Source organism: Drosophila pseudoobscura, chromosome X (genome assembly GCF_009870125.1).
Source record: "Drosophila pseudoobscura strain MV-25-SWS-2005 chromosome X, UCI_Dpse_MV25, whole genome shotgun sequence".
NCBI classification, from domain to species: domain Eukaryota; kingdom Metazoa; phylum Arthropoda; class Insecta; order Diptera; family Drosophilidae; genus Drosophila; species Drosophila pseudoobscura.
In genome coordinates, this window is record NC_046683.1 from 46,227,956 (window position 1) to 46,453,780 (window position 225,825).

General features: G+C 45.1%; 24 protein-coding genes and 3 long non-coding RNA genes across 69 annotated transcripts; 13 read left to right on the forward strand and 14 right to left on the reverse strand.

The window, feature by feature from the left end:
- Positions 1-588: 588 nt before the first annotated feature.
- On the reverse strand, positions 589-12,942 carry JIL-1 (JIL-1 kinase). 4 transcript variants are annotated; one of them, XM_033383739.1, is made up of 8 exons: positions 12,924-12,942; positions 10,370-11,405; positions 7,108-7,176; positions 6,903-7,036; positions 5,362-5,446; positions 4,484-5,295; positions 3,946-4,403; positions 589-3,866 (listed from the first exon to the last, which is right to left on the reverse strand). In XM_033383739.1, the coding sequence occupies exons 2-8, from the start codon at positions 11,268-11,270 to the stop codon at positions 2,465-2,467; spliced, it is 3,861 nt and encodes a 1,286-aa protein (XP_033239630.1). In that variant the 5' UTR covers positions 11,271-11,405; positions 12,924-12,942; the 3' UTR covers positions 589-2,464. The 4 variants fall into 4 exon arrangements, with proteins under 4 accessions (XP_033239630.1, XP_033239629.1, XP_033239627.1 ...); XM_033383738.1 differs by having other exon boundaries at positions 10,370-11,408; positions 12,924-12,941; XM_033383736.1 differs by lacking the exon at positions 12,924-12,942 and adding an exon at positions 12,033-12,564.
- A 306-nt stretch (positions 12,943-13,248) lies between these two features.
- Positions 13,249-16,511, reverse strand: LOC4812976 (uncharacterized). The gene is made up of 3 exons (XM_015187366.2): positions 14,334-16,511; positions 14,062-14,278; positions 13,249-13,998 (listed from the first exon to the last, which is right to left on the reverse strand). The coding sequence occupies exons 1-3, from the start codon at positions 15,924-15,926 to the stop codon at positions 13,295-13,297; spliced, it is 2,514 nt and encodes an 837-aa protein (XP_015042852.2). The 5' UTR covers positions 15,927-16,511; the 3' UTR covers positions 13,249-13,294.
- Positions 16,512-16,670: 159 nt separating this feature from the next.
- On the reverse strand, positions 16,671-17,408 carry Irbp18 (Inverted repeat binding protein 18 kDa). The gene is made up of 2 exons (XM_001353400.4): positions 17,256-17,408; positions 16,671-17,110 (listed from the first exon to the last, which is right to left on the reverse strand). Exons 1-2 carry the CDS (start codon positions 17,373-17,375, stop codon positions 16,859-16,861), a joined length of 372 nt encoding a protein of 123 aa, XP_001353436.2. The 5' UTR covers positions 17,376-17,408; the 3' UTR covers positions 16,671-16,858.
- On the forward strand, positions 16,700-17,662 carry LOC117184805 (uncharacterized). The gene is made up of 2 exons (XM_033383740.1): positions 16,700-16,762; positions 17,357-17,662. The coding sequence occupies exons 1-2, from the start codon at positions 16,714-16,716 to the stop codon at positions 17,404-17,406; spliced, it is 99 nt and encodes a 32-aa protein (XP_033239631.1). The 5' UTR covers positions 16,700-16,713; the 3' UTR covers positions 17,407-17,662.
- Positions 17,663-18,441: 779 nt separating this feature from the next.
- On the forward strand, positions 18,442-20,410 carry APP-BP1 (Nedd8-activating enzyme E1 regulatory subunit APP-BP1). Its single transcript, XM_001353401.4, has 6 exons — positions 18,442-18,578; positions 18,638-18,802; positions 18,854-19,499; positions 19,556-19,889; positions 19,953-20,201; positions 20,259-20,410. Exons 1-6 carry the CDS (start codon positions 18,511-18,513, stop codon positions 20,369-20,371), a joined length of 1,575 nt encoding a protein of 524 aa, XP_001353437.1. The 5' UTR covers positions 18,442-18,510; the 3' UTR covers positions 20,372-20,410.
- Positions 20,391-21,967, reverse strand: LOC6900500 (elongation of very long chain fatty acids protein 4-like). The gene is made up of 4 exons (XM_002134853.3): positions 21,276-21,967; positions 21,036-21,198; positions 20,761-20,932; positions 20,391-20,706 (listed from the first exon to the last, which is right to left on the reverse strand). The coding sequence occupies exons 1-4, from the start codon at positions 21,455-21,457 to the stop codon at positions 20,408-20,410; spliced, it is 816 nt and encodes a 271-aa protein (XP_002134889.2). The 5' UTR covers positions 21,458-21,967; the 3' UTR covers positions 20,391-20,407.
- A 28,223-nt stretch (positions 21,968-50,190) lies between these two features.
- Positions 50,191-65,897, forward strand: Adgf-A (Adenosine deaminase-related growth factor A). 2 transcript variants are annotated; one of them, XM_015187368.2, is made up of 4 exons: positions 50,191-50,298; positions 63,601-64,543; positions 64,605-64,787; positions 64,859-65,897. In XM_015187368.2, the coding sequence occupies exons 2-4, from the start codon at positions 63,692-63,694 to the stop codon at positions 65,483-65,485; spliced, it is 1,662 nt and encodes a 553-aa protein (XP_015042854.1). In that variant the 5' UTR covers positions 50,191-50,298; positions 63,601-63,691; the 3' UTR covers positions 65,486-65,897. The 2 variants fall into 2 exon arrangements, with proteins under 2 accessions (XP_015042854.1, XP_001353442.3); XM_001353406.4 differs by having other exon boundaries at positions 50,201-50,298; positions 63,605-64,543.
- Positions 51,774-53,646, reverse strand: LOC26532074 (uncharacterized). 3 transcript variants are annotated; one of them, XR_004469715.1, is made up of 6 exons: positions 53,465-53,646; positions 53,250-53,394; positions 52,939-53,189; positions 52,463-52,875; positions 52,021-52,355; positions 51,774-51,956 (listed from the first exon to the last, which is right to left on the reverse strand). It is a non-coding gene; the product is annotated as an uncharacterized lncRNA (long non-coding RNA). The 3 variants fall into 3 exon arrangements; XR_004469714.1 differs by having other exon boundaries at positions 52,463-52,887; positions 52,939-53,186; positions 53,465-53,644; XR_004469713.1 differs by having other exon boundaries at positions 52,463-52,887; positions 53,465-53,644.
- LOC26532271 (uncharacterized) lies at positions 53,819-58,235 on the reverse strand. 5 transcript variants are annotated; one of them, XR_004469711.1, is made up of 11 exons: positions 58,069-58,235; positions 57,854-57,998; positions 57,529-57,792; positions 57,053-57,477; positions 56,611-56,945; positions 55,767-56,543; positions 55,552-55,696; positions 55,227-55,490; positions 54,751-55,175; positions 54,309-54,643; positions 53,819-54,245 (listed from the first exon to the last, which is right to left on the reverse strand). It is a non-coding gene; the product is annotated as an uncharacterized lncRNA (long non-coding RNA). The 5 variants fall into 5 exon arrangements; XR_004469709.1 differs by having other exon boundaries at positions 55,767-56,547; positions 57,053-57,465; positions 58,069-58,234; XR_004469710.1 differs by having other exon boundaries at positions 54,751-55,163; positions 55,767-56,547; positions 58,069-58,234.
- LOC4813144 (uncharacterized) lies at positions 58,401-60,745 on the reverse strand. The gene has a single exon (XM_001353404.3). It carries the CDS (start codon positions 59,987-59,989, stop codon positions 58,565-58,567), a length of 1,425 nt encoding a protein of 474 aa, XP_001353440.2. The 5' UTR covers positions 59,990-60,745; the 3' UTR covers positions 58,401-58,564.
- Positions 60,867-62,911, forward strand: Adgf-A2 (Adenosine deaminase-related growth factor A2). The gene is made up of 3 exons (XM_001353405.3): positions 60,867-61,874; positions 61,941-62,123; positions 62,195-62,911. Exons 1-3 carry the CDS (start codon positions 60,966-60,968, stop codon positions 62,819-62,821), a joined length of 1,719 nt encoding a protein of 572 aa, XP_001353441.1. The 5' UTR covers positions 60,867-60,965; the 3' UTR covers positions 62,822-62,911.
- Positions 65,898-67,103: 1,206 nt separating the features above from the next.
- Adgf-B (Adenosine deaminase-related growth factor B) lies at positions 67,104-68,904 on the forward strand. Its single transcript, XM_001353407.3, has 2 exons — positions 67,104-68,178; positions 68,238-68,904. Exons 1-2 carry the CDS (start codon positions 67,189-67,191, stop codon positions 68,829-68,831), a joined length of 1,584 nt encoding a protein of 527 aa, XP_001353443.1. The 5' UTR covers positions 67,104-67,188; the 3' UTR covers positions 68,832-68,904.
- Positions 68,879-115,486, reverse strand: Ccn (cellular communication network factor protein Ccn). 3 transcript variants are annotated; one of them, XM_033381499.1, is made up of 11 exons: positions 115,309-115,486; positions 114,898-115,223; positions 93,914-94,012; positions 88,088-88,183; positions 87,953-87,974; positions 82,777-82,856; positions 81,161-81,305; positions 80,057-80,400; positions 79,829-79,981; positions 78,342-78,662; positions 68,879-70,462 (listed from the first exon to the last, which is right to left on the reverse strand). In XM_033381499.1, the coding sequence occupies exons 4-11, from the start codon at positions 88,178-88,180 to the stop codon at positions 70,052-70,054; spliced, it is 1,569 nt and encodes a 522-aa protein (XP_033237390.1). In that variant the 5' UTR covers positions 88,181-88,183; positions 93,914-94,012; positions 114,898-115,223; positions 115,309-115,486; the 3' UTR covers positions 68,879-70,051. The 3 variants fall into 3 exon arrangements, with proteins under 3 accessions (XP_033237390.1, XP_002134891.2, XP_033237391.1); XM_002134855.3 differs by having other exon boundaries at positions 114,898-115,486; XM_033381500.1 differs by lacking the exon at positions 93,914-94,012 and having other exon boundaries at positions 114,898-115,486.
- On the forward strand, positions 71,233-72,831 carry LOC4813106 (spermine oxidase). Its single transcript, XM_001353409.4, has one exon. The coding sequence runs from the start codon at positions 71,305-71,307 to the stop codon at positions 72,751-72,753; it is 1,449 nt and encodes a 482-aa protein (XP_001353445.4). The 5' UTR covers positions 71,233-71,304; the 3' UTR covers positions 72,754-72,831.
- LOC4813251 (spermine oxidase-like) lies at positions 74,186-76,947 on the reverse strand. 2 transcript variants are annotated; one of them, XM_033381501.1, is made up of 2 exons: positions 76,838-76,947; positions 74,186-76,540 (listed from the first exon to the last, which is right to left on the reverse strand). In XM_033381501.1, the coding sequence occupies exon 2, from the start codon at positions 75,960-75,962 to the stop codon at positions 74,502-74,504; it is 1,461 nt and encodes a 486-aa protein (XP_033237392.1). In that variant the 5' UTR covers positions 75,963-76,540; positions 76,838-76,947; the 3' UTR covers positions 74,186-74,501. The 2 variants fall into 2 exon arrangements, with proteins under 2 accessions (XP_033237392.1, XP_001353446.2); XM_001353410.4 differs by having other exon boundaries at positions 74,186-76,219; positions 76,287-76,946.
- Positions 115,487-122,636: 7,150 nt separating the features above from the next.
- LOC6900503 (uncharacterized) lies at positions 122,637-133,728 on the reverse strand. 5 transcript variants are annotated; one of them, XM_033384136.1, is made up of 4 exons: positions 133,614-133,728; positions 131,736-131,923; positions 128,338-128,546; positions 122,637-122,872 (listed from the first exon to the last, which is right to left on the reverse strand). In XM_033384136.1, exons 2-4 carry the CDS (start codon positions 131,920-131,922, stop codon positions 122,669-122,671), a joined length of 600 nt encoding a protein of 199 aa, XP_033240027.1. In that variant the 5' UTR covers position 131,923; positions 133,614-133,728; the 3' UTR covers positions 122,637-122,668. The 5 variants fall into 5 exon arrangements, with proteins under 5 accessions (XP_033240027.1, XP_033240025.1, XP_033240026.1 ...); XM_033384134.1 differs by having other exon boundaries at positions 131,736-131,928; positions 133,614-133,727; XM_033384135.1 differs by lacking the exon at positions 133,614-133,728 and adding an exon at positions 133,500-133,607 and having other exon boundaries at positions 131,736-131,928.
- A 1,942-nt stretch (positions 133,729-135,670) lies between these two features.
- On the forward strand, positions 135,671-137,787 carry LOC26532498 (uncharacterized). Of its 5 annotated transcripts, none has more exons than XR_004470677.1 (6): positions 135,671-135,857; positions 135,928-136,037; positions 136,099-136,362; positions 136,414-136,836; positions 136,944-137,278; positions 137,346-137,787. It is a non-coding gene; the product is annotated as an uncharacterized lncRNA (long non-coding RNA). The 5 variants fall into 5 exon arrangements; XR_004470676.1 differs by having other exon boundaries at positions 136,426-136,836; positions 137,342-137,784; XR_004470674.1 differs by having other exon boundaries at positions 135,673-135,857; positions 136,112-136,362; positions 137,342-137,784.
- A 1,264-nt stretch (positions 137,788-139,051) lies between these two features.
- Positions 139,052-149,002, forward strand: Crtc (CREB-regulated transcription coactivator). The gene is made up of 2 exons (XM_001353411.4): positions 139,052-140,430; positions 143,614-149,002. The coding sequence occupies exon 2, from the start codon at positions 143,637-143,639 to the stop codon at positions 146,193-146,195; it is 2,559 nt and encodes an 852-aa protein (XP_001353447.4). The 5' UTR covers positions 139,052-140,430; positions 143,614-143,636; the 3' UTR covers positions 146,196-149,002.
- Positions 149,003-152,562: 3,560 nt separating this feature from the next.
- On the reverse strand, positions 152,563-153,375 carry LOC4813719 (selenoprotein F). Its single transcript, XM_001353412.3, has 3 exons — positions 153,231-153,375; positions 153,058-153,176; positions 152,563-153,003 (listed from the first exon to the last, which is right to left on the reverse strand). Exons 1-3 carry the CDS (start codon positions 153,267-153,269, stop codon positions 152,625-152,627), a joined length of 537 nt encoding a protein of 178 aa, XP_001353448.1. The 5' UTR covers positions 153,270-153,375; the 3' UTR covers positions 152,563-152,624.
- A 502-nt stretch (positions 153,376-153,877) lies between these two features.
- Positions 153,878-159,986, forward strand: Ndfip (Nedd4 family interacting protein). Its single transcript, XM_001353414.4, has 2 exons — positions 153,878-154,073; positions 158,228-159,986. Exon 2 carries the CDS (start codon positions 158,230-158,232, stop codon positions 159,013-159,015), a length of 786 nt encoding a protein of 261 aa, XP_001353450.1. The 5' UTR covers positions 153,878-154,073; positions 158,228-158,229; the 3' UTR covers positions 159,016-159,986.
- On the forward strand, positions 153,942-158,056 carry Krn (Keren). Of its 2 annotated transcripts, none has more exons than XM_015187373.2 (2): positions 153,942-154,073; positions 156,720-158,056. In XM_015187373.2, exon 2 carries the CDS (start codon positions 156,954-156,956, stop codon positions 157,647-157,649), a length of 696 nt encoding a protein of 231 aa, XP_015042859.1. In that variant the 5' UTR covers positions 153,942-154,073; positions 156,720-156,953; the 3' UTR covers positions 157,650-158,056. The 2 variants fall into 2 exon arrangements, with proteins under 2 accessions (XP_015042859.1, XP_015042858.1); XM_015187372.2 differs by having other exon boundaries at positions 153,945-154,073; positions 156,717-158,056.
- A 920-nt stretch (positions 159,987-160,906) lies between the features above and the next one.
- Pep (Protein on ecdysone puffs) lies at positions 160,907-169,636 on the forward strand. Of its 4 annotated transcripts, XM_002134858.3 has the most exons (5): positions 160,910-161,096; positions 161,952-162,050; positions 162,150-162,555; positions 165,352-165,587; positions 167,543-169,636. In XM_002134858.3, exons 2-5 carry the CDS (start codon positions 162,043-162,045, stop codon positions 169,107-169,109), a joined length of 2,217 nt encoding a protein of 738 aa, XP_002134894.2. In that variant the 5' UTR covers positions 160,910-161,096; positions 161,952-162,042; the 3' UTR covers positions 169,110-169,636. The 4 variants fall into 4 exon arrangements, with proteins under 4 accessions (XP_015042860.2, XP_002134894.2, XP_015042862.2 ...); XM_015187374.2 differs by lacking the exon at positions 165,352-165,587 and having other exon boundaries at positions 160,907-161,096; positions 167,543-167,675; XM_015187376.2 differs by lacking the exon at positions 161,952-162,050.
- Positions 169,637-170,167: 531 nt separating this feature from the next.
- LOC4813654 (prostaglandin D2 receptor) lies at positions 170,168-175,347 on the reverse strand. The gene is made up of 5 exons (XM_001353415.3): positions 174,662-175,347; positions 172,355-172,571; positions 172,105-172,297; positions 171,680-172,044; positions 170,168-171,620 (listed from the first exon to the last, which is right to left on the reverse strand). The coding sequence occupies exons 1-5, from the start codon at positions 174,892-174,894 to the stop codon at positions 171,348-171,350; spliced, it is 1,281 nt and encodes a 426-aa protein (XP_001353451.1). The 5' UTR covers positions 174,895-175,347; the 3' UTR covers positions 170,168-171,347.
- A 3,478-nt stretch (positions 175,348-178,825) lies between these two features.
- Positions 178,826-187,719, reverse strand: anchor (integral membrane protein GPR155 homolog anchor). Its single transcript, XM_002134860.3, has 13 exons — positions 187,009-187,719; positions 183,062-183,351; positions 182,859-182,998; positions 182,461-182,792; positions 182,235-182,400; positions 181,938-182,177; positions 181,688-181,879; positions 181,473-181,626; positions 180,860-180,952; positions 180,445-180,793; positions 180,006-180,380; positions 179,816-179,941; positions 178,826-179,473 (listed from the first exon to the last, which is right to left on the reverse strand). Exons 1-13 carry the CDS (start codon positions 187,191-187,193, stop codon positions 179,272-179,274), a joined length of 2,844 nt encoding a protein of 947 aa, XP_002134896.3. The 5' UTR covers positions 187,194-187,719; the 3' UTR covers positions 178,826-179,271.
- Positions 187,720-191,148: 3,429 nt separating this feature from the next.
- Positions 191,149-192,968, forward strand: LOC6900508 (RNA-binding motif protein, X-linked 2-like). Its single transcript, XM_033382445.1, has 2 exons — positions 191,149-191,749; positions 191,878-192,968. The coding sequence occupies exons 1-2, from the start codon at positions 191,202-191,204 to the stop codon at positions 191,882-191,884; spliced, it is 555 nt and encodes a 184-aa protein (XP_033238336.1). The 5' UTR covers positions 191,149-191,201; the 3' UTR covers positions 191,885-192,968.
- Positions 192,969-193,793: 825 nt separating this feature from the next.
- On the forward strand, positions 193,794-194,640 carry LOC4813744 (RNA-binding motif protein, X-linked 2-like). Of its 2 annotated transcripts, XM_033382446.1 has the most exons (2): positions 193,799-193,942; positions 194,002-194,640. In XM_033382446.1, exon 2 carries the CDS (start codon positions 194,095-194,097, stop codon positions 194,542-194,544), a length of 450 nt encoding a protein of 149 aa, XP_033238337.1. In that variant the 5' UTR covers positions 193,799-193,942; positions 194,002-194,094; the 3' UTR covers positions 194,545-194,640. The 2 variants fall into 2 exon arrangements, with proteins under 2 accessions (XP_001353452.2, XP_033238337.1); XM_001353416.3 differs by having other exon boundaries at positions 193,794-194,640.
- Positions 194,641-195,954: 1,314 nt separating this feature from the next.
- Dscam2 (Down syndrome cell adhesion molecule 2) lies at positions 195,955-224,729 on the reverse strand. Of its 17 annotated transcripts, none has more exons than XM_033382438.1 (22): positions 224,018-224,729; positions 218,694-219,026; positions 218,433-218,594; positions 217,678-217,824; positions 217,378-217,495; positions 215,592-216,040; positions 215,381-215,525; positions 211,074-211,225; positions 208,915-209,187; positions 207,134-207,418; positions 203,795-203,914; positions 203,551-203,724; positions 203,327-203,477; positions 202,988-203,268; positions 202,435-202,920; positions 201,059-202,375; positions 200,707-200,994; positions 200,494-200,643; positions 200,244-200,404; positions 199,627-199,753; positions 198,874-198,964; positions 195,955-197,853 (listed from the first exon to the last, which is right to left on the reverse strand). In XM_033382438.1, the coding sequence occupies exons 1-22, from the start codon at positions 224,064-224,066 to the stop codon at positions 197,442-197,444; spliced, it is 5,871 nt and encodes a 1,956-aa protein (XP_033238329.1). In that variant the 5' UTR covers positions 224,067-224,729; the 3' UTR covers positions 195,955-197,441. The 17 variants fall into 17 exon arrangements, with proteins under 17 accessions (XP_033238329.1, XP_033238327.1, XP_033238328.1 ...); XM_033382436.1 differs by lacking the exon at positions 207,134-207,418 and adding an exon at positions 207,992-208,279 and having other exon boundaries at positions 200,148-200,404; positions 202,435-202,923; XM_033382437.1 differs by lacking the exon at positions 207,134-207,418 and adding an exon at positions 207,992-208,279 and having other exon boundaries at positions 224,018-224,728.
- Positions 224,730-225,825: the final 1,096 nt, after the last annotated feature.

Here is a 225,825-nt window from a genome sequence, read left to right on the forward strand (position 1 = left end):
AATCTTACGTTCGCGACCGGTACTTAATTCAATTTTTGAAAAAACCAATGGCGTTAATTTAAAGAGTAGTCGACTTCAATTTTGCGTACATTATGAAAACTAAAACTCGATGATTAGAAGCTCTATGCATTAGAGTAGGAGAATATCTTTCACCGTTCATTAAGGATTACATAGATTAGAATAAGATGGCATGCTCTTCTTTCTCATGTAAAACTGATGCAATTCAGGGGAATACATGATGCAGGGAAGCACGATGTGGAAGCACACGGAATGGAGGGCAAGAGAAAAAGAGATAATTTGAAATGCTTTCTTTATTTTAACTGCATTTTGATATAGTTTTTATGTACAAACTTTGGTGACTTACTCGCTAGCAACTTGATTCATATTCATATATGTATTTATTTATATTTTATTCAAATCCTCGAATCTATACATAAACAAACGATCGGAGGCGAATCGATATCGCTGTGGACGCTATGTTAAGCTAATTATCCATATAACGCTTTGGCCGAACTAATAAAATCGATCTCAAAACGATTGATTGCTTTATTCTTACAGTAAACTAGTTGCATCCCATTTTTTTATGTATTTTTTGTTTTAATATATTTTTATATTTTAATAATTGTATGTAGATCTATCGCTTATTGTACATGTGTGTCCTTAAACTACGACGAATTGCTTTTGCTCTTGTTGTGGTTCCTTCGTTTGCTCGTTCGTTTCGATTCTTCATATAAAAAACTCTTGCCAAACAGCTTCCACTTGCTTTTTTTGCACATTTGTACACCATTTTATTGCGACGTCTTCTTGGAGTTTTGGTTTTACATTTGTGTATTTGTGTTTCTGTTTCTGTGTGTGTGTGTTCGTTCTAAGGCAACTGGTTTAAAGGCAACTTTAATATAAATTGTTACTTCTTTTATACTAAAATTTACACCATGAGTGTTTTCATCTTTAATCTTTAATCGACTCTATAGAAAAATTTACAAAAGTACGATTCGATATGTGTGTTAGTATTTTGTTTGTGTGTTAGCGGAGGGTTGTGTATGGGTGGTGAAAAAGTGCGAATGCGGCCAAACAAAATACAACAAAAATAATATAAAAAAAAAATTACAAACAACATTTAAAAATCCCTATACTCTTTGAGTATCGGTTACTAAAACAAAGAATTTGTGTGGTTAATCCTAGTGTTCTCAGATCGCTGATATTAACATGGATTGGTGTGTAAATAGGCATATGCATAGTTCGTAGTTAGAATTAAATGATTATTTTACGATGACGAGACGCAGGCTCTTGATAAAATAAAACAACCACAAAGATCCTTTTTGCAGACGCTTCACAACCCCGATAGCAACGATCTCATGGACTAAGACGCAGAAAATAGAGCGGTTTGTTAGTGTTGCCAAATTCATCAGGAGGAGAACAAGTCAAGGTCAAGGTCATTACAAGCAGCAGGAGGAGGACAAAACCAGATCCGATCTATTCGCAATTAAGAGCAGGACTGGTCCCTATTCTGATTATCATTGGCAACATTTGAACATATGATTTGTTGATGCAGTGATGTTTATACATATGTGGGTGATGATGATGATGATGATGATGATGATGATGATGATGTTGATAATATTGAGTGGTTGTGGAGAAAGCTGTATCTGAATTAGAAATATGTCTAACGAACTTAGGAGCCAAACTTAAAGAATTCGTTGGATGGTGTCTGTGTCGTGTGGTATGGTGTGGCGTGTCCTTTTGTAGCTTAACGAATAACTATAGATCTGATTAACTGATTAATGATTTTTAGTGATTGTTACATTGTCTGCTATCGCACCTAAATTGATCTCAAGATCTCCGCTTAAACAATAAGCGTGCGATTAGCGTGTGGATTCCCTATTTATTACTGAATTTGTAATTACAATTAGGCTATTTAAAAGTTAACTAGCACAACATATCGCATATAGAATAGATTTTTATAAGGATTGTTGCCCGGTCTACTCTTAGCGCTCATCTCCTTTTCTTGCAAGTTCGCGGGATCGTTAGCAGTTTTCCCCGTTTTGCATAGTTTGCAAAGAGATGTCCTAAACTTATGTAATAAGGTTTTCTATTATCTATTATAGTATATAACAAATCTTGACAGGATCTTTGGTGCTCCTTGCGGATCCTTCTACTCTTACTTTCAGTGTTAGTGTGTGTGTGTGTGTCCTGTGTGTTGTGTGTGTGGGTCGTTGTGTGGCAGTTAGATACTTATTAATCGCTGCGGCCTAGTCATAGTTGTACCCGTTGCTTTGCTACCAGTCCTCATCTGTCGTCAGCTGTCTTGTTGCTTTTCAGAGCCAGACGCCCACTGCATGGTCGCCGCCAGCACCGCTTGCAGTTGGCGCCTCTCAGCTTCCGCTCCTTTCGCATCATGCTCCGGCGCCTCCACGACACTACTCTTCGCCTCTTCTTGGCCTAAGCACTGATCGGCGGCACGAGGTCATTCGAACACGTACTGCTGGCGCAAGGCCCGCGCCCTCTCTGGCTGCACACGAGTCGGCAGTCGCGGCACCTTGGGTGCCCGCTGCTTTCTCACCTTCGGTCGGGGATATATCTGAGGCGTCACGATTTCATCCTCGTCTTTGATCTCGGATTTAATACGCGGAACGCAGTATACGCGACGATGTTCCTTGAAGCGATGCTTCAGCACCTGCTGGGCACCGTTGATGAGTAGGCAGAATTGTCGCCAGCTGGCCCGCGATTTTCTCCACGAAGCTTGCGTCTTGGCAAAGCCGTAAAGATTCTCATCGTCATTCGTTGGGCGGCCTGTTTTGCGGGCTTTCGGGGCGGGCTGTGGGCGTTCGATTCGGGCTGCTATTATTGTTCTACTGGCCATGGTTGTGCGGGGTTCGTCTCTCGGTGGCGGCACGTGTATCATCAGAAATTTGAGACCGACCTTGCTGTCCTCCGTGTCTGGGGGAACTTCATTCTTTACCACAACAGGCGGAAATGGCAACGGTAAATGGTACTCCGCTCGCCGTTGCTGACGAGTTCTTGGCCGTTTGCTTGTTTTCTCTTCGGGTTCTGTTTTTAGTGCAAAAGCTGGAGCAACAGCAACTGGAGCAAGCGGCGGCGGCGGCGGCAACATTTCGTGGGGCGTTTCCTCATAGACCACTGGCTGGATCAGATATTCGGCGGGGATATATACTCCCGGCTGTTCCTCATCGAAGCCGAGGAAATCTACATCGTTGGATGTCACCCGGGAGATTCTGCGAGGAGGCAAGAACGATTCGCGCGGTGCTGCTATAGCCGGCACGGGCTCTTCGAGCATGTTGATGTCCTCGGTATCGGACTCATCTTCGGGTGACATACCTGGTGTCGACATTGGTTCATCTTCGTAAACCATCTCCCCCTCCTCTACCTCCACCTCTTTCTCTACCTCCGCGGCCTCCTCCTTCTCCTCTACCTCCTCCTTAAGCTGCTGTGGGGAGGATGGCACAATGAATTCGACTTCCATGTCGCTACCTACCCCGCACACCCAGTCGCTCGCCAAAATATCATTCAGATGCGGACGATCGGCGGGATCGGGCAGCATGCAGCACTCTACCAGATGGCGGAACTCCGGGCTGGCACTTAGCCAGAGCTTCGATTCATGATTGAACGTCTCGCTCTGCATGCGTCGCCGCAACTGGTGATGAATTTCTGGAGTATGTTCCGTGTCCTCCTGATCCTTGCGATAGGGCGGATGGCCCACTAGCATCGTGTACAGCGTCGCGCCAAGCCCGTAGACATCGACGGCCGGCGTATACGTGACCATATTGGGATCCTTGAGCATCTCGGGCGGTGCATAGTCCAGAGTGTAGCGCGGCTTGTCCTGCCAGCTCGTGAAATTGCTGCTGTAACTGTGAACACCAGAAACGAAAGAGAAGACTCGATTATAGGAAGAGTAAATAGAGGTAATATTAGAGAAGAGGCACCCACCAGGCACTGCCAAAGTCAACCAGCTTCACCACCATATCATCGCGACTCTCGAACACAATGTTCTCGGGCTTCACGTCACCGTGTATGAACTTTTTCGAGTGAATGTGACGCACCGCCTCCAGAATCTGCCGAAAGAGCTCACGGCAGGTGCGCTCGTTCAGGGCGTTGCGTTTGATGGGCGCCGAAAGCTCCTCGCCGACAAGGAACTCCGTGAGGATCCATGTGTCGCACTTGTCTCGGAAGGTGCCCAGATATTGGACAATATTCTGGTGGCCATCATTTATCATGGCGCAGGAGGTCAGGGCGTCTACTTCGGATGCACGAAACTTTGAGAGTGGGACAACCTTGACCATGAATATCATATCGTTGGTGCTGTCCACGGCAAAGTAGCAGGTACCGTAGGATCCACCCGCCGTGCGGCTGCCCAGGTCGAGATCTTGCGGTCTTGACGGCATATTCTGGTGATGGATGGAGAAAACAAGAGATTAGCATAAGCTTGAATGTGGGAGGATGGCAAAGTGGGAGACTTTCAACCGACCAGTAATCCTTTGTTACAATATTCAATGTGGCAGTTGTTGTCTCGGCGCATTTGTTCCAAATGCTCGGGCGCCACATAGGTATATCCCCGGAAAAGGCGAATGCGACTGGGGGGTGCATCGCATTCGATGTCCTCTGGCCGCTGGTCGGTGAACTCGCTGCTGAAGTTCTGGACGTCATCCTCGCATGTGATCACGGGCTTGTATGGGGCCTTGCGGCGCTTGGCGCGCAGGTCGTGCCAGTTGATGCCATGGAAGAAGGGATGCTGCTTGATCTCTTTGGCATCGCGATCGTTCTTGCCCAGACGCAGCTTGGGGTTCTTCTCCAGCATTTTGAGCACAAAGTCTTTGGCAGCCGCGCTGAACGATGCCGGTATTGGCGGCTGATCCCTTTGTATGCGCCTTGAGATCTCCGACTGCTGGCTCTGGCCATCAGAGGTGGAAAAGGGTGGTCCTCCGGTGAGCAGTTCAAAGGTCAGAACACCCACAGACCACCAATCGACGGCACTGTCGTGACCCGGCGGCCCAGTGCGTATGATCTCCGGTGCCATGTACTCCAGGGTGCCACAGAAGCTGTGTGCCCGGTGATCATTCTCTTCCGATAGGATCTTCGACAGCCCAAAGTCGGAAAGGACAATGTGTCCGTCTCCATCGAGAAGGATGTTCTCAAGCTTTATGTCGCGATAAATGATGCCCAGCTGATGCAGTTGCTCCACCGCCAGCACCACCTCGGCAATATAGACGCGCACGCGCGCCTCATCGAACTGCTCGGCATGGTACAAATGGGTGAACAGTTCCCCGCCCTTGGCAAAGTCTGTAAAAGCATTGGCATTATGGTAATCTTCTGGTCAGCATAAAGCTATTATCATCGACATCTTACCGAGAACCAGGTACAGCTTCGTTGATGACTGGAAGGCATAGTGGAGGCCGACCAGGAAGGGGCTGCGCTGTACGGCTTCTAGTACCTGAAAAAGGAGCAAGACGTGGGGTTACAGCAAAAACAATCTTTGTCATATTTTGTTCGCTTCTCTGTGGTGTCTGTATATCGATTAGAGCAAGATAGCAAGAGAGCAATAGCGAAAAAGAGAGAGAAAGAGAGAGGGAGAGAGGAGTGTGCCGTTTGTGGGTGGGTCGAAGATGGATAACTGAGCAGTTAGCAGTTACTTTGGCACGAATTCATTTCATTTATAAATGATTTTCATTTTTATCTTTGTCTTTGTCTTTCTCTTTCCATTTTCAATTGTTGGGCAGAAAATAAATAAACTTTCTCATTTCAGGTTTTGTTCCTTTCTATTTTGGCCAAATTGTAGCTAGCCGGCTATCTGGTTGCCGGGCTATGGGCTATAACTGGGTTAGTGGCACAGAGGCAGTGGTACCTTGTAAAAAAAAAACAAAAAAAAAAAACGAGTACTCCCGCCTACAACCCCGGCGGCAGTCGTCTGTCTGCCGGGCTGGGCTGGGCCGGGCTGGTGGGAGGGAGAAACGTAAATAGCACAGAGAACCAGGCGACAGCAAAGCAGGCCAGCGCCTGCCCAATTGTAAATTTGTTCAATTTATCTGTCAGAAAATGCGCTTCTTATCTCAGCTTCTCGTGTTCTTACTCTCTCTCGCTCGCTCACTCCCTCCCTCTCACTACACCTGTTTGCAGTTATTTAACGAATCTGTTGTTGTTGCTGTTTCCTTTTCCTTTTCGTTTTCTATTTTCATTGATTTACTACGACTCTCTCAATGTCGCGGCCGAAAACCGGTTGCAGTAGCAGTAGCCACAAACAACTTCCACTATAGATCGGAGCTCTCTCACTCTCTTTCTCTTCCTATCCGAATCTCTCTCTGGTCAAGGTATGTTAAATAGAGGGTCAATCAGTGAGGAGAGTACCTTAAACAGGTTTGTTTGCCTTACCGTCTGCCTAATTTACCTTGCCTCTTTAGCTCGCTCCTTAGCTATCCTCTCTACGCTCTCTCTCTCGCTCTGCATTACTCCGTTAACTTTTTGCCGGTGCAACAAGAACAAATCGGAATGTGGGTCACAAGAAGATTCACGTCGTTTCGTGTCTTTTCCTCCTTGTTGTGCTTCCTCGTTTACTCTTTCTCTACTCTTCTACTCGTCTACTCTCTTCTTTCTTCATTTGCTAATGGAAACTGTACGTGTACATACACAAGCATGGACGGGACGTGTGCAGCTTGAAGGTTGTCTCCCGCTTTGCACTTTTATTAAAGAAAATATGTTCTGCGGCAGTGACTGCAGTCAGGGGCAACGGTAAAAAGGTAACGGTACAAGTACACCGAAAAATAAAACAACAAACAATCTGCAATCACTTCCAATGGACACGTTACCCTTCTCTTCGTTTGTTGCGATTAAAAGGGTTTTACTTTACACTTTCCACTCATATATTGTCCTCCTCGCCCCCGTTAAGTACTTACCACACGCTCTGTTTTGGTGTGCTCGGCCGTCTTACGCTTCTGCACTACGGTTATCTTGTTTAGGACCTTCATGGCATACAACTGGCCAGCATCGTGACGGGTCAGTTTTCGCACAAGGAAAACTCGTCCATACGCTGCACAAATGATTGGTTATTGGAAATGATTAGGCTAATTTCAGGGCTTACATATAAAAGGATCCACTTACCGCCCGTGCCCAGAACACGTATTATTTTAAAGTCGACTAGACTCACTGCCTCATCACTGTATAGTTTTACTGTACGGGAGAGATGGGGATTATAGTTAAATTCATAAACATTCATAGAGACTATCAATTTCCAAACATAACAAGGCTTGCCCCTCCACCCTCCCCCCCATGGAAAGATCACAGCATATTTGAGAGGGACGCACGCACATTCAATTGTATTGTTTTTCTCTTCTCTTCCCAACTGTTTACATGCTCACATATGTATATGACATCAATACAGAAATAAATGCGGCTCTAATCTCTCAGCGAGCGTTGTATCGCATTTTATTTTTACCTACAGGGCAGCGCACGTGCGAGACACTTGCTTCGGCGAAGCGTCGTGTACGACGACGACGACGACGACGCCTAACAGTAAACATGTGCGAATGATGCGAAAGAGAGACGAAAGCGCAATAGAGAGGCAATAGAAATAGAAATTCAGTGCTGTAGTACTCTCGTCTATGCAGTTGTGTGGGTCCGAACAAGGATGGCAATTTCATCAGGATAAGCAGCAGGTGGCTGGCTGTGGGGGTGGGGGAGTGGTAGGGGATATGAAATGAAAGATGAAGCCAAAGCCTGCGCAACAGCCGAACCCAAGCCCAATGCCAACAAAAGAAACTCTCCTTTCGTATGCCCTCTCTCTCTCTATGTTCTCCTTGTCCAGACACGTTCAATATGTATGTACATAGGCAGAGGCAAATAACGGTTCATTGGCCTGTGCGTCGCCTCGCCAAAATTGGTAGAATTTACGATTATGTGGTGGCCCAGACAGATGCCTCCTTCATGTCGTGGGATTACAATTATTTCATAAAATGTCCCCAAAAGACTACATAGGCCCTCTATTATACATATGTACATAGGTCTAGGACTCACAGTACTTCTACTCCATCTACCCATCTTCCACTCGCCTCCTATTTACTGTGGCAACTTGTCCTTGAACCGACATGACCCTCAAGCCAAGGCCTCTTCTAACCAAAGGGGGGACCATTGATAGATCTCAGCGTCGCGTCCATTCAACCCATGTATTATAAATGTTCTGCGAAAATTTCGAATTGTTGTGAAATTTGCGGCACATTGACACAAACTCCGTAAGAGGTTAATGGAACCGCCTTGCTTTGGAACAAACCTGTTGTTTTATTTGAAAATACAAGTTGCTAACAACGAGTAAAGGTAATTTGCACGAAACACAAGCAAAACACACTCGATTCCTTAAGGGTACAATAACCTAAAAACACACCCGAGAGCCTCGAGTGGGAGCACAACTCATTCTTCGGCCGAATTATTGATTCAACAAGAACAGGGTACAAGAAAGTGTGAAAGTATGAGATAGCACATCCCACAAATGGGAGACTTGGGAACCCCCCCTCCCAAAAGCTGAGCCAAGAACTTGAAATGTGAACAAATGTGGCAGCACCCCTCATGCCACAGCTACATACACATATTGGTGCAGTGTCGAAAAGCTCCCAACTAATTCATTCGCGATTCAGTTCTATTTGGATTCATCGAATTTTCTGCTTTACATTTGGCAAACTTTGAATCTGAAGTTTATTTCACACAGAATTATATGAAATATTATGACAAACAAGTATTTGTTTATATTCTATTCTATCCGTGGATCTTTAAACCGCAATATTTAACCGCAACTGGCCTTGATATGCAATATACTATGTATATGTATAATATACTCTTTTAGCAGGTTCTTAAACTGTATAACCGCACAGAATGTTGTTCTCTCATCCCGTTCTAGGCAAAGTTTAATGAACGCAACAAAGCCGAAAAAAAGAAAACACAATGACACTCGAGCAACAAGTAGAATGTTCTTTCGGCTGCCATCATCTGGTTTTCTTTTTCCCCTACCACCCCTCCACCCCCACCCCTCTTGTCGTAGAGGAGGCAAATGTTTGTCCAAAATTCTGTACATAATGCACTTCTGTTAGCCAGCTGTATGTTAACAGAACGTGTGCGGTGCTGTACAGAAAAACAACACCGAGAGGAAGAGAGCGATAACATTCGCCGCCGATCACGTAGGGGTGTGGAGAGAGCATTTTGTTGTGATCGAAATGCCAGCAGGAGTGGGGGGGGGGAGGCGTAAAGATAATTAAGCAACTAAAATAACGATTAGAGGCAATTATCTACAAAGGCTAGCGGGTGCTATAGCTGATATTCGAGGAGTTGCATTGTCAAGTTCAAGTAAATAAATTGCCTCCTACTGCACCCGCCTCCCCGCCCTGCCACTACACCGTCGCACGTTTTTGCAAACACACACAGGCAGGAGAACACGCATAGCCACGACTGCATGCCCAAAGTGTACGAATTGGTGGGGTGAGGCATTACCGAAATGCCACTAGATCTTCTGCTCTCTCGGTATTTTTCAATACTACTCTCAACGACTTCATGCGAGAGCTTTCTCTAGGTGTGCCTCACCCCTTGATAAACACAACTTGTCCATGTCGATGTTGATGTTTCGTTTCCACAATTTCCAAGAAACTGAGAAGCTCGAACTTCCAAAAACTATTATAGTCCCCTAGCTATGTACATTCCATGGCATCAATCGATTCCACTGTGCCTGCCGAGGGTGCCATCAAAAGCCACTGCCACTGTCTGAAGCCCAAGCATGGCCCCACTCACCGTATGTGCTGTGGAGACGAGAAAAGGCGGGAGAACTTTCGGTCAGTAGAATTAACACCCAACGCCCAAAACGGCATTCGCATGCACCGCCCCCTGCCCCCGCCGCCAAGGAGCAAGGGGCGGGGGCGGCGGCGGTCGGGGGGCAGCGGGCGGACAGGGTCGACGGCTAGTAGGTAATTGTGTCAAGGTTAAATGCACGTGCTACACTTGCAAAAGGACACCAAAAGGCCGCCCGCCATTGACCAAGATGCAACGGAAGCGCATGCAACCCACCTCACCCCACCGTACCATGCTTTACGCTCTCAGAGTTTTTCTTTGACTAACTATCGCTTTGTTTTCCTTCGATGAATGAAATATGAATACAGTAGTAATTCCCTAAGAGCCGCCTTGCCAAAAATATTTATTTTTCTTCTGTCTGAAAACTGATTTGCATTTTTTTTCTGTATCTCATAGGCGTCCTAGGGGACGCCCGGGCCGATTAGGGGAAATTTCCATGCATTCAACATTGGCAAGCTTGACTGTAGCCCTTCCCATCCCGGGGGAGGGGTAAACTGGATGTTTAAATCATGTTTGAGTGGATGTTTCCCCGACTCACCGTAGGACCGAAGATCTGTTACGGATTCCAGGTCCTTCTGGTGCGCCTCGTTGTTAAGATCCAGCGGAGTGCTGTTGCTGGTGGGGATGCCAAAGTTGGGCGATGCGGCTGCTGCTGCCGCCGCCACTTCTGCTGCGGCAGCTGCCGCTTCTGCGGCCGCCGCTGCTGCTGCGGCGGCTGCAGCTATGTTCTTCGGATTAACGTTCTTTAGCTGCAGTTTTGTCATGGGAGTAGAGGCTGTGTCGTTCACCAGAACCACCTCGTCCTCCACTTCCAACACGTCTGGCTCCTCGTCCTCCTCCTCCGTGTCCCTGTCAAAGTAGTCCGCCGGCTCGTTCTCCTCGGACTCTGCATCCGAAATGCACACTATCTCCGCCACATTGGGTGGGGGTGAGGCCGGCAAGAGCGGTGTGGGTGGCGATATGGTGTCGCGGTAATTGTAGTCTTGCTTTTTTGCTGTTGCCGCAGCCCCTTTTGGAGGCGATGGCGATGGGGTGTTGATGGCGCTGGTGGCCTTCTTGTTGTTGCTGTTGATGTTGTGTTGGCCGTTGCTCACATTAATGTTCCTGCTGTTACTGTTGTTGTTGTTGTTGCTGCAGGCAATATACTTTTTGTTGTTGGTTTTCGTGGTGGAGACGACGGCCTGCTGGCTCTCGCTGCCCGGATTCTGTTGCTTCATTTTGCTCCTCTTGCTGTCACCGTTGGTCAGGGGGGGCGAATGGCCACCTTTGCTGGCCCGCCGGCGCTTGCTGCCACCATTTGTGGCATGGCCATTCTTGCGATGCTCTTCATCGGCACCTTCTGAGGCCGACACCAAGGCCGCCTTGCGGCTCGACTTTCGGCCGCCGGACTTTAATTTTACCGGCATCTCAGCCGGCTGCTTCTGCGGGCGATTATTCATATCTGCGGCTGGACTGCTATCAGGGAGGGATACTGGCGGTGGTTTTCTCTACGTATTCCCTTACGTAGGCAACAAGTTAAAAGCAGTTCAACAATTCTGGCAGTAACCACTCAAAACTCATGTCGCGCTGGTGGTCTGCTAGACGGGAGAAAATAAAATAAAAAATGAAAGAGTTTACCATTAGTCGTCGGGTGTGGGGAAATCCAAATATTCTGTGGTATACAGTAGACACTGTCAAAGAATCTATTTGCGTCGCATATAAGTGGGATTCACCGTGGGCCTCCACATGCCATGCCCCTGCCTCTGGCCATGACCATTCCCCTTCCGATACCCACAATATGGTACAGTTTCAACACACAGTTGGCTGGCGCTTTGCACGCAGTGCTCTCTGCTTAATAATTAAAATTGGAGACAGAGTTAATATAGGAGCATAGTGTAGCGGAGCCCCAGCTCCGACACTCTCTCTATATAAGAACTATAAGAACCTAAAAAATATTAGCAGACGGAAGGGACAGCAGACACTTGATGGAACTGTGGGGATGACAGGGAGAGTGTTGAATTATGCGTAGGGCTGGGCAATGTGCAACACTGATGATAATGCAGGGCGATTTTTGCAGCACTGGTAGGAGCTCGAATATTATTCAACAATTTAACGCTGCGTTTGCTTTTATCACAATCTTTAGCAGATTGTGCTATGCTACAGTTTTCTCCTCTCTTCTCTGCCCACCACCTCTTTTTCAACTTTTTACTTTTCACACTCACACGCTGGCATTCCTCGCTATCGGCGGTTCTGGGGGACGCGTTTTGTTTTCGTCTGCTAGTTTCTATCGCTTGCTGCGCTGCTGGCGAAGATTGGGGACACTCAAGGATATTTTTTACACTTTTTCCACTTTATATACAAGCGAAAATATTATTTATTAAGTATCTCGTCTTAGATGAGTAGGTTTTTACACGCGAACAAGGTTTTTACCGCCGCTTTCTACTTCTCATTCACGCGCACACACACACTGATGCGCGGGACGCTCTCCGCCATCTGCTTTACGCTCTCATTCGTGGACACTTATTAGCTACAGCCACCTTGAGTGCAGCCACAGAAAAAAAATCCGCGGATTAATAAGATCTTAAAGCACTTAAATATTCAGTTGTAGATAGAAAAATCGCGCACGAACTACAATATTTAAGTGAAATATTATTTTTCCAGAAAACGGCACTTCAGAAATTTTCATTTGCTCATCTGCTCAGTGTGACCGCACACTTATCATTAAACAAATTTCGTCCGACCCTCAGAAACATACTGAAACAAACCAACTCATTTTCAAAAGATACCGTAAATATACCGATAGAAAACCCATAACCCATTTAAGCCACCACATTTTAAAAGGGCAAAAAACTTCAGTTAAACAACGGAACTGTTTATAAATACTTGTTGTATATGCATTCGTTAAAACTATTATCGTGGAGTGCATTTATATCCACTGGTAGACAATGGACAATCGTTTTCCATGACCGGAAATCATATTCCTCATATTTTCATATATATTTTTAATATTACCAGCGAGCTAGCACCCACGAGCAATGAACACATAATTTTTTTAGATGAATCAATAAAAGAAGTTTTAAACAAAAATCAACAAAAAATATACCATTATTTACCGATATACCGAAAATATGCACTGTACTCCATTTCGAAGTCAAAATACCCGAAAAGTATAACCAGCTGCATACATTTTCTTTTTGCGTTATTGTCATATGCTATCGGAATTCACCGCCGATGCCGATTATCTGTTATCGATGTGCGATAGCGAAGTGCTGTAATAGTGTATAAAAATATCTGTTTATTGACAAAAACTAAGAATTGATTATCTAAAAAATCTCCATTGTCTGTTAATTTTTTTACAGGCACCATTATACTATAGAATTGATTAAATTGCACTGCAAATGCTGTACATTTCCTGTGTATCGACAGTTTGTATTGATATTCGTTTTTCCGGTTTATTGCATTTTTGTAATTTGAAATGTAAATATTAATATTTAACCAAAATCTCGTCCAGACGTTTTCGTTTCAAGTCTGGCACCTTGCAATCGTCTGTCGGATACCCCACTGCCAGGAGTATCAGTAGTTTCTCGTTCACAGGTCGTCCGAGCAGATCTCTCAGGGCTGGGCCACAGTTCAGGGGAGTTGTGACCAGCGATGACAGGCCCGCCGCCTGGAGGGAGCATAACAGGATCCCGGCAGAAATGGACGTTGAGATTTCATTGTAATAGTGGGTTTTCCGTCGCCCGTCCCTGGCGGTGCCGTAAGTCTGCTTAAAAATAAGGATCAGATAGGGAGCATCCGTCAGATACGGCTTCACGTGGTTTGTTTGGAGCGGCCGCAAATCCGTGACCCACTGGGGATGCATGCGCTTGTTGTAATTGATCTGCTCCTCGTGTTCCACAATCGCACGCACGGATTGCTTTACTGAGGCCTCCTCCACCACGCAAAATGTCCAGGGCTCAGTGTGGGCTCCACTCGGAGCAGTACCAGCCGCCCTTATGCAGTCCTCAATGACGCCGAGGCTGGGCTTGGTCAAGGGACTGAACGAGCGGATGCTGCGACGTCCACGCACTAGTTCCAAGAAGCGTCGGGCGCCATTGGGATTGAGTGTCTGGCCAGGAACAAACTGCACATGCGGCTTCTCCTCCAGAGCGGGCTGCAGGTCGTCTCTAGCTTCCTCTTCGAGTTCAGCTGGAAGCAAATCAAATGAATACTGAAGAATTGAATAATGAAGAATTTGTAAAAAGACTATACTTTCAATATCCCCATCCCTGTCGGTGCTATAGTTCTTGGAACTCTTTTTCCGCTGGTTTAAGACGTACTTAATGGCCAAAACGAGAAGTAGACCAAGCAAACAGCTTGGCCAGTGCTGCAGCAGCTTGGAGCTGTTCAGAAATGCCTCCACTGCCATCTCGAGAGAGTTTGTATCTGCCGCGCGCTCGGCCGAAACAGGGAAGCCACAAACAGTCGCTTATCACCAGTAACTGGGTCAGGGTTTTTGCTGATAGTGCCGGATGGAGCGCTCAGTTCGCGGGTCGACGGCAGAACTGGCAGTCGCAGGCGCGTGTTGCTCCGCCCTTCTGTCCCGGCCCTGGCGATGCTCTTCTCGGGGCATACTGATTCGGACCCTGTTTGGCCGGGCACTTCTTCTGCGGCGGTGCCGGCGGACAGCGTCTTCCGTTGCAGATCGGTGTGCCCTTCAGGTGGACCAGCTGGCGTTTGTGCACCTCCCGTAGTATCTCGATGATCCGCCACTTGGCATCGAAGTAAATGAAATCCGGCGCCGCAGTTAGTTCTGTGCGAATCATATCGCAGAGCATCTGAACCTGTTGGGCATTACCCCCCGTTTGTTCTGGGGGAGGGCTCTCCTGGGCCTGGAGAGCAGGCGCCGGGCATGGGACGCTATACGGACAGCTCTGTGGTCCGCAAGGTTTCGGCTGCTGGCGGACATCTTCATCGGGCGGAGTAGTTGGGTCCATGTGCGATTGACGGGATAGGTCTGTGACCTCCTTCTCCTTTTCGGTGGAGTAGAATGATGATTCCACGGACATTTCGGTATCTGGGGCCTTCTGGGACTGGTTCTGAGGTTTCGACTGTTTTGCGGGCGCGCTCCGTTTTTGTGTGGAGGGAGAGAAGGTAACTTGCCCATCCACATCAGCGTTCTCCCTCGGGGCCTGCTGCTCCTCTATGGGTTTGCTATTTTCCTGCTGCACCTGCTTCTCCTTTGGCTTTTTCTCCTTTTTGATGTCCTTTTCGCTGGGTTTATTTTCGGGTTTTCGCTTCATGCATTTGCCAAAGCACGCACCCGGCGAGAAGGGGGTGGGGGGGCCGGCACAGGCAGCAAGATTGACCATCTTGCTGCGCAGCATCTCATTGGTGGCCAGCGCATTCTTCAGATCAGTCGTAGATGGCTTTTTGTGAGATATCATGCTAGAGGCGGACCTGGACATGTCCGGCGCGGGGCGATTGGGCAGCCCAAGGTCGCTAGAGCTGCGTGGCCGGTTCTTGTCGAAGTTGATGCACAGATAGGGCACAAGGAAGAGGAACTCGTTGTAGTACTGGATGGAGGGGGTCATGATCTCTCCGTAGTTACGGCACGCGCTCTCGATTATGGTGTACTCCCGCTCGAATAGGTTCTTCAGCTCCTCCAGATAGCCGCGCAGATCGTCGCTGGTCTGGCCGGGAAAGGACCGGGTCATGTCGATGTAGCAGTCCTCGTCGATCTCCTTGTTGCCGTAGTACGAGTTCTTCGGGTTGTAGAGATTGTCGTGCTTGCAGTAGAGCCGGATCAGCTTGCGAATGTCCTGCTCCTCCAGTGGGATGTTGAGGTTGGTGTTCAGTCGCTTTATCTTGGCCTGCTTCAAGGATTTGCGCTGCTTGCGCTGCTCCTTGGACTCCTTGTTCCTCCAGATAAACGACAGGAAACGTTTCTTGGGGCTATCCTTCGGCATCTGGGAAGCGGTGCTGGACGAAGCTTTGAGTGCGGCTGGCATGGAGTTCCCCGACTCAGTATGCTGGCTGCGCTTCTCTGCGCTGGAGCTGGGCAACGCGCGCATTTCTCGCATCCTGCAAATCGAATCGGAACGCTTGAAACAGCATCGCTTGTGTTTTCGTTCCATGCTTCGCTATCTGGCTCTTCAGCTGGTAAGTGTTGGAACTGGTGGGTTCAGGCTCAAAAGTCTTTATGGGTATCAGCATTATTACTTGAATTTATTTAATTTTGTGACATTCTTTAAATGGAAACAAACTGATATAATTTTTAAATTTATTCTATGCAGCCCTGATTAGCAGTCTGTCTGCGACGTTGTTCAACACCAGCAAAGAGAGCGGACTTACAGCAAGAGAGAAAGAGAGAGACCAAAACAACTGAAATAAGTTACGTGAAATTATAAATAAAAAATAAGGAAATAAGCGTTCAGCCGTAGCCCAACCATAAGCGCCAGTATTCCCAAACGCTCAACAACCCAGCTGGGTCCGATCTACCTGTCGTTCAATTCAGTTTCGACTGCCTGCCATGTGACGTTACTACGCTCCAGCCCCAAAAATCTTCCATCTGAATCGTACCGATCCGTGCGGGGGTGCTAATTGGCGGAAGACTTCAATTCAATTAATTACACGCAGAAAACCCCATTTCAACCTATCACAAAATCAAAATTCAATCCGATACGCAGTCAACAGTTGAAACTAATGTTCATGATAAAAGTGCAATAAATCAATGGAACGGGCGGAAGTAGCAGCCGTAGCAGAAGCAGCAGCAGCACTGGAAAAACGGAAGCAGCGATAGCAACAAAGAGAGCAAGACTTAACGGCACTGGCGGCGTAACGGTATAAAACGCCCAGCCGCTCGAAAAAACCAAAGATTCTACATTTTACGGGGATTTATTTTGCTAAATCGCGATAACGAAAATGGACGAGGTGTTCAGCCTGCACATGGAAAAGCTGGACGTCTACGACGGTTAGTACACACACATATACACAGTTTATGCTTAAAAGTAGGTGAATAGTATAAAGTAAATTAAAAGCAATTGCTCGTTGGTCATGCTGCTACAATTTAGCTGCTGGGATCATCGTCGTCATCTTCGTCGTCGTTGTCAGAGTCGGGAGCACCCAAAATCTCCTGTATGATGCGATGATGATCCTCGGTCTTCTCGCCCTGTATGATCAGTTCCCGCAGCGTGGCAATGTGCTTCTTTCCCGACTTAATCTTCACCTTGAGCTGCTCGTTCTCCTGTTTCAACTTCTCGATGCGCTTCTTGCGGTCCTCGGCCGACTTCTTTGTCTTCTCGCGTGTGCGCTGCACTGCCTGCACAGAAATGAAACAAGATAAATCAATAAGTTATAGTGTGGTTATTTTTGGACCGGTCATCATCAGACTGGGAGATCTAGGCTAGCAACATGTTTCCCTCCCTCCACAAGCATGCCTACTCGTATCTTTACATGCCACTTACCTCATTGTTCTTTTTTCTTTTCAATTTGTATGCGGGATCATCGGATTGTGGACTCATCGGCGATTCCGCGTCTTTGCTGCTCGACGCTTCCGCCGTCGCAGTTCTCCTTCTGGCTGGCATACTCTCCGTAATTATTTTAATTTGTATTTAGATCAATTCGAGTCGTGTGCGAGCTGTTGGGGCTGGACAATGTAGCTCCAACAATCAGCGGAGCGTGTTGTTGTGAAATTACAGCGCGAATGATGTTACCAAAGAGGAGATGGAAAACAGATGGTTGCTCTTGAGCGAGTGTTGGAAAATGCGCAGTCGCAGTTGCCCAGCGGACAATAAGTTTTGCGGTATTATAAAATTAAATTATATTTAATTAGCAACAAAAGTTATGAACAATATACCAGATTTAAATAGAATATACACCCGCAATCCTTCACCGCCCACACAAAGCCAGCCAAGATTTCCGTTTGCTCAGAATTTGTAGCCTTATTATTTATTCAATGTTAATACAATTTATTTGTAAAGACTGATTTCTTGTATGCAATAATAATAAATCAAAATGTAATACGTAATAGATAATAAATGTTTTAAGAAAGATTTCGAATTGTATTTAAAATCGCTAGGCTGCCAAGAGCACTACCAGCACTAGACTGATTCATTTGCAACCCGGGCCGAGTCACCATATACAGTATATTGCTTAGTAATGTTTCAAATCAGCTTTGAAAACAAAATATTCCATTAGTAGGGTATACATATGTTCATATTCATCTCTGAAACCGGTTGAAGAGCAACAATGACGTAAAAATGACATCCCCAAAATTAGCCTATCTTGCAGAAAACTGATTCGGCAATCGAATAAAATTATGTGTTCAGGGCTGAGCATGTCAGCTAACTAGTATAATATTAAACCGAATATCAAAATCGAGGAATATGATATCCGATCATGGACAGAGGAAGATTAACCCATTGTCGACCAGTAGTATACGCTCCACGAAAATTATGAAACTTAGAGAATTTTAGCGCAGCTCAGGTGAAAGATATCGTGGTAATTTTTGTTTCAAGAAAATAAGAAGTATGCATCTAAAAGAAGAATTGACATTCCTGGTTTAACTCAAGTTGTTCACCCATTTAAATAAAGTGCGGTTCAAGTGGGTTAATTTCGTTTTTTGTATCGGTATTTTTACGGTATATTTTAAAGTGGTATATTTCAGTATATTTCTGAGAATCGCGAACCCGGCGTATTTTGCATTTTAACTTGCCAAAAATGTCTTCGCCTGCACCAAAGTCTCCGGAATTATCCGATAAAAGCAAGAAATATGATAGACAAATCAGGTAAAGGAAGACTCCTTGAAGCAAACGGAACTGACACTAATTTAATCTGCTTTGTACAGGCTTTGGGGCGAGCATGGACAGACGCTGCTGGAGGCGGCTACCATTTGCTTAGTGAATGTCACCGCTGTCGGCTGTGAGACAGCCAAGGGGCTTGTGCTGCCTGGGATCGGCGGATTTACGGTGGCAGATGGCAGCACCGTCAAGGAGGAGGATCTGGGCAACAAGTGAGTCCGACGTATTGGCCAGAATGCAGCCTAACGGGTCTCCCTCTTCAGTTTCTTTCTGGACGCCAGCTACATTGGCAAATCGAAAGCGTTGGCATGCAAGCAGCTCCTGCAGGAGCTTAATCCCGATGTCAACGGCGACTATGTAGATGAAAGTGTGGACTACCTTCTGGAAAATCGGCCGAATTTCTTTGACAGCTTTGACCTGGTCATAGCTTCGAACCTGAACGAGAAAACCTTGCTGTTGCTTTCGAAACGCCTCTGGGATTCGAATGTGCCGCTGCTGTATTGCCGTTCGCTGGGCATGATGGGCACCATACGCCTTCAGATACGTGAACATTGTATTGTGGAGGCCCATCCGGACAATCCTCAGTTCGACTTGCGTCTGGACCATCCGTTCGAGGCACTGCGCGGCCATCTCGAGAACACAGAAGTAACCAGCAAAGTGCCCTGGCTACTAGTGCTGCACAAATACCTCAGACTCTGGCAGAAGGAGCAGACGGATGGTCACAAGACTCCCAAAAACTACAAGGAGAAGAACCAACTGCGCGAAGCAATCAGAAAAGAGATGAACGCAGACGAGGAGAACTACGAGGAGGCCATCAAGGCAGTTAATACAGCGTTCGGTGCAGCCACAGTGCCGGCATCTCTCAAAGCCATATTCGAGGACGAAGCGTGCGAGCTACTGACCAAGAAGGTACATCTCATTGTAGGTATTTGGACAAAGGTTACTGAGTATCGTTCTACACACAGAGCAACGTTTTCTGGATCATGGCCAAGGCGTTGAAGAGCTTTTTAACACACGATAATAACGGATATCTGCCTTTGCCTGGTGTCCTGCCCGACATGACGGCCAACACGGACTCGTACATTGCCCTGCAAAACATCTATCGCCAGCAGGCGCTACAGGATGCTGATCAGGTGTACCACAAGTGCCAGGACTACCTCAAGCAGCTGTCTCTGCCCCCAGACACCATTGACGAGCGAAGCGTGAGATCGTTTTGCCGTGAGGCGGCCGGTCTGACGGTAATGCGTGGGACACGCATTGCAGAAGATTACGAGAGAAACAGTCGCCTTTTGCCATTGGGTGAGTTCTGCCCCGCTTTGAGCTCTATAGTTCTCGAGTTTGATCCACGCTTTGTTCTTTCAGTGGAGGAAAATGAGGTCCAGGACAATCTTACCGCCTATAACTTTGCCCTGCGCGCCTATGAGCGTTTTCTCAGCGAATGCGGACATATTCCCGGCGAGTGCACTGCCGAACAGGACATTGGACGCCTAAAGACAATTGCTAGCAAAATGCTAAGCGACTTGGGCACCCATGCGACTATCAGCGATGATGTTCTACACGAGATTTGCCGCTACGGCGGCGCGGAGCTGCATGCCGTCTCCGCATTTATTGGTGAGCAGAGCGGAGTTCTATAGAAGATCTCAGCTAATCTTTTAATCTACCTTGCAGGTGGCTGTGCTGCCCAGGAAGTCATCAAGATTGTTACCAAACAATATAAGCCCATTGATAATACCTTTATCTACAATGCTGTAAGCACTGAAAGTGTCACGTTGAAGTTGTAAACGAATGGTTTTTCATACAATTGTTGGCTCAGAACTTTATTTCTTGTATTTACGATGCTTGACCCTGTATTTTTGGGCATAAAAGCAGCCAAAGAGGTAGAGAAACGTTAGCATGTAGGCGACTCCAGTGAGACTAACCCAGGTGTGGTACTCGCATCTCCGGATGATGGCCTGCGAGCCCCAGGCGAGGCCAATGGCAAACTGCACCAGCTGCAAGGCAGTCAAGTAGCGTTTCCACCAAAGATACGGCTGGATACGAGGTCCCAGCACACTCAGCGCGTAATAGCCGTACATAATGATGTGCACGAAGGAGTTCATCATGGCTGGCAGAAAGGCTGTGGAGGGAGAGATAGAGACAGCGATAGGAAGAGGCTTTAGGTGAGACTCACTCGAGCCGGTCGGTATCCACTTGACAACGATCCAGCACATGGCAAACATGGTGCTATGATGGTAGACATGCAGGAAGCTCAATTGTGACCACTTCTGGCGCAGGATGAAAAAGCCCGTGTCGGCAAATTCAAGAATTTTTGAGATGTAGAACCACCAAAAGGCCGCGGCAATCTGCATTTACAAAATATTCACTCAATTTGAGTCTCTTTCTGCGGGTCAGAGACCCGGGTCCAAAGGGCCGAGGGTTCCAACCGTTTTGCCACACAAAACTTACACGCATTTCATGGGGGCTATAGCTCACCCGACACGGCTGACAGCTGATGCTATAGTTGAGGGCTCGCGACGCCGTAAAAAGCTCCAGGCATATGTGGGCATTCAGCAACGTCATAGCCAGGTTGTGGCAGAACAATGGGCCACGCAGCTGCATCGGTTTGTACCTGTGTTCAAGCTGTCATGAGGCATTGTACGTCGTATAAGAGGGCGCAAAGGAATGGGGCCGGGGCCGGGTCCTCACCTGGCCATCCATTTGGGTGCATAGCGCACCATCAGCAAATACAAGGCCAGCAGGACGGCTGCATTCCAAGGCGACTCCACCAGCGGCCACGTCCGTGTGCGCTCATCCGCCAGCTCGGCAAATGGATACGGATAGCTGCCAATGCCGGGGAAACCAATTTTCGTGCTGCCATTGAACGACATCGTTGGACGTTGGGCGTTGGGCGGTGGACGTTGGCTTTAAGGCGAATTCTTGGCCAAAACTGAATGCGTGCCCGCAACGACATACGTCTTTTATATGGCTAAATGTTGACCCTGACTGCTGATGCGTTTACATATTCCAATGCCACGTTTAATTAGATCTAACCCCTGCACTGAAGCGTTAAAGTTGGGGAGGCCAGGTCAGGTCTGATCTGGGTTTTACCTGAAACCTCTCTGATGTCTGATAGCACTTTCAATTGATTGAGGGAGAAGGCGAAGCATAATCTCAGCATTGAGTTGCATTTCAAATGCAGTGTAGAATGCAATCCTTTGTTGTCTATACTATATATTTACCATATATTTCGCACACGAGAACCAAACTCCCATTGATATCTTGATTAAGCAGATGCATTTACTCTCCGCTTTCCACTTGCCTCTTAATCAATGAAGCGTTAAATATACGTACTTACTCGCAGTACGTACCAGTATACTCGTATATTCGTATCTTTTGTGGCGTCCCATCATCAATATTGAAAAGTGCAATTGCAGTTGCAGTTGCAGTTGCAAGTGCAGTTGCAGGAGGAGCAACAATTGCGGGGGCACAATGAAGAGTGCAACGTGAGCAGGGTTCGTGGATAGGTGTGGTGTTGGATGAGGGGGTGGGGCGCGGAGGGGAGGGGAGGATGGGTTTCCTGAAAGCCAAAAACGAAAAACAAACATTTCCCTAAGACGTTCCAAGAGGGTGTAGCAGTTTGCCAAGAATACTCTTATCGTGGCAGAGGCATCTGGAGTTTCAGTCTTTGATTTCAGGTTTCGAATGGGAATAAGGAAGGGAAGCGCTTACTTAGGAGAGCTATAACAGGCACGATATCAAACAGGTCGGGGTCGGAGCTTTAATTATGATTTAAGCAACGAATTTGGAATTAATACGGAACCTTTTATGTATCGTAGCGAGAAATTAGGAATAGTTGGTAAGATACATATCTCCAACTATCCATCGAAGGGTATTTCATATTCTTTAAAGTACATTTGTACATATTTCTACGGGCAGTCTCCAGTCGTATGCCCTGAGCGCTCGCTCGTTGTTGTTTGCGCTTTTCTCTGGCTTTTGGCCCTTTGGCTTTTCATGTCTCTGGCTTCGAGTCCATTTTCTATTATTGTTTTCTTTATTTGTATTACTGTACGTGTTTGCACCTCTGGCACTTTGTGCCGAGTGTTCTTCCGATGTTGCTGCCGTTTGCTGTTTCCATTTTGGGCTGCCAATGCCATCCGAGGAGCAGCTGCGTCCAAAGGGTTCGTCCTCACTTCCACTTCCACTTCCAGTTCCAGTTCTGTTCTGCTTTTCGGCTCTCCGAGAGTCATTGAAAGATGTTGGGGCGTTATTATATTGTAAGCCTTGTTTTGGTAACCTCGTAAAAGGCAATTGTATCGCATTTTGACCGCAGCGCAGCAGTTGGACCCCATATTATGGGCTCAATCATGCGGGTTGCAAGTGGGCTGAAAGTGCTGCCCCGCCCCTTGAATCAAGAGTCAATTTTCATTAAAATAATGTCACAATTCAGTCTCGCCTCAAAATGGGTTTGGGCCTGTTTCAGCGATGGCCCACATCGACATTCCATGCCCTGCCATGCCATGCCTTTTCTGCGGCTTACCGCCTAGCTTTGCTTCCCATCCGGAAGTTGCACATATGCCATCATGTCCTGCGGCCACGCATGTCCTGTTCCCCGCCCAGCCTCCAACTCCCCCTCTATACATATGTATATCCGCAACCGGGCCTGTGCGTGCCTACGTATGCGTATAATTGAGTTAGTTTGATTGTTATAATCAGCACTCCACTCCACCCCGCCCCACCCCACCCGAACCTCCCATCATTTCCCAGTCAGTCTTCTAGAGATGGGTATATGTTGCCATGGTTCTTCAAAGGGGGTAGGACACGGATTAATTTATTAATTATACTACAGCAGACTCTGGGAATTAAAGTCGAAGCTATACATACGAGTACATATAGATAGATAATCCTTTGTTGTATCCTTTGATGTTCTTCCATTGCGTAATCGCATTGTCCCCACTATATCCTGTTCACCTCTAGCTATGACATTTTTATGCACTTTTCAACTGCATACAAAGTTCTTTTTTGTTTTTGGAGCATTGACAAATACATTTGATGGATAGATGTCCGTTCTGTTGCCTTTCGGCGATGTTATTTTGTCATTTCCATTCTCCAGGCCGGACTTCCTCTCACCTTTTCAAACACGGGGAAATACTCCTACAAATGCATACATAAACCTATACATACATACATATATATGTGTCCGTACCGATCCATTGGACCGTTCACAGGGCATTGAATAATTTATTTTTGTGGCCAAGCATTGCTGTGGCACCGGGTAGGGCAAACGTATGTTGCTTTGCCAGAGGTCAAAGGTGTTTGAGCTCCATTGACGATGGAGGATTCCCCCCTCCATCATAGTGGGGGGACACTATAGCTCTTTCATCATGAAGAGGGGCTACTATTGCACCTCCGTCATGGATGGGGGCTCCGGTACCTGCTCTACAATGTCGTGGGACGCCACTCGTTTGTAGTTCATCGCGTTGACACTGTTGAAGCCCCGTGGACCCCGTGAGTTATTAAATAGATTACAGTTTTGTTCCGCACAACTTTATGTACGTTCCGCTGGACAGATGTTAGGAGCACTCTCCTGCAATGGTCCCATGTCCCTGCTGTAACCAGTCGCTGTGATGATGAAATTCTGGCAGTCCATTTCAGTTTTTGTCAGCTTTTGACCCCCCTGGACATGGATGGCTGTGTCAGCGGTCAGTGGAGAGGGATCGGGGGGTTTAAATGAAAAAGTTATGTACGAGTATGTGCATATGCGAGTGTATTCAAACGCGAGATTGATTAGAATTCTATTGAACTGCTGAACTCTTTTTGATAGTATTGCCTTTTGTTTGGGTAAAGCTTTAAGAGAACTTTCGTCAAAAACAATAGAAAAAGCAACGGAGAGCTATTGTAAATCATTGAAAATAGAAAAGGACTATTGGAAATATTTACCTCCCAAGGTATCCCATGAATATCCTTACCATTTCCCCACTCACTCTTCGAGCAGCCTTAAATACACTTGCAAACAACAATAGTCCCACAATAATACACAAAGATATCATCAGCATCGTTCCTGGTGCACCACAAAATCGACCTTCAGTGGACCCTGGACACTGGTTTTTGGCATCATTATACGGAGTATCAATATGCGGCCATTGACAGCGGAGAGCAATTGCTGTCAGTGACAAAAGAGAGAAAATATCATGAAGCAAGTCAAGCTGGCATTGGAGGTCGGTACTTCTCCCTGTTATTCTTTGGGGGGATGTGGGGAGGGAGTTTATTGAATGGAAAATGCCACTGACCCCCGACCTACTAGCTTATGGTTCGCCATCCACCCATTACCCATTTCCCTGTCGCAATCGCCATCGCCGTCGCCCACGCCATTGCCATTTCGTATCGATGGCCATCCACTGTCAAGTCGAATCGCTTTCCGTGTTTACTCGCATTTCCTGCACATTTCCGGCTCAATGGGAATGTGGCAAACTGTTCTCGCTGGGTATTCACGAAGTGCGAGAGAGGCATGATTGTGGAAATACCTTGTGGAGGGGCGTTTCTGAATCAGATTTTGATTAGGCTTCACTTATTTCGATTTCAATTTCAATTTCAATTTCGCTAATCAGCCGAGGGAATACTGGTCCTTAAGCTATTGTATCATTATGTGAGGTTATCCTTTCGTACTTGTTGCAGACTGTACTGTACCCATAAATTGTATCTCTCTGGCTGTATGAGAGTCATTTTTCTTGGCTCTCTCTCCATCTCCATCTCCATCTCTATCTCTTCCCCAGGTGCAACTGTGCGTGTCAGAGTGTGCAACATATTTTATTTGTCTTGCCGCTGGCTGAGCTGTTGCCACGAGTCCTTGGCATCCTTGTCGCATCGCCTTGATACGCGTTATTTACAATACATTTGTCATGGCTTCGACGTGGCTACAGACCTGCACACAACAGGACTAATGCAGAGGACAAGAAGGAGCAGTATCCCATGCATTTGGGGCACACCATCTCAAGCGAGTGAAACTAATGGTTAACCACTTTGGCTTCATTCTTTGGCACTCAATTTGGGAGCGGATGGTTCGGTGGATCCCTGTATTTATCCGAGAAAGAGGGATTTATTTTCAAGAGAATTGAATTCTGTTTCACGATTTCAGGGGAAAAGCAAACAAATTATAAGACAAACTCCAGAAGGATTTCAGTCAGACTGGAAATTCATTGTATATACTAATTGATTAAATGCAGTCCATTTGCATCGAAATCTATCAATTAAAATAAACATTAGTTCACTTTCGAACAGAGAAAAATGTATAAGAGATACCTGAGGATACCTGCTCGCCAGCAATAAATATTTAACCCATAAACTATTTGTATCCTCTCACCCAAAAAAACTTGAGCCTGTGCCACCTCGGGCCAGGGAACGGCGTACCATTAATCCAAGTCTATCAAGTTTAGTACATCACAGCCACAGGACCCTTGGAAAGCATACACCGCACCCGCCCCTTTGTGGGTGCTGCTTTCGCTCTGTAATAAATTAATTAAATTGAGCTAAGAAAATTTACAAACGCGCGTATTAGCAGGCAAAAGGCAACAGCAGGAGAGCAGAGAAAGTTGTTCAACATTTTGCACGATTTTTAATTGCATTTTAATGACTTTATTCCGCTGAAATATGCCCACACAGAGAGCTATTAAACTGATTACTCCCAGCCATTGACACCTCGTGGCTCTAATTAAAGTGCGGCTCTGGCCAAAAGGTTTCCACGTTCCATCATAACTCGCAGCCAGAGGCGAAAAGCGAAAAACGAAATAAGCCGAAAGCCGGCCAGGACAAAAAGGAGCCTCAGCTTAATATTGTAGAGCTGGCTGTCTGTCAAACGGCGGGAGAAGTGGGAGTTTGGAGATTCGAAACAGAACTAGAACATGGCCGTGTGGCATGTGGCACCAGGCACTGCCACTGCCACTGGCTATGGCGCTGGCACTAGCACTGGCACTGGCACTAGCTCTGGTACCATTGGCATGAACAAAAAGTAAGTCCGGCAATTGGCAGTTTCACAAAATAACTTTGTTGCCGCTGCCAGTGGTCCCAAAATAGCCGACACAGCATATATAACTAATACTCTCAGTTGGCAGCTGACCACAGAACCAACCAGCCAGCCATCCAGACCAGAGACCAACCCAAAAAAAAAACCCTACTCTACCCAGAAACCCTCCACCGAAAACTCGCCCAAAACCAACACCAACCAAAGCAATGGACAATAAAACAAATCGAATAGAACTTCATTTTCTCCAACAGTTTGTGTTTTTTTTTGCCTGCTTTCCTTCTATTCCTTCGGAATGGGGACGTGCCTTTGGGTCCGGGGGGTTCCGTGCAGTGTGAAAATGTCCATAAAATGTGAAAGGAAAATCAGTGTTTAATTAAGTTATAAAAATGTTTTGGTCATTTAAGCTTGGCTCGCGAGGAAGAGTACTCTTGCCACTTGGGCGACTTACAGAGCTAATGAAATGGAAATTTAACTTTCGAGCTGCTGAGTTTTGTGCACATACTCGTATAGTAGATATTTTCCATTAAATAAATGAAAAATTTCTCAATGGAGAGAAAAGACATGGCTATGTTTGTGTTGGTATGATTCATCCAAAAATGTTATAAATCTAATTAGAGCCCTTCGTGAACTGCAGCTTTTTTCATTAAGTATTTCCCAATGCAAAATCAATAAAGTTCCTACCGACCTATGTCCGCAGGAAATAATAAAATAAAGTAATTTCATCTCAGAACCTCTGCTGCCGTTCTAATATAGTACAAGTACTTGTAGTAGTACTTGTCCCAAATAATCGGGTACCCTTAAGCTGGCAGCCTGGCAATATTTTCAGGCGACACTCGAAAATTGCTGGACACCACAACAGCATCGGTAGGAGAGGAACCTCTTGTGCAATTCTGCATTCTCCATTTTGTTTTTATTAGGTTTTTTTTTTGTTATGGAGAGGAATATTTATGAGCATTTATACCCAGTAATCTCAGAAAAAGGGAAAGGGCATAACAGGCTGACTTCGTTGAGGGCATTCGGCTGCTTATCCATTCTTTTTGGATCTCTAGATTTTGCATGCAAAAGGATATACAGGGGGAAAAAGAGTATCTCTGTGGTCGCCACGCTGTACTCCTTGTCCGGTGGCATCCAGAGTACGAGTATACTCGTATATGAAATTCGTATGAGCTGGTGCAGCTTACTTATTCTGCAACTTCTTCATCCGTTTCCTTATGCGAATGTGCATGCTTAAGCTGCTTTTCCACGCACACAACCGGAGAGAAATGGAGAACTCGGGAGACTTTTTTGGGGGGCAGGCGGTGGGGTTGGCGGTGGGGGTGGCAAAACAACACATTGAGCCGAGCTTAACGGCTGGCGCATAAGTTTCAAAGTCAGCATGGAAGGGTCCCCCAGTCCCCGTCCCCCAGTCCCAGTCCCCGTCCAGGTCCCGGTCTTCGTTCCCGAGTATTGGAGGAGCTCCGACTGTCTTGCAACTTTTGCAGCGTCGTCGTCTTTTAGGGCTTCGTACTGGGGACTGGGGACTGGGTAAAATTTATCTGGGCACGTCGTCTGTGTATTTCAAATGCAATCCATTGTGCTCCTCTGTCTCCAGTATTTTTATGTGTGTGGAGTGTGTGTGTTTGTGTGTGTGGTGCTTTATGTCCAGTCTGTTGTGTTTGTGTTACCAAAATCCCCCTGTCCATGGGAAATACTTGGCTCTGGGGCGCTGCGTTTGCACTTTGTCCTGGCGTCGCTGGGGAAAAACTCTTTTAAACGCCTCTCGGATACGCATTTTATGTTTAAGTTTCTGGAACGGCCATTGGCCTGCCGTTAGCTTGCCACACAGCTCGTAAATATCCCGTTCTATCGGTCTAACTCACAATTACAGAAAGCTGCAAATATGTGCTGTTGAATTTCCGGCATTTACCATTTCATAATTTATTACCTTTGGTAGCATTCTAATAAGTTCTAAGACCAAAGAATGAAGGCCCACCTTTAGGAGCTTTCAGCGATGTTCATTGACTAATACTTTTTGGAATTCATCGAGAATATAAATGACGAACGACGAGTAATAGTCTCAATAAAGAAAATTCCTATTTCCCTTTACAACATAAGCCCTTACTCATCCGTGATCAGATGCAAATGAGCCGTAAGTTCATTTGGCCAAATGGCAACCTGAAACGCGTAATTGCCACGGGCTGTGGCATTTGAGTGTTTGATTGAGGGATTGTGGGACTGATTGTAATCGAATTTCAATGGAATTATACAGCTGCAGCTGACGCCAGACGATGATGAGCTTTGCGGAACGCTGATGTTGATTTCCTTCAAGGGAACAGGGCAGTAGGCTCGAGTCCTTGAGGTGTGCGGCTAATTGGTTTTCCATTCGGAAATTAATTCAATGCTAATTATTGGCTAACAAGCTCACAATAAACGCAATTATAATTATGCCACAGAAGCGGCAGCAGCAGCAGCAGCATCAGCAGTTGCATGCAACAACAACAGCAGCCAAACATTGCAACAAAGACCTCAATTAGGATTGCATAATGAATGTTAGCTCTTTCTGCTCCATCACTGTCATGCACACATGTCATGCGTGCTGTTGTCTCAGCTCTTTTTTTTCTTCACACTTTGCCCTTTTTTTTGTGTGTGGTTTTTGTTGTCTAATTATGTAATTTGTGTGGACTGGGGACTGGGGACTGGAGGGATGTAATCAGCATTTCCCCCATTTAGTTGTGTCAACAAATTGCATTAATTTTGGGCAAATGCATTATGCATGCAGGACGACAGCCCAGATCCTTCTCCCCCTTTCTGGGCAGGGCAGCATTCGGTGTTAATCGAGCGAGGCGTCAAATTGTTTACCCTGGAATTTTGAGTGCAATTTGGGGGAGTGGCAGGTGTGACAACTGTACACACAATTTCTTAATGGGATTTATTGGGGGCAAGTCCGTCGAATAATTGCGGAGGAATAATTCATGCAGGGTAATCTGTTCGATAAGTGAACACATTGGACAGCTGAATTAAATGGACGCTAGTTCCCATAAATTGAGTAAAATCTTTTAATGATTCAACCGCCACTAAAATGTCAACATTTCATTAATTCCATTAAGCGACAGCAGCTGTTGTGCACAAGTTGCGGATCGTATCCAGCCGTATAGACATCCAAGTTTATGCAACAATTCTTTTGAGTTCAACCTGTCAGCCGCACTTGCACTCACACACGCATTCACACTCATTCACACGGAGGCAGGAGCAGGAGCAGGGGCACTCCCATGAATGCATAACTTTTGGTTTTCGGTTTGACATTTTGTGGTTAGATTTTAATATGTGTGGCAAAGTGAATGAGAAGTTACGTAGGACCCAAAACGGGAGAGATGGCTAAATGCATTATGCCGATGTTGCTGCCGCATGGCACAGTGAAAACTTTGGCCGGCTTTCCACACTCCCCCCCTCTCTCTCTTGACTCCATTCTTGATTGCTATCAGTGGCAGCTGGTGGTGCTTCTGGTGGTGCTTCTGCTCCTGCTGGTGGCATGTGTATGGCAAATTAGCATTCTTGCCACCAGAAATTCAAGTGTGCGTCTGTATAGTTTTGGGTTGTTTGTGTTGCATGCCTCACTGTCTCTTCTGTCTCTTCTGTCTCCTCTGTCTGGCATTGTTTGCTGTTTGTCTTTGTAGTCGACTCTCAGGCCGAGTCCCGGGGACGGGGACGAGCCTGGGCCTGGGTCCGGGCTTACGCTGTCAGCGAGCTGCAGTTTAAAGCCTGCAAAACGCACAGCCAAAGCCAGACCTCATGGCGGATGCGTGACATTGCATAACTCACTTTGTCGAAGCATGCGAGGGGAGGGGAGGGTCCATGGTCTGGGGGGGCGGGGGGTTAAATTACAACTTGAGCAGGCATCCTGCCTCGGGGCCTCAGGAGGAAACTTTGTCTTGAGCGTCTCCAGGAGTTGCGTCTTCCACGTGCAACAAGAAAATGCATTGCAACTTTATTAAAAAGTCGTAAAACTTATAAAAAGCTACTAAAAGCAATGGGTAATAAGTTATTGTTGGTGTTATTACAATTATTATTATTACTATTACTATTATCATAGCTGTTGGGGGTTGTTCTTTCCGACAGAAAGGTACAAAACTTTCCCACTGTTGACAATGTTCAACATCGAAATACGAGCTACAGAGCACGGGTTTCCGTGTAATTTGATAAGTGCGATATGCAGTGGAAAACTTTATTGTTCCATCTCTCGATAAAACTGTCACATTTCCCCACTATAACTCACATTTTCCGGCTGTGAACCCCTCTGCATTTGCGATTGGATATATGCGATAGATATGGGCATCGTTTTAGCCAAGGTGTATTGAAGAGAAGGTAATACATATATACCCGGCGAGTGCTTGAGCTTGAGAGGATTACGGCCACCGCCTATAGGTTTTCCCAATTTACCTCACCCTTTCCCCTCGCCAGGCTCGACCACAGCACCGCCTTTGCCCAGGATCGTTTACCGAGCGCATTATTGCCGAGCGCAGGGGCACATTTGTGTTTGCGTCAGCTTCTGTTGCATTTGCCGTTGCAATTGCGGAACCGGATGCTGGTCTCTGCTTTTGTGAGCCACATGTACATACATACATCTATGGCTGCTTTGTTGGCCGTCTCCCCGTTGTTTGTTTCGCCTCGAAATGTCATTGTTAAGGGGCCCGGACAAACGTTTGCCGTTTCTAGGTTTACGGCTTATGTGGCGAGCCTCGTTGCGGCCATAACAATGGACCTTATCGATGTTTATGATATTAGAGCCGGCATCTTCATCACGAGGTCGCTGATGTAACAACCAGACTTGGCCAGCCGGAGCCCTTAAAGCGTTGTTTCTGCTTGAAACTTGCCCCGACTGTGCTGCTGCAAGTTGCAAGTAATAATTGCACTGGCGGTTGAGCAGACTCAGAGCTCGGGACTCAGGACTCAGGACTCAAGATGGGATGAGATGCGGTGCAGGCACTTAAAAATCCAGCAGCTGCAGCTGCCACATGCTCAACGCTTAAGGCGGCAGGGCAGGCGTGCCTGAAAGGACCGCAGAAGAAGCAGAACGAGCATCCATCAGAAGGGGGGGGCTCGAGTGGCAGCAAAGTGGCATTAACATCAGGAACAGCAGCAGCAGCAGCAGCTGTAATAAGACAGCTTCTTGTTAACTTTTGCTCATTTGTGCCCCAAACTGCTGCAGACACGACGAACACGGCTAGGTGTGGAAGCTTAGGAGCTAAATTTGACATATTAACGCGATCGCTTTGGGAACAAAAGAGCTTGTTTTAATAAGCAGCAAAGGCTCCTTGAAAATTTATCAAATAATCGAGTAAATATTTAAGTGTTTGCAACTGAAAGAGCGTTTCCTGCCTTTGCCATTTTCACTTTGCAAAAAACTTTAGTAATTAAAAACTTTGCCAGGGACCAGGGACCAGGGACCAGAACCAGCGCCAGCGCCAGACAAGACCCCACGCGGCCAGAGATCCCTCATCCGGCCGATTCCGGGCGACTGGCAAACCAATAGCCTCGATGCTTGATACAATTAAGTATTGCTTTAATATAAAAGCGCTCTTAATGAGCATTAAGATAATGTCACACATGAGCATGGGATGCGACACACACACACACACACAGACGAGTACGAGCGCGAGCATGTTCGTAAGGTAATATATTTTTAACGTGGATATGGCTATATGTATACATATGTACATATAGTATATACGCGAGTGCTGTGTGTCCGATGTGAAACGATTGACTTGTTAACTGTCACCGATTATCGGTGGCAATTTTTGAAATCCGTTGATGGATCAGGGGGGGTCCCGGGGATGAAAACCTGTGTCCTGTTCCGGAGGTGTTTCTAAAAGCGTATTTTGCATTGAAAAATTTTAAAAGATTTCAAAAATTAATTTATTAGATGAATTATTGAGATGATCGACACACTATAATTACAGATTTATTTATTTAATATTTTGTCAATGCAAAAACATTGCGAATTTTGTTGTGAAATTGCATTCTAGAATGCGAAATCAATGGACTTAATGCTCGTTCATATCAATTTCCCCTATATGTATCAACGACCACACACACACACACACACACACACACGCATACACCAATGGAAATTAAAATGGGGATGGGGATGGGGATGCGGATGCGGGCAATGGCACCGCAAGTGGCAAAATGACACTCAACGAGCGTGTAAGTGCATGTCAATCGTGTTTGCCTGGCGCCAATAAAAAGTAATTTCATTCCACATTAAAAGCGCCAGAGAACGGTAATAAACATCCATCCGCACAGGTGAGTGCTTAAAGGCGGTGTTTAAGAGAACACTTCAAAGATGCTTAAACATTGTTAATTATAACTGAAATAAAGAAATACATTAAGCAGCCTGGAACTGTGTTCCGTTCTAAATTTAAAGCAAACACAAAACGAGCAATCTGCCAGCCAATCAAATATTCAATCTCTGAAATGCACAAATTCAATCATTTATTCACAAATATTCCACAGGATTTTGCGTGCAAAAGGAACAACCACCTGAGGTCTGTGTGCTATGCGATGCAACAAACTTTGAAATTAGTTTCAAACCATATGCAAATCTACCAACATGTACTCTTGCGCTCCAGGCCAAGAAAATGGACGAACTTCAACAGTTTTGATTTGGAAACAATCGAAAGTGGGGATAATTGTTGGAAAATATTTTGAATGTCAGGCGGTATTGGACATTATTTTAAAGAAACTTCAATGATACTCGCTTTTGGGACAGTGAATGTGACTGTCGTGCAATCCAATCCATTTTCTTTGCCTATTTTCTTGGGATCCATTTAAAAAACTTTGCTTTTCCTCTCAACATGAGGTTCCCCCACCGACGCGTCGGTTAATTAAATGCTGACTGGCTTTCGTGCTTCCTGTTCGTTTTTTTCCCCATTTTCCCGCAATGCCTATTGCCGACTGCTTTTGGACCGCTAATGTTGTTTGTGGGCCACAAAACTCACTTTACAACATGTGGCACAAGAGTGCCTTCCGCCAACTGACTCTGAACTCCTCCTATTCGAATGGCCATTCCGTATGCAAAGTGTGGGGCATCAAAGCCATTTCATTTGGTGTGCCATGGATCCCCAGCCCCTGCCGCTTTTCGGTGCGTGCGTGTGGGTGTGTGTGTGTGTCGCTGCCTCAATCAATTTCAATTTATCAATTTTTACAATCAACTGATTTTATCAATTTTATGGCGCATTTTAAGGCCACGCACAGACCAGCGAAGCGGCGGAGACAAGGCATGGATCGGATGGAACAGCCTTCGGGCAGGGAAACCGGCAAAAAAAAAGAAAAGGACACGCCAAGGAGGAAATTTGACTGCCAGTCACAGGCGCGGAGATAGAGGTCCTATGACTCGGAGAAACATGTCAATAAAATCAACAAATGTCGTTGCCGGTTTATTGGTATCTACTTGGCCCGATCCCCTGTCCTTGTCCTTGTCTGTGTCTCTTTCCCTTTCCCTGTTCCGAACTCCTGCCTCCCTGATATCCACTTCCTGTTTCCTGCTCGTGGACTTTTCTTTGCATTCAAATAAGCATTTTCCCACATTCCCTTTATTGCTGTCTCCTCCCGCACTTTCCAACATCTTAAAGCCCCGAAAAAAAGTATGCTTGATTCTCTGGCGAAATGCCAGCATGGCTGTTGACTGGTCTAATAATCCAGAAGTAAGTCGCTTAAGATCTTGGCAACGTCTTAAGTTAAATTATCATTTGGCCGATTCATCTTTCAGTTCTTTCCTTATGATTCCTGGTATATTTATTTGATAATCTTTTGTAATCCAATCTGCATTAATGAAATTGAAAAAAATACCAACTAATGACAAACGACAAGTGATTCTTTTTTTCACTCATTTATTTCGTTGAATTTTTTGTTTCGAAAGTGGTTCTCTTCAATTGCGTACATAGGGTATATTGGTTTCCGCAAGCCATATATTTATTCACTATTTCTCATCTTACCCATTTTGTTTTTTATTTTCAGAGGATATTCGCAGAAAAATTGCACATTCCCACAAACGTTTAAGCATTTCCCCTGTTAATATAAATTTACTATGGGGCACATAAGCCAGCTTTTAGGGTATGGAAAAGTGCTCATATTTCCCAGCGAATCATATTGATCCACAAAACATGCCCACCCGTCCTTAAAACCTCAGCCATTGTCCATAATTAACGGATAATTTGTGAGTCGGAAAAGAGCATCACATGGCCCGGGAAAAGCTCATTTGGTTGCCATTCGAACGGTAGTGGAGGGGCAGAATGAGAGCCTGAAAATTCACTAATTAAAGTCAACACTCGTGACTATGACCTCATTACAGGCAAATCTGCCAGAAAAGTAACTTTTTTCACGACGGGGCTGGGTGTAAAAGTGGCAGAGAGAGAGAGCGAACGAGAGAAAGGAGGCGAAATAAAGGTGGGATGGTGGTCACCTGGTGATTGTCTACTGACTTTGTGTACACCCGATACTTTTTTCAAGTTCATTAGGGTAATGAAGCAGCCACAGGCCGCCCGCCTACTGACTCGTGCCTCCTGCCTCCTGCCGCCTGCCTCCTGCCGCCTGGCCAGACCTAGACCTGTGGGTAACACTAGAACTAAGGAAAATGGCCGAGAATAAAGTGGCGTGTGCTTTACTTTATGGTCCTCATAACCAAGTGCCCCGCCCCCTTCCGTCTCCGCTCCAGTGGCTGGCTTTTTGCATAATGAACGGACATAAACATGGCACAACCCATGGCAAACCCCACAAGGAAAGTTTTTTCCACCGTTCTTTCGTCTACTCTTTGGCGCACATGACATCCATGCCGTTCCATGCTGGTTATAGCCCAGATATAATTTTAAATAAGTACATATTATATTTACTTAACGCCATTTACTTAATTAATAAGAAACTTTCTGCTTCTGGCTGTGTTTCTGGTTCTGTTCAAGGGGCTTGTTTGGAATTTGAAAGTCCTCTCCGGAGTTTGACCATGATTTGGCCAGGGGGAAATTAGTTTTTCCAATTTACTTTGCTTGGAGAAGTGGTATAGGAACTTTTGAGGGTAAATAAATTAAGAGAATTATGTTTGAAAGCAATCCTCTACTATAGAGTTTTAATTATCTTAAATATGTATATGTACATTGTACATTCATATGTACGTATTCTTGTTATGTTCATTTCTATTGTTCGAAATATTAATTAGGAGTAGTGCAAAAGCCAAACCTTGGACCAATTACTTTGAAATTAGTAGATTTTAATCTTGATTTAAAGACATTTACCAGTCCTGAATTTCGGAAGAGAGAATAGCAAACCAAGCCGTTTGAAATTCAAACCAAGCCCCAAATCATATTCAATGGCAGTACTGAAACTCTTTTATTATGAATTTTAATCCGCAGATTTCCGGGCATTGAATGCTATTCGGGAAATGAGTAAGCACTCGAATTTCCCTGAAGTTGAGAGCTTTCAAAATCCATCATTCCATTTGACGTTCCTTCATTCACTTATCAATATTCCCATTTCGAATGCTGAATGGTACGTTTGTACGTGTATTCATTCCGAAATTGCTTAGTCAGAAATCGGATCTGATATTCATATAAATAATTGCAGAGCCAAAACAGATTTCGAGCTGCTTACATGGTGGCTGCCCTCAAGTGCCGGAGTTGCGGATGACTTTGATGAGGATGCAAATTTGGGCCCATAGCAGATGCTGATGTCAGCCATATGGATTTGGGCAATGATTTTTGGCATATTGCCTAGCCGGGCCATGGATTATTGTCCACCCCAGCCAGCCACTCATAAATATGCACATTTGCAGCAATGGAAAATTTGCAAATTTGCAAATGAAATGCGGCCATCAATCAGGAAAAATGGCAGCCATCCAACAAGTGGCAAGCTGCCGATTCCCATGCAACAGACACGCTGTCCGCCAGATGAACAGGCAGACAGACAGACAGACGGACAGGCAGACGTGGCGTATGCGCAATTTGCATGACGGTTTAATGACATTAAAGAGCACCGAATTATGCATGTGCACTCGATGTGAAAAATATCCGATAGATATGCCTGTTTTTTTCCACAAGTTTCTTGCGTGTTCTATGGCCGTACTGCCCCCCAGGGCCAAAATGGTTTGCCTATAAAACGTGTTATTGACATTGAGGCCACATGTCCATGGGAACGACTGTGACCTACATGAATAGTTGAGCAGTGGGCCAGCAGGGCTATCATTAAAATGGTTTAGTTTTGGACTGGCCTCTTCGAAGGACCCGAAAGGGTAACAGAGAAAGGCAACCAGATCCTTGGCGTGTAATTAGTTTGTGATTAATTTATTGGAGACCTTCAATTATCCAATCATTTGTTTTAAATGAAACTCATTCGATTGTGGGGCCAAGCTTTAGGCGAATGGCGTAATAAAAGTCGGCAAGCAGTAATTAAATATAAATATAGAACTATGAACGGAATCCTAATCGAACTTTTGTATTAATTATGGAGTGAAAAACATCAATTTTGGAATAGATGGGCATTGAATCGTTCGTCTGATGGATAATCCTCACAAATTAGCTCTGGGGCCCCACTAGAATTGGAAGACACGATTACCAGTAGACAAAACCATAATCTAATTAAAGGTCATGATGTGTAATACTGTCATTTAAGCGGCCTGTCCGCATCAAATGCGATTTGCGTAACTCGATACAGGTTAAAGGTTATGAAATGAAATTTTCCAATCTATTTTACGGTAGCCTCTCAGTCCTCGCTCAGGCCTCTCTGTCTCTCTCTCCGTCAGCTCCAGTCTGTCCTTCAGATAAATTATATTATACATAAATAACATCAGAGTGACTCGTCTGGCACCTACGAGGGGTTCAGACAGACATAGACAGTCAGACAGTCAGTCAAAGGCAGGAATTTTTGCTGTCCTTCGTTGTGGAACTGCTTGAGGAACTGGGCTGTGCCTTTTAGCATTAAATATAAATTAGAGAGGGTCCAGCTGGGGTGGAGGTTGTAGGTCAAAGGCAAGCCAGGGCCAGAACAAAAGCCAAGTACAATGTCCTTGCATGCAAATGCTGCCTTTCACAGCCAAAGGATAACAATATTGATTGTGGAATCGGCCTATATGGATAGGTGGGTTCAGTTTACCGTCTGGCTTGTCCTTTTCTGCGTTTCCCAGGACAACGGCATGACTTTGAGACTTCCTTTGAGTGTGTCCTCGGACTGTTTTCCTGTGCCTGGCTGTGTCTGACTGTCTGTCTGTCTATTTGTCTGTGTGCCATGGGCCCATTCTAATGGCTTTTTAATTGAAGCAGAGACTTCAATGAATAAATAAAAGATAGTTGCCACAGCCTTTGTTTGCTTGCCACACTCACAGTAGAGAGTCGTACACTAAAATTAAAGGAATGAAAAACATAAAAGAAAAACTGTTCAAGTTTGAAAGTCAGGAAAATGAAATTTTCTAATTGACTTAAACTTTTGCGCCATTATGAATATGGTGAGTGCCGCAGCGAAGTTTTCCCGGGCATCCCATTCCATCCCATCCCTCCACATGAGTCGGCAGCAGCAAGTGATTCCAATCCAATGAATCGCCACAAGAAGTTCAGAGTTCAAAAAGCTCTTCTCTGCCCCAATAAAAATCAAATGTGGCACACTTTCTTAGGGGGAGGGCGTTGCATGGCAAGGCATGGCATCATGATTTTGAATAGAATGAATATAAACTGCTGGCTGAAGATTTACTAAACGATATTTAGCCAAAATAAACTTCGAATCTGTTTGTGAATGTGGGATTCCGGATGAAAGAGCAAAGATATCCTTTGATATGAATCCCTATGGAGCTCCTCCTAAGCAGTGAATCATCTGCTCTTGAGCGTTTGAGCTAAGACCTCAGCATTAAATGGCAACAATCTGAATATCCAAAGTATAGACATATAATTGCCTCTCAGTCACAGTCAAGTTGCAGCTAATTTTCACCATTCTATAATTTCAAACTATATACATAAATCCAGCAGTCAGCATCCAGCCAAGCCAATCCGTGTCAGGTTGCAGGAAATTTTGATTGGAATATTCAGGTGTAAGGCCACCTCCTTGAAGGATGTTGCCCAAGCGTATTGCTTGGTCCATGTGATACATAATTAACCAAATCGAAACGGACAAAGCTGCTCGGTTAGCCAGCAAACATAGGACTAGGCCAAAGGACTGTGACTGTGACTGGGCCCAGACTGCTGCCATTTGTTGCTGTGGAAGCACGTGTTGGTGCGGTTTCCTGCCAAAACTGTGGCATTCTGTGGTTGCCAAACCCCAAGCCAAACCCAATAGCAGCAAATACAGATACAGACAGACAGACACAGGGCCAAGAGGGGACTTTTGGCAGTTACTTTGCCTTGCCAACGGGCCCGGGCTTCGGCCACCAAAATGAAGCAAGTCATTATTGGTCGGACACTGAATGGGGATTTAAATCCGTAACTGAGATGTAATTACATCATGCATGGGTCGAGTGTCATAGTGTCCCTCTGGCTCCAGGGGCAGCCCCAGGGAATACCCACCTCCGCACCTCAGCCGCATATCGTTGCCACAAACTAAATGAGTTCTGGCCCTTTTCTTTGGTGTGTCAATTGGAATCATCTTCATTATTATCCTTCATTAACAACAAATATTTTCGCCCTTCTTATGTTTTGCTGTTGCTGTTTTTGTTGCTTTTGTTCTGTTGCTGTTTAATTACAATTTTCTATGTGATTCCACTTTGATTGGCGATTGAGGCACAGCTGCGTGAAATGAAATTGAACAGAGGCCAGGTCGTGCCGGGTGGTCTGGCAGGACCACTACCACAATCTGCCACTTGGAATCGACTACTCCTCTGAAGCAACCGCCTCGCAGCTATTGTGGTCACTGAAATGTTGTCCGCTTTTAATTTCAAATGTACGTGACTTGTTTTAATTAGTCAGCGGGCAGAGCAGCAGCAGAGGCATTCGGAAATAATCTAAATTATAGGTATATACGGGTATATATTTATGCTTTTGTGTAATATACATCCGCAGCTTAATAGGTTTTCATTGTATTCTCGTATTTTGCGGTCCAATAAATGTGACAGCTCCTCTGCCATTTGTCTTCCAGACTAATCTATACCCTGGTGGAGAAGGATATTATTGCTTGGTAAAGATGATGTCAATTTTAAATAATGATAAATGGAGATGGATAAAAATTGGATACAAATCTGCTTGTAAAATAATTCGAATCACTTTTAAAAGAGTTCTGATTTACTTATTTGACGATTTACCGAAAATTGTTTGCGTCTTGGAGCATACTTAGGCAAATGAACTGGACAAAATGGCCCATCAAACACTTGAAGACCTGGTCCTGGACCCACACACAAGTCTCCTTCGAAGTACCAAGCAAACAATGCATACATATACATATTACCCCCCCATGCCAGACTGTGAGGCCAGAGGCCAGAGGAGATGGACGGGGAGATTGACTTGGTCCGAGACGACTTATAATACCGGCAAATTTTCAACTACTTGGCAAGAAGTTTTCGTATAAAACGGCATAACATCGCACAAACAGCCAATAAAAACAAGAAGCCAGCTGCATGCCGCTTGCTGCGTGCTGCATGCTGCATGAAGCATGCAACTTTCACTTGCCAAGCTGTCGATAAAGACAGCAAGCCCACCTCTCTCGCTCTTGCTGTGCACCCAGTTACGAAACTTGTTAAATAAGACTTCTAAATTCATTTGGTCCATACGCAACTTAACACCGAGAAAAACCCAAAGCGGCATCAAAAGTTTTCTACCCACAAAAAAGAAGGGCTGGCGAAGAACCAACAAACAAAAGAACAAAAAACGAAGCATGCATTAGGTAGGGTAGCCGAAGGTTCAGATACACTGGCAGATCTTCAGCTTCCTTCGAAAGTTAATGAGATTCATTATCTATCATCAATGGTGGACATTCTGTTGGATTTCAAAAGCCTAGGACTTCAAAGAGGTTCCCAAGAACTTCCACGGGAAAAAGCAAATCGGAAACATTATTCTGCGATTGCTCACCGGTTAAAATGGGTGCACAAAAAGGTTCTAGGCCCAAAGAAATGGAAGAGTGTGGCCCTTGCTATTATGTCGCTACCAAGATCTTGCCAGATCCAGACTACCCCGCCGCAAGGGTATCAAAATGAGCGAAACACAATAAACAACTTCATCAAATGGCTGTGGCTGCAATTGCTCGCTGGCTCGTTGCTGTTGTACGAGGAGCTGTGCAAATATTTTGGGCTATCCCGAAAGCGTAAAGAAAATAGAAAAGCCCAGAAAAGTTGGGCGCAAGGCTGCAGCTTAAATAAATAGCGCCGCGTTGGGGGCAGGGGCAGCAGTTCGAGGCAGGCAGGCTCACAATGGTCGCTTGGCCACCTAAAAGTATGCAACACTTTCTCAAGTTCCTTTCGTCCTTGCCGTCGACTCCCTGCCTGCCTCCTACGCCTGGTTCCTTACAAGTTTTGTTTCTTGTGCATTTTCATTAAATAGTGTTGTTCGCCCCATTGTTGACGGCGCTGTACTTTGCATATTTTAACTGCTTATGGCTTATGGCTCGTTCCGACACGCCTTCGTCATACAACCCACCATACAAAAAGGTGAGGGGCGGGGTGGTGTGGTGTGGGGCTCTGCTGCACCATCAGAACATTGTAATAAAAAATAAACTTTCCTCTTCGGTCCTCCACTCCTGCGATGGTACATAAAACTACTTTTGTCTTTGTTAATATCATGTTCGGGCTGGCTGTCATTTGTTAACAGTTTTCCAGGGGTATATTCCTACTCGAACAAGTAGAAAGATTAGTTTCTGCTGAGCTGAAGCAGCTTGAAAACTGCTTAAATATTGAAGCTTTGAGGAAATTGCGACTCCCATTGCTTACACGGGCTGGCCTGTGGAAATCCCAAGCCATCATTGAATAATGACTGGGGAATGAAAGTTGCCGAAGAACAAAAGCATTCGACTCAAAAAACGAAGCAATTTAAACAGATAACTATACGTACCTACAAATAAATCCGTATAAACGGTGACATCAGAGTGAAGCCATCATTTTGAATGTAACAATAAACAAGAACAAGAAAAGTTCCACCATTTTCATTTCCATTTACTCGTCTTTCTGCCAGGAACAATCCGTGGAAAGAAGTGCATTGTTCGCGATGTAATTTGTTTCATTGCCAATTGTCTTGTCGTGTCTTGTCTCTTGACTTGCTTTTTATGACTTGGCCAACAGCGGGTTTTATGGCCCAGACGCGAACACTCCTCTTCCCGAAAAACAACAGCGACATCAGCTGTGGCAGGATCTTCCATCTGTCTGTCTGGCTGTCTGTCCGTCTGCCGTCTGTCTTTCTGTCTGTCTGCAAACTTGACTGCTGTCGAGGGCCCTGCTTCGTCGCTGCTGTTGCAACTGTTGGTTAACTCAATTTGGCAGTCACTGTGGCCGGCTCTGAGGTGTGGCCCTAGTGCTGCTCCCATCTGGATAATTGGCTTACGAGTATGTGTCCATCCATACAGTATGCTCTCCATACAGGAGTAATTATTACAAATACGCGTATCAGCTTTGCGCATTCAAGTGCTGCACAATTAAGTGGGTCGTTAGTGCAAAAATTTCGGCCAATTCCCTCACATATGTATGTACGCGCACTCGCTTGGAGTCTCTAATTTCCAAAGGACTCTTGGCGTTGGCAGTTTGCTGTAAGCTTTTAATTAGCATCAAATTACTTTTATTCACACTCCAATGCGCGTGGCCATATGCTGCACCTTTTATGCTCTTCTCTCATTCTGTTCGCCCCCACCCCGCCCCATTTTGTTAGCCCTCCCCTAACGCATATGCGAATCCCCTTTATGGTTAATTAATCCATGGGATTACATGGATATAAACATGGTTTGTAGGGTACGTTACGGTAAGGCTTGGTTAATGGCTACTTTTGATGCTTGAAGTTCCTGCTGACACAACGGATTACAACGGATGGCGGAGATCAAGTAGAATTAGAAAGACTTTGAAAGACATCGAATTGATTACGAGACATAAGTTCGCAAAAAACTTCTGATTGAACCCCTCGTAAAATGACTCGTCTTCGATATAGAATAGAGTATTGACAGTAAATATTCACTATTATTTTTATAGTGATTGAAATCATTTAACTTAACGTGCTATCCAAATGAGGGATAAGGACCTCCCGTTAAAAACCCGCCCAGAACCTGCAAAAGTTTAATTGCTGAAAATTGACAGCTAATTATATACAAAAAACCACAAGCAGGCAAACACATTTTTTGATGGCTGAGCAGGGGCCAGTCCTCAAAAATAGAGTTCGAGTTTGGGGTAAAATGAAACGAGCCACATATGAGTGTCAAATGTGGGTGGAACTGATTGACAGGGGCAACATGGCGTATGCGTACTTTAGGGCCACACATCGAGGGGGAGCCAGCGCTGCGTATGCGTAACATTTAAACTGGAAAAGTAAATTAAATTAAAGGCAACTAACAGCTGACAGGCGGCAGCAAAATGTCAAACTGGCAAACTAATATGGTGCCAGGGCAAATGGCTGACGAAGGGTGAAGAGCCGGAGTGGGCATGGCGGTGGGCGTACAGTTTTTAATTAACGATGCACGAAACTAAATTGAAAAATTTGATTAAAAAGTTCTTTTTTTTTAGCAACGTCGGTGCCGACGGCAGCTGGATCTTCAAGTACGAATGTGGGGGAGCCTTTTGTGGGGTTGTAGATATGCTGGCTATACAGGATGGGTGTCTGTGGAGGGTAGTTTGGGGGTGTGCGCAGAGTTCTAGTTAGTTGAGCTTTACAAATGTTTAAGCAAAATTTTATTTGCAGAAAGCAAAAACTGCACGATGTACTCGCACTTTAGCTGAAAAACTTGATATGCCCCTGCCACTGCCACTGCCACTAGCTCTGTTCCTGCTGTATGGGTGTGTCGGTGTGTGGGCGACTGGGCGTGGCTGGCATTAACACTTGTAGTGTCAGTGTCGCATGTCGTTGCATGCGAAACGGTTAAACTAAATACACGCTGTCTGGGCTCCCGCCTCAGTACACCCGCGAGTGTGGCGCTCTCTCACTCTGTTTGAGTGTATGTGTGTGCGCCGCTTCGTTGCATCCACAAACACATACATATATATATATATATATACTCTTACATACGCCGGGGAAGCCACGCTTCCCTGCTTTACCCACATTATATGTCATGTATACTCGCATGTACATACATATAGTATATATATATATATTCTCGTTCAGGTTTTGGGTTGGAAAAGCATGGGTAGGTGTGGCAGGCACGCAATTAGAAGTTGCTCAGTTTATTTTCATTTTCTTTTTTTCATACCCCTCACCACCCCCCCGCACGACATTTGCACCCTCTCTTACAGCTTTACGTCGTGCTTTCTTCCGTCAGGTGAGCGAAACTTTTATAGTTTGTCACGAATATGGAAATTCAGATAGGGTTCGTTCCCGACGAGCAATCAACTTGAGGACAAAAGGAGAACCAACCATAAGAAAATCTGTACACAAGCAAATCGGTATATAGAAGCAAATTTGTAAAAAGAAAAGCTTAAAACGTAAGTAATGTATGTATATCCACAGGCAAGATTTTTGGCTGAACAGAAAGTAAAAGGCTAAAATTAAATCTTAGAAATAATTTATTTATCGCATTTAACGACATAAAATGTAGCTTCAAAGATACTTTCTGTGTCTGCGGATATATCGTTGACACATGCTGCAACTCTTTGGCTTAAATTTGAGCCCACTTATCAAGGGAAATCCTGCTAATTTCTGCCCTTTAAACTTTCATGGCATAACACGAGGTGGAAAATATGAAATTCTCAAATTAAACGAAGCATTTTTAATTGCCATTTTCGTTGCTTTATGGATGCATAAAACAGGCAGCTTCATAAAGCGCTTCTCCACAAAATGTCTCGCGATTGCGTTGGCGTTGAAGCGACTGAAGGTTAAGCCATGCCACATTGTGTATGCCACTTTGGAGTCAATCAAAGTTGTGCGAGTTCTTGGGGATGCCGACACGTTTGTCAAGTGCCGGATGACAAATCAATGTGAAATTGATGGATGTCTGGCTGTGAGTTGGCGTGGCCAGAGGGGACAGGGGTACCAGAGATGGAGGACATGCTTAGCATACTTATTGGGGTATTTTCTGGTGCAGCAGTTGCACCGCACATCCACCCATAGCCACGCACACATACAAACACACACACAGATATCCACCAATAGCCATTTGCATTTGCGTAGATGTATTAAACATGATGCAAATGAAAAGCGGAAAAGCGGAAGTGCCAACCGTGCTCGGCGAGACCGCAATTTTCGCGGTCTTTTTTGACGATGCCAGAAGTCAGAGAGCGCTCCCCAAATGAAGGAAGTGCCTCCATTCAGCTTGTTCTGCTCCATTTTGTGGCTTCATTTTGTCCCCTCTCGCATATATTACGCATGCAAAGAATGCACCAAGGAAAGGAGGCATTATGGAGAAAAGGGGTGCTTGGGGCACGAGCAGAGGCATGGGTATTGGCGTTGGGGCAAGGATTGTTGCCAGCGCCTGTGTGTCTGTTTGAAATTCATGACTTGTTTAGTGCACATGCCGCATAATGTAGCATGCATTTTGGGCGGTTGGCGGTGCCGCCGCGCTTATATTGCAGCTGCCACTGTTTGTCGTTGTTGTAGTTGTTGGCATTGTCTCTAAATGAGAAGCGCAGCACAAATATGCAAACAAATGCATGAATGGCAGTGTGTGGAAGGTGCGTTTCGAATGCGTAAAGCTGTTGTAAAAACTGTAAAATCAAAGGAATATATGTATAATGATGATGGTTTCTATTTCAACAATCAAACTTGGAATGGAAGAGATTGAGCATAGTCCCGCCAAAATGATGGTCTCGACTCTGTTTTACATTGATTCAAATCCACCGATCGCTGTAACTTTACTGCTGAAACGTACTGCTCGCACACACACACACTCACATAGGGCTACACATGTAAGTATGTGTGTGTTTTGAGTAATATTTATGCGTTTTCCCATAAATGTACTCGTACCTACATACACAGATACATACATATGTACATTCACAGGCCAGTGTGTGTAAGATGTGCATTCATGGCTTCTACTTGTTTTGCATGCTAATTGCCTTTGCCATGACTAGAGCGAGAGGTTAATTCATGAGCATGGATAAAAGAGGGAGAAAGAGAGAGAGAGGCAGGCCGAGAATCGTAGTGGCATCCGCTCGACTTGTAAATTGGTTGCATGCATTTGATTATGTGCGAAAATGGTGGACGGGGCGGGGCGCCTTGATTAAAACATTTACCATAACAATTTTCTATTAAACACTCGAAAATCGTTGAGTAAATTGTTTCTTTAACTGAATTGATTGTATCAATTATTGGATGGCATTCCCTTTAAAGTTTTTCAGGTTTTCCGATCTATTCAAATATTTACAATGATGTACATGTATGTATGTATTTCTCTATGATTTTCGTTTGCTTCTTTTAGAAGAAAACAACATTTTATTATTTCGATTTTTTTGGGGGAATGTTTTTCCAGCTGCGCCCGAAAGTATGCAGCAAACGAATCCGTATGTGAGAAAAGCAATTTACATTTGAAATGTTTCTTTTGAAAGTGGGGAAAATGTATCGAGCAGAAATATGTGGCCGCAAGCTGAGGGAATCTTGTTGCATAATTCACTGCAGGCACTCGGCGTGCGGAACAGCGTTGCTGGGTACTGTAATCATGGGCTCCCACCAAATCCGTTCCCTGGTCTAATGGCATTCTGCATATTTCATCATATTAAGTGCCAAAACAAGGCATAATCAACTTCCTGGGCCGCATGCTGCTTGCTGCATGCCCTTCCCCCATCCCAAATAGTTTGACAATGCCACAAATGCGTGTGCGTGTATGCGTGACTGGGTGTGCGAGGGTGTATTTGAAAGGTTGTAGGGTGGTCTGGTAAGAAGCACCATCCGTATAACTGCATTAAGCCCAACTGCAACACACACATTAAAGCCCAACCGAGCACCACCGCAGAATGTTGCAAACAGAAATTTCGCCCAATCATCAATGCAACAGGGCTGAGTGCACCCCCCGGTGCAAGTGCGAGTAAGCCCTGCGCTGTGGCACATCATCACCACCCCTCAACCTACGAGTACCCACTACCCATCGGGTGCACTAATTACACAGCTAAACAATTTTGTATTTTAGGGGACTTTTGTTTATGCGAATCGGCAAACTTTGTATCTGCCCCGCGTTCGTGGAGCGTCGAATCGAATGCCTCAAATTGGTTGCGTAAACATTTACGATACTCGTTAGATCAAATATTGGGGGTATTACGCAAACAGTGGGGGCTTGCCACTGCTCTGATTTGGTGGTATTAGCCATGGAGTGTTTTTCGGAACGATTGTACATTTTGACGACGATCGAATGTAGTACAAATAATGAACAAAATGGCATATATATGAAAATATTTACAGAAATCCATCTACTCGATTGGGAAAATGTAATCAGTTTAAAAAATAACTAAACGATCTAAGAACATAATGGCTAATGCTAATTCGTTACAATTATCAGTTCCAAAAGAGATAAAACCCTTTTAACCACCAATAATACATATTCATCTTTCGAATTAGTTTTCCAATATCTAGCTATCTACAATACTCCCATTTATCAACGGTATACCAATTGAACTAGGATTCATCCTTGAATCGTCCACTCCTATATGAACAAGCGGGCACGTTGTGAGCCGCAACTAGGGCCGCGACTCTACATTTATACCCGATACTCAGTCTAAGTAAGAGAGTGGCCATTGAAAATTCATTTTTTCCTTTTGGCTACAAAAATAATAATCAGATCTAATCCATGTCTGTCTGTCTCTATGATTCTGCGCTTTTAGTTTTCTCGTATCTTCAAAACTGTGGATTCCACAGATTTCCGTCCTTGTAACAGTGCGACGTCACAGGAGTCTGGATGCTCTAGCTCTTATAGTTTCTAGGCGTCAAACAATACGGACGGGCTGACGGACATACAGACATGGCTATATCGACTCGGCTATTGATACTGATCAAGATTATATACACTTTCTGTGGTAGGAAACTTTTCCTTCTTTGCTTTACACACATTGGATATAAACATGTTGTATCCAATTGCCATGCAATTTCTCGCCGTGTGCATCTGGCTAAGAAATCTAGTTAATAGCGAATGGTCGGAGATCTGACACATGTTTTTCCCAAGTTTATTCTGGACACGGTTCAGGTGCTTCGCAGCGATTTACTTACGTCATCTACATACCTACATTCATATATGTAAGCTGTGAACAAGCAAATCTTCTATTGATGGAGAAGGGCGTGAGAGAGATATGATAACGAATATCATTTAAGTTTGAAAACAAAAATATACGATTGAATAGATCGTTTCCATGTTGCATTTTTCAATGCGATTTGTTTAGCATCATCGATGGAATGAGTGTGCAAAAAATGAAGAGAAATTTCCTCACATCAATCAGCAACAAGTCAATTATTTATACAATATTTTATTTAACAATTAGCTGAGGGATCACTTTGATGAATAATGTTCGCTTGATTCTATATTTCCTTACAATAAGTCTTGAGTGAGTGGTACTCATATCACATTTCCATAGTCTGACATCAGACCCAACAGATTTCCATGGTATGACATCAGAATCGGGACAAAAGCAAACAATGCGAAAGGGTTTAGTCTGTAATTATGGGAGCGAATGAAAACCCTCTTAGATTAGCACATGCCATAAATTCATTTAAGTTCCTCTAATCCCCACACAAACACACGCACACAAGCCAACACATGCACGAACATAACCATAAAGGCACTCATATATTTGCTCAGACATTGCTTACGAACTGGAATCCGCTTCCCCTGCATATGCAAGAGCGTTTTGGCCCTTGAAATCTGCACAGGATGCAGTTATGAATTTATTTATGATTCGCTCTCGGTCCTCAGACCCCAGTACTATCCTCCCTTCCCTGTCCTCAGTCCATTTCTGCGTCTTTACCTCGCCCACATTCTGGGTGGTGTGCTGCATGGCTTTACCTTTGATTGTCTTCTTGGTACATTTTACTAGCTCTCTTTATGCATATTACGACACTTCCCCTGCCCAAAAATAGCCATGCCAATATATGTATGTCTTCTCGTATGGTGTTCTTCTGCTGCAATCTGCAACATTTTTATTGCACGGCCATTAATTTTGAAACAATGCAAATCGGAGAACTTATATTGTAAGCAAAATATTGTTTAAAATAGCCGTTGGAAATGTATTAAATCTGTGGCCATTGTACCAAAATAGAATGTGCCAAATCTACTAAAAAAAAATTATGGTAAAAGCTGGGATTTTTTACGAACCTCAAGAGAACTCAACGGAAATTGTACAGGTCAGGGCCTCAACCGTATTGATTTGCCATCGAGCTTACATCTTATTTGGGAGTATTCCTTGCACCTTGATTAAATAACGATATTTTTGTTATGAAATTTTCCGGTACTTTTCCAAATGAATATTCCCATTTTTCTACGACAATAAAATTTTTTTCAAATCCCACTTTTCATTTGCAGTATTATTTTTCTGAAATTCGCAATTGTTTTTGTTTGCTGCTTGATGGGTGGTCCACTTTATTTATACTTCTTCTTCAGGTTCATTCCTCACACGAATATTGTTTACAAAAAAAAGAAAACGTTTATCTGATTGTATAAGATGGTATTTTTGGCAAGATTTGTTGCAAAAACAGCAGTAAAAATAGTTGAAGATTTTCCAAAGAAAAGGTGCTTATCATATTTGGAATCCTCTCGGCAGTACAACAGAATATTCGAATAATATCAAAGAGAACCGAAAAATTTATACATTCTAGAGGGATTACCTTTATGTTTAGCTGTTTAGTTATTCATATTGTAAAGAAAGAATCTATTCTATTTGATCTTATTCAAGTTTTGATTCGTTTTTTGGATGGTTCCACTGGCGTGTGCTGTTTATGGGGTTCCATAAAAATTCGTTAATGCTCAAGTCGAAAAATGGTCATGGGGCACTGAGAGCACACGCCAGTGGACAGAGAGCGAAAAGTAAAAGTGACAATCTCAATCTCTCCTACTCTCTCTACACTAGTCTCTCTTGGTGTTTATTCTTAATGTAGCCGGTCGTTTGATGGGTGCGCAGTGCAATGAGAGCACGTCATGTCTTTTTACAAAGTTTGAGCCTTTTGTCGCTTTTTCTTTCATTCTTCACTTTATCTTTCACGGCTGATAATGCATGAAGAAAGAAATAACAAATAGGACAGCTGTAGTGAGCATTTCGACTATATGATACCCTCTGCCTGTAAACAACAACCAAGAATAAAATGAATCAGCCCTAGCTTATGGTAACTTATTCTCTTCCCCATAGTGCTATCCGTTTTCTATGAATAAAATATACTTGTTTACAGCTATCTAATTTGTTACAGTAAATCGCTCGGACACATCTTTTCAGTCCAATAAACCCTTGTCCAGCACCAGTACAGGGTATAGGGTATGAAAACTGTTTACTGCCACTATGGGCGAGCCAACCAACGGTCGGGAGTCTGACACTGGCGTCGACGTCGACGTCGCTGCCTGGCCTTTCAGTGCAAGGCAGGCCTCTCCGGTTCTTTGGGATCAGTCTTTGGACTGACGTTGCCGTGTAGATCGCGGTCAGAAAATTCTCGGAGCAGGAGCTGTTGAACTGTTTGTGCGACTTTGTTTGCGGTAACTTATTTGTTCGTTCAGAAAACATAACAAATTAAATATTTCTGTATTAAATGATCCGCTTAAAAAAGAGATTTGTGCCCTCAACCGGATAATGCATAAAAAAGGAGACAATTAAATAATGCTAATTAAGTACAACTACAAACAAATTGATTTAACGAATTAAGTGCTATTTAATATAAGCAGAAAACAAAAAAACAAAATACAGAAAACAGTAATAGCGACAAAAAAAAACGCAGTTGGTAGTAAAAGTCGCATAATTGATTCATTTATGCATATTCAGCAGAAATATTTATGAATATGTATTCCCCATTCAGACCCCATTGACGGTAACAACAAAAGCGAAGAGCAAACTAGTTGCCATTTTAAATTAATAGCCAATTTAATAATATTTAGTTAACTATATGTACATATATAAACTATTTTTTGTGGGTGCAAATTGGTTTAAGAGTCCGCCCGTGAAGTGAATGGAAAAGAGAGAGCGGGCGAGCGGGTCTTTGTTTGAACAATTGAGTGGTGGCCCGACAGCTGATTTCACTTATCTTCTCTCTCTTAAATATATATCACCAGTTGTGTCTCTCTTAAAAAAATTATTCACACTCCCAGATAAACATACATACATTGGAGTATGTTCTCCTCTCCCGCTGCTTGTTCCATTTTGTTACCCTTCCTTCACGAGGGGGCTACGATTATAACCAACAAAGCAGAGGAGGAATCAATTCCGATCCGATAAAGGGAGTAATACATGTAGAGTAATACATACATATGTATGAGTAAACGCGGCAATAGTATCTTTGCGGCATGTGCAAGAGAAAAGTATGATACTGGGAAGAGCATTTAAACATAGGAACAATAATTGTATGGTACTGGTACTGCAGATGCAATTTCGAACATCCGTTTTGCACTTGCAGCCACCTCAACCATGGCCTTGAACTTTAATTGGCAAAATAAATCCAGAAAATCCATTTGTTTATTGATGCTGGACTGGATTCTATTTGTAGCCACCCCATATGGCTATGTTTGGCTAAATATTTTCTTTCAATAGGCCTTCCCAAAAAAATAAGATTTCAGCCAAAGCTAACTTTGGTACACAAATGTCTGGATTCATATAAATTTTGGTTGCAAATTGAAATTGAAATTACGAAATATTCAATTTACGACTTGGATTTGCTTACTTATTCGGTCAGGAGTCCATAAATAGGGGCGATAAAAGTATTTCGGAAGGCTCTGACGCATGGAATAAGAGGATGTGGTGACTTTGTAGATATACTTATCGATCAAACGTGTTAATCGTATACGGTTATGAGCCTGATATATACATACATATTGCAAATGGGCTTGTTCTATAGTTCTTTTTTCCCCGTCCAACCGCTAAATTGTTAGGGTGACTACTCGTACTTCACAATCAAATTAAAATACCACATCGATGCGGCAATACAGTACTGGTATTTATGTAGTTCTCAGATAAGGGATAATTCAAATAAAAGAGCGCTCGTCTTTTATTCATTCGATTCAATGCAATTCATTGCATTTTTGTACATTTGTAATTGCAAGTTTACTATGAAGATCCAATCATTCGAGGACTGCTACGGCTTCGGATCCGTTGTGCCCGAATATACGGTCATGCGGATGCTGTCATTAACGAAATTTGCTTCTATCTGTGGCAGTTGGTTACATACATACTTTTTCAATGTTTATCGCTACTTCATAATAAAAACTCACCGAATCTGAATGTAGTGTTCTTCGATGCCACGGCAAAGTGAACTGTTGTAAAGATGTCGTAGCGCAGACCCTCATTTGGAGGGAGAGCTTTAACGAATATGACTTTGAAATCGCCTTTGCCGGATAAATGCCTGAGAAGAAAGACCGCGTTAGTCCTATCACCATGTTGGAGGCCATCCAGTTGCGAATCGATTACGGGAGGAGATTCGCAATAGTTATGAGAGTAAGGAAAACGGAAAGATCCTTAATTCCCAAGTGCGAGCCAACATACACATTGCACACACACATATATAGTGCTATTCGGAACCATATACACATATTTCCCCATATATAAGCTGGAAACAAAAGAAGGTATGATCTCATGTTAGTGCCGTGCACGTGGTAGCATACCCAATGTTGCAGTGAAGTTGCCCTAAGCTGCCTATTGAAGTTGAAGTCTTACCTTATATTAATGAATCATTGTGAATTGAAATTAATCTTTGAAATCATAAAAACGGTCGGTCGCGTATCCGCGCCAGGATCAAGGGACAATGCAGGAACTCGAAGTCATTGTCATGGTAGGGTAGGTACAGAAGAGAGGGACAATCAACATCTAGGTCCCCTCCAAATAGAACGAGTTCAGTAGGGCTTTTCATTTCTCGTGTCGGCGCCATCAGCATTTCAGTGTACTTTGTTTTGTATAATTTCTTACAGTTTTCCATAAAGGGCTCTATATAAATGTAGTGGAGTACAATAGTACAATTAGGTGAGGAAGAACGCCGACCATCCGGCGAGCTAGACCTGAGCATACGACCAAACCTATTTGTGCGCCGTCCTTTGAGTTCAGTCACAGTCATCTGTTGATATCGAGGGCCTCTGGGTGGAGGTCTGGGTGGAGATACAATCTACAAACGGCACAGCACTTCCTGGAGCACTTACCTTTGGTGGCGGCCGCGTTTCTCTGTTCCGTGCAGATATTTCCCTTTCCATAGAGTTTTTCCTACTCTTATAATTATTGCCGATCTTCTCCCATTCATAATCGATTCACCACCGTGCCTCTAGCATGTGATGGGAACAACGAGGCCCATCTTCTGAGGTATTGGTCCGGCGAAAGCGATATCAGAGGCATAATCGTTGAAGCTCCCGCTCCATCTGAGGGTCTGCTCTATGACATCGTTACAAAAGTTCTTCTTGATGGATTATTGGAGAGTAATATTCGCAAGTCTTTTGGATAATCCAAAGATACTCACAGCTCGATCCATGGAGGACTGCCTCTGATGCTTCGGGCTCTTCTCGAAGGTAAACGATTGAACGGCGTTTAAAAAACTAGGCTGCGTTATGTCGGTTGTATCCATCGAGTTGTTCCATTAAACAACTATTTCAACCAACTGGCGGCTAAGCAAGGGATGTGGTTGTCAGTTCAGGAGAGCTATGAAGAATCCTCCACAGAGGATCGTCTACTTACATAGAGTCGTTCGCTCCTGAGAACAGCACAAATGATTCTTTCGAATGCAGGTCGGGTATAACAAAATCAATTTTGCTTTGATTGATGAAAACGGAAAGAAAAATTTCATCGATATTAACTGAGAATTTTCTTGTGAACTTTGTGTGTACTAACTTTTTTGAATACTCGTATAGACATAAAAATCCCAGCTTGCATGAATGTTTAAAAATTACAGGTAGGGCTTGACATTTAGATGGTATTTCTTTTTTTCGATCTGTCCGTTGTTCTGATTTACATATCGATCAAAGGATCGTCCTGAAATGGCCAATAGCATTAGCCTAACTAATGAAATAATATTATTTAAAAGATTTGGTATGGATTTATTTGAATATGTATTTATAACAGATTTTATGGAACTATTACTTATTGTAAATGCACTTTAACAGGATGTTCATAGCACATTTCCAGGCAGAGAGAGAATACATTTGATTTGCAATCCTTAGCAATCTGCTTCATCCCTGTCATCTCTCCTGTGCCCGTGCTGCAACTCCAACGTGACAAAGGCCAAATCGCTTATCCGCCTCTGTATCCCTATCCGGTTCTGTGTGCGGTGTCGTAGCTGTCATCCTGGGGCAGGCATCATGACAAACGGAAACCGCACGGCAGTTGCTGCTGCTGCTCCCTCAGTAGTGAATGGCTATAGCTTCGGATCCGTTGTGCCCGAATAAACGGTCATGCGGATGCTGTCATTAACGAAATTTGACTCGAATGCATTGACATTCCCATTCGAATCGGCTTCTATCTGTGGCAGTTGGTTGCATATATAATTTTCAATGTTTATCGCTGCTTCATAATAAAAACTCACCGAATCTGAATGCAGTGTTCTTCGATGCCACGGCAAAGTGAACCGTTGTAAAGATGTCGTAGCGCAGACCCTCATTTGGAGAGAGAGCTTTAACGAATATGACTTTGAAATCGCCTTTGCCGGATAAATGCCTGAGAAGAAAGACCGCGTTAGTCCTATCACCATGTTGGAGGCCATCCAGTTGCGAATCGATTACGGGAGGAGATTCGCAATAGTTATGAGAGTAAGGAAAACGGAAAGATCCTTAATTCCCAAGTGCGAGCCAACATACACATTGCACACACACATATATAGTGCTATTCGGAACCATATACACATATTTCCCCATATATAAGCTGGAAGCAAAAGAAGGTATGATCTCATGTTAGTGCCGTGCACGTGGTAGCATACCCAATGTTGCAGGGAAGTTGCCCTAAGCTGCCTATTGAAGTTGAAGTCTTACCTTATATTAATGAATCATTGTGAATTGAAATGAATCTTCGAAATCATAAAAACGGTCGGTCGCGTATCCGCGCCAGAATCAAGGGACAATGCAGGAACTCGAAGTCATTGTCATGGTAGGGTGGGTACAGAAGAGAGGGACAATCAACATCTAGCTTCTCTCCAAATAGAACGAGTTTAGTAGGGCTTTTCATTTCTCGTGTCGGCGCCATCAGCATTTCAGTGTACTTTGTTTTGAATAATCACTTACAGTTTTCCATAAAGTGCACTATATAAATGTAGTGGAGTACGATAGTACAATTAGGTGAGGAAGAACGCCGACCATCCGGCGAGCTAGACCTGAGCATACGACCAAACCTATTTGTGCGCCGTCCTTTGAGTTCAGTTACAGTCATCTGTTGATATCGAGGGCCTCTGGGTGGAGGTCTGGGTGGAGATACAATCTACAAACGGCACAGCACTTCCTGGAGCACTTACCTTTGGTGGCGGCCGCGTTTCTCTGTTCCGTGCAGATATTTCCCTTTCCATAGAGTTTTTCCTACTCTTATAATTATTGCCGATCTTCTCCCATTCATAATCGATTCACCACCGTGCCTCTAGCATGTGATGGGAACAACGAGGCCCATCTTCTGAGGTATTGGTCCGGCGAAAGCGATATCAGAGGCATAATCGTTGAAGCTCCCGCTCCATCTGAGGGTCTGCTCTATGACATCGTTACAAAAGTCCTTCTTGACCTTGGCACTTTAATGGATTATTGGAGAGTAATATTCGCAAGTCTTTTGGATAATCCAAAGATACTCACAGCTCGATCCATGGAGGACTGCCTCTGATGCTTCGGGCTCTTCTCGAAGGTAAACGATTGAACGACGTATAAAAAACTAGGCTGCGTTATGTCGGTTGTATCCATCGAGTTGTTCCATTAAACAACTATTTCTACCAACTGGCGGCTAAGCAAGAGATGTGGCTGTCAGTTCAGGAGAGCTATGAAGAATCCTCCACAGAGGATCGTCTACTTACATAGAGTCGTTCGCTCCTGAGAACAGCACAAATGATTCTTTCGAATGCAGGTCGGGTATAACAAAATCAATTTTGCTTTGATTGATGAAAACGGAAAGAAAAATTTCATCGATATTAACTGAGAATTTTCTTGTGAACTTTGTGTGTACTAACTTTTTTGAATACTCGTATAGACATAAAAATCCCAGCTTGCATGAATGTTTAAAAATTACAGGTAGGGCTTGACATTTAGATGGTATTGCTTTTTTTCGATCTGTCCGTTGTTCTGATTTACATATCGATCAAAGGATCGTCCTGAAATGGCCAATAGCGTTAGCCTAACTAATGAAATAATATTATTTAAAAGATTTGGTATGGATTTATTTGAATATGTATTTATAACAGATTTTATGGAACTATTACTTATTGTAAATGCACTTTAACAGGATGTTCATAGCACATTTCCAGGCAGAGAGAGAATACATTTGATTTGCAATCCTTAGCAATCTGCTTCATCCCTGTCATCTCTCCTGTGCCCGTGCTGCAACTCCAACGTGACAAAGGCCAAATCGCTTATCCGCCTCTGTATCCCTATCCGGTTCTGTGTGCGGTGTCGTAGCTGTCATCCTGGGGCAGGCATCATGACAAACGGAAACCGCACGGCAGTTGCTGCTGCTGCTCCCTCAGTAGTGAATGGCTATAGCTTCGGATCCGTTGTGCCCGAATAAACGGTCATGCGGATGCTGTCATTAACGAAATTTGACTCGAATGCATTGACATTCCCATTCGAATCGGCTTCTATCTGTGGCAGTTGGTTGCATATATAATTTTCAATGTTTATCGCTGCTTCATAATAAAAACTCACCGAATCTGAATGCAGTGTTCTTCGATGCCACGGCAAAGTGAACCGTTGTAAAGATGTCGTAGCGCAGACCCTCATTTGGAGAGAGAGCTTTAACGAATATGACTTTGAAATCGCCTTTGCCGGATAAATGCCTGAGAAGAAAGACCGCGTTAGTCCTATCACCATGTTGGAGGCCATCCAGTTGCGAATCGATTACGGGAGGAGATTCGCAATAGTTATGAGAGTAAGGAAAACGGAAAGATCCTTAATTCCCAAGTGCGAGCCAACATACACATTTCACACACACATATATAGTGCTATTCGGAACCATATACACATATTTCCCCATATATAAGCTGGAAGCAAAAGAAGGTATGATCTCATGTTAGTGCCGTGCACGTGGTAGCATACCCAATGTTGCAGGGAAGTTGCCCTAAGCTGCCTATTGAAGTTGAAGTCTTACCTTATATTAATGAATCATTGTGAATTGAAATGAATCTTCGAAATCATAAAAACGGTCGGTCGCGTATCCGCGCCAGAATCAAGGGACAATGCAGGAACTCGAAGTCATTGTCATGGTAGGGTGGGTACAGAAGAGAGGGACAATCAACATCTAGCTTCTCTCCAAATAGAACGAGTTTAGTAGGGCTTTTCATTTCTCGTGTCGGCGCCATCAGCATTTCAGTGTACTTTGTTTTGAATAATCACTTACAGTTTTCCATAAAGTGCACTATATAAATGTAGTGGAGTACGATAGTACAATTAGGTGAGGAAGAACGCCGACCATCCGGCGAGCTAGACCTGAGCATACGACCAAACCTATTTGTGCGCCGTCCTTTGAGTTCAGTTACAGTCATCTGTTGATATCGAGGGCCTCTGGGTGGAGGTCTGGGTGGAGATACAATCTACAAACGGCACAGCACTTCCTGGAGCACTTACCTTTGGTGGCGGCCGCGTTTCTCTGTTCCGTGCAGATATTTCCCTTTCCATAGAGTTTTTCCTACTCTTATAATTATTGCCGATCTTCTCCCATTCATAATCGATTCACCACCGTGCCTCTAGCATGTGATGGGAACAACGAGGCCCATCTTCTGAGGTATTGGTCCGGCGAAAGCGATATCAGAGGCATAATCGTTGAAGCTCCCGCTCCATCTGAGGGTCTGCTCTATGACATCGTTACAAAAGTCCTTCTTGACCTTGGAACTTTAATGGATTATTGGAGAGTAATATTCGCAAGTCTTTTGGATAATCCAAAGATACTCACAGCTCGATCCATGGAGGACTGCCTCTGATGCTTCGGGCTCTTCTCGAAGGTAAACGATTGAACGACGTATAAAAAACTAGGCTGCGTTATGTCGGTTGTATCCATCGAGTTGTTCCATTAAACAACTATTTCTACCAACTGGCGGCTAAGCAAGAGATGTGGCTGTCAGTTCAGGAGAGCTATGAAGAATCCTCCACAGAGGATCGTCTACTTACATAGAGTCGTTCGCTCCTGAGAACAGCACAAATGATTCTTTCGAATGCAGGTCGGGTATAACAAAATAAATTTTGCTTTGATTGATGAAAACGGAAAGAAAAATTTCATCGATATTAACTGAGAATTTTCTTGTGAACTTTGTGTATACTAACTTTTTTGAATAGAGACATAAAAATCCCAGCTTGCTTGAATGTTTAAAAATTACAGGTAGGGCTTGACATTTAGATGATATTTCTTTTTTTCGATCTGTCCGTTGTTCTGATTTACATATCGATCAAAGAATCGTCCTGAAATGGCCAATAGCATTAGCCTAACTAATGAAATAATATTATTTAAAAGATTTGGTATGGATATATTTGAATATGTATTTACAACAGATTTTATGGTACTATTACTTATTGTAAATGCACTTTAACAGGATGTTCATAGCACATTTCCAGGCAGAGAGAGAGAATACATTTGATTTGCAAGCCTTAGCAATCTGCCTCATCCCTGTCATCTCTCCCGTGCCCGTATCCGTTGTTCATTAGACAAGTGCTGCAATTCCAACGTGACAAAGGCCAAATCGTTTGTCTGCTCCGCATCCGTATCCGTATCCGCATCTGTATCTCTATCCGGATCTGAGTGCGGTGTCGTAGCTGTCATCCTGGGGCAGGCGTCATGCCACACGGAAAACTCACGGTAGCCGTAACCCAGCCGCTGCTGCTGCTGCTTCTGCTGCTCCCTCAGTAGTGAGAGGAACGTGGTCGTGGCATGTACATTCCGCGTGAAATCCAATTCACGCAGACTGTCCGCCTGGTCGGCGAGGAAGGGGAGCAGGGCATGCGCGGCTCGCGGCTGCTGTGGCAGCCACTTGATGCTACCATCCGAAACATCATAGTGCACCGTCAGCTGCGAGTGCCAAGCAAAGCGATGCAGGCGGAAGGTGTCCCCTGAGCCCGTTTCCACCATGAGACGTAGGAGGCTCGAATCGAGTTGACACTGCAAATGGAGTCCCACAATTTGACAGGCAGGGGGTTCGTGTCCGTGTCCGTGTCCATTTCCAGGTCCTCTACTGTCCTGTAATGCCTTGAGGCAGGCCGAGATGGTGGCGCCGGCTGCGTCGCTGCCAACGGCATTTGCTTTGTCATCATCCGTGTGCTTGTGGCAGAGGAAACCCGTCAACCGGCGCAGTCGGGGTAGTCGCATTATCTCCGTAGCCGTGGCACGCACCAGGCACGCCGGCAACTTCAGGGATTCCAAAGTTTCTCCATATTTGATGTCCGTCCAGGGGCGTGGGCAGCTCCATCCCGGCTGCAGCTCAAGCACCCGCAAGTGTTTCAGCTGTCCGAAGAGCAAGTGGAGATCCACCGGTGTTATTCCTTCGCCCAAGCCCAGCTGCAGGTGCACCAAATTGGGGCAGATTGCCGGCAATCGATGCAGCACCCATGCCCCGCTCTCCACAAAGCTCATCCTCTGCATGTGGGCCAAGCATTTCCGTTTCCGGTTGAGCCACTGCCGACAGCCACCGCTGCTGCCATTCAGGTTGAGAAGCGCCCTCGTCCGTGAACACAGCAGATGCAGGAGTTGACTCTGCTCTTTGGCGCTTAGACGCTTTAATAGCTGCTCCCGGCCACAGTCGAAGTGCTGGGCATATTTGCGACACCAGATCCGTAGCACCAGCTGGCCCAGGCGCTCGTCCAGCTGCAGGAGACTCCATTGGTCGTCAATGGAGAGCCGCTCGCATATTAGCAGCAGGCAGTCGTCGTTGAGTTCTGTGAGGGTTGGGCAATCGTTGACTCCTTTTACAGCTTGGTGACTCTCTGCTGTACCAAATACTCGCACTGTCTGTCTGCTGCTCCTCAGTCGCATACTGGTGCTACTTTCCTCGCTGAGTCGACTCTCCGAACTGAGAGGAGCGGGCGGAAGCGCGTGCCACATTGTGCCGCCGCTGTCTGAACCCTTGTCGCGAATCAGTGTCGCCCTCAGTGAGGCCCTGAAATCGCAGCTGTGCCACCGCCGCCCGTTGGGTTGCAGTGCGTGCGATTGCACTGAGTGCAAGGCGACATCGACATCGACACCAACACCACCAACAGAAACATGCCGCACATGGACATGGGTATGGACATGAAATCATCCACTTCCACTTGTGATTGCGCAGATCTTGTGGCAAACAGATTGCACAGTGGAACGAGTTGTGTAAAGAAGAAGTATTTATCTATGCATATAATATACGTATATTTTATTCTTCTAAAATACACAAGGCAGCCCAAACAGGTCGAATAATATTTTAAATCTCATATTTTTCCATGGCCTACCACTCTCACACCACTGTTTGTTGCCCGCTGAGTGCCATGCCTCTTCTCCTGTTAGCCGTGGTGGCGACTCCAATTCGAGCATAAGTGCAACCCCTAGCTGACAAAACCGATGCGGGTTTCACATTTCCACTCTCTGCTTCGCTCTCTCTCTCTCTCTTTCTCTGGCAGAGAGATACCCAGAGACATTGAGCGAGAGAGACAGCCAAGAGTTGGGCTATTTTTAATACGAGTACCCTCCCCGATAACTCCAACTGCACATGTGTCCAAGGCCAAGGTGGCTCAGTGGGGGGCGGAGGAGCCAGAGTTCAACTATTTCGAGTGTAGCAAATCATTGGGTGGGGGAGAACAAATCACAATAGATCGCAGGCCAGCCATTATCTGAGCGTCGTAAACAAAGAGCTGTCGCTGGAAACCCATTGATAAGGCGGATCTGTGGACACTCATACAGTGCCGTTGAAAAAACCAAAAACTGCCTGGTCGTATCTGTTAAGTGGGTGTTGGTTTGTGAGTCAGAGCCGAACATGAGCTGGAAAATATAGTACATTTTGGATTATAGAATTTGAAGGAGCAGAAACAAAATTTTACAAAATTTAATAAAAATGGATACCAGAGGGTTATACCAGAATGGAGAGCACCATTCCCATGATTCTCCGCTGGCGGCAAGAGTGATCCGCCTGGACGTTGCGGGGGAGCTACCCCCAAACCCACGGCTGCGGAGCACTCTCAAATATGACACCGTGTGCTTCAACGCAGCCATTTCGTTGGCTTTGTTTGCCGCATTCACCATGTTGGGGGTGGCCATGTTTTTTCTTACGCCCTTAAAAGATTTACAGGCCACTCCCGAGGAGCTCTTTGCCCGGAAGCACCACAGCATGGTGGCAAAGGAGCAACGGATGCAAGTGGGGGGCAAGCTGAACCTGAGTCCCCTCGAAGAGATGGCCAATGCCCGGCTAGTCAAGCAGGCGGACATGGAGGTGCAACGCTTGAGGGTGAACTACTCTTCGAACACGCCGCAGTTCCTTAAAGACCACAAGATCAGTGAGACGGATCTGTATGGTATGCTCAAGAGCATGCCAAAGGGCGGACTGCTCCACATCCATGATGCCGGCATGATGAAGCTTGAAATTCTCATCGAGCTCACGTACCGTGACGACCTGTGGGTCTGTGTCGGCATGGACCACGTGTTCGAGAACTTTCGGTTCTCCAACGTCTTTCCCCACATTCGTCCGTCTGCGGACGACTACAAATGCATCTGGATGCTGATGAGCAACTACCACACGTTCGAGTGGCGAGACCGCTACGAGGAGATGCTCAAGGAGGGTCTAACGCTCCGGGAGGGTGGCTACAAGAATTCTGCAGAGCTGGCCTGCCACATGCGCCGGAGCCATCGCCTCATCCATGGGCTGGTCACGTTCCAGCCCCTCTGGTCGAGCTTCCTCTTCCGAATGCTTGAGGATTTCTATAGCGATGGCGTCCACTATGTGGAGCTGCGCTCTTCCCTGCCACTTGTGAGTGAAGAATGGTGCTGGTACTGGTATCCTGATTAACTCCTCCATTATCCGCCCTTCCCCCAGTTGTACGACCTGAACGGCACTAACTTCACCATTCTGGACACAGTCAGTTCGATCGTTACCATAACGAAAATGTTCATGTCCACCTACCCCGACTTCATTGGCATCAAGATAATATATACGCCGGCCAGGGACTTGAATGATAGCCGCATGGATCAGTATGTGGAAAATGCCCGCCTACTGAAGGTCCGTACTTCGCCTTTTAATCCTCTGGGGATCCGCCCGCCTCTAATCGTCCCCCTCTGCTCTCACATCAGACCCACTTTCCCGATCTATTTGCGGGCCTCGATCTGAACACGTTCGGCGACGAGTGCACGATGCCAGGACTGGGCGAGGCCACACAGCTCCTGCATATTGGCGACGAGATTGACTTCTACTTCCAGGCAGGCGAGTCCCGCTGCCCGGACATGACCAAACCACATGCTAATCTCATCGACGCAGTGCTTCTGGGCAGCAAGAGGATCGGGCATGCCCTCAACATCCCCCAACATCCAGAACTCTTGCGGACCATGCGCCACATGCAGGTGGCCGTAGAGTTGTGTCCGCTCTCTAACCACTATATGCAGTATATCCAAGATTTCCGCGAGCATCCGGCAGCGTATTTGCTAGCTGCAGGCTACCCCATCGTTATGGGCTCCGATTATCCCCATTTCTGGGACGCAGCCCCTCTCACCGACGACTTCTACGTGGCCTTTGTGGGCATTGTCAGTGGGCGCGGTAATATTCGCCTGCTCAAACAGTTGGCCCTGAACTCCTTCCTGTACAGCTCCCTAAGCTGCACGGAGCGGACGTCGGCCATAAACCAGTGGAGCTGCAGCTGGAACAGGTGGATCAAAGAGTTTGTGAACCAGACCAACATCGCGCCAATCGAAGATTCTTCGTGATACTCTGACACTTGACATGTCGTGTACTTTTGAATAGGGTTTTGGCTAATTGAATTAAATTTGATGAGTAATTTTCCGGCTATTAAACTATTTGTTTAGTTGGATTCTTTCCTTGAAGAGTACAGAATTCCTTTGATGACTTTTGTAGGCCAAAGTTGCCAGTTGCAAGTAGTGTTGTATAATTATGCGTCCTGCATATAAGTGCTCAACAATTTTAATCGAAATCTTCATTGAATCGCCAGTTGAGAATTATTAATGATTTCTGAAATTCAGAATATTTTGAAGCTGCAAGATAAATGGAAGAATTGCATTTTTTAGTGCCCAAATTATAGTGTTGCAAAATTTTGCAACCGATAAGTGCTAAAAAACGTAAATTTAAAATTTGCACTTGGTTTTTTAATGAATTCTAAAGGAATTGAGAGAGTTTTGAGGACCAATGAGCAACCAATATATAAAAGCAAAGAGCTTTTTTCTGGTAGTTTTCCTTGCACTTGTTGGCTCGTATGGCTTCCGGCTCGTTAAACGAGCATAGCCAAGTAGAAGGTACTCGAACTCTAACGCCAGGGCTATGACTATGGCCAGGGCTGCGAGTATGGTTATGCAATCTTATCTGTGTTCACTCGTAAATCAAGATGCCAGATTGGCTGCGATTAAGTCGGTTACCAACCTGGTGGGAATGCGTCCCACTCCTCCCTATCCTTATCGCAGTGAAATCCGGTTGAACGCGTGTTAAATCAAAGATAATGCCAAATATTGAATGGGCCACCCAATCATTTCAGATAGCGTGGGGGCATCGAAACTGAAATCGGAGCTTCTTAAGTGCCACCAGACATCAGTCGAAGTACGGACGTAGTCGGGATTAGACGAACTATGAGAATGCTTGGCCGAAGATATTATAATCTTATCGCTGTTCTGGCTGTGGGCCTCTTCATGTGCGTCTGCCCAGATCCGGTTGAGTCGCGCACACGGAACAAGAATGTAGCCGAAAGGAGGCTGATGTCATTGTACGGCAACACACCCCATGTGGAGGCGCTTCTGGGCAGGAGTCGACCCACTCCGGACACCTACAAGACCCTGCGGAACGCCTTCTTCCGCTACGAGGAGTCTCGCTCCCTGGGCTACGACCTGGAGCTGACGGATCGCGAGCTCCAGGCCAATGAGACCATCATGGCCGCCAAGCTGCACGAGTACACGGAGGGACTGCTCACGCCGCATCTCTTTAAGCCGGCCCAGCACATCTTTGATGTCCTCGACGGTATCCGCGACACGCAACTCTTCCACTTCCTCAAGAAGATGCCCAAGGGGGCGGTCCTGCACGCCCACGACACGGCCCTCTGCAGCACGGAGTCCATCATCAAGCTGACATACTACGACAGCCTGTGGGCTTGTCTGCAGAAGGACGACCTCGACTTCTCCATTCTACGGTTCGCCAAGACGGAGCCCCAGGCGCAGGACAACTGCAACTGGACTCTGCTGACCGAGGTGCGACAGAAGTACGGCGCGGAGAATGTGGACGAGTATCTGTCGGAGCATCTCACCCTGTACCCCACCAAGAAGTTCGAGGACAACAATGCCGCCTGGTCAACCTTCATGGACATCTTTAGCCTACTCGACGGGCTGGTGATGTATGCCCCCGCCTGGGGCGACTACTACTACAACGCCCTGCAGGAGTTCTACGACGATGGAGTGCAGTACCTGGAATTCAGATCGGTGGTACCAACGGTGGGTGTTTTACAGCCATCATCCAGAACATAGTACTCTAATCTTTCCCGTCTACTTGCAGCTGTATGATATGGAGGGAACTGTTTACACCGCTTTGGACACGGTGAGGATCTACGTGGAGACACTGGAGAAGTTCAAGAAAGACAATCCCGATTTTATTGGCTCTCGGATGATCTATGCACCCATTCGTAATACCAATCCCGAAGGCGTGCTCAGCTACATTGAAACCCTGAAAGAGATCAAGGTGGGTTCCCCTGAAACACTTGATATATTCTGAATGGATTAATCATAAGTCTATGCTTCCTTCATTGATAGGCACAATATCCTGACTTCATAGCTGGCTTCGATCTGGTGGGACAGGAGGAGTTGGGACGACCGCTCAGCGAGTTTATCGATCAACTGCTGGAGATTCCAGAGGACATTGACTTCTACTTCCATGCCGGCGAGACGAACTGGTTTGGCTCCTCAGTCGATGAGAATCTGATCGATGCCATTCTACTGGGCACAAAGCGCATTGGACATGGCTTTGGTCTGGTCAAGCATCCGGTGGTCCTCGATATGCTAAAGAAGCTGAACGTGGCCATCGAAGTGAATCCCATTTCGAACCAGGTGCTGCAGCTGATAACCGACTTCCGGAACCATCCCTGTGCCACCTTTTTCGCCGATGGCTATCCCGTAGTGATCTCCTCGGACGATCCATCCTTCTGGAAGGCCACGCCTCTGACGCACGACTTTTACATCGCCTTCCTGGGAATTGCCTCGCAGCACTCGGATCTGCGGCTGCTCAAGAAGCTGGCCCTCAACTCCATCCAGTATAGCTCTCTGCCGACAGAGCAGCAGTTCGAGGCCCTGGAGAAGTGGCAGGCCAAGTGGGATCAGTTCATTGCGGATGTTAACGAGGAGTCCCCGAACCGTGGATCATCCAGTCTGCACCTCGATTGACTAGCACGGGTGGTGGCAGCGTTCCTGGTCGCATTCTCCCTGCTGAGCTCTGGCCTGCGACGCTAGTCGGTCCCCCTACACACTTCTGCATCCCCATCCGCATCTGCAGCTGCATCCATTCAGAGCCATGCCCATATACAATTTTTTTTATCCCATATGTCAGTTTGTTGTAAGCTAATTGTTATGGATTAGTCTTTAGTTAGACTTAAGTCTGTTCCTTCCTGTTCTACATATCTCTCTTTCTCTCTCCATTAACAACTCTGTGTCCAACATACTCGAACCAAAGAGATTGTATGCGCCACGCTTTGAGGTTTTCTCCAGGTTGTGAGGCCTGCTCTTGGTGGCAAAGAAGAAAACTATCGCAATAAAGAACTTTTGCTAGTCGTAGCCGACATACAAACGAGAACTAGAACCCGAACAGCGACTAAAAGTCCATGCAATTTATGTTGCCAGCTCAAACGAAGGAAGGCTGAGCAATAATCCTAATGAGAGAGGCGGCAACCAGGCGGAGAGGAGGATGGGAGATGGGGACGTGAGCAGCACTGATATGGCGCTACCAACTAGTAAACCTTTAGTCCATCTACACGAAAGTTATACAATTGATAATCATATCATATAATGCCCGAGAATCTATTATAAGTAATCATCAGTTTCCATTCAAGATAGCGCTATATTTCGCTGTTAGTTATGGCAGCTTTAGTATCTCTCTTTCTGTTGCCTCCATTAATACGATATCGCACTGTTAAATTCTCTCTCTCTTTCTCTCTAAGACTGAGCCCATAATCATCAATTTATAGTCACGATGCCATCGCTAAGTGAAGCCTCATGTAGTGCAGTCAAGGCTGCTCGGTTTTTCCTGTTTTAGCCCGCATAAATCTCTCATTGCCTCTCGGTGTGCTGCTGTGCCGAGTGCACTGCAAAGTGGATGCGAATTTTAATGAATATGCGCTATATGGTCGTTGAGTCACCACCCACCCAGCCACCCAGCCACCCGGCCATCCATCCATCCAACCATCCATCCGACCAACATCCCTTTGAGCTCAGCTCTGGATGGGAGCCATACAACTGCTGCGAATGTTTCAATTTTACGTTCCACTGTTTAGTGGCAAAGGCTGCTGATGGTGCTTCTGCTGCTTCAGCTTCTGCTGGTAATGCTGATGGTGATGGTGCCTCCGGCATCCTGCAACGAAACCGGGTTCGATTTTGATTTGGCTCGCGCTGGTAATGAGCTGGGAAAGTTTTATGGGTCGACGGCGGATGCAGCACCAGGTTCGTAGGAGGCCATAAAATTGATGGGCGAGTGTTGTGAGTGGGTCGTAGCCATATCATCTGCCAGTGCCAGCCAGTGCGGCAGTCTCATCAATTTGATGTCGTGCACATTTAATGTGGTGTTGAGGGGACGCGCGGATGCATAAAAAACCAGAGCCCGACCCAAAGCCCAAGCCAGAGCAGAGCTCGAGCCAGGGCCATAAATTACTAATAAAAGCCGCGTGTGTGCGAGTATGTGAAGTACATAGGTGGCGGGGGTCGCGGAAATGCGTTGGCCGCCATTTTGTGCGGCGTAACGGTGGAAGCGGATTTGAGGCGCTAACAAATGTGCGGCCTATTGACACATTCGGGACGGAACTGACACATACTAACAAATACGAGTAGTAAATAAATTAAGTAAATCACAGGATTTTTCATTCTATGATAAATTCTACATGTCCAAGTATCTGCCACGCTTGGCATTCTGTGTAGGGCGCCCAGGTCTGATGGCCCTGCGCCATGACTCGACCGACTGCGCCAAGATCGGCCATACCACGGTTTCGATGAGTCGCAGTCTGCGGAAGACGTCGCCGTCGGCCTACAAGATCCTACGCAACACCGTCGCCAAGTTGGAGCAGATGATAGGCATGGGCCACCGGGTCAGGCTAAACGAAAAGGAGCTGGCGGCCAACGCTGTGATCATGGCAGTGAAGAAAGAAGAGATAAAGAGAGGCCTGCTCGATCCATCCAAGTTCTCGCCGGGCCAGCACATCTTCCAGACGCTGAACCACATCCGCAAGTCACCGATCTTCAACATCCTCAAGAAAATGCCCAAGGGAGGCGTGCTGCACGCCCATGACACGGCCCTGTGCAGCACGGAGTTCCTCATCGAGCTTACGTACCGCGAGAACCTGTGGATCTGCACCACGGACAAGGGCTGCAAGGCGATTGCCTTTCGCTTCGCTCTGGAAAAGCCCACCATGAAGGCCATCGAGGCCTGCAGCTGGGAGCCGATGGAGGACTTTCGCCAACGGCACGGCGAGGAGAATGTCCGGCGATACTTTCAGCAGCGCTTCAGTATGTATCCCTTATCTAACTTCACGTCGAACAACCAGGCCTGGAGCCACTTCATGGGCATTTTCATTCTCCTCGACGGTCTCCTTTGTTACGCCCCCGTTTGGGGCGACTATTACTACAACGCCCTGAAGGAGTTCTACGAGGACGGGGTGCAGTATCTCGAGTTGAGATCCCTGCTGCCGCCGCTCTACTGCATCGGCGGCGAGATTTTGGATATCAGGGATACGGTGGCCATTTACGAGGCCGAGATGGAACGTTTCAAGGCCTCGCATCCGGACTTCATTGGCTCCAAGCTGATCTATGCCCCGCTGCGAGGAGTCGAGCCCAAGGTGGTGGAGGAATATGTAAAAACTGCGGCGGATCTGAATGTAGGTTCTATTTATTCCTTAAAAACCCACTCTTACTTATTCTTTCCACCCATTTGTAGAAAGAATTTCCAGATTTCATGATTGGCTTTGACCTGGTCGGCCAGGAGGAGCTGGGGCGACCGCTCATCGAGTTTGTGGAGCCGCTGCTGAAGATGCCCGAGCACATCAACTTCTACTTCCACGCGGGCGAGACAAACTGGTTCGGATCGCCCATCGATGAGAACCTGATCGATGCTATCCTGCTGGGCACGAAGCGCATTGGCCACGGCTATGCCATCACCAAGCACACGCTTTCCATGCAGCTGTGCCGCCTGCTCGACATCGCCATAGAGGTGTGCCCTGTCTCCAACCAGGTGCTGCAGCTGGGCGTCGACTATCGCAACCATCCGGCGGCCCTGATGATAGCCGCAAATGTGCCCATTGTCATCTCCTCCGACGATCCCTCGTTCTGGCGTGTTGCCCCACTGTCGCACGACTTCTACTTTGCCTTTCTGGGGATAGCACCGATGCAGGCGGATCTGAGGTTCCTAAAGTGCCTAGCCCTCAACTCGATCAGGTACAGCGCCTTGAAGGGAGAGGAGAAAGACGAGGCCTTCAGCAAGTGGCAGAAACTCTGGGATAAATGGATCGATAATGTGATATCGAACAAATGAATCAAAGTGAATGATTTTGTGAATATTTGGTAAAAACTCGGAGTACGTTTCATTAAATTTCGCATTTATTTTATGTGTATATCGTTTGCATTTCTCGGGCCTCGCACGGTTGGCCGTACAGCTCCGATGCTAGCTAAGAGTTGACTTTAGTCTGAAACTTACATCGATACTCGTACAATTGATATGGCTATGGGTGTGGTGGATAAGCTGCGTTCATTAAATGACTTAAATCAGGGGATAATCCAGGGGATATGTATGTCTGGTTCGTGGGACTAGTAAGAGGGAACTATGGCCAGGGTGGTCGCCATGGAGATGCCTCCTCCGCAGCCAGCACCCTGGCTATTCATTTACATTCATTTATTGTAGCCATCTAAATTCTTTGTTAAGCTTACATATGTCCTCCTCAAGCAGAGTCTTACACATTTAAAGATAGGGCTTACGTGTAGATCTGAATACAAGTGAGTATATAGCACAGTTATAACTTGAATGCACACGAATTAGCAGTAAGTTGCTTTCCAGGGTTTATGGATTTTTGGTACCGTCCGTTCCCGTTCCTATTCCCCTGTCGGCAATTTAGACCAAAATACGCTTTGCTTCTCAAATTGTTCAAGCCATTTACATCTATTAAAAAAAAATTAATATTGCTAAGTACATATGTATGTATGTATGTTTATAAGTAGGTTATTATTATATCGGGGAAATATTCTTATTTGCGTCTTTGCCTTTCTTAGATGCTTGCAAAAATATTTGGAAATATTTGACTAGTGTTTCATTTTTGCTTTGTTTTGTTTTGTCCTGTCTTGCGGTGTATATTCTGCCCTTGGGTTTCGATTATCCCTATCATTCACATACCCAAACTTACGGCCTCGATATGTTCAAATCCTAAGTATAACTTGCATCACCATCGAATTTCCACTCCACTCGCGTATTCGTACTCTTTACAATCATCACCATCCATCCATTACATCCATCCACCCATCCATCCATCCATCCATCTATCGATCCATCCATTGGGAATGGTCTTTTTAAGTATCGCTATGCTGTACAAATCTTAAACTCTACTCTCCCCAAGCCTACACCTTCTGATCCCATTCCTACTTCTGCTTTATCCAGAGGTTCCTCCTCATCCTTTAACCAGAGGCTCCTACTGATTCCTTTCTTCTTTCCCTGGCCTTTCCCGATCGACTTTTCTTCTATCGCAAATAAGATTTATGTTCGGGCTATGTGAAATGTTGCCAGTGTTGCTGATGTTGCTTCTGTTCATTTTGCTGCTGCTGCTTTTGACGTAGTTTAGCGGTCTTCCAACTGGTCTCGCCCACGCTCAACGGATAGGGTATAATATCAGGCTGTTGTTCCGAGGAAGAGTTGTCTATATCGTTGTGGTCTATATCCATGTTGCTGTTAGCCACATCCGCTGTCGCATCGTTGTCGTCGTTGTTGGTTTGCTCATTTGGCTCGCCATTATTTTCGTGGTTGTGCCGCTGCCGCTGCATCTGCCTCGGCCTCGGCACCGGTTTCTGTTGGCCTTCATTAATATGGTTTTTGTAATTGTTATAACCATATTTATTCGTGTTAGACATGTTGTCATGGGGTATGTTACTGCTGATGTTGCTCCTGTCACCATTGCAATGCTGCGTGTGCGAAAAGACATAGACGAACGAGGGGAAAAACGTGTTAAATTTTAATATAAATTCAGTAATAATGGAAATATGCATATTTATGGGCATTCTATTACATTTCAGGCCCCTGTTGGTTAAACAAATATAATTATGAAACAATTTGCAGGCCCCTGCTTGAATATTTCGAATATTTGATAATTTAACTATTGATATTTGCTCGTTATATATGTTCATACATATTTATATGTACATATGTAGATACGAGTGCCTTTAAGATTATTTTCGCTGTATTAAAGTATACCCCTTGGGGACTGCAGATAACACAGATAGAGCACAACCACAAGAACTGCAAAACTGGCACAGACAAAGGGCTAGATAAAGACTAAAAACAGAAACAATAGAATACGAAATATAGGAACTAACAGGGCTTTGGTCCATGGAAAAATTTTCTGGCTATTAATGTATGTATAGCTAATTATTATCTCTCTATTACATAAAAGGTTCTTAAGGTGTTATGTTATTAGAAGCAGTATTAGTAGTACAGCTTTGATATTCGAGCTTGGGTTGCACACGAAATTGTTAGAACTGCAGTTGATGTACTGATGGGGGACTGGCTTGTCCCCTATCTAGCCGATAAGCGATAATGTACCCCCGATATAAGTAGTATATAGTAGCTTCATACAATGGTAAAAGAAATAATGGGACAATGCCAATGCCATGATAGCAACAAACAACCGCAAAAAGATAGGCCAGCAAATCGGGAGCATATAAAGCAACACTTTTTCGCAAAGTGTATCATAAGTCGCTACTCGATCAGCACGCTGGAAGAACAATCTCTGCAGCCCTTAAGAAAGATGAGCCTCTGCACAGCACCTCCAGCCATCGTCCCCCGATCGATGTGGGGCAAGAACAAGGAAACCGCACGCATTGTGATCATCGGAGCCGGAGCCTCGGGCATTGCGGCTGCCACCCGTTTGCTTGAGCAGGGATTCAGGAACGTACGGATACTGGAGGCCGAGGATCGCATCGGGGGACGCATCCACACGATCCCATTCGCGGATAATGCCATCGATCTGGGCGCCCAGTGGTGCCACGGCGAGCAGGGAAACGTGGTATACGAGCGGGTCAAGGAATTGGATCTCCTCGACAGGACAGGCAACCCTACCATGCACTTTTTTCGCTCAAACAAGGAAACGCTTGGTGAGGATCAAGCGAAGGCTCTCAAGAACTTCATGGATGCCTCGTCTACCCTGACGGACGCCGACTACGAAGGCTCTGTGGGTGATTACCTGACCCAGAAGTACTGGAAGGAGTTCCCAACCATGGACCGCGTCGTTGCCAAGGAGATCCTAGACTGCATCAAGAAAATGATCTGCAGCTCTGACGCCTGCGATCACCTCTTTGAACTGTCCCCGCAAAACCATCTGACCTTCGCCGAGAGCGAGGGTGATCCAAACCTCAACTGGCGGGGCAAGGGCTACAAGCAGTTCCTCAGAGTCCTGATGAATGTCCAGGACGATGATCCAGAGGATCTGGGCGTGCTCAAAGGACACGTTCTGTTCAACAAGCGCATTGCCGAGATCAACTGGGAGGGAGCCGACGAGCTGATGATCCGCTGCTGGAATGGGGAGATTCTCACAGCGGATCACGTCATCTGCACCGTCTCCCTGGGAGTACTGAAGGAGCAGCATAGAAATCTCTTTGTGCCCAACCTCCCCGCGGCAAAGGTGCGGGCTATCGACGGCCTCAAGCTGGGAACGGTGGACAAGTTCTTATTGGAGTTTTCCGAACAGCCAATGCCAGAGAGTTTGCTGAGCTTCAACTTCCTCTGGCTGGAGGCCGATCTTTTGGAGCTGCGTGGCACCGAGAACTTTTGGCTGGAGGGAATCTGCGGCTTCCATCGCGTTGGTCATCAGCCCCGTCTGATCGAAGGCTGGATAATTGGAGCCCATGCCCGTCACATGGAGACGCTGACCGAGGAGAAAGTGCTCCTGGGCTTGCTTTGGCTCTTCCGCAAGTTCCTGTCCTTCGATGTGCCCCATCCGAAGCGCTTCCTGCGCAGTCAGTGGCACTCCCATCCCAATTTTCGCGGCAGCTATAGCTTCCAACCCACGTACGCGGACGAGCTGCGGACGGGTCGCTGGGACCTGGAGTCCCCGCTGGCGGATGTCTCCGGCCGTCCTCGATTGCAATTCGCTGGTGAGGCTTCGAGCAGGACCCACTTCAGCACGGTGCATGGGGCCGTAGAAACGGGCTGGCGTGAGGCGGATCGCCTGAATGAGTTTTATAAGGTCAGAGCCTAATCATAGCCTGAAATTATATGTGTATTGGAGCCCCGTTGCATGCACTGGTTAATCGAATAAAACATCTTAGAGACAAAGAAATAAACTCCAACCAAGTTAGTTAGTAAGACAATTAAGACAAAAGTTCCACTTCTAGCCGTGTTCCAGCTGCCAGACACTCACACCATCCCTACTCCAGCTTCAACTCCAACTTCACATCCATTCCGAGTGCTAGTCCCCATCAGCAAACACAGGGAAATACTTTGCCAGTCATAACAACCATTAACTGGACCATAACATAAGCCCACCAAAGACAGGGGCAAAACAGGATAGAACGAACAGGACGACGACTCTTCGGGTCAGGTGAATGTGTGTCCTTTGGTCAAACAGGGACTTGTTTAACATTGTCACTCGACGAGTCACGACGGCGAGTACGGGGGTTAGAAACCACGTATCCGGCTGGCTAGACACCAAAGCCGATGCCAACGAAACTAGCGACTGCCGCCGCTGCTGCAGCGCATTAACCGGCAGATTGGGAGTCGGGGGCAGGCACAAAGCTCCAGCAGATGTGGCCAACTTGTAGGGGAGCTTTTTTTCCTTCATTTCCTTCAACTGGAAGGGCGACAAAGTCGCATATGTAATTGGACTGCGGCGGATGGGGTTGAGTGTGGGCTAAAAGCAGGGGGGAGCCAGAAGCAGAAGCAGAAGCAGATATGACTACGACTACGACTACGACGACCAGGGCGACATGCAAACAAACAAACAAAGGCAGACGTCGGGACAGGCCAGGACCGAACCCCGGACCAGACCAGACCAAGTGGGGACCAGGAGTCACATCAGAGCAGTGAAATTTGGAATGTTCTGGCCCCGGTTTGGCATAAATTTGAATTTTCAACATGGACAACCAAAGTGCTTCTGCTCGGCAATTGTTGGAGCATTTTGCATCACAATCTCATGGCCAATGTTCCTGCTCCTGCTGCTGCTCCTGCTTTAGCTTCTGCTTTAGTGTGGGTTCCTGGTCCTGGGTCCTAGTCCTGCTTCTGGTACGGCTGTTGTGGTTTTTGTGGCCATGCCTGGCTGGTGGTTGTTTGGTTTGGCCTTTCGCCTGCGCTTTTTTCCTGCACCAGATATGTGCTAAACTGATTTCTGCTTTCCGTATATGTACGTATTGGTCTCGTAATCTGAACTTTTGCATGTGCGAGACCCCAACGGGGCACGCCCACCATCCCACCAACCCCCCACACCCATGGTCAGCATGCCTGCCAACTAGAGTGAGTGTTTGTAAATGCCCCGAAAAACAGGCGCAATTACAATGTTGTTTGCCCTCTCGCTGCAAATGAGTTGGTCAACATGTTTGGCTTTTATTCTTCTTTTGCAACCCCGAATGTTGTGTTACTCGTACCAATTCTTTTCCACTGGAAACTCTTCAAATTTTAAAGCACACATCTGCAACTCCATTATATCCTTCTCTATACATACATATATTTATTTAGCTTCTTAAAGTATAATGCAAGCAAACAAAACTTTCAGCAAAGTGGTCTGATATATTGAATTGCTCTCATTTAATCTAATAAATGCTGAAATCGATACGATTATATCTTATCAAAATCTGTATTTAAGTTGAACAGCTGGTCAATCAATAGGTACTTTTCAAGTACCGCACAAAGCACATGTACTACGTTTTGTACTTCGTTTCTTTTCACTCTACTCATACATCAAACTCGTACTTATTGTACACTTCATGCCCCATTGATCCTTTGCATCTTGGCTCACAGCTGCGCCGTTCGGGCCTTGTAGTAAACATTCAGACGTTCCGCTTCACGCCATCCCGTCTCCACGGCCCCATGCACGGTGGAGTAGTAGTGCTTGTGGGAGGACTCTCCGGCGAACTGAAGGCGTGGCCGACCGCCGACATCCATCAGCGGAGCTTCCAGATCCCAGGCACCTGTACGCAGCTCGTCCGTGTAGGTGGAGCGGAAGGTGTAGCTACCGCGGAAGTTGGGATTCGCATGCCACTGGGTGCGCAGGAAGCGTTGTGGAGGAGCCACATCGAAGGGCAGGAACTTGCGGAAGAGCCAAAGCAAGCCCTGCAGAACCGTCTCCTCGGTGAGCGTCTCCATGTGGCGTGCATGGGCTCCAATAATCCATCCCTGCAAAATGCGGGGCTGGTGCGAGACGGGATAGAATCCAAAGACACTCTCCAGCCAAAACAGCTCCGAGCCGCGCAGCTCGTCCAGATCCTTCTTCAGCCAGAGGCAGTTGAAGCCGGGCCAGTCTTCGGGCAGGGGCGGGGCAGTGAACTCTAGGAAGAACTTATCAACCGTTCCCAGCTTGAGGCCGTCGATAGCCCGCACCTTTGCCGCGGGGAGGTTGGGCACAAAGAGATTTCTATGCTGCTCCTTCAGTACTCCCAGGGAGACGGTGCAGATGACGTGATCCGCTGTGTGAATCTCCCCATTCCAGCAACGGATCTTCAGCTCGTCGGCTCCCTCCCAGTTGATCTCGGCAATGCGCTTATTGAGCAGCACGTGTCCCTTGAGCACGCCCAGATCTTCTGGCTGAGCGTCCTGGGCTTTCATCAAAACTCTGAGGAACTGCTTGTAGCCCTTCTGCCGCCAGTTGAGCAACAGTTCGCCCTCACACAGCCAGTACTCCAGGTGTCCGCGCCCAGACACTTCGTACAGGTGATCAGCGGCTTCCACAGACGCCTCAAACTTGTGGAATACTTCGAGGAACTCCTCGGCGATGGTGCGGTCGATGGGCGGCAGCTTGGCCAGCTCCTTCCAGTACTTCATGTCCAGGTAGTCACCCAGGGAGCCGTCATAGCTCCCCAGATCCGTCTGTCTCTCCGGAATGGAGTTGAACGCGATTGTCTTCAGCGGTTCCGCGATCGCCTCGGGCAGCACTTCCCCGTTGGATCGCACGCACTTGAAGTTGTCGTAGTGGGGCTCCGTCGCCTCCAGCATATTCTGATCTTTAACCCGCTGGTACACCACGTTTCCCTGCTCGCCGTGACACCACTGGGCGCCCAGATCCACGACGTTGTCCGCGAATGGGATCGTATGGATGCGTCCGCCGATGCGGTCCTCCGCCTCGAGCAGCAGCACATTTCGGAACCCCTGCTCCAACAAGCGGGTGGCGGCCGCGATACCCGCCGATCCTGCCCCGACTATGATGATGCGGGCGGTCTGTTTGGTTTTGCTGAGCAGGCGAAGGGATGCGGCACTCATTTTGAGGGGGATATTGTTGTTGTTGGTTTTCCGGCAATCGACTCGCGGGCACACTTCTGCTTCGTCCAATGTTCGCGTCTTTAATAAACAACACAAAACACGCTTTGCGTTCGGCCGGCGACTAAATATAGTTTGCTCACTTTCACGCCCTGACGAATAGTTTCTCTCTCCCTTTCTCTTTCATGCTCTTTCTCTTTCAAGGTGTTTGTGTATAGGGTGCGGCATTTGCATAGAGACCTCGCACGAAACGCGAGTGGCTACAATAAAATTGCGATGGAATCAAACCAAGGGAGAAATTCAAAGAGAGCACGTGCTTAGCAATACCCTTCTGAATATAACTTGCACTAAGTCCAGCTGCTCTCCCCCTCTTTCTGCCGATCTTTCTTGCTCTATTAATTTAGCGCTATCTCTGCGGCGCTTTGGCTCTTTGGTGCTAGCGCTCTGCTTATTAGGCGCTCCGATAAGATTTTGATCGTTGCTGTTTCGTCGTGAATTCGTGCTAATTTCAGTGCAATAAAACCCGCCCGGCAATTTAAACTTGAGGGAGAACAATTGTGCTATCAGCAGTTTTTATCGGCCTGCAATATGAGCAGCAAAAACAAAAGCAGTCATGGCAGTGCGCTCAAACAAAGTAATAAGAGAGCGAGAGGTCTCTCTTAAATTATTCGAGCTCTTAAGCCGTTGGCCATGGTGAAATTACTGAAAGGTGGTGTCATCTGCTCTGGTGACGACAAGAGACAAGCGCTAGATAGAGATAGCCAACGTTTTACTTCTGCATGTTTGAAAGAAAACATACATACATATATATGAATGTATGTGGTGAAGACACCACTTAATAAGTAATTTCACCATGCATTGGCCCTGCGCTCCCTTACGCTTTGAAACAATGGTTTTTACGAGTTGTTGTATTGTGCCTTTCTGGAGTTCTAAAGTTTGTAATATTTCAATGCCTTTTTGTAGTATTTCACTATTATAATTTAAACAAATTTTTCAAACTATTTTAGAATCAATGATATCTATGATTAGCCTCCTAGAGCCTCCGTATTAATTATTTCCAGGGGAAAATATTACATCATGAATTGTGAAATTTTGATTTTTGCTGATTGGAATATCAATTGCTGACTGCACATTCGCATCCCTTTTCGGATATTTGTACGCTGTAAAGCTGCAATTTCCATGCAACAGTTCGCCAATCGACTATTATTGAAGTCAACTTCATTGCAACAAAATCCCGTTCAGAGCTTAGCAAATGCCAAACAAATGCTTCACTTTAGGCAAATGCCAAAACAATCGCACACAGATACACTGCCCCATCCACATACTCACACAATGGCGAATCGACTACGTAACGTATGCAACAAAATGTTCTGGTCTGGCTCCAGTACAAAAGCCACTGCCACTGCGGCAGTGGCAAGCCGAGCGAGCGCCTTTGATGAATGTATTCATAAAAATCCAATCATTGCAATTGCAGAGCAGAGCGCACTCGCAGCGAAAGCATTCGCATTCAAGATGAATACGCCGAAATAATGGGAAAACACAACAGACAGCTGGGTGCCGCCAACCACCTAACTGTGAATGCCCCACAGGGTCTGGGTGGCAGTCTTACCCAGCCATCCCATCCTGCCCCATGCCCTGTTTCCTTTCGCAGCCATCGCAGTCAACAAAAAAATTGCAGCAATAATTTTTTTCGTTTTTGCGGAAAACAAAAACACTCTTGTGCATAGAATGGGGAAATAACTAGAGTTGAGCTCAATGAAATTGAAGGAGACGGTTAGAGGATACCCACTGACGAAATTCGATCATAAATTTTGGTATATTCATACGCAAGTTATAGTTTGATTGTGACTGCAGAAAAGCTAAAAATGTATCTGAGTTTAGTTTTACAAGAAACCAAAACAAGTTGGACAGGCGCACACAATTTTGAGCGAAAAGTCACAGATTTCCAGCTGCCCTTCGACCTAATACACCCCATCTTTGTTGCTCTGCAAGGGGTATCTGTTATAACAAGAAAGGAGCGCTTACAGAACGTTTACAACAACGAAAGATGCGATTAAAATGACAAGTGAAAGCAATTTTCGAAAGCATCTGCTGCTAAAGCGATAGAGAGAAACATGGAAGGAAAGAGAATGGAAGGAGACACGTACAGAGTGAAAGGAGATGCCTGTCGAAGTATGGACACGACCGAATGATTGCCTCAAATGGAATGCGAATATGGCTGGCCAGAGTAATACGACAACGCTTATAGGGGCTTCTGCATCAAGTCAGGACACGACACCCAAGTCAAGTCCCAGCGGGAGTCCCGGCCTGCAGCACTAGCAGCAGGACCCGAATCGCACACTGAACCCCACCTTGAACCCAATCCCTCTCCCCGGTACTCACATTCTTGCTGCATTCACATTTCAGTATCCATTCGACGGCAATGAATTTATTCTCAATTTGTATCTGATGTGATTGCAGGAATTCCTGATCGATTGGTTCCAGGGCTACGGTATCCCATAACTGTGCACTTTGCTGCTCCGGCGTCCAGTCCACCCCGTTCTCGGGCTCCAGTGAATGCTCCTGCTCGTACTCATCCTCAACTACGTCGTCGTCGTTGTCGTCATCGTCCTCGTCCTTCTTCTTTTGCTTTTGTCTGGCCAGGACCCGCTGTTGTACGTAGTTAATTGGATCGACAGCATTTAAGGGACACAACAGCTCGACCTGAGACACCAAAAAACGGAAAAAGAACAAAGGAGTAGATCAAAAAAAGGATTCAAGATGTGAGTAAAAATCCCTGCCCAGAGGCCCGCTCCTCCTGCAAAAGGTTACTCTGGCAAGGAGGCGGAGAGCTGCTAAATTGTTTCTGGCTTCGACATCGAAGCAGCATTTGACTTTTAATTTTGCCGCCATTTGGCATTTTCTGTTGTTTTTGCAACTGCAGCTGCAAATTGACGTTTTAATGCAATTTGCTTTTTAATTAAAACTAAAAGGCAAAAGCCAATAAACTACACAAAAACAGAAACAAGAAGCTATCGTCCAATGGGAATAGCCGACAGTGGGATATCCTGTCAATTAGTTGTCCGAAATTAAATCCAGAGCGAGATAGAGGAAGAGAGAAGCTTAAATGGGCCATCTAAATGGAGAATACAAGTTTCTAAATTTGTGATGGTAACAAAATTTTTCCACAAAATTGATTGCTAATTGCCTCTGAGCTTTTAGTAAATGCCACTACAAATAAAAATAGTACAACACCAATAATAAATGTGGGCTATATATCGATATTTATTTATCTTTAAGTTTGACCGTAGCTGTCACCGTAAAAGTGTGACTAGTCGCTCGACTGTGCGTCCTATGATTCTCCGGCGGCACAAGTAATTAAAATAATCCGCTTCTAACCCTTAAATCGTGCTTAAATATTTACAGACAATTTAGAACGCATTCAACTGAAAATTTCGCAGCAAAGGAATCGGGCGCCTGCGTGGCGTTGTCACCGCAGTTCTATTTGTAATTTAGATATATCACCGACCCTCTCTGGATTCAGTTTATGGTGCGTATATACCTACATATTTCGCCAAGGGGTATCAACGCCATGAAATCTACCTGCACAAAGGCGACCTTAAATGGGATTGCATCGAAATTAGCGATAATTTAATTGAAACAGACAAATGGCAAACAACAAGCAAAGACGATGGGAATGAATGCAAATGCGGAAAAGTGCCCGGAGGTAAATGGAAATGCGGATAAAGGAGAAACCCGCTGAAAAGGGTGTCATCTCCTGATGCGCTTAGCTGCCGAAGGCGTCAGGTGCTCTGGCTTAATACTGAGTCTCTTTTAGCCCCGTTGATTTTTGTTGGCTGTTGGGGAAATCTTTTCTTTGCTTCAGTCACCTGTATCGTGGTGGACACCGACGGGGCACAGCACTTGAGTCCGCGATGGCAGCGTCCGCATAGCTTCGGTCGATAGAGCTTACGGGAGACGCACTCCCCCAAACGGATCCTAGCCGGCCCCAGGCGCTGTATGCTGCGGCACTCGTGGCCCTTCTGGAGGAGCAAGCAAGAAAATATGGGGATTAGAGGGGCAAGCCTTTAAGAGTGTTCCATTTGTCTGCAACTCACTCGTATCCTGTGGGCTGGCTCCTGGTGCTCTCTATTGTGATGATGATGGGTGTGGGAATGCGAGTTGGCATGGCCCTCCACATGGTGTTTCCTTCTCTTTGTTAATGAGTGGCTGCTACTCCTCCGCCTATTGTCCTCTTCAGCGGCAACAGAAGAACCAGCAGCAGTAGCCGCCTCGTTGTGGTCGCCGTCACACCTACGATTCTCGCAGAGCCGCAAATTGCTCAATTGATGGCAGCCCGCGTGGGGAGTGCTGGTCTGCCTGGTGGCCGTGCCCAGGCCACAGCCCCGGCTGCAGGCGGTCCAGTTGCCGCTGGTGGTGCTGTTGTGGCAGGTGGCGTAAACTGCAACGATTCGAGTGGAAAAGAGTTGCTAATGGTTATGCTTATGCTGATGCTGATGCTGCTGCTGCTACCATGATCGAGTGCCGCTGACTCATTAATCATGGCCACATGGCAGACACGAACGGACTAAGTATGATGCTTAGATCAGGGCAACGATCGCGGAATACCCTTGGGAAGGCACTCCTAATTGCTGTGAAACATTTGGCGAAGGCACTGCCTCTGATCCAAGGGCTCAACGTTCCCCTTCAAGGCCTCCATCTCCGCCAGGCCGTCCATGGACAAGGCCGTATACCCTATAGCTGCTGGCAGAAGCGCTTAATATCTTGTTTATTTATTGCATTCTGCGCGTTTAATTAACACTTAATCCTTGTGTAAGTAATTATGCTGCTGCCCTCCTTCTCTTCTGCTTCTGCCTCTGCTGCTCCCCCTACCAGGGGAGCCAGCTCTGTTGGTGGCCCCCGTCTGCTGATGGAATAATTCATCTTCATAAATATGCGCTGCACTTTGGACTGGAGCCCGGACCAAAGACGGGAGTGGAATCCGGACTGGAGCCTGGACTGTGGGGGCGACGCTTAAAAAGCATTAAGTTACGCCTCGAACACAGCACGGCACGCCCCTGAGCGCCATTAACTCGGACCAGCGGAGGAGGGGCGGACGGACAGTACAGTGGGACAGTGGGACAGAGGGATGCTGCCACAACCATAAACACACTTATAAAACAATAAGATGGCCGGCCGTGGAGGATGTGGACGGGACTTACCGTCAGCTGTTGGATTCTCACAGAGCCACATCTTGCAGCAGTGGCCGGGGACCTCGACGAGGCGCGGCGATCGGCAGGAAATGGTGTCCTCCGGCGCCGGCAGCTGCTCGTTGGGACAAAGCGTCGAGCAGGCGTGGCGGCCATTCTGCAATGCCACATTAAAATACATTAAATGTTGCCCATTCACTCTTATATATGTACTACGTTCCCGTTCCCGTTCTCGTACTAGTTGTCGTTGTTGAGGTTGCTGTTTATTTAGCTTTCGCCGGGCAAGGCAGGGCAGGGCGGGGGGCAGGGCAGCCGAAAATAAAGTCATAATGTAAAGAAAATATTGGCCAAAGGGAGCGGGCCAACAGAGACGGCGAACTTGGCAAGCAACTCGACTTGGCCAAGAAGTTTGTTTGTTTTGCCTTCGACCTCTACTCCCAGTCTCTCTGCCAATGGTTTTGCTGCTGTGTGCGTGTGTGTGTGTGCGTTCCCTGGTGGAAATTAACATTTTGTCCTCTCCGTGTGGGATCGTCCGCGTGCTTTATTTGTAATCCACTTCTTGCCCTCTGACCACGATGACGGTATTTTTTCCCACCTCCCCAACATCGTCACTAAATTGCATTTCATACATTGCCACGCCAGCGCATTCGTGTGTGGCTAGCATGCCACATGATAAAGTGCCGCCGCAGCCGGTAACAAGGTGCAAGGTGCTAACCAGACATGGACCAGGATATGGAGGTAGCCTCGCCTCGCCTCGCCCGGCCATAAAGCAATGTCAGGCATTTGGTCTTTCCATTGTTTGCATATGGATTTTTCTCCACTTAAATCTGTGTAACCGCCGACCTAAAGATAACATCTTAGAGATGCATACCTTTTTCCTTTTCCAAATATACCATACAGCATTGGAAAACATGAATTAATATCTCTAAGTCTCTCTTGATTAGATAGCATTCGATTATTACCACAAAATCTCGGGAATTCATACTAGATCAATCCCTATTGATTCCACTATGAACTACAGTGCACTACGCACAGAAATCGCTGCTCTGCGAGTAGGAGTACAAATTTTAAATGCTTCAAAAATACAGAAAATTAAAGCAGAATTAAATTTTAAAGAGACTTGAATAACTATTTGAATCTGGCAATATTTTGAGATAAGAATGCAACTACAACATTTGACTTCATCTGAGCCCTTCTATAATCCCTTCTATTACGGCTCACATCAACAAAAATCGACTACCGCACCAAATGCTATGCAGAGCAGTTCACACTTTATTTAAATTTTAATTAAAAATGCTGCCAGGCAAAAACCATTCAGATCTAAATGGACCGAGTGTTAGTGTTAATCCGACCAAAAAACATAAGAGTACGAAAAAAGGCTAACAGCCAAAAGGAAAGCGGGTCTAAACACAGGTTAAACAACAGCAGCGGGCGACTGAAACGGGAATCGTTTAATAAAACTGCAGTTGGCTTATGGCTGTAAATGTGGCCCTGGGCTGGGGCCATAGTCCTGGTGCGGGTTGTGGTTCTGGCCCCGGTCTGTGGTTGTCTGTGGCTGTCTGTGGTTTGTGGCCAACTCTAGTTGGGACGGCCATGGCCCTCCAGCCGTTGCCCGGAACGAGACTCACCTCGCAAACGCATTGGGTTTTACAATCCAATTTAAATGTGACTCCATGTGCGAATGTTGTGTTGCCAACACTGCAATTGGCTGCAGGCGACCAAGGAGGCCACAGATCGAAATCCGTACCGCAGATCCACATCCAAGACCATATCCAAATCGAGTCGCAGATGCCGACAGCAGTCGTTGAGGGGTTCCATTGTTGTCGCGTTCGCCAGAGGCCAAAAAATAGTTGCATGTGGGGGAAAAAGAGAAAAGTCAAATGAGCATAAAAACGTTAGCATAGTGGTAGTGGAAAACTGTCAGAGCGAAAGAATCAAATTGAATTGAAGCTGGCTGAGAGTCGAGTCTCTTTAAAGTGGCTCCGTCTGCTGATGATGGTACTTAGGACTAGAGGGAACTTCAGACGTTCAGACATTCCGACTCACAACCTTTGAGTCTCCCACAAACAGATCTCCTTGCTTATTATACATTTCATTTTGTTTAATTTCGCTCCATTTTGTTTGGTTTGATTTTTATTTCTTGCTACTAATTTATATCATAGGCAATACATGTGGTATGTGCAATGTCAATGAATGGGAACCCAATTAATGTCAGGGCTGTTCGTTATAAATTTTGCTGGAAACGCATATTTACGAGGCAAACAATAGAGCCACCATTCCATCCCATTTCGTGTCTCATCAAAATTGATATTGACAAATGTAGCTGCTTTATGGCATGCCATTAGGCCGCAAAAGTTTGCTTTTGCCCCGGCTCCGGCTACGGGGCTTCGCGGCTGGCTCCTTTGTCCCTGGTCTTTTGGCCTGGCCAAAAACTCGTATGTGTAGCCGCCAATCACAATTACTTGGGTCCTTGGTTGGGGCTTGGGGCTTGGGAAGGAGCCTGTGCAATCGCATTCCGGGAAGCTGTTACCTCATAGACAGTCAGCAGCATACAGGAGGGATCCACCCACTTGTGTTTGACTGTGTGACTGTGTGTCTGTGTGTGCCTGAGAATGGGTGCTGGGTACGTGCTCTGTACTTTTCCACTTTGAATTGATTTCACTGGCGACGTGACTCCGCTAGAGGCACACTGGAGGCGGAGGGGACGTGTGGGGGGAAGCCACAGTTGAAGACCCTCCTGCGCTTAGGCATCATCATTCATTTGGCATCAATGGTTAATGGGAAAATTGGCATTACCAGCGAGCTGATTGTAATGAATATGGGCACGTTGTCGCATATTTGTGACATTAGCAATTTGCCTTTATTATTGAAAAGTTGCCATCAAGCGAGCGTCGGACAATGCCGGAAATATCTACGTGCTACGGGCTGGCTCTGTGTGGCGTGGCACTGCATCTTTCATCTTTGTGGCGATACAGATAAGGTGGAATTGTGTCATTTTCGAAAGTGCAATCTTCTTAATGTACTTTGGCATAAGAAGACGCACACACAGCCACACAAAAAGCCGTCTGCATTGAACACCCGTACAAAGACAAGCACCCACACAGCCAGAGCCAGAGCCACATCCACCCACACCCACACCCACACACACGCATGCAGAAGAGAAGTGTGCAAAAAGCTTCTCTTGCAGACGCTGTCAATGGCTTACATGCACCTGTTTGGGTGTAGTGGGTGTAACAGAGTTCGTTACAAGCAATCGCTTACTTCTAACGAATCGGGCTGAGCAAAAACAAGGAACGCGACGAGATGAGACCCTAATACCGAAGCGGCCATACCCTGCCAAAAAAAAGCCGGTAAACAAGCTCAAGAAATATTTATTCTAAAATCAAGTAAACACTTTGGACATTGGGTCGAATCCGAAATCATTGTTCAAATAGGAGAGATGAAAATGTTATTAGCTTATTGTTGGTAGTATTTTGAACCTAAAATTTCCCATTTCATCTAATTTGAATCTGCCAATCAATGCTAGTACCTATATTACATCTCTAATGAAGCTGTCAATTTTCTCCAAACATTATCAATTCATGTTCAGAACAAAGGCTGCATTGCATTCTTAAGACCCCAACTGAGACAGAGAGAAAGAGGAAGAGGGAAAGGGATAGAGAGAGAGAGAGAAAATGTCAAAGGAAGCCGGAAGCGAATGCCGGAATGGGCGATGTGAGCACTTTTATATACCGTTCGCTGTCAACATTTAAGGCTCTCTCTTTCTCTTGCTCTGCCCCCAGCTGAAGCATACTTAGGTGCTCTATAGATGTCTACATGTACTCTCATACGAGTATCCCTATATATATCCCCAGCTAAAACCGATGTCATGCCTCATACATTTTCCTTCTTGCAATGAACTCCTTGCACGCTGTCTAGTGTCTACCCTTTCCGCTGTTTTGTTGGTGTGGCATATATTTTTTGTTGCGCCCAGTGTCCCTTTGTTGGGGTCATCCTCTGTTCGGGGTCACGTGTGCGCAGTTTATTTGTTTTATGCGGCCTCTGTGTGTTTCTCCTGGCCCTTTGTCTGCTCCTCCCCCTCTCAGTTCTGCTGTAGTGTTTGTTTTACTTAGAGTTTTAGATTTACTTAAGTCGTTGATGACCATGACCAAATAAAGTTTCATTTTGTGCAAAGATTTACAACACTCGAGCGTGTGCGACAAGTTTTGAGTGGCCCCTGTCCAATGTCCCCATGCCCCATGCTACAAGCCCCATGGCCCATGCTCTATGCCCCATGTTTCATGTTCCACATATCCCTGAATATCAGGCAAAAGAAGTCCAAGTTCCCCAAAAGTTCGGCTCCATGCTGCGTATGCGCAATTTTTGTGGCTCAAGTGTTTGCTTGGGACATGATGTGATTGAGTGCTGAAAACTGTTCCCAATTCTACTTCAAAAACTAAAATCTGCACTAAAGATTGTGTCTGCCCCCCAGAGCCACTTGCCTAAGATTGCCTCAGGAAATTGGAAAAGATTAACAACTTGACTGGGGGGCCAAAGAGCCTGCTGACGAAGCGAAGCCTTTAAGACCCCAGCTGAAATTTAACATATTGTATGTATTTTCAGTGTGCCATACAGGATAAAAAGTTTTGTGAAACTCATAACATGATTTGTGTCAAATGAGAAAAGAGAGGCCAAGGCAGTTTAAAAATTACTTTCCTCAAATGAATAGAGAAAGGATTACTCATTTGAAATCAGCGGGAACGGAAAGGGGAACGGGGCCATCAATAGGCTGATGTAATTTCTAAATATATATAATCTAATTTCATGGAATTTTGTAAAAGTAAAACTTTTCCTTTCAAAGATTTGTGTCATTCTCTGACCCCTGGCCCTGGGTATGGGCACTGGCACTGCATACGATATCCACAGAGTAATCTTTGCAGCTCACTCGGACCCAACTACTGGGATTCTTTGGGAGATGCTCTTCATTTCTACACGTATTCGTAAATATGTTTCGGCCAAGTTCACAGCGCCTCGGCATCATTCGTGTTCCGATAACTTTCCGCTTTCGGGGGCGAAAAGTTACGGACTGCGTGCCGGGGTCTAGGATTGCCGGGAAATAAAGAACAAGTTCTACAGTTTAAATAAACTTGTTCCGTATTGCCCGGACAATGCATCACAGGAGAGTTGTGTGTGTGTGTGTGTGTGTGTGTGTGTAGATCTAGATGCCATAGAACATACAGCAAACGTGTGGAGCATTGATATGGGCCCTGGGCACATCCACACGGGTGGACGACTACGTGCGAGGCCCTGGGGCTTGGCTCAGACTCAGCTCTGGTAAACTTTTATTTCGGTCGTGGCCATACACAAACTGTATTGGCATTTGACTCAAAACTTTTGACTTGAATGGGGACACGAATGAGGTACGAGTATGACCAGGGCCACTCTTTCATCCAACAAATATATATGTATATCTGTATATATGCATCAAAAATGTCTAGTATTTGTTGTAACGCCCTCGAATCGCAAAAGTTTGTGGCACAGTTCGGACTCCCGCTGCTGTTTAATTTTGAACAGCTTTATACGACAACGAAATAGGTATAGCACGGTGGCACGTTGGCACGCTGGCACGCTGGCATGGTGGCACGGTGGCAGGGAGGCAGGATAAGTGCCACACATGTCGAAGAGAATTGAACACATACATATACCCCTACATATAACAAAAGCAAAAAGAATCGAACATAAAACCATTAAAATCACTTTACTCGTTAGTTAGGGGCTTGGGTGAGTGTCTCCTGGGCGCTGGGATATCTGCTAAGCCAGGATCTGGATACGAGTACTATATACGTAGGTGGACAGCGAATGGCCGGAAACAGGTCCCAAACTTCGGCCAAAGCATGAGCGGAATTGAAAATAAATAGTACATTTCCTCGCTGCAAGTTTTAATGAAATTTTTGACCCAGCGATTGTGTCCGGCTCTTTTGTATTGCCTTTGCCCGCTGATACCCTGTAGGGGGTCTGTAAAAATTGGGTTTTCTATCTGACAATAAATTTGTGAGGCACAGAAGGCTATTCGTTCTTGAGTCAACTAATTGGAGTTGTGAAAATATCTGTTCAGTTTCTCATAATCCATTTCTTAAGTCTTGTAGGAGTTACGGGAAAGCCGTCTTTTATTTCCTCTGCCCACTAGAGGCTTGAATGAGATTTCCATTAAAGCTTAAGTTTGATTTTCGTGTTTCTTGAGAAAATACCTAGTTATTTAGTCAAAAAAATCTGCTGAGGAGTAGGATAGTCATGGCTAACAGAGATCCCCCTGTTCTAATCTGATATTTGTGATCTATTTTAAAACCAGAGATTTTTAACTTATGTTTCTAGAGATACTTTTACAGCTACTCGCATGAAGTGAAATTCTGCGGATAAAATTCCAGGGTATTTTCCAAGTTCTCATCGCCATTCGGTTAAAACAGACGTCTATGGCATGAATATTTATTCGGCCTAGACGACCAGTAAATGAGAAACAAGATTTAAATGGATGGCCTGGCAAAATGGGAAAAATGTTCTGCCATTGCTTTATTCAGTTTTGCTGGTTGTTGCACTTTAAAAAGTAATTTTTTGGTTCCCCATTGAAGTGCCAGGCATTGGATGGTGATGGTGAATGGTGATGATGTTGGCCTGTTCGACAGGCCTTTGATTAATGAAGCACAAACTTAATGTAATTCTGAAATTTCCATTTCCCAAATCGATGGTAAACACCCATTGAGTGTTTGCCTTGCGTCGTTCGTAATGCAATTGAATTTCTAAGATGGAAGAAAATCATAAGAAACTTACCCGGATTCGGATGTCGGGGCAACTGTTCCACGCGGCGAATGAGGGGGGGGGGGCGGTGGATAATTAAGAAAATAGCATTAAGGGCATTCATAAAAATGTTCATGGCTGGTGTGCTTCGTTTTTGTTCAAACTCACTTTGATGGCCTTAAAGCCCAGACTCAGGCTCGCCTCGACTCCGGCAACGAGACCATTGCCAAATATCCCTAGCAATGGCAGCAGTATCAGCATTTTCTGTAAAATATATACACATACATTATATATATTTAGAAAAAAAAGAGAGAGTGAGAGAGGGAGAGAGAGAAAGAGAGAGAGAGAGGGATACAAATTTGATGCCATCTATTAAAAAAAGAGGTCCTAGCAGTCGCAGTCGACTTTATTAAGGTCAATTCAATGTCTGGCTCGGTTTTTGGTTACGGCTAATGGTTACGGCAACGGCTATGGCTATGTCCATGGTTACGTTTGCCCCTTGTCCGCCCACCCACACACCCCCCCACTGTCCCGTGCTTTGCATTTTAGTTTGGGTTTTTCCTTTCAATTTTCTAGAGGTTTTCACGCCTGCACCTGAAAGCCATAGCGGCACCTTTAATATTTGAGCGAATTATACTTGAAAAAAGTTTTTCGCTTCAAACTTTTTGTAGCCAAATACTAGATAGAAACATTTCCAAACTGCTTGTACTCTTCATTCCGTTGGGGTTTGTGGAGCAGAATACTTATACTGATTTTCAAACTAATCATCAGCTGTAAAGTACTCTTCAAATGCATTAACTCTCTTCTCCTCAAGGGTATTTTCTAGTCGTTCCTTTCATATTTCTGCCTTTATAGCTTGTGTTTTTGGTTTTTTTTTTTTTACAAGGCAAGGTTGAATGAAAGAAAAAAAAATAATCATATAATTGCCGAAACAAACTTCTTTGAATGGCCAGCGACCTGACCTTGACTAAGTTTCGCTGTGGAAATGTTGCCGAAAGTGAATACATGAATAAACATGAATAATTCGGTTGGCTTTAGAATTTACGAATATAATTTATAAAAGAAAATTTAAAGCACAAATCTAATAAATGACTGGGACTTATGTACATTTTTTAAATGCGGAAATTTAGAAGAAACTTAGAAAATGTTTTAAATATTACCATACATATGCAAGTTCTATGGAGATAAATGGAGCGAACGTACGAGTGGCATTAACAAATTATTGGTATACCAACGAATTTTTCCATCACATGATAGCATAGGATGATAGGATATTCCTATTGATTTATTTTATATTTGATTAACAACATTTCTGAAATGAAAAGCACATTTATGCATTTTGTGGCCGGTCCGAAAAAGAAACTAAGATTCAAAAAGTTGCTTTAAAGCCACGCATTCCATTCCTCACTTGCACACAATTGAAAGCAATAAATTGAACAATTTCTGGACGAATGATTATGCTAATTGATGGCTCAACAAACAAATAAAGGCTGGCAGATGCTCCAGGGATACTCCAAACTGCAATTGAATCCACTGAGCACATTAAACTGCCGCTTCCTGCACTCATCGCCAGGACGACAGGACGCCAGGATGCCTGGATGCCTGCCTGCCTCCCTGGGGCTTAAGAACTCCCCAATGTCATCAGCATTTTCACACTTTTTCGAATGGAAAGTGTGGTATGGGTTTCCTGCTGGTTGCGTGGGTTCCTGTTCTTTGGCAATTCTTTTTCAATAATGAGAAAATGAGTTCTGATATATTTATGTGTGCCTTGGTGCATCTTCTACGCCTGGGAGTGGTAATTATTTTACATGAATGTGTCTGAAAGAAGAAGAGGACTTTGTATGCAATCAATTTACGCGCTTTTTAATGGCTAAGAACACGCATACGCCGTATTGCCCTGCCCGTTTCCTCCGCCGTCGCCGCCGTGCCATGAGTACGAGTATATTTCATTTTTACACACACAAAAGGCACAAAATCTCATTAAAAAATATTTTCCCTCCATGCGTGAGCATTTTAAAAAGGTATTTAATTAAAGTTTAATAACAACAACAACAACAACAACAAGAAACAATAAGCGGACCGGCTACAAAGTGCAGAAATGAGGATATTAAAAGCAAAAGCGATCCAGGGAACGGGACTGGGAGTGGGACTGGGAATGCGGCTTAATGCGAAAGATTTCAATTAACGCCATGGACCTGGTGTGGTACTAAGTGGATAAACAGAACGAGGACACCGAGTGGGAGTGGACGTCTCTACTGGAGTCTGCAGAAGGAAGCTGTTAACGGATGAGTGGCCATCATTCAAACACCCACCACACATGTCCCAAAGGCGACTCAGGCGAGGCACGGGCAGGGGCAGGGCAGAGGCACTGCATCACTGGTCCGGCTGTGAATGCGCACCATTGATGCAGTGCCTCTGTGAATGCATTGAATGCTGCTTCATTAAGGTGCAGCTCTAAGGAGCAGCCCCAGTCCTTGTTGTAATTATCGTAATTACAATGAACGATGATGATGGAGACGGAGATGGTTATGGAGATGAAAATGGCAATGGGGCAGAGCAGACAACAATATTGTGGAATCACAGGACTCACCAGGTCCAACATCACTATTGACACTCGTCAACATGGAACATGAAAAATGGGATCCCTCCCTTGTGGAACTGAAAGGTTTTCTTTTAATGGATAAAAAGGCTACCACCTCCATCACCATCACCAACACCAACACAAACACCATCTCCATCTCCATCATTTTGATCTGTTAATTGCGAAAAGAAAGCAAACTGGAAATGTGGGGCAGCATATTCTGCCACATGTTGCTCGCATTGAATGCAAAAGTGCAGGGGAAAAACTGACATCCTCATCCTCTGGCCCGTTCATTTATCCAGGCATCCATCCTGCTGTTGTCTGTTTTGTGTTTATAATTATGATGAAGGGGGGAAGAGAGCACCCAGCATCCTTCAGAAAACTATGGGAACCCAAGCCCATTCAGACCGCTAGCCGGAGGCGTACAAGGCAAAAATTGTGTATGTCACTTCGGAAATGAGCAAAGCACGAGGAAAACTAGGAGGAAAAACCCAGTGAACGCTGAAACCGTTTAAAAATCTACCCAGAAAGCAGAGGATGATTATTTCAAAACAAAGAAGAACAGAGCGAAGAACAACAGGATGGGACAGATTGGGTCGGGGTCGGAGCAAATAGAATAATAACTCTAGGGAGCTATATCATTAAGTTTAATGAATAGATAACATTAAAAAAAAAAAGACTGGAACTTGCACGGGAGAATCTTTACTGCTCCTTAAAATCAGGGCAAAACTTTTACAAAGTTGTAAAAAGCTGACTACAAGGGGAGGCTGCGCTGACAGGCTTTTATGACCTTTTTAAATGGCTCTTTATCCATAAATTGATTAATGATAGGCCAGCCAGTGGTTAGGCCTTCCCTCCCTCTTCCACTCCCTCTCCCTCTCCTAAATGTAAGCCCCTAAAGCGGCTTGAAGCCCATGTTTGTCCCTTTGAATATGTTTGCATTGCTTTGCTTAGCTTTGCCTTGGTTCGGTTCGGGGAAAATGAAATTAATGATATTGTTAAGCCGTTTTAAATGAGCCAACAAATTAATCTTGTTTAATTTTTGAATGTAACCATAATGGGGAACAGCATTAGCATCTGATGGCTGGGAATCGACCTGGTTTATGCTCTTGTAAATCAGTGGATATCCCCATTCCTAGAGGGGAAAAGCTGATTGTTTGACTGCTCATCATTCATGAACCTGAAGTGCGAGTACCAGTGAGTGTGCCAGTGAGTTAGTATATTGCAACGTTGTCTTATTATTCAAGGCACACACAACGATGAGGATGATAATGAGGTTGAGTGGAAGCAACGACCGCTGTCAGCAATGACAACCCAAACATTGGATCCATAACGATGATGATCATGATGATGCTCATGATGAGGATGAGAATGTTGTTGCCGCTTCTCTCTGCTCTGGCTGATAACAACGCGTGACAACAATGCTGACACATCGAAAGATTGTCATTCCATCAATTATTCAGGAACACGCAAATCATCAGCAAAACGCTCAGCAATCCGAGAGTCATACAGACCCCACTGCAAACGGATCAGAAACCAGGCAGCGTCAACATGCAACACGGAGGGGAAACGGCAGGAATGGGGGGGCAGGGCAGGAAGTACAAATATTAAGTGATACAATTTGTATTTGGGAGACATTCTAGCCGCAGGCAGGCTTTTTCTCGATTCACAATCGAGTCGAATCGAATCGAACAACACTGAAGGCGAAGGCTTTGGGAAAAACAGAAGATGAAAACATAGGAATCATTGGCATGAATATCTGAGTGTTTTTATTTATGACTGCGTGTCAATATACTGTAGGACGAGACTGTGTGTGGGTGTGGGTGTGAGGGTCTAAGCCTGCTCTATGGCCTCCACTACAACAGAAATCAATCAATTCTGGCCTGAAAACCAGAGTACCAACACAGCCCAGAAGTGCTGACTAACGGGAGGGACTGAGGCTCAGAAATATAAGGACGCTGGTGGATATAGAGAGTGTTCATGGGGCTATAAATCGAAGCCTGACATGGTTAAGTGTAGGTGCTTAACAAAGGCTTAAGGCGACTATGGGATGGGAGCACAGACTGGCAAAGAGGAACCAGGTATTTGGACACCTTCTCCACCTACAAGAGACAGAAGAGATACCAATCATAATCAATCTAAAGGTAGGGAATAAAAAGCGAACTGAACTTCATTCCACTCCAGTCCTGGCTGGAAGCCTTTCCACAATCAACTCTTTTATCTTCCAGCGGAATCACTTTGCGTAGCGTAAATTTCATTTTGGAACCTAATTGAAATTCATTTGGGCGAAATCAAATTAAGTCAAAAGTATATCCTGTCGCCAGAGGTACGTGTCTGTGTCCGTGTCCGTGTCCGTGTCCTTTGCACAAAGAAACAAAGTCTGGCGCAAAGTGATTCATTCATAACAATAACTTTTGGGAAAGCCAAGACGCTGACGCTGAGAGTGTCCCAGGGGACATATTCTCATACAAACTTGAGCGCTCACACTCGCAAAGAGAGATTCATATACACGTACATATATACGTATATTCTGTGAACGTGTCCTGTCCAATAAATATCAACAGTGTGCTTTATATGTATGTATATTTTGGTACTTTTTCCGGGCTACGGTTGAACCCTCATCTCATCAGGGAATGGGTGTGAGGGTGAAGTAAAAAAGGAAAAACTCAATTATAAAATATCAGAAAATCGCAAACAAATAAATTAAGGGTACAAATCTGGCTAAGGACTGCGGCGAACTGTGGCTCAAATCGAAATGAAATGAAATAGTGACACAGGCGCTGCCATAAAACCAAAGGCAAATACAAAGCGACCGGAGCCAAGCCGCACAAAAGGAAAAAGGTTAAACCAAATATTTATCCAGCAGCCAGCCCTAGGATGGGGATGGATGTGGATGGATGAGGATGGATGGGGGGGGATTTGAGGATACGAAGAGTGGGAAAGTGTCGTCTGTATGTAATTACCATGGACTTGCCATGGACTGCAAGTACAGCTGTGCCTAAGTACATAGATGGTGGAACAGGAGCACACACACACATCTACTCGTATGCATGTCTAAACATGTGAGTGCATGTCTGTGTTTGAGCGTACGTGGCTTTATGCTTAAATAAACATTTGTCCGGGTCGTCTCCGGGTCTCTGTCTCTGTCTCCATCTCCGGGTCTTCGTCTACGTCTACGTCTTTGCTGTGTGGCTGCTGGTTTACATAGCACCCAGCGGCAGTCAGAGCCAGTTTGCCCCGGTCAAAGCCAAATCGTTGATTGCATAAGTTGATGGCCAACACATGTCCAAGATATATAGTGTCGATATAGTGTACCACTACACTACCCTCCTCAGTCCTCCCTCCCCCTCCCTGTCCCTGTCCCTGTCCCTGTCCCGCACATGCACATGTAGGCACACCCTCGAGTTACTCACGTGTGGTTGGCGTTCACTTCTAATGATGTCTGTGCAGGTTGCATTGGCTGCTCCTGCCCCCTGTTTCTGCTCCTACCCCAAGGCTGCCTCTCGAGTGACCTGCAAAATGGGAAAAAAAGACGAGGAAATTTCTGTATTACCACACTTTTCAGCCCGGGTGCCACTGATTGCTTTATTGAGATAGGGATCTTCTAAATATATGTATCTACGGGTCGGAGTGGGTGCAAAGGAACAGCTGTAGACAAATTGATTTGAAGAACTATTTAGTTGGACGGTGGGGACGGGGAAGGGGAACGGGAAGGAGGTTTAGTGTGCAGATTTTAATTGCTTTTTGGGTTGGATTTGTTGTCCGTAAATCAATCAATCAATCGATGGAGTTGCTATACTATATGCCAGGATATTGGAAGCACGGAAGCATTTGATAATTTTGCCAGGACATAAAGCAGACACTGCAGATTCAAAATCGATGAAACATTTTTATATTAAATTGTTTACCCCTCGCTCGTTTCTCTTCTCATATTTGCTCATTGTCATTTCTTTGTCACAAGGTGTTTGTTATCGTTTGTTATATTGCTTGTTATGTAATGTAATTTATACACACGCACACACACGCACAAAATCACACACACACAGAGAGAGAGTCGAATACAATGTCATAAACGCCAAGGACACAAAGGCAATTCCGCATGGCATTACAGGCAGACAAAACAAACGACGGAACAGGAGAAAGAGACGGACTAAAAGCCAAAAAGTACGCGTTTGGCATAAATGATAAGCTGGTAACGCAGCAGGACAGCCAGAGCAGTGGATGGAGCGAGGGAGGAGTGGGGTGGGGTGGTGTTCCGGCCTGATTCCGGCCTGGGGTTTGGGCTTGGTTTTGGCTTCGGTTTTGCCTTGGCCATGGCCCAGACATGCGAACAGGGTCTGTGTGGGGGTCTGTGTCTGCGTTTGTTCCTGCCTGCTTGACTTTTGAATACTTAACAGGATAATGAAATGTCAAAAGTGCGCAGGCGGCCAAGGAAAAGCGTATCCAGCTGTCCTGCTGTCCTACTGTCCTGTCGTGTTCTGTCCTTTTTCTGGCCCCACCACCTCTCTCATCCTGCTGCGTCTTGTCCCGTTCCATCCCGTCGCATATTGATATTCCTCTGGCTGTTGCGGAGTTTTATCGTGTTGTCCATGGCCTGGCCCAAGTGAACGTCACGGCGTGCCGCGCGCATTAAATCATAAAGAAAATGAAGGGACTCTAGCTGTTGGATAACCAACAGGGTATATTTTTCTTCTTTTAATTCGATGGAATTTCGAATACTCTTCAATTTTTTAGGTTTGTTGGTTTTTTTGTAGATATTCTCTGCACAATCTCACATTTATTTTACCACAAAACAAATTTGTATTTTTATCATCCGACCAAGCTTCGCACCAGACATCATACCATTTTCCCACCATAACCTTCCAGGCTGCCCAAATTTATTACCCAATCATTATACCCAATAAAAAAGAGTACAAAAGGCGCATGAAAAATGTGATATCCAAGTGGAGTGACCACATTTCTCATACAGGACGTTTTCGAGGGGGCTTTTTTTGTTTTTTTTTTGTTGGTTGGTCGGCCATTTTATGTTTACATAAATTTAAATTGACACAAATGCGTTTTGGGTGCCCCCTGCTCAGTGCCGCGTGCCGCGTGCCCTCAACCTTAACCACAAAAGGAGAAAAAAGAAGAAAAACACCCACGAAAATGATAAACTTCATAAATTATGACAGTTTTATGCTGCCTTCACTTTATTTATTTGTAGTGATTGCCAGACAGATGCGAATTGAAAATTTATTTATGCAATTCCCAGCCATTAGAGCTGAAAAACAAAAGCTAGTACATGCCGTGGCCAGTAGCCGTAGCCGTCCTCTCCGGGAATGAAAACTCCCTCGTATTTCCCACACAAAATCAGGTTTAATCAAGGCAACTTTTGTCTGCGTGCGTATGTGTGTGTGTTTTTGTGTGTGTGGAAAACATTTGCTACTTCCTCTTGGCTTTGGTGGTAGCACTGTTCAGTATACCGCATCCAGTATCCTGCTAGTTATTGTGGTAGCCATTCCCCCTGCCTCCACCCACTCATATTACTGTTACTGTTGCCGTTGCCGTTGTGGTTGTGGCAATCGGGAAACAAGAAAAAGTTGTAATCAATAAAGTAAATGACCCAGCCACTTCAGGACCATGTGGGAACATGTCCTGCCAAATGTGGGGGGAAGTGGCAACGAATGGGCCAAGTGTTGCCATGATTGATTTCTTCGCATCAAAGCCCGCCCACTCCGTAGAGTGGTAAGCAGAGATACAATACTTAAGGAAATATGTACATCAGATATTCTCTTGTATATTTAGTTAATCAAGTTGGTCTCTTGGATTTTTTGCAAATGTAATCCTTAGGGAGCATCCTGCAGCTAAACGATTTTACAGATCAATCTTACAGATACCGAAACTTCAGTTGAACATTATGATAGGTTTTTGGCTTCTTAGATCTCTTGAGGTGTTCGCTTTCCTTGAACACCTTTTTAGTTTCTGAAGAAAAAGCACCTTAACTCTGTACAAAGTAGAAAAGTAAAAGAATATACACCGAATCCGCTGAACCTAAATCTCACCGTACAAGTTCTATTCAATTCAAGTTTCGGCCCTTATTCATTGTTAACATTTTTATTAATTAACCAAATTGACCAAGAGTACAAATACACACTCACTCACACCCGCACAGACCCCCATTCAAAGACACACGCACACGCAAGCATAATTGATTGAATGCGGCGCCTGAAAGTAGGCAACATTTGGCGCGCCCATCACCCGAGGCCCTTCTCAAGTGCCGGAAGCTGCCTTGCCTTCATTTTGTTAATGAACTTGAAACAGTCTCTGGAGGGCAAAAGCTGCTTTGACTACCAGTCTAATTGAAACGAAATCAAATGAAGCAAGCATTAAAGCAGCGCCTCGTGGCAAGCACCACATGCCACACAACAATGAGTTGTAAAATATTCAATGCCAAGAATTCACTTCAGCGGCGCCCGAACCGCTTATTGACTCTTCAGGCTCGGCTGGCGGGCCAATTATGACCCAAAAAACTACGCACAATTGGTGGTGGAAGGAAGACAGCGGAAGGAGGCAAACTTTGGCCACAATCTCAACAAGAAAATCTGTAAATTACACACCACAAGCCCCTGAGAGGCAGGCGGCAGAAAATTTCCAAATATTTATACACCTAAATAGATTTGAAGGCATAATTGAAATTTGTTGTTATTGGCCCTGGTCCTGGAACTGGCATTGGCTCTGGTTTTGGCCCTCGCTCTCGATGTTTGTGTATTTGCAATTTGCATAAATGCCGAATGGCCAAATGGCAAGTAAAAGTTTATTAAAAGCATCGCCGAAAGTTTCCGCCGTAATAATGATGAAGGTCCCACTTTGGGAAATTGTGACACATAGCTGCGGGGATAGAATGGAAGAACCTGGACTTGGATGTCCTAGCCTGCCATTGTCCTTGTAGTCTCCGTCTGACAGCCAACTTTCTCTGTCGAGCAACAATTTATTTTCCTCTTTTTTGATAACTTAACTTTTTTCTTTGCAGCTGAAAATTGGATTTGTTGCCACCGACTTTTCAGACCTGCCTTCAACGCTTGTCCGTAACGAATTTTGAACAGCGAAACAGCCAAAAAAATGTGTTTTTCTAATTGCAGATCTCTCCCCTCCAGAGATGAAGGGAAATGAGGTTACAGCTGGAGGCCACATTTCTGTACAAACTTATCAGGTTATTTAATATTCATTTGTTGCGGATTTCGAGTGGCTCTAAATACCAGTTGGAGTATACCCCAAAAAATCCACACAAAACAGCCACAACAAATGGAATTGTTTGACTTTGAATGGTCTTTCGGTTAATGGTTTAGATAAGCGTCGAAAACTTCTGCTGAATTTTAAACTTTTACCAAAAGAAATGACTACATTAGCCAACCCATTTGGAGATATTGGATAAAGGGAGCCGAAGGCTAAGAAAATCATCTTTAATAACCGAAAGCTGCAGTAAATAAAAGAACGGTAGGATCTTTTTGAAGGGATTTATATCAGGATTGATCACTGTTCGTTGTACAATTTTATATATCTCTTTGATCTTTCTAAGAACTCTTATCAACCTAAGACTCTCTCTCTCTCTCTCTCTCTAAATTATGTCCTTAATGGATCTGTCCCCATTTAAACAAAATGATAAGACCAACTTGTCTGGTTCTTAACCGCCCTACAAATCGCTCTCCAATTAAATCCTTTTTTGTTTTCTGCATAAACTAACTTTGCATTTAAAACTTTTTCATTCCGTCTGACAGACCCGCCGCCCATTTGCCATCGTCCGTCCGTCCACCCTTGGGCCCCTTGGGCTATATGTAGTATCTTTTCAAGTCCTTCCTTGTGAACCTTTAATAAGAGTCCCCAGTCCAAGTCATTTAATGTGCTTACATTCATTTCGTTTTAAATCTGTGATAAAGTGAGGGCCGCTTTAAGCTTAGTAGACCCTTCCTGCTTCAGTCGCAAGCTTCACTCTGCTTTTACCTCCTCGTCCGTCTTTCCACGTCTCCCCACGCTCCCTGTCTCTTTCCAACCACCTCTTCTACCATCCCGCATGCTTAGTAGCCAAAGTTGTCGCCGTGTCGCGACAAACGCCATTCTTTACACGACGCGAGTTCTGTGCGCTTTTTTGTTTCCGCTCGTTGCTGCTCGGGATTTTTCTTATGTTTCTTGCGCCTTTTTGTGCTTCCGGTTGTGTACGCGCTTTCTAGATTACTTTTATAAGTGAATTTGTTGCGGTTTTCCGCAAAATTTACAAGTACGTGAGAAAATTAGAGCTTAGCCTCTTGGAGCCTCAGCCGCTTGTTGCTCGCGCTTCTCGCTGCCTGTTGGCCTTTTATCCAAGGTTTTTTTTTTGTTCGTTTTGTTTCCTGTGGTTTAGCCCTATTATGGGGCCAACCTCAGGAGCTTTAAGGAGTACCTAGTGGCGTATGCTTAATGCCGGTTTAAACATCACTCATACGCCGCGTTGCAGGAGGGAATTAGACTTAGACGCCATCGCACTGGCACTGGCACTGGCACTGGGACTGGCACTGGCACTGGCACTGGCAGGGCAAATTAGCAAGTTCATTATTTGCTTAGCCATCGCCTTTTGCCAATTTAACGCCAATCCTAAATGTGACTCTCTAAAGTGGGGGGAAAACCTAGAAGGGAGAGAGAATTCTCCTCTGACATGAAAATAAATTCGATGGCCCGAACTCGCTCTTCCACAGTGAAATAAAGTTTCATCTTAGCCCGCGAATGAGCAAGACAAAGTTTTTCTTCTGTGCTTCCTTCTCCCGCCCTAGCCTTAGCGGGTGTGTCTCTGTCTCTGCTCTGCCTCTGCCTGTCCGTCTCTGTCTCATTCTCGCTGTGTGTCTTTGTGTGCCAGTGTGCGGTTTTGTCTGTATTTGCAGAATTGTTAGTTTCACGCTTTGTTTGTTGAGATTAGCTGGCAGGGCGCGGGCGGCCCCACAAGCCTCATGCCCGCCTGCTGACAGAACTCTCTCTCTGCCCCACTCCCGGAACATGGGGCATGGAGCATGGAGCATGCCCGAAACGCACGAAATAAAATTGTGCAGCTTACTTTACTTTATTTGCCCCAACTTATGCCACGCCACAGTGCTACACTTGTTTTATGGATGCCCTACAGTGGCGGGTCTCGTGGCGGGAGTATAATAAGATCGTCATCGGCTTGGTCATCGTTCTGTCTCCTTCTTTCTCTCTCTCTCGCGCTCTCCCCATCTCTTTCTTTCTCATGTTAGACTGGAGGGGATTTTGCTGATTACCTCTTTTTGGGTGCAACGCCATGAAATGCAGAAATTCCTCACTTCACTAAAACTTTCAGTTTATGATGTGAACGTGATTTATCTCAAATCTTTATCACAACTTTTCTACACCTGCTTTTATATATATTAATAGTTTACCTGATGCTGCCGCTGCTGCTTTAACCCATGGACTCTAACACTCCATCTTTCTCATTGAAATCTATCCTCTCGAATCTCCCTCCAGAGACAGAGATAGAGAGCGGGAGAGAGAGAGAGAGAGAGTATCTAAACTTCGTCTAAATCAATTCCCCAGCACACATTTCACTTGGTTTATTTGCTCCGCTTGTTTGTTGCCTTTTGGAAGAGCAAAGTTTGCACGTGAAAATTGAGTTCACATGTCTTCCCCAATTGTGTTTGTGTGCGTATACGTGTATCCGTGGGCTTGTGTGTGTGTGTGTGAGGCTATGTCCATGCCTGATCTCTGTGCGAGAGTGAGTGTGTGTATCTGTGTGTGTGGCTGAATTGGTGGCGCTAAAATTCGCTGGCGTGTGGAAAATTGATGCTGTTGCTGAAGTTTTTGGCTTTTTGAACTGACAGCTGCGATTTTTATGCGTCGCAGCAGCAGTAGCAGCAGCCGCCTCTGGAAGCAGGAAACGGAAAACGGGAAACTAGGAAAAATAATTGTAATTGTGAATTGTATGACCCCCCGCCCCACCAAACAGGGGGGAACACCCAACTCTCATCCCCTCTATGATGGCTCCACTCCACTCCACTCCAGTCCACCCCAGTCGTCTCTAATCAGAATAGTAGTGGGGCATGGTGTGAAGTGTCTAATATTATTTCGGTTTGCCGCCTCCGTCTCCATCTGAGCGATGGGCTTCCATCTGCAACTGCTTGCGGTTATTCCGCATTCTACCCTCTACCCCCCACCCTCTGGATCTGGGGCTTATTTATGGTTGAGTTTGTCTGGAATTGCTTTCCCTCTTGGCTAATGAGAATTTATGGCTAATTGATGCTGTTATGCGAGTGGCGCGGCCCAGCCCAGACTGAAAAGGAAAGCAAATTAGGGAGCATTCTCGCTCACGCACTGCACAATTGATTTCGGGGAGAGTAGAGAATACGCTGGCTAGAATACCCCTGCAACCCAGTAACCCTGCAACCACCCTGCAACCCTGCAACATAAATTAAGCCTTTCAATGCAGCAAAAAGTGCCGCAGCATTTTCGTATGCGATTGTGTGCATTTAATTAACTAGAATTTTAATTCATAATTCATAAATGGCCAGAAGCTGACGTCACGCACTCGTACTCGTTCGTATTTAGCCAACAGCTGGTCATGGTTAATTCACATGTTCCGCTCCCCCTGCCCTGCTCTGCCCCGTCCTGCCCGGTCCCGCCCTGTCTTTCCCGCCTATCGATTGCCCCTTCCAGGCGAATGGGCCCTGCAATGGGGCAATGTTCTCACAGGACACACGTGTGCTATGCAAATTGCACAAAAGTATGGGTATAATGCAAATGGGGCACACGGCACCCAGGGAGCGCCAGAGCGAGCTCCTCCTCACTTAATTAGCCAGCGTGTTTATTTATTATTCACCGGCAATGCCTCACTGCCTCAGTGCCTCACTGGCGTGGCATGCCTTGTTCTCCCTTGCCTGCCCCACTGCCTCACTGCCTGCCTGCCTGCCTGCCTGTTCCGGCCTAATGAATCACAGTTTTTGTAGTGGAAATTTTAATTTTTCATTAGCATGCAAAGCAACAAAGCGACACGAAAATATATGACCTTGTACAGAGTAGTTTTTGTACCTAGAATTTTTCGAGTCGAAAGGTGTGCTGTACGCTTGCAACAGTCAGCGGGAAATGTTACCGAAACCAAAGGGAAAACACACATATGCAAGCCACAACTTTAAAGATCATATCAAGGAGATACATATGCCAGAATTATTCACGATGACATAAGTATTTTATTAATTCCCCCTCTGTTCATATCTTTTTAAGTGGCTTGCTTGGACAGTTCCCGAGTGATAGGTATCTTCTAGTCGATATGTGTAGATTTCTTAGCTGTTTTTGCTGTCATTTCTCCACATGCCCGGAACATTTGTCACAGGTGCTGAGGGCCCTGAGTGATTGAGCGAGCTCACAGGGTAAAAGGAGCACAAGAAAAATGTGAAAAGCATGCTGAAAGGATTAATGCACACATCATTTAACCAAAGGAAAAGCCTCTCAGATAGGTGAAAGTCCATCTCCATCTCCTGCCTCATTCCACATGCCTCGTGCCTGCACGGCCCATTGAGAGCTCGAGTCCCAAAATGACAGTTGCCCCAGCCCCCGGCTCCATTCACAGCCCCTTCATCCTGATGGTCCCTGTCCCGTCAAGTGCTAGACCAAGTCCATGATTATGAGCCTGAAGTTGGTTTTGCCCTTTTTTGGGGATTTTGTGGTTGACCATAGTAGTTCTTTTTTTGCGGTCGACTTGGGGCTTGTTTTCTCCGAGTGTAAACTGTTCGAGTTGGCTGGGCTTTAGTTATTTTTCTGCACAATTTAATCTTTGTTTTAGTTATTTACATTCCGGTGTGGCAGAGGTATTTGTGGCCAACCGCCTAGAAAGGTTGGCTAGTGCTTAAGGATGGATGTAGAAATGGTTAACTGTTTTTGGGTAGCCAAAATAATGATTACAAAATCAATGAAGCTATAATCGATAGGGCTTAACTGATGAGCACTGGGTTTTCCACTAAATAATCGTGAAGCCAGAATGAAAATATCACTCAATATTTGCTTAATAATTAAAGCATTAAATAAAATAAGTGGATTACAGCATATCCTTCTGGGCTGTAGCCAATCTTTACATATTATACTTGTTAAGCATTCCATATAATTCCATTATGATTTCCATTATGTTCACATCACTCATATTCCTCGCAGCGCCATTCGCTTCCCATCCCATCCCTCCCACATACTGTGGCAGCCTGCAATTAATCTGTTCAATATGTACTGCATAAAAATGGATCGACAACAGTTAAAACAAAACCAGAATCAAACCGAGGCGATACCCAAACCAAACCAGAAACCGCAGCCATTTCATTGAGTGACCAGATAGCCGACCGGTCGCAGGGTCACGTTTGCACTGGTCTCCGCGCTCCGGGCTCCCGGCAATCGACTGCTCCGTGCTCTCCGCGGTCTGGACGCCATTTGCGGCTCATAATTCAGAGCCGGGGCCTGATTCAGTAAATTGCATTACCAAAATAATAAATCAATAACAATTTGATGGAGCTAAATGGGATTACTGACAGCCGTCGAGGCTTGGGATTGGGTCTTGTGTCTGCGCCTGTGTCTGTGTCTGCTCTCCTTTATGACATAATTTAATTCATTTCTTTAAAATCATTTCCAGCGAAACGAAATGAAATACAAAACGCAAGCAGATAAATAAATAAACGTATATTCTGTTCAAAATTGATTTTATTTACCAGCTGCCTGCATGTGAAATCCAACTGATTTTTATCTTCAATGCCAATAAAGAAAGTCAACAGATTCGAAAGCGTTTTACCCACGGATGCAAATAATGCCAAAGGAAATTAAGTGGCGGGTTGGGCCAGTGACGGCAAATAAGGCAGCAGCAATTGCCACATCAGGAGGGGCACACTTTCCGGCCCTCATCCACACACTTGTGTGAGGATATTCCCAAAGTCGATTTCTCGCACATTTCAGCGGTAAAAGACTGGGCGACCATATTTATGGAAAGATATCATTTTATCTTTTGCCACCTCTTTGGCTTGTATTCTCCCAAAGTCCATACAGAAGTTCCTCAAAAAAAAGAAAATACTTTCAGTTCCAATTTCTTACCAAAACTTTTCCCCCAAGAAGAATATTCATTTCCAATTGGTTTTGAAAAGTTTACGTTCAAAGAGATTGCCAGAACACCTTTCCGGAACTTTCGAACAATTTGCCGGAGCAAAAAAAAAAAGCCAATGAAATTGGAGGACAGCGAAACTGGTGCTGGCTGCCACTATTTCGGGTTTTGTTAATTTTATTTGCATGTATTTATGCCTTACATTTATTTATTTCTTCAGATGCTTCCCCCGCTTTTTCTGTGCTTGCCTGTGCTTTCCCTGCGGTTGGTTGCTGTACAATTTGAACATCGTTGAATGACAGCAGTGCCATGCAGCACGTGATTGAAGCCAGATAAGCCAAACACACGTACAGTTACACATTCTTATATACGAGTACGAGTACGAGGAGAAGTACGACATATATTCGATTGACAGACCCGCGCTTAGGCTACTGAATCAAGAAGCGATTCAACGGAATCCTCAGACACGGAGACAGGCATACGTATGCATCCATACTCGTGTACATTTACATGGGCATAAATTTCAAATAAATTTCGCTGTAGCCTCGTATACATGGCCTTGGGTTTGGATCTGTGTGTGAGTGTGTGCTTGCTCCTTTGAAAAATAGGCAATGTGCGGAAATTTTGATTTTTCGCCCGAGTTGGCAGGGCGACGAGCGGGTTTAGTTTTGTGTCTGACTTACAGCGAAATCAAATTAACTTGTGCATACTTTTAGGCGCATAAAAGGAACGAAAAGGAAAGCAGGCACCAGAGACCGAGTGAGACCAGGAGTCAAAATGCTGCGACGTGACTTTGCCTGCTTTTGCTGCCCTTCCCTTTCCCTACACTCGCCCCCAATGCAAATGGCGAACGGAAGTCGTGTGCTGTCTGTGTTCAGTCTGTGTGTGTCCGTGTGTGTGTGCCTCTCTTTCTATACACGTGTGTGTGTAAATTTATTCACTGATGTTCTTTACAAAAGGCAATTTTAAACATTCTGTCATTAACTCGACAAATTTTTAGAACGTTGCCACATTCGGGGCCCGAGGTAATTACAAAATGAAGTGCACGTGAGACACGAAACGAAAGCCAAATAAAAAGTGAGCCATAAAACGAGTATAAAAAGAAGACGAAGAAGGAGATGGCAGATGGCAGAAGGGAGCCAGCTAGTGGGAGGAATGAGAGCAACAAAAACAGACGTCAAAATGAATTTTTGTTTTACTTTATTTTCCAGCCATCAGCCGTAGGACTTCGAATATGTTTTGAATTGCTTGATATCTTTTAATGGCCGCAACGGTAGATGAGTTGCCTGATGAGCTGTGGCTTATACAAGTACACACATACACGTCTAAAAGGAGGAATGTAGAAGGGCTATGGACGGAGCTGTGTCAAAGGAAGAGGAGATCTCTGTCATGTTATATGACATGTGCTCTAAAAGGTGTCCTGTTTCTGCTAATTTATATAATAACCAGAAAATAAACACAAAGGATCAAAGGAAATTTATTTTTAAGAAAACTCAATAGATATATGTAAAAGAGAATCAGTTTTTAAGCCCTTTTTGTTGTGTGTTGTGTAAGGGTGGGATTTCTGCTGCTACTCCAGCTGTTACTCCTCTCTGGCCATGTCAAACAAAATCAAAACATTACTAAATTTAGTATATAATTATTCCAAAACTGTTTTTAATGATTGAGGCCCGCACAGCGACCGCACTACAGTTGTGGGCATTCTAAATGAGGACTGGAAGAGGCAGACATTAAGAATATAACACGCAACTATTAACACCTAAATGCCTGCCACATGGAGGCATAAATCAAAAAATAGCTTCATAAAATATTTATACCCCTTAACACATACACACATGGGATGGGAAAGGGGCGGCGGCAGGCCCCGAACAAAAAGAGCACCCATTCGTAGTGTTAAATAAAAATGGGCGCCCATTTGTAGGCAACGGAAGCGGAAATGTTTAACAATTGAGAACACAACAGGAAATGGCAGCGAGAAGGAGAGAGACAGAGAGAGACAGAGAGAGAGAGAGAAAGAGGGAAAACTCTGCAACTGGTTGTCTATTCAGGGATGCAGAAAAATGTCGGAAAACTGAAATAAACTGCCAGCACTGACAGCCGCCGATAAAGGAAGGGCAAGGCAGGGCAAGCCAAGGCAAGGGGTGACATCCTCTGAAAATGTCCGCAAACAAATTAAAAATTAGCCATAAAAAAATAATCATACGGCGACTGGTGCCAAAGCAAACAAGCGACATTAAATTGATAAAAGCCGGGGCCAAAAGGGGAAAGGCCGTCAATAAAGCATGGAGAATGGAGCAGCATGTGAGCGGGCCCACGACGACGATAAAGACGGCCTCAAGAGCCGAGTCGAACACTTGAGTGCCAGTCGAGGCAGACAACGGCAAATGCTCAACATTTTTTGTACGTATTAAAAGCAACTTCCAAGTCATTAACCCGTTTATGACGCTTAACTTGGCCGCTTCTTTGGGCCAGGCCAGGCACCGCCACTTGGCCACAATAAAGCGGCAATAAAAGGCCTTGCACGCAAAAGACAACCACACGTAAAGACCCACACGCATACACACATGTATGTGTGTGTGTGTATTTGCGGGTCTTGGCCAACTTTAAGCGCTTAACGGCTCATTTATTGCAGAACGTAGCCCCAAATAAAGGGGGGATCCCGAGCCAGAACCAGAACCAGAGCCAGATCCCGAATGGCATAAAATGTTATTAAAAACGCGGCTCAGGCTTAGCCACAGAATGGCCGGGGCACGCGCCCATTATGTGCTTAATCTTTGACCGGACAGGCCTCCACATACACACACACAAGCATACAAATACAATCACAAGCACAAACAGAAAAACGCACACAATGGCACTAGAAGCCCACGACAAGAGATGGTGAAAGGGGCACTGGAACGAAGTGAAATGAAACGGAAGGGCATGACGAACGGAAACGGTTGCATCAATGTCGTTTGGCCATTTTACGCCAGATCGTTTCGCATAAAATAGGAACCGTCTGACTGCATATAAATATGTGAAAAGAGAGATAGAGAGCAGAGCAGCGAAAGGGCGATAATGAGAAAGAGACAGGGAGTGAGATTCATTTTCTTTAATGGACAGAATACGCTCGGAGTATGGCAGTGCATACATCATAGGCTGTGTGTAAATTAACAGGAAAGCAAGATTGAAGTCTGGCTTACCCGGACACATCTCATACCCTTAAAAAGTTTTCGATAAAAAACGTGGTAGAGATGAACTGATTTAGCAGATTTGTCAGTAATTTTTCATCTAAATTTTCTAGAAAGTGAAGATATAAAGTGAAAGATAGATGGACAGAGAGAAATACAGAGCGCCAGTAGTGATTATATTTCCTGTGTGGCTTTGATCCATTAATTTTGACAATGACAGTAAATGATGCCTTCTGATCACAAAGCCATAATCATCTTTATATCGCCAGTATCAATCCAAGCAGTACATGGTACTCTATTAATTCCAGTACATCCTCTGGCAGCAGGGTATACAAAGGAATTTACGGTTGATGTGGCTTGTCTGTTTATGGCAACGGCAGCCGCCAGTACAGTAGGATGTTGGCAACTCTGGGCTGTGAGACTGTGGGGTTGTGGCTGGCCCCGCTGCTGGCTGCTGGCTGCTGTCTGCTGGCTGTTTGGGGAAACGGTGCCTGCCCTGCCACGCGCCTACTCACCAAAAGCGGCTTTGGTTTTGTTATCCACACTTGCACACACACTCCCACACACTCCCACTCGCTCGTGGAGTGGGGCAGAGGCACACGCACATTATGCTAATATTAGCCCCGGATAGTGGTAGTGCTAGTGGGTTAAGGACATTTTTATGCACGCGTATGCTCACGCACATCGTCACCGACATCGACAGTCGAGAGTCGGCCATCTGTGCCCGTGTTCGTGTTCCTGTTCGTGTTCGTTTGCCAGTGTTTGTGCATGTTAAATGGGCGTAATGCCACTATTATTGGACACATTACAAACAAAATGAGAATGGCCCCCGGCTGGTGTCCCCTGACGATTTTCCCAGCGTAAGCATTGTCTGGCCTTAAAGCTCTCTTGGCCAAAGAGAGAATATATTGCAGTTGGCATTAAACTTGCATCAGAGTGCAGTTCCGAGCACCCCCATAATTGAGTGAATCGATTTTCCTTGGCCAGGCCACCAGAGAGTGGCCCAAGGCGAACGAACAGGTGTGTCTTCGAGCAGTCTCGCATAGCAATTGATGGGGGGATTTCCATTTACTGTATTATCCCCATAATGGGGGGCGGCGGCTGTTCTGTGCTCCCATCTTAAGGCACTCAAAATCTCTTCCCTTTCGATTCACCTATTGCCAAATGAGCAGCCGCAAGACCCATTTGGATCTGTTCAAGCATCGTTACCTGTTCGCTATCATAACCAATATCGGGCATCGATTTTTATGCCCAAGTAATTTCCACAAAATGTTCCCGAAATCAACAGAGCAAGGCCAAAGCCATTGACATCTTTTCAACCACATCCCCATCATCATCATCATCATCATCATCATTTGGGGAAAAAGTGAAAACATTGCTACAAAAAAAACTCGGGGGAACTAGTGCTAGAAAATAGTTACCAAAAGAGAGCTCCGCTTCCATTTTGCAGTACAAGCAAGGCTGCGGCGGCAACGGCAATGGCAATGGCAGTGGCGATGGCAGCTGAGGTGTTTTATCGATTTGCACTAACCACAAATACTATGTATAAGAATAACGTATAAGGATAGAACCTTTCCGCTTGACAGCCAGGGAGAAATGAATGTGCCCATTGGAACCAGTAGCGGAAGGAGAAGCCCCACTTTGTGTCACATTATGGAGACATCAAGCACACAGACGGGACTCGTATATACGAAATAGCAGCAGCGATTAAAGTGAAAAAATACTGCCCTTAGGGGGCACTGGGTGTGGCAAGGATAAGGCACACAAATTTCAACTTAAATCCGAAAATATCACGGTATCAGTAACTACAAAACAAGAGAGACAGAGAGAGGGAGTTAGAGAGAGAGGGAAACATAGAGAAGGAGAAGGAAAATTATAATATAAGTATAAATCATAATTTTAAGGCAGGAATCTCTAGAGATGAGCTTTCAGCGGGATGTGGGTTCGGGGCTGTCTGCCACGTCTTGGGCTGCCCTTGGGCACCCCTTGGGCTCCCTTTTTTCCGGCAGGTATAATCCCTCAAAGCGAAAACACAACTCAAGCATTTTGGACGCCTCTTTCAAACTTCACTTGGCTTTATATGTATGGCATGCGCTGTATGTTGTATGATGTATTTTTTAAGCTGATGTATGTGTGTGTGTGTGTGTGTGTGTGTAAGACGAGCCAACAATTTATGCGCTTCGTCGCTTTTCGTCTACTCCAAAATGATTTGCCTTTAGCCAGGACCCCAGACCCCCGGCCCATCCATCCACTTCGCCTCAAGTTCAATTTATTTTGCGCATAAAAAATATAAGCATTTTTGCCGGGTTCTACTCGGGGCCTCGTTTTCTGCCCATGTCCATGGGTTGAGTGGGTATCGTGGTATGTGTCTGCAAATTTAAGAAATTTGCCTATTCAACTAAAGCCAAAGATAGAGATGAGCGCAGACAGATGAGATTTGCCCTTTATTAAGCTTATTCCCGGTATGTGCTTGACTTGGTCTAAATATAGCCTCAAATATAAATAATTATAAGCTTACAAGTTTTAGGGGTAATATGCTATATATGGATATATACTATAATGTCCAGCTATTGCTACAGTAAGCTGTGGGCAAAGCCGAATCTTATATCAAGATTTCGAAATATTCACCCAAACAAGAACTCATCTCTAACTCACTTGTCCCCCGACATTTTGCCACACGATTGCATGCAACATGAGAAATTGCTTATAAATCATGAGCAGCGCCACCGCCTACCCCGGACTCCCATGCGAATGCATGTTTACTGATTTACCGCTTCGGTTTTTTTTTTCTTGCCATCAAAATCTACATATTATACGAGTACAAACACACAAATACCCATACGAGTGCATAGACCCATAAACATTGTTGCTGCCACACATATATGGAGCTGAAGAAATGGTTTATTGAATAAAACGCTACCTGCTGGGAAAATGAGTGGAGAAAACTATTTTGGCCAGGAAAATTTGTCGACGCGTCGTCAACATTCGCTGACATGCCAAGTAATTTGCTGCTAAGCAACACCGATGTACAAAAGGCTGGGCTACCCAGTCGAACCACCCACCGAACCACACAACTAGCTAGCTACTCCGCCCACTTAGACACCCAAACAGCTACTCCGCCCACTCCAAACCCCTTCAGAGCAAAGGTTTGTTTTGGCCCTTTGATAATTCACAAAGTGCACAGGGAGAACAGAGTGCTCCGGGCTGGCGGTTGTATTTGCTTGAAGTTGACTATTTTTCGGCACTGAAAAGGTTCTTTAGGTGCTCTTAAATACTTGTATGTACATTAATACGTACAGCCCTGATGAGAATTCGCGTACCCACTTATTAAAACAATTGAAATATAAATCATAGACGAGGATAACATTGAAACCTAAGCTTGAATCGATCATATTCATGCCTTCTAGTTCGATTAAATTCTGCATAGCTCTCATGGATTAATCGGTACTAGAGAGATTCTAGTAGGATAAACTCTGCAATAAAGTTGGGAGATATTTGCCCAATCCTGCTAAACGATTCCCTAGAAATTACGAATAAAAAGACTCTCGCTGAGTATGTAAGGGTATTATCAGTTTCTATCCACCAAATCTCTTGGGTTCCTTCTTTTTTTATAAGCTTCAACTTTTCTGTGAACACATGTCAGGGCATTTAAGATTTATATTTTTTCTCTATTTTTCAGCTGGACCGTGTCCATAGGCAAAATTGTTGAGCTGCCTACTGCCTGCCGCCACCCTGGCCCTCGGTTCGGCATTTTGCATGCATTTTTGATGGGCCGGCCTGGACGCTAGGGTTCGGCTACAAAAGCGGCAGAGCCGTGTGCAGGCAATGCTTTTTTAACGCGCTTTCATGGTTAGCTGCATTCAAGTGGGGCTCTCGTTCCGTTCGCCTTTATTTCCCACTTTTTTTCTGTAGTTTTTTAGCTTTTTAATTGTCAGGCAGTCGGCGGTGGGGCCACCACTCGGGGAATTGGTGGCAATTGAAAGGGATTTCTCTGTGTCCTCAAATGGGAATTTAAGAATTTTCAAGGAATTAGCTAACCAAACTCGTGCTCCGACCCGAACAGGAGAGGATAGAATGGAACGCCTAATACGCCTATAGAGATTTATCTGGGCGGGGGGGGGACTTGTTGAAGGTTATGGAAATCCAACAAAAATTGAAACTGAAATCGGCTTGAAGCTGTTATCGTTTTTGAGTGGAGTTAAAGGGCCTTCGAAATTGGATTCATATGTGGGTCAAAATATTGGTTCAGATAAGAGGGCCTTCTAGGAGAGTCAGTTCTGGTGGAATTTAAATTTAAAAGTAAAGTTCAAACGCAAATCATGGGGAAACTTTCGTTAACAACCAAGCTCATGTTGTTTTATGAGAAATAAACATATCGTAGAAATATTATTCCCCTAAAATGTACACCCAAGCCAATTATCCACCCACTAGACTTTATATGAATCACAGTCCAATCACAACTTTGCAGCAACAAATCCGGAAAATGCAACATTTCAACGCACATTCCTGCACATATCCGGGCGGGCGGGCCTTCTAAACAGGCACGCCGAAAAAAGTCTTTAAAACAAACAATGGAAAATGGAAAAACTAGGAAAAAAGCGAAAACGAAAACGAAAAAAGAGGCAGACAAACAGCGACCTTACCATTGTTACCTTGGCCGCTCGGCATGGTGCATGGGGCATGGGGCATGGCACAGCGGGGCAAAGCACAAAGCAGCGAGCAGCGAGCACCGAGCATAGAGCACAACGTGAGGCGTACAACACTGCGTATGAATGATGCGGGCACTTTTAAATTATGCAAGAGTATTTTCCGCTCAGTGGCAGCTGGGCACACACACACACACACATGCAGTTACACACACAGACGGGGACTCATGTGAGCAAGCAAATTTTCCACACAATAAAATTGTTCACACTTTTTATGCAGAGGCGGAGAGATGGAGAGTGGAGAGGAGCTGATGATATTGAGAGGAACAAAGAACTTCACGTCTTTGTCTGTTTCATTTAAAATAAATTAGAAAACTGGCAAATTCTAAATTCAAACCTTTTATTAAAGCCCGGCTAGAGCCAGGGCCTTGATAAATTATGAAAATGCAGCTAACAAGGCGTGTGGAACCTTGACATTTGCCCGAGTCCAAATCCAACACTCGGCTGCCTCCACATAGCCAGTTCCTTAGTTGTCCCTGGAGTGCATATTAAAAATGTGTACAATTTGATGGGTTGAGTGTCACTCGGAAGAAGAGCTGAAAGGGTAGGCTCGTGCCCGAAAGGATAACTTAAAGTTGTCTTTAACTTTCCTTTCAGATTTTCCCCTCGAAGTCGCTGCAAAGTATGCGACAATAAATGACAAAGCTAATGCGCTTTCCACGTTCTGGCAAACGCACCACGGAAATGTCTTCGAGGCAGCATTAGAATGCCTGGATGTTGCTGCCGCTGCCTCTGCCTCTGCCACAGCTATTGCGATGCCACTCAAGGCATTTGCCTGCTGCCAGCGGCATCTCGTACCATAAATGTCTTGCACATTGTTGCAGGTGCAGAGGCAGAGGCAGAGGCAAAGGCAGCGATGGGGACATGGCTTGGCATACCCTCAGGCGCGCTGCAGCTTGAGCTTGACATTTGCCTGACAATCAGGCGACACATTTTCCTACTCTGCCACCCTCCACTGCCAGTCGCTCTCCTCCTCAGTGAATTTTTCTGCTGCTTTGATTTTGAATAGCTCACTTAGTTAATAAACGTTGCAGCTCTGCTACGTTTCCTCACTTTGTGTTTGCCCTGTCCTGTCCCGTCCCGCCTGTCAGGAGTGTGTCTTTCAGACTGTTTTAATGCTGTGTAAATTCGAGTTTGCATTTCCACGGCTTCTTTCCAGCTCATCCTCGGGTGCTGTTATATGTATGCCTGTCGCCTAGATTAGATCATTACACATGGCACATAATAATTCACTGAAAGCGGAGGAGTAGACCATCAAAAGTAAGTGCAAAGCCGTGGAATTAAAATGGGATCGAGGGGAGTATTCGAAGCGTGGTTTACCTTTCATTTGAAAAAATAGGTATATGTTATAAACGTATTTGCATCACAGAATTTATAATATTTCTGCGACTAACACCTAAGTTTTCCGTCGTTAAATCCTTCTAAATTGTTCATATATATTTGGTTTTCAAATGAAGAACACTCAGGCCTTATAGCTCCCTTCTTTCGTATGCCCCCAAGCTATTCCTCAGATCTTTCAGCACCCACTTGGCCCACACAAATCCACCTTGGCTAAGCAAGACCAGAGGCAACAACAATCAGTCCCCCAGGACTGCCAGAAAGATGTTGGCAGGTAAATTTATTTATTGAGTCACTTACTTGGGCAAAGAATCTCTCACCCCGAGGTATGTGTGCGTTTGAAATTTATGCGTATTTTGCGTCCTGACTTTCACTTGGCACTCTCCATCTTTCTGGCAATTGAATTAAATTTCAATTAATGAAATATGTGGCTTTAAGTCAGATTTTATATAGTAGGTGTTTTTGCTTTTCAATGTTTTGCTAACCGAAGGGACCTCGCAGTCAGGGTCCTTTCTTCTATTTTTATTTGTTATAGCAATCGAAGGGAACTGTCGGTATTGTCTTTATTATTGCTGCTGCCTTTTAGAGGATGGAAAGGACGGTGGGAGGGGGGGGGAACGAGGGCATATACCAATTTGGTTGGTCATAAATTTTAGAGAGACGGCACAAATGAAAAGCACAGCGCGTTAAGGAAAATATTTAAATTTTCTCGCGCGCGCTCTTTTTCTGCAGCCCTTTTTTTCTTGTTTGGGTCTGAAGGGAGTCCTGTGGAAAAAATCTGCTTAAATGTACTTCCGTCATAAAATAACGGTAATGCAGAGAGAGCAATGCTCCTCTGTGTGTTTGTTGGTGTGTGCCTCACGTAGCAAGAAAAACCTTTTTATAAATGTTGGTTCGCAGCTTCCGCAAAATAATAAAACAAAGCGCCAACACACAGAGCAAGAGAGAGGCAGCTGCCAGGACATCGCCCGGACCCGAGCAAAAGGCAGCCCGGCAAGAATGCTTTTAAATTTTGACACACACCCACAGCCGCACACACACGCACCACTTGGTGGGGCAAGAGGAAAAAAATAAAAAAAACCAAAAAATTAATAAATATGTGCAACGGAGCTCCGCCTTCGAGGCACACAGAGAGACGCCACCGACCGACCCATGAAGGCACTGCCCCCTTTGCTCACTTTGCTCACTTTGTTTATTTTAATTTTTTCTGTAGTCCTTTTTTACATTTTGCTTGTGGATTTTGATGGCCCCAAAAACTCTGTGCGGCGACATTTGTTTGAAGTTTATTTTGCATATGTTTTATTTCAGTTTCATTTTTATTTTTATTTTTATTTAGTTGCTGCAGTGGCAATGCAGAAATGGTGGGGAAGGGGACACTGAGATCACGATTGAGTAGACAAAATTCTACTCAACTGGAAACGTTAAGCAAATAGGATACAAATATCGGAGTTTTTTATACATTCATGAATATTTTTATAAAGCGATCGAACTATATTTGAAATTGGCTTAAAAAAAAACTTGCAGAATTTACCCAAGACTAGAATCTAATAGACATTTCAAATAGTTTTGTAGGTATACTACGGATTTTCCTGGTTTAAGGTAGTTAGTTTTGTAATCTGTAACGATAACCCTATCCTCATTTGAATGATTTCTTTCTTTATTAAAAACATTATCATAAAAGCCAATTAAATTAGTCAATCTGTCTTCCAACTCAATGTTTTTCCTACCATAAACAGTCAGTATACAACTTTTAGAGCCCCACGCAGCCCAAACTGCTTTTCAATCGATGCATACATCTGATTCATTGATTCATGCTTTACAAAACTCATTCATACCAAAAACCAATTAAAATTAGCCACTGAAAAATAACAAAATTATCGGCAACAAACTCGCTCAACCGCAAACAAAAGATACTTAACAAATACATTTAATTCGATTGCTTCGGCAATTTACTGGCAGATAAAAATTATTATGAAAACTGGCCATTAAAAAGTTGTAATCATTGAAATGAAAGCAAATGGAAACTTTATTTCGATAAGAGCTTAATTGATACATGAGTGTTAAAGTATAGCCAACGTATTCATTCGAATTCAATCTCTTACCTTGGATTAGCTTTAGATTGGTTTAAGTTTAAGCTCGGATCTAATCTTCTTTGAGATGTCGTCGCGTGTTGCGCGTTTCACTGAATCTCTTGGGAGGTCTCAGGACTGGGCCCTTGGACACTTAACTTCCTGCCTCTGTCTCTGCCTCTGGCACTGCCTCTGCGTCTGTTCTGGTATTTGTTTTTTATATACCTATGTATAAGTATCTTTTTGTTGTTATTTTCCTTGTAGATCCACCCACAACACACGTCAATTAACCTACTTTCGAGTAAGCAGGGGGCACAAAGCTAAAAAAAAAACATAATAATGGCAGCCATAGCCAGCTCCTAACGAATGGCCCAAGTTAATTTTCTTAGAATTTGTTTCGGTGTTTTTTTCGTCTTTCTTTTCTGGCCTCTGCCTTTCGATTACCCGTAAGTATTTCCGGCAACATACACGCACGCGGAGCACTTTAGCCGGCTTTTTAGACTTCTTGCGCCAAAAATCCAATCAGACGTAGCAGCGGGCCAACAGGCAGACTCTAGGGACCAACAAAAATATCACCCATACGCCGCTTGTGCCAACCTAAGCGCACGAGTGGCAAACACGAACTGAAACTGCGTCCAGAACCAAATGCAACCAAATCGGAGTCCCCTGTATGTGTGGCCACAGCGCATGCGTCACTTTTAGTCAATGAATAGTGCGGCTTCGTGCCGCTCAACATTTGCCGCCAAGTCGAATCCGAAAGATGCCCTCGTCCTTTTGGCAGCTGATGGCAGAGTTCGGAGTTGTCTGGTTTTGCTTCTGTGTAAGTTGGCAAATGTTATTATGATTTTAATCAGATCCTTAGGATTTTCAAAAATCTAAACATATATATATTTATTATAAGCATACATTTGGTACCGTTTATAATCAAACCAGAACCAAAGTTGGATGGGTATTTGGCTTTTCTTTTCGCCAACACCGTGATCGGATTACCATTTCGTATAAGTAGTTATTGCAAAATCTTTTAGAGGAAACAAGGAGCAAAGGTCAAAGCATAAGTTGACCAAAATTGTACATATACATACATATGTATATCCAATATAGCTCTGATAGGAACGATTAATCTACAAGGGCCTTCCCCCCTATTGTTTTCGGTTATTGTTCCTGTGGTTTCTGTACTCCACTCCTCTTCTTGTTGCCGTCGCCGTCGCCGTTGTCAGCGGCAACATAATCATCGGCGCGTGTTGCTCACTTTGGAGGCAGACGACAGCCGAGGCACAGACACAGTCACAGACACACAGACCAAAACCAGAGCACAATTCGCGCAACGTCATGTCAACGAGACAGTCGAGACAAATGCCACAGATCCACCTGCCCCCCAATCCGGGCCACCCACTGCTTCCCGCTTGCTCTGCCTCATCTCATCTCATCCCGTTCCATCCCATCCCTTTGCCCATCCAGAGGCCCAACCATTGCCAATTGTCTTGGGGGCTTAACTTTCTTTCATTTCTGTGTTTCCCTTTTTTTGTGTGTTTAATTTCTTTTGCCAACAAGCGTTGGGGGTTCGGGGGCCAGGCAAAAGGAAAAGGAAAAGGACTGTTGTTCCTACTCCTTGTTCTCCTCTTAATTGTCATTTGCTTGTTGCGTCGCCTCCACTCGATTGGTTCTCGTGTCCGGTGTGTCCCCCTGTGTGTCCCTCTGTGTGTCCCTCTGTGTCGTGTGTCTGCGGGAGCTCCATGGCCAAAGCCTCTTGTAATCGCAAGTTAATTTGATATATTGATGTCGATTCTGGCTAACAAAATCTTACAAATCAAATTGATTTCTCTGTGGTTAGAATTTGCTGTTGGAGGGATATTTCATTTAAATTTTGGAACAGTTTGCCTATGATAATTGTGATGATGGTAAGAATACCCAGCTTTTCCGTTCATCTCTTAATCCATCTATCGTTGGCCCAACAACGAATTAAAAGAGAGAAATGGCCAAGAAACTGTGTGGAACAACCCCAATGAACTGTCTTGACCTTCCTGCAATGTTCTCAAGCCACGTAACTGTTCAGGTAAAGCCCTTGTAATCGCCTGTTAACTTGACATGACGATGCTTAACTGATTTATATGTCTCATGCCTAAGTCCCAGCCATGGATAGACATGATGGATGGATCAATCGATGGATGGATAGATAGATAGATAGACGACTGGATGGAATGGAGAATGTTTCTGAGCCAACAGTAAGATTAAAGAGAAGGCGAAAAGGAAATACGAAGGGAGGCTCTCATTTGGTCTTGATTTTTTGTATTTTACAAATTAAATTGCTTAGTGGAGCATTTGAATTTAATTTATTCTGGGCGGGGCTTAGCCCCTCGATAGCAAACCGGAAGTGCTGCAGCCTGCCCAACATTTTCTGTCTATTTGCACGCCCTCAGACTACAGACTGCAGACTGCACTCAATCTGCATCTGCAGCTGCATCTTTACTTAGCCAAATTACTTGCTCCGCCCTTATGGCTAACAGAAAGGACCCTTCTATTATGGCTGAGCGAAAGAGGCCAGAGATAGAGCCAATGCTGTCAATACTGGGGAATAAATTGCGGTCTTTTGTGTACAACATTTTTGGTTTATCAAGCAAACAAGATAAATTATGCAAAAATACACACACAGAGAAAGAGAGAGGGCGAGAGACTGAGGGGATTGCCACTTGTTGAGATTTCAGTCCATGTCTGAGTCAATACAATATAAACATGTACATATATATATATGTATATATATATATATATGATATAGCACAATGGAATTACGCTTGATTATGCTCGTGTAATGCCAAGCAAAGACTCGTTATTTATTATGAAAATCTGCTGGCTCAGTATTTCATTTAAAAGTTTGGCGCTCACGGCTCTACAATGATGCTGCTTCTGCTTCTCAGCCAAAAAGATGGCAAATACAATTTGCAATTTCACAATTTTACAACGGAACAAATCTTAAATACAACTCCGGCAAAAGGCCGCAAAGTATGCCCTGGATTCAGGATACAGGACAGAGGACACAGGACAAATGCTTCTCCAGTCTAAGCCTGGGCCATGGCCATTTTAATCCCTTTTAAATTGATATTGTAATTGGTTTCTGTATGTAGTTACGAGCATGAATTTCAATATGTCGACTCGGCTCGGCTTTGCCCTTTAGTTCCCTCCGCCCCCCATACCACCTCCTGCCCCTATCCAGTGTTTTCTGTTTGTCTTTCACGGCTGTATGTTATGCTCGTGCAAGTATATGAATTATGTGCTTTTCGTTGGTATCCTTGTGGCCGTAGATTATGTAAGGCAATTTGTATTTGTATTTGCTTTTGTGGTGACTAGTTCTGCAGGATATCTAATGAATGATCGAAGGGTATATCAGGCATACAAATTTTAGATGTAGACCACATGAATATGGTGTTTTTGTATACCAACTGTTGGCGGTTTAGGGTTTGTCCTTTTGGACAAAAGCTTTTATCATTTTTCATCTATAAACTTGCCTCAACAAATTGGTAAAGGCGTTCTAAAGGGTATAATTAAGTGACTTTCTCTCAACCTGATCCCTTCCAACGTAGAAGTTAGAAGCAACTTAAAAAAAACAACAAGATTTAATACTACTTTATGGTATTACAAAAGTTTAAAGCGCCCCTCCTTAATTTACATACAAACTTCCAACGGATACTAATCCCCCACTGAAACTATCAAAAAACTTAAGACATACGACCTGTGAAGAGCACTCCCAATGTTAAACGTAGTATCGTTAAATTTATGAGAGAAGTACCAGTCGTCGGCATTAATAAATATTTGAAGAGCCACTAAAGATGTCGCTTAAGTAATTACGAGCACGGTAACAATTTCAGCGCGACATCTTCACATTTTCACCTTCGAAAACTAAACAAAAGTGACTGACAAAAATCTTTTGATTGCACTTTGGGGACACATCTTAGGGTGTAAATTTTACAGCCTACCCCTCTCTCGCTCCCTCTCTCTCTGGGCCAAATACAAGTCGAAAGGGACTCTATCCCTCTAGTTTTTTTGGTGGGTCTTCGGGCCACGCACAGGTTGCCCATTACACGGCATTTGTCCTTATTTACCGTCTGGGGGGTATCCTCTACTTCCCCAACTTGGTTTATAAAGCACCTGCTTAACCCTTAATGCGGAACCCACAGTAGCAAAAAAAAAACCCGAAAAGGGCAGAGACGAGTAGAGTAGACACAAGAGGCTACGGCAACGGCAACGGCAACGGCAACAGGAAGCTGTGGCAATAAAAGCAAATCCGTATTCAAGGTGCACGAGGCGGCTGAAATCTTTTGGGAACCAGAAGCAGGCCGGATCGGGGCCAAAAGCTGCAACGTCGACGGGTTCGAGGCACTGGGACAGCCAGCAGCAGATTATGTATTTACAGTCAGATAACTCCCGTTATGGCAAAGTTTACCCCACGTCTTTTCCGAGCCCATTCATGCCCTGCCCTCTCGCTCTCGCTCTCTATTGTTGTTGTAATAAGGCAACTGCCTAGATGATTGCCGGCAATTGTTGACCATGGCCCAAAGGCTCTTAGACCCACCCATGTGTGTGTCTGTGTCTGTGTGTATGTGTGTCTGTGTGTTGGACAAAACTTAATGCTGAGTCAGTCCTAGCGGGGCGGCCATTTTGTTTATCTGCATAATAAACTCACCTCAAATTATTGGAGCCCGCATTTTGGACACGTTCCTGTCGTCGCCAGGTGAAATGCCCCCCAAAGGGACATTGCCTGACTCCTGACATTGCCATTGTTCGGACGCCCAACGAAAAGGAGACACACGGGGGTGCTGAATGGGGAATGGGGATGGGAGGAAGCCAGCAAACTTCTCAAATTTCGTATTTAAGTGCTTTCGGTAATGTATTTCGTACAAATTTATAAAACTATCAAATGGCAAATGGGAATCAAGCTTGATAGAACTCCATTCGCAATTTTGTTGGATAAGGCAAAGTGCGAGGAATATTAATCAAAACAGAAGCAGGAAGTGCCGATTAGCCAGACTAAGTGGATTCAGAAGCAAAGATTAAAGATGCTCCGACCATCAGAAGCAGAAAATACCCATCTATTATGTGGCTGAGAAAAGCCCCAAGGTGTCGTCTCACCCTTAGGTGTGCTCCACTTGCACTCCATCCTTTCAACTCTTCAATTTAACGAGGTCTAGGCTGCATTATGCAATCTGCAATCACAGGCAGATCCCCAAAAAGTAGGCTACCATTTTGTGCACATTTTCAATGCCTCTCATGCGGCCACTGCCGGAATTTTTGCTTGCTTAAAAAATTAAATACGCCTCTTGTTACATAAGCCTGCACATGACATCTATGTCTGTCTGTCTGTCTCTCCTTCTGTGGAGCTGCCACGGTGCGGTTTTTTTTTTTTTTTTTTTTGAATCCCCGTTAGGCTGCAGTCAGAAATGTCACAGGCCGCGATGGCATGCCCCTATATCGCCACATAGCTGCTCTATTCAGCTGAGGGCGAAAATATTATTTAATGCCCTCTGACAGTTGAGTGAAGCAATATCGTTTACATGCATTACCTATACACTTCAGCATCTATATATGTACATATGTACATATGGGAGGCCTGGCACTCACACAGATTGCCATAATGGAGATGGCAATGGTGGCAAAATCTCTTGTTAACTTTAAATATGGAAAGCGAGAGAAGGGGAGCAACTGCGAATAAATGCCGGAAAATCGTTGCCATTTTGTGTGAACATTTTCGATTGTCACTTTTCATTTGGTTCGGCGCAGCTCTTTAATTAAATTGAAATAGAGTACAAACAGAGCTCCCCTTTGGAGCTGCTCCTCTCACTGACCCCCCCCAGTATACATTAATATATACATACACATATATTTTTACTTTTAATAATAATTATTCTGGGATTTTTTTCCGTAATCTCTGCAGCAATTTGAGAGTTTATTTTTCCCATATATTTTCGCATATTTTTTTGATTAACTGAAAAATGAGCTCTCGGCTTACACTCTGTGAAGCTGTAAATTTTTTGTATTTTTTTCAACGCCTTCGGTTTTAATTACGTTTTTTATTGAATATGTCCTTACAATTCAATCGCTTTATCAGACCCAAACAGTTATAACTCAGTGCAGCCCAAGAATGTCTGGAACATTTTTAATGCAATTCGAAAAAAGATCAAACTAAAAAACCAGCGAAAACCAATTAACACAAAGCATTTGACTAACACCAATTACCTAGTACGTTTATGTATTAATTACAAGCTATATAATAAAATAAAATGGAATAAAACGAATCAATAATACTCCCCAAAAGAAAAGACAGCAAAAACTAAATAAATTGCAATTTAAACAAATGCCAAAAACTGCAGGCAACAGGAAAAACACTCCAAAACACACATTTGCATGTATGAATGCCGTATATTTAAACAATTTGATCAATTAAAAGCAATTTCGCGGGAAAAAAACCACGGGAAAAACTTCATACAATATAAAAAACATTTTACTCACTCAAAATTCAATAAAAAACGTATAATAAAAAGAGTATTACAAAAAAAAAAACCGGAAACCCCTCGACATATTTTTTTGGGGCCGCACACTTTCTGGCACACAAATTGCCCACCAATGGATGGCAGAATGGGGGCCATCAGAGTCCGAGTGCCAGTGCCAGTGCGAGTGCGAGTGCGAGCGGTGGCCTGTGCTCGGCCCGTACCGATTGAATGAAATTTCACGCTGAAAATCACATTGTTTACCAGCGAAACAATTGCGCGACGATGGCGGCGAAAAAACACACTCTCAGCCTCACAAATCGAAAAGAGAATGCAAAAAAGTTCCAAGCCATAACAAGGAAGAAAAGTCAGCTGTGGGGTACCGAAGCACTAGATACCCTACCTATGTATGTATATGCCAGACTGCCATGGGTGGAGTGAGCCGATGAGACACTATAAAAAAACCCAAAATAAGCTCCCACATAGATGGATATCTTCCTAAGGTGGATTTCACTGTATGTTTTTGATTATATTATATATTGTTTTGTTTTTTGGCAAGCTCCAGGCTAAATTATACAACCCTCGACGAGGGTATGCAGGGGGATAAAGGCAAAAGCAACAGGAAAATAACTGACATTTGTTGCTGCTGTTGTATTCTGCTTCTTTCGCTGTTGCATGTTGATTTTCGTTCGCGTTGCCACTGCCGTTGTTGCTGTTGCTGTTGCTTTTGCATCAGGGTATGTATATTCCTGCTGCTGTTTCACTTTTTTGTTGCTTTGGCACGCATTTGGTAGAAGGGAACATTCGTTGTCGTTGATTGCAGACACGCATAAAGAGCTCAAAGCGGCAATGCAGTAAAATTGCTTCAAAAAAGGGACGACTCTGCAATGCCCTGCTGTAAAATATATGTATGTGCACCTAAATGATCCAAAAGTCCATGAATATTTAACATCGTTCTGAAAGCTGCTTCAGATTTAAATATTCCGAATTTTAAGCTCAAACTAAATATGGAAACCTGGACAATTCTAGTGAAAATCAAAATCACAAGCCGTTTAGTTGGCCAGCAGACAGAATAGAGTATAAAGCACCAAGCGTAAATGCAGTTGGCAGCATCCGCTTTCGATTATAGCCCCCACACACATCTGGCCAACAACAGTTGGACGGCCGGACATCGTGGTCCGCCGCAAGAGCAACGGCTTTTAATGGTCTCATTGCGGACAATGCCGGAACTGCCTGGCAATCGATGGCCGTGTCGTTTGTTTGTGTGTGTCCCAGAAATTTATGATTTCCTTTCGATTGTTTTTCAACGCATTTATTAAGAGCTCAACTCAAAAAGGACAGCAGGCGGTGACGATTTGGCTCACTTGATAGCACTGTCCATCGGCGGAGCAGATCACTTGGGTGGGACTTCCCGTTCCGCCCCTGGCCTGGGCCATGTTCCAGCTGCGGTACACATCCGTGGCACTCAGGCCGTAGCTATCCGTCAGCCAGTGCTGCAGGTCCCCTGGAAAAGTCTCGTATACCGGCACATTCTGCAATCACAAAGGGGTAGGATTATTATGAGATACGTACATATGTATACCATGTATATCTGTGCAAGTTATAGCCCCCTTCTAGCGCCCCTTCTTCTCTCTTCTGGCCATGACATTGTCAAGGAAACCTCACATCCCGATCCCCCTCTCTTTCTTAATTTTAAAGCGCACGGAAATTAATTTCCGGTGCAACGCTGCGTATGAGCGATGCGAAGCGATATATACTGGCAATTACAAGTGCAAAATGGAATTAATAAGAGAACCAGAGCAGAGGGAAAGGGTCAGAGAAAAGGGGAAAGCGAGCGGGTTAGCATTGCTACGAGTAAAATGAACAAGCGGCGATAAAAATGTGCAAGTTTGTCAACTAATTAAAAAGGGAAGCTGCCAACAAGGCGACAGGTGCCGACAGAGTGGACATGGAAGGGCGGAGCGACGGGGGGGTAGGGCGGACATTGGCAGCTTAATTGAAAACTGCAGTAAACAACGGCAAAGCAGTTTAGCCATGCTATAAATTTGTAGATGCAAGAGGGTTCCTTTGGGAATATCTGTTTATAGTATACCTGCGAGTCTCCAAGGGTATTCGGGTATTTCTTGACAATCATAGCGAAGTTCAACTTTGAAAAAGCTCAAACGAAAACTATTTTCCGCAGGAAACAATAGAGAAGCGGGTAAAATGTTGGATCTTAGCTACTCAAACTTCTCAATCTTCCCTCGCTGTATGGCCTGAGTTGACTGCCCGGGGGAGGACCATGGCCCTGTCCACGGACTGAGAGTGTTGCATTTCCGTTAACGTCAGAGCTAAGGCGGAAGGTAAACTAAAGTTTCCTTTTGCCAAAACACAACCAAAATCAGTGGCATGGTGGCAACGGAAAGGGGAAGTAGCACTCGCTCCGATGAGGCAGTCTATAAATTTACCTAGCCAAAATATGTTTTCCCCTGGAAACTTGCTTATTAAATTTGAACAGAAAATGGAATTTCACACTGCAGTGTGGAAAATAAACACAAACATTCGTGGCCACGGTGACCGGGTGACCAGGTAACCAGGTAACAAGGCTACCGGGCTGCCAGTAGATGGCTAATTAAATTTACCAATTAGACAGACAAACACTTGTTCTTGAGAGGGACAAGCACAAAAGACCCAGACAGAGACACAGAGACACAGACACACAGACAAGCGGAGACTGAAGGATAGAGAGTCCTTCAGGCAAGAGCCAGACAACGTTGAGTATTGCTTTTGATTTGGTTAATTTTGCAGACTGCAGGCTTCAGTCAACGTTGTTCAGGAACTGTGGCAGAACCTAATTGAAAGAACCGTGAATTCTTTGAGATTACTCTGGGGATAATAATAACAATAATAGTAGAAGTACCATGGCTCTGGAAAACTCTACTGCCTCACAATGACTGCCTTCAACGCTCATCTCTCATGCAGGTAGGTCGAGAATCTTTTCCTATGAAGTCCCATCTGTCCTATTTCTCTACTTTCATTGCTTATATTTGTATATTGCAAATCAACATCAAAGGTAATTAAAAATACATAAAAAAGTACACAGAAAAACACATCGCTGCTGCTCATGTGTGGGGGTGGCCAGGAGGGCCCCTGAGGGCGTGGCAGCATCATTAAGTGCCGTGTCGACTTAATTATGAAAACTGTCATCGAAATGCTGAGAGTCGTTGAAAAATGTCGCTGTGAAAAATGTGCGATAATTATTGCCACAATTTATCTCAAGTCAACGCGACTGAGAAAAAAACAAGAAGAAGGCAGAACCGAAGGGTTAGATACCCTTGCAGATCCTTCACTCTTTAAGATATAGTTATCGGATGTTGATGGAATTTTAACCATCCATTTTTAATAAAATTTTAGTTTCAAAAAGGTTTTTTTCTCGGTGTTGCAAGCATCTGATAAAAGTCGTTATACCCGCTAAAGGTAAATTATAAAACCGAGTCTAAAATAACATAATTATTTATGAAACAGTAGGATGAAAGTAGGAGGGAGGCGACACGAGGAGAACGTGATATGCGAAAGAGGAAGCAATAAAAAGTAGAAAAAGTGATAAATATGCGGCAGCCAGAGGCACTTTTTCGGCTCTCCCTCTCTCTCTCTCCCAAAGCTTCTTATGCGTAATCACGGAAGCTAAAGCACAGAAGGAAGATGGTGGAGAGGCGAAGAAGAAGAAGAAGAATATGAAAGAGCGGAAGTCCTTTGTTGCTGTTGTTGTTGTTTGTCCGTGTTTAAAGCACGTGCATAAATAAGCAGCAAATTATTGAACGTAAAAGTTGCCAAATCAGCAACGAGGAGAGGCGACCTGAAGGTCGCATAAAGACGCATCTGAAAAATCCCGCTCCTCTGCCCCTGCTCCCCCCTCCGGCAATCTGCTCCCGCTGGCCCTGCCCCAAGGCCCATGCCAAACAAAACACTTTTCAATTAAGCAACTTGTCAGCCTGGATCGGCCAATGCCAGTGGCAAGGCGTCCTTGACTAGGGCGAGCCGTATCACGCCCACCCGGATACCCAAGAGGCAAAAGGTTTAACACGAGCTTCAGCACACACACACACACACCCAGAAAAGCAAAAACCCACCAATGCAGAGACAGATGCTTGAAGGGGAGAATACTATGACAATGTACAATAAACGGCGAATATTAGTAGACCTGCGAATACCCTGTAGCAAACGAATTGAAGGAATTGAAGCGAAAAGGATAACTTGAAGGAGAACGAAAAAATATCAGAGGATGAAGCATAAACCGAAGAAACTTTGAGAAAGAATGGCTGTGTACCAAAGTGTGCTGTAAAAAAATATATATATCTCTTTTATCTTTACAAAAAACGCTATTCTCAATACCGACGATGTTAACCTTTTTGGTTTCCACAAAATGTAAAAATCATGCATTCTCGTGCTATAGTAATGTTCAAGTTTTAATTTGCTTTTTGTAGAACATTTAGAAGCAAATTGATATTTTTATATTTAAAGAAAAGTAAATCTAAATAAGGGTGTTTCTTTTATTCTCTACGCCAAACATTCAGAATCTTTTCAAACTAAATAAAACCAAGCAAATTACTTATAAATATGATACAAAATAATATGATTTTGGACAGCTTCTTCTGCGCCCAATTCCAAGCCCCCAGCTTTACTCATAACTCAGGCTAAACCGAATCCTCATCCCATCCCGCCTTTCCACACACTCCAGAATCAATTAACTTTCACTATGTTAACCCGCTCGCTGTCACAAAGCCAGCGCTCAGCCAAGGCACAGTACAGGACGGGGCCTCCAGGGTATGGCCCAAAAAATGTGAAAAGGACGAAAGAAATGCCTGGCATACTTTTCGGCACAAGCATATTTACGTTGCATGTACGAGTGCGAGTATTTGCTGCTAACGAGCCGAAGAATTATGACTCCATTAGGATAGAAAAGCGCGGGTGTGGGTGCAGGCGGTGTGGACGATGGAGGGCAGGCTTAGAGGGTCCTTCGCCTCCGTCATAGTTAGCCTTAAAGTTGTTGTTTTTTTCCCGGCTGCGCTGCTATTCCTTAGCTATGGAGGCTAAGGAAGTGACGCCATTTTGTGCAGATTACGCTTTGATGAACTCCCTGGAAATGGTCGAGGGGGGCAGACGCAGAAGGACCTGTGGCAGAAGGAAGAGGTGGTGCTGGGTCCCTCGTACAGCAGGCGCAGACATCGGCGTAATGACAACGTCAACAAGACACCAAGAGATTGAATTTACAGAACAAACAATTTTCATTTGCAGTTGAATTAAGCAAAGTAATCCCAAGTGGACATTTTTCTCCCAGCTTTTCTCCTGCCAGCGGAGCTCAGAGCTTCAGAGTGCGGTGAATGCAGTGGGATGGATGGTATGGTTTGGGAAAGGAAAGCGTGAGCCTCGGTTGAGATGGTGCACGATGGCAACTGCCTAATGAACAGCGGTTTTCCACTGCTCGAAAAGCCGAGCCAACGAAATCCCACGGCAGCTCTCTTGGATTTGTCAAAATATTGAACTTAAAGCTTGAAGACTTTGGTTTTAAGGATAAAGAAATACTTGAATCCTCAAAGCTTTTGAGGGGCATAGGAGAATGATTTCTTTTTAGATGAGCCGTTGTATCAAATTTGGAAGTCCTGAATTAACATCAGTAAAAAATTCTCAAAAGGAGTATACGTTGTACAAACGTTAGAACAAGTTTAAGAATAAGATACTGTATCACTGCCAGAAGGTTGTCCCTTGTCAATATGAAATACATATTTGAATGCTTAACAAGGACCAGGAAAAGCGCTTTCGACTAAGAACCAAAAAGCAGACGGTCAGACGCGCACTCCCCTGTACCACTCCCTATGTACCAGTCCCCCCTATCTATCTGTGTCGTTTGTTTTGCATAAAATTTGCATTTTTTTGTGCGAGAGACAATCTACAAAATTGAAAGCAGATGTCTCTAAGCAGGACAAGCCACAAGCAGAAGCAGCAGCAGCAGCAGCAGCACCCAGAACCAGCAACATTGCAAAATGCAATGCATAAAAAGGCAGAGACCAGAGGTGGAGGAGCAGCCATCGAATCTCAAGAACAATTCCCCCTTTGGGGCGACACAAACGGATACTATTTAAATTTTTCCAAAAAAGAAGAAAACCTAAACCTAAAATATTTTTTGGAAATAAAGTGGGACACCCAGGACGGTGCCTGGCCTGAGACGATAGACGATACGGAATCTATGTATTTATGCGGGCGATAATTAGAAACTTTCTAGGCAGCCGATAAGGCGAAATCACAAAAGAGAATTGTTCCGGCCCCTAGATTGGTTTTGCATTGTGAAAAGTGTCATATCTTGGCCCTGGATGATCATCGATTTATGGCAAAAGGCAACTAAATGAAGATTTGCGTAATAAAATCTCCCCAGAAAGTAATGCATTCGATACATAAAGTGGCCACAGAGCCTATATAATCGGAAGGCCTTAGAAATAGATACCATATATGTACCTTACAATCAATGATTTATTTGGCACCACAAATTGAATTGTAATAGTCTGGCATATCCATTATTTTGGATAAACACACAAAAATTTGAATGATGAACCAAGACTCGAGGCCTAATCGGTTATCAGACCCGTGTTCGATGGCTTTTTCAGGCACTGATAAATCTTCAGCGACTGCCTGATTGTTTTCAATCTTGCGACAGAGACGTGGCGTGCCTCTTGGCTGTAAATGAAATCCTGTGGCACTGAAGCGTGACCACGAAGAGGTCACGTGCCCGGAAAGAGACGCCTCCATGACTCGCCTCGACTCGACTCGACTCGACTCTCCACTCCCCTCTATGCCAGACAGGCTCTGACAGATATCCGGGGCAAAGTTAAAAAATAAAAATGGTTGTAGTAGAAGCAGAATAAGAATCCAGAAGTTAAGCAGCAGCAGCAACAACAGGAGCAGGAGCAGGAGCAGGAGGAGGAGGAGGAGCGTGATTTATGTTGGCAGGAGTTATCTGGCTTACCGATTTCGGGAACGGGAAGCTCTTTACCTGATACTCATTTGCCATTGCGGCCAGCCAGTGGGGATCCGTGACCGTGTTCCACTCCTGATACACATCCTCTTGGTGCTCCTCCTCCACAGCCACTTCCACTTCCTGTAACGTCTGGGGTTCCAGGCCCGCGGCTGAATTTATGGCCAAGGCTAATTGGTAAAGCAAAAAACTGACGCGTCCTGCAATCAGAAGAAAGTGCGGTAGTAATACTGGCCGGTTTTCAAGTGTCTGGCTGAGCAAGAAATTTAATTTTAAAACACTCCAATCCCTAGCATCCAGTCCCAGACCCAGTCCTCGTCCCCGTCCCCGTCTCAGTCTCAGTCGAAACCAATCCCAAAGTACCCGACTATCTGAAGCCTCGTTCAGACCTTGTTTTGTTCTCAGACTGTGCGCCGAGCATTTTGTTTGAGTTCAACAGCTACTTACTGTCAGTTAAGAGTGCAATTCCCACAGAAAACAAGCAGAGAGTCGAAACGGGGGGGGATCGGTGGGTAAGCCAAAGGAAAGTGGGTGGGCAACGAAGTAAAAAACAAAAACGAAAGGAAATTTGATCCGCTCTGCAGGTGATTGGCAAATGCGCACATGAATCTTTGATAAGCGCCTGGAATCGCAGTCATTAGACATCTTTTGATGGACAGACACACACACAAAAGGCTCGAAAGGAACTCGAATCACACTGGCAGGCAAGCAGCTGGCAATCAATCGAACATTTAGAAGAACATTCTCTCGGTCCAATCATCAGATGAAATCAAATTGCTTGGCAATCAGGAAAAAAGGCAAGTACTGTTGATTGACAAACCCCCAAAGGGTCTGAGAAGGGTTTTTTGTTGTTTTTTTGCAGTCAGGCAAATGCCATTAGGCAAAGCGAATGGCTTTCTAATTTCCGCAGTTGAATGGGGACTGAAATAGTGTAATTTTCCGAAAGGGATTACCCAAGGGATTGCTTTTGCAATAGGAAGGACTGCTCTCCGGAGAAAATTACTCAAAATTATAATCATTTTTTTCACACCGTCAATCAATCAACTCAATCTATAACTTATTTTCAGCTTTTCCAGTACATCAAATTGATTTGAAAATCATTTTCTTCTTTCATCTGCACAAGGCTTTTTGCCAGCGAACTTATTTAATTAACTTATGTGCGATTTATGGCTCCTGTCACTTGAAACTCATTTCCAACTGCAGTTCAGATTTTGCTTTGCAGCGAAGTTTTCCTCTTCCTTTTCGCTTTTCCGGCTTTGAGCTGTCGCTAAGAGCTGCTGGTCTGCAGAGCAGCCCCTCCCATCAGCCATCAGCCATCAGCGTCCACCGCTTTGGACGTCAGAGGAGCGCGTAACGCATACGCCGCGTTGACGTTAATCATACGCCATGTTTAACGCACCGCAAAAAGTTTCCGCTGCATCTCTCGGCAATAAATCACACATTTTAAAGTTGAAAGTTTCCGGAATAACAAAAAACAACAACAACAAAAAACACACACACAGAGAAACAAGAAAGAAAAAAACTGAGCGCAAAATTAATGCCACAGCTGACCCAAAATGTCAGACGGCCAAATGGAAAGCGGAAAATGAGAAAACGAAAGCGGAAAAGCCCCAAACAAAGTGAGAGGAACTTTGTTATAAAAACGAAAGTCGCCGATGATGCAGTGCCCTGCTGCTGCTGTTGTTGAGTTAGTGTCAGTCGCTTGTCGTCGTCGTCGCTGGTTGTTTACGAGTATTGTACCCTAGCAGGGGGTACTACAATCTAGATCAGATCTTGGTAACACAAAGAAGAAGTGGGAGCAGAGTATAACCCCGGCGTAAGCCTGTCTCTTGCCCAAGATTGTGAGAGAGGCTGATAATAGAAGAGAGCAAAATAGGGATAGAAATCTATCATTACCATAGAAGCAATCGATCAGCAAGGGTATACAAAGATACCGACCCCAAAGATAGTCTATATCTATATTTTTTGTTCGTTTTTTCTCTGTTGCTTTTTTTCTATCTGATGTCGCTCTGTCTCTTTATGTGGGCCAAGTTGAATTGCAGCTGTGGGCAGGGGAAGAGAGGGGATTGTGTTTGCCCAGCCTCATCACGTGACCACTAGAAATTTGCATTTTAATGGCTTTCCCCGGCATTTGGCACTACTTATCCTCGATTGTCCTCTAGGGGAAGAGGTCGTAGTGGCGACTGGTGTCAAGGGGGGAGGAGAAGGCAGGACAAAGGAGAGAGGAGAGAGGAGACAGGAGACAGACAATGTGGCAACAATATGTGTTAAGTGTTGTTGTCGTCAAGGCTTAATGATGCCAAGAATAAACTTGCCGCGAAAGAAAGCAACAACATTCGCCAAGTGTGTGTTGGTGTGTGTTGACAACGCAAAACGTGGCAGCAGCAGCAGCGGCAGCAGCTGCAGCAACAACAGCAATGGTGCAACATAGGGCACGCATCGGCAAGCAAACAAACAACGACAACGACAACAGCAACAGCAATAACAACAACAAGCAGCAGCGACAACGCGTGACAAATGACACGAGTGACATCAAAATGGTGCCCCTTGCAGCGCCTTGCTGAAACGGAAATGGTTGCACGGCGGCCCAAGATGTACCGGAGATGGAGGAGGGGGAGTATGGGAACTGGAACAGGCAGCGGCCCTTGTCAGCGGCAGCAAGCGGAAGCAACAGAAACAGCAGCAACAACGGAAAAACAAGCAGAAATAAGAAACTAGAAGAAGAAGTCGGATAATAGTGTCACACAAAACGCGCGACCAGCAATAAAACTACAGTCTTCACCGACCATAAGAAACAATGTAGTAAAATATAGTAGATCCGAAACAGGAGTGCAGCCACCGGCGAGATTCCTGAATAGACACAAAAGGTGTTCATATTTTTCTCCCCACATCCTCGGATCTTGTGGGGTATTGCTCCCAAGCAGTGTCTACTGTTTGCCAGCATTCATGCTCGCTCGGTTGAGTGCCTACGCTGCTGTTGCTGCTGTTGCTGCTGCTGCACTTCACTGCCTGCCTGCTCCCACAGTGAACCCTGAACCTCTTCCCCGCAATCAGCTTAGTGTCGAGCTGTTCTCCTTCCGCGCTTTTCACTTCTCTCGTTCTCGTCCGCGAGCATGAGCAAGCGCGAGTGACACTTGAGTTATTTTGGGGCTCTCAGCGGAATAGAATGGAACAGAAAAAAAAGAGCGCTCAGATTGAGAACTGGCACAACTAAATGTGGCTGGGGACCGAAATACCAATTAAGAATGCGTTGACATTCCAACCGCACCGACATCCTCACCTCGCCGCGCCACCTGACCTGCCACTGGAGACCACAGTGCGTATGCGTGATAATTGGAGCATCAGGAGTGGAGTGGAATGGAGTCTGAGAGGCTGTAGAGGATGCTTACCTGATGCGGGCACAGCAGCCAAAACTTCCTGGCCTGGCATTAGTCCCAGAACTGGCTGCTCCTGGGGCAACAGCCACCGCGGCATGTCTCCTGTTGCGCCTCCCCGTGGCAAGGAAGCCAGCAATGAAATGGCTATTAAGAGATGCAGCTGCCGCCTCGGCCGCGAGCTATGCCTGTTGTCTGCCATTCTACCCTAGAACGAAGGAGTATGAAAAAATGTACTCTTAGCCGAGACGGCTTTAAGTTATTAAGTTATTAATACAATGAAGGAGCTTCTTGGGCCCCGGCCCCGGGCCCGGCCCGGTCATTGTAATCCGGCGCCGGGGGTCGATGCAATTGTCTGGCATAGTAGAAGAAACAAGAAGGCAGATTCACGGCTGTTGGCCTTCGGTTGGCTTTCATTCCGTCAATTTATTTGATAGACAGCCCAAAGATGGGCTGGCAGAAACAAAAACGCTTTTAAGGGGCTCCAAAAGATCTTTAGATACTCTTTCAAGGGCTAATTTACTCGGAATCAGTTACCTTTTCAGGAACACTTAAGAGTTCGTTCATAACTGGTTAGGCGGCGGAAATATAAACAAATTAGCGAGACATTAATGATTTCATTTCGTTGAAATTCAAATGAATAAAGTCTTAAAGCCGATTGAATGTTAATTGATTGATGCTAATCTTGTTTTTACTGCCGCTTACTACAGGTTTAATACCCTCATTCAGAACAGTTTGAAATGTTTTCCAAATTCAAGAGTTTAAATTCTTTTCGACATTTCAAATGACCCCATGAAATGACCCCCATTGGCTAAGGACACACTGTGGTAGAGTAAAGCCCTATGCCCAGCCTGCCTCCATATCTGCCCCCGCACTGTGTTCTGACAGGCAGCATAGATTGCCTGCCACTCTTCACGCTGCGCTGTTGTTGCAAGTATCTCGTTGTTCCTGTCTTTGTGGAGCTTATTAACGCTCCAGTGGGTTCAACTCTTCGCCGATGAATTCTATTTTTCCCGCTCGGCCGACAGCCGACACCCAACATTAGACAGCCGCACAATGGACAAATCCCAGCCATCAGGACATCAGCAGCGCCGCCATTGTGGCCTGCCATCAATGGAGCAATTTGAATGGCGAAGATTTATGAGGCGCCCCCGGCTAAGGGATGCCAACTGTGCGGCAGGCGTTTAACTCTTCAAGACATCAAGAATGTGAGGGAATTTCTGATGGCTCAGAGCAAGAGCATCAATTAACACCGCATACGTACGTACATATTGATGGAATTTTGGATGTGGACTCTTTAAAACTATCATCGAATAAATTCGATTTCCCCTCCACCCCCTATCCAAGCAATTAATTGCAGATAATTCTTGTGCTTTTTCTTCTACCTTTTACTGTCATTAAAATTTGCTGTTTTTCTCATTGCATCATTGCTCCTTCTCCTTCTCTTTCTCTTTCGTTTTTGCAGCCTTTACTGTTGATTTAAGCCTGACGGACGCTCTATCTCTTTCTCTCACCCACCACTCTCTTTGCTTAATAACTGTTCTGAGTTGTTGTTGTTGTTGCTGCTGGGAGAGTATCATTAATATTTTTGCATTGCATTCTGCTTTCTGCTCCGTGCGCTGAGTCAAGTACTGGCTAAACGAGGCAGCATCTGCCTGGCCTCGCCTGCAGCCTGCGTGTGTATGTGATATGCATACAAATACAAATACACCAGAAATGTGAGTACCTCGTTTAGAAAGTACTTAACAGTCTCACGCCTGCCCCGGCTCACCCACTCACCCCCTCTCGTTGCTCTTTCACTCTTGCTGTTTGCTCATAAAATTAAATTTCACAGCTGGTTATCTTTTTATTACACCCACACACACACAGGATCGGAACTGGTATGGCATGTACCTCCAATCGGTCGTTAGTTTTAATTGTTACTGCTCCCGAAAAATGCAAACGCTCGACTGAACGCACTGCCACACACAAAATAGCCAATACATGAGGAAAAGACTGAAAGAAGAGGAACTAAGACTGAAGAAGACACAAAGAGAAACCAGTCGACAAAAAGAAGGAGGAAAAAACAATGAACTGTGATTGAAATTTTTGAGAAATCAATGCCCGAACATTACCATTTAATGTCAAGTGGCGGTGGGGGGTGGGGGGCTGGTGATTGCGATGGGGGGGTCCGTGCTGGAACAATATCAAATGATAACGAAGCGGGCCGAAACGATGATAATACGAGTACTATATATTGACTGTGCCGCAGGCCAGCGCAAAGGGAAGGGAACGGAAGAGGGAGTCGGTGTCGGAGTCGGAGAGATAAAGTAGTTGAAAATTAATATGCGTTAAATGGACAGAAAGCACTCGGCTAATTAAATGGCGTGGACGGGGGAGTGGCTGGTGGTGGATTTCTGATTGAAATGGAAACGAAAATATAACTTTTGATAATTGGTTTAGCGGTAGGACATGTTGCTACATTGAAAATTTAAACTTGGTTTCGACTAAAATTATGCATTTGATGAGTTTACTGAATGGCGGGAAAAGGGAAATAAATGGTGGCTTAATTGGTTCATTGGGGAATGAAAATTAAAATGAAAACAATTTCTAACCAATCTGTATCGTTTCTTTTTCATTGCAAAGCATTTGAAATCACCCATAGAGAGGCTCAATAAAATTAATTTCATATTGAAACTGCCTCAAAAGGAGTAATTTCGCCATACAATCAAATAAACTAGATGCCACCCCCCGGCACCCAAAAAAACCACCCAACAAGCCCAAGCCCCGCTCCAATTCATTTCAATAATTGAGCGTTTTTTCGACAGTCCTTTGGGTGAGTCCTTTCATGGGGGAGGGGCGTGGTTGGGTGGATGGGTGGGTGAACATAGACCGCTCTATTAGTTATGACATTCATTTGACAGTTTGATGAATGAATTACGTACACAAAACGCACAAATATTTATGAAAGTAAATGGCAATGGAAATGGAACAAATGCTGAAAGAAGGAAGGAAGCACGAAAGTGCGTGGGGTGGTGGGGTGGTGTGGTGTGAGGGGCGGGAAACACAGAAGTGGGCAAGAAAACATGCAAAAGTGGCCAAAGAAAGGAGCAAGAGAGTGGGGAAACAGTTCGAAGAGATTTCCATCTCTTGCACACATTTTACCTTGCAATTTCCACTTCTTGTACTTCTCCTCCTCCTCCTCCTTCTTGTTCTTCTGGTTCTCATTGCCTTATTTCCTTGTCGGCCTGGCCCTTAAATTTGCGGGGTGGCCCCGAGGCCCGAGGCCGCCAATTTGCTTCCAATTCCTGACTCAAGTGTCTGGGAAAACGAAAAATTTTCGCCACTCACAGATAGAGAAAGGGCAGGGAGGGGCAAAGCAGAGATTCGTATCGGGGAAAACAATTTTAAATGGCGCACACAAAATGCCGGAAACCAGACACAAAATGTTAGCGGAAAAGGAAACAGACGCTCCCACACGCACCCACACAGTGGCAGGCGGCCCTCCGGCAGAGGGACAGAGACGGCGACAGCCGGGCTATTTGAATGTATTTGCAGATGCAATTTAAATGCCACAAAAACCCAACGATATTTTCCAAGTTTCATTTCCACTGCTAATGGCAATATCAAATTTTATCTGCCTTGATGAGATTTTATACTAATTCAGATGACTGATAGGAATCATATAGACAGCACTTAGATTTCGAGAATTGCGAGCAATTGAGAGGCAAAAGTTTCGTAATTCAATATTCCGAGATTTACTTCGGTTTGATTACTCGTAAAGATTGGAAAAAATGAATCCTCATTTTTGAAATTAATTTCGATTTTGAATCGAATTAATTTCGGCCTGTCTCCCTGTATTTTATAGAGACAAGCAAGCCAGGATTCTAATGTCTCTATTCAAAAATGTTAGTTCACACAAAGTTCACAAGAAAATTCTCAGTTAGTCTCCCTGTATTTTATAGAGACAAGCAAGCCAGGATTCTTATGTCTCTATTCAAAAAAGTTAGTTCACACAAAGTTCACAAGAAAATTCTCAGTTAATATCGATGAAAATTTTCTTTCCGTTTTCATCAATAAAATCTAAATTTATTTTGTTATACCCGACCTGCATTCGAAAGAATCATTTGTGCTATTCTCAGGAGCGAACGACTCTATGTAAGTAGACGATCCTCTGTGGAGGATTCTTCATAGCTCTCCTGAACTGACAACCACATCCCTTGCTTAGCCGCCAGTTGGTTGAAATAGTTGTTTAAGCCTAGTTTTTTAAACGCCGTGCAATCGTTTACCTTCGAGAAGAGCCCGAAGCATCAGAGGCAGTTCTCCATGGATCGAACTGTGAGTATCTTTGGATTATCCAAAAGATTTGCGAATATTACTCTCCAATAATCCATTAAAGTACCAAGGTCAAGAAGGACTTTTGTAACGATGTCATAGAGCAGACCCTCAGATGGAGCGGGAGCTTCAACGATTATGCCTCTGATATCGCTTTCGCCGGACCAATGCCTCAGAAGATGGACCTCGTTGTTCCCATCACATGCTAGAGGCACGGTGGTGAATCGATTATGAATGGGAGAAGATCGGCAATAATTATAAGAGTAGGAAAAACTCTATGGAAAGGGAAATATCTGCACGGAACAGAGAAACGCGGCCGCCACCAAAGGTAAGTGCTCCAGGAAGTGCTGTGCCGTTTGTAGATTGTATCTCCACCCAGACCTCCACCCAGAGGCCCTCGATATCAACAGATGACTGTGACTGAACTCAAAGGACGGCGCACAAATAGGTTTGGTCGTATGCTCAGGTCTAGCTCGCCGGATAGTCGGCGTTCTTCCTCACCTAATTGTACTATCGTACTCCACTACAATTATATAGTGCACTTTATGGAAAACTAAGTGATTATGCAAGACAAAGTACACTGAAATTCTGATGGCGCCGACACGAGAAATGAAAAGCCCTACTGAACTCGTTCTATTTGGAGGGGACCTAGATGTTGATTGTCCCTCTCTTCTGTACCCACCCTACCATGACAATGACTTCGAGTTCCTGCATTGTCCCTTGATCCTGGCGCGGATACGCGACCGACCGTTTTTATGATTTCGAAGATTCATTTCAATTCACAATGATTCATTAATATAAGGTAAGACTTCATCTTCAATAGGCAGCTTAGGGCAACTTCCCTGCAACATTGGGTATGCTACCACGTGCACGGCACTAACATGAGATCATACCTTCTTTTGCTTCCAGCTTATATATGGGGAAATATGTGTATATGGTTCCGAATAGCACTATATATGTGTGTGTGCAATGTGTATGTTGGCTCGCACTTGGGAATTAAGGATCTTTCCGTTTTCCTTACTCTCATAACTATTGCGAATCTCCTCCCGTAATCGATTCGCAACTGGATGGCCTCCAACATGGTGATAGGACTAACGCGGTCTTTCTTCTCAGGCATTTATCCGGCAAAGGCGATTTCAAAGTCATATTCGTTAAAGCTCTCTCTCCAAATGAGGGTCTGCGCTACGACATCTTTACAACGGTTCACTTTGCCGTGGCATCGAAGAACACTGCATTCAGATTCGGTGAGTTTTTATTATGAAGCAGCGATAAACATTGAAAATTATATATGCAACCAACTGCCACAGATAGAAGCCGATTCGAATGGGAATGTCAATGCATTCGAGTCAAATTTCGTTAATGACAGCATCCGCATGACCGTTTATTCGGGCACAACGGATCCGAAGCTATAGCCATTCACTACTGAGGGAGCAGCAGCAGCAGCTGCCGTGCGGTTTCCGTTTAGCATGATGCCTGCCCCAGGATGACAGCTACGACACCGCACACAGAACCGGATAGGGATACAGATACGGATAAACGATTTGGCCTTTGTCACGTTGGAATTGTCCCTCCGTTAGCTGCATGAAGACCAAATCTTGATTTTCCTCTTTTGCTGGAAAGTCCGTCAATACGGTGATGCCTATTGTATTGTTCGAAATTGTCTATATTTTTACTCGACCCGGGTACCCTTGTAGAGCTGTATCATTTTGATGTCGGGCGTCTCTCCTTGGAAAATAAATTTCAAATAAAACGATTTTGACATTGCAATAATTCTGCTACATGGCAACTACACAGGAAATGGAGACACCTGACGGCGAAAACCTGCACTCAGCGACACCTGTCGTAACACGCCTGAAGCAGCCGCGCTTGGAGGCCATGGTACATGCCTTATAGGTACGGACAACTCAACGACCGGAAACATCCGGATGGGATCCCAGCTGAGGCATCCCATTAAATAAAACTCTCAGGTACAATTTTCTACAAATAGAAGCAAACATATATAGATGTACATCATCCCTAATAAGGTGACCAATTACTGTATATTATATACTTTTCGGTATATTTTGATGACAAAAAAGGAGGTGTATTTATGGTATATCGGTATATAATGGTATGTTTCACCAATCGATTAAATTTGAATCAATGAAAAATCATAGGGTATATTAACTTCCATAAGCAGGTATTTTTTTTTTCATTTCCGCGGTCTCATATCGTGTTGCCTGCACCATTTATTCCATTGGATTGCATTCATATCCTTGTCACTCATTCCCATTCCCTAACAATCGCTCTTTGGCGCTTATCTCCAGTATTTCTAGATATCGGGATTATATATACAGAAAAGAATTAATATGCATCAGTAGGTCCAAAAGTATCAATCTGTAATAACCACAAAACGTGATAACGTTTCAAAGCATCTTGAAAACAGAATTTTGATATTAATTATTGGAAATAGGGTATACAGATGCACATACCACCGGTTGAAGAGCAACAAGTGTTCGTTTTTACATAAATATGTAGATCATGTGTTGCAAGTGTGTAGACAAATTTTAATGTTTCAACCATTTTTTCTTAAACCATTTTTTGTAAACTATCCAATGAAAGGCGGTTCTTAAAACCAGCCAATCTTGTAGAAAATTGATTCATCCATCGTATAAAACTGTTTTTCCAGGGCTGAAAGTCCTAGATAGTTAGAAATATTAAACCGAATATAAAAATCGAGAAATATGATATCCAATCATGCAAGGAGCACAATTAGCCCATTGTCGCCCAATGGCTATTAAGATACACTTCACGAAAATTCGGATACTTGAACAACTTTAGCGCACTTCAGAGGACAGATTTCGTTTTCTTTTTATTAAAAAATAAAGAGAAAGCATGGTTATACAAAAAGAATATACAAACAGAATCATTTTCCGCTGTTTAACACAAGCTGTTCGCCTGTTTAAATAGAGGGGGGTCAAGTGGGTCAAGTTCGTTTTTCATCAGTATTTTTAACGTATGAGACGGTATATTTTGGGATATTTATGAGCCGCAGACGATATATGTTATCGATACGTCCCTGTCTGAATTCAGTGTTGGTTAAAGGCAGCAGAAGAAAAGATACGAAAAAGTAAGGAAAAAACAAAACAAAAGTGCAATAAATAGTAAAAATACAACGCGCAATAGCGGGCTAGGTGTTAGGCATAATATAACCCACAATCGCAAAGGCCAGTAAGAGGCCTCAAAAGCAGAACGAAAAAGGCAGCGAAAAAGATACGAAGATGAGCGAAGAAGAAGAGAAACAGCAGCAGCAGCAGCAGTCGTGAGCAATAATAATTTTTGTTCTGTGCGCGAGAGTGCAACGAAAATATAACAAAATACACAAAAATAAAGCAAAAATTCAGGAAAAGTAAAGGAGAATCAGCATAATAAAAGATTGCTGAAAAGTGCGCCTTGGCCCACTCTTCCCCCTTACACACACATCCCCACATCTTCTGCACCCAAAAAAAGTGTGTGCCTGTGTGTGTGTGTGTGTGTGTGCCTCTCTCTGTGTGCGTGTGTTTGTGTGTGAAAAACAAAAGCCAAATCGGACCAGAGGCAGACCCCCTAAGAATAACTGTATATCAAGGAAATGCAATATAAAAGGGGAACGCGACGCCGTCGCTGACGCCTGCTGCTGCGCCGTGCTGTAATCCCCCTGCCCACTCCCCTCAAATTGTGCAAAGGGGCAAGGGGTCAAAAGGCAACAAACGAAATACAAAAAAAGAGGTCAAAGGCGCAACACAAAAAAAAAGTTTTTGGCGGCGTGCGGTAACCAAAAGAATATACAAAAAAGTGCCAAAAGCAGCTGAGAGAGAGCGCAAAAACAAAAAAAGAACACAAACGTCGCAGTTTTTCTGTAAAAAACAATAAACGTGAGCCCCGCGCGTGCGTTTGTGCAAGCGAGCAAACAACAAAAAGAAGAAATACTTAAAGACTCCAATTAGAAGTCGATTTTTTTTATCACATAACAACAAAAACAACCGAAAATCAAAGCTGGTTTTAGTCCAATCAAAATATAACGTTTAAACAAGATCCAATACGAATTCTAAACGGATTCCAATAAGCAACACAAAAACGCGGCAAAGTAACAAAACGAGAAAAATACGCAAAAAAAAAAGAGTTAGGCAAAAGCAACAACGATAAAAGCAGCAGAAGCTGCGCGCCAAAAATATTAAATTCTTTTAAATAAGATTTAATCAAGAAAAGGCTGCAGCAACAAAAACATCTCAAGTCCAATTGGAGTTGACTGGACGAGAGACGAGAGAGAGAGAGAGAGAGAGAGTGAGTGAGAGAGCCGACTCCAAATACCGACACACAAAGAGAGAGTCGCTCTTGTCCAAGGAAATTTTTGTTGTCTTAGCCGCGCGCTTTGCATGTAAGTACCGTACAACTACCCTTACCACCCACATACAACCACCCCACGAGTTCGTTTTGTTTTTGCCGCCTCTTTTTTCTATGTATTTTGCTGTGCCATTCCGCCGTTGGACAAATAACGGTTTCTGTTGCGTTTGCGCCGCGCGATAAATTCAATTATTCAAAAATTCCACGGAGCGCGGCTGATAAGCAAATCAATTCCCAATCCCAAAGGAGCAAAAGAAAAAGAGAGAAGAGCGGAAGAGCGAAAGAGAGGGATATAAATAGAGTTCAGTGGAACACAGAGCGAGGGAGAAGGAAGGACGGTGATCTTTGCGGAGCCCAAGAGGGGATAGAGATAGATATAAATAGAGTTCCATTAAACACAGAGTAAAAGAGAGGACTTCAAAGCAGAACGTGAGCAAGAGAAATGGCAGATCTAAAGAGAGTGGGACAGAAATATTGCACATACATATAAGCGACAGAGACGGAGCATGGGAAGTGCGAGCGGGAAAGCATGCGATCTCTGCAGAATGTCACAGAGTGACAGAGAGGGACATATGGACACAGAACGGAGTACTAACTAAATAAATATTATCGTCCTGCTGTTTATTAAATGTCATTATCGATTCGTGGGAATATTTCTCCTCCTCCCCCCTGCCCACCCGTCTCTCTGATAGCCCACCCAAAACCCCCACCGTGCAACGTGCCGCCGCGTGCCGCCCATTGTCCGGGGGCCTGGTCCGTGCTCGGCCTTTTTATGGCCACAATTGATGTCGTCCCGCCTTCCCTTTCGAGAGTGTGATCTGAATAGCAATTCCCTGCCGGCCGTCCAGACTCTGGCAATGCCTTTAGGCCGAAATTGGCTCTGCACTTCCGATATCTGCGGCGATTAGTCATCGAGATTTGGGGCTACAGATTCACAATGGGACCTTATTTGATTGTGAAAAGCGAAAGCCTTTTTGGGATCCATGTAAATGTGCATACCATAGAACAAAAGAGGAGAGAAACCCCTCCGCAATGGCATCTTTTTGTTTCCAGGCGGCTTCCAGCTCTGGCAATCGTTGCCCTCGATATCTCTCGATATCGATATCTACGATTTGACCCTCAGGATGGGAAATATTAGAACACTCTGTAGATGAAGCGTGTATTATTGGATGGCACAACATCCCCAACCCTAAGATAGTGCGTCATCATTTAGCTGGAATTAACAAGTCCGCTCATATATTTCCCAACAACAAGCAAACCAAAAACAACTTAGTCATTTCTTAACCGAAAGCGTGTTAAGTCAGAGTCAAGTTTCCCTAGAAACTCTAGAATGAATTAATTATTGAACTAAAAAGTGGGACACTGCCTATTGGCAAGGTAATGAGGGAAATATTCTTATTCTTTATAGACGGGGGAATTTCTTGGTGGGCAATCCTTTAGCTTGGCTTTGGGAAATTTCTAGGTACTGTTACCCCCTCCTAATCGATAAACACAATTACTCCTCTGTGTGCTGTCAAATAATGAGCTATGGGGGGGAATGTGTGTGTGTGTGTGTGTGTGAAAGGTGTGGGAATTAAGTCACCAACGGAATGGGTATTTCCTTTCCATACAATGGGGTGGGTGGTATCTCATTTGCTTAAAAGAATGTTAGATTTGTCATTGTTTTGTACAAACTTTGAGGCTCTGAAGATCTACGTACATGTGTGTACATGTGTCTATTGCCAAACCCTAGATAAGGACAGAACCCATCAACATCATGACGGGGCATGTGCACGGCTACTACTGGGTCGGGTCTCCTCCTATAGCTGGTATGTCTTGTTAAAGATAAAGATAAAGACCGATTTCGGGCGTGTTAGATTGCCAGCCCGCCTGTTGTTTTGTTCCGCTCGCGCGATCTGTTCAGCGCTTTTTTTTCCAACCTTTTGTGAGAGCTGCTCCCCCCACTCTCCCTCCCCCCACCTGATGATTATGATGATCATCATCTGCTTTTTTCGTTTTTTTTTTTTTTGTTGAAAAAGTTGTCACTAAAAAGTTGCTTGCTGGAACTGGTTTGTGGCCAGGTCTGGGACTGGGACTTGGCCCTAACTCGGATCATATTTGGAGCATAATCTCCCCGCAGTCGAACAAGCGGGAGAGCGTGGCTAAAAGTGGTTTTGAAATGCCCTTCAAACAAACAAAAAAAAAACAAAAATGGAGAAAAACCTCAACTTTGCACTGCCGCGGAACCGGAATAAATTAATGCAGCAAAAAAGAAAAAAAAAAAGATTATTTCGTTTGCTACGCAATTCGCGACATTTGCATAATGCAGCTGCAGGTGGGGCACCGCTCGCTCTCTCTCTCTCTCTCTCTCCCTTCCCCTTTGGAGACTCACTCAAGTTGGAGACCCCCAGTCTCCCAAGAGTCGTTGTTCCAAAGAACTATAAAAACTTGTTGTTTACTTTGCTCGTCGGCAACGTTTTCCCGCCCTTTTTCAACACTCACACACACACAGAGAGAGAGAGAGAGAGAGGCATGCATACACAAGACTCGTTATGCAATGGCATTGAAAGGAGAAAGAGAACGCATGCTAGAAGACAGAAAGAGCGACGCGGCGGCAGGGTTGTCGGAGACCGGGTACCGGATACCGGGTACCGAGTACCGAGTAAACCGGGTAAACGGTAAACATGCGAATCCGAATCCAAAACCAAATTCGAATGCGAATTCGACTGCAAAATTCGAGTCCCATTGTTTCCTTTCCCGTTAGCTGTGGCGTGTGTGTGCCCGTATCTGTATCTGTATCTGCGTTATCAGCAAAGTTGTTCCACTCACAAATTGATAAAATATATGGTAGAAAAAAGAAGAGAAGACCCAAAGGCAAAACATTTCCATGCCCTTCTCCAGCAGATAAAGGGAGATGGCACGGAGATACGGGATTGGGGTGCTATGAGATGAACAAAATATAGATCAGATTAAACCAGATATTTTTGGTATACTTTTACAGTCCAAGGCCTGGGAATCCAGTCGGTAGGGTAGATATAGCATCTCCGATAGCGTTTTTAGGAAGAAATATTCCACTTTCGGGTCATTTATTAAGCCCAATTCCTGCATGATTATTTGTCCATCCTTCAAGCGAATTCAAAGCGAGCACTTAGAACCAAAGATAAATCCAATTGCCGTGTAATAAATCCTAACTCTATAATAGATTTTCCCCATAATTAAAGAGATTCTCTTCACACAGACACCGGAACACACACCAGGACAATGGCCAATCCTCGCAAATTCAGCGAAAAGATTGCCCTGCAGAAGCAGAAGCAGGCCGAGGGCACGGCAGAGTTCGAGCGGATCATGAAGGAGGTGTACGCCACGAAGCGGGACGAGACGCCGGCCACACAAAAGATACTGGATTGCCTGGGTGGCGGTCAGGAGGTAAGCCATTCCTCGCCAGGAGCGGGAAACGGCACGGGTGGAGGGGGGGGAGGCAGCGGTTCCGGCAGTGGGGCCAGCGGCGGGGGAGCATCGCCAGATGGCATTGCCGGAGGAGGATCACCGACAGCCTATCGTGAGTCGCGGGGACGCAGCGTGGGCGTGGGACCCATGAGGAGACCCTCGGAACGGAAGCAGGATCGCTCGCCCTACGGCAGCAGCAGCACCACGCCACAGACGATGGACAATGGCCAGCCAAATCCACACCTGCTCGGTCCCCCCACGTCGGACAGTCTGTGGCGCCGCTCCAGCTCGGACTCGGCGCTCCACCAGAGCCTCAACATGGCCGTGGCCGCCGAGGCGGGGGGCTTCGGCACGGACATGAACGCGCTGCACGCCAACTACCTGCAGCAGTCGCCGCTCCACCAGCAACAGCAGCAGCAACAGACAGTCCACCAACGATCTCACTCGCCGCACCACCACATAGGCCGCAGCTTCAGTCCGCAGGCGCAGCGGAGAAAGCCGCCCACGCTGCAGCCCCACCAGCTGCAGCTGCAGCAACAGCATCAGCAGCTTCTGCAGCAGCACCAGATGCACCAACAGCTGCAGTTGCAGCTTCAGCAGCAGCAACAGCACCAGCACCAACATCTGCAACATCAACAGCAGCAGCAGCAACATACCACGCCATACAACGCCAAATTTTCCAACTCACTGTTTCGTCCGCTCCAGGATCAGGCCAACTACGCCAACACCGGCTCCCTGCCCGATCTCACCGCGCTACAGAACTATGCCCCCCAGCAACAGCACCAGCAGCAGCAGCAGCAGCAACAGCCACCGCAGCAACAACAGCAGCAGCAGCAGCAACTGCAACAAACCCTTTCGCCTGTCATGTCACCGCACAATCACAGACGCGACCGGGATCAGTCGCCCAGTCCGTTTAGTCCAGCAGGAGGAGGAGCAGGAGGTCCTGGCTCGCCCTACCATCAGCAGCAACACTCGCCCACGTCCGCCAATGCGACGGGAACTGGAACGGGAACAAACACCACGACGCAGCAGCCCTCCACATCGCCTCATCTGTCATTCACGAACCTGGCCACCAATCAGGCGGCAGCGGCTAGCGGCACGTTCAGTCCGCTGCCCACCCTGGGGCCACACAACAGCTCTGCGTCCTCGGCCAACCTCACCGACTACCGCCAACCACCGAATCCGCCTAGTCCACGCTCCTCGCCGGGTCTTCTGAGCAGCGTATCCGCCACGGATCTGCACTCGAGCGCCCCGGCCAGCCCCATCCGCCAGCAGCAGCAGCAGCCATCGCCGTCGCAGTCGCAGCAGCAGCAGTCCCAACAGCAGCAACAGCCGCAGCAGCAGTTCGATGCCTCCTACAACAGTCTGAATACCTCGTTTCACAATCAGTTTGAGATCTTCTCGCTGGGCGACAGCAACTCGTCGCCGGAACAGCAGGGATTCGCCAACAATTTTGTGCCCCTGGACTTTGATGACCTGAGTGGCGGCGGTCCCGGCGGCAGTAGTGGCAATGGAGGAGGTGGTCTGACCAACGGCTCCAATGGTCCCTATCACAACAAGGAGCTGCTAGACTTTAACGAGTTGAGCGGCAGTCCCGAGGGTGGGGCGAACAACAACAACCTGAGGAGGCTGAACAACAACCTGAACAACAATGGGCACAGCAATGGCGTGGGATCGCCGCACAATGGCAGCACAAACCTAAATGGAGCCGCCAACAACAATAGCAGTAGCACCGCTGGCGGTGGATCGAACGGCGGCGGTGAGCCTCTGACCATTGTCGCCTCGCCAATACCCTCGCCATTAGGATGCCCCAGCTCGCCGCTGCCTATACCCATGTCGGGACAGTCTTCGCCGCAGCATCAGCAGCACCACCATCATCATCATCAGCAGCAGCAGCAGCAGCAACAACATCAGCAACACCACCACCAGCAACAACAACAACAACACCAGCAGCAGCAGCAATTGTCGCTCTCGTTGCACCACTCGCCACATCACTCGCCGATGCACTCGCCGCATCACACAAACTCGCCGCTTTCAAGCAGCTCGCCGGTTAGTAATAACGCCTGCAACTCCAATGTACTAATGATGAACCAACAGCATCAACAGCAACAGCAGCAGCAACAACACCACCAGCCACAGCAGCAGCAGCAGCACCACCATCATCACCATCAGACCAACGCGACTGCGAATATACCGGCGATCATATTCAGCGATTACTCCTCAAATGCGGACTTTTCGCGCGAGATCTTTGACTCGCTGGACCTGGATCTCGGCCAGATGGATGTGGCCGGCCTGCAGATGCTGTCCGACCAGAATCCCATAATGATTGCCGATCCCAATATCGAGGATAGCTTCCGGCGCGACCTCAACTGATACTATGAGGAGGCTGTTGCGGCCATCGAGAGCGGAGTGCTGCTGGAGGACACCTTCGAGGCGCTGCTGGACTCCGTACCGGTGTCTGCTGTCCTTCCGCCCACTAGCAGCAGCAGCAGCAGTGCGGAGGCAGCAGCAACAGCCGCGGATAGGGATAAGAAGGAGCTGGAGCTGGAGGCGGTGGAACTGCTCGTACCTGGGGTGATGGATGATCTGGTTGACTCCAGCGACCTGGACGAGGAGGTGCGAAATTTCTTCCTCTAGGTATATCGCCATGTTTATCGTTATTGTTCTCGTTATCGTTATCGTTATCGTCATCGTCCGTGCTTTTGTAGTTAGATCTTAAACAACAAATCGTTAACCCCCTAAGTGTACTTGAGTGTCTTTTTACACCAATCCCCCCCCTCCCAAACAACAACAACGCACCCCTTAAAGGAAGAAGAGAGAAAATATTAAATCAATTTTACAGCGAGTCTCAGATTTTACTTAACTACGCACATAAGATCACTCTTTAAAAACTCTACTTAAACTCTCATTTCTGTATATACCTAAAAATATCTTTAAAAAAAAAAGGAAAAGATATAAAAAGAAAACGAAAAAAAAAAACAAAAACAAAAAACCGACTAAGGATTGAAACCAAAAAGTGTCTTAGACCAACGACCAAAATTATATTCTCTATACAAGAAGGAAAGATGAAACCGGGAAGCGGAGCGGAAACGGAAACGTAAACGTAAACGTAAATGGAACTAAGCAACAATTCCTGTACATTATCCAACTATTCTAGCTATGCAGATATCAAATCTATACCTTTTGCCAGTTTATATTTGTATTCTGTTCACGATCCAGCAACACAACCTACATATATACACCTATTATATAGAAGTGTAAAGTAAAACCTTATCCATATAATCCCAATGTGCCGTCGAAGCAATTACTAGTATTTAAGACCGCATAAACGATACCCCGATCCGATACCGATCCAATCCAGTGCTGTAAAGTTTATATTTAAAGCCCAGCCCTCCTCCAATCGCCAAGCACTGTTCGAATACAACACGATTTAATACATTCGAGATCCTTTCTTCATAAACGCAGTATCACAAAACAAATAAACGAGTATATAACAAACAGACATATACATATAGCTAAATAAATAAATACATATATATAGTGAATAGACCCGGCAGGAAGATATAGCGGTCCTCAGGCACAAGTGCAGCTCACAATTGGAACAACCGGTTCCAAGCAGTGTCCTGCAACGACAAATTTTACGAAGCAAGAATCAAAATATGTAACGAACTCAAAACTAGAAAAAGGAAAAAACAGAAACCATTTTTACTACCTACCAATCTTTAACCTGAATAAACAAAATAAATAGATAGATATTAAAGATATTTCCAAAACGTTTCTCAACACTTACAACAAAGTCTACCAATACTGTGTTTATACGAAGCCGATTTCATTAACCATTTTACGCAATTTAGGGGCTTACGTGTGAGCTGTTGACGTCAAGATACGCATGTTATTGAAAGGCGACAATATGCACACGAACGGTTCGGTGACACGTGTCTCGCGTTATGCTGCTGCGCCTCTCGGCTGGTTGGTTGGTCGGGGCGGTGAACTTCGTTCTGCCAGGGATCCTGGATGGATGGGATGGTCGTATTTGAACCTAGCCTAACAAAACTATAAGTACACATTTTATGAATTAATGAACAATAGACACAAGACTCGGGATAGGCCCTTTTATTTATTACTAGGCCTCTAGGAGGAAACTCTACAGAACAGATCCAGATGCTGCAGAGAGTAGCAAAACCTCATAAAATCGTCTTTCATTTGATTCAGGGACTCGTGAAATGCCTCGTATAAGCATTGTATAAAATTTGTTAGTTTTATTCAATTCAATACCTAAGGGAAAATTTAATGTCCTGCAAGAAACAATAAGGAGAGTGGAATAGTTAGGATATACAGCGATCCGAAGCCCCATATAATAGACATTGTTTATAGATAATACAAGCGCCTCGTCCCCACCCACCCCCACCCCGAACACCCCAAGACCCCTCATTGCTAATCTACTTAATAAATGTAACAAAAACAAAAAAAGAAGCCACACAAAACTAAAAAAAACTTCTAAAGTGCAAAAAGGAAATGTTTTATCTGATTCGAGTACCAGAACTTATACATACATATATATGCATGTATCTAAAGATAATCTAATTGTTAATATTAGTAACCGCGATGTTTTTTTGCAAGATTTCCCCCTTTTTTTTATTATCGATGTAAAACCCTAGTTATAAACTAAACTTAAATGCGAGGAAAAAGCAAAATCTTTACAGGCGAAAACACACAAGAAAAAAATCAACAAAAAAAAACAATGATGAAGAGACGAAATATATAATTATAAATGTAATTTATGTGGGCAACGCGCAAAAATATGAAATATACACAAAAACAAAACAAACAAAAAAAGAAATATAAATCTTTTGTCCTTGCTGTTTTGTGTTAAACGAAAAACATACTTATAAATAAATAAAAAAAATGCAACAAAAAACTTAAAGAAATATAATAATAATAATAACTATAATGGTTAAGAAAGTGAAATTCTAATTATAAATTATACTATTATTATACAAATATGAACTAAGTAATTGTGTATGTAATATATGATTACACTTATGAAATAACGTCGATAAAAATCAACTACAGCAACAAACAAGAAACCAGAGGAGAATCAGCCATAAGATTATATTCAATGTAATAACACAGTTATTTGTTTCAAATAAATCTTAAATTTGATTTTAAAGTCCAAGAAACCATCATGTTTTATTTCAAACTGCATGGAAGGAAAGAAACCTTTGGACCTACGTAAGTGTCTATGTACGTACGAAAGCGGAACCACCTTTGGAACCATTGAAATTCATCCCCGACTGTGGCCTATAAATAGCAATCCAAAAGGATGTGGGATTCGCCGAAAGCACCTGTTCGAAGTTCGAACTCGATTCGGGAGCGAGCTGCGGGAGCGCTATTCTCTTCGGTAAGTGACATTTACGTGGGGGCGCATGCCATGGCATGCATTATTCAGTGTGCGAATAATTGCACGTAAAATTATGTAAATTTATAGAAAAAATAATAATCAAGCACATTTATTAATTGCTCGCTGGCTCTGGCTCGGGCTCACACTCTCTCACACACACACACACACACACACACACACAGCTCTCTGGAGGCGCTGCTTACCCACACTGGGATACTGGGACATGTACGAGTAGTGTAGTGTAGTTAGTGTCTTTGTTAATAAGCGCGGCGCAGTTTGTGTTTTGTGTGTGCTGTGCTAAATTTCGTAGTCAAAGTTCAATGCGGGAAATTGAATAACTGCCACGGGCCGGAGATACTCCTCTTGATACATACCCCTATGGCCCCTTACCCACATACCCATGCAGATGAGCGCGAACGACGGTTGGCAACGACCTTTAGAAAAATCCTACAAAATGCTACCATTTTTACTATACAGATGTACATATTACCTTCACATAATTCTGTCCAATTCGCAGAAAATCAGACTTGTCGTTTGACTGCCATTGGAATCTTAAGCTGCGAGCTATGGTTTCTCTAATTCTTCAGGTCCATTGTTTGAACATGTGCGACGGTGCGAGAGAGATGGAAGAGACTCTGCCAGAAGCGTCGCAGATTAAAGAATAAATAAAATAAATAATAATATGCTGAAGACGTCAGTATTTGGTTAATAAATAATACAAGCAGATATCGTAATTCCAAAATCAAGTTTTCGATATTTACAGCCGCAAAACCAATTAACAAGAGAGAGGGAGAGGGACAGCGAGAGTGAGTTCGATCCCCTGGGAGAGCGCGCGTGGGGGGAGCTCTCTCTCTCTCTCTCTTTCCGCATAAACTCTGACAGCAACAGGCTGCTAACGGTAAAGGGCAAGCCGCACATGTATGTAGTAATGGAACGAATAAGCGTGGGGAAGGGCAAAGCGCAAGTGGGAAAAAAAACAAACAGTTGAAGCACGTACAGTAAGGCTTCGTACAAACGAACAGCATTAATTTGTTAAGTTTTAGCACAGTGCGTTCGATATTGAAAACTTTTTAGCGAGGTTCGACTGTAGCCAACAGCTAGCATAAAAACAACTTTGGCCCGCGCCAAAACTGAAACGTGGAGAATGAATAAAAGGGAGAAAAAGAAACATAGAGAGAGAGAGGAGAGACACACTGATAGAGAGAGAGAGGGAGGGGAAGTCCAAGATTGCTGGCTTTTGTTGATTATTATTTTTGTTCATGTTATTTCTTAATTAAGTGCTAAAATGGCATGAAATCAAATCGCTTGCTTGATTAACTGTGTGTTCGTGTGTGTGTGTGTGTGTGTGTGTGTGTATCTGTTTGCTTGTGTTAGTTATAGATGACGCTGTGACGATAACGTCATTACCGTTATCAGAGCTCCACCACTCCAAAGGCGCAAATGTTATCAGTGGAACGCAAAAAGCACGAGAGAAGAAACAACAACAGCAGCAGCAACAGATCTGCTCTCCTCCCTCCCCAGGTCGCGGGTACAGAATCAGTCGACATTCAGTGCACGGCATTCGTCCATGCCACGCCACGCCACCCCACAATACCCATCCATCCATGGGGGGCATGGACGATGGGGGACATTGACAGCGCTGCTCGGCTCGCCGCTCTCTGCCTGGCCCAAGGTGGCTTTACATGAGGTGAGGCATTCCTTGTTTGGCGAGCTGCTGCTTAAATTGGATGCAACTAGGAATCTCTCACGCTTTCTGTTACGAAACTATCCCAAAAGTCCTCTCTCTAGCCACCCTATATTTATACACTTTGTGGTGTACATAGTTTCTGTGGCACACAACAGTTGAATGCACCCGAGTCCGAGTCCCCTTATTGATAAGGTTCAGCAGAATCTGAGCCTCCCCCCCCCCCCACGCCATGAATATGTAGGAATAATAATAATGGCAAATAATTAGTATTGATTGTAGGTCGCACTTTCCTTTGCCTACACAGATTGATATTGGGGCGTGGCAGCCGCCTCCGAGTGTATGTATGTAGGTACATTTTTGTGATAACAGTCGCTAAATATAGCCCATACATATGCCTCAGAGGGCTCCCCACGTCATTGACGTTAGAGTTGGGATTGTCACATGTACTCGCATTTATGCTTGGATGCATTGCCACGAGAGTGGCAGGATGGATGTGGGAATGACGTTCCGTGATGGGGAGAATACAATGGAAAAGATGGAGACGATGGCGTACCGAGAAAAGGGTCCTGTTCTCCAGCAGCTCTGAGCCCCCGCTGGCACTGGAAGATTAACGGTGGTGCGTAATAAACTGGGAAATGCAGCGATAATATATTAAAGCAATGAAAAAGAGGGAGAAAGCAGGCATGAACACTTTAACCCTGAGATGTGTAGAACGAACCACTGGAATACAACTGTGCGTAGCTCTTCAAGCAGAAAGAGAGCGAGAGTGCAATCCTTAACCCCGAGAGGTGTATGAAAATCCAATGGAATGATGCAGTGAGGGAGAGAGAGAGAGAGAGAGAGAGCAGTAACCCTGAGATGCTCGTGTATGTGCCTCAGCAGCATTATGCAATTCATATTCATATTTGCCCACTGTGCACCGCAGACTTTGATTAAAACAATAAACAACTGCAGCAACAGCAGCAGCACGAAGAAGAAGGAGAAGCAGCATCAGTAAAGCAAATAAAAAACACAAATAGAAAACTGCATTGTAATGAAACGTAAACAGGCGATAATAATGCAAAAAACATTTTAATTTGCCAATCAGCACGCGTCCTCTCTATTCTCTCTCTCCGTGTGCGTCCACTCTCCTCTGGCTGCATTTGAGATCCTCTGAACATGGAGAGTAGCTTCCGAGATTGATCAGAATAGGGGAGGGAGAACGGCGGGTGGGTGGTGCTGTGAAGGCTGCGTCACAGATCGGAAATAGAAATCAGCCACGGTTTTGGCGGGCTGAAATACCTAAGAACTATTTACATTTTCATTTACCACAATTATTTAAACAGGCTGATCAAATATTGGTTAAGTCGAGGAGCCGGGCCCTGGCCATGTGAGTCGAATTCGACGTCATGGCTGATTGCCTGATGGGGGGGTAAAGGTAAAGTACCGCCGTACCACCGTACCGCAGTACCGTGATGTCGCCGTGATAAGAATGTCGAAAACAATGGCCAGACATTGTGATTATTGTACAGGCGGGTCCCAATCCACTACTCGCTCCAATTCAATCGATGGAAAGATACCAAATAAAATGTATTAATTTATTTTTATGAATCAAGAATTTGAGAATTTTCGCAATGCAGTGAAAGCTTTTTCTCACCCAAAGCTCCGCTCTCTTCTCTTGTACCATCCTCAGTCACTCTAAAACTGTGGAATGTATTTTATTGGAATCAAGATTTCAAACTTTATTCGTAAGCAGATAATCATCGTCGTCGTCGTCGACTGCCTCCTCGACTACACTGTAGGAGCTCTTGCCCTTGCCATCCTTGGCCAGATGCGTCTCAAAGAACTCCTCCACGGTGTCCGTGTTCCACTTGGTTATGGACAGTGTCTCCTGAACCTTGCCAGCGGCATCGAGCAGCTTCACCACGGGATCCAGCCCACGGACATACTTGATCTGGAGATTGGGGAACTTGGCGGGTCGTCCGCTCTGGATGAATGCCTGTATCTGGGGATAGGCACGGAACTTGCAGGTGCACACCTCCAGAATGGCCTTGGCATAGGTGCGCTGTGCCGCCGGCTGCTGGTCCAGAGTGCAGCACTGCTTGCACGGGGTCCTGTGGAATGGAGGATGTTATAAGAGTAATACCACATGGACTACTACCACTCACTTGAGGGTCTCCAGGCCAAAGTCATCCAGTTTGTCGCAACTGGAGCACATTAACTGGGCCTTAATGAAGCCCAGCTCCCGACAGTCGGCGGCCGTGAATTCGGCATGGGTTTGCTGGCACTGAAATAGGGTAGAATGTTATCTCTTGCAGGTGGTGGCACACTTTATACTCACAGTAATAGCTACGAGTGTAAAAAGTACAAGTTTCTGCATAATTTAGGATAATTCTAATTAAATTTACTATGTCCACCAGTGTGACCGTGGACTTACAAATATACCAAAATACACCATCTCATTTTCAAAATATACCGTAAATATACTGACGAATTATTCAAGTTATATTATACATATTCCTCATTTTTGATATTCCGTGGAATATTACTAACTATCTAGATCTCTCAGCCCTGCCCACATAAATTTACCATATTAATGAACGTATTTTCTACTTGACTGGCTTGTTTGAAATACTTGCTTTTATTGGATTTTGCCTACAAAAAGGTTTTAGCGAAAAAGGTCAAACAAATAAGACGTAATAAAACAAGAGAAAAATCGTTCCTATTGCTCAACTTAGATATTGCTCAACTGATAAAATTATGTGGTTATGGATGATGGATCTATCCAACTAGTAATATTCAACGGAATATCAAAAACGAGGAATATGTATGATGGAACTTAAATAATTCCTCAGTATATTTACGGTATATTTCTGAGTGTCAGACCGCATATATTTGATCGATAAGTCAGTGGTCACACTGTCGTATTTGTTGGCCTGGGGGTGCATTTGTTTTTGCTTCGAGTTCAAATTTAGTTTAAACTGCATTGGAAAATGCAATAATCAAGATACACGAAGGATCCAATCTGTGATCGGAGTCAAAAAACAAACAGTATTCTGTGTGTGTTTGGCAGACAACAAATTTTGTGGCCAAATCAATAAATTGGAGCGTGCGAGAGCGAGAGCTGAGCGCTGCGCAAAAGAGAAACGAATCGCAGCAACCAACGCATAGAGGAGGAAAAAAGGTGAATAAATAGAACATGGCACAGAAAAAGGCAAACTGCAAGAAATTCGATTTAAAATTAATTTAGAAATAAGATCAGAGCATCGAAGTGGTAAAAGTGCGCCCAGAAATAGAAAGAGAAAATGAAAAAGGTTAGAGAGCGTCAGGCTCCAGGAGAGCAGAAGCAGAAGTGTTTGTGTGTGTCTATATGTGCGTGTTTGTTTGGAAAATTAACATTTCTAATTAATAATCCCACGGGATTTCGCCACTAGGTGCTAAAAAAACTTCACACTGTGATAAGGCTTGCATGGTGTGTGTGTCCATCTGTTTATTTAATTCATATTTACTCAAGTAAATTAATTCGTTTGCCCTTGTACAAAAGCAAAAAAAGAGGCTTGGAAACTTGTTCTGACTTGCAGTGCCGCCATCCCCTCTCTTATACTCATTCTTTTTTTCTTACACACACACACATGCAGTAATGCAATTGTAGCTGTGCTTTAGCTGTTCATTCAAGCTGCCCCTTGAGTGGAGGGGACCTTCCTTCCATTCAGACAGCTTCCGCTTGCATCTTTCTCATCTCTCTTTTGTGCACTGGTCCCGTTTAACTGGTTTGGCCATGGCAGCTGCCCCTCTCCCTCTCCCTCTCTCTCTCTCTCTCTTTCTACACCTGCTGCATGTGTCAACCCCTTCCAGTCGCCTTCCAGACAGCAGCTGTCCACGCGCTCAAATTTCTTATCAACAGGCGTCCACAAAGCAGAAATCCAAAACCAGGCCCAGAGACTGAAATCGTAAACTGCGTTATATTATTTTTCTTGCTAATTTTTCCACGCCTTTGTCGTGCCAGGTATTTTATTTGCTTTCTCCCTCTAGAGAGTGATGGCTCAAGTACGTGGTACTGCCTCCCTCACTCCCTCACTCCCTCCCTCACACACACGCACAATCTTGCTGTCGTGCAATTTTGCCATATTTCAAATACATCTGACTCATCCACAGGTAACTGTAATTACCCTAGCATCCACACATATGAAATCCACACTTGTGGAAGCCATTCGCGCACTTTATCAATACCGTTCAAAGCTTGTTGATTTTGTTGTACTAATCGGCATTCGTTTTGTTTTCACCTTCCGCCTCTCGCCGGAGACTTTGATAAGTGACCCCAGGTGGAGGCCCCATGGGGCTCGTCATCGAGTCTATTAGCTCATTGTTACAGGGTTTATTACGACTATATGTCCGGTTCATACATACATATGTACATACATATATCGCCCACAGTCACACACAAGCGCCCATTTGCATGGCACAAATTGGGCCCAACCTCAATCTCTCCTCTACTAACCACCTCACCCTACGATTGCTCCGGCTCACGCAATTTCTTGATTGACTTCAACTATTTTTGGGTCCCGTCACTCCTGCTCCCCTTCAGGGCTGTGTGTGTGTGTGTGTGCTCTCTCTACCCTCGATTCTGGTTTCTTTCCATTTCAATTGACCGAAAGGTCAACTTGATTGCATTTGTATCTTATGCCTCTGTCAGCCGGCAGCAGGCACATCATCCCATTGCCATCCTCTCCTGCCCTCTCTCGCTCTTGTGCCTGTCAGTCCTCGTTTCCATTTTAGCTGTCTACTTTCCTGTGTGTGTATTTTTTTGGTATTTATAGAAGCAAGAGTGTGATGTATCATTGGGAGTGAGTGTGTCTCGGTGTTCTCCCAGTTCCAGACAGTCCTAACGGTTAAGTTCAAGGACTTTACTTTTGGAAAGCAGGTATACCAATATCACATCACCAATACATATACGACGTACGATGTGGTGGACATTAGCTGCACTTAAAACTATCATAAATATATTTGAGCACTCAATTTCGATCAATTTAGATTGCATTCTGTTGAGTTCCTCATGGAGGCATTTGGGTTAACGGCGGTGGTACCCGGCAAAGTGCTTTTCAATTGATTCTACTTTTTTAAAAGACCATATATGTATTTGTATCCAAGCAGAAGGAATTTTATTGTTTTCTTGTTCATACCTTAAAGAAAAAAAAATATACATATAACCAGGCACTCACGGTAGCAAATTATATCAAAATCAATTGGGGGAATACCCTTTTGCGTTTGTGTCCAGCTATGTGCCGTCCACCTCGTAAGCATCGATAGTAATGGTGTAATCGATGAGCAAGAAATCAGTAGATCATCGTTGTGAAATTGTTTGTTTTGAAAGATAAGATCTAACGGCGGGCGTGTTATCCGTGGTACTATATATGCACATATGTATATGTATATATTTAAGTGTTTCAAGTGCATTTATATGTCAAGTGCGTGACAAAGAGAGTGACAAGAGAAATGTATTATTAAATGAATAAATAAAAAATGTGTAAACAACTGCAGCTTGAGTTCAGCGCGTTCGCGATTCGCCGTCAGGTAAATAAACGATGACATTTTGATACAAAATTTATGAAAATCGATTTTCTTGTTCTTGCCTTCAATTAGGTAGTGAAAAAGAGAGAGACAGAAACAGGGGCGGCTGGCGGTATAGGCAGGCAATAATAATACGAGTCAAACCCTCCTCCTCTGCTCCAAGAATAAAACAAAAACAAAAACGAACCGTACCGAACAAACACACAAAAGTAAAACAATTTTGAGTTGATTTTAATTGCACTTCGTTTTTGTTTTGCAGCAGCACCAACAAAACAAAACACAAGCCTGCCGCCCAGACAGCCAATCAGCCAAAAGTCATCCAATCCAGTCCGTCCAGTCACAAAAGAACTCTCCAGACAGACACACCTCACACACGCAAACACACACACACACTTACACTCAAGACTGTGGCCAAAACACACACACACATTCCAGCCAAGTAAACCAGAAATGCGTTAGATTTAAGAGCGAATCCGTTTCCGAATTCCCCGTAAAGATGAGAGCCCCTGTCTTGCTGCTTGCCTATGCTCTAATCAGCGCCAGCTGCTTGACGCTTTGTGCCGCCTGCTCATCGCGTCCCATGCCCAAACCCCGTCCGGAGGCGCCGCCGACCACAGAGGGACCTGGAGCCGGAGATGGAGCCGGGCCCGTGCCAACACTGCCTCCAGATAATGTGGCCATAACAACGCCGCGTCCGAACATCACCTTCCCCACCTTCAAGTGCCCGCCCACATATGCGGCCTGGTACTGTCTGAACGATGCCACCTGCTTCACCGTGGAGATCCACAACGATATCCTGTACAACTGCGAGTGCGCCCTGGGATTCATGGGGCCGCGGTGCGAGTACAAGGAGATCGACGGCTCCTATCTGCCCACGCGCAACCGCGTGATGCTGGAGAAGGCCAGCATCGTGAGTGGCGCCACCCTGGCGCTGCTCTTCATGGCCATGTGCTGCGTGATCCTCTACATGCGCCACGAGAAGCAGCAGAAGCAGAAGCTAAACGACAGCGGCACCGATGTGGGCGATGTGGTGGGTGGAGGTGGCTGTCAGAACGATGGCATGGATGAGGTCGATAGCCGAAAGCCAATGCGCTCAGCCCGACGTCCGTTCGCACCCTGTCGGATCCTCTCGCTGGAGGAGGCCCACTACCAGGCCCTGGCCTCCAATCACCGCCCCAGGCACTGCAATTAATGCGATCTTTAACTGAAACTGAAACGGAAACGAAACTAATGATCGAATGATCGAACAAGTGTTTTATTAAATGTCTAACATGTTTAACCATCCCGTCTGTTTTTTTGTTTGTTCTTTTAACCTATTTTTTGATAACGATTCGATAACGACTATATAATATAATATACATATGTACATCCTAGTATTAAGCGCCCACTGATGTGCCTCTAAAATTATAGAAGAAGTATTACTGAACGAGAGCCGATAGCTCTCCGAGGGAGTTTAGAGATAATGCAATGCAATTTTGGCAGCTAGCCGACCATTTATTTATTATTAATTTAACTTGATTGAACGCCCGCCACGCCTGCCCGCGTAAACTATTAACTATTAACATTAATAAAAGCGAGAGCAACAAACACTAAAGAGAACGAGAACGAGCTAAACTTTTAACCACAAAAAATGCGTTATATTTGAATTTTAAGTAAATTATAATTGGGAGAGTCGAGGGGGTGGATGGATGTGAGAGAAGAGGCATGCAGCTACCACTAATTGAATCACCTTACTAATCCCCCCATCCATATCTCTGTTGCATCTTCCAGTCATGCCGCACAACAACCAAAATTCCGACGATGATCAGCTGGGACCACCCAAGGCCGATTTCAGTGCACCACCGCCATACGAGGCCAATGTGGGAGGGCCACAGGGCACGCTGCAGGCTCAGATGCCCTCACTGTCGCTGACCACGCATGTCAGCGGGCACGAGATGGGAGGGCCGATGCAGGGCGGCGAGTTGGTGGGAGGACAGTTGCCGCAGGATATGCACGGAAAGCTGCCCACCTACGAGGAGGTGCAGATGGAGAAGTCGCTAAATGGAGAGCTGCCGCCCGCCTTTCTGACGCTGCCCTCGAACCAACAGTTGCCGCCACCGCCGAACCCACTGCTGCCGCCCAATCCGCTGCGCGACGGTGCGGCTGCAGTGCGTGCCGCCCAGCCGGCGCTGACGTTCATCGCCATCGATGCCAGTGATCCGGAGAACAGTCTCTCGACCACCGATAATTTGCTGGGCACGGACATCATGTTCATCACGGCCTTCATTGTGGCCTTTCTGTTCAATTGGATCGGCTTCCTGATGCTCACCTGTTTCTGTCACACAATCGCCGCCCGGTACGGCGCCCTCTCTGGCTTCGGCCTGTCGCTGGCCAAATGGACCTTGATCGTAAAGCACTCGACGGACCTGGCCTCCCACGAGAATTCCTGGCTTTGGTGGTTGATCTGTGCCTTTGGCTTCCTGATCAGCATACGCGCCCTCATCCAGTATGTGAGCATCAAGCGGTCGTGGCGCCTCCTATCGGCCTCGGCCCAGGAACGGTTGCTATTCTTCTACTAGGTGCGGGGTCAGGCGACGTCGCCTGTGGCGGATGCCATGTAAATACGTTAGATGTACGAAGAGAGCGATAGCGAGAGAGAGCAAGTAGTTTGGAATCGGCGTCCCAGGAGTGACAGACGTTGCGTATGACCCTAATCATCCTTCCGAGCAGCCTCATCCCAATTCCCAACAAATCCTAAATCGAGCAGTCCGTCAGCGCATAACACACACACACACACACACACACACACATACAACAACAGCAAAAACCAATATCGATGCGAACTTATTCGGGGTTAGTGTTTTCTCTAGTTACTGTGTTAAATAGCGCAACTTAGTCCACGGATCCCATCCCCCCATAGATTTAGCATTACAAAAAAAAGAAACGTTAACTAAATGTGTGGGTTGAGCAGTGTGGGGGGTGGAGGAGCCACGCCACCCTGCAGGCAACCAATTGAATCTAAATGTAAATGTATGTGAATGTGTTATGGATATCTCTCACCTGTATTACGCGTAGCTTAGACCACCACCAATCCCACTACCCCCCGGGCACCCGGGCCCCTAATCCCTTAGGCCAGCTAGTGGCGGCCCCGGTCCAACACTTGCACCACAAACAAACAAAGACACAAAACAAACACCAAAAACAAAAAAAAATGAATAGAAGGAAAGAAATGTAAGAGAAAAGGAGAAAAGATATGCCACCCATATTTTTTTTTGTTGAGCCTACTTTACGCTGTGGTACTTAATTAATTAACTACACAAAAGCCAGCAGTAATACGGAATGCTAAACACACAAAACAAAACAACTATTGCTAGTATATGTATGTACGATTATTGCCTATTATAACGTTTACAATTAATACGTTTAATCCCTTTGTATGTAAATTATACAATGCATGTGCATTGTAAAGGGCGCATCGTCTATTGTCCCCCACACAGGAGATGCGTCAGTTTTATGCAAATTCAATAAAAGTCGAATGAAGTCATTCAAATTCAGCGGTTTCTTTTATATTTGAAATGAACTGACAGCCGGTTCTTTTTTTTCCGAGCACTTGTTACATCGTTTTACTAACACACCTTGCAAGTGTCCAGCAAACAAGACGCAATCAAGTGTGCAGTACTGTCGATGGTTTTGCATTTCCCTTTCAGAGACTGACAGCTTATGGTATTCTTGGAAAAAATTGATTCATCTGTCAGATAAAATTATGTGTTTAGTAACATAAATGTCAAAATCGAGGAATATGAATTCCGATTATGGACAGAGAACGATTAGCCCATTGTCGACCAATGGGTATTTTAATACCCACCATGAAAATGCTGAATCATGAAGAAAGATATGTATCATGTTTTTTTTTTTAAGTTCAGAGGAAAGATGGCGTCGATTTACAAGATGAATTTACAATCAGTAATATTTTTTACGTTGAACTGTTTGAATAGAGGGGGCTAAGTTGAATAATTATTATTTTTGATTTTTATTGTATAATTATTATTCTTGAATTTTATTGAATAATTATTATGTTTTTTATAGTATAATTTTTGATTCTGATTGCATAATAATTATTTTTGATTTTTTTATATATATGTCATCCCAATTAATCTCCAATTAATGCAAGAACAATTTAGTCCCTGTTTTTAACCTATTTTTTTGTACCTTTCTCGCTAAAACCTCTTTATACGCAAAAAGCAATAAAGGTACGTTTTTAAATTAATCCAGTCAATTAGAAAATAAATTCACTAATCGTATAAAATTATGTGGGCATGGCTAAATGTTCTATATAGCTGTTAATATTCGACGGAATATCAAAAACGAAGAATATGTACAATAGAACTAGAATTCGTCAGTATATTAACGGTATATTTTTAAAATGAGACAGTATATTTTGGTTTTTTCTGAGGGTCAGATGGTATATGTTATCGAAAAATCCTGCAATACTGCATTCGATTTCTTTTTTTGCTCCGTGCGAGTTCGTTCCTGCGAAAAATTTGAGTAATATTTTTCACAGCAGTCCGCCATCTTCAACAGAGATATAGCTTGGCAGCAAGCGGTGTAATTAGTAATTATAGTGCAATAACTAGCAACTAAATTATCGCCGTTGCAAGTCGTAAGTACAAAACGTGAAAAATATCTCGCAATTTGTGCGTTTATGTGGTGGTTGGTGGCTATGAAAAATTCTTTGTGTGTGTATCTGTTGGCAATTTTTTTTTTTCGTTTTGTTTTTCCTTTGTGCGCCAGCTTGTCTGGGGCCGCTGAAAATAGTAATTATTGATATTTTTTTTCATTTGCTGATAAAGTAATGTTTTATTTTCCTTGTTTTTTTCGTTAATTGCATGTGAACGGGTGTGGGTAAATGGGGGTGTATTAGGTACAGTTAACAAGAGCCTTGAGTTCCCATCAAACTATCAGAAAATTCAATTTAAATTATATTTTAACTAAAACGGCTGCCTTTTTCTGCAATTTTCATTGTGTTTTTTATCTCTTTCTGGCCCGCATGGTGGCCCCGGCCGGCTTTCTGACTCAATCATTTGCACATACACGCACACACATGCACACGCACATTTATGCAGCGTCATCTCTCTGACCGGCCGCCATCTTGCCTTCCGCTCTCCGCACTGTGGACGCTCAGAATTTGAGGCTCTTTTTATTGGCCGTATTAATTACCATTAAGTGGAGAGGGCTACCTGTGAGCCGGTTTTAATGTAATTCTATCACGTTACCGCTAAAAGTCATTCCTATTCCCCCTTTGGAGGGGTCCAAACCAAGTGTCCCCCTCTCCGGCAGTTGCTGTGCTGTGCACTTGTGTGTGTGTATACGCACGCTTGGTTTGGCTGTAATTGCTATTAGGGTTGCCACACTAACGCAAAGTAGAAGAAAACACTAACAAAAACAAAAAATCATTTTCCCCGCTTGCAGCATTGAAGATTGCTTTGTGTTTATGTTTGTTACGCTTTATTTTCAGCCTGTTTTATGTAATTTGCTCGCTTAAAAACCCAAACACACACATCCCAAAAAATCCCCACCACTTAACCCAATAGTAGCTCATCAGAATTATGGTCAGGTATGATTCACCCCCCCAATTCCACGCCAATCCATCTGCTTGCTTGTGCTGTGCAGCTCCAGGATAATCTCCAGCTAATCCTCTCTTGAACTCTTGCAGCGTTAAAGTCAACGGAAACCAGCAACAGCAGCACCATCGTTCAGCAAACTCGAGCAGCGCCAACAATCTCAAGGCCAACATCAATATGGCATTCCGTGGAAACCAGAACCGTAACCGCAACTTTGGTGGCGGCGGCGGCGGCGGTGGTGGTGGCAACAACTATGGCGGACCCATGGGTGCCAACCGAATGGGCGGCATGAACATGTCACCCTGGGAGTCGCAGAACCCCGGCGGTGGACAGTTTGGCAACAATATGCGCCAGGGCGGCGGACAGATGAACGCCCAGGCCATCAATTTGGCCAACAATCTGCTGAACAATCTGTTCAGGAACCAGAACCCACCCTCGCTGCTGGACTTGCCGCGCGGCGGCGGTGGCATGGGAAATCGTAATCAGCGTGGCGGCCCGGTATGTACAATCACTCCATTCGATCCGTTCTTGGATCACAGAATACGAACAAAATGTATAAATTGTATATCTTAATGATTATTATTTTTACTGATATTCGTGTGCCAAACGAATCTAAGGTTCTGTGGTGGAGCTGAGGAGACGTAATGATGGTAGTCCTTCCGATTGCTTATAAGCCAAATGTGGAGCTTTAAATGTCTTTTAGAAGAGATACATTTTCAGATCGAGAATTGATGCCATCTTCATAAAATTTATACTTCAAAGCGCTTTCCAGTTCCAAGATCGTGTTGGAGGAATTCCTAGTTGAAATCTCTATCGAATGATCTAAAAAAACGCTGGGATACTGTATCTTAGCTTACTTGTTTTTTTGTAATTCTGAAACACACTGCACTTGCAGTTTTCATCAAAAACGATCTTAAAACAAGTTTCTGAATGATTAAGAGATGTATATTTATTAGTTTCTCAGCTTAATAGCTGGCGATATATCTGTTTTGGATCCACCGACGATGGGCCTTAACCACCTACCCAATCTCCACCGCAGAACGAACCGCAATTATATTTTGTTTATCTGTTTTAACATCGATTAGTTTGATTAATTGCTAAACGTAGTTATTGCTTTCCTTTTTAAAAGATAAACCGAACCACAAAAACCAAATATCAAATTGTAGTTTGTAGTTTACTAAAACCAACAAAAACAAAAAACAATTCAAGGAAAACCTATCCAATATTAGCCACACTTTTTTTTTTGTTAAACAACCTAAGAGTCGTTAGCAAAATAAATATGGATTTGTGCAGTTTATGGTAGGGAAAGGGATAGGGACAGAATGATGATGAAGGAGGAGGAGGAGGATGATTTTAGCAGAAGGCTTTCAATATAAAAAGCATTTATTCCATTTAAAATGCAACTTTTGTTTTTAGTTATCCGTAGAGCAAAACTGCACAAATCGAGGTAAGAAAACTGATAATAAAATCAATAGAAAGAAATATATGTATATATGTGGACGCATATATATAACGAACCGAAAAATGTACCTATAAAACCATGTACCGCCAACACTTGCTCCCATTTAACGAAGAAGAAAAGAGTATGACGATGAATCCAGATGGAACGATAAGTAATTGATCTCTTACTAGATGTACTTAGGCATTTAATTACCTTTTTACCATAATTATAAATTGAATTTATCCAAATATTCAACCAACCAACAAAAAAACCCAGATCTAATGCCAGTTCCTGGCTGGCTGGACTCTAAAACTAATTTTCACAGCGCTTTTCTAATTTAACAATTCTATGTTTTTTATTCTCTCTTCCAAAACCGAACAAAAACAAAAACCAAACAATATGCCAAACAAAATTCGATGCTTTTCCAAAACAAATCGAATATCGAATGTCGAAACCCGCATCGTCCATCGTGCATTTCGAATGCGCATTCTTCATATTGTTGTCGCTGCTCTCCGGCATATTATACAAAAAATAATTATTGCTGTTGCTGTTGCTGCTACTGCGGCTGCTGTTGCTGTTGTCGTTGTCGTTGACGTTGCTGTTGCTGTTGCATTTATCGTTGTTGTTGTTGTTGTTGCGTGTTGCTTGTTGTTGATGCCGCCATCTTCTTCTCAATCAACAAACATGCAACAAAAAAAAATACCAAACCGAATGAAATACCAATCAACGAATTCGATTTCCTAACTCTCGGGCGCAACCCTGAAAATAATCGAAATGCAACACATGCACATGCACGCACGCACGCACGCACGCATGCACGCACGCGCGTACGCACACAATACTATGCCACACACACACAAAATATGTGAAATCCATCCACCCAACGATGCTGTCGATGATGCTTCCAATGCGACTGATTGATTGCTCGATTGATTGATTGATTGATTGATATTGTGTGAAAATCAAACCCTCTTCTAATCTGCTCTGCTCTGAAAACCGAAACAAACCGATCCGATCTGGTACTGGTACACTGCTTGATGGTGCAACGGGAAATACGAAAACGAATAATGCAAAAACAAAATGCATATAAAAATACAATAATTATAATACTTAATATCATAATATCTATAAATGTCTAATGCAAATTCGTCGCCAATTCTTCTTCAACGTTCCTGCCTCTGACCGAAACATGACAAATGTTCCGAACCAAATGATATCACAAATCCGATTTCCATTTTTATCCAAAAACAAAAACAAAACGAAAAAAACAAAACCAAAAAATGCCACGCCACACTCGGCTGCCACACGCCAACGACTTCAACTGCACAAATATATATATCATATATATGTCGCGTATCATATCCCCGTCGACTGATTGACCGCTCTTGCCCCGCCGATCTGACCATGCCACCAAAAAACTGATAAATATAATGTGCTATATGTGCAAATTTATATACTACATATATATAAACTATATATCTATGTATTTACTTATAAAATACATCTGTGTAACAATTTTTCCCCCCGTCAAAAAATCTTAATTTCGTACAAAAATATTGTAAATGGCCATTGTAAAAATGCCATATTTGTTGTCTCAAATATCTCTCACTCACTCACTCTCTCTCTCTCGATACTCAAAAACCGATGTTGAAATGAACTTTTGTGCCGCTTTCTTTTGTTTAAAATCAAAAACGGAAAACCGAAAATCGAAAATCGAAAACCAACCGATATTCTCATGTGCCCTGTGCAATTTGTTGAATGAAATGATGTTGTATTGTAAAATGTTGAAATCCTTTATTATTATGATGATAATGATGATAAAATGATACACACACTATATACCAAATATAAAGATGGTCAGTCGCGGCGGCGGTGCAGGCAATCGTCTCAATAATCGTCGTGGCCAGGGAGGCTTCCAGAATCGTGGCGCCACTGGTGGTGGCAGTGGTGGTCCCAAGCCCCCGCAAAAGCAGGGCGGCGGCGGTATTCGCAAGCAAAATGCTTTTGATCGTGCCAAGAAACTTTTGGCCAAAAATGCCAACCAAAATAAAAAGAAGGAACCTACTCCTGGCGAAAAGAAAATCGAGAGGTAAGACTAACTACAAACAAACTTTTCCAACAAAAAACCAAAAAAACAAAAACAAAAATCTACCAACAGAAACATTTTTTTAAACCCACCAAAATCGAAGGAATTATTTCTTTCACCAAAAGAGAATCAAATACAAATATGAGTGTTATTTAAATAGATAAGTACTTAGGAATTCGAATTTTCAATCTTCAAAAATTGCGTTCCCACTCATACGTACATCTCAATAATATATATATATTTATATATATATCTCTATATATATACATAGATCTAGAAATTGTTGTTCAGAAGGGAGCCCTCCTTTTTTCCCTTTTGTTGATGCTCTCTCTCTCTCTCTCTATCTATCTTTCTTATTAGTGCAAGCGATTCAATGTGTGTGTGTATGTGTGTGCTCTCGGGGGGGTCAGGGGAATGCGTAACAATCTATAATATATTTATACTATATATATATACATATACATAACCTACATATACATCTCTACATATATCAATATCTATATAATGTATTTTTTTGCGTAGTATTATTTTTACGAAAGACAAACCTAAAGGTCGGGCTAAATCACTGTGTGTGTTCATGTACAGTTTGAAACTCATTTTTGGAATCGCCACGAAGTCAAAGAGATTGAAAATCGATCGATCGTAGATATTAATATGATAATATCGAATCATGGAATACGGAAAGGAATTCTTTAAGACTACGACACAGTGAGAGCGAGAGAGATACATACATGTATGGCGTCAGTTGCGGCAGAGATTACAAATTGTAATACTTTTTAGATCCAATTTTGCCAACTGGCTGGCTGGGTGACTGATTTTGTCACAAATATTCCATCAGTTCTTCCACTGAAGATTAGCGAACACTTGTTTTGCATTCCGTCTCTCATGCTTCGCAGCAAAGCCTAATGTCATAGCACCACAAGCAACGCAAACTATTCTTTCACTGAGAGTCATCATGAAGATCAAGACTCGCATCACCCCAATCCATTTCTAGTATCTCGGATAAATCGCATGAGATAACCTTCTCATATAACACTTCATCTACTTAATCTTAAATGTTTTTAAAGAACGAACGCCAGCCCAATGCTAGTCTGGTAGTAGTTTTTAATTTCTTTGAGCCCAAGGGAAAACCACCTAAAATGCCCATTTATTTTATTTTAAAGAACATATCTTCATTGAGTTAAGTAGATAAATATGTATGAACCTGTTTGACTTCGTGGCGTCTCTATATGTGTAGAAAATCATACTTTTTATGTCTGAGCTTAAATAATTTTAGTAATTAATATTCGTGAAGAGAGAAATATGCTTCGAAAGTTGAAGAAAATCGAACATACAAGAAATTTACAATGATCTGATGATGCTCCCAACTGCTCGCCCACGACAGCTAAACGCACAAGCGAAAAGTTTCAAAGAATTTGTCCGCGAATAAAAAATAAACGAGGCACATGGCTGTTCGACTGAGACCGAGGCTCGGTCCCACGAAATTAAAAAACAAAATACATGTCGTCTGCATGACAAGGCAAATTGATGCTCGACTAGAGTCTCACCTACTCCCGAAAAAGTCTGCCAACCGCTGATTTGGATTATAAACTTAGGACTTGAAATAGATCTCAACTTTTGGGTCATATTTCTCTGCGATGTTCCATCAAAGTTCACTCTCATAACGCCTCATCAAATGAAAGCACCAGAAATTGATGTTGATCTATGTATTTGATGCAAAAATATATAAATGTGTAAGCCATCTGTTGTTGCCGCCTGTGCTGTGCTCCTACGTATCATAAGTATAATTGCAGCGCGAAGAGCTCTCTCTCTGTCTCTCCCAGCTCCGTGGATATTGTATTCTGTTCCCTAGAGCCAGACCAGACCTCAACGTCCATCCCCCACATTACTGTTCCAGAGCTCATACTAATGAAGTTTCTTTCTTTTCTTTATCTAATGATCCGTCTCCATATGTGTAGCCCCACCAAGGACTCGCCGTATGCCAGCGTGCCTAATGACATGTTCTACTGTCATCTGTGCAAGAAGCACATGTGGGACGCCAACTCGTTCGAGAATCACATCAAGGGACGCACCCATCTGATGATGCGCGAGGGCATTGAGGAGAGCTATCGCCTGAAGGCGAACATGATCCGACAGGAGGCCAAGATCGCCGAGCAGCTCAAGTCGATTGAGTTCGATCGCCTGAAGCGCATGGGCAAGAGCAAGCAGCGCCAGCTGGACTACTGCACCATGTGCGATCTGAACTTCCACGGCCACATCTCGACCCATCGCAAGTCGGAGGGACATCTGCAGCTGAAGAAGTTCCTGCACCCCAAGTGCATCGAGTGCAACAAGGAGTTCGCCACTCGCATCGATTTCGACACCCATCTGCTCTCCGCCGAGCATCTGAAGAAGGCCGCCGAGAGCAACACCAAGGTGGGCGAGCGCAAGCGTCAGACTTTGCCGATCAGCACCGAGGAGGAGGAGACGCGCGATCTGCGTCTGCCCCAGAAGCGCAAGAAGAAGCCCGTGAAGAAGGAGGGTGAGACCGAGATCAAGAAGGAGGCTGGTGCCGAAGGTGAGACAGCCGAAGGCGAGGAGGCCGAGGGTGAGGAGACCAAGGAGGGCGAGGAAGCCGCCGACGATACCAAGGAGGGTGAGGAGCTCAACGAGGGCGAGGAGGAGGAGGAGGTCGCTTTGCCCGTCGACCCCGAGGACTGCATCGTAGACTTCCTAGACGGCGACGAGATCCCCAGCGAGGTGGACCTCCGCCTGCCCAAATACAACTGGCAGCGTGCCGTCGGCGCCGGCCTCATCTCGAAGCTGGAGTGCTTCGAATGCTCTGTATGCAGCAAATTCTTCGACACTGAGGTGACCGCCGAGATCCACTCTCGCACGGCCACCCATCACCGCAACTTCCTCAAGTTCATCAACGAGAAGTCCAGCGACACCAAGATCGCCCAGAAGCGCGCTGCCGCCGCCCTGGAGGAGACTGAGCGTAAGAAGCGCAAGATCGAGGAGGCTGAGGCCCCCGCCGCCGAGGGCACCGCTGCCGAGGGAGAGACCACCGAGGGTGGCGAAGGCGAGCTGTACGACCCATCAGAGGCCACTGGCGATGATGAGGACTTCGAGATGGTCGAGGCCAACCCCGAAGGCGGTGAGGGCGAGGGTGAAGGTGATGAAGAGGGTGCCGAGGGCGAGGATGGCCAAGGCGAGGACAACGGCGAGGAGGAGATGGAGGCCCAGGACGAAGAGGAGGCCAATGAAGATCAGGAAGTCGAGCCAGAACCAGAGCCGGCAGCTCCAACCCCAGCACCGGCCACGCCTGCCGCCAAACCAGAGCCTGCCAAGACTCCGGTCAAGGCTGCTGCTCCGGCCGCCGCCGCCGCCGTCGCTGCTGCTGCTGCGTCTGCTTCACCTGCACCAGCAGGCACCCCAGACGCATCCCCATCGCCGGCCAAGAAGGCCACTCCCGCCAGGGCCGCCGCCGGGCCCAAGGCAACGCCGCAGCGTCAGCGCGCTCGGGGCCGCTACAACCGGTACTAGGCAGAGGATATGATGACTGATCGGTAAATGAGGATCGGATCAGATCAAGGAGAGTTAAACATAATTTAACATAATCTTTATCTATATACAAGTAACCGGAAGGAAGCAGCAAACACTCCATCGCATGGAACGATCAACCCCGTCATCGCTCACTTCCTCCTACACACACACACACATACACTTTTGACATTTTCATGGCATTTTGCACAAAGAAAAATGAGAGAATGAAGAACAAAGAATGAATGCATAAGAAATTCAAAATGAGGGAATACTTTTCCAATCATCCACGGAGATGAAACAATTGAAGACATTGTAATTGAAGACGAACTTCTGTCGGGGAAAGAACACAGACAACTTGATTGATTGATATTGATTCTCGCATTAACTGAAGCTCAAGTCCCCCGACCGAGCGTCCCGTCCCTGACCCTCTACAATGCATAACAAACAATCCAACAAACCATTCAAAATATGTAATCATAAAAATTTTAAAATAAACAAAAAGAAAACAAACGTAGTTTTAAAGTAAACTCTTGATTTGATTTTGCTTGGATATGGGAAAACGGAATCTGGATGGAATCTCCATAGCATTATGCCTTACGGTTCCAGGATCTACTGGATACGACAGGAAATGGCTAGATGGGTATACAATTATAAGAGATTTATAAAGCGTTGATTCAGCTGCTGATTCATGCTCTTGATTCAGCGGTTCCCAGCGGAATAGGTAGAAAAATGTATAGGTACGAGTCTTTCCACACAGTAAAAAAGCTCTTCTACCATATATGTAGAAGGTATAGCCAAAGTGCTCGAGATTTATTCAGCCTACAACTCAAGAGCATAAAGTAGCTGGGTGATCGCTCTCGTGACTGAGAACGCAAAAAGAATATACATACAGTGTGCGTGACGAAGCCATCGCTGCCAGACTCGAATCTTGCTGATGCGTATGGTTCTTGCTCAAAAATATTCATGCAGCTCTTCTGTAAACTAGTGTCCATTCTGAAGTTTCTAAGAATTATACAATAGACACTTTATTAGGAAAATGCAGATACATATACTGTGTGTATTGTTCAAATCGGTTTTATATTCTGAGATTATGTGATGATCTAAGCACAGAGAGAAAGCCTTGATATGGTAATACTCGTAAAAGGAAAGGTATATTATTTACAGCTTACAAGACTAGAAGACGGGTATGGGATCCTTCGAGAGGCCCGTTTCGAAGGGGTTGTACACATAGCGGTATGGGGCACGCCGAGTATGGCGTAAGTACGCACACGCACATACCCACACAGAACAGACTGGGATCGAACACTGGTGGCTCTCCGTTTTGGGACCTCTGCTCTGGAACGCCATGTACGATGGGGTCCTAAGGATCCCGATGCCAGCCAACTTTAGCTTGGTAGGTTTCGCCGACGACGTCGCGATTGTGACAGTAACGAAGGAACTCGCCGCCGTGTCCGTCCGAGCCGTAGAGGCATGGCTAACCGTCGCGGAGCTGGAGCTGGTGGCCCAAAGAACGACGGCGGTCCAATCGCAGAGGTTTATCAAGTATCTAGGAGTCCTAATCGACACGTGGCTGTCCTGCAGGAGCGCTATCCAGGATGCTTCTGAATACCACAGGACCGCAGCAGTCAACGAGGAAGCTGTTGACGAGTGTCGTGACGTCGGAAATGCTCTTCGCCGCTCAGGGAGCTGATACGGGAGAGGAAGGAGATTGAAGACGCCATGCAGGACAAGGTAGCTGAGGTACGTACTAAAGCCGAGTTAAAGGACACCGCCAGCAGGAGCAACATTGACAAATGGCAGACCCGGTGGGGCAACCAAGGGCAACCACAGCCTCATTTCATGCATAGCATGCTGGGACTTGGCTGCTTCTGCAGCTGCCTCAAACGCTTCGGTATGGAGGAGGACGCGCGACACGTCCTCTTCGACTGCAATAGGTTTGACCACGAGCGACAGACACAGGGTCTAGGGTCAGCACCGAGACTCTGGCGGCCGTGGAGTTTGCCTCTAGAGTGATGCGAACGCTCAGGTCCCTGGACAGAACGCGGAGGAAGCAGACTGCAGTACCGCAGTGCGCGGGGCCCCTTGTCCCAACAGTACCCCTGTCCGTTACCCCACTATAATTTTACTAGTAATTGTACAGTATATCATAGAGAAAAATAAATGAATATAAAAAAAACACACAGGACATAGCTTTACAGTTAAGTACTTGGGTGCAGAAATAATGCTGGAGTTCGAGACTTAGTTGAAGTTACAGTCGAGAGTATTCGCCTCCGTCATGGTGGTGCGCATCCGGCTCTGATCGCTCTGGGAGCGACGTAGTCCGCCCTGGCGCCAGCCGCCGCGCCAGCGCTTGACGCAGCTCAGCAGGGACCAGTTGATGGACTTGGAGCGACTCAGCACATAGATGTACGGATCCGATGTGAAGTGCAGGGCCGTGAGGACATCCGCAATGAGAAAGAACACGTTTTTCTTGTCAACTCGGTCCGGGGCAATGGCCAAGGGTATGGCAATCTATGGAGGGGAAATGGTTTATTTCCTGAAAGGTGGACTAAACAGAGAGAGCCACCCACCATCTGGGGCATCCAGCAGATGACAAACGAGATGCTCAGAAAGGCCATCAGCTTGGCAAACTTGATCTCCACCGGCGAGGATTCTGTGCCCGCCATCGTTACGCTGACACTGTGCTGGAACTGTCGGGACGATTGCCTGTGGGGCGCACTGTGGTTGCTGCCGGTTCCGCTTCCAGTGCTGTACTGCGTCTGGTAGAGGGTGGTGCCACTGCTGCTCTCCGGGTCGATACTCTGCATACTGGCCTTGTCCCGCACCAGATCGTAGTGCATGTGCCGCTTGGCCGTGCGACTCTTACCGATCACACAGAGCAGGGTGTGGGCCACGAACAGGTTACAGGTCACGATCACGATGCACAGAAGCGTGCCTGAGGGAGGATATTCAATTAGCAGGTCTTTAACCGAAGGGGATTACGATGTTACATTACCAAAGACCATGAATACCACAGCATATGCCTTGTTCCAGAAGCCCTCGGCATCACGGTATCGTATGCATTTCATTCTGTCTGGATTCGACTCGTCGATGTAGGCTCCGAAGCCCACAAGGGGCAGGAACGTGATGATCAAGGCCGCAATCACAATGCTATTGATGCTCTTCCGGATCAGCTCATAGGTGATGTGCTATGGGAGAGAATTTATTGAGATATGATGGGTCTACAAAAAGAGACCCTATCGCACCTTGTGGTAGATAAAGGGTCGGGCCAGGGCCATCCAACGTTCAGCGGCCATTACGGCTGCAATGCATCCGGAACTGAGGCCAAAGAAGCGCCACACCACATGCCCCACACAGTCCAGCCGCATGTCGGATTGAACCCCCTCCTTGTGCATGTTGTACTTCAGAAGCGAGGTGGTCAGCATTCCCAGCAGAGCCACTAGATTGTTGGTGGCCAGGCAGCTGGAATAGTGAGAGATTTTGGGGATAAGATTGCAGCTAGTCGAAGACCTGTTTTATTTCCAATCAATTACCACTCTGATAAGACGGAAACCTTTCAAGCTATGCCCCATATGGCAGGTGTACAGCAAAACACAAACCATTTTTGGGTGCAGCAGACGTGACGAGACTCTCAAACCAGGATCAATGGATGCCCACCAAAGAGAAAAGCATAATCGGACAATTTATTTTGCATTAAATAACCATAAATTACGATTAATGATCTTTATAGAGGAAATTTGAATTTGCAAAAAGTGCCACTTAAAAGAGTAGCGTGTGTTTAGATCGCGTTGGAGATTTTATTGCCTCAAATATAAATAAATGAAATAATTGTCTTTCTTTTACCCAATAAAAGTACACACAGTATATTTTATCGCAATGACAGGAAGGAAGTAATTGAAACCCATACACCTATCAGTATATCAGTTGATAAAGACTAGACAGTTTCAGATCTGTATGGAGGGACCTAAATGATTCAGTCTTATGAAACTTAACTATCTTCTCCACACTTCTCAGGCACATTTCTTAACTTCATTGATACCTAAGTTTGCATTTATATTCCAAAGAAAACATTCATACTAGTTGTATTTTTGATCAATTTCGTATCTTCTTCGCTCAGATAATCCCTCTTTCCGTATACTTTATTTTAAGATTATAAAAGCTAACAAAAGTTTGAATTTCTTTGTTTATTTTGAGCTGTGACATGGAAAAATCATCTGTCTCTGTCGCAGAGTTAATAATAAATAGTGCATTCCCCATAAAATAGAATAAATATTCTAGGGGGGGGGACTGTAAATAGCCAAAGGTTCGGCTAATTGTTAGGCATAGGCATGCCTCCTCCTATCTGAGAGTAAAGTCGTATATAGATACAGTATGTACTGGTACATATACTATATATATAAATGTACCAATAAAACGATCAAAAATAGAGATTTATGTGCTGTAAAAGTTTCAGTGGGAGCGGCTGAACGGAACTGTTCATTAGAGGGCGTAAGTTGAAAATGTTCGAAATTTCCAATTTCCAAATGAGAAATGCGAAATGTTTTTAGCGGAACTGCAATGAGCAAAATCATTATTTGTTTATGTGATGTAATGTGAACGATGTATTCCAGGGGGGGAATACCGTTCCCATTCCCCATACCCATCCCCATCCCCACCCTCGGCGTTTTCTTGCTGATGTCATTTGGATTGGGTCTGATTTGTCGACAAGGCTCAAGTGTCAATCACTGGGCGCGTTCCATCAATCAAATTAAAGATCAAAGGGCTCTACCGTAAGGAGTCCTCAAGTGCAGGGGTTTCCTCTGGAGTGGAATTTGTTTTATTGCTGTCGCAAGCAGTTTACGCATATTACGCATACGCACTGCTGTATCAGCGCAAAAAAAAACCAAGAGGAAACGAAAGCGTGTTCAGTGAATCTGGTTGGGTGGTCGCTTATGCTGATAAATGAGCTATAAATTGGAATAAATTTCAAGGAACTTTGTTGTAAAAGTGAGCTGAATTTGAAACTGAATGAACAAGGCGCATGTTCCCCCCATCACCAGCCCAGATAAGCCCACTCAAAACAGACTCCGTCTAGTGAGGGACGGGACAACAAGGAAATCCACAGAAACAAATGGCCAAATTCCATCCCGTCAGTGATAAGATACGCAGTTGATCCGAGCAGAGCGAAAAACCTAATGGAAAATCCAGCAAAACAATTCGGAATATGTAAATCGGGGCCCGCATAGGCTACTAGTGGTTGGAGCCCCAAGAGCAGAGCACGGGTTGAATAAACTCACACCACAGCCATGAACTGGCCGCAAACAGTGGCAAACATAAAGCTAATAGATTTACTGCATACACTGAGAAAAAAAGTGCCACATTAAATAAAGATATATACCATCGAAAGTCACTTAAGAGAATTTAAATAGGGGCATAAGGGTAATAATTTCTGGATAATTTTCACTGACGCCCAAAGGCATTTTGAAAGCCCGTGTGTCAACTAAGAAAACTTCCTGCTTTTTTGATTTATTTGCTTACACCCATTTTCCTGAGCAGTGTAAAAATGCACTTACCGCAACATGAGAGTGTATTTGCTGTTCTTGTTGTGCTTTTTGCGCGCCAAAATAACGAGAGCCAGAGAATTTCCGAACACCCCCAGACCCATGATTATGAGGCTGAAGATCAAACGGTTCCGATTCGCATAGAGAGCCCTTGCTGGCGGTGCAGCGGTGGGGCTGATGGTGCTGCTGGTGCTGCCGATCAGCAGGTCCAGCAGCGGAGTGGTGTTTGATGTTTCCGCAGACATGGCGGTTATCTCAATGTTTGTTTTGTTCGCTGTTCGTTTGATAATTGCACTTGATTGCAATTCAGGTGAAAATGTGTCTTGCCACAGAGCCGCAAATTAAGTTTTTCACAAATGAGCCTGCCACAACACACGCACACACAAAAAAATACACACTCCGGAGAGGGGGCAAGCACAGCTGGAAACTCGTTTCGATAGCCAAATTGGAACTAAATTAAAAAAATTTAGCTAAAACACTGCTTCATTAGAGATTGGAGTGTGGCCTGGCACCGCGCGACACTTGGCCAAATGCGTCTGTCTAGCCGTCCGATCCGCAGCCCGTTTCGATCCCAAATTCAAATACTATTCAATATTATTCCGATTCCCACTTCGATTCCGTGGTTCCGAGTGCGTCTGCAGTCAGCAAGGCGTCGAATTAGAATGACTGTCCCGCAAAGCACTCGGCTCTGCTTCTGCCTCTGCTAGTGCCAGTGCCAGTGCTGCCGGCTGCTGTTGTAGGCTCTGCTGAAAGCTGTATTGCTGGATGGGTAGATTGCTATATGGGTGGGTGGGTGCTGGAGAAGGTTCCTTAATGCTATGCTGCTGCGGCTGTGACCGCTCAACAGTTGGCAAACACTCGGCTCTGGATCGGATCGGATCGGGCCGGGCCGGGCCGGGCTGTGTGGCTCGTGCTTGGTGTTGTTCGGGCTGGCGCTCTAGGTGGTCCACCCCTCATGCACCCCACTGACAGAGCGAGCCACCCCATCGAAAATGCACAGCTCGTGCCAACGTCTATTTACGTGTGTGTACGGTCAAAATAGCAAGTAAAATTTTATTGCTTTACGCGTATACCCTACAACATTCCCAAGCGTCATACTGGCACTCTCATCGTCTACAAACCGTTTAGAAAACCGAACCTTATCGTTCCCATTCCACCTATTCGAATCTGAATCACTTGAATCGCTGGTACTTGGATGATGTACATATCGGCGATGAGGAATATCGGAAATTCCGTATGTACGATGTCATAGAAAAGAATTTATTTATATAACGATTAAAAGAATCTCTGGGAGATTTCTTTAAGAAAAGTTCCTTCTACATATTTTATAGGAAAGGATAATGCAAAATCGGTTTGGAATATCATTTCGAATAGCTGCTGGTACCATTTATTATAATTAATGCACATGTACCTAGATCTTTTTTTATTTTTAAAGGTTCCAGAAATAGGATGAAACTTTCAAAAAACGTATTCCAGATCTCAGCTCTAAAATGAAAGAGCATTCAATTTGCTGTCTGCTTGAAGGTGTTTCGGGTTGCCGTCCGCTCGGCGGGCCACTAAAATTAACAATTAAGATTTTTTCGGTTTTGTAATTTCTCGTGTAATTTTGCAGCGAACTTTATGGATTCCGGTGGCGCAAATAAATCCAATAAAAACAACAAAATCGAACTAATAATTCGCATCAAAATCAAATTGAGAGATTTCGCCAAAAATTAAATTGTGTAATTTTCGATTTAAGATCAAAGTCTCGCGCATACAATTCGCATTTTTATCGAGATATTATCCATGCGCCGAACCGAAGCGGAAGCCCCAAATCGTCATATGGCCAATGTCAAGATCCATTTTGGGAGGTACAACGAGACGTATGCGCAACTGGAAACTTAATGCTGCATCGAGAGGAAGAGAGGGAGACCCTCAGACTGTGGCTAGCGGCGGTTTTCCGGGTCAACTAGAGGGAGAATTAATGAGTCAGGCAGTCAGTGAGTGTGGGATGCTGACGTCGTCCTGCCGGCGAATTGGTTCTCCACATCCCTCCATCCATCCTCTTGGACGTCATGCTGCTCGGACTATTTTTAGTTAATTCCGGCCAAAAGGCAACAAAAACCGCAATGTTTTCCCTGAATTTGCTATCCCTTAGTATCCCTGTTATCCTTCGCAACAAATTTGTTTGGTGTCTATTAATTGTGAGGCCCGAAATTGGATGCCGAGGGCGACAGCAGCCCATATATTTTGTCCCTTTCCCCTCTGGAGTCCATCGGTTTGGGTTCCGTTGAGACAAATGACAATTGCTTTTTGGTCGGCTCAAGGGTTGACTGACCTCTAACCCCCAGGAGACAGAGACTAAGTTCTGTGCGTTTTGCAAAATTAAATTAATAAATAATAACGTTCTATTTGTACGACTGCGACATAAAGCGGCTGATAAATGGGTCAGAATTGTGTGTATGGAACACTTGAGGGCGGACGAATGAGGTCATGGATGATTCCCCTGATTCTAGGTATTCTCTGCTTCTTCTGTAACACCTCTCGAGTGGGCGTCTCTTTCGAATATGACTTTCGAGCGGCAATTTACTAGAGAGTTGTAGGGATTATATTCGCGCGGTGGATGTTTCACTTGTCAATATACTCTTAGATAAGGTCATGAGGAGAGCTACAGAAATATACCTTGTACCTGGTTGTACATACCACTTATACATATGTAACATTTCTGTAAATGTTTGCCGTGATAGTGATTAACAGAAAATTACAGAATAAACAGAAGATATAGTACACGATTCATCAACGAATATGAAATTCTCTCTCTTCATTCTATCTATAGCTATGATTATTACTAAATGGCAAACTATTTAAGGAAGATGAATGAAGGAAGGAGATCTTATAAAATAGTTCCACTCCTTTTTTTATAGTGAATTCTCGATTCGAGCGTTCCCTTTCTCCGAGCCTTACAACACATCCCCCTGTGGATAATGGCCAATCATAATGACTCATTGGTTGCGCAGTTGCTGCAATTAGAACTTGCAATTGATATCTGTACTTCTTACAATGAGAAGCCATAGCCGAAATGAGTTGAACGAGTTCCCCACGGAGGGCCAGACCTAGTGACTTCATTGAATTCACATGGTTTCATTGCAGATAACTGCAGGTTTCCCCCATTAATGATTAGAAATGCAATCGGGGGATCAGTTGCCTCGAACCCCGACTGAGTCACAGCTGCACTGAGCGAAGACTCTTGTAAGACAGTGTGTTGTGGTGTGGATTGCATCAACTATAGATTAGGATATCAGCATTAAAGGAAATACGGGAAGACAAAAAGAAAACCGATTGAAGATTTATGTAAGTCATGTTTAGGGCATATGTCAAAGAATATTTTAGTTGGGCCATAGATCTAAATACGACCAGGCTGAACGCAGTTCGACCCACGGAAAGGTAAGCGGAAAAGCCGGAAAGGCCTAGATGGGGGTGGGTCCATTAAAATACATCTGTCCAGGGAGAGGTTGGGAGTCAACAATCCTGTGACGGAGCTTGTGCACAAACATCACACCAAAATCGGTCAGTATGTTTGAGCCTGGATCGAACAGATTCAATAAAACTTGCATTCTGCAACTATTTTGCATGACAAACAGACAAGAACTTGCAGTTGAATAAAGAAAAATCTGTCCCAGAGAAGACTGGCGACTTCTCTCCTCCGCGAGTGTTTTATGGTAGTCAGGCGCATACCAAAAAATGGCCTCTATGGATCGTCCATTGAATATTAAGTTGGGGGAACAATTAATAGAGCTGCCGCGGTGTCCGGAATCGACAGACAGAACAGATTCGATTGATATTTCCAACACGCAGACGCAAATTGTGCGACGCGTGCAAGACCAAAAGCCGAACAAAAATGGCAAAACCGAAAGATACGGGGATAGCGAAAGAAAAACAAAAACAAAACAACCGAAATTCAAAAGGAATACAATGCAAATTAAGATTTAAATCGAAATCGAAATTGAATGCGACACAAATGCATGGTAAATGTTTTGTTCTTTGCGCCTCACGACGCGAGGTACGTATATATATATATATATATATACATGTATTTATTCATGGGATGGGTTTACACTATACTACAGGTACGTATATATATAGATAGGTATATAATATTAAATATATATTAGATTCGTTTATAGCTTTGGTGATCATCCACAAACGTTTTATGCACAGTTTTCACTTGTTTGTGACAAGGATATCGTTGTTTTTCTATTCTTTTTGGGTTTAGATTAGGAAACTTTCTTCTCGTATCTGTATACTTCTTCCTCCGCTACGTCATTCTGTATTCTATATTGCACTATATAGCCTACATATAGCTCGAGCTGGGCGACCCGAGGCAGCTACTTAGTGAATAAACATAAAAAAAAAAACTTGGACATTATAAACATTTCACTAGCTCTTCCTCTCTTCTTCTCTTACGCTCTCTCTCTGTCACACGCCCGCCCACACACACTAGGCTGTGATGTGTGTGGGCACATGTGTGTGCGGGGCTCGCATACAATCACAGCAGACAAAATTACCTACAAAACATACAGAAAACTAAACAAAAATCGAACTAAATTTGGCGTAGTTGCTTCATCTTTTTGTGGCTTTGCCTTTTAGATGCGACTGCAAAAGTTGTAGAGCAGCAGCTTATCCTCGAAATGATAGACGTTGTTGATGTGCCGCAGTACTCGGCCGTCGACCAGATGCCGAGCATAGTGCACCGCCTCCATGCGGTCCTTGGAGAGGCCCACCTCGATGAGCCAGCTGACGAATTCGCTGCCATAGAATACCTTGCGGTAGACACGAATGCGCCACCTGAGGAAACACACACACAAGAATAGGTTAATAAATGTTCAACCAGAGATAAGGCAGTACTACGATCTGTCTGTCAAATATCGAATGAAATAGAGAGGGAGAGAGCGCTAATCAAGAGCTGGGAGGTCGCAAATGGATCTTACCTACATTTCCAAATTAAAAATGTCCTACAAACATATCTTCCAATTGATTAATCCTATCGCTGCTCAAATTTCTAATGCAGAAAGGGTTTCAAAAATAAAAATACACATTTCTCTACTGATCAAATGTCCTACAGCTAATCCTACAGTTTGTTTTGTATCTAACTACAAGCTATGTTTAAATGATGACACAAAAACCCACCTTCTGTCCTTGGCAATGTCCTTCTTGCAGTTCTCCAAATGATGATTGCGAAACTGTTCGCAAATGGTCTTCGTTTCGGGACGAACATTCGACCAGTGCGGCAGGCTGACGACATTCGCTCCATACCTGTGACAAGCAAAAGCAAATGAAAAACTTTTCTCAAAGGATTTTCCCCCATCCCGTAACTTACCATAACTTCCGCCAGAGCTTGACCACTGGCATGAGCAGCTCTCCCATGTCCGTTATGAACACAGCCAAGACGATGAGACCCTGGCCGAAATTGAGGAAAGCGTCGAGGAAACTCAGCTCCAGATAGATGCCCGACATGCCCTCCATCACCAATGTCCAAATGGACACGGCCAGGCCCACAAACATGGAGCACAGCAGAGCAATCAGCAGGACGGTGTGCTTCAGCGTCTGATGCTCGTCCGAGTCGCTTGTTTGCTCCAGCGGTTCGAGTCCGCGTCGTGTCTGATCCTCATACCGTTCGATAATCGTCTGACAGCTTTGCCGCGAAGTGCTCGGCCCGCAATTGAACGAACTGCTGCACATGTGACTGCGTATCCTTCAAGGAAAACAACACCGTAAGACCTTTTCATTGGAAATGTATAGAATACTATGCAACATACTCTTCTGTTGTGGCTGGTTCGGTTTCGATTTTGTCCAGATCTTTGGGATTAACAGCATTCGGTCGCTGACGATTGCGACTCAACAGATCCTCAATGTCGACCACCACAGTGCTGGTTGTTGTTGGGGTCGTCACGGCACTTCCTCCGGAACAGCAATTGCCATTGCCCGAGCCACAGCCTCCACTGCTATTGGCTCTGTTCGCTGGCACTCCCGCGGCTGTGGGTATCATTTCATCATCGTCCGACGAGGACGAATACGAAGCAGTGCGCACGCTCTGCCTTAGCGAGGTTCGATCTGTGTGGCTCAGCAAATTGGTTGTGGATATGGTCGAATGCAAATCTGAAGATTCTGGGGTAAGAAAATTCGATTAAAGTTGTGGAATTTGTGGCAGTGAAGGGATATCGAAGTGCGTACCCGACTCTGGATTCGACAGCTCACGTGAATATGTCATGAACTTCTCGTAGCGTTTCTTGTACCGCTGATGCAGCACCAAGCAACCGACAGTCACTGCAAAGTATTTAAGAAAATCTCACTTTACACAATTCTTCAAATTAAGATACAAAAAATGATATTCCACAACAGTCAAATCAGATTGAAAACTTTACATGCATCACGTATTGTGGTAACAACTGCCAGACCTCTTTCCTATTGACAAGGAAATATAACTTATTCCTGGGGCCAAGTAGGAGGGTAACAATTACCCACTTTTAAAGCTGGGAAAAATATTTAAATACCCAGAAGGAAATCAGGAACAACATTTGCTGGACGTTGTGTCTCTTGTTTTGGCAACGATGAAAAATGAAACAAACTTCAAACCAAAACCATAGATACACCATGCAGAAAATATTTTCCTACATTCTTTCCCTCTTGTGTTTAAACAAATTTCACCCAGCGCTCAAAAGGAGGGTGGAATATATCCCTAGAAGAGGGCCACGACAGATTGTTATTAACTTTTCAATGTATATAGTTTTATCATCACGTTGTTGGGGGACACCAAAAGTGTCTAAATAATGCCCTAAGGACTGACCTATAAAGCACATAACTAGCATAAAAACAGCGATGGCTGCCTGGGCATTTCCATATTGAAAGCTGGGATGATGTTTCTCTCCCGACATCACATTCGAGTCGAAGGCCACCAGGAGACCCGAAATTATGGCCGGCACGCCCCAAGCGAACACCAACTAAAAAAAGCCAGACTCTGATTAATAAATACCAAGAGATGAGTGAAAATCAATTGATTACCATATAGGGCCACATTTTGAGCACAAAACACAGGCTGCGGCACTGCAGGAAGAGCAGGGAGATGGCCAACAGAGCCGTCCACAGGCGAGTGCTGTAGGTGCCAATGTTGAACAAAAAGAACTGCAGATACAAGGGCCAGCGTGGCACATGCTCCATTTTGGACCACAGTATAACCCCTATGCAGCACATGAGCTACAGAGAAAGTGTATTAAGAACAGATCCTGGGAGAGCAGCAGCAGTAATCCCTCACCTGAGACAGCACCAGACAGAAGGTAATTCGCTGCGGCATGCGCTTACAGCGCTTCGTGACAATCATCAGGGTCAGCATGCAGCAGCAGGCGGCTGCCCCAGCAATGCTAATGTCAAACGAGAAGGCGTCCAGCTCGTGCAGATAATCCAGAGGCTTTAGATTCGTCAGCGATATCATTTTGGCGGATATGAACATGAGAGGCGCTGAGATGAACGTGCAAAAGACCATACTGCGAGCAACCTACGAGCACAAAGGGTATTGAAAACGGTGTCAACCAATTAATGTTGTACGCCTTACCAATTCCACTTCCATGTTGTACTGCGTGGCAATGACAAAGGCGCCCGGGGCAGCGGGAAAGGTGCCATAGAGAAAGCCGAAAGTGCTCAGCTCTGTGGTGTCATTGAAGTTCTGGCCCGCCTGCATGATGTTCACCGTCTGCCGGATCACCAAGGGCAGCACCAATCTATATGCAAAGAAGGTGCCATTAATATCTAAACATAAAGCGCTATAAACACCAACTCACATCTTGACTAGAATGAGGACGCCAGGCAATAGGAACCCAATGCTCTTGTTCTCTGTTCCCCGGCCACCGACAATCTTCAGGCCGAGCAGAAACAAGGCAGTGGCCGAGAAGCTCTGTCCGAGCGTGCGCAGCGTGCTGGATACCATTTCGGGCAGGCCATGGGGGAAAAGAAATCCCCCGGCCACGCCCAGCAGGGTCATCAACAGCAGTGGATTGAAGAACAGTGCCACAATGGTGTTGAACACCAGTATGGCACGGTCGCCGAAGCATCTATTCCGTTTGGCCATTTGCTCGGCTGGACAGGTTTCCGGACACAGTGGCGGATTGCGTGTCTGGCAAAAGGAGGGGCAAAGGATTAGATATCTGAGCAGAGAGATGCTTCACTGTGGAGTTCTTACCGCCTCCTCCTTGTTTTTGATTATCTTGGAGATCTCCATGAGCACCAAACCAATGGGATTGAGTATGGCCAGCGAAATGGGTGCCATCAAATACAGATACGCGGCATATTCCGGATGCACATCCTTGTACAGAGCCATAACTGGGGGTACGCATATGGAATTAATCATAGAAGATGCATTGAACAGATGATGATGAAACCCACCTATGGGATAGCCGATGGCAAAATCATTGCTCTGCGTACAGAAAATGGCCATCAAACCGCCGCGGGCATAGTTGAGCGGCCTCGCCACCAGCAGGGAAATGATCAGCACCGAAAAGAAGACAATCGCCTTGGACACCAGCATCGCCAGGAGGAAGCTCCAGTTGACGGCACTCCAGTTGAGTTCCACCAGCGACAGGAAGATGAGCGAGGGCAGGGCAAAGGTGCCCACAAAGGTGCCCAGTCCCTTGGTTTCCGCATTGCTGATGATCTTGAAGCGTCCGGCAATGTAACTGCAATCAAAAAAGAGAACATTTATTAATCAATTTGTTGTGCGGCTTGTAAAGGCGTGTCTGGCCACGCCCTCCCTTCCCCCGAGGCAGTTGTTAAGCAAGTCCCCCCGCCGGAAAGGCGGAAACTCTGATGCATATACATATTAATTTATTTATTTGTATATAAAGCAATCACCAGACACTCCACACGTGATCCGGCTTGTAAACCAGTTTCGATTTCGGCGGCGTCTGGTCTCTTGGATAACAAACGATTTGTAAACGTTTCTCAGGTAAAAATCTGTATTTCTGTCACACCAAAATGAACTTCCCCTGTGCTTCGGACATCTGTCTGTCTGGGCAAACTGGAGTATGCGGAGTACTTCCCCGAATGCGGCCTCCACGGGGCATGACTCAATGCTAATTCACTGCAGCTCCACAAATCGCTACTTTGCTTGAGTTAATGGCTGCTGGGAAGAACCGGAATAATGTCTCTGTTTGTCTCTGGAAGATGCTCAAGAGATAGGAGATTTCTTTCGCTATGTGTCTGTGAACTCCCCGATGTGTCATACATTTTTGGCATTCTTTGGAATTCCAGAAATACTCGCGACAATTGTGTATTCCTATCTGCTACAAAGTGTAAACATTATTGATAAGGAAATGTGTCTTGCAAAGGCATAGATCAAATAGTCCAAACTGTACCCTAGATTCCATTCAAGTTGAAAATCTATAAAGCCCTAGCGCGAGATTTCTTTCCATGAAAGAAAGCTATAAATATACGTTTCAACAGATGTTCTTGAACAAGCACATTCTTCACAAAAAATAACTTTAAGGTCTTGGGAACACAACAAAAGTAAAGGTAAATAGCATTTCCTTATTTACCCACTTATCTAGAGGGCGAGCTACAAGTGTTTTGGAGTAACGCAGAAACAGAAATCGGAAAGAGTTGCCGGGCTTGGGTAACTGGAAGACCCTGGGGATGCCCTTGCAGATCCAACGTTTCTAGGTCTACTAGGTCTCCCAGTCCCGGGAATGGTTTATTCAATGTATTCGACTGCTCCGCTGGACTGCAGAGAACTGACTGTCCTGCCCACATCCGATACCTAGTCTAAATATAGTGAGCCGATCATGGCGGTTACTACCTGCAGTAAACAGAAAGGTTCTGTGCGGTTAAGGTTTCCCTAAACTGAGGGATTAGAAACGGAAAAACCTTTTGAAATGGAGAACTAGTAGAGTGGCAATCGCCCTAAGTACGTGCCGCGCCTCAGTCGCAGTATTAAAGAGGTGTGACAAGATATTCCCTGGCATGAAATACATGAAATTCTCTCTGGCGAACGACCTGTTAGGCAACTCTCTAGAAACCGCCAGCTTCCCCCCAACCAACAGAAGAAACAGCTGCGTGTGCTTCTAGATTAGAATTGCTTTAACCCATATGGAATATGCCATACAAATTATACATTATATAGTATTCCGTATATGTAAGCTAAAGTGGCAGCAGCAGCAGCGGCAGCGGCAGCTCTGGGGTGGGAAGTATATTCCGGTAATTACTACCTAAGCTTATCAGCCTGTAGCCCGATCGAAAGTCTAGAAAGGAAATCCATCAATTCGAAACGGTGAGAGCGCCAATTAACACCGAATGAATCAAAATACGAACGCAACGTTCCACCAAATAAAAGATTAAAGTATAATTTCAATCTGATAATGGTCGTAAAATAAATACATTTTAACTGCATTACGAGCCACACGAAATAAATATAAATAAAACTTGAATTGATGCGCTACTGTTTTAAATACATATCTGTTCCAGAGATCACGGAGTTGGGAGTGCAAATATTGGGATATTCAATCTAAAGAGCTTTGAGATTGTAATAATAAAGATTGTTAGCTCTAACTCCGAACAGCCTTTATTTATACTTAGAGATAGACTGTGTTCTTTCATCATTTAATCAATTTTTTGTAGGAATTAAAGCCCTTACAGGGCGTCTGTGGAGTCGTGAGGCGCTCCGTACGACATTTTCGGCGGATGACGGGAGAACTTTTGAGTAATAAAATAAAATGATATTACCGAACCGAACCGAACCCCCACTTGGGGGAGTGCAATATCTATTCTATAATTATTTGATTGAACAGTAGGAATGCATTCGAATGAATGTCTACGCTGGGGGTGTAGCATGCATATCGCCAGTAATTGCCAGTCAAATACGGCAATAGGTGCTTGCATAATCTAAATAAGTACAACACAATAGATACGATATTAGATAGATGTTGCCTCAGGTGCTGCTGCTACTGTCTGCTGCCCGCTGAATGCTGCACCGTTTGGCAAGGTCATTTTTGTAATTGTTTTGTTGACTCTCTCTCTACCGTATTTTTACGTGTGTTTTTTTTCCCCGCACTCTCTAAACGTTTTTACTTTCGATTATTGTTTAAGAGGCAATTAGGTTTCGGCTCAGATGCATATATCAAGATATAACAAGAGACCACCCGTGGGAGATTTCCGATTTCCGATTTCCATAGGTTGTTCCCGCGGCGAGTGAGCGGCAGGCACTCTGTTCAACAATTTCATGGCTTCATGGCTTGATGGCAATTTCCCCGGAAAATTGCGACCACAAACGTAGCCAAATTGTTCAGATTTTTCTGTTGTACAGTGGGAAGTAATGCAAGAATCTACATAAAAATATCTAAATCCGATTTCTACTTCAATGACTCAACGGAAATTTTGTAATTAAAAAACCCCTACTGTCGTTTTTTACAATAAATCAGAAATTCCACAAAGAACAGACAGCATAAATTACAAGACGAAAAAAAACAAGACAATAAACAAGGGCTACAGTCCGTTGCAAAGCTATAAAACCAGGGAATGGGGCTGACAAAATTATGAAAAACCCTGAGTGAGGGAAAATTGGAAAAGACGGCTCCGTTTTTTGGGTACGGAAGGTAGGATATATAAAACAAAATGCCGCTGTTTAACCAAGCCTTTTGTTAGGTAGGATTCCTCATATCATCATTCAGATCTCTGTCGCTGGGTAATTTAATATCTTTTTTTTTTTTAAAGAAAGCTGCAAAAAAAATTCCACAGAACACCCGTAAGCTCCATTTCACTTTTATCTACAAATAATGCCTGGGATATGCAACATTTTGCACAGCCCCATATCTCATGTTCCCAAAAAAAGTACATACAAACATTTTAAAAATAACAGACACTCATTTAACTGATTGTTCAACCATTTTTTGCGTGTGTCTGGAGTTTATTTGGAATAACAAACGAATCGAATTGGATCATGAGACAGCAGTTTGGCAGAAGATTAAATGCGAGTGGGCACTAGATAAGTGGCGAAAGAGGGGCAATAAATGGGCAAATCAGAGAAATTCAATGGCGGGACATAATGGACCCTCAATGGAGAACTTTCCTTTGCGGCACGTACACGCTCTGATAAGGGGAAAAGAGCGTCACGGAGCCACTGCGTGGGAAGCGTGTAGAGTTGGGAGGGGGGCAACTATCTATATGAACTTTGAGACCCCATATTAGGGGGCGAATGTATAAAGGAAAGGTCAGCCACCCACACACCTCCACAGCTGAACCCTAACCTTTGAGGGGGATGCAAGAGCAATGACAGCAGCACTATCGATTTCTATAATCTTATCATCTGCCCACGCGTACTCTCATGTGACTCGTCTACTAACCCGCATATGATGATGCCAAAGCACTGAACCAATGCCGGATAGAAATTGTTCATGGATACACCGCCATCGTCGACGCGTGGCGTGGCATTGGCCCTGACCGTCGTGGCGACGGCCTCCATGAACGCTGCCGCCTCTGTGGTGTTGGCCACATTATTGTCCTTTGCGTAGTACATAGAACTATCCATTGCGACTAATGCACTCAATATTCAGGTACTATTGGGGTAGTAGGGTAGGTGAGCTGCGCGTCACTGGTACGTCATGGTGCACCACCACCCGTGGAAGAGGTTGTTCTGCAGCTGACGGCGCTGTGACGTCAAAGGGGTGGCACGCGCGACAAGCAGCTGGTTTAATATTGAGTTTTTCGCAAATATCAGGGGTTTTTTCCTTTCGCTTTAAAACCAGACAACGGATGCTCTATTATTTAATTGGCTTTTCTACGCAGTGCCAATTGTTGTTGTTTTATATTTTTAGCACTCGTTTTCATGTTCAAAGCACAATATTTGTGACGCCGACGAGGACGCTACTCTCGATTTCATCTGTTCGGGCGGTTAATTTTGCGTGGGCTCATCTTATTCGCACTGCGCGATTCCCGCGGCACTCGTTATTAGCTACTTGGTATATTGTTTATTATTAAATTAACTTTTTGAGCGCCCGCCGATGCGCTTTTGTGGGAGTCGAAACAGCAGCAGTGTGACCACGATCTCACAGACAGGGTCTCACTAATAAACTTAGCCCACTCAGCCCCCTCTATTTAAGCAGTTCAACAACTTGTGGTACACGGCGGAAAATAATACAGTTTACAAGTTCTTCTCGCAGATACATACTTTCTCTTTACTTAAAAAACTAATTATCACGATGTCTTTCACCTGAACTGCGCTAAAATTCTTCAAATTAACAACTTTCGTGGAGAGTAATACACTCTGGTCCACAATGGGTTAATCGTTTTCTGTCCATGATCGGAATTCAAATTCCTCGATTTTGGTATTCGGTCAAGTATTGCTAGTTAGATAAAGATTTAAGCTCTTAATTCTTAATTATATGCGATTGAAAATTCAATTTTCTACAAGATTGGCTAGTTTTAATGACTCCTTTTTCTTGGATTGTGTCTAAAATAAGGTTGAAGCAATAAAAGGTCAAAGCGCAAAACGTAAGTGTGTCTAGAATTAAACGTAAGTGAGTATGGATTGTTACGTGTTTGTTGCTGGTCAACAGGTGTTTGCTATGAGTATGGACATATTTATACCCTATTTCATATAATTGACATTAAAATTCTGTTTTTAAAGCCGATTTGAAACACAATTAATGAATTACATTTTGAACACTTATTAAGGAATATGATTAGTTTCGTGTGTCTATATATCGATCCCGATACCTATTCTTGGTCTCTGTAATAACACCATAAGCTGAAAACTTTTCGTATATATGTAGGTTTAAAACAGAGACTGGCTAGTAACTGCATATAGTGAAGCTTGGGATGAACAAATTTTTCCCAATTCTATAATATCCCAGGGTATTCAAAATGTGAAGGGATGTGCTGATCGATTTCTCCGCACATGAGTCTAGCCCATTCGAATTCAATGTTGTCAACGGTAAAACGTAAGTAGTTACGTAAAACATGCTGCTGCAGCATCATGTTGTGAAGAAACATGTTTGAAACCGATAACGATTTTTTTAAGCGTCGGCTTGACAAACATTTTTCACCTTTTTCATTGGTTGAAAAGAAAATCCCGTCCGTTTTCGTTTAAAAACCTTTTCAGTTACCGAAACCGGTAAAGCGTACCCAACCACATGAAAAATAAGTTTATATGGATACATTATATGTGGTGTATTGCAAATGCATATTAAAGTAACTTTTCAATACCAAGTGTTAATACCAGTCCAGTCCTTGGTCCGTTAAGCTGAGCCACATGGCAGTACCTGAATAGCATGATGGCTGAAACGGGCCACGGACAGCATGTTCGGATATGTCGTGTTAATATAATATTCCCCAATGGCCCCAATATTCACGTACATTTCCCGGTTGGTTCACCTTTTCAATCGTTGGAAAATGCAGTTCCAATCATCACTATTGGTCGATCCAACTACAATAATTAAAGTACATAATTTGAAAGTATGGAATGAAACTCACTGTTTCTACCGATTCATTTTCAAAATATACCGATAAAAAAATGAACTTAACCCACGTATCCCATCCCTTTACTAAAACAGATGTGCAGCTTGGGTTAAAGCGTATATAAGTAGTGTTTTAAATTTCCTCTTGTAAATCATCCTTTCTCTTGACTTAAAAAGAAAATTACCACGATATCATTAACCTTAACTGCACTGAAAATCTTAAAGTTTCATAATTTTCGTGGAGTTTACTTTAATACCTACTGGTCTAATTGACAATTGGTTAAATGCTCTCTGTCCGTCATCGAAAATCATATTCCTCGATTTTGATATTCGGTCTATTATTACTAGCCAGCTAGGACCTTCAACTCTGAACATATAACTTTATCAGATGGATAAACTAATTCACCACAAGATGGGTAAATTTTAAGCATTCCTTTTTGTCGGATTGTTTATAAAATATACTTTAAACAAAAAAGGTCTCAAAAATTCCCGTTTTTACATGGTATCTACACGGTAACTACACGGCTACTAAATTTTTGAAACATAAATGGTTTTTTTTTTCTTGAATGAACGTTATAAATCTCTTTTCCAAGCTGCTTTGAAACTTTTCTCATATTGACATCTTTTTAGCCTATTAATTGATTTTATTAAATTCCTGTATGTATCTCGATCTCAATACATATTTTCGATATATGCAATAATAACATAAACTGCAAAATTTCGTCGAGACAGCTTTAAAATGTAAAGAATTTTTGTTGCATACCTCCTAAATATACAGAAGAAGTTCGTAAAATCGGTCATTGCATCCATTGGAGACTGTTGTCCATACTTTTCCATAGCTCAGCGGTTGGACCTAACCAAAGAGAGGTTTGTTTAACCATTTCTTTTTGTACCGATGTTGAATAACTTTCGAGCAAACTTTGTTTTATCCGCCACCATGCAAAAAACATTAAAAGTCAATAAAACCACAATTCCATATACTTTTGTCCCGATATAGTTCTCTAAAAAGTGTATATGGAATGTTTGTCAAATACATATTATAAGTAACCGCAATTAATAATAATAATAGGAGGTTTTAATACTAGTCCTTGGGGTCCGTTAAAGTGGCCAACATGGCAAGTACTCGGTTGATGTTGCCTCTATTCAATTCCCGTCTTTGGGACGACCGACTCAAATGATTCAAGGTCTTGTTATTCCACTATATATGTATGTACATATGTTTGTACATACATACATACATATGTACACAAAAAAAAATATACATAGGTAGAATCGAATCATTTTTGAGTCTCCACCAGAACCCCTCATTAAAACCGTAATACAGAATACTGTATACTATAGTGGTGGTCGACTTTTTTCCGTTAATTTTACTTTTGTCGTTTCTTAAGCAAGGTCTCACATTCATTGCTTAATATGGTTTCATTATCTAGGTTTTACCGGAAAAAAGCTGAGCTTTTTGACGCTTCTTGAGCGTTGAGTTGTGGCCTATAACCTCTATTTGCTGGACCATTTCGTCCTGCGATCTCTTTAGGCTGCTGGACCATATTTCCTCAAACTTATGGAAAGGCTTTTAGACATCGTAATGATATTTATGCAGACTTATTTTTTGAAGATTTTTCCTTTCAACTACAGTTTGTTTCATGAAGATATCCCGCCGGAGCCCCTGTTGCTAAATTCTTAAAATCAAACTAATTTCAAAATTATTTAGTACACTTTTTATTTCAATTGTAATTGTAATCTATTACGTTTCTGTCGAAATTAGGCGAATTTCAAAACACGTGATAATTCTACAGCAAAAACAACAAATTTTCGCATGCCTATGAAATCATGCGATAAAAATAGACGCGATGACGTCAGTATCAGCCCGACCGGTGGGCGTGCGAAGACTCACGTTTACAGAGCAAAAGCCGCGATAAGCTTGGCGCCAAAGTCGCGTATAAAAGGTTGGGCTGCGTTGGACAAGATATCATTTGTTTGTGTTCGAGTGAAGCGGCAGCAGCAGCAGTAGCAGAAACAGCGACAGCGTAGACAGTAAGGTGCTACTCGTATTCTAAATAAAACAGGTCAAAACTAGAGTGAAAATGTCGCAGCCCGATAGCGTGGAGAGTAAGCAAGCTGCGCCCCAGGAATGCAGAGATTGCAGCGGTCAACAGCCACCTGCCACATCCGTAGAGGTGGAGGACATGGGTACTCCTGCGCTGGAGAAGCTCATACGCAAGGCTAACATAGCCCAGAAAATGCTGCAGGATGTGCTGAAGCAACTGGAGAAGCAACAAGTTACTCCGGAATCTCGACGGGATGGAAAGCATAGGAGGGAGCACCGAGTGTCGAAGCACCGACATTCTGCTGGAGGTAAACGACACAAGGGTCATGATCCTGCCACTCTTTCGTTTTCCAGCTCCAACAGCGATGGCAGTGTGAGCGACTGCGAGCTGATTGCTGTATCGGAGGAGAGGACTTCCAGACGGCGACACATTCGTGACGATCGCAAGCGGGATCGTTCCCGCTCTCGTGGTCGCTCCCGTGGTCACTCTCGTGGCCGATCCCATGGCCGTTCTCGTTCCAGGTCCTACACAAATCCCCGACGACCCACTGCCTTGCCTTTGGCATTGCCCGTTCGGATTTCAGCGTGAGTAGCACCTGGTTGAGATCCATTATTACCCATTAAACGTATTTATGAAAAAATAACAATAAAATGCAATAAAAATTTAGAAATACATATACATATAACCTTTAATCCGATTTTTTATTTTATAGGGACTAGTGGTATATGCAAGGGCAGACCTTATGCGATGATAATAAGTGTGGCATATTTTCATTGGCATCACGAAGCGTAATTGGCTCAAAAGAACCATAGAGTCAACTGTTACGCTGATCGACTGCTCATAATGTTTGCGATCCACCAGCTTGTCTGTAGGACAAGGCTCATGGCTCTGGCAGCCGACCTCACGGGCGCGGACAGCGGCAGCGCACTGCCTGGGTCCAGATATCCAAGCACCTCTGTGTTAATGCTCCCCGCCGGTGTCTTTTCTTGTCCAACTTCACCTGCCCGGTCAGCACTTTGTTAATGTCATGCTTCGCCAACGCTCGTCCCCATCACTCCGGCGGAAAGCTCGTTCGTGGCCATCTGCATCAGTTGAAGATTTGTCTGATTGGACGGCAACTTCTGGCTGTCCACAAGGAAAATAGAGCATTAAGTACAGCATTTTCCGATAGCCAGGACGCAACTTAAGGACACAATGAAGCTACTGGGAAGCCGGGTGATAAGAATGGGTTGGTCCTTCTCGACGGTGACAACCATTACCTATATTATGGTTGTGGGCGACTGTACATTGGTGCATTTGCCTGGAAATTTAGCTATGCTGCTTCCAGACGTCATTGGCGATGATTAAGCACTTCCGTGCGGTCTCGTAGTTGAGTTGTTCCCGTACTCGGGATTTTCCCATTTTAGCACTCGGATGTGACTTTGTTCCTCGTATAAGCTGGGGATGATGTCATAAGCTGGTGGTCTAAGTAGCCTGAGCGGTTCTCGCAGGTCCCAGAAGTTTCCTCCACATGGGCGGAAAACTTTTGCTGAACTCACGCGCGGTACAAGTGAGGGGAGCCAATCTATTATTGGTCGCCCCTGCCACTGCAGACGGAAATGGGTTGCACATTGCAGGAATCATGTATTATACTATTTTACACCAACGATTTGGGGGCTATGAACGATTGGGGTTCAATGGTTTAAAAAATTACATTGTGTGACGAAATGATAACTATTGAATTATACAAAAATTAGGTTGCAGGCCTGGATGAGTAGATCACATCCTCGTACTTATAATTTATAAAACACCCCCAACAGCTTTCAATCAAAATGACCTTTCATAGGACTTTTTATTCGTGTCGATACAATGGCTGTATTTGAAGATATGTGGAGTTCTATACCATTTTTATTGTTTCTTAAACTTTTCCATTTAAAAAAAGGTTTTTGGTTTGGCTATATTGTATTTTGAGACATTAAATCCCAACACTAATCATTAATATTATTCAAAGATTGCCAAAGGATTAATTTACTTAAAAATGTTTATCGGTTATATCATTGTCAATAGAAAGCGGATAGCAAATGGACAGAAAGGCAGCTTTGGGACAAAGTTCTTGTTAATACTATGATCAAAATTACCATCACAAATGAGATGAAAACTTATTTTTGGAGATATGAGCCCTTAAAGTTCCACTTTTTTATTCACATACTTCATCATTCGGTCTTTTAGTATAATGTTTTGTATTGTGTGAAATGGGTTGTCTGCAAAAATCGAGTAACTTAACAATAAACACTATAGAAGGAATTGAATAGAAGTCCTGCCATCAATCCTACAAAAAGTGATAATTTCTTACCAATCTTCATAAAAAATTCGATTACTTTCGTGCCGTTTTGCAGTTTTTGGGAACATTTGGGAGCAACGGTGGGAGCACATGCTGCTTAATTCTTCAAATCAAACAAATTCCAAATTAATTAGTTTGTTTTTTATTTCAATTGTAATTGTAATCAATTACGTTTCTGGTGAAATTAGGCGAATTTCAAAACACGTGATAATTCTTCAAGAAGAACAACAAATTTTCGCATGTCCATGAAATCATGCGATAAAAATAAACGCGATGACGTCAGTATCAGCCTGACCGGTGGGCGTGCGAAGACTCACGTTTACAGAGCAAAAGCCGCGATAAGCTTGGCGCCAAAGTCGCGTATAAAAGGTTGGGCTGCGTTGGACAAGATATCATTTGTTTGTGTTCGAGTGAAGCGGCAGCAGCAGCAGTAGCAGAAACAGCGAAAGCGTAGACAGTAAGGTGCTACTCGTATTCTAAATAAAACAGGTCAAAACTAGAGTGAAAATGTCGCAGCCCAATAGCGTGGAGAGTAAGCAAGCTGCGCCCCAGGAATGCAGAGATTGCAGCGGTAAACAGCCACCTGCCACATCCGTAGAGGTGGAGGACATGGGTACTCCTGCGCTGGAGAAGCTCATACGCAAGGCTAACATAGCCCAGAAAATGCTGCAGGATGTGCTGAAGCAACTGGAGAAGCAACAAGTTACTCCGGAATCTCGACGGGATGGAAAGCATAGGAGGGAGCACCGAGTGTCGAAGCACCGACATTCTGCTGGAGGTAAACGACACAAGGGTCATGATCCTGCCACTCTTTCGTTTTCCAGCTCCAACAGCGATGGCAGTGTGAGCGACTGCGAGCTGATTGCTGTATCGGAGGAGAGGACTTCCAGACGGCGACACATTCGTGACGATCGCAAGCGGGATCGTTCCCGCTCTCGTGGTCGCTCCCGTGGTCACTCTCGTGGCCGATCCCATGGTCGTTCTCGTTCCAGGTCCTACACAAATCCTCGACGACCCACTGCCTTGCCTTTGGCATTGCCCGTTCGGATTTCAGCGTGAGTAGCACCTGGTTGAGATCCATTATTATCCATTATACGTATTTATGAAAAAATAAGAATAAAATGCAATACAAATTGTTAAATATACAAGCTTTAATCCGATTTTCAATTTTGAGGGGACTAGTGGTATAAGCAAGCGCTTTCTGCCCGATGAGTTGATTATATGGTATATTTTTCTGTGTGTTTTCATTGGCATCACGAAGCGTTTTTGGCTCAAAAGAACCATAGAGTCAACTGGACCAGCAATCGCTTTGTGGAGGATAGTTAATAGAAGTGAAATTCTTCCATATTCCGTGCCTTCCAGATTCCGGCGTAGTCTTTGCCCTCTGGAGTTGTTTCAAGTGTGATCCCATGTCCTCAACCTCTACAGGTGCGTGACGGGGCAATAGTCCGCTGCAATTTCGGCAAGCTTTGGGTATCTTTCCATCGGCAGTTATCTTACGTGCTCCGCTAGCAGGTTGCAACATTTTTGGACTATTTTTCATCTAATTCGAAGAGAATTGTTCTGGCTTAATCCGATTCCCTTGAAGAGACTAATTATACTGCTTAAAGCGATCAGGCATCTTAGGGCTTTTATAGGGAACTTTTTAACGTTATCGCAAAGTTTGCTCTGTAAATGTTTAGAAATCAGATGTCTAGCATTCGCAGACACGGCTATGCTGATGAGGTCATACTGCTGCTAATTTCCATGAAAAATGCTGGGTATTTTATTTTATTTTTAAATATTTCTTATATTTTTTAAATGCTGTTGGTTTTTACATTAATAGTTTTATTTTGTAGTTGTTGTGCTAATTATATGTAAAACAAAAAAAAAATTGTTTTTCACTTATTATATTTGGTTTTTTTTTTTTGTTGTTGCTTCTCGTTTTGATTGTGATCTATTAAGTAATTTCTCTTTTGATTTGTAGACTTTGCTGTTGTTTAATAAATTCGTAAAATTCGATGTGAATGTAATAAACCATTTCTTTGTATCGTATAAATAAATTCATATAAAAAACGGACTAAACATCTGCAGCGCTAGTGCGGCAATATAAATAAAGAGTGCTCGGATCCCTGGATCTCTGTTGTTCTGCAGTAAATGGGACTCGAAAGAATTAATGCCCCATAAATTGCCTCAAGTGAACACCTTAATCTTCAGTTTGTCTTGTGGATTTAGTGGCTTACTTATTTATTGTACTGGTATTGTATAATTTAAGAGAGCTTTGTCTAAAAACAAATTTTGGCACATGGTTCCGAAAGGGGTCTGATCTGTTCCTTATTTAATTCTGGCTGCGGTTGTGGTATGTGGTATTTGGTATATGGATTTCTTATGTATTCGTAGACTAGTTAAAATACAGCTATGTACTCGTATTATGTGGATTATTCGATACAAACTAAGAGTTATATTAATTTGTAGTTTGCTTGTCTGCTCTTAACTTGGCGTTCTGTACTGCTGCTGCCTCTTGATTGAGTGTTTTGTAATATTTCAAAGTTTGATTACGATTTGGTATTTGATTCTACTTTCGCTTCACATTCTTTTCATTCTTTTAAAAAAAAATTATCTACAACTAGACGAACGACAGTTACTGTAATGGAAACACTAATCGTGTCATATTATATATGAATACTGCTTCAGCTGGCGACACACTCGACATTGTACATATGTTACCTACTATATACCATATGTATGCACATATGTACATATGTACTTCGAGCTACATTTAGTTAACATGTTCATTGTGATTTCTGTTGGTTTCCTTGGAGTCATGTCATGCATGCATCATTGTCAGTCCTTTTACGTGGTTGCCTTTTGGTTATTTACAAAATATATCAATATGTAGATTCGCTAACAACTAGATAAGTAGATCCTTCGCTTTTGTATATCTCGGTGTGCATATACATACGTACATACATATATGTGTGAGCATTATTTAGACATTCATACACACCCACATACATTTATAATCGTAAATCGTAAATATCCAATACATATAAATTTGTACACAGCATAGATCTGAGTTATGTCTTAGATTCCTCGCTTTCGCCCGATGCTAGCGCTAAAAACTCAAACCCACAGAACTACTTAGGAGTAGCAGCCTATAAAAAAAAGTATTCAGTACGAGTACGAGTACACACGATGAAAGACAGTTCGGGTACGGTACGAGTACAATTCGATACCTCTACAATACCAAGCTAGTATTCGATAGTTGAGTTGTTTTTTTGTTTTGTTTTTTTGCAGTTAGTAGTTTGAGTTACAGTTTCGAGTGATACACGCATTAGTTGTTATTAGATGTTAATAGGTATGCTTAAAAGACTACGTTAGTATATGTATGTACATACAACATTTGTGGAAGTTCGACAACTGACCTGGGTTCTGGACACATGCCATATACATACACACATATATATATACATATATATGTACGAGTACGAGTACGAGTACGAGTATGTATGTACATACGTACGGGCATGCACAATCGTTAATACTTAGATATAGTATGTGGGTACGAGTACGATTACGAGTACGATTATGACCTCTATATACGGGGTAGGAGAGAGATTGCAATGGGATGTGTTTTTTTGAGTATTCTCGTTTTGGATGGTTGTGCAGAATTTTGATATTGATTGTCCGAAAGTTTTCACTGTGTCATTGTGTGACTGGGGGGGAGGGAGGTTTCGTGAGGTTTTGGATTGGCAAACTGGTTACGGGGTCAACCGGGTGAGAGGAGGCTCTGGGTTCAGGGAGTTCAGGGTGTTCAGGGTGTTCAGGGTTTCTGGGCAAGATAAAAAATGCATTATAAAATGTACAAAAAAACGGCCCGGCTGCGGAATAGCTCAATTCCCTACTTTTTCCTGCTATTGCCTCGGGGCGGGGCCTCATCCTATGTGCTGATCCTGGGATCAGATCTTACCAATGTCTCAGACGGATATCGAGTAATCCGATTTCTCGCTAAGCAATTTCTGGCCTGGAGCGGGTGAATGTTGTTGTGGGCGTGGTTGTTGCAATGGCTGCTGTTGCTGCGGTTGCGGCGACTTGGAATGCGCCCTCTTGTGTGGTGGCTGCTGCTGTTGGCGTTGCTGCTGCTGCTGCTGCTGGTGCTGCTGCTGCTGCTGCTGTTGGTGCTCCTGCTGCAACTGGGATGTGGTGGAGGAGGGGCGCGACCAGAGCGAGGATCGCTGGCCGAGCTTTAGCTTCTTGATCGTGTCCACATCGCACTCCACCTCTGCCAGCTCGATGCGCTCGCCCAGCCCCTCCTCGGCGTGGTGGAAGGCACCGGGAGTGCACTCGGCCTGCAGCTGGAGCGGATGCAGCGTTCGCAGGATGCCAGCCCTGCATGTGGAAGCGTGTGGAGGGGGACAAGACACAAGAGAGAGTCCAGAGTTGGTTGGTGAGAGTTGGTGCAAGAGCAACCACAGCTCAAGCTTTCAGTTAAGACTTAGTGGTTTTGTTGTTGTGGTGTTGGTGGTGGTGTGTGTCGGGCCAGATTAATGGGCTCCCTCGGGTCCACACACCTCACCGTAGGCCAAGTCTCATGTCTGATCTATGGGATCCATGTAGGTGCAGGAGATCTCGCCGCTGTCGTAGCCGAAGCCACCACCGCCTCCAACTCCCCCGCCACCTATTCCCATGGCCATGGCCTCCCTGCCAACATATTCACTCCCCCCATTGGCCGTATCCTATTTGGGCAGCGTGGGCGCTGTAAAGAACTTGGACGAGAGCAGGGCCGTCGAGGGGTTCAGGAGCGTGCCGCTGCTGGCGGCGACGCCCTGATGGTGATGGTGGTGCGGTGGCTCATGCGCGGGCATAATGGACTTGTGTGGAATGGGTCGGAACTGTGAGGATGGGGGCATGCAAGTCACAGGCACAACGGATGCGAGGGGACTACCGACAACGCCATCGAGGCCCACCAGCTCCTGTCCATTCACATGCATCGACGACGACGGGACGGACTCGAGCTGGTGGAGCTTGGGCGTGATCAAGAGGGGCTGCTGTTGCTTCAAACTACTACTGGTCTGGTTGGGGTTATGGTTCTGATTGTGGTTTTGGCTATTTATCTGCTGTTTGTGGAACTGTTTCTGTTGCTGTGTGCTGATCGATGGCGATTTGACCAATGTGGGTATGTGGCATTGTATGGAGTCTTGTGATTTGAAGGTGCTCGATATGGATTTCAGATTGCCGCCAACGCCGCCTACGCCGCCAACGCCGCGTGGAGATAGAATTTTGCTCGAGTTGCCGGATGATGTGGCTGTATTTGTGGCAGTGGTGTTTGTGGTGTTGTTGTTCATTTTGTTGCTGTTGTGGTGGCGCGGTGTGGTGTTGGTGGAAAACTGATATTGCTGATGATGATACCTGGAGCGACCGCGTCGTGGCAGTGACTTTTGCTCGGACATTGGCGACAGGTCGGAGGATGTGCTTGATTGTGCTCCATGGTAGATGATGCCTGCAACACAACACAACGATACGGTCGGATCGGTTTGGTTCGGTTCGGTTCGGTTCGGAGCGAGAGGAAGAAAAGAACGGAGGAGAAAAGAAACGAAAATATCGGGCAGATAGAGAGAGTTGTTGTTCGGAATGGGGCACAAACAAAACAGCTTAGCGCTAACTTAGGTCTAATCTTAGGGCTAACATAGTCTTGGTGTTGGTCTGATTCTGATTCTGATTCGGATTCGGATTCGTTTGGTGTTGATTTTGGTGCTGTGTCAGTGGATGTGGCATGTGTGGCATGTCTGCTGTACGACATACTACAGATAGGTTATCGAGATATTGTGATTTGGAAAGTGTTGAATTAGTCTAGAGTCTGCAAAAACAAAGCAACACAAGAAGAGAGCAGAGCTGGCAGATTACATCATTTCAAAGCCTCCAAAACAAAAGCTACATTGAGGGAGAGCACTCCCTTAGAGGAACACATAAGACAATATTTAGATACATGGATTACAGGTGTGTTGTGCTCTCCCTCAATGTACAAGAGAAAGGAAAGCCAAATAATACGTTAGTTTCGATTATTTGAATGGAAAGGTTTTGCCACTTCCCATTCAAACCCATCCGATCAGAAAGAAAGAATAAATACGAGTACACTCGTATAACCTCACGACATGAACTTACTGTGCTTGATCTTGCCCTCGTGCTGGTTGGAGGACTCGGTGCGACTGGAGGTCAACTGGTCCTGGTCCGACTCCGACTCCTCGCTCTCCGGCTCTGTCTTGCGCGAGTGGCGTCTTCGGTTCTTCGACTGCACATGGAACAGAGCAAAGGGAATTAGTGGGGTCTGTCTGCCGGTCGGCCGGTGGCTGAAACTAGCGACTACGGAAGCGCCTGGGGATGGAGCGCCTCTCGAAACGAACAAAGGATAACTCAAGATTGGAAGATTGGCAGGTGACACGATGCAGGGGGCAAGCACTCGCCCCCCTTCGTACGGCATACAATTATGGCATTGCAATTAAGGGATTCTCGGGAATATGGTATATCGGGGATAAAACAAAGGATAATCGAGCAGAACAACATAAAAAGCACGTTACATTATTACTGGGAAAAACACTAATTGTCGAACCACTGACAGAGGTACGAGTACAAAGAGACAAAGAGAGAGAGAGAGCTAAATCAAGGAAATGATTAAACAAACGCACGATATTATGAAACGGTGAGGTCTGATAATAATTATGAATTGTCTTTGGAGGACGTTGGTTGTGGTGGTGGTGGTGATGGGTGGTTGGTTTTAGTACCGCAGCTGGTGGTGGCGATGAACAGCCCTCGGCCAAGGCCCTCTCGTGGTACATGAACGAGTGCAGCAGCGTGTTGGCCGGCCCGCTGTGGTGCGGCTGGGACATATTGCCCGCCTCCGACAGCTGGAATGTGGCATACGGCGAGATGTCCTCGGAGGTTTCTGCGAAATATACCGAGAGACCGACCGGCGGCAATGAGACAGAGAGTGCTTTTTGAGATCGAGTGACAGCACTCCACTCCATGACATACCTGGAATCTTGTCATTGTTCTGCATGGACACCTTGTGGATGGTGGCGTAGTAGCGCTCACGCTGCGCTGCCTCCGAATTGGCCCGATTCTCCAGCGACTCCTTTTGTATTTGGTTGCTTTGCTCTGCGGGCGATGGAGCAGGGGGCAGAACTGAGTCAATTAGGAGAGTCACCTTACCCTTCCCGGCCGCCTCCTCCCCGCCTTTATACTTACTGTGCCTGTAGCAAATGATGACCATGGCGATGGTGCAGATCATGCCCGAGAGCGCCGCTATGCTGGGTATCAGCAGGTTGATGTTTCCATAGAAGACGGTCGGACCTCGCTGGCCCCGCTGCACGATCTCCGGCGGCGGTGGGTCGCCGTCCTTGGTCAGGGTCACGAACGAGAACTCCGCCTGCGATGCCCCGGCCACATTGTGAGCCTCCATGCGCATCTGATAGAGCGTCGACGGCTGCAGATTGGGCACCACAACGCGTCGCTGCGGTTTCAGGGCATTGGACACTGCAAAAGGAACGTCAAGGAATGAGATCAGCGAATAATCCATGGATATCAATCAGACACTCACCTAGCACCCACTCCGTTTCGGGATCGTCAGTCATGGCGCGGTACTGCAGCACAAAGTACATCAGGGGGCAGCCATTGTCCGGCCAGGTGTGGAGGCGGATAAGCACCGATGTGGAGTTGGGGGCCAGCAGACTCGTGGAGGCGGGCATGCCCGGGGCCTGGCCCTGGGTGCGCACGTGCAGCATGATGCTGGTGGGCGAGGTTCCTACTTTGTTCTGGGCGCTCAGGTGAATTTGGTAGGTGCTGCCGCAGACCAATCCCTTCAGTTCGTGGCTGGAGGCGTGCCGCGAGAGCTGCATCTCGTCCGTGTTACCCGAGCCGCGGCGGTAGAACAGGGTGTATCCAGTGATGGGGGCGTTGCCGGTGAAGCCGCACTTCCAGTGCATCAGGATGCTGCTGGAGGTGGCGCTGGTCACATAGAGGACCGGAGCGGAGGGCGGCACCTGCACCACCAGCGTGTGGGTGAGGCGGTCCGTGCCAATGCCATTATCCACCTGACAGCTGTAGTTGCCCCCATCGGCCAGCTGGAGGTTGTTGATGATCAGATCGCCCGAGTCCAGCAGCTGGGAGTTGTGCAGGCCGCCTTGGCGGAGGGCCACGTCCGACTTGAACCACTCACGCTTGGGCTTGCCGACCGCCGTGCAGGGCAGCGTGACTGTGGCGCGCCAGGGCCGTACTGCTGGGCCTCCGAAGGAGATGATCCTGGCCGGCACACGGTTGGTGGTTATCTGCGAGACTACCCTGGAGCTCTTACCCTCTCCCACGCGGGTGCTGGCCGTCACCCAGAACTGGTACTCCATGTGGGGATGCAGGCCCTTCGACTCGTAGAAGTGCTGCTGCGACGGCAGGCTCCGCTTCTCGTTGTTCAGCTCCTCCCGGCCATTGACCACACGCGTGTACAGACTGTACTTGGTGATGACTCCATTGGGTTCGGTGGGCGGCAGCCAGGAGATGTACAGCGACTGCGTGGAGCTCACCACCACCTTGATGTCTGCCGGCGCCTCGGGTACATCCTCCTCGCTGTGACAGAACAGGGCCTTGGACACGGATCCGTCTCCCATGCGTGTGTGGGCCAGCACCTGGATGCTGTAGTTCGTGTACTTTCGCAGACCCGTCAGCACCATTGTCAGGGCCGTTGTCTTGCGGGACTCCACCTCGTCCTTGCTGGGCAGAATGTCGTCCATGATGGGCTCGAAGACCAGCTTGTAGCCCTGCAGTAGTCCGTTCGTGTGGTATATCGGGGGCGGCTGCCAGGAGACCTGCAGCGACTGCGAGGACAGGGCGGCACAGCGCACATCCTCCGGGGGACGACTGGGTACTGAAGCGGAGAAAGCATTGATATCTCTGAAAGACTGAGGGGATTCCAAGGACACTCACCATCTTCCATGGTCTGCGCAGCGCTTGGCTCGGAGAGGGGTCCAGGTCCCACCTGATTGAAGGCCTGCACCACGACGTTGTAGCGGGCAAACTTCGCCAGTCCGCTCAGTAGGAGCTCCCCGCTGCCACCATCGCCGTCGCCCGAAACGGAGGTGAAGTTGTAGGCCGTGTTCCCGGAGCTGGCCAGCTTGTAGCCCACATTGTAGCCCTGGATGTCGCCGTGTCGGAGCTCTGGCAGTGGAGCCACCCAGCTGATCAGGAGCTCGGTGGAGGACAGAGGTCTGGCGGAGAGATTAAGAGGCGGGCCCGCTGGGCGCTGCGGCTCGGTGCGGACAATCAGCTCCTGGCTGGGTGCACTGCGTCCAGCATTGCCCTCGGCTATAACCCTGAAGGCGTACTTCGTGGCCGGCTTCAGGTTCTCTATCAAAGCGTTAAACGAGGGCGGATCCTTGACCTCCAGCTGCTGCCACTGTTCCACGAACAATGCTGCTAGAGAGATAGATGGCAGAAAATATATCATAAATCTTTGTGAGGAAGTGCTGTGCCCTCTTACGATCGGCCTCCCGGTACTCCACCAGGTATTTGGAAACATCGCCTGTGCCCAGGGATTTGGGCTGCCACTTGAGGTTCACCGATCGACTGCTAATCATGGCCGCTTCCAGAACGCTGGGTGGCTGTGGCGGCTCTTGGACCTGCAACTGCACCAGCTGCTGATCGTTGCCGTACAGATTGCTGGCCCTGCAGAAATACGGCCCACTGTCGGTGGCGTCCACGGTGCGTATTTGGAGCTCCGCAGAGACTCCGTCCGGAGTGGCCTCCTGCTTGACGGATATCCTGGAAGCAATGATTAAACTGAGGCTCCCCATTACGTTTATAGGAGGACTGCACTCACTTGTAGTTGGTCGACGGGTTAAGGGTGTTCTTGCCAGAGCGCATCCACACGATGTTAATCGGCTTGTCGCCGCTCACGGCGCACTGCAGCAGCGCCGTGTCGCCCTTCTTCACGGTGACCGAGCGGGACGTGGAGGAGAAGTACGGCGAGGCTGCAGATGTGAGAGTCGAAGTTTAATCACCCTGTGGACCCAACACTCCCCCCCACACTCGGCAGATACTCACAGTTCACTTTCAGTTGTATGACCTTTCCGATGCCAGTGCCGATGCCATTGTTGGCTTGGCACAGATAGAATCCCTCCCGATCCTCCTTCACGTGCTGCAGCAGCAGCGACCCGTTGGCCAGGAGCTTGGTGAAGGGACGTTCCCGAACTTCCTCGTACTCTCCAGATTTGCTGCCTGCGAGCGGGTGAGAATGGGTGAAACTTTTGGCTATTGGGGGATCCCGCTCTGTGGGTGGTGGTCTCACCTGTGGCCTTCTTCCAGACAATGCTGGGCGTGGGAACGCCCTGGGCCTGGCAGTGCAGCATAATGTGCCGATTACGCTCGACATTCGCGTCCGCCGGCTCGACAATCCAGCGCGGTGGCACTACGGGGCGTATGGGTAATGTAATGCAATATGGTGGTTAATAGAGTTTCGAAAATTCGATCTGTATTCAAATGAAAAATGCTAGGACATATAGAAAGAGTAAAGGTTCTTAGAGATAGATAGATAGAGATATGGAGAGATATAGACAGAGACAGAATGAGAGAGAGAGAGAGAGGAAAAGTGAAGAGTTCTGGCAAAGTAAAAACGGCAGAAAATAATTTTGGTTTACGTTCTTTTGGATTTCCTTGTGCCTAGCACAAATGTAAAAACTTGGTAGAAAACTTGGTAGCATATAGAGTATGGTATGTAGTAGGAGGAACTTTCAACTAATGTACAAAAGGATAGTTTGCTCGGGTGGTTGGTTTGCTTCAAAATCAAATACAAAATCAGTTTTCATATGCAACTTAGTCAAAAATCGAAAAATGATAGAAGTCGATGCTTTTGTTTGTTTGTTGTTCATTATTTAAGATTATTTTATTAGGGGATATCCAAGGGAAAATGATTTAACGTTTTAATGTGATTTGTTGGTGTGCAAGGATTTTTATTTTTATATTTATTTGAATTTAAAGTAGAATTTTAATTTTATTCACATTTAAGTTTTGTTATTTTCGCCCACGCTCTGTGCCTCGCTGTTCGTTGTTTGTGGGACAACAAATTCGCAAAAAAAGATTTAAATATATTCTGGTATATTTTGCGCATAAATTAGAAAACAAAGGCATGCCAGAAGCGCAATGGAAAATTGAAAATGGAAAATATATTTGCATCGAAATTATGGAATTCGCAACAAAAAATGTAACGTTATGTGTGGGTTTTTATAGTAGTTTTGGACACGCAGCTAACAAAACACAGGCGAAACACGAAAAAAGCGAACCAATAAAACTGAAAATTCCACAAATAATCTCCCCGATAGGCCACGCCTCCGCCCAGTGAGTGGTTTTTTGAAAATGTTCCATAAATCATGAGGCCAATGAAAATGTTTACTTAGCAGCTGCATTTAATTGCCAGGCTTTTGTTTGTGCAGCGCTAACAAAATAACAAAAAATATTAATTAAAATTAAAGCCACACAAGGATCAAATATACGCGCAATAAATGAAATTATCAGCTGGCCCCAGGGTCCAGCCAGGCATTAATTAAAAGCATTTCTGTTGATTTAATTTCTTTCTTTTTGTTTGTTTTTTTTTTTGGGTATTTTTGCAGAATTCTTGTTGGCACGATACAAAGCGGGTTAGATATGATAATACTCGTATATTTCGAATGCGGGGGAAAAATCATTGCACACAACAACAGCAGTAGCAGCAGCAGCAGCAGCCGGAGCAACAGCAGCCTGGGAAATCAAGCATGGGGAAAACTGATAAAATAAATTAAATTTTGGATTTGTATTCGTCAAATGGATATACTTAATTGCCCCCTGGAAAAGCGCTTTGCGGAGCAATTTTTGGGTGTGGAAAGCATATAATCGTTCAACGGAAAACAAACTGAAAGCAGGGGCTTAAGAACGGAAGAGAGATAGCAAGCAACTCATAGATAAATGGAAATGAAAATTCATTTTGCACAGCAGTACGCGCATGCAAGGCAGTCGCCAGTCGGTAGTCGGTAGTCGGCAGTCGGCAGTATCGTATGCATCCTATGTACAGTTTGCATGCGGAAACAAAAAGTGCACTAGCTATGGGGTGGAACAGGAACAGGAACAGGAACAAACAAACACTCATTCTAACTACATTAGCAAATACTGCGAAGCTTTAAATCTTATCTATTTATTTGGTTTTTTGTTTTGTTTCTTCTTTCATCTCGTTTTGTGGTTCTGTTCTTTTATTATCAGTGGTATGTATGGATGGTGTTTTTTTTTGCTCTGCAACAAGATTATGTTTATGCATTTGGGTACAGTCACTCGCACTAGCACTAACAATCACACAGACGCAAGCACACGCACACACAAACGAGAGAGGAGAGAGAGTTAGAGCAATTAGAGTGACCAAAGCCGAATAGAAGCTTAAGCGCGTGTTTTGTGGCATCTTCGGGGGATTTGTAGCTCTTTCATTCTTTTTCAGCGTTTGCTTTGTTTCACTCGTTCGTTAATTAAGCACAGAACAGCACATCAAGGGATTTGGGGGATGGGTGAAAAAGGGAGAACGGAACAAAAATGAGCAGAACAAATGGAAGTTTTTGCATTTCTCCAGTATTTTCTAGATGCAGCAGCAACAGCAGCAGCAGCGACAGAGCGATAGAGTGCGGCAGCGGCAGCGGCAGTAGCATCATCAACATCAGCAGCGACGGAGGCGAAGGCGAAGGCAAAAGGCGAAAGGCGAAAAGGCGGCAACCAAAAAATGTATGAAGCGAATAAAGCAAATGAATCTTAAAGCAGCTTATTTTCCATATTTATGCATGAGTATTTGTATAAATTATAAATTACAGCGCATCACGAATGCAGTGCGCTCTCCAAACTCCCACAAACTCAATTTGAATGGGGGAGACTGGTGGAGTCCCCTTTTACATATTTTCGGTGCGAGAGCTGGATAGTGCACCTGTCGCGACTGTCGTTTAAGAAGCCACTCAAATGATATTCAGCAAATAAAAATATACATTATATAATACGAGTACTGGATTATGTGTGTATGAATTTTATAAGGATTTTTTGTTTGTTTTGTTTCGGTTTTTGGTTTTTGGTTACGAAGCGCATAAGAAGCAGTGCAGTTAAACGGTTTACCTGGTGAGAGACTGTTGTCAAAAAACCCACAGCGTGCCAAAGCGACTTAAGGGTGGATGGACTCTTATACGTATTTGTTGATTAGTTTTGATGTTGGGTTTTTAAGCGGAGGGCAGGGCTTTCATTTAGTTATGATCGGGCTTTCGGGGCTTTCGGGAGTTTTTCTTTTGTGAGATTCAAAAAATCAAAGCACGTTCGGGCTCGGGCCCGGGCTAGAGCCAGAGCTGGTGGGGTGGGGCAGCGTTGAGCTGCCCCAAAAGCTTGTCAAAAGCTTAGTTTATTTAAAAATCAACCAAAAAAATATACATATCATCAAGAACGGAAAATAACCAGTAAGAAGCTTTTCTTGAATACATCAGCGGGAAAGCAAAAAGTTATTGAGGGGCAAGTGAAGATCGCTTAGTTAATATTCGTGTATTGTGTGTGTGGATCGGATATGTTTTGGGGTTGGGGGTTGGGGGTTGGGCGTTGAGGTGGGCGTTCAGTGTGTTCAGTGTGTAACCTTGTACGCTACCTTTGACCTGCAACAGAGCTGTGTACTTGATCTCGGCCGCCGGATTCTTGGCCACGCACGTGTACTCCCCGGAGTGCGTGGCCGACAGCGACGGAATGCTCAGAAGCGAGCTGTACTGATCTAGCATGGTCACATTGGCCCCCAGCAGATCGGGCAGCGGCTCGCCGTCCTTCAGCCAGATGAGCTTCAGGGGCGCGTCGCCCCGCGACACACCGCAGACGGTGCGAGTGCGCATGCCCTCGGCCAGGCCCTCCTGGAAGGCGAAGGGTTCTATGCTCGGCGGCACTGCAAGAGGAAAGATCATGCGAAACTGGTTAAGAATGGATCTGGATGAGGAGTCCACCACTGATGACTGCAGACACTGTTGAAACAGATGACGAATCCTCGTTGATTCCCACGTTGCAACGCGCGATCGCTGTTCGGGTTTCATTTGCTTTTCGTTTGTGTGGAATTGGTTAATGAGTCGATTGGTATACGTATTTGAAGATTGATTTACAGCTAAACCTTCGCAGTTTTGTTAACACATTTCGAATGAAAACGCTACTAAATGGTATTTATGTATGTATGTAGTATTTAGTATGTAGTATGGTATTATCTCAGATATTTGTACAAACATTCCAAAGTCGAAACATCATTTACAGAGGAGAGAGTAAGGAGGAATATTTCAATGCATTTCAACGGGTGGTCTGCTTGTGTGTTTTTGTGATGAATCAAAGTGCATACGGAAAGAACTCAACTACTTGAAATTGCAACTAAACAGGATTACTGGTATATGGTATATGGTATACGGTATACGGGATAACGGTAGGAGGCTGTCTCAGGCTGTGCTGAGAGTGCTCCGCCGGCTCATGTGTTTACCGTTGACCAGGAGGGCCTGAGAGTTCTCCACCTCGGCCGCCGAGTTCCGCACCACACAGGAGTAGTTACCGGTGTGGTCGCTGCCCAGGTTCTCGATGACTAGGATGCTGTTATACTGGTCCACCTGCTTGACGGACATGTGCTGCGTGGGATCGATGGGGCGCCCGTCCTTGCGCCAGTTGATGGTCAGCGGCAGGTCGCCCTTCACCACGGAGCAGGTGAGCGAGGCGCGATCACCCATATTCAGCTGCAGGATGTTCGTTTGGAAGGGGCTAAGCTTCGGCGGCACTGCAAGGGATTCGGTCAAGCATTCGGTGAGCACAAACGGAAGCAGAAGGAGTCAAATCAGAGCTGCTCGTCACCCGGACTTGGCCCAGGGGGCAAAAGGTTGCGAATTATGAAAATTTAATCAGCGTCGCGCTTCATTAGGGCGCGAATTCATTAACATTAACTCTGATGAAAAAAGGGACTCGACCCGACACTGTTTCTCCCTCTGCTTCCTTTTTTTCTTTTTTTTCCTTATTTTTTTTTTTTAATTTACAAACTTTTAAGCTTAGATTATTGCGCATACTTAATTACAGTAGGACCAAAAAGTACACACACACCCAACCGAACAGAAGACCGAAACAAAACAAAATTAAGCTGAACCAGAAGCAGAAAAAACCCGAATGGAACGGAAAAAGGTTGGCAAAAGGAAAGCCTGAAGCGCCATAGGAAACTACTTAGTTTGCTGTTAATAATTAAAATGCAATTTTCACTTCGTTTCGTTTTGTTTCGTTTCGTTTCGTGGCCCGCCGCCGCCTGATGTCATCGCTGTGGAGAAAGCTGTGAAAGAAAACAACCTCGACCCGGTCTTCTTCTCTGTGCTTTCGTTGGGGGAACACAGGGCCCTCACATACGAGGAGGAGTGTACGAGTACTAACCTATGACCGTCACCTCGCCGCTGCGCCGGGCACTGTGGCCCTGCTTGTTCCGGGCCCAGCACGTGTACACGCCGGAATCGGAGTTCTTCTGCACGGGACTGATGGTCAGCGAGCCGTCCGGCTGCACACGCTGTCGTATGTCGTCGGGCAGCTCCCGGCCGCCGCGCTCCCAGTGGATCTCCTCGATGGGATACCCGGCCACGGGGCACTTCAGATTCAATGTTTCGCCGGAGACGGCGGTCACCTTTGGAATCAGACGAATGTACGGTAGACCTGTGACACAGAGAAAGACAGAAGGAGAGCAAATATTTCGAGAGAATGAGATGGTATGCAAATGCTTAACAGATTTGAGCGCACGTTGCTTTTTTAATAATTCAGTAAGCAACTACAACTACAACTACAACTACAACTACAGCTTCAGTTGCAACTGCATTTGCGGAACAGCAAGGAGCAGTGAGCAAGGCGCCAGGAGCCACGAGTCGGGCAACCGGAAGCATTTCACAATGTAATATGCATATCCTGCCTCCCCATCCGCCCCTTCCCCTATGCCAAAACACTTTTCGGGAAACGTGGAAGGAAATAATGCAGCAAATGTCGGCCCTGGCGGCTGTCGAGGGAGTGTAAAATGGAAGTTGAAGTTGGGGTGGTAAAGGGATTGTGGTTCTGGATTCCTTGTGGATTCTATATATTTTTTTTCTGCAGAATATGCATAATTTTCGAGCATGTCATACGTGAGTCGTGTGGTTCGTGTCCCTGTCCCTGTCCCATGCCCTGATCATGTGGATGTGTATACCGGCGTGCATTGCACGGCGGGAGGAGATTTTTGTAATCACCGCCATTACCAAGTCGCGCAATCAGCGACATCGCAGGGCTCTAAACTAAATGATGATGGTGGGAGTGGGATTCACTCCCCTTTCTCCGGCTCCCAAAGGCAGACAATGTTCGTGGGGCATGCGGAAATTGTTAACAGACTTGTAAGTATGCAGAACTTTCTTTCCGTTTGATTATCAGGCTTAGCCGTTTCTCTTTTGAATCACTTTTGTCACATTACTGTCGGCAGAGTCGAACTTTCTTTTAAGTTTTTTGTTTTGTTTGTATTCTGCGGCGTTGTCCAGTAAAGATTCTATTTCATTATGATGAAGGAAAAGTGATTATCTGCACTTTGCCATCTGTTTTTTAAACTATTTATTTTCCAAGTTTTCCGTAATATTTTGTCTTGTAGAGCATTACAAATTCGCTGCTGGCTTCTACCAGAGTTTTCTTGACTTTATTTTTTAACTTTTCCACTGCAAAACTTTGTAAACATGGCGCAGTCTTTGCCGCTGCTGTCGTTTTGTGTTTGTGCTCCTCCTCCGCTCCTCGTCTCCTCTCTCGCTCTTGCTCTCCTCAATCCTCCCTCTTCCGTGCCTGGCAACGCCATTTTGTTTGCCTGGCGACACAAAAATATTTGATTTCTTGCAAAAACAAGGCAGATGGTGTGCGGGCAGTGCAGAGTGGGCCAAAAGCACTGCAGCCGAGAGACGAGAGCCGAGAGAACGGAGAGAGAGCCAAGAGCCATGTTCAACAAAAGTGTGCGCCTCGAACAACACTTCACTGCTGCAAGGGCACAAAGCAAAGATGGGGAGGCGGATTCTGGGGGACGTGGGACATGGGACACGGGACACGGGACATGGCAAACGTGTTGTAAAACAAAATCAAGCAAATGTAGGCGAATGCCAGAGCGAAAGAGGAGCGCTAGCCACGGCAGGAAAAACGTTTAAGTGCATGTGTAAAGTAGCTGCCCATGTTTGATATATGTTCGTGTACATATACCAGTATAAATTCGACTCAAGAGCGGGGCTTGAGTGCCGAACGGAGTCTGTACGAGTCGGATACATATTTTGAATATGTTATCTAATTATTTATCATATTTTTGGGCGGAATCTGATCATGCCAATTCCCCATTAACATCTCTCACGACTAGCGATCAGATCATAGCCACAGCCTTGTCATATCAAAGGCCAATCAAAATATTCGCCTTCATAAACTCTTTAGTTCGTTTCTTTCCGAGAGAAGCAAGCACACTGAAGTCGAATACCTATGTACCATACATATATATACATATGCATAAAAATAAATGTGCAGCAGAGGGCTTAAAGTGTGATGCGAGTACAACATACCATATATATTCAGGCGGGCCGCATGCTGCACTCGACCCGCACGGTTTTCGGCTATGCAGGCGTACTCGCCGCCATCCTCGACCATGACGTGGCTTATGTTAACATGACTAATTACATCGCCATGCACTGTGATGTATTGTCCGATCATAAATCTGCAACGACAAAAAGAGAGTGGAGAAACAAAGGCGAGAGAACACATTAATATGGAGAGATTTTCAGCGGGTGCACGCGGCGTATGCGCAATGTGCGGGTTTTTAGAATTGTTTTCGTGTTGTTGTGCATATTTAAGCGACCCATCCCACACCCCTTGTGGGGTGCATGCACCACTGCACCCACTCGTCATCCTCAAGCTCAGGCCCGGGCACATTTGAAATGCAGCCTGACCCAAATCCTTTGGCCGTAGGCATCATTTTGTTTTCGTCGCCATGTTCGGGCCGTAATGAAGGCTGTCAGATTGTCAGTCTGTCAGACGCTGGCCGCGCAGTCGGGGCTTAGCATAGTTTCTATATTGCTGTCAATGTCATGTGCCACGCCCACGCCTATACACACACACATACGGTTCTTCCACTCTTCCACTTCTTCCACTTAATGCGGCCGTTACGCTCCAGCGAAAATAATGAGAAAAAAAGGATTTCGTGAGACGCTCAAGTTGGCATTAAGTTCTGTTCTGTTCGCTCGCTCGCTTGCTGGTTTGTTTGCCTGTTTCCTTGTCTGCCTGTCTGCCTGGGCTTCCTATTGGCACAGACATTAATTACAGCCAACATTGTTACGCATACGCCATGTGGCACTTGAACAAACGGCGGCGTCTTGTGTGGGGGATTCGAATCTAAGCCACCCCCAGGCTCATTAGTTTGCGGCTCAGAGGCAACTTTTCAATTGGCATTACGGTTGGAGTTCGAGTAGCAGCTATAATACTCGTACTACTCGTAGCAACGTAGGGAAAGTAATTACAATTTTAATTAACTTTTGCAGCAGCCCCATCCGCTGCCTGTGGTGGGAGCTTATGAATGCATAAGCCTCGCCAGAGTGCAGCCCTTCGCCCGGCGATTTCTCTGCCAGAAAGCGGCCAAGTCAAACCGAAGCCGAAACCGAAAAATCTTTGCCGTTTTATGGAGTGGCGTGGAGTGGAGTGGCCAAGCTTGTAAAAACACCAGAAACTGAAACTGTAGTTAAATGAAAATGAAGCTGTGGCACACACAGACAGAGCGGGGCTGCTGCAGCACTTGAGCGCATTGAAACAATGGCGGGGACAAAATTGCAACAAAGTTGCACACATCCGCATCCGCATCTGCACCCGTCCTGGCCGTACCGAGAGGGTCCTCATCCTCCAAAGGCTTAAACGGCATTGCAGAAGTTTAAATGTGTGTGTGTGTGTGTATATGTGTGTGTGTGTGTGTGTGGGGCATAAAACGCTTTGGCTGCAACAATATAAACCTAATAGCTTGGCGCGGCTTTTGTGTGCTGTTTTAGCCTGATTGTTGTGTGCGTCCTCGCCCACGCCCCCCCGTCCGTCCGCCCGCTCTGTGGGCGGCTTAATGCCAGCCAACTAAAAAGGGAAACAAGGACAAGAATCCCTAGGTGCGACTTGGGGCAGAGGGAAAAGTTTTTGGTGGCAAAAGTTTCCGAAATTATGAATTTCAATTTACGCGAATCGAGTTTGCACTTGGCCCAGTGGAAAAAGTGTGTGCTTGAGCCGGATTACGACGCTGGCGGTGGCTGGAAAAAGATCCCAATCACTTGAGTTTCCAGGCACAGATTAGGGCATCCTCTATCCTGTATCCTCTACGGGCATGGACGGTTTCGTGCCACAAATACATACGTACGTACAATATCTGCTTAAGAGCCTTCTCGTTTCGGCCGAAATTACACACAACATTTTCATAACGCCTGCAGTGGCAGACTAACGCATCGCATCACATCACGCATACACGCCTCCATCTTGGCAGCTCCAACGCCCGCCCAAACGGAAGGAAGGAAGAGGAGGAAGGGCAGGGGAGGCGGCAGGGAAGGCGGCAGCCACCGCCGCAGACAAACTTTTGAAAATGGCGTAAAATGAGCGTTTGAGTGCTGAGTTACCTCGTGCGCGCAATCATTTAATTTCCGCCCCAAGGCTCCTCCTTGCCGTCTGGCTCCTCGTAGAGCCTCTCCATCCGTCCTGCCTGCCTCCCTGCTGCCTGCTGCCTGTCTCCCTGTCTGCCTGTCTGTCTGCCACTCCGATTGCCTTCTGGTGGGTCTGTGTATGTGTGTGTCTGCATTAAATAAATACACTTACCAAGTTGATATACCTTTAAACCGAATAATGTAAACCACTTAAAACTCGGCAATAACAACGCAAACGAGAAGCAACACAAAATTTATGCAGCATTGCGGAGCAGGCAAATTAGGTTGCCAGGCTCAGCTCGGCACGGCACGGCACGGCACGGCAGGATAATGCCTCCTTCAGGCATTATGTGTCAAAATTGTGTCGCTCAAATAACTTTTAAATTAAAGCCATCGGCGTCAACTCCGCACAAGTTTTCAAAAGCAAATTTTCACACCACAGTGGTCGGAACAAATTTTTGTAATCAATTTTGCCTTGTGGTCAAGCCATCTTCCGGCTATGCCGGACACCAGCCATCCGCCTCATCCGCCCTACCATCCATCGAGGTAGAAGAACAGGCCTCTCCTCGCCGCCTCCCAAGTCAAAAAATTCATGACAATGTCGTCGACAGCTTTAAGATGCAGTCCCAAGTGTTTTACATGCATAAAATTTCGCATGCTTTTTATGGGGTCTTCAAGTGAAGTATTGAAGACCTGCAGCTATTGCTGGGCATGGTGGGTATAAGTCTTTATACTTGTTCATAGAAGCGGTGGAATAGAGACTCATATTGCAGCTCAGAAAATCAGAGTATCAAGGACTTTAGAAACTAGACTTTAGAAGCTAGGTCGTTAAAGAAGGAGTGAGAAGGATCGATTTCTGCCAGGGTATTTCTCAGGCGACTCTGTTACCAGACTGCTATCCATTATCTCATCAAAGTGATAGCACTCTCGGCTGCTGCCCTCGACATATTGCATAAGTTTTAATTAAAATATTGCGCAGATGGGCGACGCAGGACAACAATCAGGACACGGCTGCCTGTCCCTTCGCCCCTTTTTGTTTCGTTCTGGATCGCATCACTAAGCTGGCGCCGAAGTCAGTGGCAAATGCAAATAAAAACTGATTTTGTTTGGTATGCGGGCAGTGCCACGGCCATGGCCTCTGCCCCTGCCACTGCCATTGTCACTGCCATGGCTACTGCTGCTGGTACGAGTATTTTTTAATCAACAACAGAAGTCAACAGTCGCCGAGTGAAAACTTTGACTTGCAAATCATTACAGACGTAACTCAAACAATTAGTGGCAGCTGCCAACGAACTGCAAATGAAGTACGGATCCGGCTACAGACTGTCGCAAAGACAAAAAACAAAAACCAAAAAACAAAAAAACGAGTTGGACAGAGTGAGAAAGGGCGATAAAAATCGAATGAAATGCCGCTGACAATGTCGGAGAGACCGAATTGGCAATCAATTCAACTCGTATTTGTGTGTACCATAAGCAAACAAACTATTCCGTATTCCGTATTCGGTATTCCGCATTTTTCGAGTCTGAATCGATTCGGTTCTGCTCCCATACGATCCAGTCGACTCGACTCGACTCGATTTGATGCAAATGTCAATGTCATTAAGGCCTCGCTTAGAGGATTTAATACAATTGGCAGAGGGCCAACTAAAAATGCAATTAAATGCGTAGGCTATAGCCAGATCCATGGGAATCAAAGGCGGGCCAGGACGCTCTCGGCCAGGGCTTAATTAACAAATAGAAAGCCTGGCCAAAACCTTGGGCCAGACACAGTCACACAGTCGCACAGTGGTAGTGGCAATCCCGGGGTCCCACTAGAAGTGAATGAACGCTGAAGCAGACGACGACGACGCCACCCAACTTTCCAGCCACCCGCCCACCTCTGTAGGCGCGGCAGTCGGCAGCCACTTTCCATATGTGTGTATATTTTTTTTATTTAAAATATCTGTGTGTGTGTGTGTGTTTTTTGAAAGGAAAATGCAAAAAAAGAAATGGGGGAAAAGCAGAAAATACACACAAGGACTGCACGACTGCAATAAATGCAACCACAGCCACAACCGCAGTAGGGTGCCGCAGTTGAGATAAATTTTTGTAGAGAACGCCCGCAGCGCTGCCATTGCCAAGCCCCCTTTAGCCCCACAGCCCCACATCCCCACCACAGACCATCCCCCTCGCTTCCCTCCCATGCAGTTTTCAACAAGTTCAATTACCTTCCGTTTGATGGCAGCGGAAATCCGTCCAGTGTCCATGAAATTTGCGGCGTTGGATTGCCGGCTGCAGAGCACTTGAGGCTCACAGCTGGTCCCGGCTGCAGGGTCTGCTCGATGAAGCTGTACAGGAGCACTGGCGGGGCATCTGTGGAGGGGAACACATTAATATTTTAGCCATAAGCTAGTTCTCGGCTAGTCCGACGAAACTTACCCCCCAGCTGCAGCTCGGCGGTGGCCTGGAAAGTATCGCCCTCGGGTCGTCGCACCACACACTGGTACATGCCCCGATTCTCGCGGCTCACGCGGGACACCATCAGTGTGTCCTCGACGCGGCCCGACGAAGGGAGCTGGCGCCCGTCCTTGTACCACAGGATATTCTGCATGCCCACGGGGCTGCCGTTGCTGGTCACGAGGCATCGGAACTCGGCCGTGCCCCCCATGTGGACGCTGAGCACATTCGGTGAGATCTCCACTTGGATGGGCGTGGCCACGGTGAGGCGAAGCTCCGCGCTGGCCTCGCCGCCCACATTGCTGGCCGTGCACTTGTACACGCCGGAGTCCTCGCCCGTGACGGCCTCAATGGCCAGGATGGGGCCCAGCAGTCGAACCCGGGGGCCGCTCAGGACGGGCAGTGGTCCGGCTCCGTTGTGGGTATACCAGCTGTGGGTCAGAGGAAGAAATTGGCAAGATTTATTCGGTCCGACTATTATAAATGGATTCCATTAATCGCGATTTTCAATTGGAAACTCTACAAAATGAGTAAAACGAAAGATGTGGGGTAAAAATAAACGCTGCAATCCATTCGGCAATTTCAGGCATTGGCTACGTAATGCACATAAGGAAATTGCTTTTATATACATGTAAATGGTAGATGAAATTCCCTCTTTCAAGTCGTCGGTTAGCATACTTTCCCACAGACTTTAATTAATGGACCAGACTTTTTGACTGGCAGCTAGAGTTCATTTGTCATGGCTTTTGCTGAACATTTTCTAACAGAAGATAAAGTTTTCCCCACAATTACAGAGCCAAGGGACACCGTCCTGAAGTTCAAGGCCTTGGGGACTACCTTTATGCTCTTCCAACACATTTTCAGTATGCACTTCTTTTGTCTAATGTTGCATTAATCCTCTGCCGGCTCATTATCCCCACGCTACTCTTTCCTTTCTGTTTTAATTATTATGAAATGGCTGCCAGTGAAAACCCTCGTGCTGCAATCTATCTATATATCCATCCATCCATCCATCCTGCTGGCGTTGTCTGGTCTCGCTTATAGATTCTTTTGTTTCCAGCCGGCAGTCTGACATTGCCCCTCATCTGCTCGTATGAGTACTCCTGCAGCACTCCTCCCCAACAGTTTCTACTTTGTTTTACTTGTCTGCTTATCAAAGCGTAATTATGGCTGCACATACGTCTGTCCGCTCATCGTGTGTCCGCTCATCTGCCTGTTGTTGGCGCAGTTTTGCGACTATGCACACATCATTACCTATGCTATTGTTGTTGATGTCTGGGCTCAACGTGGCGTATACGCAAGCCATATATCACACATACGCCCCATCGTCCGTCGAGAAAGTTAGTTAGCTCACATTTCAATTAGGGCTCCCAATGGAGCCGGCTCTTTAGACACTTTTCATATTCTTGTTCTCGCTCTACCTTTTTCCCGGATCAAAGTCAGTCTCTTCATTTATTTGGCCGCAAACTAAATGCCCTGCCCGCACATTTTATAGATGTATGCGTTCCAATTAACGCACACAAGTGCTCGGCTGCCACTAATAACTAATAGCAGTCTGTGGGTGTGTGTGTGGTGTGTGTCTGTATGTATGTGTGCCGCAGCCAGCGGCAGAGTCAGAGCCAGAGCCAGAGCCATAGTCATAGCCATAGCTATAGCCTGTCAACGTCAAAAGTTTCACCAGAAATGTGTGCTAAAGCCTTTCTGAGCGGTAGGTCGTGTATGAGTATGTGTGTGTATCCATCCCATCGATTTCTGCCACCATACACACCTGTATTCGGGGGAAGGACAGCCCTGAGCGACGCACAGCAGCACCGCGCCCTCGTCCTGCGACACCTGCACATGAGCCGTGTGCTCCACCACACTCGGCGAAATGATGCCGCGATGCGCTAGAGCGGCGGTAGAGATGATGGAGAGATATTACATTGGTTAGGGATACGAGTGGAAGTTACGTGGCCACGATATGTGCTCTGATGGCTTGGCTTCGGTCTCGCTGCGGTTCGGTTCGGGAACCCCAGCCCCCAGCCCCCAGGCGAGGAGCAGGAGTACGAGCAGAAGCAGGTATACTCACAATTAATACGTAGTCGTGTGGGCGAGCTGACGACAACCTGGCGGGTCAGGCGATGCATGCTCCGGCAGCGGAAGGACTGCGATTCATCGCTCTCCTGCAGATTGTGGATGAGCAGCTCGCCAGTGGGCAGCAAATGGAATTTTCCGTCTGCGAAAAGTGGAAAGTAGAAAGAGATGAGTCAATTATCGTGCGAAGCTCTTTTCGAGATGGATGTCCAAGGCCAGTCCGAACTTCGAACATATCCCCTCAACCTTTAACTTCACCGCATGCACGTACTTAAGGTATTCTTGAGGGATAGACAGAAAGCAGTTTTACAAAAAGGGAGAGATTTCCCAGCCGAGAGTGGGAGAGAGAGTGGCTTAGGGCGGGCTAAAAGCGCTTCTCAAATTGCTAAAGGACAATGTTAATTATGCACGTAAGGAGGGGAGAGCAGATAGCACTAGTGGTAGGTGCAGATGGTTGTGGCAGTTAAGCAGGCAAACATGTGAGGCAAATACTGCAAACAAACAATGCACTTTGTTGGCTTGGGAAGCCGCTGCCACACAGGGACAAGGATGCAGACTCGAGGCGACTCGAGTCGAGTCGAATCGAGCCCCGTTCCGTGTCCTTTTGGTCCGCTTCGTCGGCAGTCAGAAGTCCCTACAGTCAGTGGCAGGGACGCACATGAAGCAGACAGAGAGATGATGCCTCATCCCTTCCTGCCCTGCCCTGCCCTGCCTTGCCTTGTCCTCCTGCACTCCTGCCGTGTTACTTACCGCCTTGCAACGAGGGATAGATGTAGATAGCGGGTTCATGAACCCACGAGACCACTCGTACCAATTCCTTGACAAACGTGGGCACCACACAACGCAAAATGGCGGTGCAGCCCCGCGACGCGGATAGGACCTCCACATCCACTTTGTAGGCCTGTGCCACGACTGCGGAACACACGAAAAATACGAGTATATTTCATTTAATATGCATCTCTGGACTGGGCCATGCCACGGCCCCCATACCGCATCCCGCATTTCACTTACCAGCCCGCACTTGCACGTCCCGGGACACAATGCGCCCAACGGAGTTGCTGGCGATGCAGCGGTAGATCGTATTGTGGATGTCCTGGTGATAGGCAGCTGCCGCAAACGGCATCAGGACGAGGGTGCCGTTCCGCAGGACACGTCGCACTCCGTGGATCTCGGTAACGGCAGTACCGTCCGCGTGCACCCAATCGATGGTGGGCTGCGGGCTACCCGAGGCGGAGCAGTCCAGCCAGCCGCCCGAGGAGTTCGAGAACTCCACTCGTCCCGGCGGCTCCATCACGAATCCAGGACCACGCAGATGTGTTTCAAACGGTTCACTGCAGGTTGCATCTGCATGATAAAGATGAAACGAAAAGAGATTTGGAGCTTAGACAGAATATACAAGCATAACTATGAGGTATTTATTTATTATTTATGTCAGTATCAGTTATTGCACTCGTAATTTACTTTTAGCAATCATGCAAAGAAATCCAAATATTAATTATTTTGAACTTAAATTTAAATTAGAGCTTTGGAATTTTGTGACAGCTTCCACAGCATATAGTCATGATGGTATTCTAATTAGTTATAATGATATCCTAAGTTGGCAGAAATTCTTGCTTTATTTCTTCTATATTGAAAACTTTTCTTCAAAAATCCACATCCCTAAAATTTCCCTCTTAAGTAATACTTCCAACAAACTACTGGGAGGAACTACATGATATATGTATATTCCAAACCCCTCGAAAAATATATTCCATGACTACGATATTCCAGGCATTCCATTTAGAATTTTGGTACGCATTTGGATTCAGCGAAAAGGCATAAAAACATTTATTGCTATTTATATGCAGTGCCATAAAAATATGCAATAATCCGTGAAAAGTGATATGGAAAATGCATAAATTGCTCAGAGCCCTCTTGGGTATGGCCGTGGGCCCGTGTGGGTGTCTCCTTTTAACCTTTTTGCTCTTTAATAAGCAAGCCGATTTTGTAGGATACCCAGGATACAAGGCAGACAAGGCATTGTCGCCCATTTCCATTTCATCCGAAGCCCCGCTCTCGAGAACAAACAGATTTTGCCTTATCTTAAATTAGAATAACAATTTCGTCTTTAGCTTGGGACTTGGGCTCCCAGTTGCCGCTCCCTCCTTTCCATTGGGGAGTTTTGGAACCGAGTACGATTACATACATATATATATATATCTATATATATATATGTGTATATCTCTATATGTATATATTTCTCAAATTGACATTTCGCTTCATATTCCACATGAATGCGCCTCGGCTGTCTCTCGTCTGCCCCTGCGGCGCTGTGCAAATCCTTGCAACTCGTTCAATCTCCAACAGCCGTCCCCCCTCTCGCTCTCTTCCCTTCTCCACGAGTCATTGTGTCTGCAATTAGAGTTGTTTTTTGTTGTTTTTTTTTTCCTTTTTCTTTTCCATTTTTTTCCGAGTTTCTGTTTTTTTTTTTTTTTGCCTTTTGTACGGGTTTTTGTTGTGCCTGGCCAGGCGCTTTTTGTTTTATGCTCGACAGCATGGATTTTTATGTAACTGCTTTCTGGTTTCGTCTCCGTCACCGTCTCCTCCTCGTTCCATTTCCAGCATTTTCCCCGCTGATTTCATGGCTAGCATATCCCGGCCCTACTCAGATTTCTACTCCAGCAGCCCAGCAGCTCAGCCGCAGCTCCCGGGTATGGGTACGGGCACGGGCACGGGCACGGGTCCTGGACGCGGATGAAGATGAGGCCTCTGCCAGGCCATAAAATTATTGCAAGTATGTCTTGAGTATGCCTGGCACTCGTCTCTCATGGTAGAAAGGGTATGTTTTACGAGCATGTGCCTTACAGTACGGCAAGATCTCATGTGTGTGGGTGGGTTTGGGTTTGGGACCGGGACCGGGACAGGGACTGGGTGGTGGGGAGGCTGGGTTGCTTGAGCGGTTGGGTGGGTGCATGTACATCCACTTGTACGGTTTTTTATTCTTTCCTGCGAAAACAAAAAGTCCACCCTCTCCTTGTTCCTGTGCGTGTGTTCCGCTCTTCCTTTTGAGCTCGCCAGGATGTGTGTGTGTGTGTGTGTTTGTGTGGGCTTTGTCCCCACTCGGATTCCTTTCCTTTGGGCTGTTCGACTTGTTCTTCGGCCTATGGCAATGGCTCGGCTCGGCTCCAATGACGAATTCCAAATTCATGAAACTTCTCTTAGCCAGCGCTGTATGCGCTTGCCAGAGCATTTCGATCTTTCGGCAAACGGCAAGAATGAGAAATATCTACTGGAAGAGCTAGCTTGCGTTGAGTGGTTTCGATTAGATGTACTACATTCCCCATTTCATGATCTTTCGTAAACCCTTGAGGGTTAAATGTAATTTAAATGACTTGCGAAACCCCTACTTTTATATGAAACGATTTCGAATAATCAAAGAACAGTTTAAAGTCGACTAAATGTCTAATGTTTGCCACTTTATATGTAAGAAAGAAGAGGTTATTTATTGCAATTTAACTCACGTTTATCTCTTAAAATTCGAGTTTTATTGGGGAATTGCATAATCAGTAGAAACCCTAAACTTGTTCATAAAAGAATAAGGGATATTTTCTCTTGCAAATCCCATATAATCGCGTATGTTGACACTATAGAATATGGGGTTTGGGAAAGAGGAATTTAAGCAACCAATCTTCAAAATCGATAAAAGGTCTCTTACTTTTCGAATGTTCATCGAAATGTCCATCGATATTGCATTCAGTAACTGTTTTCCAAATGTATCTTTTCCTATTAAAACCTATTGAAATTTGCACCTCTGCTCGTTAAGCCAACAATTTGGTTTTAACGCCTTCGTTCCGTTTCGTTTCGGCCATTGGAGAAGCGCATTAAAATTGTCTCCATTTGCCTCAAATTTCCTTTCCAAATTGTTTTCTCCAGTTCCATGGGTCTGTACTTGCAACTGGCATTGCAACTGCATCCCCGCATCGGCCTGTCTGCCCCTCGGCTTTGGCTCGCATTTCCGCTCGTTTTGTGTGGAGCGTCCCCGCCCCCGCCTCCGCCCCCCATTTCCATTTCCACTCCCTAGCGAGTGTGCTCCTCCGCCTCCCCCCGCCGTCCACTTGTGCGAGTCTTGAGGGGTTACTTTGCCGAGCTTCTCAGACATTATTTCTGTGTTCAGCTTTCTTTTCAGTCCTTTCTCTCGACGGTACTTCCTTTTTCTCTCTGTTTGGATTATGCCCTTTTGGCACTTTTCAAAATTATTTCGTAGCCTCCAGGCGGGGGCACATGTACATATAAGTTATGTATGTATGTATAAGTGATGCATGTAGTGTCTCCGGCTGTCCCTGCCACAGACTGCAGTGGTAATATTTCTAATGGTGCACGATCTGGGCACGAGCTCCGTCTGTCTGCCACCAAGTCCCCTTATAAAGAGATGGACTCAAAGGAAATTTAAGTAACCACGGATATTCCTGGGCGCGAGCGCCTTGAACGGAACTGGTGGGCCGGACCCGTGTAAGCAATCAGGTCGAAAAATACAGGAAATTCAATTTTTATGCTCAATAACAGGCACGGAGGCGTGACCCAAACACCCAAAAGATATCGAGGCTCAATATTGCTGGGGAAACGGCAAAAGAAAAACGGAAAAATAAAGGAAAAACTTGAAAGAAGTTAAAATGTTTACAGACCAGCGCGCAAACCAACAACAGAAGCAAAAAAAATAAAAAAACAAAAACAACAATGGAATGAATAATAATTGTGAATAACTTGATTTTGTTGTGTCCTTTTTTGGGTCGACAAAATCTCTTATTTTGCAGAGAATAAACAAAATACTGGAGCGCTGTAATGCTGTCATAAAACTTTCTCCTATTAACAGAAGTTAAACTCTGTAACTTATCATTAATAATAAATACGAGTGCTGCCATCTGGAGCACACATATTTTTCTGAAACTTTTTCCCCGCACTTCATTAATCCTGCAGCAAATTAAAGCGTTTGTCATAAACGATTTAGAACACAATCAATCAAAGTGCGCTCATAGAGAACTTCTCCATAATTTTCCATAATTTTTCGGACCCTATCCCTATACGTATATGTTTATACGAGTGCATGGAGAAGCCTCCATATAACTGCCGTCTAATCGGATTTGTGGCGATGCTGTTGCTGCTCCTGGTGATTTTATATAACGTATTATATTTTATGTTTATCTGCATGGAAATGAAATGACAACATCGAAAAATGTGAGCCATCTCTCACTACGAGACGAGGATGAGGACGAGGACTAGGACGTGGACGAGGATGAGGATTGTTGCCCCCCGAAGCAAACTGTGTGTGCGCTTAGACATTGAGCAACAATTTCATTTGCATATTTTTCATTTGCTCCCCAGCTCCGAGCTCCGGCGAGGGTGCAAATATACAGATACGAATACATATATATATTTGGGAAACATGAGATATCTGTGTGGCATTTTGATAATTTTTTTGAGCCAAATATACGAGATGCGAGTATGTAGGGTCCCCTTGTAGGCCCCCCACCGAATGCTGGAGCTAGGCAATGAAAATTGGAAATATCAAATTTCGAAAAAGGTTTCCCCCGCTGATACGAGTTTGAAAAGGTCGATAGGTCCATCGAATTCTCTGCTCCTGACACATTTCATTAGGAAGTCCCACACACACACACACAAACACACAATAGGATAATGCTGGAAGGATAAAGAGGTTGGAAGGGCCTTTGAAGCGGTTTCTGTGGAGCATAAATTGACGCCTGGTTTTTATCATAAGGCCATTTCGTACGAGTATTATGTAGAGGCGATTCGGCCTTAGTTTTTCTGCCACTTTTATGGGCTTCTGCTCTTCTTGGCCGGTCCATAAAGCGGCCAAGTCATTTGCACTTAGTTCGTATCATAAATTACGGAGCCTCCTTCTCGCCACCAAGTCCTCACTCATGTGAATCACCATAAATTCAGGTCTCTATGTGGTACTGAAGATTGCGTCTTGAATGATAATAAAGTGAGTAATTGCCCCCGTACATAATTTCTGGCAAAAGTTTCACTTCTCCTCCATCCGGCGCCTAATACCGCCTCAAAGTCCCGGAGAATTTCCCGCCCAAAGCCCCTAAATCCTTTTGTTTTATTCACGAAAAGGCGTAAAACCGAAATCCAAAAAATATGCCGACAGCTGTTGGGACTTGCTACAAAAACACACTGGCAAAACGGGGATAACTTGGATGCCTTGGAGGCGCGTGCCATGCGACTTAGGCGGGACAAACAGACTGGGGGACCGGAGACCTTCTTCTAAATGCCGGCAGCCTGGGCTTAAGCGTGTGGCAAGAGATTGGTTGCGGGACTGCGAATGTGGCACCTACCAAGATGGAGCAGCAAACAAATCACGAAGAGGCGGCTACTAATCCACATGGTTTCCGGCTTCTGTTTTGATTTTGGTCTGGATTTTTGGTTTTGGGTTCGGTTTCGGTTTCGGTCTCGGTTCCTCTTTCTCTCTCTGGGGCAGGTTTCTCACGGACTTTCCTCGCGTGGCAATGATTTTTGTAATTTTGATTTGATTTGGGTTGAACTCTTCAGCTGATTTACATTTCAGACACTTGACTCTTTGGTTTTCTTTGGCACAACTTTTCAATCTTTGTTTTTAAAAAAAATTGTTTGGGTGATGATGATTTGGTGTTTTGTTATGTTATGTTTTGAGGGACTGCATGGCCAGGACTGAAGATTCACTTCATTGCCGGCACACACTCTACTCGGAGCTAACACACAGAAGTTGAACGTAGAGCTCTTCCCGTCCAGACGACCGACTGCCAGCAAGGACTCAACTTGACTGCGATGCTTGGATGTTCGGATGGAAGCCACCGTGTGGCACCGTGTGGCACTCTCTCGAAAAAAAATTCACCACACTCACGGAACCATTCGTAATCGCACTTCGTTCATTCACTTCGCACTCAGTCTCCGTCTTTTTCCGTTTCGTTCGCTCCGAGTTGCATTTCCCCTTTCTGCATCCGCCAGATCCGTGCGTATCCTGCGAACCTCGAAAAGCAACTGCCGGATGCCGATTCCGATTCTGATTCTGATTCTGAGTCCGTTGGCTCTGTGGTGGCTCTGCCTTGGCGGTGCAAGTGGCAGCTCTGCCAGCTCGACGCATGCGCCCTCCCGCCAATTGTTGTCTGAGGTTAGGCACGGCGCTTCGAGCGCCTTCTCGAACAGCTGTGTTTACACTGGTCCCCCAGTGAAGGAGCGACCAGTGCGGGGTGGGGTGTATGGTGGCTGCCACATGCCACATGCCACATGCGTGAGTGCCTTGGCTAATGTTTCAATTATTTGGACAGTTTCATCTTTTTTTTTGGCATAGCTTACGATTACGCCCCACGACCTGTGCAATGATGATGGCAGTTGGAGTCCTGATGGATGGGTTTTATCTATCAGCTTAATTAGATTTCCATATATGTATATTCAAATGTCAAAGGAATGTCTTAAATGTGTCTTCAAGCAAGGCGTTTTTAGGGAAAATCCATTGATCTGATTGTCTGACCACTGGATGACCACTGCTCGTCATATTTTCGACATGGAGCTTTTCCCCCTGTCGCTGGTGAATACATATAGTAAATGGACACAATGAAATGAATTATGGCAGCTACTCGCATCAAATGGGCTCATTATTTCCATTACAAAGAGTTTCAATTAGCCGAGCATACAAACAAAGCCTCCACGTGGAATTCATCAGTCCTGAAAAAGTTGGCCAGGCCAAATCCTGGGCTCACATCCTAGGGCACCGTTAATGGACTCGATCTTTATTTGCATAATTTACTTGGCATTATATAAAACAATTTCACACTTAGGGCTCTGCTCTGCTCCGCCTGCCGTCGCATAAATGTTGTCTGCTCTTTTGGCGCTGCTGCTAATGAGCGTCAGGGGAAATTATGGTCTACAGAGACGAGGGGGAAGAAGGGGGGGGGGGGGGGAAAGGGAAAAGGGAGCTCTGCCAAAATCATAATACTTGGCCTAAAAGCATGCGGCATGATTCTATCTCACTCGACATTGGGGCTGTCGCTGTAGCTGTCGCTGGCCAATGTTTTGTTGATTTTGTTTTCTGTTGGGATGCGTAAAAAGTGTGAGATGTGGGTGTTGCAGGGGGGATGGGGTATGGGGTATGGAACCGCAACCGCAT

Bases quoted from the DNA above. Each gene is read 5' to 3' on its own strand.
- Pep (XM_002134858.3), top strand. The intron at 162,556-165,351 runs GTATGTACAATC...CCAAATATAAAG, and splicing joins GTAATCAGCGTGGCGGCCCG to ATGGTCAGTCGCGGCGGCGG. The intron at 165,588-167,542 runs GTAAGACTAACT...CCATATGTGTAG, and splicing joins GGCGAAAAGAAAATCGAGAG to CCCCACCAAGGACTCGCCGT.
- LOC6900503 (XM_033384132.1), bottom strand. From the start codon at position 132,287: ATGAACGAACTCTTAAGTGTTCCTGAAAAG. The intron at 131,929-132,257 runs GTAACTGATTCC...CCTTCGTTCTAG, and splicing joins TCTTAAGTGTTCCTGAAAAG to GGTAGAATGGCAGACAACAG. The intron at 128,547-131,735 runs GTAAGCATCCTC...TTCTGATTGCAG, and splicing joins GGCTGCTGTGCCCGCATCAG to GACGCGTCAGTTTTTTGCTT.
- APP-BP1 (XM_001353401.4), top strand. From the start codon at position 18,511: ATGTCTTCGCCTGCACCAAAGTCTCCGGAATTATCCGATAAAAGCAAG. The intron at 18,579-18,637 runs GTAAAGGAAGAC...TGCTTTGTACAG, and splicing joins AAATATGATAGACAAATCAG to GCTTTGGGGCGAGCATGGAC. The intron at 19,500-19,555 runs GTACATCTCATT...TTCTACACACAG, and splicing joins GCGAGCTACTGACCAAGAAG to AGCAACGTTTTCTGGATCAT.
- Dscam2 (XM_033382428.1), bottom strand. From the start codon at position 224,066: ATGTGGATTAGTAGCCGCCTCTTCGTGATTTGTTTGCTGCTCCATCTT. The intron at 211,226-215,380 runs GTAATTGAACTT...TTGTCGTTGCAG, and splicing joins CCGCTGCCATCAAACGGAAG to ATTTATGATCGGACAATACA. The intron at 203,269-203,326 runs GTGAGTGCAGTC...CATTGCTTCCAG, and splicing joins AACCCGTCGACCAACTACAA to GATATCCGTCAAGCAGGAGG.
- LOC117184805 (XM_033383740.1), top strand. From the start codon at position 16,714: ATGGACGAGGTGTTCAGCCTGCACATGGAAAAGCTGGACGTCTACGAC. The intron at 16,763-17,356 runs GTTAGTACACAC...CCGCCGTCGCAG, and splicing joins AAAGCTGGACGTCTACGACG to TTCTCCTTCTGGCTGGCATA.
- anchor (XM_002134860.3), bottom strand. From the start codon at position 187,193: ATGGATAGTTCTATGTACTACGCAAAGGACAATAATGTGGCCAACACC. The intron at 181,627-181,687 runs GTAATCAATTGA...GGCTTTTTTTAG, and splicing joins TCAAAATGTGGCCCTATATG to TTGGTGTTCGCTTGGGGCGT. The intron at 179,474-179,815 runs GTGGGTTTTTGT...GTGTTTCCTCAG, and splicing joins GACATTGCCAAGGACAGAAG to GTGGCGCATTCGTGTCTACC.
- LOC4813744 (XM_001353416.3), top strand. From the start codon at position 193,993: ATGTCGCAGCCCAATAGCGTGGAGAGTAAGCAAGCTGCGCCCCAGGAA.
- Krn (XM_015187373.2), top strand. From the start codon at position 156,954: ATGAGAGCCCCTGTCTTGCTGCTTGCCTATGCTCTAATCAGCGCCAGC.
- LOC4813251 (XM_033381501.1), bottom strand. From the start codon at position 75,962: ATGAGTGCCGCATCCCTTCGCCTGCTCAGCAAAACCAAACAGACCGCC.
- LOC4813654 (XM_001353415.3), bottom strand. From the start codon at position 174,894: ATGTCTGCGGAAACATCAAACACCACTCCGCTGCTGGACCTGCTGATC. The intron at 172,572-174,661 runs GTAAGTGCATTT...TCACTATTCCAG, and splicing joins AAATACACTCTCATGTTGCG to CTGCCTGGCCACCAACAATC. The intron at 172,298-172,354 runs GTGCGATAGGGT...TCTCTCCCATAG, and splicing joins GACCCTTTATCTACCACAAG to CACATCACCTATGAGCTGAT.
- LOC4813719 (XM_001353412.3), bottom strand. From the start codon at position 153,269: ATGCAGAAACTTGTACTTTTTACACTCGTAGCTATTACT. The intron at 153,177-153,230 runs GTGAGTATAAAG...ACCCTATTTCAG, and splicing joins TTACACTCGTAGCTATTACT to TGCCAGCAAACCCATGCCGA. The intron at 153,004-153,057 runs GTGAGTGGTAGT...TCCATTCCACAG, and splicing joins TTTGGCCTGGAGACCCTCAA to GACCCCGTGCAAGCAGTGCT.
- Adgf-A (XM_015187368.2), top strand. From the start codon at position 63,692: ATGAGAATGCTTGGCCGAAGATATTATAATCTTATCGCTGTTCTGGCT. The intron at 64,544-64,604 runs GTGGGTGTTTTA...GTCTACTTGCAG, and splicing joins TCAGATCGGTGGTACCAACG to CTGTATGATATGGAGGGAAC. The intron at 64,788-64,858 runs GTGGGTTCCCCT...CTTCATTGATAG, and splicing joins AAACCCTGAAAGAGATCAAG to GCACAATATCCTGACTTCAT.
- Crtc (XM_001353411.4), top strand. From the start codon at position 143,637: ATGGCCAATCCTCGCAAATTCAGCGAAAAGATTGCCCTGCAGAAGCAG.
- LOC4812976 (XM_015187366.2), bottom strand. From the start codon at position 15,926: ATGGAACGAAAACACAAGCGATGCTGTTTCAAGCGTTCCGATTCGATT. The intron at 14,279-14,333 runs TGAGCGCTCCAT...TACTGGTGATAA, and splicing joins TCTGCCGTCGACCCGCGAAC to GCGACTGTTTGTGGCTTCCC. The intron at 13,999-14,061 runs GTATAGTCTTTT...ATTTGCTTCCAG, and splicing joins CAGGGATGGGGATATTGAAA to CTGAACTCGAAGAGGAAGCT.
- LOC4813144 (XM_001353404.3), bottom strand. From the start codon at position 59,989: ATGTGGCACGCGCTTCCGCCCGCTCCTCTCAGTTCGGAGAGTCGACTC.
- LOC6900500 (XM_002134853.3), bottom strand. From the start codon at position 21,457: ATGTCGTTCAATGGCAGCACGAAAATTGGTTTCCCCGGCATTGGCAGC. The intron at 21,199-21,275 runs GTGAGGACCCGG...GCTTGAACACAG, and splicing joins GCACCCAAATGGATGGCCAG to GTACAAACCGATGCAGCTGC. The intron at 20,707-20,760 runs GTGAGTCTCACC...CTCCCTCCACAG, and splicing joins GTGGATACCGACCGGCTCGA to CCTTTCTGCCAGCCATGATG.
- Irbp18 (XM_001353400.4), bottom strand. From the start codon at position 17,375: ATGCCAGCCAGAAGGAGAACTGCGACGGCGGAAGCGTCGAGCAGCAAA. The intron at 17,111-17,255 runs GTAAGTGGCATG...ATTTCTGTGCAG, and splicing joins AAAGAAAAAAGAACAATGAG to GCAGTGCAGCGCACACGCGA.
- JIL-1 (XM_033383739.1), bottom strand. From the start codon at position 11,270: ATGAATAATCGCCCGCAGAAGCAGCCGGCTGAGATGCCGGTAAAATTA. The intron at 7,177-10,369 runs GTGAGTCGGGGA...TCTCCCGTACAG, and splicing joins AACAGATCTTCGGTCCTACG to TAAAACTATACAGTGATGAG. The intron at 3,867-3,945 runs GTGGGTGCCTCT...TGGTGTTCACAG, and splicing joins GTTGACTTTGGCAGTGCCTG to TTACAGCAGCAATTTCACGA.
- LOC6900508 (XM_033382445.1), top strand. From the start codon at position 191,202: ATGTCGCAGCCCGATAGCGTGGAGAGTAAGCAAGCTGCGCCCCAGGAA.
- LOC4813106 (XM_001353409.4), top strand. From the start codon at position 71,305: ATGAGCCTCTGCACAGCACCTCCAGCCATCGTCCCCCGATCGATGTGG.
- Ccn (XM_033381499.1), bottom strand. From the start codon at position 88,180: ATGCTGATACTGCTGCCATTGCTAGGGATATTTGGCAATGGTCTCGTT. The intron at 81,306-82,776 runs GTGAGTCTCGTT...GTGGCATTGCAG, and splicing joins AAACCCAATGCGTTTGCGAG to AATGGCCGCCACGCCTGCTC. The intron at 70,463-78,341 runs GTGAGTACCGGG...TCGCACACGCAG, and splicing joins AATGTGAATGCAGCAAGAAT to CATTGCAATGGTGACAGGAG.
- Ndfip (XM_001353414.4), top strand. From the start codon at position 158,230: ATGCCGCACAACAACCAAAATTCCGACGATGATCAGCTGGGACCACCC.
- Adgf-B (XM_001353407.3), top strand. From the start codon at position 67,189: ATGTCCAAGTATCTGCCACGCTTGGCATTCTGTGTAGGGCGCCCAGGT. The intron at 68,179-68,237 runs GTAGGTTCTATT...ACCCATTTGTAG, and splicing joins AAACTGCGGCGGATCTGAAT to AAAGAATTTCCAGATTTCAT.
- Adgf-A2 (XM_001353405.3), top strand. From the start codon at position 60,966: ATGGATACCAGAGGGTTATACCAGAATGGAGAGCACCATTCCCATGAT. The intron at 61,875-61,940 runs GTGAGTGAAGAA...CCCTTCCCCCAG, and splicing joins TGCGCTCTTCCCTGCCACTT to TTGTACGACCTGAACGGCAC. The intron at 62,124-62,194 runs GTCCGTACTTCG...CTCTCACATCAG, and splicing joins AAAATGCCCGCCTACTGAAG to ACCCACTTTCCCGATCTATT.